The 288,358-nt window shown below is 46.0% G+C and overlaps 1 protein-coding gene, 2 long non-coding RNA genes and 1 other non-coding gene across 12 annotated transcripts; 1 reads left to right on the top strand and 3 right to left on the bottom strand.

Annotated features, from left to right (window-relative positions):
* The first annotated feature begins 79,984 nt into the window (after nt 1-79,984).
* KHDRBS3 (KH RNA binding domain containing, signal transduction associated 3) lies at nt 79,985-268,988 on the top strand. Of its 6 annotated transcripts, XR_008292829.1 has the most exons (12): nt 85,904-86,139; nt 143,267-143,385; nt 165,887-166,003; nt 171,279-171,425; nt 183,377-183,516; nt 200,335-200,530; nt 225,938-226,020; nt 257,870-257,928; nt 260,043-260,192; nt 261,620-261,678; nt 263,130-263,523; nt 268,717-268,988. XR_008292829.1 is itself a non-coding variant. In XM_027063848.2 (9 exons), the coding sequence occupies exons 1-9, from the start codon at nt 80,366-80,368 to the stop codon at nt 260,132-260,134; spliced, it is 1,041 nt and encodes a 346-aa protein (XP_026919649.2). In that variant the 5' UTR covers nt 79,985-80,365; the 3' UTR covers nt 260,135-260,681. The 6 variants fall into 6 exon arrangements, 4 of the variants coding, with proteins under 4 accessions (XP_026919649.2, XP_053064633.1, XP_026919650.2 ...); XR_008292828.1 differs by lacking the exon at nt 263,130-263,523 and having other exon boundaries at nt 85,905-86,139; XM_027063848.2 differs by lacking the exons at nt 85,904-86,139; nt 261,620-261,678; nt 263,130-263,523; nt 268,717-268,988 and adding an exon at nt 79,985-80,453 and having other exon boundaries at nt 260,043-260,681.
* On the bottom strand, nt 188,775-193,601 carry LOC128312903 (uncharacterized). The gene is made up of 3 exons (XR_008292832.1): nt 193,309-193,601; nt 191,866-191,973; nt 188,775-190,307 (listed from the first exon to the last, which is right to left on the bottom strand). It is a non-coding gene; the product is annotated as an uncharacterized LOC128312903 (long non-coding RNA).
* On the bottom strand, nt 197,651-197,753 carry LOC113600719 (U6 spliceosomal RNA). The gene has a single exon (XR_003421834.2). It is a non-coding gene; the product is annotated as a U6 spliceosomal RNA (small nuclear RNA).
* On the bottom strand, nt 246,572-260,148 carry LOC113600549 (uncharacterized). 4 transcript variants are annotated; one of them, XR_008292830.1, is made up of 5 exons: nt 256,765-260,148; nt 250,877-251,113; nt 249,736-249,817; nt 249,280-249,412; nt 246,572-248,180 (listed from the first exon to the last, which is right to left on the bottom strand). It is a non-coding gene; the product is annotated as an uncharacterized LOC113600549 (long non-coding RNA). The 4 variants fall into 4 exon arrangements; XR_003421536.2 differs by having other exon boundaries at nt 249,280-249,817; nt 256,547-260,148; XR_003421535.2 differs by having other exon boundaries at nt 249,280-249,817.
* Nucleotides 268,989-288,358: the final 19,370 nt, after the last annotated feature.

Raw genomic sequence — 288,358 nt, 5'->3', positions numbered from 1 at the left:
TTAAGTGCGAAGTGACCGCATCGTATGAAAGCTGCCATTGGCACAGGGAATGGGGGTCAGGAGCCCTGGGCTGGATCCTGTGTCCGCCACTGGGGAGCTGGGACATGTGGGGGAGGCCCTGCCCCCAGAGCAGCAGGGGCCTCTACCGTGAACCCAGAGGTGGGACTCGGGGTCTCTAAATGGTCGGCAGGACTGCGAGCTCACCCCACCCGCCATCTCCTCCCCACCGGAAATATGCGGACCTGCCCGCCCCCCCCCCTCCTCCCCACCGGAAGTACGCGGACCTGCTCGACCCTGACACCTCCGCACCGGAAGTGTGCTGACGTCCTTCCCAGGGAGGGTGACCAACTTGTCCTTCTTTGTCGGGGACGTTCCCCGTCTTAGCACTGGCAGGTCTCACTTACTGGGAAAGCACCAGTCCCCAAACTCCTCGGATGCAGGGGCTCAGGCTTCCAACAGTGGAGGGCGAAACCCAGACTACTATAAGGAGCTCACTGGGACCAACCTGGGACCAGAGTCGGCCCAGGTCATGCCACTTAGAAGGGACTTCCTGAGCTGTCCCGTGTGCACTGCAAAGAGTCGGAAGTTGTAGTCAGCCAGACCCCAGCCCAGGTGGGCACGTCGTTGTGTGACCCCTGGAGTCACCAAACCCCCGTGCAGCTTGGGAGTGGTGACTTGACCCTGCCTGCCTTTCCTGGAGGCTGATACATGAGGACCAGATGCAAACAGCAAATGGCAACAGAGATAATAGACTGACTTGTGGTTTTAAAAAGACAACTCAGGAAACACATTTTGGTGAGAGCTGGGTGTGAGGTCCCAGATTGGCTCTTTGCTTGTTTTTACAGCATGGACTTTACTTTGGAAAACATGGGCTAAACTGCATAAGATCGACCAGGAAGCAGTGGAAGCCTGGTGAGGAGAGAACCCAACCCCTGAGAGAGGACGGATAGATTTAAACCTAAATGAGAAACAAAGTCCAGTTAATGAAAAGGCTGCGGGTTGTTTGCTCGGGTGATCAATGTGGTTTATCTAAGAACTCCGGGCAGATACGCCCGGGAACTAGGATGCGGGCATTTCTGTGACACAGATGGAAGTACCCTCTTTGTTTATGTGGCCAATAAGCAGCATAGAGCTCAAATCTACTGTAACATCCAAAGACTCAGAGATGCGATCTTAGCATCACAGAGTTAAATGTGAACAGGCCTTGAGGCACCCCGGTGGCTCAGTCAGTTAAACATGTGGCTCTTGATCTGGGCTCAGGTCATGATCTGGCGGTTCCTGGGTTCAAGCCCGGAGTCAGTCTCTAGGCTGACAATGTGGAGCCTGCTTGAGATTCTTTCCTCTTTCTCTCTGCCCTTCCCCCAACTCATGCTCGTGCGCGCGCGCTCTCTCTCTCTCTCTCTCTCTCTCAAAATAAATAAATAAACCTTAAAAAATCTGCCTGAGGGGCACCTGGGTGGCTCAGTCGGATGAGCATCCGACTTCGGCTCAGGTCATGATCTGGTGGTTTGTGAGCTCGAGCCCCGCGTCGGGCTCTGTGCTGACAGCTCAGAGCCTGGAGCCTGCTTCAGATTCTGTGTCTCCCTCTCTCTCTGCCTCTCCCCTGCTCATGCTTTGTCTCACCCTGTTTCTCAATAATAAGAAAATGTAAAAAAGAAAAAAATTAAAAAAAAAAGTCTCCCCAGGCCTCTGGAGATCCCCCGGGGCAAGTGTGTGCTGTCCTTTACCCCTCCTGTGCCACTCACAGAAAATTGCCAGTCTATGAAATCTAGACGGAGCCTCGGAATCCTTCTCAACACACCAAAGTATTCACTTTTCACGTGAGCAAACAAACAGCTAGGTTGTATGACTTAATCAAACATATTTGTCTCCTACTTAAGCTATGTGAAATAGAGGGTCAAAGGAAAAAAACTTTAAAAGAGCGTAATATATATTTAATTGTAGCATACAGTTCGTCTAATTAAAACAATGTCATGGGAAAAGAGAACTAACTTCCCATCACTCCAAAATCTCCCCCGATCTTTGTAAACTTGCAAATTTACATTTATGTTACCTAGTTGTAATCCACACGTGCGTTCTCTTTTCCCTTCTGCCTTCTTTACTCACCATCAGTCGGTGTGTGCAATTGTGTGTTTACTCCAAAGAATTTTTACTTTAGTGGCGGCACAGTAGCTCACGATTTCCACGTACCAAATTTGCTCAGTTGCCTACCTTGTGAACAGCTTTGTATGGTGACTTGTGTGTGTGTTTGCTGGTGTTGCCGTAACAGAGTACCACACATTGGGCAGCTACACGACTAATTTATTTTCTTGCCGTTCGGGATGCTAAAAGTCTAAGATCAAAGTGCCGGCAGAGCTGGTTTCCTTTTCTCCTTCCTTTTTTTTTTTTTTTTTTTAAGTTTACTTATTTATTTTGAGAAAGAGAGAGAGGGAGGGGCAGAGAGAGAATCCCAAGCAGGCTCCCCACGGCCAGCACAGAGCCTGATGCGGGGCTCAAACCCACAAACCGCAAGATCACGGCCTGAGCCGAGATCAAGAGTCAGACGTTTAACAGACTGAGCCCCATAGGCGCCCCATGGGCTGGTGTTCTCCCTGCTTCCTCACGTGGCCTTCCCACTGTGTCCATCGGTATCCTAATCTCCACTGATAAGGCCCTCAGCCATCCTGGATTGGGACCCAGCCTGATGACCTCATTTGAATATAATTACTTCTTTAAAGACTCTGTCTCCCAATACAGTCATTCTGAGACACTGGAGGTTAGGATGCTAACGTACGAATTTGGAGAGAATCGTAACTCAGCCCACAGCAGCTTCTTTTTTCTTGCGGGCTCCTTTCTTGGTGGGGGTGGGGGGGTAGTTTTGAACTTGGAGCAGACGTGACTGCCTCCTGACTGCCAGCCTCTTGTCCTCTGCCCGTTGTTACCTTGTGATGGGACCTGGAGTTTATACCCGGGGGTGCCCTTGTTTAGGATGTGGTCGGAGCTGGGAAGTTGCTGGCGAAGAAATCCTTCTCCTCTTCCACCCTCGATGAGCCCTCCCCGTCCACAGTGGGCAGGGATGACCCACACCACCAAGAGTGCAGCTGCGTTTTCCTGTGAAAATATAATAGCTGCCCCAGCAGGGGCCATGCTGTACCTGGCCTTGTCTCAGTAGCCTGCTTCTGGCTGTATTAGCCCCATGTTTCTGATGCTGTGCCATCTGGAGCCTTGCTTAGCCTGGAGGGACTGACTGTCCCAGGGCTGGCCTGCCCTTAGAGACGCTAAATGACTCCTGGGTGAGCGCGTCTTTCGTGCCCACACCGACCAATGCAGAGCCCGCCCTGCCTCCCCTCTGTCTCTATCAGGCTCTCACACTCTGGCCGCTGCCCACCTGGCCCAATCGCCCCAGGCTCAGGGCCCAGACAGCGCCTGCTCGCTTAGGCCCTGGGGCCCTCGGACATTAGTCCAGCTAGCCAATCTTCAGCCTGCTTACCCCCCATGTCACCCATTCCCTCCCACAGACACCATGACGAGGGCTCCCGCTCCGTTTCCCCATCTCCCTCTGCTTCCTGATCATCCCTGTGTGACCCTGCTTCGCATGGCGTGTTCTCTCTCCTTGGGAACCATGAGCAACAAACTCCGGCAGCCCTCTCCAGCTCTGTTCGCCCCACCGTGCTTGAAGAACAAGAAAACTTACATTTTAAAACACTTTCCTCTTGGGGCGCCTGGGTGGCTCAGTCGCTCGGGCGTCCGACTCCGGCTCAGGTCATGTTCTCACCCTCCGTGGGTTCGAGCCCCACGTCAGGCTATCTATGCCGACAGCTCGGAGCCTGGAGCCCACTTTGGAGTCTGTGTCTCCCTCCCTCTCTCTCTCTGCCCCTCCCCCACTCAAGCTCTGTCTCTGTCTCCTTCAAAAATAAATAAACATTAAAAAAAAATTAAAACACCTTCCTCTTGCTGTCCTGGTATTTTATCCCTGAATGAACATCAGCACCCAGGCCGTGCCTCAGCTGTCTTTCCAGGAAGACGGAGCTCAGGCATTGCCCAGAGGAAAAGAAGACACAGTTTCCTCGCTGGTCTACTAAGTGCCAGGCTATGTACTCAGACCTTCATGTTTTAATTGTCATTTGAAGCAATATATATATATATATATATATATATATATATATATATATATATTTGATCTTTATTTATTTTTGAGAGAGAGACAGAGTGTGAGCAGGGGAGGAGCAGAGAGAGAGGGAGACACAGAATCCGAAGCAGGCTCCAGGCTCCGAGCCGTCAGCACAGAGCCCGACGCGGGGCTCGAACTCATGAACCGCAAGATCATGGCCTGAGCCAACGTCGGAGGCTTAACCGACTGAGCCACCCAGGCGCCCCTGAAGTGATTTATAAGCCAAAGAGAATAGTTTTATAAATCTGGTTGCATATTGGCTTCCTCCGGAAAGACCAAGCAATGTGAAACTCATGCTTCTTTCTATCCCTCATGGAGTTTGTTCCTGTTTACTCGACAGATGTTCGGTTGCTTTTACTTCGTGCCCCCTCAGTTGCTGGGGAAGCCATGCATTTCAAATAAGCGTTATTTTGGTTGGTTGTTTGACTTCCAAAGTAATGGATTCGGCATACGCTTCTGTCCCATTCTGAGGTGTTGGGACACAGCAGACTTACAGGGACCTAACTAGCTATTACACTACCGTCAGGTTCTAAGAACGGACCTCCCAGAAATAGGAGGGGCCCCAATTCCTGGCCTTTGTGGGGGCAGCATCTCATGCCCTCAGACCCCCAGACACCAGGCCCTTTGGCGAGGCCAAGCTGATGTAATCTAATGACTCTCTCCTCCTGAGGGCCGCACCGGGACCAGGGTCCCCTTAACCACCACGGGGCTTCGTGCTCAACCAGGAACGTGCGTCCCTCAGCCTGGGGGCCTTTGAGCGAACCCCTCGTGAAAAATAATGCTTATTGGTAAAGCGCTTTGAGATTCTTTCAAGAAACCTAGATTCTCGGGACAAGGTGTTATTATTGAGTTGATGGGAAACAAATAGCCACGTAATAACCATAATTATATTGTCAAAACTGCTTAAAATATCTACCCTGCCGGGACTGCAGTGGTATCAGGAGTTTCGTGACTAGTAAATTGGAACATTATCATGAAATTAAAAAAGAAAAGTTATATTACCAACTAATTCATCAGAATGATTTGATATTTCAAGGATAACCACCAGGCAATTTCAGGAACATGTAATTATTTTTTCACCTGCCATTTTACAATGCATTACTCAGTAGCTGTGTGGTTGACTGTGCCTTTTAAATGGAAGAGTAACGAATAACAAGTCATTAACAGATCAAAGTCTAGGTGGGAGCACAACTTGCATTTTCTTGATCATCTCCTGCTTTCGGAATCAAAACACTCAGGTGGCGACAGGCACTTTGCGATCGCTGAGACCTGAGCACACGGAGCATTCCCGGCACGGAACAGGGCTCGGTTAACGCTGATGTGCTCGCAGTTTCTCACTACCTAACGTTATTGCAAGTCTCTGTGGCTTTCCACAAGCTACTTCCTTTGCTGATATCCCACTCTTCCCTCTGGCCAACCTTTAGTTGTTCACGAAACGGTCCAAGGACCCACCTCCCCTGCAAAGCCCTTCCTGACTTCCCCGGAAAGAGCCAGATGTGTTTCCCCTGGTATTCTGCTGTACTCTGTCCACACCTCTGTTGCAAACTTACCACCCTTTATAGAATTGTCTGTTTCCCTACTGCTCCCTTACTGCATAGTAATCTCCTGGAGGGCAGACATTGCCTGCCTGCCTTCTTTTCTGCTTCCAATGATCCTTGTTAACTAAGCCTCTGTACAGGTTGGGCACAGTGCAAGGCCCGAGGGGTACCGTGGCCACCAAGCTAGATATGGCTCCTGTCCTCACGGAGTTTCTGGTTTAACGAAATGTTATTTCACACTGTAGTCTAAGTTTCTGGCACAAAAACTGCTTAATGAATGTGTGAAGAAGGACCAATAGAAGGATGGAAGAAAGGATAGCAGGGACAAGAGAGGAAGGGACAGGAGGCCTTAGAAGAAACTGCACAGTGATGTCAATAGAATATGAAATTTTACTTCACATCCTGAAAGGAACATGGGAGGAGGCCATTGTGACTCTGATTTCCTCAAGTTGTAGAACAAGAACCAGTGACTGGGAGTTAGAGGAAAGCAAATATCTCCACCATTCTATATCGAGGGATAGAGGGAGCAGAGGCTGAATAGTATTCTGTTGGAGATGCTGTAAGTGGCAGATGGTTGCTCAGCCCAATGCCTGCACGTAGTAGGTTCTGGAAGAAAGGAAAAGATGGAGGAAGAAAAGGAGTCCCAAAATACCACCGTAAAGCCTAGGGGAGATACAACTCAGAAGTAAGTGAAGAGAACAACTTTAGATTTTAGTTCACTTGACGTTCAGTCGATAAGGAAGACAACTCGGGTGGCAAAGGCATTCATGTGAGCTCAGGGTGCCTTGACAGAGCTTCTCTCCACCGTCGAGATGGATGGCCTGACTGACCACACTGAAGTCAAAGTCTCCTCACAGCTACAACAACTAAGAGTAAAAATGGCCTCCATGGGAGCCCGGATGCAGGACACCAGAGCATTAACCAAGCCCATAGCCTAGCAACTATCAATCAAGACCCCTGGAGTGGTGCCCCTTTCCAGCTATATTTATACCACCACTCCGGCTTGCCTTTCACAAATGTCCGGATACTGGACCAGTCAAAGCAGTGATCTTCTTCCACAACTTCGGGATGCTCACAATATGGACCTTCCGTAGGCTGCGTTGTGTCCCTTCAAAATTCACGTGTTGAATTCCTAACCCCAGGGCCTCAGAATGTGACTGTATTTGGAGATAGACTCTTCAAAGTGGTCATGAAAATTAAATTAGGTCATGGATCCAATGTGACCACTGTCTTTATGAGGAGAGGAGACCAGGGGACAGGCACAGAGGAAAGACCATGCGAGGACACGGGAATAAGGCAGCCATCCACCGGCCATGGAGAGAGGCTTGTAGAAGAAGCCAAACCTGGCAACATCAGGATCTTAGACTTGTAGCCTCCAGAACAACGAGAAAGTGCATTTCTGAGTTTAAACCATCCAGTTTGTGATATTTTTTTTGTGGCAAGCTAAGAGAGGCTCCCATACTATGGAGCATACTTAGTCATCAGGCATAAGTAGTTCCTGTATTATCTTCTTCACTGGAAATCCCTCGCTATTGGATTTCTGTTAATGACTTCACTTGAAAACACCACCATTTCCTGCCAAGGGCTGTACCAGGAATCAGATATGACCATTTCCCAACAGAAATACAGTTTCTAGAAAATGGAAGGAGGGATTGTACTCTTCTCTGGCCTGTCCGGGTCCTACTTGTATTACAACACTTCTTTCTTGTACTCAGTTCCTGCTGAGTACAAACCAACTAGACCCACGGGCAACTTTAGTGCAGGTTCTCTGCTTTCACTATCCTGGTGCATGCTACACAGACACAGACACACACACACACACACACACACACACACACACACACATTCCTGGCCAAACTTGGCATATCTGAAAATTTAAATTCAGAGTGTTTAAGTCACTTGCCCGAGTGATCCAAATTAAATGGATGAGTGTCCACAAAACAAATTCCTGAGAATAGTTCATTTTCCAATGGTCATCTTCCTCCTGGAGAGAGAAAAATCAAAGGCCAGAACCCACAAATCCACTTGTAACCTGGGTGCCTGGATAGGAAGCAAGTTTTCTCCTTATAACTTACTCTACTGATACCTAGTCGTCTATCCCTGTGATTTGTTTAGTGCCCGTTAGTCTTCCTAAGAATGGGTGTGCTCTGTGTCCAATCCATTTTACTAAACAATCTCTAGTGGGTTTAAGAAAGGAGTTAACCTGAGCCCAGAGCGGCGTATGCGGTGGCCTCTTCTCTCCCCATCAGGCCTCACCACGCCAGCCTCTCCCTTTTCTATCTCTGTTGTCGCAACGCCTCAGTTCCTTCAGACTGCTATAATGAAAATGCTATAAGCCAGTGGGTGGCTTATAAACAGGAAACATGTGTTCCTCACAGTTCTGGAGCCTGGCAAGTCCAAGATCATGGTGCCAGCAGATTCCCTGTCTGGTAACAGCCAGCTTCCTGGTTCGTGGACAGCTGTCTTCTCACTGTGTCCTCACGTGGTGGAAGAGGTAACGGGTCTCTCTCATAACGGCACTGATCCTATTCATGAGAGCTTTACCCTCATCATCGAATCACCTCCCAAAGACCCCCTCATCTCCAAATATCGTCACACTGGGTTTCACACATGAATTTTTCAGGGACACAAGCTTTCAGCCCAGGGTATATAACCGCCCTAGTCTTCTTGGGCTGACAAGCTGCAGGCAGGCACTCACTCTAGCGCAGCTGAGAGAGCCCCAGCACACATACCCATCTTTGCTCAAAACCCTCAGTGCCTCTCTATGGCCTTTCACAGTGGTTTTCAAAACAATGTCTGGGAAAACAAAACCATGCTTTGCAACATTGCTTCCATTTTATTTTAGTAACAGTGCATCATTCATCTTGCAATTTTCGACAGTGTTGAAGGAGAACGTGTCATTTTGATGTCTGTGTGTATAAAGAAGGTGGGGGAAAAAAAGTCCTGTCTGATAAAGTCCACATTCCTTAGAATACCTGGGAGCCCCACAGTCTGGGTCCTGCCTTCCTCCCTCTGCCTCATAAGTCCTGTTGCCTCCATGAGCCCTAAAGCCTGAGACCCTCCAAGGTACTCATGCCTCCTAGGCCATGAGTTGTTGTCTTTACCCAGAATGCCCTTCCTCTTCTCTCTCATTGGCTAATCTTGGCTACTCTTCAAGGCACAAATCTCCTCACCTAAAAGAAGCTGCCCTAATTTCCCTTTCATCATCTTGATTGTGTCCCTGTGATAGTATTTGGGATGGCCTTCATTTTTGTGTTTCCCGTCTTACTGGTAGGGATTGTGCCTTCTCCAAATGTGTACCCTCCAGGCCTAGCACAGAATCAAGCACAGGGTAGGTGCTCAATGGATGTTTGGTGTATGAAGAAACGAGAACCAGAGTCAGTATGAGACACATCGGAGCTGGATCATCTACCTCACATTCCTTCTTCAACCACAGAGTCCCCCTTGCCTTGTAAGTCTTCTGAGGCCTTGGGGAGTCCCTGTTCCATGTTTCATTTTCCAATTCCTATGGGCCTGTCAGAGAGAGTCCCCTTCTTGAGACATCTGCCTAATTCACTTACGTCAACTCAAATTACATCCCTGTGTTTGCTCCCCTCGCTGAGCCTTTGTGCTTGATATTTATTCACCAAGTATATCAACAGTGTCGGGGGTTTAATCGAGATGTATGGACTATAAAACGACTTACAGTATCTGCACATGTGCATGTTGGGGCCAGAGCCGGAGTCATCCATCATGCCCGCAAACTTGTCAACAAGGTGAAATGGCCAGATGTCTTATTTTCACAATTTTGTAATTCTCGTTGAACAACCAAAAAAAAAAAAATATTCCATCCAGACAATATGTTTCTCTTCTAATAGGTGTCACCTCCAACTACAACTGTCTACGTAACAAAATGCACTAGGTGCCCTCCATAACTCTCCCTGCTCAGATCTGATTCGGACCCAAACAATGGGACTCAGGAAAGTGGAAAGAGGGAGATAAAAGGATAAGAAGATATGGTTTAGAATCAGAGATAACCTTGGGCAAGTGACTTAAATACTCTGCACTTAAATCTTCTGATCTGCTAAGTTTGGCCAATAATGGCATTTATCTTCTAGAATCGCCGTGGGAATCAAGAAGAAAAATTCAGGGTAAACACTGAGCAAAACACTTGGCATGTAATAAGCACATCATTATGATAATACACAAGAATGAAATTTGGAATACACAATAAAACAATTGTTTATAGTAGGAGAAAGATCAGCAGTGTCATATTATGGTTCTTGGTAATGACCAAATTATAATTAGTGAATTAAAAAAAAAACTGAGTAGAAAATGCAAGATCCTGCAGACCACCAGACCTGAGTTTGAGTCTCAGACACTTGAGTTTTAGACTAAATGTTAGTTTAAAACTAAACCTTTTAGTTTTGCAAACACCTTCCCATCTTTACACTTAATCTTTAAAATGGGTTTAATCAACCTTCTTCATGGGTTCATGTGAGAAATAGAGCAATGATGCCCAGAGCGTACTAGATGTAGAGCCTGGAACATGTTCAGTACAGGGCCGTGTGACAATTAGCACCAATCCCCTTTGGTTTCTGCTAAAGGTATGGATGGACGAGTACTGTCCTAGAGAAAGAATCCTGAGTTTGAATCCTGGTACTTTTACTCGTAGGGGATAGATATTTATTTAATCTTTTGAAGGCCCTGATATCCTCATGTGAGGAAAAACCAACATAAGTGTTACTGAGCTCATGGCTGTGCGCACCTGTGGCTCCATCCTTCCTGGGCACTTCTGAAGAGCACCCATAATGCCTCTCAGGGCTTTTCACCCAAAGACCAACCGGAAGAAGTAGGACATCCCACTGTTGAGAGTTGCCCCTGGGGTGGTAACAACACTGAATTTTCAGGTTGTAGAAGAGGACTTGCTGAGTAGAACACACCAGAATTGGGGAATCAGAGTAGATGAGAAAGATTCATGACCTGAGCCTAAGTCAGGGAGAGACCAGTGTGCAGGGCACTTGAACCTGCATGGCACCACCCAAGCTGCTAAGGCCAGGGCTGGAGGTGACTTTGAGAGGCTGGGAGCCGGAGCCAGGGAACAAAGAGGATGGATACATTATATGTAGCAAATAATCTTGAATTGACTCAAAGGGTTAGGAACAAAATGTTCCCTTCCAGTTCTAAATATTTGGTTCACCTTACCCTGAGTTGATATGGCAACAAAAACCAGGTGTTGGCTGAAAATATCTTTCAATGAAGTATGTGATGACAGATTTCTAAAAACACCTGGATGCTTGATGAAATTTATGTTCAGTTTGCTCTTATTCACACACACAGTTACACACACACACACACACACACACACACACACACACAGAAGGGAATGGAGGGCAGGGAGATAGAGAGGAATCAGTAGTAACCTTGAGTTATATCAAGGAGGAGGTGCTATGGACTAAATGTTTGTGTCCCCCCAAATCCATGTATTGAAGCCTTAATTCAATACATGTGTGTATTCAATACTGGTATTAATTCAATACCAGGGTGATGGTATTTGGAGTGGGGTCTTCAGGAGGTGATTGGGTTTAGATGAAGTCATGGGGTGACGCCCCCACAATGGAACTGGCAGTCCTATAAGGAGATGGAGAGACCATCTGGCATGCTCTCTCTCTCCCCCGCCCCCCCCCCATGTGATGACACATCAAGCAGGTTTTCATCTCTAAACCTGGAAGAGGGCATTCACCAAGAACCTGACCAGCCTGGAACCCTGATCTCAGACTTCCAGGCTCCAGAAATAAATGTTTGTTACTTTAGCCACCCTGTCTATGGTTTTCTGTTATAGCAGCCTGCACTGACTAACACGGGGGAAAGCCCTGTCTGCATGGCCCCACCCCACTTCTCAGGGCTGAACTCCACTGTGAGGCTAGGGCTTGGGTGGAAATCTCTTGCAGAGGAGGAAATCTCTTGCGGAGATTATGGTATAAGAGTAAGAGACATCTATTATGTTGAACTTCCCTAAATCGTCACCCTTAGTCTTTGAAATCTCTCACTTCAAAGCTTTAAGAAATTCTCTATGTGATAATAGGTGGTTAATTGATTTCACCTCTGGAGCAGACCATTCTTTTGTTGTAGGAATACCACCTTTCAGGTGGGAAGAGAGGCGTTGCTGTCCTTCAAACTCACCCCCTCCTTCCTTGCTGCCCACAGTGGGTATATGTAGAGCAAAGACCCTCTTCTGAGACGGGGAGTTTTAAGATGCTGAGTTTTAAGCAGCTGACTACCTATGAAAAGGTGCTCATATCATGGGCAGAGGTGAATGTCTGCAACTCGTGTTTGCTAACAAAAGTTTTCTTCTCTATGGGCTTTAGAATGGAAATGTTTCATTTGTTCTTAGACGTGTATATATAAGGATGTCAGTGTGGTTCTTTTCTCACAGGACGCCAGGAATTGAGACCCTAAAGATGCAAAAATGATATGTGGGCCTGACCACCATGTCCGGCTAAAGGAGAATGTGTGATAAACCCATATGAGATTGCTAATGTCCCATACATGGTAAAATAGAGTCGGCAGTTCCAGAAGGAAGGTCACCAGCCAGACGTGTTGCCCTGCATTTAGACGACAGCCTTCTGGTGGGATTGTCCTGCTGAAAGAAACAGCATGAGGCCAACTCTCATAATAAGGAGGGCGGGCTTCCAGGAGGGAGGGGGCTTTCTCTGGAAAGAGCAAATCTGGAAACAGAGAGAGGCATCTGAAGGCAGACCTTAGACCAGGGAGGAGAGGGGCCTTGCGCCATGGGGGACAGGATGTTTTCAGTGTCCCACCAATGTGGTGTGGAAGGGAAGGCTGATTGATGCTTAGGGAGCCAGGACTGGTTACAAGGCACTTCCTACAGGACCAGCCTGGGGAGAGGCTCTTCTTGCAGAGTATGAGAGCGGTTTTACCCTGTATAAGTACTTTGAATGGTAATTCCCTTGTTACTCAAGACTGCGGGCAGCTTCCATTAAACATCACAGAACCACCTATCTTGAGGTTTTGGGTCAAAAGGAAGAGGTTCCTTCCTTTTCCCCCAAAAGACATTGGACCCAAGAAAGACTGTTGCTTCCAGAGTTGTAGTGCCCAGTAGAGACCCCTAAGTGAAAACTCCAGTGAGCGAGAGTTTCCACCCCAGTGGGGATGGGTAAGAGCCCCAGTGGGAAGACTTGTGGGGCACCCTCACATATACCCAGGACAGGGCCGAATTCCTGACACCACTCCAGCGGGGGGCACCGGAGCACCAAAGGGTTGGGGTTTCCTCCTTTCTTTCGAAATATTTAACTGTCTAACTCAGTTCCTTGCCAGACGAATCTCTTCTTAGGAAATTGCCTGGAATGCAAAAAGCCACAGCTATCTGATGTGTGGCGTTAGCATCTTTTACTTGAAAAGGGAATTGTTAATGAAAGCCAGATTTTCATAAACTTAAGTCATATTTTCTGCCCTTCACATCTGCCTTTACCCCTTTTAATAGAGAAATTGAATCTGAGATGAGCTTTTAATTAAAAATCTCATAATAATATACAAAATCCAGGAGATAAGGAAATTAAATATTCAATATGGATTTTTTTCCCTTCTCTTCTCCTCTCCACATTTCCTGTTACTTGGCAGGTACAAAGTTTATTAGAACTATAGGAGACAGAAGAACTTTTAGTGTCAGAAAGGGCAATGCTGGAAGAGGGTAAATTTTGGTGTTATGAAGTTCTGATGGCCTTTTAACTTGTTGGTCCAGAACCAGTCCAGGGGTGGGCACCCCCTTCTACACCTGGGGGCTTGGAGACCGCCACCCTACTCTCAGCTGGCTAAATAAATGACAGTCCAGGACAGCAGCTGAACACCTTGAGAGGTGGGGAGGGCGGGGCTGTAACAAGGGCGTTAAATAGACTAAGGGTCTGAATAAGAGGAAAAGAGAGATTCTGGGGAGAGAAGATCCCTTGAGAAGTAAGGAATCTCTTCTTAATTCTTTTTGTGTTCGACAAGCTGACACTCTTTGATCGTGGAATGTGCAAACCCGTTCTTCCATGATGGGGGTGTAACAGTGCGGTCCCAGAGAGAGAAACATTCTTAAATGTTTGATGTTTATAAATGATGTTTATGACTTTGGTTCGAATGAAATTCTAAAAAGAAAAACGATGGTATTTTGAAGTTCTATAGAAAATTCCAAATAGTTTTGAAGTTCTTGGTGAAGAGAAGACTCTTGGTCCCTTAGTTGAATCCATAGCTAAACAGTTCTGGGACTAGAAGCTTTCCAAAGCTGGAACACAGACCTCCTGGTGACATTTTCTAGTGTTTTCATAAGCTACCTCCTGGCTGGTGTCAAGTCAGGAGATTTTAAAACCTACCATGGCAATCACTGGTGTAAAGATTTATCTGGAATGACAAGAGTAGGTTAACTAATGTCTCCAAGGGGGGTGGAAAGGACACAATGATAAGAAAGCTGACAACACATCAATGCTTGTCATTGTGAATTCACAAGGACACATACTGTTTGTTGTGTGTTTGTTTAAGCCTAACCTCATTCTGAAAAGAATCCAAGGAAGTCCTTACATATAGCACAGCAAGATAAAAAATAAAAATAAATTAGAAAACTGGGGCAAAGAGAAAATAAGCTGAAATAATAAGACGAAAACAGAATTTAGAAAAGTCATCAGGCAAAAAAGCATGCTGTGAAGCTGTGCATGATTATTCCAGTTGAGCCACAGACTTGTTTCTTAGCAAGATGAACTGATCTTTCTACAGGTAGAGGCACACAGGCCAGCCCCCAAGTTAGCATTTGGACCCATTTCCATGTGGCAGCTAGATGGAAACAGCTAGATGGGAACTTCATGTGAGTAGAGCTCTGTCCCTATGGCTGGGGGGAAAGCCACATACATTCTTCCTTAAGAAATGTTTTTAATGCCTTAATTTTCACTTGATCTGGGAGTGTCCGTGAAAAAAAATCTTCAAAGCCCATTTCAAAGCCAGATGGCGCATTCATTTGTTCATCTAATAATGAATTGACAACCTATTACTGCCAAGCACCACGCTAGGTGCCGGGGCCAGAGAAACCGATAGTTCAGGGTTGCTGCCCACATGAAATTAAGGGAGACAGACGAGCAAAAGGCCAATGACTTGTCAGGGATAGGTGCTGGACATAGGTGTCTCTGTGGGTGTATAAAATGGGGGCACACTCTAATGTAGGGAAGCATGGAAAGGGAAGTCCCCAAGAGGTAGAAACTGATATTCTTTTGGCCGCTATGGATTCCATTCATTCATTCGTTCAGACCACGGACCTTGAGAGTCACATCTCCCCGAATCTTGGCATCAACTGGCACATCTTCAACCTCATGCCTTTCTAGCTTTCTTTCTGTTACTCCTGCTATGCTTTCTTTTCAATCACAAAGAGGGAATCTGATAGACCTATACTTTCTTTCTTTTTTTTTTCAATTTTTTTTTCACATTTATTTTTGAGAGGCAGAGAGAGACAAAGCATGAGCAGGGGAGGGGCAGAGAGAGAGGGAGACACGGAATCCGAAGCAGGCTCCAGGCTCCGAGCTATCGGCCCAGAGCCCAACGCGGGGCCCGAACCCACGGATTGCGAGATCATGACCCAGGCCAAAGTCGGACACTCAGCCCACCGAGCCACCCAGGCGCCCCAGGTAGACCTATATTTTCATTCTAAGGGTGATTTCTGTTAAATTATTTCTACATTTTAAAAAAGTCATTTTGCATCTATTCTACTATTTCAATTACCACAAGTAACATAAAGGAAGAAATGTCCAATTGGAAAAAGTGCTAGAACCTAAAAGCAGAGAATCGTTGTGATCTTAGCTGAGACGCCGTTAGCTGTGTTACCTGAAACAAACCAGTCAGCCTCTCTGAGCTTCAACATCTCACCTGTCAAATGGGGATTAAGCAGCACTGCCTTATAGAATGGGAATTAAATTAAGTACTGCATGTAAAGTGCTTAGCCCCCTGACAGTATTTGACAAATGCCAATTCCTCCTTGAAGCAGACATTATCTTGAAGAAATGTTTTTGTGATGAATTCAGCTTTTCATGAAACATTCTTTTTCAATGTACACTAAGCAGAGTAATGAGAACAAGGAGAAGAAGGACATCACCCTGTCTACTGGAGGCAAGTCCATGACTACTGGCACCGACCTTCATGGTCACCGGGTAGTAGAACCTCCTTCCTAACTCCGACTTGAAAGTGGTTCCAGTGTAAAGGACCATCATAACTTCCCTGAAACCAGTCTGTCAAATCCCGTCATTGCCCAGTGTAACAGCAAGTCTTCAGAGAGGGCCCCCAATGCTCGCTCCCTCCCAATATCTTCACCCTGTGTAAATCTCCTCCAGAACTGAATTAGGGCTGGTATTCTTGGATGTGCCAGCCCAGTTGAACTCCCTTCTGAATATAGTCCCAGCTGGCATTGCACGGAGAGGAACTGACCCACTGAGCTCATTGACTGAGCTTGATCCACATAATACTGAGAAATGACAAAATGGTTGCTGTTTTAAGCCTCTATGTTTTGGGCTAGTTTATTACACAGCAATAGATAATAGAAACAACTAGTGTTTGTCCCATTCTTTGTCTCTTGTTACTCTGTCTATGGCCAGTCTAATTATCCAGGCCCCAACTGAAGAGCCCAAGAGGGGGTAACAGGACAATGGCGAGGGCATAGAAGACAAGATCCAACTGCCAGTATTTGAGCTGATGGCTTTTTCTAGGACTTTGGAAGGCTGATCTGACCAGTGCCTGCTGGGATCTGGTGTATAAATGTCCCAGTTCACTTGACCCTTGGGTGGGATGATGGTGAGCCATATGTCCTTCACCATTTCCCAGAGGTTAGCCATGGAGTCAAGCTCCAGGTCCTTCTGCGGCACTTGGCTTAAAAATATACCCTCTAGGGGTGCCTGGGTGGCTCAGTCAGTTGAGCATCTGACTTCAGCTCAGGTCATGATCTCACGGTTCATGAGTTCAATCCCCGCATCGGGCGCTCTGCTGTTGGCTCGGAGCCTGGAGCCTGCTTTGGATTCTGTGTCTCCCTCTCTCTCTGCCCCTCCCCCACTTGTGTTTTGTCTATCTCCCTCTCACAAAAATGAACACTGAAAAATTAAAAAAATATATATACCCTTTAGTGGTATATATATATGGCTTCCTTCTCTGGAGGTACCCAAATTAAGACCCTCATAGGGGACAGATTATAAATGGTTGTGTACGGATGTGCAGGTTATTGTAATCTAAAATAGGTATCTGTAAGGCCCCTAACATTCTCCCTACCACATGGTAGGTGTTGAAGGAGAGTATACATATATGAGCTCATTTAATTCTTTTCTTATAAAGTTTATTCATTTCTTTTCTTTTTTTGAATTTTTTTTAATGTGTATTTATTTTTGAGAGAGAGACAGAGTGCTAGCAGAGGAGGGGCAGAGAGAGAGGAGACAGAGAATCCGAAGCAGGCTCCAGGCTCTGAGCTGACAGCACAGAGCCTGGTGTGGGGCTCGAACTCATGAACCGTGAGTTCATGACCTGAGCTGAAGTCAGACGCTTAACCAACTGAGCCACCATGGGGGCACCAGGTGCCCCCATTTATTATTTCTGAGAGAGAGAGAGACAGAGAGAGAGAGAGAGAGAACAAGTTGGGGAGGGGCAGAGAGAGAGAGAGAGGGAGACACAGAATCCAAAGCAGGCTCCAAGCTCTGAGCTGTCAGCACAGGGCCTAACGTGGGGCTTGAACCCATGAACTGTGAGATCAGGACCTGGCCCTAAGTCAGACACTTAACTGACTGAGCCCCCCAGGCGCCCCATGAGCTCATTTAATTCTTACAACAATCCTCCCAGATAGGTATTATTAGCATCATCTCCGTTTTGTAGGTGAAGAAGATGAGGGTAAGAGAGGCCAAGTGTCTTGTCCCATGGTTCCTCAGCCAGCAAGCAGCAGAGCTGGGATTGGAACCTGGATTGTGTGACGTCAGAGCCTACCCTGTAAAGCACTCCTTACCAATGTGCAGCCCTTAGCTAAGAATGGAAATGAAGTGACCTCAGACTCTGAGTGCATTCAAGATATTGAAATTCAAGAGAAAGAGGCCAAACCTGCTATTTGGTTCAAGCCATGCATCACCTAGCAGCTCACTACATAAATTCAGCCCAAACATGATTTTGACTTTCTCCGCATAAACCCAACAATCAAAAATGGAAGGTGCGGGACAGCAGACTTCGGCTCATTATGTGAGAAGGTTTTCTAATAGTCAAAAATATTCAACAACAAAATAGGCTGCTGGAGCAATTGCTTGAACCCTAAGAGCATTCATGGTGCTGGTGGTAGTGGAGGGGTCTTGTGCACCCATTGGTGGTGAGACAAGAAGATATTTAAGGCCCCTCCTGACTCCAAGACTCAACAACACAAATTAATTGGTGCTGATGACTCTGGGCTGTCACTCGTGTCTCTCAACGAGCTATTACAGGCTCTAATGTGGAAATTAACTTACTGCATACTTTCCTCCCATTCTTTCTTCCTTGCAGGGTTGTTATAAAGATAGGAAATAATGCATATAAAGTCCCAGGCGCACAGGAGGCAAGCATGATGGGGCTATTAGGAGGTGGCTATTATGAGCCTGGATGCTCGCCCATTGTGTTGACCATGCAGGAGGAGACAGATGTGTGCTAAGCCTTCAGATAAATGGTCCCCTTGTTTCTTACAAGAGCCCTCGAGGTAGTTTTCTTATCCTTAGGAGCCAGGGCACGGTGGGTGAGAGAGGTGCCCAAGGTCACATAGCCAGTCTATGGTGCCACCACATCTGCCTGATCCCAGGGCACTCTCTGCCCCCTCTGGGCAGCCTCTGAATGGAAAGCCAGTTGGTGGCACCAATCAATTCTTATCCATCACAACTCAGGATCTTTTCTAAAACAACCTCTCTTTACATTCGTTAAGAACAACAGGAGTGACTTAATTGAAGAAAGGGCATTTTGTGGTAAGAAAGGGCTGTCATTTTGTTCCTTTGACCGTTGGCCCCTAAAACATACACACGATTAATGAATGCACCATGAGCAATTTTTCTCAAATTATTTTCCCCTGAATCCCACAGAAATTGTGATTGTTTTATAGTAACTGCTGCTGTGACACGAAGTGCCTTTAGCAAACATCAAACATGGCTAATGCCTTCACTGGGTGAAACGGCTGCCTGTGGAATGACGGCCCAGCCAGGTGGGATTTCCAGCGAGGGCCTTGGCCTCGTGATTGAGACCTTTGAACATCAGAGATAACCCGGCCCAGGTGAGCTTCACTCAGAATCAAACGAATGCATTGAAATGCAACTTAAAAGTATTAGCCGGGCAGATGTTTTGATTTTTGACTTTTGCAAAAGGGGTTTTTTACTTTATGATTTTGCTTAACGTTCTTCAAATTGCAGCCACACGAAACAGGTTGAAGACTCCAGACCTGGTGTAGGAACACTAGTTCCCAACGCTCACCTTAGGCAAGTCAACTAACTTGTTTGGACCTCCGTTTTTAAGGAATTAAAAAAGAATAGGGGAGAAGGGAGGGAGAAAGAAGAGAAAGGGAAAGTGAGAGACTCAAGGGTAGGGGTTGGAGGGAAAAGGAAGAGGAACAGGAGGAGAGGAAGATACAAGGGAAACCCCAGGGAGTAGACATCTTCCTCAGGCCACCTTGCATCGGAAGTCTGGATTCTCTGGTGACATGTGAGGTTTAGTTTCCCGCGCCTCACACCGTGGCTGACCCAGTGCTTCAGGGCTACACCTGTGGTAGACACAGGCACGCCAATGAGCCCTGTGGCCATACGGTCGCCAAGCCCCAAATCCCCTCCTATCCCTCCAAAAGCAGAGCTATGATATCCGACCTCCAACTGTAGTAGCTGAAAACAGCTGCACGTCATGCAAAAGCAGAGCAAGAGAAGTCCCCTGTTGTATCGCATCAGCGCTGGCCATGGGACAGCTGTGGCCAGGGGAATGTGGGAGGGGGGAACCTGCTCCGCTTCTTCTTCTGGAACCCCCGAGAAGCACCGTCCCTTCATCCTGGTCCCAGAGCAAAGTCCAAGTGCAGGAGAGCCACAGCCAGAACAAGGTCACAGCTGCCCCAGCAGAGGTGGGGAGCGAGAAGTGAACCCTGTTGTGTGAGCCACTGAGAGCTGGGGGTTGTGTGTTTCTACAGAATTCCTGTGCTATCCCAATACCTGTCAATTATAGGGAAACTCGGGGATGGGAAAATCACACACTAGAGTAAGTGGCAGGGCTTAATGATGCCCCACCCGGTCCAGTCATTCCTGGCTCCGAGATTTTGCTCCCGGGGAGGTGGTCCCCACAAGCACATCCATGTTGTAGGTGCCTCTTCTCCTCCCTAACTCAGGCTCACTCCATCTCCTTTTAGTTTCTGATCCCAGGTAGAAGCCGGGGTGACATTTCCCCCCCCCCGGTGGCTTTGTTTCTTAGCTCTGGACCCACAGAGAATGTGGGAAGAACTCTGTTTGACTGTGACTCTCTCGAGGCACAAAGAATTTGCCAGAACACTGTGCTAAGAGACCTGACCAAGCTTTAGCCTGGCTCCCACCGGCCCGGAACTGGGCCCCTACAGGTGTCTCTAAGCTGAATCAATGCTGCTAAACCACTACACGTATGTTGTCATTGGCAAACCATGCTCAGTGATTCTCAGCTGCCTTCTATGATTTTCCACTTCCCCATAGCCCTGCTAGTCCCTCTGTCTGCTCTTGCGTTTCCCACATCCCCCACCGCTCCCTGCCTCTACTGTCCCTTGAGAAACCTATCTCCATTGTCTTAGTTGGAGTTGAGTTCAGTTCAGCCCGGAGTCTTGCTCCCCTCCTGCCGTGGTCTGAGCAAAGTCTGTCTTGTCACCTTCAACAAGGGTCCAGTGTGCTTCTCTTTGACACCAGGGACCCCACTGTCAGGTAGGAAGGTATCTTTCCTATCTGGGAATGCCACACTGAGATGTTTCTATCTCTTTCCCCAAAGTATCTTCTTTCCATCAAAGGACACCATTGTCCCCCTACCTGCCTTGGCATGCAGCCTGCTGTGCTCCGGGACGGTCCTTCCTCCCATGTTATGCCCAGGAAACTCTCCCAGCTTCAGAAGAGGAATCTCGTCACGGGGAGGGAATAGCCAAGTGGAACATTAGCCCTTGATAACCTGGTGAGTAGGGAAAGCGAAGCAGGTGTGAATGTTCCAGGTAAAAGCAACCGCTGGAGAAAAGGTCTGGAAGCAGGACAAAAAGCATGCAAGAAAATGTTAAGACCTTTTGACAGGCCAGGGAGGAGAGGAGACTGCGGATGTGAGCGTGGCCAGAGCCACAGGGAGGTTGTCGGCAGGAGCAGCCAGAGGCGCGTTTTAGAAAGATCACTGCCTTCATCACAGGATGGCTGAGAGAAGGGATGGTGGAGACAAAAAACCCATGTTAGTTACTTCTCACTACCCAGCACTTAGCACAGTGAGTGGCACCTGGCGCTCAATGTCTACAGCTCTTCCTGAATTCATTAGCAAACGTCTAAATGCTAACATTCGGGGGCGCCTGGGTGGCTCAGTCGGTTGAGCGTTCGACTTCGGCTCAGGTCATGATCTCGTGGTCCGTGAGTTCGAGCCCCGCGTCGGGCTCTGTGCTGACAGCTCAGAGCCTGGAGCCGGTTTCGGATTCTGTGTCTCCCTCTCTCTGACCCTCCCCTGTTCATGCTCTGTCTCTCCCTGTCTCAAAAATAAATAAAACATTAAAAAAATAAATAAATGCTAACATTTACCGAGGTGCTGCTATATGCCTCATACTCTGCTAGGCGTTGGATAAACACGGTTCATTTTATCTTCAAAACAAGCTGAAGGGAAAGACACTGTACTTAACCTCATTCTATGGTGGGGGGGGGAGTGGGGGGTGGGCTAATGCTTAGTTTGGTTCCCTAATTCATGCAGGGTTGCAGAGTAAGAAAGTGGTCACGCCCGGATCTGACCCTAGCTAGGGGTTGCTTTAAAGAACCCGCCTTCCTAACTACTGGGGCCCAGTGTTCCCCAAGCTCCCTGCACATAAAAGTCATCCAAGGCACTCCTTAAACCTACAGATCACCGGTGGGGAGGGGTGGGGTCTCGGCTGGGCTCCCAAAGTCTTCTAGTTTTGACTAGTCTGTTCATTATTACAGGCCCCCCAGGTGATGCTTATCCTCAGGGAAGTTTGGAAAACATGGGGGTAAGAATGAATCCTTGTTGAACTGGCCAGAAGGTGACAAAAATGCCTGGTGACAAGTGACATTGCCTCACTGGACTGATTAGCATGACGAGGGGGAGCAGAGCTGGGGCGCATATGTCAGCCCTGGCAGAGGGTGAGGAGAACGTTGGGGGCCCCGAGGTGTCGGGTTCTGTCTCAGAGGCCCCTGCCATAATAAGGGGCAGGCAAGAGCAAGAGAGACGGAGAGGGGCCCTCAGTCGCCCCCAAGGTCATCCCTGCAAACACTCTGTACTTCGGACAGGGGAATGCGAGACTGGGGCACCGCTTGGCAGCGAAGGACCCTCCTAGGACCCTCCTGGGACCCTCCCTGGGACCCTCCGCTGGGGTCCAGGCCTTATGAGCCGAGTCAGTCTGCTGATGATGGGCCCCCAAGTCCTTCCAGGCACCGTCAGGCTCACCGCCTGGGGCTGTTTCCCACTGGCCCACGTGACGGTCTCCCCACATCCCCGCGTGCCATCCCTGGACGTCGCACGGGCCCTCTGACGCTCCTGGGGTTTTGCTGGTGATGCTCATCCCGCCCCTCCTTGCCTTGCCCTGTCCGGGTCCTCGAGGCTCCCCACCCCTGATTTCGCCCGCCACGTCCGGCCACGTTCCTGACCTCTCACCTTGACGACGGCTGGGGTTTTCTCTGCCTGAACTCCCCCTCGACCTCCCGCCCCAGCTCACCTGCGCAGGCACCCTTCTGGCACCTCCATCCAGCAGCTTGTCCCGCCGACCATTTCCATGGGAACTACTACCTACCCAGCAAAAGCGAGAGCCCTCTGGAGGGAAGAATGGGATCCTCTGGCTCTCCCTTCCCAGGCCCCGGCATGCTTCGTATCGGCATTTGTTGCTGGAATGGATGAAGACAGTATGTCTAGTTGGATAAAATTAAGTGGACCAAAGGCCTAGAGCAAAAGGCTCAGCAAACTCATGCTGCAAAAGGCCACATAGTCGCCTGGGCTCCAGTCACACACTCTACAAAATAGTCTGTGGGTTGGATTTGGTCCAAAGGACACGGTTACCCACCCCCCACCCCCGGCCGAAGGAACTCTCTTTTTAATTTGGACAAACATTCAAGTTTGGTTATTTGTGTTTTATGTTTTTTTTTTACAGTGTCAACCATTTTTTTTTTTTTTTTTTTTTTTTTTTTTTTTTTTTTTTTTTTTTTTTTTTTTGCTGGATTATATCGGGTCCACAAAGATGACTGGGTAGAGGGTCGATTTATTGAATCGTCTGTAAAATGAGAACAAGACCTATCCACTTGACCCTTGGTTCAGCCTCTGACACGCCCACCTACAAGAAAGTGGTGTCCCTCTGTGCTTAACCAAAAACTGGAAACTTGGCTCTCCTCGCAGACCTGGCCTTCGTTCACTCTTTCAGCTCTTAGCTTTCCTCTTGACTCGGGAAGCCACCCCAGGCCTAGGCTCCCACAGGGAAGCAAATCAATCTCTTTACGGCTCCGTAGCCCAGCCCAGCCCAGCCCACTCTGCGAGGCCATCAGAAGGAGCTCGGGGAGTCGTGCTCGGGAGAGGTGCTGGTAGGGCACCTGACCCGGGAGGCGACCTGCCCACATCCCTTTCTCTCCCTCTTCCTCTTCCTCCCACTGTCTCTGGAGGAACACATGGCTGCCTGGAAGATTCCGGCTGGATAAAAAGGAAGGCTGTTATGCAAGGTCTCTTGGCTTCCCTGGGAGAGTGACAAGTAATGTAACAAGCTCACAGATCACACCTTCTTGTCCAACTGTTCCCACCAGATTGGCTTCTCACGTTGAACGTTTGCCCAAGCAGGCGGCACAGGACGGAGACACCTCCGCGCCGCCGTGCGAACAACTTCCGCCGGCACCCTACCTTCTCATCTAACACTTGTCGCCTCACACGTTTCTCAGGGAGCCCTGTCCCCGGCGCCCATGTTTCCCGGAACCCGATCGGTGCAGACCCGTGGGGCTTTCACCAGCCCAAGGTGAAATGAGGAAAAGCACCTGTGACACCATGAGTGTATCCTCCATTATTCCGCTTCCTGCCCTTCAGAGCATTCGTCCAAATATTTAATTTTAAATTTCTGTGCACGGCTCCCTACAAGCCTATATTTTCCACGAGGGCAGAAGTGTGTTTGTTTGGTTCTCCGCTGCAGGTGCAGCATGAGGGATGATTTTCAAACTATGGTACGGCAGGTCACTGCCCGTCAGAGTGGATGATGGTCAGTCCGCTGACCAGGTACCAGTGGGTTCCAGCGGGAGATCAGCCCTGCCCAAAGCCGAGCGTGGTGCCTGATGCAGGCTAAATTCTCCACCAGCGGTTTTGGAATGAATACATGAATGTAGCATGTTTTTCGTAAAGCCAAGTTGAGTCAATTTAAAGAACCGAGCTTTATTCTAAGACTATGTCCTTCTCACTCTCTGATGTGGGAAATCAGAATATTCTTCCCAAAACAAAATTAGAGTGGTAGTAGATAGCAGAGTTTGTTTGTTTTTCATTTAACATCTTATTTAGTAAAAATTCCTTTAAGTGGCAAACCTCATCGGACCCCAAATTCTTTTGAAACATTGAAAATTCAACAAATCCAGGCTTCAGGGAACCTCTGGCCTATTCTGTCTTTGTATTCTTACTGTTGTTGTTATTAAGATATAATTCACATACCATAAAACACATCCCTTTAAGTTGTACGATTCAGTGGGTTTTAGCACATTCATGGAATGGTGCACCCATCACCATTATCTAATTCGAGAATATTGTCACCACTCTGTAAAAAATCTGGCACCTATGAGCAGTCAGTCTACAATTCTCCCTCCCTCTTCCCCTGACAATCACTAATCTGCTTTCTGGTTCTATAGATTTGCCTATTCCGAACATTTTGTATAAATGGAAGCATAAAACATGAGGACCTTGGGGTCTGACTTCTTTCAATTCGTATAATGCTTTCCAGGCTCGTCTACATTGTGCCCTTACTACATTCCTTTCTATGGCTGAATATTATTCCTTTGTATGGACATACCACATTTGTTTATCCACTCACTAATTGGGTTGTTTCCACTTTTTGGCTATTACGAGCAACAGTGCTGTGAACGTTCATGTACAAATTTTTGTTTGGACACTTGTTTTAATTCTTTTGAGTATCTGCCTAAGAATAGAATTGCTGGGTCACATGGTAAGTCTGTGTTTGACTATATGAAGCATTGCCACATTGCTTTACAAAGTGGATGCACCATTTTATTTTCTCACTAGCAATTTCTCTACGTTCTCAACACTTGTTGTCTGTGTATTTCGGCCCATCTGCCTTAGTTCAGGAGGGCTGCTACATCAAAAACACCATAGGCTTGGGTCTGAAGCAACACGCATTTATTTCTCTTCGTTCTAGTTGCTGCAAAGTCTAAGATCAAGGTGCTAACAGATTCAGTGTCTGGAGAGGGTTCTCTTCCTGGTTTGCAGGCAGCTGCTTTCTTGTGCCCTCACACGGTAAAGAGAGAGATCATGTCTTCGTGTCTCTTCTTATAAGGACACTAATCCCGCTCATGAGAGCTCCACCCTCGTGATTAACTTAATTATCTCCAAAAGCCTCACCTCATAATACCATCCAACTGGGGATTGGGCTTCAACCTATCAATTTAGGGGGAACACAAGCATTCAGTTCACAACAGCACGCTACAGGGTGTGCAGTGAAATTGCATTGTGATTTGATTTGCATTTCCCTAATGGCTGATGATGGGAAGCATCTTTTCATACGTTTAATTTTTTTTTAACATGTACTTATCCTTGAGAGAGAAACAGAGCACAAACGGAGGAGGAGCAGAGAGGGAGGGAGACACAGATTCCGAAGCAGGCTCCAGGCTCTGAGCTGTCAGCATAGAGCCTGACAGAGCCTGATGCGAGGCTTGAAACCGTGAACCATGAGATCATGACGTGAGCCAAAGTCGGATGCTTAACCAACTGAGCCACCCAGGCACCTCTCATCTGTTTATTGGTCATTTGTATATCTTCTTTGCAGAACTGTCCATTTAAATCCTTTGTCCATTTTAAAGTTTATTTTTTATTTATTTTTTTATTTTAAGAGAGACCACAGCAAGTGTGAGTGGAGGAGGGGCAGAGAGAGAAGGAGGGAGAATCCCAATCAGGCTCCATGCTGTCAGCACAGAGCCTGATGGGGGCTTAATCTCATTAATTGTGAGATCATGACCTGATCCAAAATTAAAAGTAGGATGTTTTAAACAACTGAACCACCTGGGAGCCCCTGTCCATTAAAAAAACAAAACAAAAAAACAAAACAAAAAACCAGGTATCTGTCATGATGTAAGAGTTGTAAGAGTTGTTTATGTATTCTGAACACTAGATTCTTAGCAGTTTTATAATTTGCAATTTTTTTCCTTTCTGTGCGTGGAATTTTCTTTCTTGGCAGTGTCCTTTGCATGAGGTTTTAATTTTAATTAAGTCTAATATTTCTACTTTTTTCTTTTTTTTCCCACTGTGCCTTTGTCTAAGAAACCATTGCCTATTCCAAGATCGCAAAGATTTACCCCTATGTTTTCCTCTAAAAGCTTTTACTGTCTGATCTATGATTCGTTTTCAGTCTGTGATTCATTTTGAGTTGATTTTTATATACTGTGTGAGGAAGGGGGTCCAAATTCATTCTTTTGTATAGGGGTATCCAGTTGTCTCCGTGCCATTTGGGTTTTGAAAGACTATTCTTTCTCCCATTGAATTGTTTTGGCTTTCTTGTCACAAATCAGTGAACCGTAAATATAGAGGATTATTTTTCTACTTTCAGTTCTATCCCATTGATCTATATGGAATAGACCCTTTAATGGGGAGGGAGAGTGGACTGCGAGAGGTATGGGCGCACTCCCTCTATTGCCACAGATTTCCAGTGAGTAAGTGGAAAGTCCTTCATAGACGTTCATTTTCCGTCTTAGACTGTTCTGGCTATTCTGGGAACTTGGCCTTTCCTTGGGCATTTTAGGATCGGCTCATCAATTTCTGCTACTCATCAATTTTACTGAGGCTTTGCCACAGTTATTAATGTCTCTGGACAGAGATGACGATTCAGGTCAAGACCTGGAAGGAGTGCATGACAGAGCCTGACCAGAACCCTCCACTTGAGCCAAGACGAGCTCTTACTCTGGCAAAACTGCTCAGAGAAGCCCGAGTGGATGGGGCTCCACTCTGATAATGTGAGGTTCCTCACCTTGAATTCTCCTCGTAGGGTCACTGGTCCCCAAGTTCTCAGAAAACCTGCCCTTCCCGCTCCCTCTGTCCAAGGAGAAAATACCAGTGCTAAAGGATCTCACTACCACGGGTGCCCATAGCACACTATATGGCCCTCCTTGCACTATTAGCATTGTTCAGCCTTTTTCTCATTTACCTTAAGCCTCATGAGAGCAGAGACCATGTAAAGTGTCCTCTGAGCTGTTCCTGGCCCTCTAACCCAGCTTGATTCCCTCTTGTTGCAAGCAATCCTGGCCTGCAAAGTAGAGACAGTGTTCTGGACAAGTGTCCATACCTCTAGCCTGTTTTTAACCAGATTGCTCTTCAACTTGGTGTCCTGCTAGACTTAAACTCATGGCTCCTCAATCACAGCCAAGATCCTCAACTCTGACAACCTCTTCTCTCCACACCCCAGGGACAGGTGAGTCTGCGCTCTCCCAGACTGCAGACATCACCTCTCCACTGTCCCCTGCAGGCTCCCAGCTTGCCCTTGACTAATTCAAAGTTAGGGAAACCAAATCCCCTTCTAGCTTCTCAGGTAGTATGTGGGCCGGCCGCAGTCCACTCTCCCTCCCCATTAGAGGGTCATAGGTGACTGTTCTTAGAAGGTAGCCTGGAGCAAAGAGTCAATGGGAGCGGGGACAAGGGTGGTGTATACACCTGGGATGAGGCCTCAAGAGAGAGCTAAGGAGAACTTAGTGGGTGTGGGATCTGAAAAAGAGTGGACAGAAGGTAAGAGGTGCCCCGTAACTCGCAGAAGACATTCGTTAACCACATAATTTGGGGCACGGACTGAGCTAGGGTATATGGGAGTGCAGAGACAGTCTTACCCTCGTGGATTACCCAATATTAAAACATAGAGAAGCATCCGGCTTCTTAAAATGTAATACAATCATCTCTGAATTCCGTTGTAGTAATTGCTGCAGAGAAAAAGTTCAGATGCTATCACACCATATACGCCGGGCAGTGTGCTCCGGCCAGCCTAATAGCTGTTCCCATCTGTGCTCCACGCCCTCCCTTACTGCTTTTTCGTACCATCCTCCACTGTGGAGGCTGGAGAGCCAGATACTTTCCCAGCCTCTCTTGCAGCTAGGAGTGACAATGAGATGTGGTGCCGTCTGACAGAATACAGAGGGAAGACTGCTGGGCACGTCTAAAAAAAAAGCTTTTGCTTTCCTGATGAAGAGGACATCACCATTTGGAATTGCTTCTGCTCCCTTTTTGTTGCCTTAAACATAGTGTGATGCCTGGAGGTGCATCAGCCACTTTGCAACCATGAGGTGACAAGCATAAATGAACAGACTCATGATGGGATGGAAAAGTAAGGGAGCCTGGAGTTTCTGGGAGCCTTTCTGAACCACCAAGCCCACAATAGCAATCACCTACCTCTAGGGTTTGTCTAACTGCTCTTCAACTGCTAGAGAGAGGGATCAGGGATAGTGTCATCTGTGCGTCCCCATTGCTCTGTGGAGCTGCTGGCACGTGGCAGAGAGTCAGTGGCTATGTGGTCCACTGGCCAGCAATTCCTTGCATTTCATACGGCCCCCAGTACTTAATTCAAACCAGACTGCCCAACTTGCCCAGGCACTGAGAGGTGAGGACCTGCCCAAAGGAACGGGGCTAGAAACAAAACTTTTTTGTTAGCCTTGACCGTCCTTCTCCAGACTGTGGTAAACAGCCCGACTCTTAATGTACAGCTGCATCCTCCCCACGTCCCAAGGTACTTTGCCTCCTGCTAGGAGAATGCAGGACATTTACAGGGAAGGGAGGAGATGCTAAATTCACAGAACATCGGCGTTCAAAGACATACGAAAAACCTCCCAGCTTGGGAGTGCAAATCGGTGCCACCAACTTTGCGGAGACATTTGGCAATGGCTAATAAAGCATAGGCATAAGCCACTCCCAGCCATCCCCTTAAGGGTATGCTCTCCAGAGAAACACTTCAGTGTGGGCATAGAAGACGCACATAGTAGTCCGTTGTCACGGGTTTTGTAAAAGCAAGCTCACTGGAAACTCCCTAACTGTCCTTCCCCAAGGGACTGAATCAATGACTTATGTTCTTGCAGTCCATGCTGCTGAGAGAAGAAAAGCATGGTACAGAAAGACAAAAGAGACCGGGTTGCTGCTTTAGCCAGGTCAGGCTGCATAACAAAATACCAGAGACCGGGTAGCAGACATAACACAGAGTTTTTTCACCGTTCTGGAGGCTGGAAGGCTGAGATCAGAGGCCAGCGTGTCAGGCTCTGGTGAGAACTCTCTTCCTGGCTTGTAGACCCCTTCCTCCTCACTGTATCCTCACATACCCTTCCTGGGGCTCCGATCCCATCAGACCAGGGCCCCTGGTCATGACCCAATCACCTCCCAAAGGCCCCACCCACGCCCAAACACCATCGAATTGGGAGCTAGGGTTTCACTACACGCGTTTTGGAGAGACACAAATAATCCGTCTCTAACAACTGCTAACTCCTTAGGGTCATAAGCTCGCCTCCAGCCACCCAGTCCTCCCTCCCCCCAGACCCTGACCCCCTCCCCCCACACCATATTGGACTTCAGCAGCTATACCCATTCTTTCCTGCCACCATCATTTTACCTGTAAGAACGTGTATTATCGTTACTCTCTTCTGTAACGTCACCCACTACTCTTTCCCACCCCACCCCACTTGCCTGGCATTCCACAGGGACATGTGAACTCTGCACCCTTTCCTGCCTTTGGGGAGGAATTTTATCTCGGTCTGGTAGTTGTGCCCGTGAGTCCCTGTGCCTTCTCCCAAGAGCTGCTACGTTATTCAGTTAGTCCACAAATATTCATCGAGTGCCTAGATGCCAGATACTATGCCAACACTGGGGACTGAAAAAAAAGATGTGGTTTCAGCTCTAAAGAGTTTGGAGTTTAGTGGTGAATAGGTGTGAAACCCTTACGATGTTCCAGACACTGTTTCAAGTCCTTTACTGAAATGGGCTCATCTACGTCTCAGAACGTTATCAGCCCCATTTCACAGATAAAAACACTGAGGCAAAGGAGTTCAGGTCAGCTCCCCAGGGTCACACAGCCAGCAGGTGGTAGAGCCAGGATGTGATTCCAGGGAGCCTGGCTCCAAGTCTGAGAATGACAAACATCCCCTGGATATAGGAGCAGGCATGACAGGGCGCTGTGTTGAGCTGTAAGACCCACATCTCAGGAGGATGTGGGCACCCAGAGGAAGAAATGTTCTTGGAAGGCTGTTCTGGTTCTCTGGAGGAAAGGACCTTTGAGCTGAGTCATGAAAAGGGTCAGAATTCACCCAAGTGAAATTGGACTGATCTCCGGACGAAGGGAAAGGAATGTACAAAGACTAGGGGATGTGAGGGAGGAAATACGTTCAGGGTACTGTGAGATATTTGATGAGGCAGGATCGAGATTAAGAGAGGGGACGTGCAATCCATCCACTTCAAAATCCTTTCTCTCCCTCTCTCTCTCTCTCTCTCTCTCTCTTTTAATGAGGCAGCATCATAGTTGAAGGCTCCGAATGCTCACATTTGGGACCCAGAGAATGTTTGTGTTGAAATCTCAGCTCCAAAGCTTCTTAGCTTTGGATCTCATGGCATCTCATTTCCTCACCTGTAACATGGGGATAATGAAGTTCCTGCCTCATAGAGCTGGGGTAAGAAGTAAGTGAATTAGCAGAGAACTCCCAGCACAAAGCGGTCTTGATCATTACCACCACCATCATTCGTTTCATTCATTTGTCTGGCATACGTGTCCTGGGCCATCATGAGATGCAGGATGGGGCTGCAGGGACAGGTCCTGAAGCTCATGTTTTGAGCTCTTCCCACTCAAATCCAAGGCTAGGGAGGGGAGGGACGCGCTTTCCGCCTGTCACTCGGAGTAATGCAAAACGGCCCCGCATGTCCCTTTCTGATGACAGCGAGCAAGGCCACTGTTGAAAGACAAGGACTTCTATTAACAAGGAGCACAAAGGAGCTGGGCATATTAACATTTGACTTTGCAGAAGGAGGTACAAGGGCACAGAGTGGGTCTCGGAGACAGATATGGCTCAGTGGAGAGCGGCTCCCCAGGGGCCTCCCGCCTCAGGTGACACTGGAGCCCACAGCAAGGACCCAAATAGTAACGATCTCAACACTATCAGCATTGCTATTTTTAACAGTTGGGTCTTAACTCACATTTCTAGGATGTTTTAAGTTTCAATGGGCACTTACATTCATCAGTTTGACCCTCACCATACCTGTGTAGTAGAAGCTGGTCTTTTCCTGTTTTGATTTGTAAACTGAGGACCAGTTACATGACCTACTAAGTGGCAAGGCTAGAATCAGAATCAAGACTCCGCCCTTCAGGGTAAAGATCTTTTTACTCTAAATATATCCCCACCCCACGATTGTTCTGGAAGTACAGACAAGAGCCAGTCTGGTTCCTGTTCCACTTACAGCCACTTCACGGTCCAGGCGTCTGTAGCCTGAGCACCCTCCACTAGGGACACCGTGGAAAGGAAGGAGTCCCATTTCCCACCCATCGGTTCCCAGAATTTGGAATTCAATGTATCAGTAAACTTTTGGAGAATATTTTGAAGACAAACATAGGGTGGCCAATTCTGTGTTTTGTAAATTGAGAACATTAAAAAAAAAACAGTTAAAAAACTCTTCCATACAATATCACAGAGCCTATTTCGGCATTCTCTTAAAAGCCTCCCAAAGTAGAAAGACCTCAACATCAGATAAAGGATGTTCCCTGCAAAACAGGCAAGGGGAGGGCCTTAGACAAATGCGCAACCCATTGAGAACAGCCGTGAATGACTGTACAGGTTGTGCACTGCACAACTTCAGGGTTGGGAGTGCCATTCGCAAGAACTATCCTGATTTGGCCCTGATTTTCTCATTTCCCTGCAGGTCAGCAGAAATTTTTGTAGGAGGTAAACTGGCAGATAAGAGTCCGATCTAGCATGTCATTTCTGTAATTCTCAGTGTTCTGAGAGCATATAAACACCATCTGGTCCAGATACTTCCAGGCACGCTTTGAGGACCAGCTGGAATCCACCAAGTTTTCTCAAGGACCACTTAATCTGAGCAGAGCAATATTTTAATTCCTTTCATGCAAACGTTTGTCACAGAAAGTGTTTTGCAGCGAACAAAGTGTTTTGCAGTGAACAAAGTGTCACAGAAGTGTTTTGCAGTGAACTTGGGGAGCCTTCGGTCCTTTCCACACACCTCGTTTTACAGAGTAAAAGGACCTCCATGAGAGGTCCTGCGACTTGTCAAAGAACCCGCGGTCTGGTAAGGGGAAAACCTGTTTGGCAAGTGGCTGGAAAGATGGAGATCGCCTTTGGGCAGTAAGACTTGACACACCAGTCTAGACCCTTCCTACACCCATCTCCGCTGCAGAGACACTCAACACTGTGGGGGTGTGCATATATTCCTGGATGCTTCTTTTATGCATCTTTTTCAAATTAAAAAAAAAAAAAAACACTTGGCCCCCAAACAGACCCTATTTAGACTCAGCCTTAAGTTCAAGTCACAAACATTTATCTATGCCTTTCTCCGTAGCAGGCTCTGCGCTGAGTAGTAAAGCCTGTTTCACTTAGACTTTGCAGGTGATCAGAGACAGAGCTGTTCTCCAGGATTATCTCTCGAATCCTTGGGAGAAGTTCCTGCGAATCCTATGTTTCTGCAGCATCCAAGGCCTGTGTAACAACCTCCCTCTGTCTACGACCTTTGCCCGGTAACTTGCGGCTCCCTCCCATTCTCAAAGAAGGGCACATCCACGTGACTTTCTATGGCCCTTGGGATGTTGGAAAACTTTATTTGGGCAAAGGCTCCTGTTTCTGCCAGCTGGCTTTCTGGAGGGATGTAAGAAAAATGAGCAGAGTTGGATCATTCTACCTGAAAACCTTGTAGATTAGGATTGCATGGGCCAAGTAATTGCTTGGAACACAATTTATACCAAAAGATTATCGGTTGCTCCTGTAAGTGAGTTACCTGTACTTTCAGTTGCAAAAACTGGCTTCTCTATCCTAAATCCGCGGTCTCCGTGGGACAGGTCCGCTGACCGCAGACACAGGAGTGAGCCCAGCCAAGATGAGCCAAACCTGGCTGGGTTAGCAGAACGGCCCGGCTGATCCACAGGCTTGTGGGAAACATCAGTGCCTGTAGTTTTAAGCCACAGAGCTATGGGATGGGGTGGCGTTATTTTGTAGCATTAGCTGACTGATACATCCCACATGGCACCTTAGAAAAATCACTCTGTTAATACAATGAGCTGTAACAGAAGGAAGCCGTGTGGGCAGAAAGAAAACTTGTCCTGTAAACAGTCTCTTGATAATTGTGGATCTTCTGAAAGCTCTGACAGTCTGCTGTGGTTTGTGTTACCGTTGCTAGCACGCCGAGGCGTATCATCAGCAGGAGGTATGTTAATAATGCATATACTTTGTGGGTTCCTCTGAATGTGTGTATGGGCGTGTGAGCTCCCATATGTACAAATCTCTGGATCTTGAGCGACACTGGCTTTATACGGGGGTTATCGCTATTGGTCCCCAAGATACACTTTTGAGAGCTGAACGGTCAACCCTCCCAGTAAGCCATGATAACAAAGGTAGGCAGTGCTTCAGACCTTGGTGGCTTCTAAAACCTGGGGCAGGAAGGTCTGAGGGAATAGGAGAGGCTTCCAGGTAACTTCAGAGAGAATGAAATCACCATGGTCTGGCCTACGTGCTTTTCGTCTTTCTTCTCGTTTGTCTTTATTCTTAGTATCACGAGAAACATGAGTACATTTTCATTGGGGGAATGTCCAGCCATACGAAAATACATAGCAAAGGGCAAGAAAGTCCCTTGGACCCTGTTCCCTCCCCGGTGGGACAGATTTAACTTGTTGTTGTATGTTCTCACAGTCTTTCTCCTGGCCCTCAAACACCCACAATCTGTGTGTGCATACACAGGAGATAACAACATAGTTGTCACTCTATAAATTGCTGCTCTGTCTTAAAATAAGACTTAGCCATAGTTCCATGCAGTGCCTGACTCCTTTTTCTCAGATGCAGAGTTTTTCTCGAACATACCATGCTTTGTAGAACCACTTCCTTTGCGTGCGTGTGTGTGTGAGTGTGTATGTGTGTTTTATTTTTTATTTTATTTTTTTAATTTAATTTTTAAAAATTTACCCCCGAATTAGTTAGCATCTAGTGCAACAATGATTTCAGGAGTAGATTCCTTAATGCCCCTTCCCCATTTAGCCCATCCCCCCTCCCACAACCCATCCAGGAACCCTCTGTTTGTTCTCCGTATTTGAGTCTCTTCTGTTTTGTCCCCCTCACTGTTTTTATATTATTTATTATTTTATATTATTTTATTTATTTTATTATTTTTATTATTATTTTATCTATTATTATTATTTTATATTATTTTATTTATTTTATTATTTTATTATATTTATTTTATTATATTATTATTTTATTTATAATATTTTATATTATTTATTATTTATATTATTTTTGTTTCCCTTCCCTTATGTTCATCTGTTTCATCTCTTAAAGTCCTCATATGAGACAACCACTTCCCTTTGATCGGGCATTTAGGTTGTTTCCACTTTCCAACGTTAAAAATAAATTTCTAGTTAATATCTAGAATTCACATATTTGTGCCCAAGAATGAATCTCTATTTGGAATGTTTTCAGAGAAGCAGAATTCCTAAGCCAAGGGGACATTTTAAAGTTTGATGGCTATTGTCACATTTCCTTCTAAAAAGTCTTAACCAACTCATCCCCCATCAACAATGTATGAAAGCGCGTCTCTCCGTATATCTTCCCAGCCCAGGATTTATCAATCTTTCATCTTTCCCAAACTGAGAGGTGAAAAGTGTTAACTCATTTCCATTTGAACTTCTTCAGTAGTTAGAGAAGTTGAGTATTTTTCGATGTGTTTTCTGGCCATATGTGTTTCTCCTATTCTGCCCATTTTTCTTTTTTTTTTTAATTTTTTTAACGTTTTTTTTTTAATTTATTTTTGAGACAAAGAGAGACACAGCATGAACGGGGGAGGGGCAGAGAGAGAGGGAGACACAGAATCAGAAGCAGGCTCCAGGCTCTGAGCCATCAGCCCAGAGCCCGACGCGGGGTTCGAACTCGCGGACCGCGAGATCGTGCCCTGAGCTGAAGTCGGACGCTTAACCGACTGAGCCACCCAGGCACCCCTCTGCCCGTTTTTCTATTATACTTCTTGGTTTTCTAAATGATTAAACAAAAGGTCTTTCTGTTTTCCGAACGTTCATGAAAATATTTATAGTAATCTATTCCGGCAATTTGATTGTCTTCACCTTTATTTATTGTGTAACTTGTCAAATATAAGCTACTTTTCACTTTTTATTTTTTGAAAGTTTTTGTGAGAGACAGACAGAAAACAAGTGACAGAGTAGCAGAGAGAAAGATGGAGAGAGAGTCTTAAGTAGGCTCCGTGCCCAGTGCAGAATGTAACATGGGGGCTCTCTCCCATGACCCCGAAATCATGACCTGAGCCCAATCAGGAGTCTCAACCGACTGAGCAAGCCAGGAACCCGCATTTTTCCCATTTTAATTACACTTTTAAATTTAGAACACTTTTAGATTTACAGAAAAATTGTGAAGATAATATGGAAAGTTCCCACATACCCTACATTCAATTTCCCTACTACTAATGCATTACATTAGTAATATTACATTTGTTACAATTAAACCAATGTTTTTACATTATCATTGACTAAAGTCCACACCTTATTTAGATTTCTTAGGGTTTGGGTTTTTTGTTTTTTTTTTTGCCATTGTATCAATAATCATTTCGTGTGGTGTTTATTTAAGTTCTTATTTTAATTCCAGTTATTTAACACACAGTGTTATATTAGTTTCAGGTGTACAATACAGTGATTCAGCAATTTCATACATCACCCGGTGCTCATCACAAGTGCACTCCTTAATCCCTATCATCTATTTTACCCTATTCCTTCCCCACCTCAGTTTGCCTATAGTTAAGAGTCTGTTTCTTGATTTCTCAGTCTCTTCCTTTTTCCCTTTACATGTTTGTTTTGTTTCTTAAATTCCACATATGAGTGAAATCATATGATATTTGTCTTTCTCTGAGTGACTTATTTCACTTAGCATAATACTGTCTAACTCCATCCATGTCATGGCAAATGGCAAGATTGCATTCTTTTTTATGGCTGAATAATATTTCATTGTATATATACATATGTACAAATATACATACATACATACATCCATACACCACCTTTTCTTTATCCATTCATCTGTTGATGGACACTGGGTTACTTCCATAATTTGGCTATTGTAAATAATGCTGCTGTAAACAGAGGGGTGCAAATATCCCTTTGAATTAATGTTCCTGTATTCTTTGGATAGATACCCAGTAATACAATTGCTAGATCATTTTTTGATTTTTTTAAAATGTTTATTTATCTGTTTTGAGAGAGAGAGACAGAGAGACAGAGAGAGCGAGAATGTATGCACAAGTGGGAGAGGGGCAGAGAGAGAGGGAGAGAAAATCCCAAGCAGGCTCCATGCTGTCGGGGCAGAGGCATACACAGGGGCCGATCCCACAAACTGTGAGATCATGACCCGAGTCAAAAATCAAGAGTCAGACATTCAACCAACTGAGCCACCCAGGTGTCCCGTGGATCATTCTCATTTTAACTTTTTGAGTACTCTCCCTACTGTCTTCCATAGTGGCTGCATGAATTTCCATTCCTGCCAAACAGTGCGTGAGTGTTCCATTTTGTCCACTCCTCGCCAACACCTGTTGTTTCTTGTGTTGTTGATCTTAGCCATTCTGATGGGTGTGAGGTGATATTTCTTTGCAGCTTTGATTTGCATTTCCCTGACCACTAGTGATGTTGAGCATCTTTTCATGTGTCTGTTGGCCATCTGGATGTCTTCTTAGGAGAAATGTCTGTTCATGTTGTCTTCCCATTTTTTTTATTGGGTTATTTGTGTTTTTGAGTGTTGAGTTGTATAAGTTTTTTACATATTTTAGATGCTAACCTTTATCAAATATGTCATTTGCAAATATCTTCTCCCATTCCGTAGGTTGCCTTTTAATTTTGTTGATTATTTCCTTCACTGTGAAGATGCTTTTTATTTGATGAAGTCCCAACAGTTTATTTTTGCCTTTGTTTTCCTTGCCATTGGAGACATAATCTAGAAAGAAGTTGCTATGGCCAATGTCAAAAAAGTTACTGCCTGTGCTCTTTTCTAGGATGGTTTTGAGTCTCACATTTAGGTCCTTCATCCATTTTGAATTTACTTGTGTGTATGGTGTCACTGTCCAGTTTTCCCCATATCATCTGTTGAAGAGACTGTCTTTTTCTCCTTGGATATCCCTTCCTGTTTTGTTGAAGATTAATTGACCACATAACTGTGGGTCTGACCTAATGAACTTTTTCTCTTCCAGGATCCCATGCAGGATCCCACATTACTCTTGCTCATCATGTCTCCTGAGGCACCTCTTGGCTGTGACAGTTTCTTGGATGTTCCTTGTCTTTAATGACCATGACAGTTTTGATGAATACTGATCAGGTATTTTGTAGGATGTCCTTTAACTGGAATTTGTTTGATATTTTTCCTATGATTACATTTTGGTTACGGGTTTTTGGAAGAAATGCTAAAGGGGAAAAGTGCCAATTTTATATTATATCAAGGTTACACACTAGCAACATGACATCACTTTTAATGTTAACCTTGATCTTCTGGCTGAGCTAGTGTTTATCAGGCTTACAACTGCAAAGTTACTCTCTTTTCCCCCTTTCCATTTTGTGCTTTTAAGAAGAAAGCCATTTAAGGAGGGGGGCACTGCGCTCTACTCCTTGAGGGCAGAGTATCTACATAAATTATTTGGAATTCGTTTGCACTGAAGAATTGTCTATTGTCCCCCACTTATTTATTTATTCAACCATTTATTTATATCAGTATGACCCATGAATATTTAATTTGCAATTTGGGTTTTAATCCCAATGGCACTTTAATTTTTTGCTTGAATTGCCCCAGCTTTGGCCATTGGGAGTTCCTTCGGTTGGCTCCTATGTCCTTTTGATAGAATCCCCTCCATCGTTGTGACTTTTTAAGAAACACTTCATGGCACTACAAGGCTTGTCTTGTATATTTCACGCTCCAGTCTTAGAATCACCTCTTGCCCTGGGGAACCTTGGTTCCTTTAACTAGACAATGGTATTAGCAGCCAAGATCAGAGTGGTAGGTATACTGGTTAGTACTACCCTATTGTTTTAAGTTTTAATCGCTCTAATAGGTGTGTAATAGTATCTGATTATTGATTTGATTTGTTATTTGCTAATGACAGATGACGTTGACAATTTTCCCACGTGTTTATCTGCCTTCTGTGTATCTTCTTTGGTGAAGTATGTTCAGATCTTTTGCCCTTTTTAAAAACTGTGGTAAAATATGCATGACATAAAGTTTACTATTTTAACCATTTTTTTTCAGTGTACATTCACATTCTTGTGCAGCCATTACCAATATCCATCTCCAAAACATTTTTCACCACCCAAAACAAAGCTCTTCACCCATTTAACAGTATCTCTGCAGTCCCTCCTCCCCACAGCCTCCAGTAACCATCAATCTATTTTCTGTCTCTGTGAATTTGACTATATCAGGAACCACATATATGTGGAACCATAGAATATCCTTGTATGTATTTTTATGTCTAGCTTATCTCACTCAGCAGAAACTAAGGTTAATAAAGCATAAGTCTTTAAGGTTAATACATAGTGTAATGTATGTCAGAATTTCTTTCCTCTTTAAGGCTGAATAATATTTTATTTCGTGTCTGTACTATTTTTTTTTAACCCATTCATCTATTAATGGGCATTTGGATTGCTTCCACCTTTTGGCTATTGCAGATAATGCTTTAATAAACATGAGTGTATAACTATCTCTTCAAGTCTCTGCTTCCAATATTTTGGGGTATATACCCAGAAGTGGAATTGCTAGATCATATGGTAATTCTATATTTTATATAGTAAGGAGCTTCCATACTGTTTTTCATACTGACTGCACCACTTTACATGTCCGTCAACAGTGTACAAGGGTTCCAATATCTCCACATCCTGTCCAATACTTGTTATTTTCCATTTGTTGATAGTACCCATCCTAACAAGTGTGAGATGGTACGTCACTATGGTTTTGATTTATATTTCCCTAATGATTAATGATGTGGGTCATCTTTTTATGTGCTGGTTGGCCATTTGTATACCTTCTTTGGAGAAATGTCTACTCAAATCCTGTGTCCGTTTTTTTAACTGGGTTGTTTGTTCTTTAGATATTGAGTCGTTTGCCCATTTATTAAGTTGTTTGTTTTTGCATTGTTGAGTTATGAGTTATTTGTATGTTTTGGATATAAATCCTTTATTCGTTAGGTGCTTTACAAGTACATGGCTTGGCTTTTCAAAATCTTAACGGTGTCTTCCACAGAGCAAAGTAAATGTAGATTCCCATACGTCCTTCTAGAAGTTTTATAGTTTTGCATTTACATTTAGTTCTATGATCCATTTTGAGTTTATTTTTATGAAAGATGTAAGACCTATTTGTATGTTGTTATTATTCTTTTGCATGTAAACATCCAATTTTTCCAGCACCATTTCTCGAAACGATTATCCCGTCTCCATTGATTTCCCCTTGCTCCTTTGTCAAAGATCAGTTAACTACATTTGTGTTGGTGCATTTCTGGCTCTACTCTGTTCTGTTGACTAACGTGTCAACCTTTCACCAATACCATGCTCTTTGATCACTGCAGCTTTGTAGTTCGTCTTGAAATTAGGTATTCTTTGTCCACCATCTTTTCTCTTTGTCTTGAGTATTTTGTTGACTATTTTTGGTCTGTTGCCTTTCCACATCAACGTTGGAATCATTTCATTGACAATCTACAAAATATCTTACTGACATTTTTATTAGGTTGTGTTGATCTACAGAACAAGTTGTAAAGAATTGACATTTTAACATTGCGTTAACATGTTAATATTGAGTCTTCCCTACGAATATGGAATATCTCTCCATGTATTTAGATCTTCTTTGATTTCTTTCATCACCATTTCGTAGTTTTCCACACACAGGTTTTGTAACCCTAACCCTAACCCCGGTACCTCATTCTGCCGTTGCTACTATAAATCCTAATCTTTTCAATTATAAATTCCCATTGGTCAATGTTAGTACGTAGGAAAGCCATTCACTTTTTATATTAATCTGTATCCTGCAACCTTGCTGCAATCACTTATTATTTCCAGGATATTTTTTTTTTTTTTTTTGCTATTTTAAACAGTTTCTACATCAACGAACATGGTATCCGTGAACAAAGCCAGTTTTATTTCTTCCTTCTCAATCTGTGTACCTTCGATTTCCTTTTCTTCCCATCTGTTTTGTCTTATTGCACTAGCCTGCACTGCCAGCTCTAGCAAGTCTGGTGTGAGGCTGAATGGGAGAGGCAAGAGAGGCTGGCTTGCCTTGTTCCCAATCTAGAGAAGAAGCATCTAGTTTCACACCATTATGTAAAATGTTAGCTGTAGGTGTTTGCAGTCGTTCATGATCGAGTTGAGGAAGTTCCGTTTTGTTCCTAGATCGCTGAGAGTTTTCATCACGAATGGGTACCATCAAAAGCTTTTCCTGCATAAATTAATGTGGTCATATGAGTTTCCACCTTTAGCCTGGTGGTATGGTGGTTGACATTGATTGTTTTTGAGACGTAAAACCTGAAAGAAATCCCACTTGGTCGTGGTATATAATTCTGTTCATACATTATGGGATACTGTTTGCTAATATGTTGTTGAAGATTTTTATATCTATGTTCATGAGAGATATTGAGCTATAGCTCTCTTTTGTTGTAATTTCTTAAATTGATTTTGGCATTAGGGTAGTTTTGCCCTTGTAGAATGAGTTAGGAATGTTCTCTCTGCTTTCTTTAAAATTTTTTACCGTTTATTTATTTTTGAAAGACAGAGAGAGACAGAGCATGAGCAGGGGAGGGGCAGAGGGAGAGGGAGACACAGAATCCAAAGCAGGCTCCAGGCTCCGAGCTGTCAGCGTACAGCCTGATGCGGGACTTGAACCCACAAACTGTGAAATCATGACCTGGTACAAAGTCGGACACTTAACTGACTGAGCCACGTGGGAGCCCCTCTCTGCTTTATTTTCTAGAGGAGATTATGAAGAATTAGTATCATTTTTTTTCCCTTAAATGTTTGTAGAATTCACCAGCGAAGCCAGTGAAATAAATTGATCCCACAGCACTATTTTTACTACATCAAACAATTTTTTATAAGTTTGATGTCCAACTTGGCTTTGTTCAAAATATTTTTAAATATCTCTTCAGATTAGAGGGGAAATCCACAGGAGGACATTCTGAGTCAAGGACACAGCCTAGGAAGGAGGAGGGAGAACATGTGCCAAGTTCATAGAATGAAGATTAACTTTGTAGGACAGTTCCAGAATGTGGGCGTGGTACCCAACAACAGAAGAGACAGGAGGTAAGAAGTCAGATCATGAACACCCTCGTGTGTCATGCTAAAGAGTTCAGATTTTATCATGGAAGTAATGGAGGATAAAACATCCTATTGATTAGTTTGGAGCCCAGATACTGTACTTTAATCAAAATCTTTGTTGTTATCTGGAATTCTTGCTACCCAGAATCTATCTAATCAGTATGGCTTACAAGAGCCAATCTTCACAATACCCTTGTGTCGGGAAAATGTAGAATGCTAGTCTCTTCTCCCACTGAAGCCTGAGCAAAGGAAATAAGAGGAGTGTATTCCTCATGTTTCAGATTACAGTAGGTTACCCAGCAGTACACTGTCAGAGTGCTCCAGAGCTCCTTAGATGATGTGCATGGTAATTGTAAATAAATAAATACAATTGCAATTTACTGCCTGTCTCCCCCTCCTAGGGTTTGGGTGAGGGTGTAGTGGATTCCCCGACCTTTCCTCCCTAGCACTTCCAATGATTGAGCCAGATTCTAATTGCCTGTATTAAATCCCTTCCTGCTCAGAACACCTGGAAGGATTTATCTTTCTCTGAAGCATACCCTACCTCAGTATGTGCTGCGGGGATGGATCCAAGGAACAGGATGTCGGACATGGATTATATCTGAAGGTAGTAATGGCCTCATCTCCGGTGGAAAATCGAATGTTGGGAGTGCTTGGCAAATATTGGCTGCTTGACAAGGCATTACAAAAACAAGATGTACTCAGGGGACCATTAGCGGGTTTATAAGCAAAAATAAAAGAGAATAGAGAGAGTCCAAAATGCGGGACCTTGGAGGATCAGAAAAACTGACTGACTCTAGGTTCCAGATGGTAGAAAGAGAGATTTAGAAAGCCTTGTATCTAAATAAGCAAACAACCCTTGCAACAAAGATGAGATTAAGAATGGAGTCTTCCCGCTTAACCCCAACAGCCTCAGGTACCATGAAGCTGAGAGAGAAAGGCATGGGGATGAAGAAGCAAATAAATGAAGTAGATTTGAAAAATATGCTCAGGAGGGGCGCCTGGGTGGCTCAGTCGGTTAAGTATCCGACGTCGGCTCAGGTCATGATCTTGTGGTCCGTGAGTTCGAGCCCCGCGTCAGGCTCTGTGCTGACAGCTCAGAGCCTGGAGCCTGTTTCGGATTCTGTGTCTCCCTCTTTCTCTCCTCCCCCCGCTCATGCTCTGTCTTTCTCTTCTCAAAAATAAATAAACATTAAAAAATTTTTTTAAAAAAGTATGCTCAGGAAAGATTTTGGGATATTGTTATTGGCTCGCGGGACTGACTGGAAGCCAAAAGATCAGAAGTCTGCTATGGTTTGGGGAGGATTATATTGCCAAAGAAACCACAATTTCAGACTAAAAAGATCCCTGATGATTTGAAACTTAAAACAACCTTCAGTCCTCTCTCTTTCCATGAGCAAACAGCAGCCTCCAAAAACTGTGCGGCCCCAAGGACAGCTTCTCCTCAGCACCTACTTTAAAAGTGCTCACAGAAGAAGATGAAGAAGGAAAGATTCCCCCAGACGTTTAAAGCTAGGGCCACTGAGGAAAATGGACATATTGGTTCTGCCCAAAGAGCAGAATAAAAGTCTTGGGAATCTCTTCCTCTGCTAGGGCAAGGAAGGCTCACAATGTCTACTCTACAGGATTTCTACTTTCGTATGGATCAGCCACTATTATGTGCCTCCTTTCCCCTCCTTTTGCGAATGGGAAATTTTACTGTGGAGTTTCTGTCCCTATTCCACCATTATACATCAGTGGAAAGACATAGTGTGTAATTTTAGTTCATAAGTTCCGAGATCCCTCATATCTCACGTGGTCTTCTATGTCCTTTCTTTCCCAACTGTGGTTGGAGATTAATACCTAGGATGATCTTGAGAATCATGTACTAGGAATAGTACGCCCATTAGCCTGGGTCCCTGCATGACCATAGGGAGAAAGTCCTCTGCTGACCCATGTTACATGGTGATGTCAGAAAGACAAACATTGAATGCGTTAGGAAGCCAAGATTATGGAAACTGTTTGTTATAGCATCTAGAGTTAAGTACCCTGACTAATGCATTGAATATTATTTCAAGCTACACGGCAGTAACTCAAATGAAAACAAAAACAAAAGCAAAAGCAAAAATAAAAAACCCAGACCCAGAGAACCAGATCTCTTGACCCTAGTCCAGTAAGTTTTCCATTCGTGGAATTTGTCTTGGGATGACTCTAAATTGACAGGCCACTCCCCCAGGGCCTTCTTTTAATCACTAGAACAGAGACATAGTCCTGTTGTCCCTCAGCCTACTGATCTTGTCTAGGTTAGCAAGCATGATGGAGGCATCTTCTGCTGACCCTGTTTCCCTCCCTCTACTTGTTGAAGGGTTTTACGAAGGACTGTATCCAGATAATCACCCTTCTCCTTTATGAGCTCCAACAACCTCCTCCCCTTTTATGACATTTACTGTCCTTGCTTGCCAAGGCACTTTGATGACTATGGGAACAATTGCCTCTCTTGAGAAACTCAGGAATATCCCTCAGTGCTTCATAAAACTTGTCACAGTGTTTTTCACAGCAACATTTCTGATGTTTGCTGTGAGAGCCTCTCACCAAGCGTCCCCCTCCTGGCAATGCTATGAGGCTGGTGGGCTGTGTCTGACATGGGGGTCATCCCCTCATGGCAAAAATAGTTAATCCCCAGGCGCTGGCCCCCCAGCCGACCTCTCTGTTCCTTCAAACCCACCACCCATGGTCTCCTCCTGAATTCAAAGGCCTGGGGTTAGAGGTGGAAGGTTCAGGGCTTTCTTTGCACAGGGAAAGAAAAGAAAGGAGCACAGTGTTTCATAGGTAATCTATTTGCACCTGGTGGGGAGTGGGGCATTATCTTCTGGCACATAGTCTTCAAGATCCAGGGGTTTGGCCTCCCTGTGAAGATTGTGCCATGCCCCCACCACCCCAACTTATTTAGATGATTTTGTCTTTCCTTTGTTCTCCATGATATCCTATGCTTATTTCTCTCGCAATATTTATCTGTTTGGGGAATAAAACAGCCATTCATCTCTGAATTGCAGACAGCTTAAACAGTGCCTGCCACACAGTAAGGAATCTATATTCATTATGCCAACATTGATTGAGCACTTACTGTATACCAAGACCTGTACTGGGCTCTCTAACACAAAGGTGACCACAAGGCACCTGATCTCAGAGAGGTTGAATTCATGGGAGATAGACAAGAATGAAGGTAACAAGGAGGGGAGGGGAGGGCCCAACTACTGCCATGGAGAAAACAAGGTGGTGACGGTCCAAAGTTGAACAGGGACAGAGGGGAAGTGAGGTGGTCAGGGAGCCTCGCTGAGGGAGGATTTGAGAATTGAAACCGGAAGGAAGAGGGGCGTCTTGGTGGCTCTGTCGGTTAAACATCCAACTCTTGATTTCAGCTCAGGTCATGATCTCACAGTTTGTGGGATCAAGCCCCACGTTAGGCTCGGTGCTGATAATGGGGAGCCTGCTTGGGATTCTCTCTTTCCCTCTCTCTTTCCTCCCCTTGCTCACTGTCTCCCTCAAAATAAATAAATAAAAAAAACAAAGGAAGAAGCCTGAGTCCTGAATGAAGAGAGAGGGAAAGGTCTGGGTGAAGAAAAGTTCAGGGAGAGGAAACAGCCAGGTCCTTGATGAGGTAGTGGCACAGCAAGAACAGCAATGTTGCCAGATGAGAAGGAGTGGGACCAGGATGGTGTGGGGACCATAGCTTCATTCTGAGGATGGTGAGAAGCTACTGGAGAGTTCAAGCAGGGCAGCAACATGATTTACTCCATATTTTTAGAAAGATCCTTCTACACTGCTAGACAGGGAATGGCTGGTGGAGCTGAATGCCCGCAGGGACGCTGGAGAGGCATGGGCTGTTCCCAACAGGGGCTGAGGGTTTGGGCGAGAGGTACAGCAGTGAGGCTGGGTTGTGCTTTTGAGGTAGAGCTGAGGCGATCACCATCTCCCATTGAGATGGGAATAATCCAGCCCCCGAGCACAATATGACATTTTTAAAGCATCTGCTCCATTCCGTGTGCTTTCCATTTGTTATCTCATCCCTGCACTCGCAAAACATTTACAGATCATCCTATAGGCCAGGCACAAGGAAGCAGAAAGTATTATCTCTATTTCAATACTTGGGAAACTCGATGACAGAAAGATAAGGGGCTCTAGCCAAGGTCTCAGAACTGGGAACAGGATACAAGTCTAACTCCACTGTCCCCGTCATCTCTATTACTGCATGCCATAGTCTCTCCCACGGTTCTCAGGGAGGCAAGAACTCCCAGGGCTTTGTCTCCTTCTTAAAAGCACCGCAACTATGAACAATAAGCATGCCTGACATTTCTTGAGCACTTGCTACGTCCTGGGCACCTTGCCTGGAGAATGATGCACATCATCTCATTTAACCCTCGACAGCGCTGGGAGGTGGATGACGGAAGAGGCTGAGGAACTCATTAGCCCACATTAATGCGATGAATACAGGATGCTAGCAAGAATGACTATGTGATGGGGCCAGATTTTAAAACCTGGCTCTGAGGTTTAAAACCAACATGGTTTTCTGTCTCCAGGGATACGTAAAAAAGATTTGTGCTGTCCTCTACAGTTTATGAAGCTCCCTCAGAAGCCACAGCACCTCCTGCGGGGTTTGGTCTCTGGGCCAGCGCAGGCTTAGGCAACCAAATGACCCAGAGGCGCAAGCCGAGCGTACCAGCCTGTGTCCCAGAAGGAAAGCAGCCGTACAACCCAGCATTCAGCCGTGTGGGTCAGCTTCCGATAAGCACATCAAAGCACCTGCAAATACATCCCAGACGGACCTTTTGGACTGACCTAGGAGCACCACCCCAGAACGTCACTGAAAACATGGCCAAAAAAAGGGATGAACCACTTCCGCAAGTGACCCAAGACTAAAACTTTTTCTTCTTCTTTGCCTGGAACGGCATCCCCTTCATCTGTCTTATATTGTAATCAGATACAACCTTGATAGAATGAAAGCAGAGGTCACACTGAACAAACTGGCACTTTACGTGCTTGGAAAAAGGCTCCTTTGTAACAGGGAAATTACAGCATTTCTATAGAGGGATTTTTCTTAAAAGGACAGCCTGCTTTGTTCAAATGGTGCTGATTTCAGCGCTCTGAGGAGAGGGCCCTTTCAGAATGTCGACCTGCTGAAATCTGTGGCGTTCCTTTTGTTTGCAGAAAAGTGAATATATTACGGGAGGTGGGGTGTATTAAAATAGAAACTGTAAGCCCTTCGACTAGGCAATGTTTTGATTGCCCAAAAACATCAGACAAAATGTAAAACGGTCCCCACTTCACATTTGCCTTATGCAGGGTCAGATATCATAGGAACAACAGTGTAACACGTGGCTTAACAGATCTCTGTGGGTCCTGAGTCTTTCTGTCCGTAGCAGGTTGATTCTCTTGGGAAGAGAGCTGACATTTTTTCAGCAGTGGGATTCCACATCACAGTATTAGACGCGCATTTAAAAGGACAGACACCAACAAAGCAAAACTCTTGAGTTCAGGCGACGTACAGGAAGAAAGGAAAAGAACTTGGGCCTGCGGTCCTCTGCAATCAGCTGCAGCCCGGCCAAACTTCAGGAAATCACATTGCAAAGCAGAGTGTGAACACAGGAAATGTGTTTGAGCTAAAAAAAACCAAAAAAACAAAAAAACAAAAAAAACAAAAAAAACCCCAAAACACAAGGTTTTGTGTCGATCGAAATGCCAGGCATGTCATGTCTCAACATGTACTGTTATCAAAAATTAAGCAAAGTGTTTCATTTTCCCGGTGTCAATTTTAACACTTAACTGTATTTTTGGCATGGCAATTACTGTTTTCATTTCATTAGGCCTTCTGTGAGTGGAAATGTTTTGTCTGCGATCCTAATAATCACTTCTACTTTTTATGAGCAGATGTACTGTTTCATTAAACCTGATCGTTTATAACTAATAATAAAAGTTTCACCAATCCGACCAAACCCCGCATTCGTGTTGTAAGTGTTCGCATACCCGCTATCGTATGGCTCCCATATGAAATCGGTGTCACCATTTTTCATGAAGCAGCTATATTTGTGTGTGGGTGGGGGGAGGGGGCCTGACAGTTCTCATCTCCTCTCCCAGGTAAGAGCCAGAAGGAATTGCAGTGTGATATTCTTTAATTTCATCCACAATGTGCGATGAATTGTCATTTGAATCTGGGGAGGAAGGAGATGCCTTCCTCCTACCATCGCAAGGTAGGGTTATTTCCAAAGGAACAGGGTGCATGTTTCATTAATAGGAAAACTATGAATGTTTTGTGTAGTCTAGCTCATAAATAAGAAGGCGTGAACCAGCCCAGAGGTAGCAAGACAAGTTTGATTTTAGACTTGATGAGAGAGACCCAGCTACAGCCAAGAAAAGAGGACCCCCTCAGGCATCCATTTTCCAACAGGGGCCGGATTCGCAGGACCTCTGAGCCCTCCCTCTGTGAGGCCACCGATCTGTCAGGGTTCACGAATTACTGCCGCAGAACACAGCCTACTCTAACTAATAGAGACTGGCCTCTGGGGGCTGGGCTGAGGCTCCCTTGAGCCGTGTGGGGGGAGCACCCCGGGCAGGCAGTGTCTGATCCCCAGGGCTCCGTGAATGGCAGCCCCTCCCACACCCATCCTGCACCCACACCTTAACTGGGTCATCAGCACCGAGGAGGAGAGGGAGGCTCAAGCAGCAGGTGGTTCCCACCTCACCTCTGAATGTCATGACAACCCAGAAAATGTTGGAGAGCCCACGCGGGCATATGCAAATGAAGTGTGTGACTGCCAGATTTATACAAAGTTGGTAACAGAGCTCTGGGGCAAACAAAGGCAGCTCTGGAGGAAAAGGTTGGAGAGCATTCTGATGCAAATGTATGAAGGGGTATTTTTCTCTCCCTGCCAAACCTTCCTTGGCTGAGATAACAACCGAAGCATCCTGGTCCTGTCCCAGGGATGTTCATCAGAGGTGGCAGCCGACGGGCTGGGGTGGCAGGTCAGCCTGGTGCCGACCGCTGCCCGTGGGCAGAGGAGCCGGTGGGGCCCCTACCAGGCCGCTTGCGCCGACTCAGGAAACAGCTCGGCTGCCACAGGGGGAACAGACTGGAACGGGAATGGACTCAACCTGTGTGTTCCCTTCTGGACACCACAGGCGGCTGCCAGATCTCTTTCCCGCCTCCAACCCGCTGGGCGCTTGGGAGGGTCCTGCTCTCGCTAGGACTTCCCTCCCTCCCCCGCACCCAGGCCGAGGGAACGGGGCGGTGCTTGGCACATTTCCGGCAGCAACCGCAGAACCCACGTTTCAGGCAAAATGTTACGCAGAAATGCAACATCCGGGGGCCGCCCGGGGCGGGGGGGCGCTCAGGCAGTTAAAGCGGCGCACTCTGGGTTTCCGCTCAGGACACGATCTCAAGGTTCATGGGTTCGAGTCCCGCATCGGGCTCTGCGCTGCGCATGCAGAGCCTACTCGGGATTCTCTCCCTCTCCCTGTCTCTCTGCTCCTCCCCCATGCTTGCGTGCTCTCTCTCTCTCTCTCTAATTAATTAATTAATTAAAAAAGAAATGCAACATAAGGAATGTAAAAGTAGAAATGTTCTGCTTGAAAAAGGAGCAAGGGCTGAGAGCCACCTCGCCAGGCAGCCCCCGCAGCATCCGGCGCTCTGCGGGCTCGGGTGCGAAAACTCCAGGCGCAGATCGTCTTGCGGGTCCTCTTGAACTCACAATCCGCCACCGGACTTCCGTGGTGTCTTTCGGGCACGGTTTCCCCTCCCCCAGCGGGGCACCGGAGCGGCCTGCTCTCCCAGCTCCCGCTTTCCCGCTTTTTCGTCCCTGGCTTTTCTCAGACCTAAACATGGATTCTGTCTTTGGAGGGACTAGAAAGAAATTCTTCAACGACTTGGAACCAGCCTCCGTTCCGGAGGCTCCACCTCTCTTTTTTCCCACTTTGGAGAAACCGAGGAGATACTGATATAAGCCGTTTCCTGTGTGTGTGCTTTTTTTTTTTTAAGTTTATTTATTTCGAGAGAGAGAGAGAGCAGGGGAGGGGTAGACAGAGAAAGAGAGAATCCCAAGCAGGCTCTGCACTGTCAGCACAGAGCCTGGTGCAGGCCTCGAGCTCAAGAACCGTGAGATCATGAACTGAGTTGAAGTCGGATGCTTAAACTACGAGGCCACCCAGGTGACCCATCCTGTGTTTTTATAGTATTTGTAGTTTACATGAGTAATTTTAAAGCCCTTCCTCAATTTAAGCCTATGGAAAAGGATGAGAGAAGGTAACCACTCAAAGAATGACGGGGGGCTCAGCGAGGTGCCTTACAGAGGCAGCCCCCGAGTTGGGAGAGTGGCGCCACCCAGCTGCTTCCCCAGGAACTACACTCAGTATCTCAGCCTCCACCCGCCAAGCTTTGACCTGGGTCTGTGAGTATCTGTGCTTTATCCCCACTAACTCTGTGCATCTGTTGGCAAGATGTGTCCTTAGGTATAAGAAAAGGTCAAGGATATTATTGTTTGGCTGGGGAATGCTCAAAAAATTGTCCCTATAAATGAATGGTTATTGCTTCTTTGCTTTATGCCATTTTGGCTTACAGAAGTTTTCATAGGAAACTCCTCTTTTAGATAGCGGAGAAACCCTGTACTGGGAAAACAGAGCATCCCTGAGTATCTGGGAAGTATTTGGGAAGATGAATGAAAAAGGAACAGGGGCACCTGGGTGGCTCAGTTGGTTGGGCGTCCGACTTCAGCTCGCGGTCTGTGACATCAAGTCCGTGAGTTCGAGCCCGGCGTCGGGCTCTGTGCTGACAGCTCAGAGCCTGGGGCCTGCCTCGGATTCTGTGTCTCCCTCTCTCTCTGCCCCTCCCCTGCTCATGCTCTGTCTCTCTCTGTCTCAAAAATAAATAAAAACATTAAAAGAAAGAAAGAAAGAAAAAGGAACAATAAAAGAGGGGAGAACAGTTCTGAGAGAGTAGACTTAGAATGGATGGAGTATTTCCCCAAGAGACTGAATTTACCTGAAGGGGCTGTTTCAGACTTTTTTAGATGAGAAGAAACTGAGTTTACATTCTCCCCACCACCCACTACCCAGTACTGTCTCCAACAGCTGGAGGCTCTGGGGCGAGATGAGATCACCTACAGAGAAGAAATTAAGTTATCATTTTTTGCGCTCTGAGTTATAGTGCGTAAATTTCGATTCCACTACATAAACAACAGCAAGAACAAGATATAGAGAGGGAATTATAGGAAAGGGAGGCAGATGTTCTTAGCGGGTGTGGTCAGGGCAGGTCTTACTTACCGAGACGGTGACATTTAAGCAATGACCTAAAGGGCGAGACGGAGCCGGATACACAAAGAACCTGGCGAAAGAAGATTCCTGGCAAAGAGAACAACGCGCAAAATGGCCCTGGGGTGGGAAGGTGTTTGGCATGAGCAGGAGGAGACAGCAGGAGATGGACGTAGATGGGATTAGAGGTGTCATTACAGTCCCCATAACTACAGTGGAGAGTCGCTGAGGGCTTTCAGTAGGGCAGTGATAGGATCCAATTCATACTGTTGAAAAGATCCCTCTGGTAACGTGTGGGTAAGACTGTAGAGGAACAAGAGTGGAACAGACGGTCCGTAGGAAGCTATGGGCATCCCCACGCATGAGAGGGCGGTGGCTCTGACTAGGGCAGGGCTGAGAGGGAGAGGCGTGGATGGATATGCAAATACTTTGGAGGGAGACTCACTGAGAGTCACTGATTGCTGGTGGATTGGGTGTGGAGGGGAAGAAGACACAACACAATGACGAATGACCACCAGGGTTTTGGCTTGAATAGCCAGGGAGAAGCTGTTGTCATTTACTGAGATGATGAACACTGGTCGTAGAGATATGGCTGCGAATTGTTACCTTCCTGCCACCAAGAGGTGGGTCCTGTGTCCTGTCCTCTGGGATGTCATGACTTCATGGGCCAATAAAATACATAAGAGGTGACTGTGAAGTCCAAGGCCAGGCCATAAAAGATGAGGAAGTCTGCCTCTTCTTGTCTGGGACATTCACTCTTGGGTCCCCGCCTTGTCAACTGGTCAAGTTACTCTGGCTGCAAAACAGGTTATACAAAATTTTCCTGATGTCAGGGTGCCCGGGTGGCTCAGTCAGGTAAGCCTCTTACTCTTGATTTGGGCTCAGGTCGTGATCTCGTGGTCGTGAGAGGCAGCCCCTTGTGGGGCTCCGAGCTCCCCATGAAGCCTGCTTGGGCCTGTCTCTCTCCCTCACTCTCTGCCCCTCCCCCCTCTCTTTCTCTCTCAAAATAAATGAATAAACTTAAAAAAATTCTCCTGATGTCAAGCAACCATTTATTAGGCCCGTGGATTTCGCAGGCCAGAAATTCACACGGAACGCAATGAAGAACACTCAGAATGCTCACGTCCACTCAGCCATGCTGGTGACTCAAAGGCTGGGGACTGATCCGAAGGTTCTCTCACAGGGCTGGACCTGGGCTGGGAAGACTTGAACAGTTCGGGACTGGAGCAGCTGGAGGCCTTTGGGCATCTCTAACTCTCTGGAGTGTCTCTGCTATTCTCTCCAGCCTGGCAGCTTCGGGGGCAGAGGCTCGCATGTGCCAGCCCGGGACTCCAAGGCCCTTCCTGAGAGAGTGAGCCAGGCGGAAACACCACATCACTTCCTTGCAGTAGAGGCAAAGCACTAAGGCCAGTAGCCCATATTCAAGGGGAGGGAATGAGACTTGACCTTTTGTAGAGCTGGTGCAGGAAGTCCACAGCTATGGCCGTGTGAGGAGTTCAAGGGCCTTAAGACCACCAGGCTGGAGAGGCCACGTGTGGACACCCCAGTCGACAACCGTCCAGTAGAACCCAGCTTTCCAGCTACCCCCACAGAGCACCGGGCACGCGAGTGGATCCCCCAGAACGAACGGCCCGTTGGCCAACTAAACACCACCTAGTCACCACCATCAAGGCCACACAGAAGACGAGAATCACTCAGCTGAGTCCTGCCAGGATTGCTGAGCCACGAAAGTATAAGGTACGGTTGTCACTAGTAAGTTGTTTCCACTGTTAAGTTTTACATGGTTGGTGACCCAGCCATCGATAACTGTAGCACTGGGGAGGAGAATCTATCTCTGGACTCTGAGGATGGTTTCGGAGGCAGGATCCAGGGTTTACCAGAAAGCCCGTTAATGCTGTCAACAAGGCAGTTAGAGAAGGCAGCTGGAGCTCGAGGGAGAGGCAGCCAGGGCTTTGTCAGTGGACTGTGTCCGGGCAGCTGCCTTTGGAGGCACTGACTCACACACCCAGCGGAGCATGCTTGGATCCGGTTCCTCCATCCCCTCCTTCACCGTGCAGACCCCTCGAGGTTACTCAACCGCTCTGAGCCTCACTTTCCTCCTTGGGAAAATGGAGAGCCCCGTGCCCCTGTGAATGGATTCTGCCAGCACAGCCGCATTCGGCAGAGCCTCTCCGCCTCCCCCTTCCCCCCAGGGCTAAAGGAGGCCCACTATGAAGCTGCAAACCCCCATATCCCAGTATGATCTTAATGGAGTAGAGAAGGTGACTCTTTATATCATGAGTGTCTGGGATAATACCTAAAAAGAACAATGTTCTAAAATACAATGTAATTTCTAAACAATGTTTAAAATAGCCAGGACGCAGGTGACTTCCCCAGCCCCCCAACTCCCCGCTTACACAATCAGGAAGCCCAGGTTCGTTTGTTTATTTGTTTTTAACTCCAAGCATCTAGGAAAACAAACAAACAAAACCTTTCTTCTTTTTTTCACTCCTGAATGGTATCCATATCCCTCCCTTGGATTCCTGAGAACTTTTTTTTTTTTCAGCTGCAACCGACAAATCTGAAAAGATCCACCCCCTCCACCAGAGACTTTGTTTGGGAATGAGATGGAATGAGGACCCTTCTGTCCTCCTGTCTGGGTCTTCGTTTCTGTCATGCAGACAACACAGAAGGAAAGGAAGGAAAATTGCACGTCGGGAAAGGCCCTGAGTGCAAAACCGCAAAGAGGCACACTGAAATCCAAACCAGGGGCAGTGACCTTTCCAAGCTGGGTCCTCGATGGAGAGTGAAAACGCAGGGCGCTGCTTTCCTGAAATTTGCCGCGGCCTCTGGGGAGCAAGCTGCCACCACCTGCGTCTGCTCTCAGGGACCCTCCCTCCCACCCCACCAAAGAACCTGTCTTACACAAAAACAAGATAATATGGCCATAATTGTTATTTTCCAGAGCTAAGTAAAACATCTGAAACCTGTTATTTGTATTTGGGGGAAAAGGTTTGGCTCCAGCCTCGAAGAGTGGAGGTGTATGCTAATTGCATGTTTTCAATTCAGTTCTCCGGGTCCTGACCACAGTCGGCTCCCTGGCAGAAACATCAGAGACTCCTCAGGGGCTGCTTTGAGGCTTTCGGAGGCTCCGAGAGCGTTCTTTGGAGCCCAGGTACAACGATCGCTGACTTTTGTCCCGGCCCCATGGTAATGGAGCCACTGAGCCTTTCCTCTACAGAAGAGAGAGGTGGGGATGGCAGACAGCAGGACAAGGACAGCCCAGCAGGCCGAAGGGAGCCGCAGGAGGCCCTGGCCGGCGCTGGGCGAGCCGGATCGGAACCTCAGAGAGGGCTGCTGGCAAATGAGCCCAAGCCTAGCGTGGTGCCTTTCACCCAACAGCAGCTGACTGTTTGGGCTGTTTTGAAGTAAGACAAATATATCTCCCGGTGGTGGCTTGGAACAGAGGAGGAGACAGTACAAAGACTTTGTGACAAGGCACGAAGTTGAAAGCTGTTCCCGCTGATCTGGCAAAAGGGAGGGTGGGGAGGTCTAGGGGAAGAGGAGACCCTAAGCTTTCCAGACGCTGTCAGGGAGCCAGACCTTCCTACACCGCTGCTCACCTGCCGGAGCTCAGGGCTGGAAGCTGCCTTGAAGGCAGTCAGAAAGGGCAAGGTCGCCACCTGCCAGGGAGTGGGGAGTGCGAGGCTTCTAGGGACTGGGGGGCAGGTGGAATCCCACCCTACCTGTCTTGGCTGGGGTTGTTTCACCAAAGACAATGCTGTTGCCCCCCCACATGTACCCCGCCCTTACTTCCAAGGCACAGAAGGAATGTATCTTCCTCCTGCTGTCCTTCAGACAGATAAAGGCACTTTTGGCAACCTCCCCACACCCCCTCTCCACACCCCCTTTAGATAATTACTATCCTGTAAGCACCAGGATTGCCTTTGAAGGGTAACAGTGGTTTGCATTGCCTTTCTGTGGGAGATGCACCCCCCCCAGTAGGGTTAGGAGACTGGGAAGTGTCACCTCCCCTCCGGCTCTGCCCTTTAGGCAAGTTGCTCGCCTCTTTAAATTTTTTTAATTATTTTCAAAATTTATTTTTATTTATTTAATATTTATTTATTTTTGAAAGAGGGAGGGGCGTGTGTGCCTGAGCAGGGGAGGGGCAGCAAGAGACAGAGAGAGACAGAGGATCCAAAGCAGGCTCTGTGCTGACAGCAAAGAGCCCGATGTGGGGCTCAAACCCACAAACCGGGAGATCATGACCTGAGCTGAAGTCAGACGCTTCATGGACTGAGCCAGCCGGGTGCCCCTGCTCCCCCTCTTTAAGCCTTAGTCACATATCTGTCAAATCGAGAGGTGGACAGGGCAACACTTGGAGGGGTTCAGGACGCTCCTTCCCCCCCCCCACCCCCCCGGAATGTGCCACTTTGACATGAGAATTATTTTGAGCTGAAGGCAATTAAGAGCCTGTGGGCTCAAGAGAAACTTTTGCCCCTTCCCTTGACTACATAGAAGAATCTAAACTGGTGCAGGGGGTGGGGGGTGTCCTCCTTAGAATAAGGGTTATTAGCAGAGATAAATTTTAAATGAGGGGTCCATCTTTTTGGCAGGACAAACATCAAATTGCCAAACATCTGCCCTTCTTTTTATCACTCTTTGAAGTGCATTCCTTCCCTTCGAAGTCCCAGACCCCTGCCCCCTTCTCCTTAGTTCAGGATGACGTCCATACCTCATTTTCCCATCACTGGAATTTCCATGTCTGCATGGATTGCCCGTACCTATGCTACTAAATTTGATTTTCTCCTGCTAATCTGTCTCATGGCAATTTGATTCTTAGTCCAGATACAGGGAGGGGACAGGAATTCTTGCTCCCAACACCCTCTGGTGCCCAGGTATTTCCCACACCCCGTGACACCCCACCTGGGTGTCACCGTCTGAAACCGGCTATTGGGCTGATGGCCCAATGGACCCATGTGGCTCCTCTCATGCCAGGAGGGTTGGTGCTGAAGGCAAATAAAGGTGATTCCTCTAGAGGAGCTCAGAGAAAATGAACGCACATTGTAGAAGAGATGGGAAGTCATCCCTCAGGACCCAAAGGTTCCAGACACGGAGCCAGATCTGTAGGAGTTTCCTCTTGCTGGAACAAATGACCACAAACTTAATGGCTTAAAACAACACTGGTTATCTTACCGTTCTGGAGGGTCAGAAGTCTGAAATGGGTCTTGCTGGGCAGAGAACAAGGCAGTGGCAGGCCGCATTCCTTCTCGAGGCTCAGAGAAAAGACATGCCCTTGCCTCTCTGGCCATTGTTGCCTTCCTTGTCTCCCTTGGCTTGCGGCTGCTTCCTCACCTTTCAAGCCAGCTGTGTAGCCCCATCCAATCTCCTTCTGACTCTGATCATCACTCTGGGGTCTGCTCTCCCACACTCCAGGACCCTTGGGGTTGCTTCAGACCCACCCAGATAATCCAGAATACTGTCCTTATCTTGGGACATGCTGGTTAGCAATCTTAACTATCTGCAATCTTCATTCCCCTTGCCGCATAATATGGACATTCACAGATTCTGGCGGATTTAGACACGGGCATCTTTGAGAAGCCATTATTTTACTGACCATGAGATCCATATCGCAGCTCTTAGACAAGACTCAAAATGGCCCAGGCCCTCAGCCTCCTCTGCGGCCACTGACCCCATAAGTGGAATGGGATCTCCCTCTATGAGATCCGTAGCTCCTCCTTTGCCCATCATGGAGCCCTGAAGAGTTTATTTTAACTCCTTGTTTAATGGCTGCTTTCTTTCTTATATTTTCACTTCTGTGAGGCAGGATGCAGTGCCTGTCTTCTTCAACCCTCCGCCCCCAATACTGTATTTGTTCTCATTCTCTGTCAACAAACACCTCCCCACCACCAAACCTCAGTGAGTTACAGTGTTTTATTCAATGCTGCGGACTGCATTCAGGTCTGTTCCATGTGTTTTCACATTCCAAGACCCGGATGTGTATGTGATTCTCTCACAGGGGAAAAAAGAAATCATTGAAAATTAATAGTACATTCTACCCCACCTGGGATCTATCAGAAGTATTACTTACCAAATAGATGAGTAGATGAGCTACATCCGTAAAGGAGGGAAGACTTGAGAATGACTGGGATGTTCCTGTATATTACCACCTCTTTCAATCTTCATGACAAGTTGGCCAGAAGGTCTTATAATTTCCATCTTCTGATGAAGCATCTCTTTGGAGCTTTGCGAGTGTGATATGAAACCGGCCCCCGTGTGCAGGGGACAGGGAAAGACAGAAGAAAGAGGCAGGCCAGGCTAGCTGGGGAGGTGGTAGGGGGAATAAGTAAGAGGTCTTACTTATGAGGCTCGTCTTGGGCACTGCAGGATGGACAGATCTCTGCAGCCACTGGCCAAATCTTGTAAGTTTGTATAGAGGCCTTACATGGGTTGTCATGTGTACCATCAAGACGGTCTCAACACCACATCACTCTCTCAAGGCTGTGTCTTTGGGGCAGCTTCTGGGAATGGGGGAGGCAGGTGGAATGCACGTTCCAAGGACAGGGGAAGGGGTGAGGAGCCTCGGATTGTCAGGGTCCGACTTACGGGTCAACTGGTGGCTATGTCCTTTTAGTGACCTCCCCCAGCAGCCCCTCTGTGCTGGAGTAAGAATTAAATCTGGTTCTCTCTGACCCTAACGTCCATGTCCGTCATCTGACATATTTCCCCTGAAGAATTATTTGGAGAATGGGGCTTGCTAAAACGTTATCTTAAAAGATTGACATTTAGTATATGAGCATAAGTTATTATTAGTGGTGGGAAGTTTGATTAATATGAATATGTACTGTGAAAACAATGAGGATCTGGTATATGACAGCTTTCAAATCCTGCGTTACAAACAAAGCCAAGCTTGTCGTAAGAACTCGCCTCCAACTTTCTCATCCATTCAGATCCTTTTCCTCCCCGTCTGTGGCAACATGGAGTAGTTGACAGGTAACTGGTGAAAATTGCATTTGCTTTTCACCGTCTACCAGGAGATGAGAGTTAACGATTCCATAATCCACTTGTCTGGTGCCAATTTCATTTGAAATAATTGCTGATAAAATCGAAAAGAAAACTTCAGCAAATCTGAAAACAGATTACAGCAGAACTCGGTGGCGCAATGGGCTGATATTAAATATTGTTTCAGTACTTGCGATCAGACTTCATATTGAATCTCGATGAGCACTGGGTCACGAGACTTGGATTAAAGCCAGGCAGAGTCAAGCTTCCCATCATTCACGGTACTTGGATCCTGAGTGGGAGCTGATTCCTAAAGCAACTTACCTGCCTTCGCCTCGAGTCGACAGTGATGACAGGTTTGAATAGCATTGCCCGAAATTAGAATAATCCTACCAAACATTCCTTATAAACTCATGCTATCCCTCATAAGCCTCACATCCTAGGAACTGGGTATTGCTTCCCTTAATAACAGATGAGGAATTTGACTCCTGGCCATCTTCGCACAGATAGTGAGGGACAGAGCCAGGATTGAAACCTAGGTGGTTTGTCCAAGGGACGCGATCATCCCGCTGGACCACGCTGCCTCTTAATGTGTCCGGAACAGTGGCAGCCATATCATATAATGAAGGGTCAAAATCTACCTTGGATAATCCTATTTACTTTCTATGCTGATTAGTTTAATTGTGTCACTGCCACAGTCCTCTTCATAAATGCTGCATAGAAAAAGCTGAATGTAATTAAAATAACCAACTATTCAAACAGATGCGCGTCTGCGAAGCCGAGCGCAAATTGAATTTTTAAGCAACATATTGTGTTTTATATGCAAAAACATCTCCATTAATTTGTTCATTCAACAAACATTTATTAGTGCCTTGATGATGGCAGGCACTATAATAAACCCAGGGAACGCAGAGATGAATGTGACCCAGCATCTGTTTCAAGAAGCAGAGACCCTAGTGAGAAGTGACGGACCAAAGAAATCCGTTCCAATGAGGCTCCCCCCTCGGCCGAGACCATCCCTCTCCCCGGGTTCCCGTCTCTGAGCCACCTGCAGCTCTCTCCCGGTCTCGGTCATTATCCAATCAGTCTGCACTGTCCTGAGATGGTGCTGTGTTCCCTTCCCCACTGCAAGGGCCTGGAATCACCCTGTGCAGCAGCACTGGCTTCTCTCCTTGTGTAACTCACATGTCAGTTACACCCGCGTCTCCTACCCCTGCCAGACACAGACGCAACCGCATCCGCCACATTCTGATACTTCCCCGGCCTGCGGAGATCCAGCACTTGCCTGTGCGAGTTCTACTCGGTCCAAGAGCCTCCTTTCCAAAGAGTCTCTTTAGCCATTCAGGTCTCTTGCCTTCTCTGCGTTTCTGTTCTGTGCCATGCTGACCCCAGCATGACAGTGAGCCTGTTCCCCATTTCTGCAAGGGACGGACACCCACATGCACGCACACTCCGCTCACAACAGGCATTTATGAGTTTGATAAATGTTAATGAAGACTTGGCAGCTGCAGGAAGGGATTGCGACCCACGCCACATGGCTTCCTGCAGAGTAGGGTCAACACAAAAGGAGTGCCCTGTCCCCTTCTCTTCTAATCCGGTCACAGGTTCAAGCTCGGTTCAGAAAACTCTCCCAAACAGCAGTCTTTTGGCCACTGCCCAGGTCTGGGAGTGCCCACGGTGCCGTCTGTCCTAAGGAGAACACACCAGGGAAGAAGTCCTAGAGGGCCAGCAGGTGGATGGTGTAGAGGCCACTTGGGCAGGGAATTCTGGAGTCCCATGAGCTCTGAACAGTCTGGAAGTGAGTGTGGAGGATCCCAGTGGGAGGTGACACAGGCTGCCCTGGTCTAAGGCAGTACTGTTACACTCATTGTCTCCATCCTTATAGGTGAGGACACCGAGGCACAGGTTAAGTAATTCGCCCAAGGTCAAAGGGCTAAAAAGAGGCAAAGGCATGCTTGGAACTCAGGCAGTGTAGTTTCTAAGACTCTTAGCTGTTATGTTATACTGACTCTCAGAGACAGAGTCCCCTGCCTTCTAAAGCTCAGGGCTCAAGATAATGGTGTGTGTGTGTGTGTGTGTGTGTGTGTGTGTGTGTGTGTGTGTGTGTATGTGTGTGTTTTAAGTAATTACTGTTCTGAGTTCTGCAGGTGCTCTATGCTCGGATAGAAGAAAGCCCAGGGGCTAGGGTTGCCCAGAGGAAAGAATCCCTGACCTGACTGTCGTCGGGGGGAATAACATAGGCAGAGGGAGGTCAGAAAATGCTTCCCAGGGGACATGACAAGGAGACTGAGCTCTGAGGGCAGGTTCAAGGTGGAAGGCAGCATATGTAAAGGCTCAGAGGCCTGAGAGCATAATGCTATTTTCCTAGAATATAATCATACCCATCACTTACAGTTATAGAGCTAATTATTATTCAGCCTTCACTACACCCTGTGAAGCAGGTGCTGCTGTTAACCCCAGATTGAAGAAAGTTGAAACCAAAGCTGAGGTTCAGAGACATCAGGCCAGCTGGTAATAGGATCACCCTGGGTCACCCAGCTAGCAAGCAACGGGAACAGTGCTGCCCTCAACCACTCCACAGGGCAGCCTCCAGCTAGTCGTGATGTGTTTGTTGAACCGAGTTAGTTGACTGAGGGGGAAACAGCAGCCAGGGTACCACCCACTAAGGGAGGCACCTCCAGAACGTGCTCCCTAAAGTCCTTTTTTTTTTTAAATTTTTTTAATGTTTATTTATTTTTGAGAGAGAGACAGAGCACAAGCAGAAGAGGGGCAGAGAGAGAGAGGGAGACACAGAATCTGAAGCAGGTTCCAGGCTCTGAACTGTCAGCACAGAGCCCGACGTGGGGCTTGAACTCATGAACCGTGAGATCATGAAGCGAGCTAAAGTCAGACGCTCAACCGACTGAGCGACCCGGGCGCCCCTCCCTGAAGTCCTTCTTCAGGGGAATCTTCTGGCTCAGGCCCAGGCCACCCACCAAAGTGGGGGATGTCTTTGAAATGTCAACTTTTATCTGAACAATTCAAAGTCTGCACACCTGACCCAAGTATCTCACTGTTTTTGTTTTTTTAAGTTAATAATATAGTCGATTTATTACTATTAAACACAGCTCATAGCCCAGCAGGACATCTGTGATTTGCTGTGTGCTGTCCAGAACATTGATGAGTACCCCCACTTGGGATCACCGGCATGAGTGATGGAGGCCCACTAAGGACACAGCTTCTTGATCAGCTCTCCCTTCTAATAAACTCTTTTTTTCCTCCTGGAGTATCTACACTGGTCAAATTAGCTTACTTTCTTCATTTTGAGGGATACTTGCTAACTGGATGCCACTGGCAGAAACTCTTTTATTCTTTAGCCCTCTATGAACCACCTTAATGATCTATGGGATCAACATTTCAGAATCTAGCTTTCATCAGAGCTCCTTGTATTGGTCTGGATCTATCCCTTAGGATTTTACCGAGTGATGGGAGCAAAACCCAAGGCAGCTGGACCAGAGGCATAGGAGTAAGTGTACCCTCCTTTCTCCTGATGTGCCCAATACCTTTGACTCCAGCCCATGCCCTACTTTGACCCGTCTTCACCCGGAGGAGGAGACATTTCCACTTAAAGACTTGAATCCCCAATGCTGCTTTTCCTCCTGTGTCTTAAGACCTATTCTGTCCCCTTGGTTCCCATGCAAGGACACCTTGACTGCCTTCTTTGATCATTCCAGGAAGAGCATCTGGGGTAGATGGCTTCTAAGCTGGCCCCCGTCAATTCCTTCCCTCTCCGGATATGCATGCAGCTTCTCACATCAAGAAGTGCCATTACCACCCATCTTCCTGAATCTCACCTGTTCTGAGTGACTTGTTTGGGCAATAGGATGCAGCAGAAGTGACATTCTGGGACTTCTGAGTCTAGATTCCAGGAAGCCTTGAGCTCCACCTGGACCTCTTTAGGATGCTCGTTCTTGGCATGCTTGCTGTTGGAATAAGCCATCCTGATGGAGAAGCTAGAGCCAGGTGGAGAAGCCATGTGTAGATGCTCCACTTGTGAGCCCCAGAGAAGTTGCTGGCTAACGTCCACCATCCGTTGACAGTCGTGTGAGTGAGCCATCTCGGACTTCCAACAGAGGTGAGCCTTCGGGTGACTGCAGCCCCAGCTGACATCTGACTATGCCCACGCGAGAGACCCGAGAAACACCCAGGCAGCAGAACTCTGCCGATCCGCGGAGTCGTGACATAAAACCATAAGTTTTGGGCTTGCTTTCTATACAGCAATAGCGGTATAGGAATTTCACGTGTTATCCAAAGTTACTCACTCAGTCCTAGGCAGAGGTGCTGGGCGGGAACTAGATCTTGCGTGAGCACAATTATTTTGCATGTCGTCCTTCCACAGGGCTATGGGGGCATCTGGGGCATTTGGGTGGCCAGTCCTTGCACTGCAGTAGTTCAGTAACACAGGAAAATGCTTGTATATCCACAAAGCATAAAAAAGCAATACAAATTGTGTACATACAGTCTGATGTCCAAGACATGATGAAGGGCAGGGTTCTCTGATATGCCCTGCCCTCTTTCAAGGAGGAGGTCTGATTGGACTTGTCAGATTCCAGGTTGAAGATTTACCACCCCCTAAAGGTGAGGACATGGCTGTGACCCTCTCCCCGCTCTCTCTTCCTTACTGATTGGGATTCCGAAGCCCTGTCCTCTCTTACACCCACAACACAAGTATTATGAGGCCCTCTCTCTTTGACTTCCAGGTGATGGTCAAAGGGGGATAAGACTGGAAATCTAGATTGGGGATGAGGTGATAGAAGACCTCTTAGGTCCCCACTTAAGGCCACTGGCCTAGCTCAGCTTTCCAGAGGAGAGCGCTCCTTTGAGAGTTTGTGTCCAGGTCAGCTGGCAATAACGTATTACACTAATTTTTGCCTTACATTTGTTCTTATGTATGCATCTCCCTATGGACCCCACTGGGAAAGAAGTCTATCGTTGGCCTAGATTCAGATGTCCCTGCATTCTTTGGCCATTATGGCCTCTTAATGCCATTGAATAACACCCAAATCCAACCTTTATTCCTTATTCAACATGTGTTTATTGAGCACCTGCTATGTGGCTGGCACTGGGAATAATATATCAGAGAACCAAGAAGACAAAAATTGCTGACCTCTTTCTAGAGGGGGAGGAAAGGCACTCAAGGGCAACACAAAAAAAGTAAGCCATATAATATGTCACAGGGTGGAAATTGCTGGAAGGTGCAAATAACGTCCGCCGGTGCAGATGCCAAGACCGGAGAGTGCCGAGTGCAGAGACTGTGGCTGCACCACCGTGACCCACGGTGAAAGCAGGGACAGCAGTCTGGAGACCCACAGCCACCCACCTACAGTCCAGAGACGGGCCACGGGAGGTGGTCAATTCTGGATTTATTTTGAAGGTAAAAGCAACCTGATGTTTTGGTGTGGAGTGTGACAGGAAAAGGCTTGCAGCCTCTGCAACAGGCTGAAATGAAATGAAATGAAATGAAATGGGTGAAAACTGCAATTTTGGAAGGCGATTCTCTTAAGCCTCTGAATCCATACAATAATTGTTATTTGTAGGAGTACTGTTTGGAATCGGAACTGAGCTCTGCCTCCTACTAATGGAACAAGCAGTTAAATCATTGAGCCTCTTGACCCTCATTTTCCTCATCGGTCCAATGGGAATAATAGTAACCACCTTGCAGGTTTGGTATACGGATCCACAATCATTTGGTTAATGACCTTGTGCAGTGTTTGACGCATAGGAGGTGCTCACTTGATGTTAGCTGAATGTGTGCTTGAATGAGTGAATTACCTGTGGACTTAATTAGTAGTAAAGGCCAGAATTAGGCACAACCACATGTTGACTCATTAATGTTGCTTTAGGACGCATCCAAACACATAGGGGATTTGTAGGAAGCTTTGATCCCTAGTTCATCCAATATTCCACACAAAGGTGCATCACTTTGATGGTGAATTTTAAACCCGGAAGAAAATGGGAAACTGGTTGCTAAGTTTCTTTCCATATCTCATTTGGCAATGGGCCCTGAAGACAAGGGAGTGATTGTTCTTATTTCTTCTCCAGTGCTCCAGACAGACAAGGCAGGTTGTTGGAATAAACTGTTTAAACTCTTCTTTCCATTTGCATCCAGGGGAGTTTGCAGCTGGCCCAGTTTGTTACCAAGTAATGAGATGGGTTAAACGATCTATTCAGACATAATGGTTATTTCCTTGATGGCTAGAGCCCCATCTTTTTCGAATATCCTCCGTAGCAGCAAACCTGTGTTGGTAGAGCAGGTGCTCGACAAATAAACTGGTGGAATTTTGATTATTCAGCAAACACATGTTGGAGAACAAGGCCACGCCTCGCTATGACTCACAACTCCACCCTCCAGGTGGTGGAGGTCATGATGCTGTCACTGATTGTAAACGTGAGGGGGACACCTACCTGTGGCAGACCCCTCAGGAGACCTGATGCGCTTACCTCTGATCCGCCCAGCGTTCCAATGAAGTATGGTTATCCCTGTTTTTAGAAGAAGGCCCCGAGGCTATGAGAGTGAGGTGATATGTTCAAGGTCCCACCACTGCTGGGAAGAAAACTTCGGATGTGAACCCATATCTGCCCAAGACTTTTTATCACACCATGAGAAGAAAAGCCTTATTCCCACTTGACTAAATATTTCCCCATCAGCCACCGGGGCACAGTAGAACCAAATTCAAATTCCAGAATTCTGAGCCAGCAAGTCTAGATTTAATTCAGTTCAATTATCTTCACTGTTTGAGTAACTGGAGGGCATAGGGTGCTGTTCCGTGCACTGTGCAGAAGCGACGAAGACCTCCCCGCCATGGCCATGGCTGTCCTGTTGTGTAGACGAGTGGGGGCCCTGAGTCTATGGGAGCTTTGTAGGCATAGGTGGGCAGGGGGCCGTGTAAGGGTGCCAGTGGTGCCTCAGGCTGCCCTTCAGCCAGAATGTTGAGGTGTTTTGATATTTGGGGGATATGGAAATAGGGGTGGAAAGACGAGAGGATAGAAGGAGGAAAGGGTGGAAAATGCAAGTTACCTCTATCGGGAATTTCTGCTCAATTTAAAACAAAGCCTTAGAAAGAATGGAACCAGCGTGGTGCAATCTCAGAGAACAGTCCGTGGAGAAGTGGAGAAGACAGTACTTGGGGATTTGAGACATATTCCAGAGACAACTAAACTTCTATAATGAGGACTCTGTCTATTTTAAGAATTTCTTTGCAATCAGGTATTACAGAGGGAAAAATAGGGGTCAGATGCATTATGGGAAAAGCACTTTGTATTAGAAAAATAATGGTGTTGATATCCTTTCAAGGGATCTTTAAGTATAATTTGTCCCTTTGCTTAATTAATTGCAGATTGCAGAGAACTTGTTCTGTGACATGACTTTGTTCCATGGACGCTACCATCTGATGAAATATGGATTATTTTAGACTATTTCAGAAAATGTCCTTTGCATATAGATTCTGATTACCTAGATATTACAATAAGCATGGGTAATCTGCTATATCTTTTCTTCCCCCAAATTTCATCCACGTGGATCTTTAATCAATTGTTTTGTGTCTGCACCTGTCAGCACAAAGTTCCATTTCAGGGTAAAATTACGTTGTGTGAGAAGAAAGCAGTTTTTAGATATATGAGAAAACGAAAGAAAGAAAGAAGAAAGAAAGAAAGAAAGAAAGAAAGAAAGAAAGAAAGAAAGAAAGAAAGAAAGAACGAGTGAAAGAAAGTGAGCATGATCATGACAATAATTCATTCCCCCAATGGAATTACCATGACCACAATTCATAATGAGACCAGAAAAAAGGGAAATATCCAAAGGACGTCTGAGTGGATTTAATCAAATAAGAGTACACAGACTGCTCGAGGTAGAAAGATCTCTGACATAACCTATCCTTATTCCATGTTTGTGAAGATGAACCAACTAAGCAAGGCTGTGACTAGTGGGGGAAGCTTGGGCTCTGGGAGAAGACCTTTGCTACCTCATCTCTGCCCTTGGTCTTCCTTCCATGACAGTCAAAACGCTCAGGCCTCCATCTCCCCATCTCTAGAATGGGGACACAGGACCAAGTGATCCCCCCAGCTGCCACTTTCCTGACCACCTGATTTCCATGGGTCACCTGTTGTTCTTCATTCGGAACACTGATCACGTGTTGTAATGTCTACCTTGACGTGTGAGCTTACTGGTATAATATACACCTTCCTCAGACGAGGAGCAGAGACCGCAGCTTCCCGAGGCTGAGGCCATCCTTCTGGAGCCCTGCGGTGCCTGGCAGAGGGACTCGATGATTTGCTGAATGGATAAATGAATGAAGGACTAAAACATGTTCTGATCGCTGTGGAGGTATAGACACTATAACCTCAACTTCCTGGATACCAGTGATAGGAGAAAAACGCAACAAGATTTTGGCTCACACAGATTTCAGTCTTATTAAAATGGATGTAGGGGCACCTGGGTGGCTCAGTCGGTTAAGCGGCCAACTCTTGATTCCAACTCAGATCATGATCTCACGGTCTCGTGAGTTCGAGCCCCACATGGGCTCTGTGCTGACAGTGTGGAGCCTGCTTGGGATTCTCCCTCTGTCTCTGCCCCTCCCCCACTCACACTCTGTCTCTCTCAAAATATAAAGAAACTTAAAAAAAATGGATGTAGATTTTTTTTTTTTTACATAATTGGCTTTCTAGACCCGATATGTAACAAACTATTAAGTATTTTAACACACTTCTTCACGTTCTCGGCTGATAAAACCCAGAAACTTGATGCTTCCCATGAGTATAGGAAAAGCATACCCTATATCTGAAGCCCTCCCCACCTCTACTTGCTTAAAAATGTTCTAGATAACAGCTATAGGCCTATCCCCCCTAAATGCTAAAACCAGGTATCCATCCATAACCAGGTTTCCTTTGTTGTTGTTTTTTTTTTTGTATTTGAAACAATCACATCGCAGAACACGTCAGCCTAGTATAATATGTTGGATATGAAATGTATGCAGATGGCTTAGGTGGCACGTGTTAAGCCAAATTTTGTTCAACGCGTTACATGGAAAGACTTGCCACAAACTCATGGCTACAACAACGATGCGACATTTGTTCACCTCTCCTGCTAACATTTATTCAGCGCCTACGGTCTCTGGGCTCCGGGAAAACACAGCCTGGTGGGGAGACGGATGTGTGTGGGGAGGAGGCCGCCATACCATAAGGAAGCCCGAGCTCTGGGAGCCCAGAGCAGGGGCCCCGTCATCCAGAAGGGGCGCTCCTTGCTGTCAGGCTGACTTGTCCGGTATGAATACGGGGATCCAGGGAGGGAGGAGCAGGCTGTGGCGTGGGTTGGAGAGCAGGAAAAGTGATCCTTTAGAATGTAGAACCGGGGCAAGAGAACCAGGCTGTCCCAGATGAAACAGACAAGCTGGCCTGCATTTCACTCTCCAGGGTGCTAGGGACAAGTCGAGGGCTTATCTGTCGTATGATGGATGCTTTGACAGGGGAGGTCAGAGTCTGGAGTGGGATCTGAAATGTATTGAGAAGTCATGGTCTTATGCAAACCAAAGCTCAAATGACGAGTTATGTGTATTCGGAAGGTTTACGCCGGACCTAGCATGACCAGGTGGGAATTCACGCAGCGATAATTCTCAGAGGAAAAGAGTTTCACTGTTGAGTTCAATGCCTCCAATGCCTTAGAAGCTGAATGACCTGTGGATTCAATTTCTTTAGCTGTGAAATGGTGATGATAGTACCCTTCGGTAGATACAGCACAGAACACTAATTTCAACTACTCCCCTCAACCCAGTCCTAACAGTCCAACGTTGTGGCTTCTTCACACCCTCCTCAGCTCTCTTCTCAGAAATGTGCCCTAATTCTTATTTCAGAAAATGTGACTTCCTCAGGACAAGTACTGTTTCAATGTAGAGATTATTCAGCATTACTTCCAGCTATGAAGAAATAGTGTTATTCACTCCTCCAGGATCACGGGGATCCTTTTTCTCTCCTCGCTCTCCCTCCCCTCTTGTCCAGTGTTGTCAGGACTTGCCAGTCTAGCAAGTCCGCAGACCTGTGTGATGCACAACAGGAGATGAAGGCAAGGAAGAGTGGGAGGTGGGCAGGTACGATATCAGCCCATTGGAAAGATAAATGTGTCACAAGCAAACAAGAAGACGTCTAGGACCAAATGTGGGCAGGGCCCTGATTTGTCCAGCTCGGCTCAGGTCACCATGGCCCAGAGCAAACCAGAACCTTCCTGAAAGAGGGAAACACTAATCAAGAGTAGGATTCAGTCTGAGGAAGGGAGGGAGCATGAGAATGCAAGAAAACACCCCACTCCAGCCCAGCCCTGGAAGGAAGTCCACACGTGGGGTGGGAGCATGGAAAACAGGCCTAAGACGCCAGCTGGACAAAGCTGGGCAGGCTGCCACACCTGCCGGTCCCCCTCCCCTGTAGGCTGAGGAGAGAGAGTAGAATCTTCTTCACTGAGACATCGCGAGGAGTAAAGAGAGAATTCATAAGCAAGGAGTTGGGATCGGCATCCTAGCCGCGTGTTTGCTATTGTCACGGTTTGCGCTTTGACAGAGTAGTGAGGGGGAAGGACCCAGGGTCGGGAGTTAGAGCGGCATGGCTTCCCAAGCCCGGCCTACTGGTTATGTGAATGGTCCCAAGAAGGTGATCATTAATCTCAGAGGATGCTTAGCATGGGGGGAGGATGCAAGGCAGCATTTATTAAGTGCCTACTGTGTATGCGTACGGCTCTCTGCTTGGTGACTTACATGAGTTTGGTCATTGAAAATCTACTACGCTGGTGTTATTTTCTTCATTACTATTACCTTCATTCTCTTTATTACTGACGCTGTAACTGAAACGGAGCCTCGAGGCGGCGTGGTGGCTCGCCCGAGGATGCACTGCAAGCAGCTGAAGAGAAGGCATTTGAGCGAGAATTGTGTGCCTGGAAGACCCACATCGGTTCTGTTGTGTCCCAGACGCCACTTCTTCCGCGGATTCTCGCAGCTGCCTCCTTGTCTTTGCATTTGCATCTTCAAGGGGCCTTCCCTGATCACTCTACCTAATTCCCCTGAGTCATTCCTTCTCACCGCCCCAACAATTCTCCTTCAGAGAACTGGTACAATCTGCAGTTCTACGTGCCTTTGTTCGTATACTAATACTCCAAACAATTATTTCCTGAAGACAGGAAATAATGATACCGATAAAGATCTGCACTGATCTCTACTGACAATGATCAGTAAATCCCGATACTGTTCTAGGTACCTTTCTTGTATTATCTCATTATATGTCACATCAATCTTATGAAGTCAGCGGTTGGCATATGTTACTTTACTGCATTCCATAACAATGCTACGAGGGTGACATTCATATTTTCATTTCACAGGTAAAATGGGACTGGGACACAGGGAGGTTAAGTGACTTACTGAAGGTCATAAAGCTAGTCAGTAGCCTGTCTGTCTCCTCCACTAGACTCTACGCTTTATGAAGGGAGGGTCCTGTTCCAAAGCCTGAAAGAGTAACTGACACATGATTATATATACTCAGTAAACACTGACCAATAAAGAGAAGAACACCAAGGAAAAGGAACACAAAAGGGTTATGAACTGGTGAGGAGGTGTGTCCTTCTTTCTTAGAAACAACTGCTGTATCTCTGACCACACTGATCTCCCAAGTGCTTGAGTGTCCAGGCATTGGCTTGGCTGTGATGGTCTGGGGAACATTGTGTGTGTGTGTGTGTGTGTGTGTGTGTGTGTGTGCGCGCGCGCGCATTGTGATGCATTGATGGATTAATGTTATGGGAGGTTGGTTGAATCTGCCCTAATTCTCCACCAGGAAGTTCTGGTGAGGGGACCAGAAAGTGAACCATACCTCCCCTGGAAGGGACCAGCCATAGAAGAGCTCTTGGGCTTTGAGTGCAAAGAAGAGGAGAGGAAATGATGTCCGTAGGTCAACAGTCAGCATCAGAGGGGAGGATGGGCCAGGGGTCACCAGTCAGAGTCAGAGGGATACTTGGAACAAAAGGGAGCCACTGTAGGTTATAGAGCATCCATTCAATGAGTGCATGGTACATTCCCCCAAACCCAGAGATCATTGTGGAAGCAGTGAGAAGAGACTCATAAAGTAGGTGGGGCCAAATCACATAGGCCTTGTTGGCTGAATAAAGCATTTTGGACTTCATTGGAACCAATGGCAATGGAGACCACTGCCAGGTTTTCAGCAAGAAGGAAATGACCAGACTTGCATTGTTAAAGCTCAGCCTGGGTGCAGTGCAGATAACTGACAGGTGGGAGGAGAGGGCAGAAGGCCCGTGGGAGGCTGTGGAGAAGGCAGAGGGGGGACAGAGAAGTGGGGGAATCAGGGTACTTGGGAGAGGCAAGGAACAGAAACTGTTAACAGAGTCACTGCAGGGCTGAAGGAGGGCCTCCAGGTGTCTGGAATAACGGAGCACACAATCGATGAGAGAGAGCACTGAAAAAGAACAAGATTTTGGGGGCTGGGGAAGAAGAGTAAAAATAAAAGCTATTTTAAAAAATTTGTTTAATGTTTACTTATTTTTGAGAGAGACAGAGCGTGAGTGGGGGAGGGGCACAGAGGAGGGAGACACAGAATCCGAAGCAGGTTCCAGGCTCCGAGCTGTCAGCACAGAGCCCGATGCGGGGCTCAGACTCACGAACCGCGAGATCATGACTTGAGCCAAAGTCGCATGCTTCATCAACTGAGCCACCCAGGTGTCCCAAATAAAGCTATTTTTAAAGGCTATTTTTAAAGCTATTTTATGAAAGGCAAAGATGGAAATGCAAAATAAGACCACATTAATCTTTTAATCAGAGTCTCGTTTGTTGTAAGGGCTCTCAGGCTAATTTGAGGGGCCTGTTATAGGAGCTAACTTGACGACTTGGAGAAATTATTCAATGATTTAACAGTCTCTCTGAGCACAGCCTGAGATTCTCCGCCAATTTTAAAGACCTGCTTAAAAGTAACTTCTCCAGCATCAAGCATCTGCTTGGATTTTACTTGAAGTAAATTGTCCTCATGCCATTAAAACCTGACAGCTTCTTGAGGAGAGGCGGCATTATATCTTTGGAGTGTAATGTTCTACTCCTCTCTTTATTTCAGCCAACCTAGAAAAGAAAAACTCAGTGAAAGAACTCACTTCTGTAGATTTTTTTTTTCTTTATCCACATTACGGAGCCTGTTTGATTTGATGAGAAACCCAATTTCATTTCAAGGGGGACAGAGCCTTACTATAATAACAATTACCATCCACCAAGCCTGCACTGTGTGCCGGGCAATTTATGAACGTCATATTAATCAATCTCAATATTTCTGTAAGGTAGATATTTACAATTAAGGAAGCTGAGGCAGGGAAAAGTGACGTCAGTGGTCTTGCGTTTTCAGAAATGCAAAGATCCTTTGATGCTAAAGTGGAAAACACGAGAGGTAAAGAAAAGTGTCCCTTGCTGAAGGAGTTGATGGGTTGAGCTCCAAAGTCTGTGCTCTTCCCACTATGGCTCTGAGGTATGAGCCCTCGGTCACTTAAAACAATAGTGCCTTCTGAGCAGAACTGGCAAAAAGGATCACCATGCATTGCTTAGTTTAACAAACCCTGCTGCACAAGTGGCTCAAAATTTGATAACCCTTAAGTAACGGGGGCCATCTGAGAAATTCAGTCTCCCATACTAGCTTTCCCAGCTTCCTCATTCCTTATAGCCTTTCAAAGACAAGAGGTAGAAGGAAACCACTTGCATTCAGTGAGAAACCATTGTGTGCCTGAAGGCATGTTTGACCTAGGAATGAAGCAGCCCCATTTCACAGGGGAGAAAATGAAGGCTCAGAGAAAGGCGGCATAACTTGACCAAGTCACACATTCAAGCTAGTCAGGGAAGGGGTAGGATTTCATTTTCCCATCTGCTAAATCCGTCCTTGGTGGTCAACAAGTATTGGCGGGGCTTTGTATTGTCCATAAGATGAAAAAAAAAAAAAAACTCAAAGCATTTTCAGGCTATAGAATGCCAACCAGTGGATCTCAGTGACGTATGTCAGTGAATGGACTTCTTGATTTTGCTGACATGATCACTTTCTATCTTTTAGTCCTGGAGACACAGATGCAGTTTTGATTTGCTCTCAGCCCTCAAGGGAGAAGAGTCTCAGACCCGTGCTGAACACTGAGGAGATGGATCAGCCAGAAATTGTTCGCAGGACTGAGATTATTCCGCCTAAGAAACCTTAGCAAAGCACCTACTATGTGCCGGGCCCTGTTTTCAGCACACTCAAACAGTGACTAACTTTACCCTCCTAATGATCGGAGGAGGTAGGCGCCGCTCACTGTGATCCCCTTGGCACCGGTCAGGAAGCCAAACCCTAGGGGCGTCAAGCAGCTCCAGGCCACACGGCTAGAGAGAAGCCGACTCTGTGGATGATGAAATTCACCACCACCACAGCGGGCGGCCCTCTGCTTGAGCTAAGCCCAGGTATTTCTTGGCAGAAGCATGGGTGGGGCAGTGGCTTTCGGGCTTTCCTTTCCCTGAGGACAGGGAGCCACCTCTCACGAGCTCTGTCATATACTTGGTTCGGGCTCAGATGCTCAAAACATCCGCTCCTATCGTACCTACCTGACCATCCCCTACTTTTTCCTGCCTGGAATGAGGTCAGATGCCCAGGGAGGAATGGGGACATCCCACCGCGACACCCCAAGGTGGGTGGAGGAGAAAGACTGAAGGGGTCTGGCATACCACTGCACCAGTCCTGGGCAGCCTATTTTGGACTCCATGCAGGACGCACCTGTTTTGTTGAGCACTGACAACTGGGTTTTCTATTTCATGCCCCCAACCTCTCCTCCGGATGGGCGCCGCCCGGCTCCATAGTCACGAGCCACATGTGGCTCGTGGGCACTTGATTTGGGGGCTGCTATTAGTGTAGAACTGGTGCTGGTGTCATTTGAATTTAGAAGAATTTAAAGGTTAAAATGGAAGCCGTGCGAGATGTGTTTCCATTAAATGCATCTTTAGAGCATCGGTAGGACATTTTACTTTAGCCCTTTGCATCTGGATGGAGAAGCACCAAGTACACACCAGATTTCAACAAGTTAGTAGAAAAAAAAAGATTGCAAACTATCTCGCCATTCTACAAGTATTGATTACATGCTGAAATATTATCCCGGATATAGGGGGTTAAATAAACTATCTTATTTTTTTTTTTTGATGCTTATTTATTTATCTTGAGGGGGGAGCAGGGGAGGGGGAGAGAGAGAGGAAGAGGGAACCCCAAGCAGGCTCTGTGCTGTCAGCACAGAGTCCGACGTGGGACCTAATCTCACGAACCGTCAGATCATGACCTGAGCTGAAATCGAGAGTCAGATGAGCCACTCAGGCACCCCAATAAGCCATCGCATTAAAATGAACTTTACCTGTCTCTTTTTACCTTGTTAATGTGGCTGCTAGGAAATCTGAAATTACACGTGTGGCTCCCGTTATATTTCTGTGTGCTCTAATATATGCCACCCATCCTGTGCTCGTTAAGTGCCAGGCTCTGTGCTGAGCACTTTGCATACATTGATGTAAAGACGCTGCTTTACAGCAAGCACTCAGCTGCTTAGGGGGAGGCTCCTTGCTGTGTTTCGTTCCTCAGCCGGTGGCCTCGACAATTACATGCCCAAGGGCAACTTAGTTTGTTGCACTGTGCACGGATCCCTCTGATTTGTACGTCGAGGGTGCTGCAGATTTGCAGGGCTCCTCCCAGCGAGTGTGGCTAGGAAACCTGGAGAGAATGGATTCCCAGACTATGATTCACCAGCCGAAGCTGGAACTTCCCCCAAGTACCCCACGTACGAGCTGCCGTTCGAGGCTGGGTCACGTGGATCAAGACTGCCCGAGTGTATCCGGGAACCTAGCTTCCTCCCCCATCACCAGCAGGCGAGGGGTTCTGACGTGTGATCCATGCCGTCGGTAGGAATCCAGACAGGGTGGTGCTGGGGGCTGAGCGTTCTCCAGAACCCGAAGAATAAAATCCGCAGAGACACTTAGGAAGACCAGGGGTCACTGACGCAGTCCACTTCTGTTTCTCGTGCAATCCAGCGGACACGGGCACACGGTCCCAACCCCATGTCCGTCCTTCTCCCGTAGCCGCTTCGTTAAGACCAGCTCTTCCTTTTTTAACTCCAAAAACAGCACCGGCGCCCGCTGGCAGTTTTGTGTGCGACCTGCATGTGTTTCCTCCGCACTGCACCCTGCAGATGTCATCAGCCCCTTGGGGGGCTGTCTGGACACTAACTTGACACCTCCAAAATGTTTTGCTTGATCGTCGCGCCGAACCCGGACATGTGCAGGGTTACGGTGGAGTATTCTGCTAACGTGGGCGGAATTGTTCGCGGACGTCTCCACGCACACTGACAAGAAAGGGCGGCTTGGGAGACGGACGTCAATCTTTTTGCTACTGTGGCAATAATATTTCACGTGTCAACAGCGACTTTCACATCACGGCATCTTACAAAGCACCAGAGGTTGTGATCATTTGATGCACTGTTCAAATACCGCGAGCGCGCTGGCAGCCCAGCGTCACATGTCACCTTGCAGTCCAGGAAGCAGGGAGAGCGGGCCGCTGCTGGGCAGAAGGAAACGGTAAAACGCCCTTCGATGACGGTTAGATCTGGGAACTCAGAGCACTTTTTTAGGGTTTTCTCTGCAAATCCTTATCGTTCTCATCAGATCTCAATAAAATAGGAAGAGGACAACAGCTCGTGGCTTCTCCTTTACAAGCTCAGAAATGGAGGCAGTGAAATATTTGGATTCGGGGAAGAATACCAAGTCAGGCACTGATGGGGTCGGTCAAGGGCTGACCTGGCTCGTCTGTACTACACGCTGACCCAGGACGGGACAATTCTTGTCGTTCTCCATTACGGTTTCCTCGAGTGTTTATCTTTGAAGCGGAGACCGTATGAGCATAGAGAAACCTGCCTCCTTTAAGCTTTCCTAGTCCCTTGGGCTCTCCTCCGACCCTACGTCCTTCCTTTCTCTTCCTTTTCCTATCTTCTCCCTCCCTCACCTCTTCCCTTCCTTTTCCTCTTTTTCTTTACCTTTCCATATGTTTCACTCTTTCACCCAAAGACAATACTGTGCTCTCCTCTTTCCTGGGGAGTAGTTAAATCCTATTTGGGAACCCCCCCTTTCGGTGGCTAGCAGGTCCAACCCAAGCGTTTATCCACCCGGTTCCACAAGAACTTTCGGGGGCATGCACGTCCACGTTTGCCCACTAGGGGGCGAGTACGCGATACTGTGGTTTTATCAGCGGCTGCAAGACAGGCAGGAGGGCTCCCTTCCTGTTGAAAGAGAGTCGGCAGGAGCCACTGGAGTTTCCGTCTGCAAAAAGGCAGGAGGGAATAGACTTTTGGGGAACGTGGACACAGAGACAGATAGATGTCCTCGGTATGTGAGTGAGCTGAAAGGTCCCATTCCATCTACTCTATACAGGGGTGGGGCGTGCGCGTAGCAAGCCCGGTTGTGCACTTGCTACCTTTGGGTCACTTCAATGTTCCGGGCGACAGTGTCTTCACCTCTAAGAAGTAGTGACTTGTGAGCCGGCTGATCTCTGTGGCTCCTTCCAGCTGCATTTCTACACGCTGAATGCAGGAGTTTTGGGGAGGCTGGTTGAGGAAAAAAGGAGAGAGGCCACTAACAGACCCACGTGTCCTTGGCAAAGGCATTCCTGGTTTATGGCTGGGCTTTGAGCTTTGGGAGGCTCCCAACTTGAGGACTTTGTCCATGCCCTCATCCTCGTGTGTTAAGCCCTTTGAAGTCACGCTCAGGTTGGCAAATGCACTTCCTGTAACTGTCTGAAGTCAGGGATCAGAGCAAACGTTTCTCCCTGACACACAAATGACTGATTTCTAGGTAAGGCTGTGTCGTCCTTCGGTGCTTGTCTTATGTGACAAACTCATTTGTCTCGGGGAGCTGGGAAGCGGGGCTGTTGGAGGCTGTGTTTCAGGAGAACGGACTTGAACGGGCATCAAAGGTTGCTGAGTACTGGCCGCCCATCCAGGCGCTAGGGCTGTGGAGGCAGAGGGGCCTGGGGATGACCAGACCCTGGTGTGATGTGTGCAGTGTGTCCAGGAGCAGGGACAGCGCTTGGGCAGGGGGAGGGAGAGTCAAAAGCTTTGGGCAAGTCACTTGGGGCCCACGATGAGCCTTAGGCTTCAGTTTAAGCCTTGCCACCATCCTGGGGGGTATAGATTTCCTCTCCCGGTTCCCAGAGACACAGGGCACCTGGCTGAAGATCACACAGCTGGGGGCCAAAGTGAGGCCTTTTTGGCTCTTGGTCCAGATTTCACTTTCACCACCCAAGACACTGCAGGGTCTTGGGGATCTGGAATAGGGTTCACTTTTCTTTTAAAATTTTTTTTAATGTTTACTGATTTCTGAGAAAGAGAGAGAGACAGAGAGACAGAGCTTGAGCATGTGCATGAGCAGGGGAGGGGCAGGCACGGAATCCGAAGCGGGCTCCAGGTTCTGGGCTGCCAGCACAGAGCCCGACCTGGGACTCGAACCCACAAACCGTGAGATCATGACCTGAGCTGAAGTCAGAGGTTTCACCAACTGAGCTGCCCAGGCGCACCCCCCCTTCCCCCCCCCCCCCCAGGGCTCACCTTTCTTTAACCTAAGGAATAGGAAGCTTGTAGCCTCAGCAGCAATCTGATACAAACATGGCAACTATCTCAGAAACATACCTGCCCTGACACGTGCGGTTGCTGTGGCAATGTCTGACCTACTGGGGTTAAGGTCAGAAAGACTGGGAAGTACTTGTCCGCACCAACGCGTGGGTGCGGTAGGTGGGAGCTAGGTGGGGATCCCGACCGCCAGCCATGGTGGTAATTGGCTGAAATTAGAAGGGCTCCTTGTGGAACCGCGGGCAGAGCAGCTCCTGAGAGGGCATGGTGACGGTGACTCTGGTGGGGTTGGTTTTAGTGCCCCTCTGTCTCTGGGGCTGGGAGGTGGATCCCTGATGTACAAGTGCCAGGAGGGAGGGCAGCCAGAACTTCTTACTGCTGCTGAGGGCCTCCACTCCAGGCCAGAGGCAAAGTATGCGGATGGAATAAGGGTCCCGGTGCCCAGCCGGAAGTAGCTTTGCAGAAGTCCCGTTTTGTCCATAGCTAGTCCCTTGGACCCAGAGCAGTCCCCGCACATGGAGTGTGCTCCGTGAGTATTGGTGGTTGCCTGAAGGTCAGAAGACCCGAGTTGGAGCGCTATCTGCAGTGGCTTGCAAAATACTCAGAACCTTTCCCAGCATCTGATTTTCTCATCAGCAAAGGGATCCGAGGGTCAGCGCCCTCAGGAATGGCCGTCCCATGAAGACCAACAAGGTGGGGAAGTGCCCCACAGCCAGCAGCTTGGCCAGGCTGGTGGGTGGGGACCATTTCCTGAGCATCTCACAGAGACATTCATCTCCTTCCTCCCTGGAGGGCCCCACGTGGGCACTCACAGTGCTGGGCACCTGCCCTCTTGGAAGGTTCTGAGAGGAGGAGGGTCTGGAGCAGAAGATTCAGTGCCTTTGCTGTCAGCTTCCCGGCATACAGCCCTCCTCCCCAGCTGCTGGCGAGACTTCTCTGCCAACCCTGCGGATGCAGGAGGGTGGAGCCAGTCCCCAGTGTCACAGACTGAACAGGGAAGGGAGGGGGAGGAGGCATGAGGGTCCACGGGTCTGGGATCCCTTACTGACAGCCGTGGGCTGAAGCAAAGTATCAAACTGCTCTGAGCCTCGGTTTCCTCATTTGTAAGTGGTGATAAATGGTGTCTTCCCTACAGGTTGTCGAGAAAACTTAAAATGGTGAATGAAAGAGCCACTGACATAGTGCCTGGCACCTGGCAAATGCTTAATGAAAGCAGTGATTCCTCGAAGTTTGGACTGTGATTCGGGCAGAGGGTCTGAACGGAAGGGAGACTGTAAAAGAGGAAGTGGGGAGGGAGCGGCTGAGTGTCCAGCGTCTGGTCCCATTCTCCTCTCCTGGGGCTCATCCATGCCCCAGAACTCACCTCCCTTCCTCCCTTTAAAGGTGGCTGTCTGCCGGGGACTCACGCCCTTGGTCCTGTGATGCAGGAACCTAAGCGGGAGGTATGTGCATTCCATTCTAATGTTGAGGAGAAGACACTGCCCCATGGATCTTTCCAGCCGCCCTCCAGGGTTGCTGGCGTAACCCAGGTTTTGGAGAGGGGGTCTCTGAAGCTCACACAGGTTTAATTAGCCAAGGTCTTGCGGAGAGTCAGGGAGGAGCTGGGACTGCAACCATCTCCCTTTGCTGTTCTAGAAGCCCCACTCTGGGCCCCCAGGTCCTTCGCTTAGTCAGCTGGGGCAATCCATGGGGTGTCCTGCAGTGAGGACCACACACGGTGGTGTTTGCTGAGTGCTCCAGGGAGCCACGGCTGAGGGGAAGGAGATTTGGAAGACCAAGAGAAGAACCATGCAAAGAAAACCCCGACAAAGACCAGCTAAGCACTTAACTGTGTGCGGAAGACTGTTTGGGGGGATTTCATTAGGAGCTGCTTAGTTTACTCTTCATGGCTCTGTTATGAAATCGGGTCTATTCTCATCTCTACAAGATGAGGAGACTGAGGCACAGAGAGGTCACAGCTAGTGAGCAGCAGAGCCATAATTGCAAATCGGGGTTGTCCCGTCCCAGAGGCCACACATTTAACCTGTCATTTGAGGGCCTCTTGAGAGTTTAGCCGAAAGACAGACATGAAGAAGGTTCTTACTGGGAATTCTGAAATGGCCCTTTAGCTGGGAGCCAAGTCAGTCTAGGGAGGAAAAGGGGTTGGAGTGCTTGAGCTTGAGGGAGGTGGTACTGGGGGTGGGACCTACAGTAGCTTGGTGCTGCTCAATGTCCACTCTCAGCATCTTTGGCTGCGGAGGCCCTACAGGTGCATGGGAGGAAGATTCCACGCCTGCCCTCCACAGCTGGCCACAGGAGTGGCTTTCCACTGGTTTGTCACTTCAGCAAACATATCTGGTGCCCCCACACCTCTCCCAAAGGCGCCAGGTGCTGGGGACCCTCCCCCCAAAACAAAACTCTAGCTCTGCCCCTGAGATGCTCATGGTCTCAAGAAAACAGAATTACAGCTCTCTGTGAGCCAGGGCTGACCAGCGAGGGGGAGGGAAGGGGGGTGGGGTGGGGGGTGGAGGACACGGTGCCCTGACCAGCTTGGCAGAGGAAGTCTTGGAAAGCTGTCCAGGGAATGTGTGACATTGAGGCCAGGACTGGGGGTGGAGGTTTGGAGGGGGAAAGGCAGGACAGACTCTGAGCCCTAGGCCAGCTGGGAGACATTTACTCCACATGCTCACTAAACCTGAAAACGGGCCCCAGGGAGGGCTCCTTGGGGAAGAGGGCGGAAAGGGACAGAGGACATCAGCACCCACGCGTCCAGGGCACTCTCCCCCGGAGGGAACAGGTTCCAGCAAGGCTCCCTCTTCCTCATCCAGGCACAGCCGGTTTAGGGGAGAAGAGAAAGATGAGCCGGTGGCAACTCGGGCTGACAAAGACACCCTGAAGGGCACGCTCTTTTACGTAACCGACCTCGGGACCCAGGGTCCCGGGGTCGGCGCCCAGAGCCCGGGCGCCCGGGAAGGACGGCGCGCCCGCGTTATTTGCTTGCAAACAGGAGGGGACAGCAACGCGAGAGAAGTTAGGGAAGTCCTGGGAGCCGTAAAGAGCAGCGCGGCTCGCCCCGATGCCTCTCCCCAGGGCCCGCTGGGGCAAGCCCGGGCTCGCCTCCCTGTCCTCTCTCCCGGCCGGGCCCCTGACCCTCCTCCGGGGAGCGCTCGCCGGGTGACCTTGGGCGAGCCGCGCGACCTCTCCGGGCCTCAGTTTCCCGGCGTCCGCGTCGGGCCGCGCCGGCACCGCACAGCCGGGCTCCCCCGCGCCCCCCGGGGCCGGAGGAGAGCGCGCGGCGGGCGGGAGGCGCCGGGACGCCCTTCCCCGCGGACTGCCGCGCAGCAGGGGGCGGGCCCCCCCGGAGGCGGCGGGCGGGGCGGGGCGTGGCGGGGGGCGCGGGCGCGGTGCGCAGGCGCAGGCGCGGCGGGCGGGGCGGCGGGCCGGGCGCTCGGCGCGGCCGCTCGGAGAGCGCGGGGCGGCGCGCGGCGTGCGGGTCGCGGCTGAGCTGGGGCGCGGGCGCCGGCTGGCGGGGCTCGCCCGGGACTGCCTCAGGCTCGCCGAGCGCGCCGCCGGCCCGGCCCGAGGGCCCGCCTGACCGCGCCGGCCCGCTCCTGCTCGGCCCGCTGCGGGGCCGCGGGGGCCGCGTCCGGGAGGCAGCGGCCGCCAGCGCGGGGCACTCGGCGGCCACCCCCCGCCCCGTGCCGCCGCCGGGCCGACCTCCGGGCTTGGCTGCGCCGCGCCCCGGCCGCGGCTTCTGGCCCGGGTTGCGCGCCGCTGGGGCGCGGGCGGGGTCGGGGGGCGCGGGGCCGCCGCTGCTCGCCCGCCGCGCGTCGGCGTCCCGGGCCCGGCGGCCGGCGAGCATGGAGGAGAAGTACCTGCCGGAGCTGATGGCGGAGAAGGACTCCCTGGACCCCTCCTTCACGCACGCTCTGCGGCTGGTGAACCAAGGTGAGGGCGCACGCCGGCCGGTCGGCCGGCCGTTAACTGTAGCCCGCGGCCGTTGGGGCCGGGGGAGTGGCGGCCGGGGCGGCTCGGGGACGGGGGAGGCTCGGGATCGGGTGGAAATGCGGGGGCGCTGGGGAGGCGGACCTGTGGGGCTGGCTGGAAGCAGAGCTGGGGAGGCGGGAGGGGACCCAGGTAGCAATCCGGGGCGGCGTTTGGGTGGGGACCTGGGGGAATACGGGACACCCGGGGGAAAGCGAGATGTGTGTGCCTTTGGGAGACGCGGCCGGGGCGGGGGGGCAGAAGGCTGGGGCGTTCGGACGAGACTGGAAGATCTTTGGGGACTCGAGGATACCCGAGGTAAACTTGTGGGCGGGGGACGGCGAACATCTGGGGGCTTTGGTGGGGCGGGGGTTGAATTATCTCATCGGAGGGGAGTTTGTGAGGGACTCGGGCATCCTCGTGTGTTTGGTCTGTCCGGGGAGCTGGAGAAAGAGCTGGAGCAAAATGGAAGGATTGGAGGGGATGAAATGCACAAAAGGTGAAGGGAACAGGTGCCTGTATTGTTAGTGAAGTTTGAGGACCTTGGGGGAGGTTTGGGGTCAGACCCCAAGCGTTTCCGAGGAGAAGGACCCAGCGGTCTTAGTGGCAGAGCCCCGTTCCTCTCCTGTCTGTCTCGTTTTTTCTCCAGTGCCCAGGTTATCGGCACCCTGGCAGGGTGGTCTGCTCTCCCTGGAGGTGGGCAGCTCCTGCCCAGGCTTGCAGGCTGGCCCTTGGTGGGGAGGGGTTGGTAGGGGCCCACGCAAGAGCCCCCTTCTTGGCTCGCCTGTCTTCTCTTTGGGACGCTCTGGGTGGCTCACCCTCACTGGAGGCTGGTTAGGAGTTCAGAAGACCAGACGAGGAGTCTTTGCTGCCTATGCCGTTTTAGCGCTGCTTCCGCCAGTCCAGGGTGTGAACAGCCCTGGGAAGCAGAGGGCACCGGGATCCAGGGGCATATGGAGGCGCGCCTACCCAGGACAGGATTTCCTGGCTTGTTCTTCCTTGAGCTTCCTGAGTGATCTGGGATGGACGGTAAATGGAGCCTTCCTTCCCGGGAGCAGTCCTCGGGTCCTTCTGTATCTGTTACCCATGTTTCAGATGAAGATGGGCTTGGGGGCTACTGGTGTGCTGCTTCTCTGGGTGATGGCAGAAACATTACCTGGTCAGATCTGTTACCTTTTGCAGGAATCACTCCGTGCCGTGACAGTTTGTGGTTTCCGAGGTAAATCGGGTCTGCTGATCTTAATGCTGGCCCTGGCTCTTTTATTGTTGGAAGTGAAAGAAGAGGCAGACATATTCTATTTGTATATCGATATCTATATTTTTGAACAGCAGCCTCCAGCATTTGCCTGTTTCAGCCGGTTCTGCAGACAGAGTAGGGTGTGTTGTTAGTGGGGAGACTCCGTGTCTCCAAGAATGTAAGCATGCATGCTGTCTGAATTGTGGAAGAGAAATCGGTTTACGGAGCTCTCCCATTTTATTTTAATTGCAGGCTTATTTGTTATTTCTTTAGTAAAACGGGCTTGTGAAAAAGTAATGGGCTTACATTCTTAAATTAGGGAAAAGGAATTTTAAGCTTACTCCGAGGCTCTTCTGAACAGTTATGCAGTTAGGTTTGCACTCCTTCCCTTATGATTTACATGTATCTTTTGTTGCCTGCTGGGCTGTCATTTCTGTGAAAGAAATTTCTCTGTACCTTGTGTGAGATCAGTGGCATTAGAAATAGTCTGCATTGTGGAGTCAAGTGCATTTTTCTTAAGAAAGAAGCCGAATCAAAGTTATGTGGTGCTCAATTAAGGAAACAGCTGAAGTACAAGTGTAATGAGTTATCTTATTTTGAAAGTCAGAATTTTTTTTTTTTTACCTCCGTGCCATGTTGCCATAGTACTGTGTTGCTAAAACCGTACATTCAAAATTCTTTTGGTGTTTTGTGTTTTTACTAGTGTCAGTGGCTTCTGGTTACTTGAAATAGATACTGGACAGTGTTCCCGTTTAGTATTTTTGTAGATGTTAAACCCGATCACCTTACTTTTCCATACAAAAAGTAATTTGTGTAAGGAGTACATTTCTCACAGCGAACAGTTACGTGAAGGAAGGAAAAGGTGATACTCAAGATGCTGTTATTACTGTTAATTTAGATTACTTGAGACGAAAATGTTTTCCTCTTAAATCATAAGCTGATATCCAGAATGCAAAGCCTTATCATTTAAAGTATTAATTATGCTCAATTATGTAACTTCAGAATTACAAGTGCACCTCTAAAATAGTGTCTTACATCTGAATTTGAATGGTTATTAGAAAACTTTGATTTTGAATCTGATAACCATCTTGTTATTGGCTATAGAAAAGCATTTTTATTCATATTTAGCGATTTTATTGACTGTTTGCCTCTGAAAGAAACTATTTCTTTTCAGAGTTTCTTCTGAATCTCGATGCTGGAATTAGGCTTCCGGCACCAACTTGTACCGTGACGACGGTCAGCACTGAACCCGATACCTTATGTTTGCATAGCGTGTTGAAGTTTCCAAGGCTCTTTAAGGTACATGCTGATGCCGTTCAGTTCCTTTCTCACACTTGGACTCTTGTGAGGCTGACATTGACATCTCCGTTTTTCTTGGGAGGCGGCTGCGGAACCCAACTATGCAAGTTTGTGGGCAGCTGAGATGTAATTTGAACTCAGGTCTCCTGTCTCTTAAGGCCATTGTTCTTGCTATTTGTGCCTTCCTGCAAAGATAGAATACAACACACGCTAACTTAAAACCCTGTAGAGATCAATGTAATTAATATGCTCTTTTCTGGTGGACTTACCTTGATTTTTATAAAAAAAGTTTCTTTCAATACTTACCTAGTGGTCTGTTTGAAGAAACAAACATGTATAGTAGGTTTATCTATCCTACAGGATTTTAATGCTCCGGCCAAGAGGCACTTTGAATTAAAGCCCTCCTGTGACCAGTTTATTACTTTAGTAATCAACACATTATGATAATGAAACCGTTTATAAATGAGATGTTGCCATTTTTAAAAAATTCAGTAGTTGTAAACATTGATCAGCCTCCTCGCTGAATTATTTTTTTCTAATAATCTGTAAGTAAGAACTTGAGCTGGGATGGCCTCAAGATCTACGCTCCTGTGCTAATGGAAGTCAGCTTTTATACCTTTTCCAGGCTTGCGTGTCACGGTGAGCATTAGTTGCTGACTTTTATTTTCTTAGGCTAACTGGCTCTCCTTCCCCCTACCCTGTAAATACTGAGCACTGTTGTTTCTCTACCAAATGTAATGGGTGATGTTTACTTGATGTTAAAATCAAATCAAAGAAGATAGGCTTTGGTATGTCTCTCCCCACTTCCCGAGCCCCTGGAAGGAATTGACATTGTCTGTTTCTTGCCAGGGAGGTTAATTGGAGATGAAAGTAGTGTTCCATGTTTTGTATTATATTTGCTAGTAGGGGATGTGCTGACTCTTACTAAAAAACATCTTTAGAAATGTCTTATGCATTATAATTTCATCCAGCTCTCTGGTACTGCTTTCAATCCAAGCCAAGTAACCATTAAATAAGATTACATAACCCTGTATTTTTAATTATCTGATATAATATATGGATTGGTGGCTGGTTCGCTGCCAAGTTATATTTAGTGGTTGGTTACAAGAGGAAGCGGAGCAAAGGAGTCAAGATGAAGGTGGTCTGTTTGTGTCCGGATTGATAAAGTTCTCTGTTGGTATTTCAAGATGGTAATTTTTCATATTGCATCCATTTCTCTGATATTAGTGCTCTTAGCATCACTCAGGATGTACGTGAGGGGTAAAAACACATGAAGGGAGGATCGTTACTTAGCCCCACATGCTTCTCTTTGTTCAACAAAACCCTGATGGCTTGAGGTGTCATTTGTGGTGGCCCCCCCCCCCCTTTTAGAAACTGTTTGCAGTTCGCTTGAATGTTGTCAGACGTGTAGAGTAAGAGAGACAAATGAGAATGGAGATTGCAGACTTATATTTAGAAGTGGTGTGTGAGTTTCTGTTTCATCCAAAGGAGGGTGTGGTTTTTTAGTTTTTAATTGTTTTTGTTAGAGGCTTTTCAGAGTTCTCGTTTGTTTTTTTAGGCAAACCATTTCTGAATTTCCTGTAGTGTGTTATGATTCGGAGCGATCCAGCAATTGTGAGTTACAGTGTTTTGGTATCTGGTCGTTAGTGACATGTTTCCTGAGAACCTGCCAGGTCCTTGTGCCGGGTCCTGGAGGTAGCGAGGGGAGAAAACAGACTCTGCTGCTGAGAAACGAGCGCTCTCATATGTCTTAATTTGAGAGTGAGTTTCAAGTGCATAGATGCCCTCCTTTTTAACTGGGGAATGTCTTCAACTCTCCTTCAGAAGTACTGAGTGACTAGGTGGTTTAACTCAGTCAGCCTAGGGACATTTTCGAGGCTCTTCTCTGTGCCCCGTCTTGTCTGCCATCTGAATACTGGTAACAACCCAGAAGTGTAGACGTTAGCAGCCCAACGTTTCAGTTGTAGAAACTGAGACTCCCAGCGACTGAAATGACTTACTCCGGGTGACATGCTTGCCAAATGCCCGCGCGAAGGTGCAAGCAGTGTCGTTCTTTCCGGGACCTCACTGGCCCGCAGAGGTACAGGGGCAGGCTGGGACGGCCGTTAGTAATGGTGCCGGAACTGAAAGATTCTATAGCATCTGTTCTTGTACCTCACCCTGGGAATTTCTGCTCTAGGGTATCTCCTGTGACCACATCCCTTCCCCCCCCCCCCCCCCGTCCACCCCATGGATCCAGATTGCCCATTTTGTCCCAGAGCAGCCGGTGCTTACGGTGCTTACGTCTCCAATGGTGTCCTCGTCGGCACAGCACATCATTGCGACCTCCGTCTTTGTGGGACACTCTTCCATCTCTCCGTCCTGCGCACCTCCTGTAACTCTCGGCACCTGGCTCCTGCAGCCGCCTACCCCGCGTTGTTTCAGCGTTGTGTTTTAATATTCCTGGAGGTGGGAGAAAGTGTTGAGCAGTGGGTCCCTTAAAGGACAGCTGAAAGGGGCAGGGATGAAGTCTGGACCGGCCCCAGGGACACAAACCAAAGAGGCGCTAAGTGAGATGCAGCCGGGAGCCAGCACAAGGCCCCAGTGCCCTTTCGTGGGTGAGGTAGAACCGTAGGGGGTCCTTCTCTGGGAGATAATGAGATGTTAGCAGATCTGCTTTGAATCAGATGTTTATTTACTTTTCTTCTTCTTAAGCAATTGATTAAGCCAGTGTGCTCCAATACAGTTAGCTCTCCTTGCCTAAATTCCTGCGTGAAATTTCTTCTGACGGGTTAAAAAGCGGAAACTTGAAGCCCTGGGACCATGGCAGACTCCCGCCCTCTTACCTGAAGGAGGTGGTCCACATTAGCAGCGGGCGGGCAGACACCCACGTGCAGAGAGCGGCTGGGACTTCGGATGGATCGGGCGTCGGCAGCCGCTCTGGCATCACAGGACCCTTTAGCTGGTCGTCATCTTCCCACCGAATGAGGATAAAGTGGTTTACATTTTTTACCAAAAAATAGAAGTGTTCCTTAGCATTGGGGATGATGATTATGATGCAGGCTGCCAAACTGAGGGCCTCCGTGCCAGGTGCTTCCTGTGCATTATCTCCAGTCCCCACAAAGATCTCGCAAGGTAGGTGGTTTTATGCCCTGCCTGCCTCTTTTGTTTTTTTCAGATGGCGTGTCTGAGTCTCAGAAATGTGAAGTAGCTTGCCCAGTGAAGGTGCACAATTTTGAATAGTCGGGCTGCAATTTTAAATCTAGTCTGTGGGGTTTTGATAGGCTACTTTATGAAAAGAGATAAAAGGACAGAAGTCGACATTGTTTTTAAATAAAAGTTTTATTGTAGTAGAAGCCAGTTAGGGATTTTCCTTTGGCGATGGTAGATTTTAAGTAATGGTCCCCTAAAGTATGCTTTACCGCAAAGGCTGTTCACTTTCTTCCTGTGTTCTCCAGCAGCACTTTTCAGCCTTTAGTGGGCATTGAAGGCAAGGAGTTTTAGTTGTGTGCCCCAGTGATCAAAGAGAAAATAGGAAAACTTTCACTGTAGAAAGTGACTAAGTCAAATTTCGTTGTTATTTTTTTAAGTTTATTTATTTATTTTGAGAGCGAGAGAATCCCAAGCAGGCTCGCACTGTCAGTGCAGAGCCCAATGTGGGGCTCGAACTCACGAACCATGAGATCATGACCTGAACGGAAATCAAGAGTCAGATGCTTAACCAACCGGACCAGCCAGGTGCCCCTAAATCAGATTCTTGAGAAAGCTCTGTGGGTCTTTAAGGAACCTCTCAGAGGCACGGAGCTCTTTGTATTTTAATTCTGTATCGTAGGTACAATTGGTTGAAAGTATGATAGCAGAAATTTTTAGTCAGTTTGTGGTATGTGTAGAAATTCTCCATTTTCTAAAAACAGGCTCAAAAAGCGAGGGAAAAAGAGTGCCAAGAACGTAAAAGAACATATTCCACCAACAATTGTTTTGGCTCTGGGATGGAGGTGGGATGGAGGTGGGATGGAGGTGGGATGGAGGTGGGATGGAGGTGGGATGGGGGTGGGGAGGATGTTTGAATAACCTCGCCTTGCGATTGCTAATAGTAATAGTTACCATTTATCAAGAGGTTTTTTCTGGGTTAGAAGCTTTATGTCCATTATTTCATTTAATTTTTCTAACAGTGTTAAAAGAGTAAATCGGTTTACTTTATTTTACAGGTGAGAGAAGTGAGGGCATTGCAGGACAAATAATTTGCCTAAGGTCAGACAGCTAAGTGGTAAACCGAGATTTAAATCCTTACCTGCCTACCTCCAGGACACTAGACACTTTACCTGGGAGCACCAGGTAGAGGTGCATTTTCATCTTTGACTTCCATGGAAATTCTCTGTCATGCAGCTCTGAAAATTAAGTGCTCGGTATTGGGCCAGTGGTCTGTGAGGACGGCAGAGTGCATGCTGTCCAGAGGGACACACAGTGGCCTGACAAAACGGGGCAGACACTTTGTGACCCGTGGCGGCATGGCAGGTGTGGTGGATGGCATTTATAGGGGAAAGGGTGTTACTTAACAAGGGAGGAGCTGCTATAGAAGGAGCCTCAGTTTCCTGTCTGTAAAATGGGAGCACCTATACCTCCTTTGTAGGGCTGTTCTAGACATGAGATTAAGTACAGTGTCTAACACATAGCAGGTGCTTAATAAATGTTGCCTGCTAGTTTTATGCAATAGCCTGAGACCACGTGTGCATGCGGGGTCACTTTTCAGATGTAAAACGTGTAATAACCGTCTAGTTTAAATTCTCGGGGTGATTTTTTTGTTATTAGAATGAGTGTAGTTTTAAAATCTAGAAAAAATAGACTCATTCTTAGGAAGCTTATTTAGTGATAACCCTGTGCAAAGTTAGCACTCTGATTTTTATGGTGCTGTTCAAGGTTCTGTGGCACCAGAAGCGTCAATGAGCAAATGAAGCCTCCCTAAACGGCTTTGTGACTGCCCACATTAAAACGTAGCTGGACCCTCAGCAGCTCCTCTCCACCAGCACAAGATCTTTTACCCTGGATTGGGCAGCTGGACATTTCCATATTTTTTTTGCCCATCAGCCCCTGCGGCTATTTTAAGGACTTTAGAAGTAGTGTTCGTGGCGCATCACTGATGTTCTTCGTGGTATGATAAAGAGCATGCGGAAGTGAGAGCGCCCTTTCTGATGCACGTGTTACAGGGGCGGGGGTCGCTGTTGTTTCCAGCTCTCCTGGACATCCCAACGGAGGGGAGCAGGGGCAGTTTGCACGGGCGTCCCTGTCCCTCGGTCGGCACTTGTGCTCTGCTCCGGCTCCACTAGATGGCGCTGCGCACAGCTGGTTACCCCTGGTCCCGCCGGTAGCTACTTGGAACCCGGCTTGATGGTCCGCAGGCCGGCGTTGCTTTCGATACCCCTGCATCGGCATCAGCCTTTCACAGTTCTGATTTTAAGAAGCGCACTCTGTGGCTGTCCTCAGTATTCGCCGAGAACCATGACTGCCGTTCCGTGGGCACCTCCCGAGTGCTTCGGGTGTGCCAGGGGCTGCTGCCGGGTCCTTTTTCACACGTTACCTGGTTAACCCTGGCGACCTCTGGCAGGTTGCTCTGTGCTCGCTGTGCAGGTGAACAGACACAGGTTACAGGGATTCAGAGCTCGTGCAAGGTCACGGGAGAGGGCTCACTATGCCCTACAGAAAAATTATCTCCAAAGCGTTGAATTGAAAACTTTATTCAAGGTGTTAGGATAGTCTGATTTATGGCTGTTGGCCATAAATTTGTTTGTTCTGTGGGGGAAATTATAGTCCTGTTATTTGCATTGGAGCCGATGAGTCAAAATCTTCCATTTGTGTGAGGAAGCAAACCGTAGTAACCAAAGCTTTGTCAGCTGGTGTGGAAACATCTGCTTCTTCCTGGGTAAGGGGCTGACCAGGTCCAGGTACAAAACCTGGGAGGAATTTTGGACAAAGACACGATTACAAATTTAGTAATTTTAGCAGAGCGGAATACTGGAAAGAGGCCACAGGACTTCAGAAACGTATCCTGAGGTTTCTTTCATTTTGTTCGTTTATTCAACTAATATTTGTTAAGTACCTGACCTGTTAAATTGAACTGTGTGTTCTGGGCCAGTTACTTCTGTGTCTACACTGGCAGTAATGCCTGCCTCATAGGTCACTAAGGTGGAAAGACAATGATTTTATAGGTATTTACTTTCATTCTGAGTTTTTAACATACAGGGCATATTTGTCACATCTAATATGAGATCACTACACATTTATGTTTCTCATCCTCATGTCGTATCTTTTATATCTGACTTTCCTACATCAGTTCTCGGTTATCTACCAGTGCAGTAGAGTATCTGCTGGCCGTTTTTATAGGGCCGGCTTTCTCCTCCCACCTCGTGCCTCCTCTGCTCCTGGCCTTGAGTTTGGATGTGCTCGGCATACTGTAAACAGAGCCGAGTACTGAGAGAGGTCCCTTTCACCTCCCATTTGCCTAACCAGCGCGTGCCTGCTGCTGACTGAAAATGCTGGGACGAGGTTCAGACTGTTTGGTAACAAGGAGAGGCTGAGGACAGTTCTCAGTCACACAGGTTTGAGCCGCTTCTTTGTGTTGTGACCTTGGATTCATGAACCCTGCTCAGCCTCAGTTTCCATGACTATAAAATGGTTGTTGAAAAAAAGGAAGCCTGCTTGGAGTCTTTGTGTGATGAGATGTATAGTGTCATGCCTGGTAGGTACTAAGCATGGGGTAAACAGCTGCTCCCGCCATCATCATCATCATCATCATCACCACCACCACCGCCACCACCACCATCACCGTCTTCAGTCTTCGTCATTTGTCAAGCAGTCTGCAGTCCGGGGAGGGAGATAAACACGTAGAGGGAATGGTTCCAAGAGTGTGTTCGGTAGGAGAATGCAGAGAGGTTTTCGGGGCTCAGAATGACTTCAGCTCATCATGGGGCCAGGGCGAGTCCTCTTCGAAGAGGGCTTGGCTGGACACCGAACCCATCACAGGTGGGAAAGGGACTCGGTCAGCGACACAGACCCTTTCCAATCTCCGCACGTAATTCTTAGCTCCAGGCTCCCCTATGTTTCCGTCGCACCTAGTATTCCTTTTGGCGCTTTGTGGTTATTTGCTTATCTCTCTTCTCTCCCCCTCCCGTTGTTAAGACCTTTATTTCTTATTCTAGGCATTGAAAACTTTTATTTGGAAACAGTTTTAAAATAAAAGAGTTGAAAATATAGTGCTAAGGCGTCCCGTATGCCCGTTTGTCTGGATTCCCCAGTTGTTAACGCTTTCCCACATCTGCTTTCCCATCGTCCCCGTGTATTTACGTATGTTCCTGGCTCGTTGGGGAGTAAGGTGCCCACCTTATCTCCCCTTGCCCCTAAAAATCCACCTTAGCGTGGTTTTTCTCTTACATAACTGCAGTTCTGGAGGCGAGTGATCACATTTAGGAAGTCGATCGTTGTTTCATACGACTGTCTCGTCTGCAGTCCGTGCGCCACTCTTGCCGTGCTTCCCATTTGGTCTTGGAGAGGATCCAGTTCAAGACCCGAGAGTGCATTCAGCTGTTTAGTGTCTTTTAGTCTCTCACTTTGGAAGAGCACCTGCGTCTTCCTTTACCTTTTATGCCGTGCGTGTTTGATTACCACAGAGACCAGGTTTCTGTGGGTTGTCCGTCTGGGTTGTCCATTTCCTTAATATCCGGTTCACGTGCTTCCGCTTCCGCAGGAATCCCCCTGAGGCGATGGTGTGTCCTGCTTGGCGCCTCCTATTGGGAGGCACACGGTGTCGGGGTCACATTGTCCTGTGACCGACGATATAGGTTTGATTACTTGGTTAAGGTCCTGCCAGCTGTCTCCACTGCAAAGATAATTATTTTCCTTTGGTAAGGAAATTAGTATTTTTTGCGAGGAGACACTTGTAAATACTCCGTTCCTCATTGTAAACTCTTTCTCACAGATTTTAGCATCCATTAACATTTGTTAATCTGAATTATTACTATGCTAGTTGTAAGATGGAGATTTTCTTTTTTTTTTAAATTTTATTTATTTTGAGAGAGACAGCGCGCACGCACGCATGAACATTGGATGGGCACAGAGGGGGAGAGAATCCCAAGCAGGCTCCATGCTTTCACCACAGAGCCTGATGCGGGGCTTGAACCTGTGAACTGTGAGGTCGTGACCTGAGCTGAAATTAAGAGTCGGACACTTAGCTGACTGAGCCACCCAGGTGCCCCTAAAGTGGCGATTTTCTAATTCAGTCATTCCATCTACATTGATTGGTTGACATTCTACCTGAGGGAACATGTTCATTTTTTTCTTTCCTTCTTCCTCCTCTCCCTCCCTCAGTCATCTGTCTGTATAATTTCAGGGATTCTTCTTTGATTCAACTGGTCATAATCCTTTGCTAATCGTTATATAAATTGGCAATTAAATTGTCCCAGATTTGGCCATTGGGAAGCCCTTTACCCTGGCTCCTGGGTCTCATTGAAAGGAGCATCCCATATGTCTTTTGAATATTTTTTTAAATCCCTTAACAGCATTTTGTTCCAGGCACACCTTGTACTTGCCGTGCCGCAGCTCTAAAATTAGCCATTTCTTCCAAGGTGCCTAGTTTCTTATGGTGTGGAATGGTCTTTAAACATCAAAATCTGGAGTGGACTACTGGTGTATCATTGCTGCTGGGCCCTTTCACTGGACAGAGTGGTTGATGATGTGTCTGCAGGTGTATCGCCATTGTCTTCGCATGAGACTCGGAGTAGGCCTGTAGACTGACTGCAAGTGGACGGAAGCGAATGTTCCGTGGGCTGTACATTCCACTCAACTTGCTGTTGCAGCAGAAAAGCAGCCAGAGACAGCATGGACACGAATGATTACGATTGTGTCCTCGCAACGCTATTTTGTGATACGCGTAGTGTGCTGGCTTCGGCCGTGGGCGTTAGTCTGCCTGTCCTTCCTCGTTCCCAGCTACTGGAGAGCAGGAACCAGGCCGTATCTCTCTTTTGCGATACCGCCCACCATAAGGGCGCTGTCAAAACTCTTTGGATGAGTGAGTTAATGATAATTGTTAGACCACTCATTCCTCTTACGTGGATCTTTTAGATACAGATTTCTTATGGCTTACCGATTTGTTGAGGTCCTCATTTGCAAGATCTGAGTCTTTTAAACACCCGATGTGCACAATATGCAAAGTAATAATAAGAAAAAATAATTTCATAAAACTCCTGAGGGTGTTTATGTTGTCATGATAACATGGCTACCTTTTTTTCTTTTTTTAAACTTTTTTTTAATGCTTATTTTTGAGAGTGAGAGAGAGAGAGAGAGAGACAGGGCCAGAGACAGGGAGACACAGAATCAGAAGCAGACTCTAGGCTCCGAGCTGTCAGACAGAGCCCGACATGGGCTCGAACTTACGAACCGCGAGATCACGACCTGAACCAGAGTCGGACACTTAACCAACTGACCCACCGAGGTGCCCTCATGGCTACCTTTTTCTTAATAAAGTCCTATCTCAAGGCATAGCTGTAACGTGCAGGCATTACATAGGGCCCCTGCTCTGGTCTAGCATAACTCTGTTCTGTGTAGTCTTTAGCTGAAAGGCAGAACTTTAGCACTGATCAATTGGGTGAAAAATCTCAAAAAATACTCCTTTTATTGTCTGAGAATAGGTTTATTTCTTCACAATTTTCTCTATGTAATTATTTCTCTGATTTATTCAAAAAAAGATTTGGTTATAGCAGTGATGAATGGATTTTATCAGGGAGTGAACCCAGTCTCGGAGAAAAGTATGTCATTAGGAAGGACCACCTGTTGTCGATGCACAGTGACGATGATCCAGGTAGTGTGGGACACGGAGAAAACCCAGGCACCAGGGTATTGCAAACAGCAGCGGTGTAAGCATAAAGATGCAAATCAAGTCAATTTAAAGTGTCCCTGATGACTCTAAAAGAAATCAGACTTTTAGTTATTGCTTACATTTTTTTTTTTTAAATTCTCCAAATTTGAAAGTCAGTTGTCAGTGTGTTGGTGAGTGGTTGTTGTGTTTGTGAGTGGTGGTTGTGTTGGCTGGCTGTCTGATTGTTTTATCAGAAAAGCATGAAGTGGTGCTCAGTCCTTTCTCTAGAATCCAAAAAGGTGGTATTAAAGTTCTGTGTCCCAGAACAGCTCATGGTTCTGTGGAAAGTCCTGGTCCGGTGGTGAAGGGGGTACTGAGCAAGTCTCCTGCCCACACTTGGCTTTTCTCTGCCAGGTCCTGAGGTGCCTCACAAGATTTTGATTTGGTTAATGAGTTTTACTGCTTTTTGTTGTGTTGTTTTTTTGTTTTGAATGTTTATTTATTTTGAGAGAGAGAGAGAGAGAGAGAGAATCCCAAGCAAGCTTCATGCTGCCAGTGCAGAAGCGCAGAGCCTGACACGGGACTCGAACTCACAGCCCTGGGATCATGATCTGACCTGAAATCAATCAAGAGTCCAACACTTCAAGGACTAAGCCACCCAAGAGCCCCTGTTTTGTTGTTTTTAAGTATGGAAAGAACCTTCGTGAGGAAGCTACAGCGCCATGTCTGTGCGTCTCTCACATACGCAGAGACACGTGAAGCAAGGACTGTCTGCCCATCGTGTAGTTTACCATCAGTTCAGAACGGATAGGACACCAAACCCCCTGCCCTAGGTCCACAATGACTTGGAAGAACACGGCGACTGAAAAACTAAAAGTCATGTGTTTAATGGTGAATTGACTGTATTCTGTATTATTATACCTTGTTTTGTTTCCTTCTCGACCCTGCCAGGGTCTTGCTCATAAATGGCGAAGAGGTGTGTACCTTTTGGTGGTAGGAAGCTCAGTGAGCCTCAGTTTATCCACCTATAGAATGATCCCGAGGGAGTTGTGTGACGTGCCCGGCATCTTGTGGTCACGCGGAGTGGGTCACCTCCTCCAGAGTTCTTCCGGCCGGCGTGCACGTGTCCGTCGTTCGTGGAGCCCAGCTCAGGCCGTGTACTTGTGGAAGCGTCCACGTAGCAGGCTGTGTGTGAACTCTCCGTCAGAGCCCCGTGTTACTTCCAGGAAAGGGGTCCGAGCGGCACAGAGCGTCCGGGCCGGGCGAGACGGCCCGCGAGCAGCACCTTCTGCTGATGAGACCTCCGGGTTTACCCCTGGGGGAGGCCCCTGTCCGGCTCGCGGGGGCCCCGGGAGGGACCGGCGGGCCGTGGGTGTCTCCACGGCCTTTCCCGCGGGGCCGGAAGGGTGTTCGCTTCTTGCCCGGGGCGGACGCGGCCACGCGGGGAACACAGGGGGACGGCCGGCGGCGAGCGCTGCCGCGGCAAAGACCAGCGCGGGGGCCTGTGGCACCACCTAGGGGTGGGGAGCCCACCGGGGAGGGCGACGGACCGGCTGTGACTCCTGGTGCGGCGGGAGACACGTCCCGGGCGGCAGAGGGTGACGGGCCTGCGACGGGAGTCCGTCTCGTCGCCCGCCACCGTGGCGTCTGCGCAGACGTGGACTCGCTGCCGGCGGGAGCGCCATTGGGCCCGTGCCCGCCCCCCCAGCGCGTCCCCGCGCCCGCTCCACGCCCCTCCCCCCTCTTTGCAGCCCTGCTTGCGTGTATCATGCTCCAGAGGCCAACGACCCGTTGGAAGTTCTTTCTCCCACGAGAGTCCAGCTTCCTTCAGGCAGGAGACGTGACTCGCTATGTTCGATTCCTGCTCTGGTGCCCAGCGCGGTGCCTGGGAGATATAGCTTCTCGCTAGTGTTTGCAGAGTGAAGAGTCGGTTGGTCTCAGATTCTTCTCTGCGTTAGGGCAATGGATTCATGACCTCGGGGTGCCTTGTGGAAGGAACATGGAGAAAGAGTGTTCTCATCTTATTTGAGTTCCCAGCGACTGATTTTGAGAGACCTGCTACTTCTCGGGCCATCGTGGCAGGCGTGTGCACCCTGGCAGTGTGGGCACCGGCCTTGGGTCTGAGACTCAGACTCTGTCATTTAAGAATTAATGAAGTTGGGCGCAGACCTTTACCTCTCCAAACTCAGTTCCTTAGTTTGTCAGAGCAGGCACCATACTGCCCACCTGCCAGGCTAGGCTTCTTGTGAGGATTCAGTTGTGTTTTGTTTTGTTTTTGCAATTTTTTTTTATTTTTGAGAGAGAGACAAAGAGACTGCGAGCAGGGGAGGGGTAGAGAGCAAGGAGGACACAGAATCTGAAGCAGGCTCCAGGCTCTGTGCTGTCAGCACAGAGCCGGACGCGGGGCTCAAACTCACAGACTGAGAGATCATGACCTGAGCCGAGGTCGGACGTTTAACCAACTGAGCCACCCAGGCGCCCCGTGCGGATTTAGTGACACACCTCAAGACTGCAGAATGGAGACTCCAGGCTGCTGGATCTCTAGTGCTGAGAATAGTCAGAATAGTGCCTAACACACAGTAGGCGCTCAGTGTTGGTTGGATGAATAATACACGTGAAAGCAGCTTCTCTTGGTCTGGAGTATAAAGTAAAAGCAGGAATGTATTGACAAGCGGGGGAGCAGGATAGGCAGGGACTAGAATGTGCAGGGCCAGTAGACAGGTGAGGAGTAAGAATGTATTTTAAATTTGGAGCATGATTGGACGGATATAATGCTGGAGAAGGACACGGTCAGCTACGTGTTTTAGAAAGATCATTTAGGATGTTGAACGACACAGGTTTAAAAGCGTTTGAGTTCTGTGAGTTGAGAATTGTATGTAGTATTCCTAGACATCTGACTAAGAGTGCATGACCATGTATTTGAAGCGTTGGTGGAGGAGATCCCCTGGGGAGAGCGCAGAATCAAAAGAGAAAAGGACAAAGGGACCCTTGTGGCCCTTTCAGCACTGGAGTCTTGGGCAAAGGAGAAGAATCCCTTTGTTGTTTCCTTTTCTTACTTCATAAAGGGTGTGAGTCCATCAGTGTAAATTATACTTGAAACTGTGTGTTTTAAAAGCTTTTTGTGTGCGCATGTGTGATGCATTTCTTTTCAAATAGGAATCTTAAAGTTTGTCACCGCTCGTGATGCTTAAGCAAAACGGGATCTCTGTAAGCTTCTTCAACTCTGAGCTGATCACAGTTTGGTTCAGGGAGCTTAGGGAGTGTGGTGGCACAGCCAGGCTCTTGCGGGCTTGTCTGCGCACAAGGCCTACTGCTTCCTCCCGGCAAATCTTGCCCACCACAAGTCTTCCAGACGACTGTTGAGTTGGCTCACACTTTCCCAGTAGAGTTTAACGTAAGTGAAATGCGTTGTGCCTTTCAATTCTCACCAGCAAATGCCTGTCGTAATTGCTTCTTTCTTTGCAAAAGTATTGGTTAGTGTTGCTGCCTCGCAGTCCATCCGGAAGGTGAATCCTGAGCCCTGCCTCAGAGGGTTCCCTGGGGATGTATGCGGAGGGCGCAGACACCATCCTGGGCAAACGTAGACTTTTACTCTTGGCACGGAGACTGCAACAGACGGCCCCACCGCCTCTCCTCTAGGGCTTAGGGGCGGAGCGGACTCCTTGTCTGCCTCCTGCTGCCCTCCCCTTAGGTTGGACCCTAGTTCTTGTTTGGTCCCTCGAACGGGTGGCTGTGACCTCATCCAAAAAGGGTAGAACTGTTTGGGCTTTCTTCTTGCAATAGCCACGTGGTAAAAATGGGCCAAAAGTAAGTTCCAGGAGAAAAGCCTGGTAAGGTCCCCTCGTCGGAGGATACTTTTGGTCTCTTGTCTGCTTGCCCCGGAGGGGTCACTTCCTAGTGCTTGGACCCAGGGGGCTGGCCCAGACGAGTGCACTGGACCACAGTTCTTTCTCCCTGGTGGTGACGTTTCAGTGTTTGGGAAGACGGTGAGGGTCCTTGGTGTCCTCCAGAGATTTGCGTGTGTCACTGACACTTGGTTTTTCAGCTCCTTTGCCTGCAGACCATACTAGGAATTAAGGGAGCGTCAGGTGCCAGTTCACAGTCTCATAGTTCACTTAATTTCATTTTACAGTTGTCACTTCCTACTTGAGTAACCCTTTCCCAAAATAGTTTTGCCGTCTGTTTGAAAAATATCAATAATAAACTTTTCTAAGTACCTTGATTTGGGCTTCTTGTTTGGAGCAAATATTGGCCTCTACGGTTATCACCTAGAAGTCAAAGAAGCAGTATTTCTTCCGCTTGAACAAAAATCACAATATGCAGAATAGGTTTCAAACCATAAACTTTGCCTTGAAATTTAACATACGGCGTGCTGGAAGCCAGTATGCCCAAGGGGAATATGCACCGTGTCTTGCTTAGGTTGGAGTCATAAAGGCTTCTCTGGAGTTGGCTGCTGCTTTTAACACCAGGTACTTCTATGCAGTGGCTCATATCTTAATTGTGTTATTTAACACCATTGTTCCAAAACAGTAATGAGTCAGTTTATATTGTTTGGTATCTTAAGTTCTTTATGGCAAGGGCCAAGAATCAAGCACTGTTCCCATCTCTCATGGATACAGTTCAGAAAGAAGTGATTTTCTTAGGACGTTTAAGATGAGGCTCGTCTGTGTAGAGAAAACAAAAATAATTTTCTTTCCTTTTTTAGTTTTCAGATTCAGATGTTGTTTGTGACTTATTTACAATAAAACTGAAAAACCGGAAGAGAGAGTATATCCGTGTTCTACGGCTGCTGTAACACATAGCCGTGAATTTAGTGGCTTTATTATCTTGGGGTTCTAGAGGGCAGAAGTCTGTAACGGTTCTCACTGGGCCAGAGTCACGTGTCTGGGACACTAAGTCCCTTTCTGGAGATTCAGGGAGAGAAATTGTTCCCTAACTTTTCTGGCTGCAGGAGGCTGCGCACAGCCCTGGGCGCCTGGCCCCTTCCTCCGTCTCTGAAGCCAGCAACTTCCACGTTACCTCTCCCATAGGCCTCTCCTGCAGGCCTCTCTTGCTTTTCTCCTCCGTTTGTGAGACTCTTTGTAATTGCCTGGAGTTACCTGGATAATCCAGGAGAATCTTCCCATTTTAAGATTAGCCGATTAACAACCTTAGTTCTGTCTGCAACTTGTAGTTTTCCTTCTCCATGCAACTTAAACATTTACAGGTTCTGGAGATGAGGATGTGGGGGTCTTGGGGGAGCCATTGCTTTTTCTACCACAGAGCGATTAAGGAGGACTGCAGAAAACTGATATTTACCAGGTCCCGAGTATATCTTCGGTTCTGGTTTTAGGGATTTTCATGTGTTTAGGATGTTCTCTCGAATGATTCATCAGGGGCTCTGGAGATATGAAAGAACTTGTCAGTGTCACATAATTGTTAATAATGATGCGCTGTTACTTGTTGAGTTCTTGTTAAATGCCAGCCAATTTACAGACCATACTTTTCTCAGTACTTGGTACATGCCTCTGAGATAAGAGAAATATATTCCACTTCACAGGGGAGAAAACAGGCTTTCGTGGAAGTTGTGACTGGCCTGATGTCGCATGGCTGGCTTGTGACTGAGTGCTTTGGACTTTGTCCATCTGCTTCCCAGTTACCGCGGATTAGGGTGTAGGGGCCTCACAGAGCTGATGGTCATATTGAAGTTGTCATCCGGGTAATGTTCAGAGTACCTGTCAGGGTATTTGTCAGAGGTCATTTGGTTCACGTGTCACAACGACCAGGCAGTTAATCGACTGATTTGACAGCTGCTTTTTCCTTCCCTCTGCACTTCTACTTTTTACCTGTTTGTAGACCATGTTTATTGAGCTCCTCTTTAGTCACTGCTTCCCATCTATTTTCCTTATTTTTTCAGGCATCACTTTCCTTAATCTGTGCCACAGGCTTACACAGACAGATACTGGCACTCCCATTTGATAATGAAACTTGGCCTAAGAAAGGTAGAAGGGCAAGATTGGAACCAAGCTCCGTTTTGACTCAAAACCTGTGTTCTTTTTTGCTATGCTATATGAAAGGTGTATCTTATTTACAGAGTTTTACTTCAATCCTACATATTCAGCATGATCGCTTGAAATAATTCCATAAAATATTTAGAAAATACAGACAAAAGAAACTAAACATGACTGATGTAGTAATTAAACTGAATGCCTAAGGAACACATGTTGATATATTCAAAAGAAGAGCTAAAAAGTACTTGGTTTATGTCGACCCTGATGAGCTCAGCGACATGGAACAAACTAGGACTTGCTTCGACGATTTGTGTCTAATTTGAATCAGCGGTTTCAGTTAACGTTCGTCGTGGGCTGAACAGCGTTCCCCAGATAGGTCTGCATCCTGAGCCCCGGAAGTTGTGAATACTAGCGTATGTGGCAAAAGGAACTTGGCAAATATTATTAGGTTAAAGATCTTGAGATGTATTATCATGGATCATCTGGGTGGACCCAATATAATCAGCAAGCACTGGTCCTTATAAGAGGGATGTGGAGGAGGAGACGGAGTCAGACAGAAGGCAGTGTGACAGTGAAAGCAGTGATTGTAGTGATGTGGCCACAAGCCATTGGAATGTTGGCAGCCTCAAGAAGATGGGAAGGACATGGGAAGGAACTCTTAATTGGAGCCTCTAAAAGACATGCTTTCATCTTAGAATTCTAACTTTTAGAAATGTAAGAGAATGTTCACATTGTTGTTTCAAGGCACTAAATTTGTGGTAATTTATTACAGTGACGATGGGAAACTAATACAGTGTCCTTAAATAATTATGAACTGCTTAACAATGATAGTTGGAGACTTCAGTACCCTTTTTAAATAATGGATACAACAACCGGGTAGAAGATAAGTAAGGAAATAAAGGACTGAAACGGCATCATAAGCCGACTAGACTGAGTAGACATCTGTAGAACATGTTCTCTTGACAAGAGCAGAAACTACATATCTCTTAAGTCACATGGAACATCCTCCAGGACAGATCATAAGCTAGTCCATAAAACAAGCCTCAGTAAATTTTAAAGGATTGAAATTATGCAAAGGATGTTCTCTGGCTATAATGAAATGAGATTAGAAATTAATGATAGAAAAAAACTTGGGGAATTCACAAGTATGTGGAAGTTAGCAGACTTCTTAGTAACGGATGAGCCAAACAAATCACAGGGGGAATTAGAAAATGTTTTGAGATGAATGAAAATGAAGATATAACATACCCAAATTTATGGGATGCAGCTAAAGCGGCACTTAGAGGCAAACTTACAGCTATAAATACGTATATTAAAAATGAAGGTAATTCTCAAATCAGTTACTTAACCTTCCATGTGAAGACTGTGTGAAAACAAATTAAATCTAAATTAAGCAGAATGTTGAAAATAATATAGATTGATCTGTCCTGGAGAATGTTCCATGTGATTTAAGAAGAATGTAGTTTCTGCTCTTGTCAAGGGAACACGTTCTTAGATGTCTGCTGGTAATACATATTAGAATGGAAATTATCAAAAAGAGAATAGAAAAGCAATACAGAAAATCAACAAACTGAAAGTTGGTTTTTTGAAAAGACCAACAAAATTTAACTTTAGCTACACTGACTAAAATAAATGGGAGAAGATTCAAATGACTAAATTCAGGAATGAAAAGGGAGACCCTCTACTGACTTTATAGAAATCGAAAGGATTGTAAGGAAATACTATGAACCAATCGTATGTCCGTAAATTAGGTAACGTGGTTTAAATGGGAAGATTCTTAGAGGGACAGAGACTGCCAAAACCGACTCAAGAAGAAATAGAAAATGTGAACAGAGTGGTGAAGAGATGAATTGGTAAATAAAAAATACTCACTAAAAAAAGCCCAGGTCCAGATGGCTTTACTGGTGAATTCTACCAAACATTTAAAAAATAATTAATACCAATTCTTGACTAACTCTTCCAAAAAAACAAAAGCAGAAGGAATACTTCCCAACTCATTCTAGGAGACCAGAATTACCTTTATTCCAAAATCAGACAAAGTCCTCACACACACACACAAACAAAACTACAGACCAGCATCTCTTACGAATACAGACACAAAGATCCTTAAAACACTAGCAAACCAAATCCAGCAACATATAAAAAGGATTATGCACCGTGATCATATAGGATTTATCCTAGGAACACAAGGCTGGTTTGGCATTGAAAAATCACTTAATATACCATCATTGGAATATAGGACAAAAAACATATAATCATCTCAATAGGCACAGGAAAACATTTGACAAATTCTAACCCTTTCATGATAAGAATACTCAACAAACTAGGAATTGAAGGGAACTTCCAAAATCTGAAAAAGGGATATCTATGAAAACCCACAAGTAACATAATAGTCAAAGACTTTTCCCTTAAGACCAGGAAGGAGCAAAGATGTCTTCATCTTTGCCTTCACTCCTACTATTCAGCATTGTCCTGGAGGTTCTAGCCAGGGCAGCTGGGCAAGAAAATGAAATAAAAGGTATCCAGTTGGGAAAGGAAGAAGTATCATTAACTTTATTCTATAGATGACATGGTCTTATTTATAGAAAATCATAAGGAATCTACTAAAAATCTGTTAAAACTAATAAGTGAGTTTGGGATATTCCTTTTAGTTACTTTAAAATTGAATATTTCGGGGCACCTGGGTGGCTCAGTCAGTGAAGTGTCTGACCTCGGCTCAGGTCATGATCTCACAGTTTGTGAGTTCTGTGCTGACAGCTCAGAGCCTGGAGTCTGCTTTGGATTCTGTGTTTCCCTCTCTCTCTCTCTGCCCTTCCCATGCTCACTCACTGTTTCTCTCCCTCTCAAAATAAATAAATAAACTTAAAAAAAAATACAATTTAAAGCAGGGGCGCTTGGGTGGCTCAGTCGGTTAAGCATCCGACTTCGGCTCAGGTTATGATCTCGCGGTTCATGGGTTTGAGCCCTGTGTCAGGTGCTGTGCTGATGGCTCAGAGCCTGGGGTCTGCTTCGGATCTGTGTCTCTCTCTCTGCCCCTCTCCCTCCCCTGCTCATGCTCTGTCTCTCTGTTGTTCTCAAAAATAAACATTAACAAAATTTTTTAAAGTTGAATATTTCTTCTAATAATAACTATAGTATGTACCTCACTGGATTACAAGTTTCATGAAGCCAGGGCTCACATCTCTTTTGTAGACCACTGAATAACTAGCTCCTGCACACATGCTGGGTGCGTGGAAAGCGCTCTTTACGTGCTTGATAAATGATTGTTTTGGAAAAAAAAAATAGAAAATATAAACAATTTTTAAAAGTTGCGCTATCCATAACGCAATCATTTGGAGGTAGTTGTTCATATTTTAGATAGTTTCCTTTTCCATGTAAAATTTTAGATTGGGTTCTTAGTTCAATATTGTACCACAGTCATTTTCCTAGGTCATTGGAAAGTTGGAAATACTGTTTTTCATGGCTATGTAGTACTCCATGTTATATACTTAGCTGATTCTTCACTAATGATCCTTTCCAGTTTTTGGAATTAATAATTCGGGATTGTCTGTCCCATTTCCTCGATGTCTGTCCATTTCTGCCCCTGCCAATATTAATGTGATAGCCTGAATCTGCTTCCTTACTGCTAGTGCTGTTCTCTATCAAGATTTGTACTTAAAAGGAAGCAGTGGAACTGCAAATCTTTTTAGACATGCAAGTGCAGTCAAATCATTCCTTCATTTAACCGTTTTCACTCTAGCTCATATCTTCAAGGTAAAATCTTAAAATTTCTCAGGATGGCATTCACTGTTCTACTTTAGTCTCCAGTCTCATTTCTGTCACCTTCTCTTGGGTGTTACTAGCACACCGGATTTCTTGTCTGGTTCACGAAAGCCACATGCTCTTGTGTAAGGTCCTCTGTGTGTTGTGTTTTGTTTTTTAACGGAAATGCCCTTTTCCCTCTTATGTGCCTCGCTCACTTGTATCCTTAGGGATTCAGCTGGGGTATCCCCATCTAGAGGAAACCAGTTTGCCATCCACTCTCAGCTCTGGCTTGGTTGCCTCATCTGCCCATTTCTGTCTTCCTCCATCGTAGCCTTTATCACACTGGATTGTAATTTCTTTCCTATTACATCTTCCCTACTAGGGTCAGCTCCTTGAAGGCAAGGACTGTGTATCCACTGTGCCTGGAACACAGTAGGCCTTCAGTAAATGCTTGTTCAGTGAATGCTTCACTGAACCTCTTTGCACATAAGTCTGCAGTGGTCGTTCAGGTAGTTTCTTGAGGACAGTTTCCCAGAAGTTGAATAAGCAAACAACATTGTAAAGGTTCTTGACCTACATTGTCAAATTGATTTATAGAGGAGTTGTGCCGGTTAAACTTTCTGCCTGTCAGTAATGTATGTGAATATATGTAGATGAGGCCCTCTAGCTCCTATTTTTAAAAAACTTTTATTCTTAACACATTCCTTTTTTTAATTAGTCAATTTTTAAATTCTAGAATAGTTAACATACAGTATTATATTAGTGTCAGGTGTACAATACAGTGGTTCAACTGCCAGGATAATTTGTGTTGTTTCTGCCAAGGCCACGGTTATTTAGGGAGCTACTAAGTAGAAAGCATGTATTTGGAGGCTCTCAGCCTGTCACCTGTTATGATTAGTTGGTCATGGGAGCATACTTTAGTAAACTAGAAACCTGGATATTTGGTTTTCCATTTTCCACTCTGTATGGTTGCTTTTCAAATAGAATTTGTTGTTCCTTTATATTATAGATGGGCAGAGAGCCCTTTTTGACAGTATAATGATCAAAACAGTAATAGGCACACTGTCAGAATAAATGCTTCTGCAGAACTTGGTGAAGCTCTTCGAGAAGCACTTCCATCTGATTCCCCTATGGTTTTGCAAAGTTAAGAAGCAAAGGTGTTATACTGTCACTGAACATTACATTAGCGTGTAAGTTCTGAGTTACTTGTTGGGCTGATGAACTTAACGTTGTCCACAGGACAGAGGAAAAATAATTAGCAATGATGTATCCAGTGTTTGGATTTGCATCTGATAAACTCTGCAGTAGAATTATAAGCAATGTACAGGGCTGCCCTGGCAAACAGGAAGTTGTTAGGTTTATAAGGCTCAATACTGACGAAGAGGGAGAGCAGAGCGGGGCTCTTGCTTCCCAGAGCAGTTTCTGGGAGAAGCCTTGTGTTCCTGGCTGAGCTAGCTCTCTATCAGTTATATGCCCCGTGTCCTTATATCTCCATAGTGTGCCCCGTTTTTGTCTTTTTTTTTTTTTTCCGTCTTAGTTTATTGGGTATGAGTGTGTTTTGGGATGGGTGAGGAGTGGTACTGGAAGCTGGGAAAAGTTGAGATTCTGATTTCATTGTTCAGGCAAGTGATGGTCTGGGAGAGAAGATATCAAATGTGCTCTGGTCCCCATGTGGCCGTGAGGCCACAAGTTACCCCACCTCTGTGGCCCTGTCATCATCTGCAGAGCGGGATGGCACCACCTCGCTAAGCGGCACTGTTGGGACGTGAGAGGGCCAGGGCAGTACACCGAGTATTTGTCAAGAGTCGGACTAGTGCCTGGCAGGTAGCAGGCGCCCAGCCAGTGCTTGTACTTTATCATAAAGCTCTTTCCATCAGGTCGCTAGAAAAGAACAGCATTAAATAATAGTGGTTGCTTTGTCACTGTTCTTGTGCTTGTTCCTGGGACCAGATCCTTTCTTCTGTTCCCCAGCATTTGTAGACACCGTCTCCCTCCTCCTCGTCTGCCTCTCTCTCTCTCTGTACTCCCTTTCCATTGAAAAGAAAGGTCAGAACTGATGGTTTTCTCTATTAAAATGTTACATTTACTAAGTAAGTCCTCTTTGTACCTGGCTTATGTTTGAAAGTTGCTGATCACATTTTATGAACCCTTTTCTTTCAAACACGTGGCACAACGGTCGGAAGACACGCTCTCGAACCAGTGGTTATTATCATTGCGTTGTTGTGTGGCCCCAAGCCCAAAGCATGATGGATTGTGGCAAGTAGACGCACTCGGCGGCCGTGCTGTGGTTTGTAGCTGGCTGCCCGCGCCGCCTTGGAAGTGCTGTCAGACTGGGGTGCGCGGCCTTCGTGGCGGCTGTGCCGGAAGGTGGATGCCATTGCCTGTACTTGACAGTCTTTGAAGCGAATTGGTTTTTGGAACTAGAAACTGTACAGTATACGAACGAGGTTCATACTCCGAATCTGATTTTAGAAGTGTGAGACGAAGGGATCCTGTTCGGGTGCCTGATTCGGCCACTTGCTGGGTTTCCTCGTGCTCACCTGCTGTCTCTTGCGGGGCTGAGCCTGCTCTTGCGCATCCCCGAGACCGTGGCGTGTGGGAGGCCAGGCGGGACCTGCTCCTTCTCCCTCTCTGTGTTGGGGCCAGTATAGGCCGTTTCTAGACATCTAGGAGAGCACAAATACACAATTCCGATTTGCTTTGACCTAAGATGACCTCTCATGTCCACTTCTCGGGAAGACAGTACTGGATGATGACTCAGAATGAGCCCCTGGAGTCGGATGCTGAGATGTGTCTGTCTTGTCACTCCGACCCGACCCGCTGACAAAGCCCTGGTAGGTGACTTAACTCCGCCCCTCCTGCATTTTCTCGGCTGAGGTCGAACGCGGCGTTGGGTAAAAACGCCACCTCGGACGCAACATGTCAGCGCCACGGCCCACGTGCCAAGTGCTGCGTCCCGGTAGGCGGCTGTCCTTGCGGCCCGCAGAGGCAGAACTGCACAGGGCGGGGGGAGTGCTGTGCGCCAACCGCGTTCTCGCCCCAAGTCGGTTATCCGCCTGACTCAGTCCGGTGGTCTTCAGAGCACCCCTGCACCGGCCCCCGGGCGACCCGCGTGTCGCGCGTCCCTCCCGCCAGCGTGGAACTTGCGCGGCTCCGGCGCCCCGGCGGTGACCGACACGTAGCAGGTGTTCAGGCAGAGAACCTGGGCGGATGCGGATGGGAAAACAGAGTTGCCGGGGTCCAGACGAGGAAAACCACCCAGGTGACTGGTTTTACGCTGGACCTTGAAGGATGAGGAAGAGTTTGCCATGCGTGTACAGGGTTGGAGGAGAGCATGCCAGCCAGAAAGGTGGAGGGTTAGAGGTACGCAGGCGCCGTGTGAATGAGGGGGATGGGTCACACCCGGTGTCGCATCACCTGATGGCCAGTTCGTAAGGGGTTTGTAGGGGTTTGTTTTCTGTGTGGGTCATTTACCGAGCTGCCAGGACCATTTCCGTCCAGACTCCTGCTCTGCTTGTTGCAGAAGTGTTTTCATGGAGAGTTTGATGTGGTAGCTTTATCTTTTTGGTGGAAGTTCATTTCTAGAGGATCAGCTATTCCTCAGTGATATAATCAAGCACACATAGGACTAAATGGTGATGGTAGAGGAAATGGTGAGGAGGAGGATGACGATGGCATTCACAATCACTTTACAGGGCTTTTTCCAAAGATTTTCACCTGTTACGTAACGGGACTCTCTTGATAGGTATATAGGATTGGTGGGCATCCCTGGAGTCTGTATATATTTTTTGCGTTTGCCTAGGGCCTTGAAAGGAATAGCTTACAGAGATGCACCAGGCAGGGATCCTTGGATTATTACAAAAGGCCTGAGCTCCCGAGTTCTACCTGGTGTCTTTGTTACTGACCTGGGCCCTGGGCGGGGAGAGTGACGAGTAACATGCTTGAGAAATGTGGTTCGTGCACTCCATTTTGCTTCCCACTGGGCTTTCTGAAGGACGGTGACACTCACAGTCCACAGGCTGCCCTGGCTCATGGTCAGCCTGCCAACCTCATGGTTTGAGAAGCAAATGAAGAGGTCAGTGAGACTCAAGTCCCTGTCCTGTACCATTTATAATGCTTCATTTTTCTCTCTAAATTCATCACTCCTTTGCAGGTCCCAAGTTCCGCAAGGGCGGGGTTTTGTAGTATTTAGTGCTGATACCATGCAGTCAAAGCAGTGCTCGGCACGTAGAAAATGTGAAGCGAACATTTCGGATGAATGAGGAAGAAATAGACGGTAGCCTCACAGCAAGTCTGCGAGAAGTTCGCTTGCCCTAGGTTCTTAGGTTCTTATCTGAGCTCCTGTTTCTGGTAGAGGTGTGACTGGAGGTGTAGACTCCTCCCAGAAATTAGGTTTGCTAGTAGGCAGGGCACGTGTCGTCTCCACTGTCTAAGAGAGACGAGTTAGCTGGGTCTGCAGTGCAAATGAATGGCTTTCTCAGCTGCGTCAGAGAGGCATATCAATAGTCGTTTACAGGTAATCTGTGCATAGTTAGGTATGTATATCTTGTGCTTTGCCGCCCAGACGTTTTCAGTATTATGAACACACTTTGCATAATAACAGTGATGTTTCCCTGTGTAGCAGAACCCATTCTTATGTGGTATATATTTATTATAAATTGACATGATTAATTGTGACAGAAATTGATTTGCAGAAATACTGTTATCAGATCTGATCAAACATGAACCATACTGCACACAAATACTTTTTTTTCAAAAACATCTCTGAGGAAAGAAAAAAAAGCAAGTTGGTTTTTCTCTTTTGTTCTCTCTCTTTCTAGAAGAGGATGGTTGTAGCTAATCTGTATGAAATGATTTTTCTCTTCTATCTGGTATTTTGATCTTGAACCTTTAGACCTATGTAAAACACATTTTCTTCCTCTATTCTTTCCTTTATGATTCTCCTTAATTTTTTCCAGCATTTTAAATCATTTAAATATTTTACATGTAATGTTTAAGGATATTAACGATTTGACATCTTTTGTCAGTGGTTGTTAGTATATTTAATATTAACATTTAAGGTCCAAGAGGTCAAGTGTGTCTACTCATTGTTGATTTACTAGCACATAGTGGACTTCAGATGTTTGTGGAATAAATGAATTTATTAAATACTTGTTGTATTAGACACTCTGAAGGAGCTGGGTGCAGCTGGGAAGGGGGTGCCTGAAGGAAGTGTGACCCAGCTGCTCGAGGAGCACTTGGGGGGTGTAAGTCATGGGTTAGTCACAGGAGTGGCACGTTTGAGATTGAATTTAAAGCTTAAATGGGATTGAAGGAGGAGAGGGGGAGTGGATAACAGCACAAACTCATGGAACCCTGGGAGACCACGGTAGGTTCTGGGTTGGTGAGGAATTCTGGGTGGATGGTTGCTGTAAGGAAGGAAAAGAAGGATTGACTTGTCTTAATTCCATTTCAGAATCTGTGCTAATGGATAGAAACATGGACATTGCCCTCAAAGTAACAGAGGAATCGTTGTAACTCTTAGGCTTAAAGGGTTGTTTTAACATTGTTGAACCTTGTGCCATAGAAGTGCTTCAAAAATGAGATCTTTAAAAAAAATCAGTGCTAAAAATTTCAGTTTGAATGTTTTATTTTCAGAAATGGTTACTGTGTGTGCACATGAATAGCTGTGTATATGTGTTTGTGTATATACATGTGTATACACATAAGTGTATGTATGTCAGATACTAATCTTGAGAAAAATAAATACATAAAGTATATAAATACAGTTAGAGAAAATAGCATATATAATTCTACATAAAGTTGAGTAGTTTCACGTATTTAATTTTAACTTGTACACTTGCTCATACTGATCGTGCTTTGCTTAGGGCAGATTATTACCATATTGATCTCAGAAAAGAGCTAAGAGGGAAGTGCCAAATTATTGTTATTGCCAAATGATTGAATAATCAGCTTTATTAGGTAACATGATGGGTTGCAGGAGAGATCATGTTTCTTTCAATCATTAAGCTGTGAAACTATCCTTCTTATTGTGACTTGATCCTGCAGCCTGGCAGAGGTAAGAAGTCTGGAGACCTACTCCAAATTCAGCTTATTACAAAAAAAAACACTTAAAAAGATAAAATTATGCCCTTATTTGTACTGCTATTTATTTAGATTCAACATCCAGAGATTAGAGAAAGTTAAGGGCAGCAAGTGTCAGCCCTAGTACTAAGCATCTTTTCGAAAAATTATGTCATCCTCAACAATAGAGTTGAGAGAAAAAAGCAAGATGAGAAAGCAGTGCTCGTGATGTGAGTTTTGTATTTGATTAGGAGTCTGGCTGTTTTTAAAAGAACAGAAAGAGCCCATGTTCAGTTAGAGACTAAACAGCATCATGATTTGCATTGAACAGCAGTATAACTTATATGGAAATAGGACATGTCTTGATCATTACTATAGACTCAGTGTACTGTTGGTTCCTACTCCTACTTGAGGCTTAATGAATGTTTCCAAGTGGAGTTGTTGAGTGTGCTCAGCTAATCCTGGGTTCAGGTCCCGGCAATGTTGACTATTATCTGTGCATTAGAGAAGTTAACTTTTGGGAGTGTTCTCTGTTCTGAAAACGAGTGGAGATGTCATGTGTGGAGGCCCAATAAGGTACCTGCAGGCAGCGGATGACTGGCCAGAATATAGAAGCAGCTATTATGATGGTGATTAATATTTTAAATTATCACACTATAGTTGGTAATATTTTTAAGGGACTTCTTATTTTCTTTGGTAGTTATGTCCAACCCCTTGTCTCCTTCTCCTTTACAAAGTCGGCCTCCCTTACCAGGCTGTAGTCGCCCACAGGCCTGGGGACTGTTTCTGTTTCGTTCACCTCTGTGTCTCACGGTGCTGGGCAGACAGCAGGATTCCGGTCCACTCAGTGATCGATGGGCACACTGGATATCTGTCATGGCGCCCTGTTCTTTTGGCGTGTAGTATCAACATGTTTGCCTTCCCTTGCTCCGGACTTTCCGGTTTCATATCGCCTGTATTGAAGGCCTCAGCTCTAATCTGAAGTCCCCTGCATGTCACTGCCTCCATTAAAAGGTTGCGTGCTTCTTGTGGTTTTCCTAGCCACGTAGGCTTAGAGTGCCCCATGTAGTCTCTACGTGTTTATGGAAGCTCTTTTCTGACTGTGCCACTTACCTGTTGCATGACTTTGGGCAAAATGAAGCTGACAAAGGTTTGTTATAAGGGTTCATTTTTTAAATCATAGACGTGTGTGATATAGATGCAGAACTGTTGTAACATTTCATACTTGTAGAGCACTTAGCATGGTTCCAGCCCCCCCTAGTACATCGGGAGTGACCCCTCGTATCCCAGGAAGATTGGGATTCTTACTTGGGGGAAAGAAGCCAACGATTTCTATCTACACACGGAGGAATACCTTATAATCTAAGGCCAATCAATGACTGTTGGTTTTGATGAGCTCTCCAGCTCTGAAAAAGAACATGTCTACCCATGTTCTACCCAGTGTCCCTTATTTTTTGACTTGTTGTCTACAATTTAGATTTGTAGCTTTTTGCTGTAGGAAATTGACTACTCTTTGTTAATTAAGTGCAGTGTTCTGGTTCCAGAAATGTTACATGGAAGAAAGCACCCACCCTCCTAGCCTCCATGCCTTCATAAATGTCTGATAGTATAGAGCCCATCTTTGAACCTTGTGACCTCGGATAAATTGCTTCTCTGCTCTGCTCTGAGCTTCTACTTCCTCAAATTTAAAATGGAGATAACATAGATAAAATGGAAGAATGAGAAAGACTTCTTAGTTTGTGAACTGTAACACAAAGCCCAAGTGCTATCATCATCACCATTGTTATTTTCAGGGTTATTGAAACACAGGTGTGGGATTCAACATTTTTTTATAATTGGGTTTGAAAAGTTTAATAATATGAAAGTGAGTAACGAATACAGGGTAATGTGTAATCAGGTGTTAAGAGGAAAGCCAAGGAGCAGACTGAGGGCATATTATTTAGAAAAGGAAGTGTTACTGGGTGTAGAAATTCTAAACTTCAGTATCTGCCAGTGCTGATGGTGAGTAATGGGTAAAATGTGCTCTGTTTTTTGTTTGTTTTTGTATTGGAATTTGTAAAACTACTTCTTTGTGTAATATCTTTAGGTTTAAACACAAATCATTAAAATAGGTGGTGACAGTAATGGCATTGGAAACATGGCATTAAGCATTTGATTTTATTTGTGTATCTACGATTTATGTAATGTATGCTGTGTGCCACTTGGTAGGCATACTTATTTTGAATGATATTTTAGAACAAAATAAATAATTTTTAACATTTTATCTCTATCAGTTCCCAAAGAGAACTGAAGTATACACTAGCACCACTTTCAGAGTTCAGGAGTGTTGGCCGGGGGATGGGGTGGGGAGTCAGTCAAGCGGGTACATCCCAGTAGGGAGGCTGGTGGTCCAGCAGGGCAGTGGTGGGCGTCCATGGCTACAGAAGCCTCCACTCTGCTAGGTTGCGGACCCCCGTCTTACAGTGGGAATGTCAAAACTTCCCTCTTTGGGTTGTTGCAAAGATGAAATAAGATAATTACTGTCGGGTCTTAGGCACAGGAAGTACTCAATCCTTGTTGGCTGGTGAGACCATACTTCGTTCTGACGCCCACAAAAGAGTTTGGATGCAGTGAAGATGGTGTGGGGCCGCCAGCCCTTGAGCGGCAGATAAAGTCACGAGAGTAGATGGAATCCGAAAGCAAACTATGTAGGCCCACGTGAGAAAGCAGATTTCTGACAGAAAAATCGGAGTGGCACATACAGACTTTTCATAAAACAGTAATAAATATACTTGAAGTAACTGGCAAGAAAACTAAACACAATGTGATGATAATTTGCATGGGCCACCATGCCTCATGTTTCTTAAAGCTTTATTCAAATTAAGAAATAATTGTTCAAAATAAGATTGTTTTTACTGGGAGCCTAGTTGGTGGCTTGTACAGGAGGTAATCACGTTGACCAGTATGGAAGAGTCCTTAAATACCACATCTTAGAACCTTGTGCGCGCCCGTGAATTACTCGGGGTTCGAAAAGGTCGCTCTGTGGCAATGCTTTGTAATCAGGAAGGAAGACAGTTTGGGAATGCCCGTTTATTCGCTCAGTCTGTGTTTCTTGCCATCTGTATACTGGCCTCGTTCTTGGCACCAGGTGCACGGTCATGAGCGGCGTGGCCAGGACCCTCCTCTAGCCGAATTTGAGTGTTAGCAGGCGGATCAGCACATAAAAGGAAGCACAGAGAAGGGTTCGTTGTCGGAGGCCCAAACCAGGGCATTTCAGTGTGAGGGGGTCAAAGGGACTGCCCCGTCGATGGATCTACCGTCGGGGGCTTCATAGGAGCACAGAGACGCTCGTGCAGTCCAGACTGGGGTGTGAGAAACGGCTTTCCGGGAGACTGTGAAGCCTGAGCGGAGGCTTTCGGGTTGAGAATTAGCGAGGCCAGGAAACAAGAAGAAGGCCTCTCCTGCTCTTGCCTTCGCTGCCCTGGGATTGCCAGGGCGCAGGGGCAGAGAGAAAAGACAAAACAGACTTCTCTGGAGGGTTTTCCCAACCTCCTCTGACCCTTGAGAGCTCCCTTTCCTGTTCCTGAGACCAAAAGGAGGCTGTTGATCACTGGCGCAGAGTTCTGGGTTTGGGGCTGCCTTGAAGTCCAGGATGGGGAAAATAGGAGGAAGACGAGAGACCCCTCAGCCCATCACTTCCGTGGCTGGCTTCCTTCCTTCCTTCCTCAGTCCTCTGCTGCCGATGGCCCTGACCACACTGCGCTCTGCCCCAGGTTTCGGCCGCATTCCTGGGAGATTCCTGCATTCCTGGTAGCCTGTGCTTGCTTCTGCTTTAACTGAAGCCAGAATTGGAAGCTTCTTTTAAAATGTAAATTTTGAACTTTTCTCAAATTTTTTAAAGTAGTCGCATAAACTAATTTTGTAGATATGTAGTAGTCAATGATTTTCATTTTATAGAAATGATTTCCAGGTTTTCCTATTATAAATAACACTGCAGTAAACTTCTTTGTGCATTAAAAAAATTGAACCTAGTTCAGATTATTCCTTTTGAATATTCTCTTTGTTTTTGCTATTATTTAAGGATAATATCAGATAATATTATATATGCTGTGTACTAGGCACTGTGCTTAGTGCATTAGCTCATGTAATTTTTTTTTTTTTTAACATTCATTCTTGAGAGACAGAGACAGAGCATGAGTGGGGGAGGGGCAGATAGAGAGAGAGAGGGAGACACAGAATCTGAAGCAGGCTCCAGGCTCTGAGCTGTCAGCACAGAGCCTGACGCGGGGGCTGGAACCATGAACTGTGAGATCATGACCTGAGCCGAAGTTGGATACTTAACCAACTGAGCCACCCAGACGCCCCTAGCTCATGTAATTCTTAAAATACTTCAGTGGAATAAATACTCCTCTTTGTTGTTAAAGAGTTTTTAATTTTTTTAATGTTTATTTTTCAGAGGGAGAGAGAGAGAGACAGAGTGCAAGTAGGGGAGGGGCAGAGAGAGAGGCAGGCACAGAATCTGAAGCAGGTTCCAGGCTCTAATCTGTCCACACAGACCCAGACCCGAGGCTCAAACTCATGAACCACAAGATCATGACCTCAGCCGAAGTTGGATACTTAACCAAATGAGCCACCCAGGCACCCTTGAAGAGTTTTTGATTAGGAGCATCTTTAACCAAGTAGCTAAGAAGTTGTTATATCAAAACTGAAGAATGGATTGTAATTTTTCCAGATATTTCTGAAAATTTGTTCAATTTTGTTTCTTTTAAATATAAACATTTAATATAAATATTCTCCTGCGCAGAAACTGATCACAATAGTGAATGGGTTTAATACAAAAGCATCTTCTTATTGAATAAGTCATTATCACAACTAGAAATAAAGTTTCTTTATTCTGGCTTCTGAGTTTTATGTCTATCATTAGTTTAAAATATGAAGAAAGTTAAAAAAATGTTCTGAAGATATGAAGAATATATAAGCATATTCTTGAATTTTATAAAATACTTAACAGCAGTCTCCAGGCTGTGTGTAGGATATATTCTAAATTTGGCTTATCAGCCAAGTCTGCTTTTTTTTAAGGCTTGCAAGCTAAGAACGGTTGAAAAAATATACATCCTAACATGTAAAAGTTTTATGAAATTCAAATTTCAGTGTCCATAAATAAAGTTTTATTAGAATACAGCCACACTTCATTTGTTTACCTATAGCCTGTAATTTCCCCGTAGCTTTTGTGCTGCAACAGAATTGAAGAGCTGTAATGGACTTAACTGCTTGCAAAGCCTAAATATTTACGATCTGACCATTCACAGAAAATTTTCTGACCCTGTTGTAAATCAAACTGTTATTGGGAATTTGACACATCTTTCAATGTATAAATCATATTACTAGAGGTGTGAGTCACCAGGGACTTTGGATTTGACATATCCAGTTGTCTTTTGACAGCCTGTGACTCATCAGCTTTGTGAAATAGGGGTTGTGAGCTTTAAATATGATCATGAAACCAATATGTGTGAGTCCTGGTAAGTGTTCAGTATATGTTAATATATTAATATATTTTAATTGTCTTCCCCACTTTCCCTTAGCTTCCAAGCTGACCTGTGGTTTTCTAGTTAACCCAGTAATGTAAATGAACTAATGTTACTATCATGGACTTACCTTGCCTCCTCTCCCTCATTTGCATAGAATCCCTTCCTTTGCACATTGCCCTAGGAGTGAGAGTGCATTCTCCCCAGTTCTTGGTAAATCTAAGAACCCACCTATCTTCTCCCTGGCAGGGACAAGCTCCTTATGTTGTCTCCAACATAATTCTCTAGAATTATTCTCTAGAGAGAATTCTTTGGGTTTTAGAAAAAATTAAAAACATTCCCTCTAAAAAAAAAAAAAAAGAGAGAGAGAGAAAAAACCCAGGATGAACAAAATGTTTTGGAATTCATGCATTCTGTTAGACAAGTTTTTTGTTTTAATACTATAACCACTTCTTTTTAAAAATTATTTTAGTATTATTATTATTATTATTATTATTATTATTATCTTTTTTTTTAAGTAGGCTCTATGCCCAGTGTGGAGCCCAGTGCAGGGCTTAAACTTGCAACCAGGAGACCAAGGCCTGAGTTGAGATCAAGGGTTGGACACTTAAATGGACTGAGCCACCCAGGTGCCCCAACAGTTAGCTAAGTTTTATATTCATGCAGGTTAATATTTAGTCTGGGTAAAGATACACATTGTGTGTGTGTGTGTGTGTGTGTGTGTGTGTGTCTGTGTGTGTGTGTCTGTGTGTGTGTGTGTGTATGTGTATTTCATTTTTAACTTAGGATATAAGAATATGGGTTTGGTTAGAAAGCTAAGGACCGGAGAGCCCAAGAGATAAGGGGCAGTGGTCCTATTGGTTGGAGACTCAGGAGAGAGTTGACATAGTTTCATCAGTAGATCAATGCACTAGTTCTCAAAAGTGTGGTCTGTGAATCCTGGAGGGGGTCTGTGAGGTCACAACAATCTTTTTCAATAACATGATGTTTCTTGCCTTTTTCACTATGTTAACATTTTTTACTGGTAATGCAGAAGTAATGCGGGTAAAATTTCTGGTCCTTTAGCACAGATCAGGACAGTGGCACCAAACTGTATTTGATGGTAATTTTATTCTTCACTACCAGGTGCTGGCAGGAAAAAAAAAAAAGCCAGTTTCAATTGAGAATGCTCTTGTTGGAACAGTAGAAAATTGTTCATGCGATTGAATGTCACTCTTTGGATACATTTGTTTTTAATATTCTTTGTGTCAAAAAGGGAAGCCTGTGTATAGTACGTCTTCTGGATGCTGAGCCGTAAATCGTAGTTGTCTCAAGGAAAAACCATGTGATTGTTTGAGCCATTAGCTGAACTAGCCACTTTTTTCATAAAAATCCATTTTTACTCAAAAGAAAGGCTGACATTGACAGGTGAGTTAAGGTTATTCACATGTGGGTATTTTACAGAAGTGAGTGAAGTGAATCTTTACTTCAGATTAAGTAGCTCACAGTATTTGTTACCAGTGATAAAATTTGAGTTTTCAAATGAAAATTAGATTTTTGGAAATTCCGAGCACATGCTTGACCGATTCCTAATACTTAAAGATTCTGATGAGAGTAGTGACATAAACAAATGTGCTTTTTTAAATATTGTCAAGGAAACGTGTTTGCGTTTGGAAGATGTGCACGAAAAGCCGGCATTTTACATATGATCACGTGTGATGTTATAAAGGTGCACATGAGTAAAAATTCACTCCAAGTACAAGAGAGTCTAAAGGGTTATAATTTAACAGAGTATGAAAAGTTCACTGATAAGTTTCAGATGCCTCGTTGCCACTCACCTTTAAGAAACTAGTGCTTGTTGAGTTCTGGTGTACAAAGACCATCCGCAATCATCTGGAAAGACCCCTCCTTTTCCCAAATGCGCGCTTATGTGGACTTTTTCCACATACTTTCACAGCAACCTGTTGGAATATTTGAAACACAGAAGAAACAAGAGAATTCAATACTCTTTTTTAAGACAGACATTAAAGACGTGTACAGAAGTAACACTGCCATTCTTGTTTATTTTTTTCCCTTTTTTTGGAAATTGCAGTTATTTCCATGAAAATATGATTTTATATTAAAATGTAACCATTAACTGTTATTATTCTTAAATTAACAAACGTTTTCAAGTTTTTCAGTTTTAATTTAGAATGTAGTAAATATTAATAGGTTATAACACAGACAGAAAGCTCTCTGAGGTTCTTAAATATTTGTAGGAGTCTAAGTCTGAAGAGGTCCTGGGGCGCCTGGATGGCTCAGTTGGTTAAGCATCCAACTCTTGATTTCGGCTCAGGTCATGATCTCCCAGTTTGTGGGTTCCAGTCCTGAGGAGGGCTCCGCACTGACAGTGCAGATTCTGCTTGGGATTCTCTCTCTCTCTCTCTCTCTCTCTCTCTCTCTCTCTCTCTCCCCCTCCCCCTCTCTCTCTCCCCCACTCTCTCTGCCCCTCCCCTGCTTACATGCTCTCTCTCTTAAAATAAATAAACTTAAAAAAAAAATAAAGGGGTCCTAAGATTAAACAGATGGGAAACTCTTGGATTTGTGAGACCATGTTTCACATCTAGGATAATGCTTAGTGGGAACTATAGTAAAGCTTGTTCCATGAATGAGTTAAATTTCTTGGCCAGTGGCTATTAACACATTGCTAGGTGTTCTGGTTGTTGTTTTAGTAATTGCTTACTCTATAAACTACTATCATAATAAAGTAGGGTGTTTTAAAATTAACTCCTTTGTACATTTAAGAATATTTTGGTAACAGGAAGAGTCACATTAATTGTATAAAGATAGCTTTTATTTATTTATTTTTTTTAATTTTTTTTTCAACGTTTATTCATTTTTGGGACAGAGAGAGACAGAGCATGAATGGGGGAGGGGCAGAGAGAGAGGGAGACACAGAATCGGAAACAGGCTCCAGGCTCCGAGCCATCAGCCCAGAGCCTGATGCGGGGCTCGAACTCACGGACCGCGAGATCGTGACCTGGCTGAAGTCAGACGCTTAACCGACTGCGCCACCCAGGCGCCCCAAAGATAGCTTTTAATAATCAACTGTATACTCTCCTGAACCACAATCACCCTTCAATGGTTACTTGCAAACCTACAGGTTGGCAACCTGACAAATAAGTCTCAAGACTGCAAGTACCAAATGGAATGCTGACATTTGTTGAAAACCAGGGCTGCTGTGTTGCCTCAATATGACATAGTGGATACAGAAACATTTTGAGTAGCTGAGTCTTTGAACAAATACAGAGGATTATAGGCACAAGACATGTGGGTTGTACTACTTTGCCCTAACTTATATTTTTTAATCTGAATTTTGTGTCTGTTGAAATGAATTTTTCATCTACTTCCTGACAGTAATTAAAAATACTTGTGTATTTGTTGGGGCACCTGGGTGGCTCAGTCGGCCGAGTGTCCGACTCTTAATGATCTCATGGTTCGGGTCCGTGAGATCGAGCCCTGTGTTGGGCTCAGTGCTGAAAGCACAGAGCCTGCTTGGGATTCTCTCTCTCCCTCTCTGCTTTTCCCCTGCTTGCGCACAGGCTCACACTCTCTTCCTCTTTCAAAATAAATAAACTTAAAAAAATACTTGTATATTTGTTGGACTAACCCACTTAGAGAAAGCTCCGTGTATGGAGAAGCAGTTAAGACGTTTCAAAGAAAATGGGAAACAGAAATGGAATATATAGGCCTACGGTCTATTTCCGGTTAGTTTTTTGTATATGGCCAGGCTGGAGATTAATTGGTATGTTGTATACATAATATAATTATATCTGATTGTTCTAGTACACTTTGTTTAGGTGACTGTCCTTTCTCTACTGAATTGCCTTTGACTCTTTGTCAGAAGTCATGCACGTACATTTTTTAAAATTAGCTCATCGTTTATTTGGCCCTGTCGGTCTTTGCAGGGGCTTGCCACCCTTGAGGATTCAGTTCACCTGGTTCTGTGCCCCCGCCTCCTGTTGGGCTCAGACGTTACTGTGCGGATCCCTTATCCTTTGTCAGTGTTCAGGACCAAGCCCCGGTGTCCTGCTGCCGCGTGCCTCGGGGTGTAAGCTGTGCCTCGGCCTGCTGGGCTGTGAAATGTGAGCGGTGAACTACCTTTAGGACCCCAGCAAATAGCTGAACTCCAACTAGAGGAAGTACGGCGTGAGTTTAGCCTGGATTAGTGTGTTAACGGCAGTCAGAAAGGTGATCGCGCCTCCTTTCTGCATCTGTCCAACAGACAGTTATAGCCCCATCGCGTTTGTGGGTCCTTTGTGGTTTCACGCTTCCCTGATCAGGGGTTGTATGGTGATCTTGTCATTATAAGTCCACGTGTTCTACCGGGGCTGAGCGCCTTCAATCTGGTGGATCGGTGTTGTTCCCCAGCAGACGCACGGGCACAGGCCACGGCACCCGGGCAGGATGGATGGATGGATGGATCACTGGGTGGGTGACTGAATGTGGGGCCAAGAGTGGTGGATGAACAGCCTGTTTTTGCTTCAGGGAGCTGATCAGAGAATCTGGGAATTGAATCACTGAACTACATGGAAGTAGTTTCGCTTTAAGCTAGATATTTTACGAAGCACGGCTTAAGCATTCCTTTCGAAATGTAAATACGAGCGCTGGAGAAGGTATTCCTTTCCTGGGAAGTCCGTGAAGGCCCTGCAGATGAGCTAAGGGCCGGGTTGGGGATGGAGCCGAGGGCACGTGAGGTGTAGACCTGGATGGATGTGTGCGTGGATGCCGAAATGGGAGGAAAACTGCGGGGAACGGAAAGGTCGTGCAAACAGAGAGAAAGCTTATGCAGAAGACACAACAGCGAATTGGAGAAACTTCAGAAGCGATTTGTCTTCTTAAACCAGTACCAGGGTTCAAAGAAACCACACAATCTGCCAGGTTGAACCTGGGGCAGGCTACTTAACACTGAGGTGGGTCGCTACCCTGGTGACACTCCTTAACTTGAAATGTGCACGCCCTGGTGTACTCATGTTCTCTCCTGCTGTGCAATAAACCACCCAGACTTCAGTGGTGCAGAACACTGAAGGGTCGTGTTCGCGTGCATGGTTCCGTGGGTGACGGGGTGCAGCTCTCTCTGGGAGGCTCTCCTGTGGTGGCAGCGAGATGGCGGCCAGGGTTGCGGTTACCCAAAGGCCTGGCCGGGCCGACATCCAGCTTGCCCCTCCCGCAGGTGCTGCTCGGTGCCGGTCGCTGGGAGCTCGGGCTGCAGGTGACCGCCAGCCTTCCCGTGGCCTGGTCCAGGCCTGGGCTGCTTAGCGCACAGGGGCGGGGCTCCCAGAGGGAGTGTCCCGAGAGCGAGCGGTTCCAGAGGCTCAGGCAAGGACCCGGAATACTTCTTAGGACCTCGCCCCCGAGGTCCCACGGGGCCACCTCTGCCGCTTACTTTTGGTTAAGTCCCGAAAATGAGTCCAGGTAGAAGGGGAGATTAGGCCCCCTGCCTCCCTGGGGGACCAGCGCAGAATTTGCCACCGTCTGCATGATTTGACTAGCCATGGGCACGAGCGCGGTTTCATAATTTCACGGGGCGTAGTGGTCCTTGGAGCAGGGCGGCTGCCTCCAGCCGTGCGGTGCCTCCTGTCCCCCAGGCCGGGCTCTGGGAGTGCCCCGCGGGGGCGGCGGGAAATCACCGGTGTCGCCACCAGCGGACGTGCTGGAAATACTCCGTGTGTCCTGACGGTAGGCTTGTAGGGGTCTTTCTGAAAGGGAGGTGTTATCTCATGACCGGAGCCACCCTCCTGCGCGCCTTTTTCTCATCTTCACGCTTCATTTTGGCTCTTTTGAAGGCTTTCGAAGTTTGTAAACGTTTCCTTTCTGCACGAACTCAACCTTATTACCTTTAACATCAGCATCTCTTGTGGCCTGTTACTGATAGGAAGCAGAGTACCTGAAAGGCCTTTTCTTGGGCTGGGACAGTGCGTGGAAGGTGGCGATTTGTAAGGGCATCAGGCCGGGTCTGTACAAGTGAAGAAATCGACATTACGTTTTAAAGTAGATGTATCTAAAGCAGCAGTCATTTGTTAACATCTGCTGTGTGTCCCGTGCTGTGCTTAGTAGGTTTTCTTGATGCACTAAACCTACTTTTTTAGAGTAACCCATGAAAAGCGTGTAGTATTTCCCCCAGTTTTACAAGTGAGGAGAGTGTAACCAAGTGAATGAGGAACTTATCTGAGGTCATAAGGCTAGAAGTCAGCCATTCTTTTTGCATTATTCCATCTGACTTCTCAAAAATATATTATTATTCTGTGAATAATTGGATCACTATGAGATGATTTATATGTGAGGACAAAATAGGAAGCGGGCCTGTCCTTTTGTACTAAATCACAGCGGCACCTAACTTCCTTTTCTTTTCGCTGCCCTGCGGCTCGTGGCCCAATTCTTATGCCGATGCGTTCATTTAAGGACATTGCGTGGCTCCGTATGAAGGCAATGAGTGGGTTTCCAGATGTTCACAGACTCAAAGATGAAAACGACCTGGTTACGGTCCATCCATATTGCGTTGCTTGGAGGGATTGAAGCCTTAGTTTGTAAAACACTTTGTTTGGGGCTTTGGGGGTTGTGGGAGCAGAGCTTTTGGTCACAGTTAAGAAATGTCTCTGCAGCTGTGTCGTCCTAGGTGGATCACCTGCCTTGCTGGATTGCCCCTCACCTGGGAGACCACCTTCCTTCAGGTGGCCAGATTGCTCTTGTACCAGCCAGAGCTGAGCACGTCGTTCTTGGTTGACAATCTTTCAGCAAGCCGTAGGTTCCACGTGCCTTATTTGACCCTGAAGTAGACTGGATCGAGCTCTTCTGGTAACGTCTTTCTTAGCCTGTGCACCCGCCTGTCGGGACACCCGGCACCCTTTGCTGTAATTATCTCCCTAATGACTGTCTTCTTTGCTCTTAAAGTTTTTGGTCACAGAAATAAGTTTCTGTCTTATTTTTGAAAGAGCCCCACAGCCAGCGTGTCCCCTGGCGTGTGAAAGGCATTCGGTAAATAGGTGAATGGAATGATTTTGAAGTAATGAGCAAAGGGTTCGTTTTCTTCTTCTTTTCGAATATAATGAGTACATGTATGTTAATCATTTATTCATTGAGTCATCTGAAGTATGTTGAGCATTTACTAAGAGTTGTGGAGGATACAGTGGAAGGGAAGATGTTAACCTACCCTGAGGCTCACAGGCTGGAGTGGGGAGGAGACGTGAGGTGGTACTGGTGGTGACCGCTGTGTGCACAGCCTGCTCTTATGCACCTGTCTTCCTCTGTCCTGATCAGTACTGGGTATTTTCCTCTGAAAGAATCCCCGTTAGTGTAAATATGAGTGAGAGCTGGTTCAGACTGGTTCTGTTCATTGTGCTTACTCTTAGAACTGCCTTGCTTTTCATAATTCTCTTTCTGCAACCACAGTTCAGTTTGGTGCCTCATCTAGTGGGCAGGCACCTGACTGTGCAGGTAGGAGATGAGCAAGGTAGCAGAACACTGGAGATGTCAGTTGTGGAGGGAAACTGATATTTTCAGTGTGGGGTGTTTTTTTTTTGTTTTGTTTTGTTTTGTTTTGGCGGGGGGTATGTCGCCTGGAAGTACATAAATTAGGGGCGCCTGGGTGGCTCAGTTGCTTGAGTGGCTGACTTTTGGTTTCTGCTCAGGCGATGATCTCACAGTTTCGTGGGTTTGGGCCCCACGTCATGCTCTGTGTTGACAGTGTGGAGCCTGCTTGGGCATTGCTCTCTCCCTCTCTTGCTCTGCCCCTCCCCTGTTTGCACTTTCTCTGTCTCTCTCAAAAATAAATAAATAAACTAAAAAAACTAAATATAATATAGGTAATTATAATAGGTAATGTAAGGTAATTAATATGTAATGTCAGTACCTACTGACTTTCAGGAATTATTTATATTTGTTTTCTGGTTTCGTTGCTTATAGCAGTCAGTGCTGTATGGTAGGCATCATTGTATTTTGCCCATAAAGAAAGAGAATGTCAAAGAGTAAGCAATTTGACCAAAGTCATGCAGCTTCTAAGTGTTGGAGATGTCATTTAAATTCATTTCCGCCTATTTTTAAATGAGTCTTTCTATGAATCCACCTTGATTATTAAAACTCCTAAAGCACTTGGCTATGTGTGTGAGTGTCCCTTTATACAAAATGAAAATTTCAACTCTTATCTGTAACTTTGTCCTTCATTATAATTTCTTCTTTTGGAAGATATACAATCTTAGCTGCAGAATATAGCCAGCAGGTCATGTTTCTGTTATGGGCACAGTATCTATACATCTTAGTTTCTACTTTCATCATATGTTTTAAAACTATTAAGTTTTTATTCTAGAAGCACATTGGAGTGTCTTAAGCCCATTTATCTTACTTTTTCTTCCTAAGTTTTTAGCCTTGCCTGGAGGAGGAGATTTACTCTGGAGTTTTGTTTGATCAAAGACGCTTTCTGTATTAGGTGGCAATTAAACAAATTTTTAAGCAGTTTCCTTTTATCTGGTCTTCCTTGCTTGCTAGAGCTCTTATCCCACTTAACTTCCACAGAGTTAAAATGAAACAGCAAATATTTTTTACATTTAAAGTAGAGTTTGCCTTCGTTGTTTGATGGAGTTGGCTACAATTACCTTCAGGATTTTGTCCCAGAACATCACGTTGTCATATCGATGCAGATGATACTGTGTCTCTTCATTGACAAGTTTATCACTGATCTCAGAAAAATCACCCGCTACTGCTAAGGTAGGTCGGACTTAGGCCTAAAAACAAGAACAAGAGAATTTCAAGAAGAGGTCGAAGTTCAGTTTGGGAGTGGTATAGTGGCCAGTGAGGGAAATGCGATTCATTTTGAGGACCCGTGGGAATCTGTTTTTGTTTTTCGGGTTTTTTTTTTCTTTTAATAAAGTGATTAGCTAAAGAGGTGATATTATTGAAACTTTTCTGTGTGGAAGAGGCCATGCTTCACCTGGTGTCACTCACAGTTCTCTGTTTCCAAAGAAACTGACCCTGACCAACCCAACAAAAGTTGAATGCCAGAGCTCCTAGGGCCAACGGAAGGTGACAGGAGTGGCCTTTGAAGTAGGCAGGAACTAAGGCCACTCAGATGAGCAATTGTCTGGAAAGGAAGCAGATGTCACCCTACCCTTGTCTCAGAGACCGTCAGTCCCAGTTGTAGGTATTGCCTGTATTCAGGGAAGGATGAGGTACAAATCTCATCACATATTTCCTAGAAGAAACAGAAAATAAACCTCAAAAAATCTGTAGTTTGCTAACGGTCACTCAACTACTTCATGGCAAAAATCAACACAGAGCTCACATATTAACATCATTGAAAACTTTTATGTATTCGTTTGTTCATTCAGTACTTAACTATGTGCAAGGCACTGTCCTGAGTGGTGCAAGTTAGCCATGATTAAGACAGATCTAAACATTTAGAGTAAATGCTACAGAGTAGCATGGCGTGGGTGCTTTGGGACGATGAGTAGAGCGGAAGCTTGTATTAAGTATATTGCGCTTGGATTAAATATTCTCCGTGAAGAATGTAACGCCATCGCCGTTGCCCAAAACGTGGCCCTTTACTCAGATGTGGATTCGGTACCTATAACTTCCACTTAGCTCACTAGGCCAGGAAAGACCTTCCTGTGTTTGTGAACCTCCCTCAAAGATTAACTAAGACAAGGTATTTAAAAGTACCTACAATATTCTTGTCTGATATTCAGGAACCTCTCAAAAAACTCTGACCCTCATCTCTTTCTCTGCTTACACTGCATGCATCATAGTTTATGACAGAACAGACATTTAATGTGTAAGGTAGACACAAACAAAAACAGCACTGACTGAATTTTGAGCCTTGTTCCCTTTATTTTGTAACATTTTCTTTCTTAGGATTTAGAGCCTTTGAACATATTTGATTGGTGACTCATGAACATACGTAAAAGGTGTGATGCCCCCGGCATTAAGACTTATAAGTCCACGTAAAATGTTAGTCATGACACGTTTCTTGTGTCGGGCAATACTTTTCTCTGTTGACGTATTATTTCTAAGAGTTGTAAAAGTCACTCTGGGAAGAAGCACCTGTAGCTATTGAGTAAGAAACAAAGGACATCAAAGAATGTTTAAGCGATCTGAATGCATTTGAGGGGATAGGAATGAATTCAGCAGAGTTGAGCTGAGAAAGTGCCTTAGAGGAAAGGAGATTTGAAATCACACATTTCTATCCATCCTTCAGTCAGATTTTTATCTCTTTACCAGATGTCCAGAAATGTCGCTTCTCAATCCTTTTTATCGTGTCTTGTAGAAAAGTTGTCACGTAGGAATTTTTTTGTTTGTTTCTTCGTTCATAAGTACCGTGTGACAGAATTTTGTTTAATATTTAGTCTCAGAGTAACATGACCTTGTAGTCCCAAGAAGACATTTTGGGGTGCTGCCGTGTGGTGCTTCTCACTGGCCTGAAGTTTTATGTAGAATATGTGAGTTTGTTTTTTTTCCCATTAAAGATCATACTAGCACATCTTGTAATTTTTGCATGAATTGTTGAAGTTTTTAATTTGCTTCCCTCTTCTGATGTGGGTAGTTACCAGGCCTGTAGAGGGTCTCAAAAACCACTTTTCCTTTATCATAGATTTTCATTCCTGTGCAGCTTTTTTATGGCATCTTTGTTTATTAGGGTAGTGTAGCCTTAACACAGACAGCGGTAGACGTGGAGTCGTCAGAGCAGAACAACCATCAGGCACCGCTGCGGGATGGTGTCTCTCTTTTTCTGAACCGTGAATCTCTTGTGACTCCTGCCCTGGGCGAGTGCCAGGCTTCGCGGCCTGTCCTGAAGGGACTGCGACTCAGCAAGGCCGCGCCCCAAGCCCTTCATGACCTGTCTGCCTTCTGCCTACCTCCCGACTCTGTCACCAGCCACATCCCCTTTGTACCTTATGCTCTTGTGGCTCTGTTGTTTCACAGTCTTTGCAGACATTACCGTGGATACATCTACAGAGTTTTACTCCTGCTGCCCCCATGCACAGGATGGGTGCCCCACCACGTATCCAAGCCTATTCATTTAGGCTCCACTAACATATTACATATTCTGGAGGTGCTCTTGATCTTGGACCTGGAAGTGTCTACTGCGTCCTTTAAATTTTGTAATGTTTCGGGCGCCTGAGTGGCTCCGTCAGTTAAGCGTCCGACTTCAGCTCAGTCATGATCTCACGGTTTGTGACTTCGGGCCCCGAGTCGGGCTCTGTGCTGACAGCTCAGAGCCTGGAGCCCGCTTCGGATTCTGTGTCTCCCTCGCTCTCTGCTCCTCCCCCACTCACACTGTCTCTGTCTCTCTCTCAAAAATAAATAATAAAACATTCTACTTTAAAAGATTTTTTTGTAATGTTTCCCTTGGACTTTTCTTAAAACGCTTAAACTTTATACTTTGGGTGGTGAGTGTCCACATGAATATCCTTGTTGAGAACAGGGTCAGTATCATGATACTGTATGGTAACATAGCCGCTGTTTGTTGAGCCCAGGGTTGCCTGACTCGAGTCCACATGAACGTGTCTGTCCCACGCAGCTGCTGTCTAGTCATCGGGTATTTGTTAGGGAGCGCCCGTAGCGTGCTGTAGGCTCTCAGTAAATTGCTGAATAAAAAACGAAAGTTTGAACTTCATGACATCTGTTTCTGCTGATCACATGCCTTTTCACTTCCTTTCTAGTTTTTAGATGTATTGTGGGTCTGTGCTGTGGTAACTTCTAGCCACTTGAAGCTACTCACTCTTAATTAAAATGAAATAAAACTAAAAATTCAGTCAAACTAGCCACACTTCAGGTGCTCGGTAGCCACATGTGGCCTGTGACTAGTTTTACTGGACTCTGCATGGATAGATGTGTCCACCATCACAGAAAGCCCTCTTGGCGCTGGTCTGTGTGGTTTCGATCGCCTTCTAGATAGTCCCTCGCGCACATGTGCTATGAGCGTGTGACATGCTTCCAGGATAGGAATAAGGCAGTAGATGGCGTCATGTGGAAATACACCTGTCTGTACTGTTATGGAACACTTTGCAATTTGCTGTTTCCTTTTTCGATAATCCTAGAGGCACAGTTTCCTGTCGATACTGTGCATATGCTGTTCTCTGAACTGTTCTCGGGAACCGCTCCTTCAGCCAGCATGCCACCTTCCCTGCTCTTTGGAGGGACACATACCTGCTTTGCTCAGGTCTGAGCTCGGAGAGCTGGCCAGGTCATAAATAGGAAATGTAAAGCCTAACCTGGTTGCCCTCGTTTAACTGCAGCTGGAAAGGTTCCCCGTTACGACGTGTGGTCTGCGGCTTACTCTTGCAGCTTCGAGGTAGCCTCCTGGACGGGAATTGCCTTGACCTTGCTGCCCTCCTGGTGATGCTTGCATAGCTCTTGGAGGTTGTACATCGTCGTCTTCTGCACGGTCTCCTTTCGTTTCCACCTCAACCTAGTGAGAGGATAGGTGATCCCCATTTTAAGGTAAGGAGACAGAGTCTCCAGGGGGAGAGGTGACTCACCCAACTAGACCTTTAGCGGCAGGTGCGTTATGAGGTGCGTTATGAAGTGTTCAAGCTTCTCCAGCTTCGTGATCAAGCTGTCCTGGCTTTACCACGCCCGTGTCCTCCCCGGTGCTTGGTTTGCTGACTGCAAGAGATCAGGAGTTGCTAGAACTCTGGTCTCTCTTGGAAATCTTTATCTCGAATTCTGATTATATTAATACTTAAACTTCTCATTGAAGTTCTATTAGCCTTGTCTTACATACCTCTGCTCATATTACTATGCAGAAATACGGAATGTGCAGGAGGTTAGAATCTGTTACGCGTGGTGTTGAGGCGTGACTCTTGATGTCTGTCATCAGTCCTCACAGCTCCACTATCCCTAATTGGTAGTCGAGGGGCCCGAGAGCCCCCTGACTAGCTTTTTTCCCCCCCTTTCTTTTTCCCAGGGTCATACTGTATGCAAGTGCTGGTCTGTGATTTGAACCTGTGTTTTTATTAGTTTCCTATCACTTCAGATCTCACTAAATTAAGCTCTACTTTCCATATCATCATTAATTTATAGTCTCTTATTGCAGGTGTCAAGAAGCTAGACATGGCGGTTGTCTGGAGGCTCTAGGTTAATATGCTGCTCTGGGAGTGCCATAAGCAAAAGCAGGTGACACGTAACTCGATTAAGCATTCACTTAGGGCTCTTTTTGAATTTTCCTCTAAGCAACTTAATTTTATCGTCATTTTATGCTATGTTTTGGCTTCATTTGTTCCCAAACTTGAGATCATGGGATTCCAGGGGCTTGGCTGGTTGTAGCATTTGTATGTAATACCTGTGATACGGTTTCTTTGTCAGAGGCATAATTAACAGTATGATTTGTACATCTACTGCCTTCTGGTATTCACAACACAGTTTGTAAACTTAATTAGTTCTTGGAATAGCAAATGTTTTCAAGATGATAAACACTTTCCCTCTGAATAATGTGTTGAATGGTTATATATTCATAGAAATTTACTCGGTGTTAACTCGAATCAGAATGCTGATAGGTATGTTTCTCAAGGTAAACATCACCTGCGGTTGCATATTCCCAGATTATATTGTGCTCCTCTGCTTTGCACAGGGGAAATCAGACATTTAGCTCAGATAATTCAGCCTCCAGGATATTCATTATGGTTCCACTGTATAGAGAACATCTCTGCGAATGCCGCTACGTACATGCTGTTTCTCCAAACAGAGGTGATCATTGTCATGAGGACTGGGGGTGCAGGGGGGAGTGGACAGGCACACCACAGCCTGGCTCAGCACCTCTGCTCTCCGCTGGCCAGGACCTCTTAGGGGCCAAGGCAGTAAGCCAGACTGTGCTCTCAGTGGGTAAAGGAGATGCTGTTCAAGTGTGCTGTCTGCCCAGGAAGGCTGTGCGGCCTTTTCTTCAGGGCCTTATTACCTACCATTAATAAATCACTGGTCTAACATTTAATTATCTGAGTTTCCAAGCAACACGGAACTAGAAGAATCAAATCAGAAGAGGCTCAGTGCCATTAGATTAGTGACCCCCAACCCCAGGTGTTGGGGACGGCTCACACAGACCTGGGTTCTCCCCATTTTTATACATGAAGAAGTGAGGGCTCATTGATGCTAAGGGACTTGACTTGCTAGAGATCCTCTAGGATCCTTGCTAGAGATCCTTGCTAGGCCTCAGGCTCAGGCCACCCCTCTGACTCCTTTCCTCTGCCACTTCTCTGCCCTGTTCGGGCTCGATCGGGACCCTTAGGGGCCCGCCTCCAGGCCCAGCTTGGGATCTGGCACTTGGTACTTACACTCCCAGCCTGTTGATTCCCAGGTGCTTTCCACTGTACTTCCAGGAATTTACCAGGATGGTGAACCAGTCAGGGACACAGAGATCACACCAGGTATTTTCGTAGAGAGGATTTACTGTAAAGAATTGGTTGGGCAGGTGCCGGCTGGCTGGAAAAGCAAGTGTAGATACAGACAGGACACAGATGGGGTCACGCAGGCACTGCCACAGGCCCTCCCCCTCAGGGCCCGGGAAGCAAAGGACAAAACTTGGGGGAAGCTCCAAGGCCCAGTCAGTGTGGTTGCTCAGGAAGCTTGAGGAGGGAGCTCCAGGGCCGGGGCTCTGAGCAGAGGGCCCTGGCCTGCTGAGGAGGTGCGGTGAGGGTGGTTCTGGGAAGGTGGGGAGATCACTGTCACTGGTGGAATCTGGAAACCGCGTGCGGCATGCTGCCAGGAACTGGAAGCAGAATGGGAAGAGTCAGGCCCCATCAGTCTCCCTCCTCTGGCAGCCCCCAGTGCCCACGGAGAGACCGTAGCTTAGGAAGTGGCATAGACGGTTTGTTTATAGAAGTGAGAGATAGATGGGTCCTCTTCGTTTTGGTTAATTCACACCTTGGGGATTCTTAGAAGTTCATCAAGTCTAACTATGCTGTCCATGGAGAACACCGTCATTCTCTGTCATTCGCTCAATAAATATATTTTGGATGAATGGTATATTTATGGTGCATAACCAGGTACCAGGAGTATGATGATGAATAATAGAGTTCCGTGTGTGCAGGAGCTAGTCAGGGAGACAGATGATAAGGACGTGTGTAAATCCCAGGGTTGGAAAGAACGTCTGAGTTCATCTTGCCTTCGGATGGTTGGCTCCTGTCTGTGAACATTCCGGTCACGTGGGCCCAGCGTGTGCCAGACAGGGCTCTGTGAGGGAACTCAAAATCTCCTTAAGATCGCTAAGTTCCATCTTGGAAGCATGCTGTTACAAGAACCTTCATCTCTAGAATCGGACTGGTAGCTCCTTTCTCTCTAATTTCTACCTTTTAGTCATAATGGTGCTGCTGGCCTTTTTACTGACCAAATCTAATCCCTCTCATATGACACAGAGAAATATTTGTATATGTATTATTATTCTCTCCGGAATCGTTTCTCCTTTGGGATAAGTGTTTTTAGTTACTTCAGCTGGTTTTCCTAGACAGTGCTTTTCAACTTTTTCCCATGATTTCCTCCCGTACAGAGTCTTCTTAGACTTTTTCCCTAATGGTTCCTCCTCCCTATCCTAGGAAATAGTGGTACGTCAGTCACACTGCATTATCTGTTTATGTATTGTGGCCCATAGTTGCCATATAGACTGGTGGATTCTCAAAACTGGTCGAAGAGAACACTTCTCTGGATTCGTAGCTATGCTGTTGGCCTTTGTGTTCTCATCTTGGTTTCTTGCTCGTTCGTCGAATAGAGCAACAAATTGTCCCTCCTCCTGTGTTGAGGGAAAGAGGAAAGAAGACAGTCAGACGTCAACCTAAGATACTTATTGCCGGACTTTTCGTCCAAGTAAAGCCCTGTCCGTATCCTGGGGTTCTGCCTCATTTGCCCAGACGGGCCACGTGGGGCGGTTCTGTCAAGTAACAAGTAATCTGTATACTCAGCCTTAAAGTAAATCAGCCAGTTGTCAGGAGATTTGACAGGTAGAACCCACTAGCCTGCATAATTGCTTAACTATATTCTTTATGGTTGAAGGTCAGAGTGAAAACAGACAAATACTATTGACTGGCTGTAGTGTGGTTGGTTTTTGTAAGATCCCTAGATGATTTTAATGCACATTTTGGTTTAGAATGTGAGGGTCTGTTCCCAGCTTGACAAATACTTGTAAGAAAACTCCTAGTGAGAACGTCCACTGTGAAGAGAGGGCCCCCGACTCATAAGGAGAAGCCATGTACACAGTGTAAGAGGGTCACTCTCCCAGCTTTAAGTTGGCGTGGGAACGTTGTCCTCGTTTTCAGTAACTGTGTGTATCTGTGTTGGCTTTTCCTGTCCTCAGAAGCTGTGGCTGTTAAAGTGTTTACAAATTGATTTTTTATCAATGTCCCTCCTTCCTGGGATGATTAAATCTGAGTGACAAAATTTTCATCTCTGTTATAATTGTATTTTGTTTAAAAAAAATTGCACTCTTAAAAAGTGTTTTATGCCCTTTTCAGGGCACTTTTCAGGTAGCTTAGAAGAACATTGAGTTATGAGGGAAGTATGGCATTTTTAGGCATCTTGTATGTTTTGTATTATATTAAGCTGTGGGGTTTTGTTTTGGTTTTGTGTTTGTTTATTGTAGCCACGCTCATTATTGTAGCAGATCCCTTGTAGTTTTGTTGAAATGCCTTTTACATCAGAGCAGATGTAGCAGATCCCTTGTAGTTTTGTTGAAATGCCTTTTACATCAGAGCAGATGTGTTCTTGGGATCTAGTTGCCACCCTTGATCGTGCTGTTTATTTTTAGTGTTCTTTTTATAAAAGTGACCCTGTATCAGCATATGAAAAATATGATTTAAAGCCTTAAGGATTATTTTCCCCCACTACTCTGATCTTTTTGCTGCACCAATAGGGACTGAGAATGATTATGAGACTGACCTAAAAATGTTATCTACAGCCATTGCATGATTGTATCCTACTTTGAATTTATTTCAGGTAGTCTGTCATAGCCCTAGCGTCTGTATTTTGTGTATCTAACCAATAGAAAATATTCATTGGTAATCTTATTAGATACGAAGGTAATAGAGAGCAAAATGCTTGCGTTATACGGTTGTTATAGGATATCATTAGTGCAGTCATATTTCTGTCTCCAAGTGTGGTAATGCCAGCAGGATAAATGAGAAAGACACTGAATCTTCACACAAAGGAAATGGGTTTTATAATGAGTACAGTCGGAACAGAACTAATCTCTTTCTTGGATCATTACTTCACCTAATCATAAAACCTTTTTTAATTCAAATCCTTGCAGGGTTCTAATTGGTGACCTCTGGAGCCTGATAATTGTTTAAGATGGCTGGTCTTTTGCAGTATACTTAATGATGTTTGCAATTAAAAGTGAGAAATGTGGTGTAACCCCCAGGCAGGTATAACTAAAAAGTAGATATTCCTTTTTTCAACCTTTGGTAGTTATTCCCATCCCTCCTTTCAGTAGTTACCAACTTAAACCGTGAATTAACTTCATGCAGTGTTTTCTTCCTTTAGTCTGTGGGTTTATCGGATCTTGATTGGACGGGCGTGTTGGGTTGTAGGGAGGGTGGCACTGAAGCATTTGGAATGGCCACGCGGTCGGTGTGTCTGGGAAGGTGGGAGCTCCTCGCCGCTTTCTCTCGGCACCTTCCGGGTCCATCTACCCGCCTGCCTTATTTGGATGATTTAAGTGGAAGCTGAACCATTCCTTGCAGCCAGAGCCAATAAATACTTACTTCTGAACTCTCCTTACTACCAGATACGAAAACGGGTCAGTAGAAGAGACCTTTGCCAATATCACCATCAGAACCGGCGAGACTCTGGGCGAAGCTGAGCCCCGGCCTTGGTGGTCCCCACCCCGCCGCATGACAGCCCCCTGGGAATTAGTTTGCACTGTTATACGTTTGTTATGTCTTTAACTTCCTCTGTCGCTTCCGTTACATTTCTTAATAAATAGTGGATATTCAATAAATGCAGTCGACCGACTCTTCCTGTAGAATTCTGTTGAGTTGGTGAAGGTGGAAGTTATGTGTTCACCTGTGGGCTTGGGAGATTCTGTTCGGTTTGGAAGCCAAAGTCGTGTGGTCATTTGAGAAGAAACAAAACCTTCGAGAGCCCGTAATCCTGAAGTCTGGTGTCGGCTCTGCCACTTACTAGGTACAAGAGGAAAGGGGATACTGATTTCTGCCGCACCACTCTGAGGAGTCATGAGGACAAGACGTGTGTAAAGCCTCCAGCGTAGCGTTTAAGAGAAGTAGCTCTCCAACTTGGTAGACACCTCCCACCAGTTTTAGGGAATGTCTCGTCTCCAGTTTTCATTCTGTGGTCCTTATTGTTTTAAAATTGTGGGGCAAAAAAACCTTTGGCAGTTAGAAGTTTATTTTGAAAATTGTTAGAATTTAGTACCAGAATCCAGTTAACCTACTTATTTCTGGAGGGCTTTGAGCCTTTCCCCTTGAGGCATTGAATGATCATCTCTTTTCCTTAAAAAAACAAAAAAAAAAAATTGACAAAATTTTTGTAATAATTCTGAGTAGCGCTCAGAATTTTTTCGTTATGTGGGTTTGATTCTTTAGAATCCTATAGCCTTCATAAATTCTTTTCGAAATCCCTCTGTAATGAGATACGTGTTAATAAATCATTACAAATTAAACACTGTTACGAAGTGAGTGGGACTGGCCTCTGTTCTGTGTGTTACAGTTTTTAAAGCAGCGTGATAAACACTATTTCTCTTGACACTTCAGTAGCTTGGTGAGTTTCTGCAGAAACGAAATAATCCGAAACATGTTTTTTTGTCACTGCAAGTCAAGATCCCCGTGTTACAGAAGTACCGAGAAGCGGGAGGGAGCATGGCGTTAGGAATAGAGAACCGCTGTTGGGGTCCTGGATCTGGGCTGACTGTGGGCCTCAGTTGAGTCCCCGGATGTCTCCAGGCAGCTCCCTTTCTGTACAGTGAAGAGGAGAGCACTTTGCTGCAGTGCCACAAGGATTAATTAAATGTCTGGAGGACAGTAAGTACATTCCCCGCTGCCGATAATTATCGTTACATTTTTGTTAAATTATCCATGATGGGTGGAATTAATGCCTGCCTTCCCTCCTCCCTCTTTATCAACCTTTCCTCCTCCCTGGAGGAATTTGACTTTCCTTTCTTTGTGTGTGTGTTTCAATCCTATGTGTTGGGCGTATATTTAAGGAGTGTTGTGTGTAAGTATTTGCTCTGTCTTTATAAAAGTTTATGTACGTCCACGCATGCTTAATATGTAGGGTATCAACTGTGTCCCACCTCCTGGATGGTATATGTATGTGTATTTCTGATGGGTCTATTCATCCTTATTAGGTAGCGATATGCATCTCTGCCCTGTTACGCCATTTATTTCTGTTTGTGGAAGATTGTTTGCAAGATCGCGAGCTGTGTGAATCAGTCTAGCCTGGGCAGGTTTTAGTGTATTCAACTCTTGTTTGAATCTAATAGGTATTCAGTTAGGTTTGGATTGCTTAAATAAAAGAATTCCTTAGTGAAAACATTTGTCACGGTGGAGGTTAAAAAATTTCTTTTCAGACCAGCAGCCACAGTTAACGTTTTAGTAATCTGTCAGATAGAATTTACAGTGGCTTTGAACACCATGTATATATCTTTTAAGATCAATTTAAATCCTCCAGCTGGGAGGTTGTATTATTTTGAAATAGATTTCTGAATGTTGAGCATGCAGTTACTCTCCCATGTGGGGGCTTCTCATTACTACCGATCCAGGCAGAGCCCTGTCCTCGGATCAGTTCATTCAGGGTCAAGGTGCTTGGAAGGGGGCATCTACTGACTGAACTTCTGTCCCCACTAGTACTTTGTTGTGCAGGCTGATTGGTGCTATTGACCTATGACTTTCATGAACCTTTGAAATGAGTTTTTAGTAAGTAGCTTTTAAACAACTAGTAAGATGGGGTTTGACATTGGAGAGACTTTGATGTTGATCCTTAACTACTTATTAACTAACTTTTGTCAAGCTTCTTAAGCATTTGTTTATTTATTTATTTGCTTTAATGTTTACTTATTTTTGAGAGAGACAGAGACAGAATGAGAGTGGGTTGGGGCAGAGAGAGAGGGAGACACAGAATCCGAAGCAGGCTCCAGGCTCTGAGCTGTCAGCACAGAGCCTGACGCGGGGCTTGAACTCACGAGCTGTGAGATCATGACCTGAGCCGAAGCCAGATGCTCAACCAACTGAGCCACCTAGGCGCCCCAAGCTTGTTAAGCATTTGAATATTCAGGGTCTTCTTCTGTAAAATGGACGTGATAGACCATAGATATGGCAGATTAGAGAGAGACTGTAAGTCACACACAGTGCCCTGTACTTGCTGAATCATTGTCACCAAAGTAATGATAATTAATTAGTACTGGTATAAGTGACCTCTAAAACAGCTTTCATTACTTTTCCAGTATTTTCTTGCATAGTATCACGTGTGGTGAGCTCACGTGGAAAGCATTGCATGTAGAGGAGGTGCCAGAAACTCTTTAAAGACTCCTTTGGTTTACCAAAGATCTAGAGCTGGAGCACTGCCTTTCGCCTTACCAGGTCTCTTTCCACCCTCTCCGCCCTGCCCTGTGCCCAGGAGGCTGATACGACAGACGGACGGATGATGGGAGGGTTGTCTGAGCATCCCCATCCACCCCCAGGTCAGTGCCTGCCCAGAAGGTTTCCAGCAGCAGATTGTCAGGACGGAGAAGTGAGGTCAGAGTGCTTGTTGCCTTTGGCTTCCTCCCTCTTAGGTTACCACCTGCTTCCCTCTGTGACCCATCAGGCTGTCCTCACCCTCTAGTCTCTCTCTCTCTCTCTGCCTCTCTTTGCCCCTTTGTGCTTCATGTCTTAGGGCAATAACAGCTCCCTTCCTAACTAACCCCAGAATACTATGCCATTCTTTGTTGCTATTATTTTAGGTTCTCTGCACCTGTATGTATAGGCCTTTAGTTAAACCCTCTTCAGATTACTTAGTTTGAATGCCAGATGTTTCCCTTTGCAATCCTGTTTCTTGGATCGTTCACCCAGGAAAAGAACAGAGGCTCTAGGAATAGGCACAGTTGCAGAGTCTCAGGGTGGTTTCTAGCTGACAGTTTCTGACACTAGAAGAAATTCCGCACAGGCTCAGCATAGGGACGGATGGACTCATTAACACAGTCTTTCATTGACCTGTTTTGTAGAGAATGCGTTTTTTCCTTTGTAGAAGCACGGAGTACTACAGGCTTGATAGGGTTGTTAGCTAGACAAAACGTTTTAATGACCTGTTGGTGGAATATATTGGGAAAGGGTCCCACATTCAAAATCCTGGGTTTGAGTCTCAGTAATGTTGCTTGCAAACTCGGTGACTTTCAGGAACATATTTTCAAAGTTGTCTCATGTGAAATGTGAATAACGCTCACCAATTCTGGAATAGTGTCAGGATCACGTGAGATAAAGCAGTGAAAAGACTAAGTGAGAGTCAGGCTATAAGCACGTATGTTTGTAATGATGCGTCCTTTTCAGCTTCTATTCTTACAGCGTGTACCTGGGGGCCTCGCCACATGGCCGGCACTATGAAAGGGACCAAGGGGGGGGGGACTGACAGTCTACTGGAGAAGACAGACATTGAGCGGGAGGTTAGAGCCATGGTGAACATCATGCCAGAGCGCCGTGTTTTCTTGGTGAACTAGAGTCGGAATTCAAGGACAGCCTTTCTAGGAAGTAGAGTCCAAGTAGAGACACCAGAGAGAAGACACTGCAGGGCAAACAGCGTGTTTGCAGCGTGTTCCAGTCTTGGGAGAGCAAGTTCAGAAGCCTCCATATGGCAGGGTGGGCATGGTGCTTTAGGATCTGTGGCCAGAGGTGGGTGTCCTGGGATGAAGAATACAGAAGGGTCAGGAGCATGGATATGTCCCTGTGTGTTTTCTCTGATTGGGTATTCAGTAGGCTTAACGCTTTCTCTAAATAGGAAGGCTTCGCCTTGCCTCTGATGGCTTTCTCAGCCCTCTTAGGTCCACATCAACTAAAAATAAACTGTCTGGTGCAGTCCCACATTTGTTCATCCCGACAGACTGTTTTATTATCTAGCTATGTTTTAGACTTTCTCTCTCTCCCTCTTTCCCTCTCCCCCACTCTCCCTCTCCCTCCCCCTCCCCCTCCCCCTGTCTCCCTCTCCCTCCCTGTATCACATCCATTTCATTTGGTCCTGAGCTGCCAGATCACCTTTCCCTAAGGATGTCTCCCTTCACGCCACTCCCAGCTGACAACTTTGAGTAGCTGCCTGTTGTTGCCGAACTGTTAGGATCTCAGTTTTGACCTTAAGAGCCTGGCCTGCCTTTTCATGCTTTTGTCCTCACTTCTTCTCTGTGTTGGTCCAAGAGAATGACCCCTTTTCTCACCCTGCACCTGTTCAGTCTTTCTGCAGGAACCCAGGACGTGGGGTCAGGAAATTGAGTTCATGCCTAAGCTTGTTCCCTAATGGGCTCTGTGATTGCAGGATCTTGTCATCATTACTCGCCTGAGCTATTCCATTTTGTACCGTTAGAAGAGAAAGGGGAAAAATACGTTATTCTGTTGTGGTAAACTCCATCTATCAACTGTACAGTCTGACTAATTGAATGGGTGAGTGTGAACTGGTGTTACACAGGGTTACTTACCTTCACCGAGCAATTCATCATTTCTTTGTCTGACAAACTCCATTCCTTATCCTTTAGCACATATTTGTTCGCTTTTCGAGTGATCTTCCAAATTCCGCAGCTCTTAGTCCCTTCTCTGTAGCACTGTGTACGTGATATTAAATGTGTCCGTTCCCGTGCCACACATTCTCTATACTCTGTTCCTAGCACCTCCTACAATTTCCTCAGTGTGTCAGAACTCAGTCAGGAGTTTTTGGGTAGATACCAGTCTTCATTGCCCACCCAAGTGAACCTCATTGCTTCTAAAATATTGCTAGATTCTCAAACTAAAATGTTTTACATGTAATTCTCAGAAATATATCTGTTGCTTCAAGTGAGATAAGCAGCCCGGGTAAATTCCCCATTAGTTTCAGTAAAATAATTCTTGAATGAAGAACCTAAAGTGAATGGTCAGGAGAGAGTAAAACTCTGGATTACTAGCCAAGATGCAGAATACAAGCATGGCCATTTCTGTATACATTTTTGTTCTATTCTGTTAAAGTCTTTAAAATTTTTTAAACGTTTAAAAATTTAATTCTTTGTAAAATTGAATTGGTGAAAAATTCATTTTTCAAAAATTTTATTTTATTTATTTTATTTTTTTTTTAATGTTTATTTATTTTTGAGACAGAGAGAGACAGAGCATGAACGGGGGAGGGGCAAAGAGAGAGGGAGACACAGAATCGGAAGCAGGCTCCAGGCTCTGACCCATCAGCCCAGAGCCTGACGTGGGGCTCGAACTCACCGACCGCGAGATCGTGACCTGAGCTGAAGTCGGACGCTTAACCGACTGAGCCACCCAGGCACCCCTCATTTTTCAAGAATTTTAAATAACGTAAAAGATACAGTGAAAAGTATCCTGTTCCCTATTTACTGTCCAGTGCATTCTCTCATGTCCGCTAGGCTACCACTGTTGCTAGTTTCTTATGTATAAGTAGGGAGACATTTTCTGTGAATATGAACATATATTGTTAGACTGTTTGATCCCGTGTGTGTGTGTGTGTGTGTGTGTGTGTGTGTGTGTGCGCACGCACGTGTGCGCGCAACCACACTGAACAGTGTATCTGGTGGAGATCTTTTTCTGTTCTTGCTCTTGTAAAGTAGCTGTACGCTGTTTCACACTGTGGGTTTATCCTAGCTTCTGAAACCAGGCTTCTCCCATTGATACACAGTTAGGTGATCATCAGTGCTTTGCTGTTAGCGACGATGCCAAAATGGATAGCTTCGCACATAATATTTTACACTTATCTAAGTATATCTGTAGGGTGAATTCACAGAAATGGAGTTGCTCAGAAGAAGGAAAGTATCAATTTAGATGTGCTTGATTCTATGAGAGAATTTAAGCATTTTTTAATGAAAATTTACAGTGCTCAACATTTTTAATGTTTTAAATAAATATTGAAAATGTAACTTATGTAAATCCAAAGATTATTTGGCTGTTTTTTAGAGGATTAGTAGATTTTACTGTATTTGGTGGGTTAAAATAGAAAGGTAAGTGGCCATTGCTTAGGAAGCTCTGTATTAGCCCAAGGCAAAAACACACAAAAAAAGAAATGAACAAATAAAAAAGACATTCTAACTGACACTAGATTTCTGGGCTGACAGAAATTTGATGTCAAGCATTTGAAAAGATAACATTTTAATCCCCGACATCATCGAAAACCTAATCACACATTTGCTTATTGTTTCTGAGCTGGGAGATGGCATTGGTACATCGAACTGTGTGGTAACAAATGTAATCTGGGGATTAGTGAAAGTCAAGTCCCCCATGCATTCCACCTCAGAAACCTGATTAGATTTTCTCTATGGTTGGTCTTCACTGGCTACAATTAACTAAAAGGTTATGTCCACCTTGGTGGTGTCAGCTATGTTCTCTTCCCTTCCCTAGAGAAGATCAGTGAGGTGGTCACTTGGGTTTTGGAAAATAAAACTCCCAGTTAGGGACAGGCATAAATACCAGAAAGCTGTTCCATGATTTCATAGATCACGTACAATACCCCTGCCTTTTTTTTTTTTTTTGCATTGTTTATTAAATGTAATTTCATGATTTTTCATGAAAACATCAAACTACTTATTATAATCCTCAATCAGCTGGAAAACCGAGACTTGTTGATTGAATGAATAGTGCCTAGAAAACGCACACACACACACACACACACACGCACGCGCGCAATTTGAATTTGGTAGCTGGAGGGCTTTGGACAAGTATAGTGGCCATGATTTTAGTGAGGTGTGTTTGACCCCAGGCACGGGATTTGGCTGCTTCTATTGCTGTGTGGTGTTTTAGTTCCACTACCTGGAGACCAGCATGCATGTGGTGTGGCATCAGGCTTCAACAATTTTCAGATAAGTCTTAAACAGTGAAATATTATATATTAACATAATTCAAAGCTTACTTAAGGTAGCAAGATATTTTAGCAACATAAGATTTTCAGAGTTGACTGTCTAGAGAAGGAAATTACGTAGCATATATTTTTTAAATTTTTATTTGCCTTTTCAAAGTCATAGGTGTATCTCAAATAATTTTTTTCTAATTTTTTAACCTTTATGATTTTACGTGGTACTTAAATTGTTTCATATCATTGATGCAAGGAATGACATTTGAATGTTGATTATGGAATTATATATTATGCTTATAAGTTTTCACAAATCATAAAAATACAGTGTTATTTGAAAATAGGTAATTACGGGGCGCCTGGGTGGCTCAGCCGGTTAAACGTCTGACTTCAGCTCAGGTCATGATCTTAGCGTTCGTTGAGTTTGAGCCCTGTGTCCGGCGCTGTGCTGACAGTGCGGAGTCTGCTTAAGATTCTGTGTTTCCCCATCTCTCCCTGCCCCTCCCCCACTCATGCTCTGTCTCCCTCTCCCTCTTTATCTCCCTTTCAAAAATAGATATTAAAAAAAACAGGTAATTACACTTATATTAATGAACATTTATGTTCATTAAATGTTTTTTGTTTTCTTTCTACAATGTTTCAGTATATCTAATTTTGTTGAATCTTTTATGCTAAAGGCATTTCCAATTATACCATAAATGCATAAGTAAAAATATGGAATGAATTTTCTTCTAATTAAAGCTGAAGTCTTGAATTGTTATACTCGATGGAGCAGATAAAGTGTGACTTATTCTTTACTGAGGAAAACAAAACTAGGCTAGCTTATTTCCACCAGTAGTTCTAGTTTCCAAACCCCATGTGCGTGTGCGTGCACACGCACATGTGTGTGTGCATATGTGTGCGCGTGTGTGTGCATATGGGCATATGCATATGTGTTTATTTGTGGAAAACTTCTGGAAGAGTATATAAAATTGTTATAATCGTTACTTCTGGAGTATTGGTATAAGAGAAACCTTTTCTTTTAAGTTTATATCCTGTTGCACCGTTTTAAATTTTTACCAATGTATATATTGTACTTTTAGAGAAGAAAGTCAAAAGTACTCTCAAAAGGTTTTCTCAACAGCAGTTAACAAGGATTATCTAAGTGCGTCTTTGCATTTCACGCCCGTCTATTTTCATGCACATTGTTCCCATACAGATTCTGTTCAGTTTCCAGGATCAAAACATAGGATAACACAAGAAAGCAGACAAAATAATCCATTAGTTTATTTGGAGGCTTCGTATTAATCTTGATTCTTGGACGCCTTGGTCAGAAGCTGCAGAGCTGATGTCTTTTCCTTTCTCTCAGTCGTTCTTTTTGTCTTCAGGACTTTTCCTGCTTGCCCCCATCTTCCTCCCCACCACCTTATTAATCCCTGTCTTTTGGGGTTTCCTGACACCAGTCAATTCTCCAGCACCAGCTGCGTGTGCAGCAATTCGATCAATTCAGTGCTGACACCGACTCCTGGAGGTAGGGCAGACAGACCCCGCAGAGTGAGGCCCGCATCCCACAAGGCCACCCCACTTCAGAGGTCAGCTGCAGGTGGGGTGCCCGGGCCACCCACACTGCCGTCTGACGAGCCGCAAGGTTGGGGGTTCCGTGACCTGTCTTCAGGTCGGGTAATTCGCTAGAGTGAGTCACAGGATTCTCAAGAAAGCATTTTACTCACCGTTATGGTTTGCTCTAAAGGCTACAAGTCGGGAACAGCCAAACAGAAGGAGGGGATCCAGGGCAAGGTGTTGGGGGAAGCACTTGGAGCTCCCATGCCCCCTGTAGGCACACCACCCTCCCAGCACGTGGTTGTGTTCACCAGCCCGGAAGCTCCCCAGATTCTGTTGTTGAGGGGGTTTTACAGTTTTCGTGATGCGGACACAGTTGACTAAATCATTGGTCATTGGTGATCGAACTCCATTTCTAGCTCCTCTTCTGCCCCCACAGGTGGGAGTGCTGAACGTGCCCGCTTGGCCCTTGCTTGTTTTTCCACATGGTTGGCTTTTCTGGCAAGCAGCCCCCTCTTCCTCCAAGAGTCATCTCGTTAGCATAAAGGCAGGTATGGCTGAAAGGGGCTTGTTAGGAGTGATAAAATGCACTCCTATCACTCAGGAAGTTTGTAGGGTTTTAGGAGGTCTGTGCCAGGAACTTGGGGCAAAGGGCAGATATATATTTTTCATTGCGTCCCACATATATACTGACTTTCTACCGTGCATTGTTAAGGAACAATTTATTCTGACACTTGTTAAAATGGTGAGGAGGACCTTATTCAGAACTGTCGTGATAGGTGTCAAGACTGTCACCGTGGAGGCGGGAGATCAGGTCTAGCTCTGAATACAAGTAAGACAGCTGGGGGGTTAGTGCTAATGACCGGAATGGAGGGGTAGGTGGATGGACAATTGCCGCGAGGAGGCGTCCCTGCCACCCGGCTCCTCAGTGGTGACGGCAGCCTCCAGATGTAAGCAGATCCTCCTTTTCTCCTGAGGTGCCGTGAAAATCTTATTTTCTGTCTCAAATGACAGAAAACGTGGTGGGCGAGCCTGCAGTGGCACACCGTCTTTCTAGTTAGACAAACCTGGAGAGAAATCCTACCTTTATCGTTTGTTATTAGCAAAGTAACCTTTCTGAGCTTCCTGTTTGCCTGAGGATTGAATCATGTCTTGACCGTGGCCTGTTTTAAATACCGGTGTTCCTAGCCCCGCAAGCAAAACGAACGAAGGTGTGTGCCCTTTGTGCAACCAACGCCGTCTTTGGACCTTGTCCGTGCTGGATAGGTTGTGCCCGGCCTGTGGGGGGAACAGTGCGCGTACCCACTCAGCCAGCGCTCGTTCAAGCACCTGTTGGTGTTCTTCTTAAGCAGCCAAACGCTACAGGCAGCAATGAGCGGAAACCGCATACTGATATTTTCCAAGATCTGGAAGGTACGCAGAGTGTGTGCTTAGTGGTAGACATTCTTGAAGGAAGAAACAGACTTTTATGTAAAATTTATGTTCCAGTGGGAGAATGTCTTGGTCCACTTGGGATGTATAGCAGAATACCGTAGGCTGGGGAGCGTGGACACAGCACAAGTTTCTTTCTCACAGTTCTAGAAGCTGGAAGTCCAAGATCAACATGCCTGCATTTTCAGTGTCATGTGAGGGCTCACTTCCTGATTCATAGATGGCAGTTTTCTTGCCGTGTCCTCATGTGGCGGTGGGGGTGAAAGAGGTGTGGGGGCTCTTTTTTACAAGGCACTAATCCTTTTCATGAGGGCACCACCCTCCTGATTTGATCACTTCCCTAGAGCCCCATCTCCTAAGACCATCACATCCGGGGTGAGGATTGCAACATATGAATGGGGGGCACAAACATCGTCTGTAACAGAGATACAGTATGGAGGAACCACATTTTCTTGTCATCTAGGAGTTACAGTAGAGTTGTACGTAAAGTGTTGTGTGAGTATCGAGGTGGAAGTGACTGGTTCTTCCCCTCCTGCCCCATTGGTGAAAGGGATAGTCACACATAAAAAATAGTGTTTGATGTGGCTGAATCTTGAAGGAGATGTATGAAATTGAAATAATAACATTATAGGTAGAGAAAGGAACATTAGGGAAGACCTGAGTGTATAGTTGATCCGTGTCACTTATGAGGAGGGTAGATTTGGTTGGGGACGTCAACTGACAGAAGCTGTCTAGGGCTTTTAATGCCATCTGAAAGAATCAGTTCCTGCTGGTGTGAGCCTTGGAGAGCCAGAAGGAGCTGATAAATGGGGAGTCATATCCTTGTAACACTGAACGGAGAATACTCTCTGGCTTTTCTTAGCTATTTGAGCAGCCTCTGTCTAGGATTCCAGAAGGCCTCAAGAAATTTCGTTTTGTTTGTGTCTGTTTTATAACTGGTTCGTTTTGCTTCCTTCATTAGCATGGGCTGTTGAGATTGGACTTGTCAGAGCCATGGTTTATGCCTTTTTCCTGCTGTACTGGTGAGGAACGATTGGTAAAATGGGGAACGTGTCGTCACTTGAAAAATTCATATTGATCTGATGGCCCGTATTTCTGTCTTTGATTTCATGCCGCAGTAGAGCTAGTGAGAACTCCCAACTTCTGGGGTTTAAGTCACATACTTCATTGTTATCTTTTTTCCTCCACAGAAATAGAAAAGTTTCAGAAAGGAGAAGGCAAGGACGAAGAAAAGTACATCGATGTGGTGATTAATAAGAACATGAAGCTGGGACAGAAAGTGTTAATTCCTGTAAAGCAGTTCCCTAAGGTAAGACAGTGAGGTCTGCAGGTGTGGTATGCCTAATCCCAAGGGAGCAGGTGTTTAATTTGTATTGTTTGATATTTTCTTGAGGTGTCTTCCCTTAGCATAGCCCTCCTTCACCTCACACCAGCACAGAGGTACTTGTAAAGTTAATGAGAAACTTATTTAGTGATCTTATCTTTTCTGTTTGACTTTAGTGTGAGTTTTAAGGAGCCCTAAGGCGTGTTTCTGAGTCATACTAGTGATGCGACTTTGGATGACCTACAGAACTAATTTTTCGACTTTAGCTTCTTCGTTTGTAAGAGGCTGGATTGCTAAGAATTAAATAAGATTATCCATAGTAAATGCTTAGCATAGGGTTTAAACACATAAATGTCCAAAATATTATCTACTCTACTCTATTCTAGAAACATATTCTATTTTTCGTGTATTGCAAATGTTGTGTTATTCAGCATGATTATGATGATAGGTGCTTTAAAGTCTCTCTTTGATTCTGAAATCTTGATCATTTTAGATTGGGCATGACTTGATAACGTTGATACTCTTTTCATCCTGTTTTTCTTTCTTTTGAGAGTTCATGTACTACATGATTTATGCCTACTGTTTGTATACATCAGTAGTTCATTTCTTCTGATTGCCGAATAGTAGTCCCATTACTTGAATATGCCACAATTTACTTATTCGTTGCAAATGAATTATAGATTAAATTGCTGTGAACATTTTCATACAGGTTTTCATACATTTTGTGACGATATGTTTTTATTTCAAGGAAATACTTAAGATTTAAATTACTATGCACTTAATTTTACAAGAAATTGCCATACCTTTTCCCAAAGTGATTGTACCTTGTTACATTTCCAGGAACAGTGCCAGCCAGGTGTGGTGGCTCTGTGTCGTCATCAGTGTCTGATGTTCTCAATCTGTTGAATTTTAACCGTCCTCATTGTATACTGGTATTTTCTTGTGGTGTTAATATGCATTTCCCTGATGATTAATGATGATGTGTGCATTTCACGTACCTACTGGCCATTCACGTGTCTTTTTGTTTTCTTCATGTTTATTTATTTTGAGAGAGAGAACGTGTGAGCAGGGAAGGGGCAGAGAGAGAGGGAGAGAGAGAATCCCAAGCAGGCTCCCTCCCCGCTGTCAGTGCAGATCCCACGAACCGTAAGATCATGACCTGAGCTGAGATCAAGAGTGGGACACTTAATTGACTGAGCCACCCTGGCACCCCCACGCATCTTCTGTTTTGAAGTGTCTTTTTGAGTCCTTTGCCTGTTTGTAAATGGGATGCATGTGTTCTCATCATTGAGTTGTAGGAGCTTTCTTATATGTCCTGGATATAAGCCTTTTGTTAGACATGTTTTGTGAGTATTTGGCTCCGTCTGTGGCTTTCCTGTTATAGTCTTCCTAGTGTCTTGTGAGCAGCAGAAGTTATTAATTTGATGATGTCTAGTATATCAGGTTTTTTCTTTTCTTTCATGATTATTACCTTCTGTGAACTAACAAATTGGCGACCTCAAAGGAATGTTAGCGTTGTCTTGAAGCTATAAATCTCGTCTCCTGTGTTTCCTCTAAAAGCTTTACCATTATAGCTTTTAGTTTTAGGTCTGTGGTACATCGGAAATTATGTGTATGTTGTGATACTAAAAGGTCAGAAGTTCTCTCCATACGGATATCTGGTTTTCCAGTACTGTTCTTTGAGAGATGCTTTCCTCCCACTGACTGTGTTGGGACCTTTGATGAAAATCATAGGACTACGTAAGCGAGAGTCCTTTGTGTGCAGTGTCTTTTTCACGCCGATCATCTGTTCATGCATCCTTACACCACTTCCATACTGTCTCCGTCACTGTAGCTTTTTGTAATAAGACGCGGAGTTAAGTGATGTGGCCTGTTCAACTTCGTCCTTCAGATATAGGTCCTTTGCAATTCCACGTAAGGTTAAGAATTATTTCATTAATTTTCACAAAAGACTCTGCTGGGATAATGATTGCAGCTGCACGGTATCTGTGGATTAATTTATGGAGATATGACATGTTAGCAACATTGAATCTTCTCTTCCTTGAGATGGTATATCTTTCCATTTGTAGATTTTTAATTTCTATCAGCAGCATTTTGTACCTTTCAAGATAAAGGTCTTACTTGTTTTTTAATTTATTCTTAAATATGTTTTTTGATACTATTGTAAAATGAATATTTTAAAATTTTGTTTTCTAATTTTTAACCTTCTAGTATAAAACTTTGTAAGTTGACCTTGTATTCTGCTACCTTGCTGAATTCACTTGTCTTAGTGAGTTGTTTCACAGATTCCTTAGGATATGCTGTGTGTGTAATCTTATCACCTACATAAAGTTTCCTTCCTTCCTTCCTTCCTTCCTTCCTTCCTTCCTTCCTTCCTTCCTTCCTTCCTTCCTTCCTTCCAGTTTTTACGCTTGTATTTATTTAGCTTGCATTATTGTATTGGCTAGTATCTCTGTCTAATGCTTGAGTACAAGTAGTGTGATTAGACCTTCTTCCCTTTTTCCGAAAGTAGAAAGCATTAAGAGTGGTAACAGCCATGGGTTTTTGTAGATGCCTTTTGTTAGGTTGGGGGAGTCCCCTTCTAGCTAGTTTTGCTGAGAGATTTGATCCTGAGTAGGTGATAAATTCTGTTAAATGCCTTTTCTATGTCTATTGAAATGAACACAGAATGTTATTCCATTACACTGTTAATGTAGTGAATCTTACTGATTGATCGTCTAAATTAAACCACCTTTACATTCCTGAGTTAAACCCTACTTATTATTATCCCTTTTATATATTGTTGGATTCAAGTGTATCTGTGTTCATGAGCAACACTGGCCTATATATATTTTTTTCACATATAACATCTTTATCAGATTTTGATCTTAGTGTTATGCCAGATTGATAAAATGAGAAGTACTCCTTTCTTTTTCTTTTTCTGTTTCTTTTTGTTCTTTTCCTTTCTTTTCATTTTTCTCCCTTCCCTTCCTTCCCTTCCTTCCCTTCCTTCCCTTCCTTCCCTTCCTTCCCCACCCCTCCCCTCCCCTCCCCTCCCCTCCCCTCCCCTCCCCTCCTCTCCCCTCCTCTCCCCTCCTCTCCCCTCCTCTCCCCTCCTCTCCCCTCCTCTCCCCTCCTCTTCCTACTCCCAAAGAATATAAGTTTGGTGCTGTTTTGTCCTCAGTATTTGATAGAATTCAGCAGTGAAACCATATGGGCCTGAAGTTTGATGGTGAATTCAGGGTCTTTAATTTTTTTTTTTTTTAATGTTTATATATTTTTGAGAGAGAAACAGTGTGAGCAGGGGAGTGGCAGAGAGAGAGGGAGACACAGAATCTGAGGCAGGCTCCAGGCTCTGAGCTGTCAGCACAGAGCCCAATGCAGAGCTCAAACCCACAAACCGTTAGATCATGACCTGAGCTCAAGTCAGCCACCTAGGCACCCCATATATTCAGTTCATAGTTAATTATGGCATTAATGAGAATTTTTTAATCTTTTGTGATCTTTCTCTTCCCCCCCAAAGGGATTTGTCCATTTCATCATAATATTTTAACTATAATTTTTTTAAATGCTTTTTTTATGACCCTTTCTCTCCCCACCTTTGGAGAGCAGTTACATATGTATTTAACCTTTTGATATTCTCAAAAGGGTTCCTGTGGCGTTTTCCTCTTTTATTATAGTTTCCCCCATCCCATCCCCCACTCTTCAGATTGGATTTCTACTGCCTTACCTTAAACTCATGGATTATCTTCTATGTTATCTTTATTTTTCTGGTAAGCCCATCAGATAAATTTTTTATATCAAGTATTGTAATGATCTGTTTCAGAATTTATTATTTGATTCATATATAAATGTGTGTGTAAAAAAAATTTCTCTGCTGGGATTTTCTGCTTTTTATTTGTTAGAGGTGTTAATGTTATTTTGTGTTATTGAGCACAGTTAACATAGGTGCTTTAAAGTCTCCAGTTCTAAAATCTTAGTCATCTTGTATTTGACCTGAATTGATAAGCTTTTATCTTGATAATGAGTCATATTGTTACAACTTTTTGCATGTGAGTGACTTTGGATTGTATCCTGGGTGTTTTGAGTGTTATCTTGTCAAAACACTGGATTCTATTCTGTTTCTTGAGGAATGTTGGTAATTTTGGATCCAAGACCGCAGACTTGTTGGGTGGCATACAGATCTCAGTTCTGTTCTTTCCTTAGTTTGACTTTTGTGTTTGTTTTTGGCATACATGGTCCTGGGGTTACCAGAGATTTGGGTGCATTTTTGTACAAACTTGGAGGCTCCTCGTCTCTGGCTGTCTTTCCTCATATCCCTCCCTCACATTTCCTCACCCTCAGACTCTGCCATTCAGGCTAAAAACTCTAACATCAGTAAATGTGCCCAGGCTGTTCCCTTCTTCTGAACTTTGACTCCCTTTCAGAATCCCCTTGTTTTGGTCATTCTCCAGAGGCGTCAGATAATTGGTTTTTGTACTTTGTTTAGAGTTGAAGAATTTATAGTTAACTAATATATTATATTATATTATATTATATTATATTATATTATATGTACTATACAGTTATATATATCATATATATTATGTATATATATGACATATGTAACTGTATAGACGGTCAGCCTGTTAGGAACCTACACAGCCATACCTGCAGGACTGAGGATGTACATTTTTGGTAAAGAGAAATCTACGCTGCGGACATTTCATAGGCAGACTCATTACTAAACAAAACATGGCTCATGGAAGCCTTTATAAATTGATCATTGTGCTCAATACCCGAGGTGCTCAATACGCAGTAGATAGAACGATGAGCAGACTCTCCCTGTCTTTAAATAGTTCATAGCCCAGTAGATGATTAATCTGGAATTAATACTTTGCTATACACGAGCGAGTTGAATAAAAGTATATGAAATAAGATCTCGCTGTCAGCTTGGATGAGAGTGGGGGAAGACAAATGAGGATTTCTGCATGTGACGCAGAGCAGAGACTGTTTCGAGTACTTCCGCTATCGGACTTGGCTGCTTAGCAGCCCGCCGCTTTCAGAGTGCCGAGGGAGGAGATTTCTGCTTAGCATAGCTGAGCACAGGAGTTTCAAGCCAGGCCTCCGTTTATGGCTAGTGTGGCACTTGCACCAGCTCTAAGAAAAGGCTTTCTCGCTGGTGTCAGCGAGTAGACTGGGCTGGAGGAGGCCGGCCGTCTGGCCTTCTGGGGGCAGCCCAGCTTGACGCGCGGCCCCGGTGACCTGACCGAACACCTTCAGCCTCACCTTCAGCCTCTGGGTAGGACGGACGTGCTCCTTGTGAAACTCCATCTAATCAAAGGATTTCCGTCAGCTGAACATTTTCTCTTAATGAACCACTTCTGCTCCTGCTTCACTGGACAGCCCTGAACGCGAGTCTTTGGCACTCAGAGCCGAAGCACCTTCCCTCTTGCATCGTATGGCAGAGCTTGTGCAGTGTGAAACTCAGAGTAAACAGTGTTTTATGTTTTTTTGTTTTTGTTTTTGTTTTTTTTTGTTTTTTTTTAAGACTTAAAGCTGTAGAAACTGTTGTCCAGGGTCTTTCGGTGGATAAACCCTTACCCTTGGTGCTGAGCAGCGACCAGAGGCGGTGTGAGTGCCAAATCACCATCGGAACAGGGTGCCCTGCCTTTAAGAACCGACAGACGCTTTGCGTTTTAGATTTACGTTCCTTTGTTGTTGTTGTTACTCTGTTTCATTCATCGTTCGGTCCGTGCATCCATTCACATACCTGATATTTATCGAGGGTCTTCTGTGAGCCAGTTACTGTACCGGGAAAACAGAAGTGACTAAGACACGTTTCTTTGTCACGGGGCCTTCTGTTTGGCGGGGAGCGCAGTCGCACAGCTCAACGTTTGTAACGCAGCGTGCAAGGTTCAGTGTTGGGGTGCCCCGGGAGGGTCGTGTTGACACCCTCAGAGAAGCCTTCCCTAAGGTGGCCTCTCTTGGGGGGGGCTGGCCGAGCTGGCTAGAATCAGAAGCAAGACGGGCCGAGGTAGAGGGGTGGCCGTGACCGGGAAACACAGCGCGGAGGGCAGGTGCGAAACCGGAAGCCGCTTTATTTGGCTCAACAGGTTACTTTCAGGAAGAGGTGCGGATCTTCCGGAAGATTTAGCGATAAAGTGAGAGGGGAGGGGAGCGTGGGGTGAGGTGGGCCCGTGAGGGCTGCGGAGCTCGAACAGGAAGTGACGAGGATGAGGTGGGCTCCTTTGAGCAGAGGGCGTGGCGCGGGCAGAGTGGTGCTGGGGTGGAAGACCCACTTGGAGAATGAGCCTCGAGCTGAGATGAAATCCACCTCCGTGTGGCACGACACTCGCATACACGCCCTCCTGCTGTGGTAAGCGGTCTGTGACCGTGTTGAGTGAAAAAAAAAAAAAAAAGAGAGCGACCTAGAAAGCTGCCGGTAACCCGTTTGGACACTTATTTGGAAAAAAAAACAATGACTTGACTCAACATCAGTTGCTCTCCAGAGGCTAGGATATGTGTGTTTTCTGCTTTACGTGTTTCCGTATTTTAATGGTCAGCGATTTGGTGCAGCTTTTATAATTGGGATAAAAAATACTTCCATTTGAGGGAAGAAATGGTCCTGAGACTGTCAGTCTGGAGGATACCTTTGCCCTACGATTAAGATTTAGTGAACCGAGTTCGATTCTGTCCGTTTCAGTTACATGTTTAAGACAGGTTTATTAATTTGCTGAATTTGGTAGCTGTGGTTTCACCCGGAAGCATTCTAATGCATACGTTCTGTTTTCAGGCAACATTATATTAATCCACATGGTCGGTTACATTGAATGTTTTCCTAATTACGTGCCTATTTTAAATTTGATACATTTGCTCTTTCACAGAAGCTCTTAGGTTATGGATCTTTGAGAGAGAGAAGAGAGAAGTAAGTTCTAGAAACACGTTCCCTCCTGGAGTTTGAATTAAAGCGCAGGGAAACTCTCTTGTTTGAAACTGGTTTGCATTTTTCCCTCATAGCATGTTACATACAGACAAGGAAAAATCCATGAATTTTCTGTTCCGTAGAAGTCTCCATGGGTTTAAAAATTTCTCACAGTAGTGAATATTTTGACAGTCGTATTGGTATGTTAAAACTTGCCTTTTCTGTGACTCCTAATTGATTTTCAGAGGCATGTATGATATTTTTTTTCCAGAGGATTTATGTGAAAATAATGTCTGTTTTTGGTGTCCAGTTGCTAGCTAACCTGTAGAAATAAAGTGGTGATGTACTTACACGTTAGTTCTCGCTGTATAAGTGCCATTGCCAAAATTAACATGGCTGGCTAGTGGGGGATTTTGAAACTTGTTGACAGGAAGGAAGCCCGATACTGAAACAAATTGCTCAAAGACACGTATTTGTGATAAGTCGCTGCTATTGTCCCTCCCGGTAGGCGTTAACTTTCGGGACCCCATGAGAAAGTAGGAAGGCGACTCTGGACTCCAGAACCTCAGGGAACACACTGGCCCATCAGGCCATTGTTTGACCGCACACTGCCTTCTCCGCCAAACTTCTCCTGCCACCTTAACAGCCCACACCTCACAGGGAGCCGAGGGCTGTGTGGTCGTAAGTAGAGAGGGTGGGATGCACCTGTAGAGGCTACTTTCTTTCTTTCCCAGAGGTCCCGGCCAGGCCCTGGGGATCTTGTGACACGTGCTGGTGTCACGACAATTAGTTACTTAAATTGGTATTTGCAAATAAGATAGCATTCAGAAACCATTATGAGGGGATTTCAAATCTGATGTAGTAACTTTTCCCTTACTCTCTTTGAAGTTCTTGTTTATTGACCTGGAAAGCAGCCCTTGAACTTAGATTTAGATTTGCTGAGTGGACTCCAAAAACGGCCAGGCACAAATTGAAGGGTTCTTGAAAGAATCGACTCATGTTGTTTTGGGGGGTTATTATTATTACTACAACTGTTTTGTTGAGCCAAATAAATAATCCTAAAATGTGGTCATATGTAGGTCCCCAAAATTGCATTGCAGCGGAAGACTGGAAATGCTACCATGTGTGTACTTTGGTCACAACACAGCACATTTAGAAATCAGAGTCTGTGATAAGTATCATTACGTGCGAATCTTGGATCCTGCCACCACTTACTTTCTGAGGAGCGATAGATAGGTCTGTGTGTTGCTGAGCCAAAAGGTAAAATCCCCTTTAGCGCTTGGCAGGGTGTTACTACTGAGTTACAGGTCTTAAATAATAGTATTGTACTGACTCTTTTGGCTCTGGGCCCCACCAAGTCGGATCGACTGAAAATCCCTGGACTGTGGTGGTATTGGATACAGGCGATGTGAACAAGCATAGGCCCTCACTTGGAGGATTCCCTGCCCAGGGGGGTAAAATGGCAGAAATTCATACCACGGACCAAACAATGACATTTTATCTTACCACGGCAAGTAATTGACACATAATCACATGAAACAAGGGACACATTGATACTGAGAAGCCATTAGGGAGAGGTAAGAACTCGGGTTTAGGAGCCGGTCTCTCTTGTGTTATGCCATATAGTAAGTCATATTCTAGCTTGCTGACATCTGATGTGTCCCCTCTGTGTCTCTCTCTTTCCCTCCCTCTCTTCCCCCCTGCCCATCAGACCAGGCACCTCCTGGACACCTCCACTTGGATATCCCACATCCTGCTTAGATTTGGTGGGCCCTCAAATGACCTTCTTTCCTCCCCTTCTTGGCAAACGTAGACCTTTTCCTGTGTTCCTTATTTCGCTGAATGACAGACCACGTGTACCTCAGTGCCCGTGCCTGAAATGAGTGTGTGCTTTTTGTCTACCGGCTCCTCCTTCATTTACCTCCTTCCCCTCCATTCTTGAGATACCGTGACTTACACATTTATTATTTCTACTTCCTCAGTTAATCACCATCCGTCTCTATGTCTGCATTCCGTTACCACTCCTTAACTGGCTTCCCTAACCCATCTTCTGTAACAGGTTCTCGTCCAGATTGGTTTCTTGCCTGCAGTTTCACACCCTCCGTTTCATTCCCCACCCTGGCAGCCAGACCGGTGTGGTCTCGGAGTTTCTCGCTAACAACTTCAAACTCATTAATATACCAGATAGTTTGCTTCTTGTATTTGTTTTGTCATCTACTCACCCAAAGACTATAATTCAGCCCGAGCCGATAGAGTAGGAGGTACGTAGATTATTTCACATTGTCCATTATTTGTGTATGCCTGTGTGTATGGATTTTGCCTATATCATCTCCTGGAGACGTTCCTTGTACACTTCATTGATTTTTAGAGTTGCTGAGGTTTAAATTAGTTGGGCTCTTTGCCATGTGGAAGTAAACACGATGTTAAAATCATAGTCAATGTGGCAACACCAAATAATCTCAACTGCTACCAGTAATACTTACTGATTTGTGGTTGGCAAATTAATAAACTTAAGTAATAATATTTTCCTCTAGCTTTAATAGGTCACAGTAACTTCTGTAGCAAAGAAAATTGATAAAAACTGGGTTGATTAGTGCCCTTTTGTTTGGGATAAAAGAAACTGAATTCCGCAAGTATTTCTTAAGAAACTGTTATGTAGGAAAAATGATGAATCCAATATGGGTCCTAATTATTCTCAGAGGATTTATACTCTAACAGAAGAAACAGAGTACATTTCACTAAATAATATAGGGTAATACTGAATTAACATAAGAGAGGTAGTCAGACACTATAAGAATTTCAAGATGTAAAAAATTGCTATTTTTAGAGGAAGAATTACAGATGGAATTAAATTTAGTCCTTAAGTGTAAGCTCAGGATGTTAGCAAGCAGAGATCTGGGGAGGGCAGAGTAAACTGTTGGGCCAGAATGGTATAATTATGGGGAATAGTAGATCATAGCAGTCGTTGGAATGGTGAGGAGTAGGTAGTCTGGGAAGCCTTTAGCGCTGTACCGTGGGCATTAGGATTTAATATAGCCAGGAGGGAGCCTTGAAAGACTTACAACATAGAGGTAAAGAAACAACTAGAATATACAGTGGGAGGTGTTCTGCATTATAAAAGGTCTTCCGTTGTTAAATTCCTCTTAAAATTTAGGAGTGATTGATTCAAACACAAGTTTGGAATGACTTTCATTCTTAGGAAATTCATCTCTGTAAAAGCAATTGTTATTTTTAGAGGCGATTAGGAGAATCATGAAAGTTATTGTCAGTGATCCACAGCTTGACTCAGTTACTAGCTATGCCAAGGAATAAATGTGTTACCTCTGAAGAGACCACTCCGTTTCGTGTGGATGCCATGGTCTCAAGTCTGTTATTAGATTTTGACTATTGTTTGGAATTTGGCATTTGTGACATTGGTTTGATTCAAATAAGATCAGTATTCTGGATACCAACGAAAATGTGGATTTATTTAACCATTGGGTTAGTAGTTAAATCATTGGAATCCAAAGTGGCCCATAGAGCTAATACAAGCAGGGATCTGGTCTTTCTTTTCAAGTGCAGGCAGGTCAGACAGACCTCATTTACTCTTTCCTTTTTGTTCTTGCCTTTGGGCAGGAGTCAGAGGAATGCGAGATCATAAAACGTGTTTCTTGAGGGTTTCTCTTTCCCCTGTAAAGAAAGCAAATGCGTGGGTGATGTTTTCCAAAGAGGGATGTGTGCACAATATATTTGGTGCTGGAACTTCTGTTTTAGTGTGTAGGTAGCTTATGGTTTCCTATGTGTCAGACACTGTTCCAGCATCCTACATGCATTAACTTACTTAATCTTTACGACTTTCGGAGGAAATGATTATCTCCTGTTCACATTTGAAAAAGCTAAAGAATAGAGAAGTAATTTGCTACAGGTTCATAGTTACTAAGTAACAGGCATTTGAATCCCAGAAATCTGCCTCCAGAGCCCATGCTCCACTTGAGAAAGTAAACTTCATATTTAGTACATGGATTAATGCTAGATCCATTACGTGGTTCCTGTAAGTGCCATGCAGTTGTGTGTACCCTGAGACAGTACCCTCTGGTAAAGGGGGAATCCCACAGTGCAAAAGGTAGTCTTAATTTGCTCGCACTATGTTAGGGCGTATAGCTGTTGTATGTGCCTTGTTAGGGATTCATGGATGGCATTACCTAGTTTTAGTTCAACTTTTTCTTTCTTTCTTTCTTCCTTCCTTCCTTCCTTCCTTCCTTCCTTCCTTCCTTCCTTCCTTCCTTCCTTCCTTCCTTCCTTCCTTCCTTCCTTCCTTCCTTCCTAATAATTTATTTCTTAATTTACATCCAAGTTAATGACCATACAGTGCAACGATTTCAGGAGTAGATTCCTTAATGCCGCTTACCCATTTAGCCCATCCCCCCTCCCACAACCCCTCCAGCAACCCTCTGTTTGTTCTCCATATTTAAGAGTCTTTTATGTTTTGTCCTCCTCCCTGTTTTTATATTTTTTTTTCTTTGCTTCTCTTCCCTTGTGTTCATCTGTTTTGTATCTTAAAGTTCTCATGAGTGAAGTTATATGATATTTGTCTTTCTCTGACTAATTTTGCTTAGCATAATACCCTCTAGTTCCATCCACGTAGTTGCAAATGGCAAGGTTTCATTCTTTTTGATTGCCGAATAATAATCCATTGTGTGGATTACACACACAACATCATCTTTATGCATTCATCCATCGATGGACATTTGGGCTCTTTCCATACTTTGGCTATTGTTGATAGTGCTGCTAGAAACATTGGGATGCATGTGCCCCTTTGAAACAGCACACCTGTATCCCTTGGATAAATTGCTGGGTTGTAGGGTAGTTTTATTTTTAATTTTTTGAGGAACCTCCATACTGTTTTCCAGAGTGGCTGTACCAGCTTGCATTCCCACCAACAGTGCAAAAGAGATCCTCTTTTTCCACATCCTCGCCAACATCTCTTGTTGCCTGAGTTGTTAATTTTAGCCATTCTGACAGGTGTGAGGTGGTATCTCATTGTGGTTTTGATTTGTATTTCCTTGATGATGAGTGATGTTGAGCATTTTTTCATGTGTCGGTTTGCCATCTGGATGTCTTTGGAGAAGTGTCTATTCATGTCTTTTACCCATTTCTTACACTGGATTATTTGTTTTTGGGTGTTGAATTTGATAAGTTCTCTATAGATTTTGGATACTAACCCTTTATCTGGTAGGTCATTTGCAAATATCTTCTCCCATTCCATCGGTTCCCTTTTAGTTTTGCTGATAGTTAAACTTACTTTAAATGGGCAAAGATTATTGCAGAAGAAACTGAATTGAAGGTCTAAAAATACATTTGAAATGAGCAAGAAAAATGGCAGTGTTGATCCTTCCCCTGTGCTTAGTACAAGCTCAGCCTTACAACAAAGTAAAAGCAACTGTGATCCAGTTGGATATGACAAGAAGAGTCTTCTCATACTGGAACTATTTCATCTATTGTTAATGCTGAATCTGTTGCCCTAAGTATTGTAGTAGTAACGGAACAGATGCAGAATTTTTAAACGGGTTTATACATACATACACTAATACACATATGTACACACGTATGAGTGCGTGTGTGTGTACTTGTGTGTCTCCATGTGATGTGTGAGGACCAGTGGTGGGGATAATTCTTTGCTGCCTGATGTGAGAAATAGCCAAGGGTGCATCCACATTTGCTGTCACTGGTGACCTGCTTGCTCCCTTTTGGCCCTCCTTCCTTTGTTACATCTTCTTAGGTCTTTTTTTTTTTAATTTTTTAAAGTTTATTTATTTATTGAGAGAGACAGAGAGTGTGCTCATGCAGAGGAGGGGCATAGAGAGAGAGAGAGAGAGGGAGAGAGAGAGAGAGATTGAGAGCATCCCAAGCAGGCTCTGCACTGTCAGCACAGAGCCTGATGTGGGGCTCCATCCCACAAACCATGAGATCATGACCTGAGCCGAAACCTAGAATCAGATGCTTAACCAACTAAGCCAGCCAAGTGTACCACATCTTCTTAGTTCTTAAATTAATAAGCTGTATACTTCATGCTGTATCCAAGCATTTTTTAGAAATTCTTTATATTCTCCCTTTTGTGTCTCATATCCTACTTCAGACCCATCTCTGTAGAACTAAACTACCTTGTTTATCTCAGCACCCTATTACTTTTTAAGGTTCATTTATTTTTGAGAGAGAGAGAGTGGGGGGGGGGCAGAGAGAGGGAGAGACAGAGAGAATCTCAAGCAGGCTCTGAGCTGTCAGCAGCGAGCCCGATGTGCAGCTAGAACTCATGAACTATGAGATCATCACCTGAGCTGATGTCGGATGCTCAGTCGGACTGAGCCACCCAGGAGCCCTAGCACCCTTTTAATTTGTGGTTGTTTTCAGATGTCTTTTTAAGCATTTTAATGAACATTTAGATTTTTTTTTTTTTAATTTTTATTTTTCTTTTCAACGTTTTTTATTTATTTTTGGGACAGAGAGAGACAGAGCATGAACGGGGGAGGGGCAGAGAGAGAGGGAGACACAGAATCGGAAACAGGCTCCAGGCTCTGAGCCATCAGCCCAGAGCCCGACGCAGGGCTCGAACCCACGGACCGCGAGATCGTGACCTGGCTGAAGTCGGACGCTTCACCGACTGCGCCACCCAGGCGCCCCGAACATTTAGATTTTATAAGACACTTAATCACAAGATGCTGGTGGCCAGTTAGGACCCATATACCGGAGGTCTGCCACCCTGCGTCGTGCTGCTGTGACACACTCTAGGCTTTCTTTAGGTGACATCGTGGTTAGTGATTAGTGTTCTCTGGACATTTCTGATTGACAGTCACCATTTTCTACGAGTGCGTGGAGCACTGCTGGCCTGCAGGAAGCGAGGTGCTGTTGTGGGCAGTTGTTGGGTTATTGCATGCATGAATGAGGCAGGGTCTCAGCGCTCAGGGGGTCACAGCCTCTGCCCATGCCCTCCCCGACACTCAGAGCACTCAGAGAAAATAAGGTAGGTCTAGAAAAGACTGATGTGAGGCTTTGAAACCTTAACGTTTGGCTAAAGGACTGCTCTGTCACTGTTAGGTGTGGTGGTGCTCTGCCCCCGGGACTGCTCCCTGTACCCACGCCCTGCACGGTGACCTTCCTGAGTGTCTCCTGACCATACAGCTCGTTCCCCTCGGAGCTTGCAGCAGAGCTGATGTACACCAGCTAACGGGCGCCAGCTTCTGCCTTTCTGACCTTCGAAACTGTGTATCGGTGTAAAAGGTCTGCCCCCTGGAGGTCACGCTGATAAGCGGGAGCCCAGGATACCCAGGTGGGGGAGAATCACTGAAAGCAAGAACTGCGGACCCCAGTTGACCGCCTCCTCCTGCAGAACAGAGGCGGGGGTGAGCCGTCTTGGGACTCGGTCCTCCAGCCCCGGCTGGTCAGTCCCTGTTGGTCTGCCTGCCTGCCAGCGCTCCCCCACGGTGCTCAGGTTGCTGAATTATGAGCAAATAAATAAATGGTTATTGTTTAAAGCTGTTAAGTTTTGGGTTAGTCTGCTGTGTAGCTACAGATAACCAAGGTAGCATTAAAGCGTAACTGTTGAGTCTTGCTTTCTCGCTGCCGGGCCAGGCAGGGCTGGTGAAGTGACCCGCGCAGGCACATGCTGGCCACAGTCTAGGGCTGCAGGGTTCAGGTCAGGGGGTCGGGAGGGGAGAAAGCCATAATGGACAAAGGGCTTGCTTTTAGCAGGTGTCAGGTTCATCCCAGGATTTCATTTTGGCTGGTCAAGTGCATTTAAGAATAGCCGATGCGAAGGGAGTGTGGAAGAATTCGGTTACTATTGGGGAAGATCCCGTAACACTTATGCACGTGTTTGGCGTGGTGAGCAGGAGGGACTCTGCCACTGAAAGGACTTGACGTTATGAAATTCTTTTCCTGTTGTGCCAGAGAGTTTTATATTTTGTGATACTGCTGATACAGCTATGGCTTTCTCAGGCAGTAGTAGCCAGGAGACCAGATTCCCCGACCCAGGGCTCATTAGTGTATTCTGTTGATTTTGCTGATTCAGTGCCCTTTATATATAAATGCCTGACTACGCGTGTAGCAGACTGTTAAGAATGGAGACGGGAATTAAGGTGTTGCTTTCAGAGTTGAGTATAACACATTCCCTCTTCTCGGGAATCTAACACGAAAGGCGATATGCTAAGTGTCACGTGGGGAAACAGGAGGAGGAGAGTGTGGGCTCTGGGTGCTTGAGGCGCCTGCCGCACAAGCCCTGTGGCCCCAGGAGACAGCAGGCCAAGAGCAGAGACTGCCAGTACGCTCACTTCACACCCTTCTTCCCACCAGGTAAAGTTTGCCATTATTGAGAGAGGGGGTTCATATCAATAGGGAACAGTTAAGCAGTGACCAGAATACAGAGCGAAAATGAAACCACCCAGATTGCATTTACATTCTGAACTTAAAATTAAATCCAGACTCTTAGGGCCTCCAAGGCCTGCTGGATGCCCGTCTCTTTTACCCTGTGTCTGACTTCCCAGCCCAGACTAGCTCTGCTCCCCGCAGGCTCCCAGCTCCTTGTTCTTGGAAGCGCCTTCGAATTCAAGGGCCTTTGCACTTACTGTTCACGTTGCAGGAAGTCCTCTGTCCCCGTGTCCTTGCACAGGACACCACTTCCCTGTAACCATCACAGGCCAGCCCACCGTGAACACCAGGGGCCCCGTGGATGCTTCCTGGCAGTTAGTAGATGCGGTGGTCTGCATGTAAGTTGCACTTGTCTGTCACCCGGCTGCCGCTGCTGAAACCTGAAACTCAGTATGGACAGGCTCGTCATCTCCTGTGTTTTCCACTCTCCACCTAGAGCAAGTTGGCCACTTCACCAGTGTTGCAGCAGTAATGACAGTACAGAGGGCAGACGCCGACCTAACTGCATGTTTTGTTGATCTTTAAGTATTTAAAAAAAAAGGGGGGGGGGTGAGTGGTTTTGTTGTCTTTGCTCCTGCAGATGAGGGTGTGGATCTGAGCAGATCTCAGCGGTGGCTGCTGAGTCTTTCCCTGATCCCCCTGTGGGCCCATGGAGGCTGGGGGTGTGAGTGTTGAGTTCCTGCCCGGAAGACCTTTAACAAAGTGTCAGCTCCTCTAATTCTGTGGCCTTCAGGGCTTCCTGCTCTGGTGCGAGCCCACCCCAGATAAGCAGGCTCTCGAGTCTCGTTTCTCCCAGCAGGTGCCTGTACCCTGCCCTGGGTGCGGTTGGTGTTTGCCCTGGGACTTCAGCATTAACTTGCATTCTGTCCAGCTTTCTTCGGGTTTTGAGGGCAAGAGTGATGTTCGTTCTTTCCAGCTCTCCCATCTGAGCCGAGATGGGTAGTTCTTGGGATGTGGTAGTTTTGAGAAACCGCACAAAATCCAGACTGGCAGAAGTCAAGAGCAGGGAAGTGGAGAAGCCAGAGAGGTAGGCAAGAGCTGGGTCAGGAGGGGCTTTTCTCAGCAGCGTCAGGACATCAGGACTTCATTCAGAAGGTTGTTGGGAGTTGTGTTTTACTCAGAATGTCCCAAAGTGACCTTTGTGTGAAGAGTGCTGTGCTGATTTAGGATATCGAGGTTGACACGGAGAAAGGCTTCCGTAGCGGGCACAGTGGGCGATGACGGTGGCCTCGGCTGGGAGTTTGGGGCATCTGCAGAAAAATAGACAGGTGTAAGGGACCCAGTTAGATATAATGAATCCATTTATTAAATGCTCCCTCTGCACAGGTGGTAGACCAGTGAACACAAAAGGTCTCCTCATTGCCCTCGCGGAAGTTTCTGGCTTAAGTCAGGGCGCTGACGGCAGGGCCGTTTACTGGGCTGGGGAGCTCTGGAAGATAACGGTTGAGGCTATGTTGGCAGAGGTTACAAGTTCAGTTTTAGTGTGCAGTTGGAGGTCAATAAAACATCCCTTTGTTGGACTAACCTACTTTTTGATGAGCACCCAATTAAGGGAACCTTTTAATGGAGACCGTGACATGTTCTTGAGGCTTAGTTGTTTATGAAATGACAGCTTATGTGTAATTGTTCCCCAAGGAGCAGTGTCCTGTCACAAATATAGTTTAAGTCAATTAAAGCTAGTTCAGAAAAACATTTGGTCTTTTCCAACAAAGAACATAATTACGGGATCTTACATGTTATGCAGTGAAACTCAAATATACTTATTCTGTGTTGGTTTATCCTTTGTAATCGTTTGCACAAAGTTTCCTATTTGCAGTTATAAAATTTGTAGTATAATATAGTTCTGTACTAATTGGCATCTGGAAAAATATCATTGATTTTGGAAATAATACTTTCACCTCTTATTCAAATCTGTGGACAGATGAAATTATTAATAAAAAATGAAAGTTAAAATGTATTAAGTTCTTATTTACAAATCCAGTTATCAGAAAACAAATCCTGACTTAGGTTAAGGAAAGATTTTATTTGAAAGCATTATTGGGGGGTGCCTGGGTGGCTCAGTCAGTTGAGTGTCTGACTTCGGCTCAGGCCATGATCTCGCACTTCGTGGCTTCAAGCCCCATGTTGGGCTCTGTGCTGACAGCTCGGAGCCTGAAGCCTGCTTCGGATTCTGTGTCTCCCTCTCTCTCTGCCCCTTCTCCATTTGCTCTCTCTCAAAAATAAATAAACATTAAACAAAATGAAAGTATTATTATGGAGCACCTGGGTGACTCATTCGGGTGAGTGTCCAACTTTGGCTTTTAAGTCATGATCTTGCAGTTCATGAGTTTGAGCCCCCCATCGGGCTCAGTGCTCTCTGTGCAGAGCCTGCTTTGGATCCTCTATCTCCCCCTCTCTACCCCTCTCCCACTCATGATCTCTCTCTCTCTCAAAAATAAATGAACATTAAAAAATTATTATTAGAAGAACAGGAAGGGGGACTTGTAATAGCAGGGGCTCTGAGCCTCCTGAGATCTGTCATTGACCTAGCAGTCAGCGGGCACAAGGGGAGCCGGGCCCAAGGCCAGGAGGGTGTGGCGACAGCATGATGGGACACTAGGTCAGAGAACCGTCACCCTGAGGCTGGTGCCTGGAAGTGGGGGGATCTTCAGGGATTGTGTGCTGTCCCAGGTTGCCTGTGGGTCACATTTAGGGGCGTGAGGAAAACGAGAACTTCTTTGAAGTTTGATCAGGTGAGGTGAGAGGACGTTTTCTGACTGGTCAGTGGGGACAGACAGGTTGGCCAATCTTTTGTGAGGCAAAGAATGGGAAGGTCCAGGGTCTGGGTCGGTCTGCTCTTAGGTGAACAGGGAGTCATCTACAGGCCTTATCTAAATCCCCTGAGGAGGAGGAACTCTGCAGGGAACCATTCCCAGGAATGGGAAAGGGCCCCAGGCTGTCCTCATCATCACTGTTTTAGGAGCACAGGGGCTGGTTAAATTCGGCATTCTAGGGGCACACTTATCTGATGTGCTTTAATCTTCCTGACAACCCTTCAGTGCTGCAGCCTCCACGGGGCAAATATGGTGACACTGGGGACTGGGAAGGCTAAGGAACTGCCGTGGCCACACTGCCGGTAAGAGGGCGCCCCGCTGCTTCAGAAGGCTGTGGCCTAGGAGCACCAGCGTGTCCTAGAACTTGGGCACTTGAGACAGCCGTGCTCCCCAACTCCTGTACCATTCGTGTTGTCTGAAGGATGCAAGAGGCTTTCACAGCCCGTGCATCACTTAGGCCTCGTCTTGTTGTAGGTACCCACCTGGGCGGCTTATGGTTTGTTGAAGGACATGATGGCACCTTAGAGAATCCACGGAGGAACCGATCGTGTAATCGCCAGAGGAGCAGCAAGGGCTTTAAGCCCAAGATGTAGAGAGGGACCGGAGTCGGTGGCTCCTCTCCCCAGCGGTGTTTCTCGGTAGGGACACGGTTGACATTTTACACAGGACACTCCTTCATTGTGAAGGGCAGTCCCCTCCGTTTCTGATGTGTGATAGTCTTGGCTTTTGCCCACTAAGTGCCAGGAGTGACCTACAGTCAGCGTGACAAGCAAACATGCTAAGTATTTCCAGATTCTCCCGGGAAGGTGATGCAATCAGGGGTTGAGAACCCGACCAAGCAACCGAGCGTACTGCCGTCGTTGTGAGTCAGCATTAAGGACGCTGAGGGTCCACGCTCTCAGTTCTCAGCCACAGACCTGGGCACGGCCGTGCCGGTTCAGTATGCATTGCCGTCGGAGGGTAGTCGGTGTGTAGTAACCGGTGGGTGTTGTTCACGTAAAATTATGTACGTTCATAATAGCTGAATTCATCAATTTATTCCTTACCCATTTGGCATAGGATACGCACCATCTATTGGTTGCTTTGTTAGGTGATTTTTTATAAATTTCCGTATTTAATTCATATGACCGGCACTGCCGGTGGGTCCTAAGGTCCTTGTGTTGTGGATGAAGTCCGACACCCGTGAGGGGGACTTGACCTGGGACACATGACTCCTGCACAATACATGCTTGAACAGAGAAGTCGGTGAAAATCTTGTGCTTGCCAAAGTACTCATTTATGTACTTTTTGTGAAGGAAAGACTAATAGAAGTTAAATGGAGAAAGAAACTCCTGAAGGCATATAAAATCATAAAAATGTTTTTCCTCTGTATGTAGAGGCTTGTGTCTTTGTGTTTTACAAGTGACCTTGAATAAATCCTACCATTCTGTGGGCTTCAGTTTTCTCAGTATAAAATTAGATGTTTGGACTGGATGATTTCTAAGGCCTCTTAGTTTTTATTAATGGGGAAATATTTAACTACTAAAGACGTGATGCAAATATGGCTGTTTGACCACAAATTTATTCTCATGCCATCCTTGAAACCTGCCAAAATGAATGTAAATGAAGTAAAAAGGCACAGGTCCTCAAAGACAAGAATGGAAGGGCGAGGCAACAATAGGCCAATGACTGGAGTGAGATTTCAGTGGCTGCAAAATAAATGGACAAATGGTAATGACTTAGGAGAGCAGAGAAAGAAGAATCCAAGCTCACAGGGCCAGAGAAAGTGTCCCAGAAATTTGGTCAGTAGTGTGGGAACACCTTGAGAAAACTCCGGAATCCTAGATGCCAGTTACTGAGAAGGTGGATTTAGGGGCAGAACTGAAGTGGAGACTTGGTTCAGAGCTTATGTGAGAAGTGGTTAGGGGCACTTGGGGGGCTCAGTCTGGTTGGGCATCTGATTCTCGATTTCGGCTCATGTCACGATCCCAGGGTTATGGGATTGAGCCCCACATCAGGCCCCGTGCCGAGGTGGGGCTTGCTGGAGATTCTCTCTTTCTCTCTCTCTCTGCACCCTCCCCTGCTAGCACATGCTCTTTCTCTAGAAATAAAATTTAAAAAAAGAAGTAGTAGTTAGACCACTGGATGCTCCTCCCAGCTTATGAAGCCAGGCACCTACAGCAGACTAGAGATTTCCTGAAGGGGTTGAATAAAGAAACTCTGGGCTCTGAGACCCAGATGGATTCAACTGAGGGCTAGAGATGCCACACTGGAAAATGAGGGCATTATTTCCCTTAAATAAAAGTGTACGTAGCTCATAGTGGGAATCCCAACATTCCAGCAGCCAGGCTGATACCTCCTCCTGGGAGATCAGGGAGTTCCAGGGTGTCCAGGTAATGTTTTTGAGCTGCAACCTTAAATTTTTAAGAGCAGGCAGCAGGGGGGATTACTGGTCACTTGAGGAAAGCCGATAATGTAGGAAGAGACCAATTTGCACAACATGAATCTGTTGGAAGCAGCAGATGCTATAAGCTCCAAGTTGGGGGAAGGGGGCACTGCATTAAAATCCTCAGAAAGATAAGAATTTGTATCAATTACATAAAATATTTTTAAGATGCTGTAAAAAAGGAACAAATATAAGAAAATGCTATTAGTAGTTAAATGTTTGATAGCAAAAATGAAAAAATCAAAAGATATGTAGGAAATATACTTAAATCTCCCAGAAAGTAAAAGAGAGAGAGAGAGAAGGTGAAAGAGAAAGAGGAAGAATAAGAGAGAAATTTAGAGTTCCAAACCAGGAGATCCTGATAGACACATAAGAATTTCCAGAAAGATAAAGCAGAGCAAATGGGGAACCAAGAAATAAGGCAGGGATCCGTGGGTGGAGACACTGATTTTTTCCTACGTTGTATTATTTGATATTTTTAACTCTGTATCATTTCTATTTTTTAAAAAGTAATTGACTTTAAATTAAAAAAAAGTATTTAATTTGAAGGTTAAAAATACTGTAGTTATTTGAGTTTTCATTGAAGACTAATAAAATTAAAAGTGAGCAAGGAAAAAATACCATTTTGATTTTTTAAAAGCTCGTATTTTAAGAATATTACTTCACTTTCCATAGAGAAATTGAGGAACAATTGTCTTTTAAAAACAGCAACAGCACAGCAGTGGCATAGATTGTGGACGAGAGCTGATACCAAAGCAGCAGCTGCGTAAGTTTGTAATCCGCAGTCTTGCCAAAGATTGCCTAGTCAGTAGGGCTGACTTTTCCTTTTGGGAACAAGAAATATTCACAACTTAATTATAGTAACGCTTTTAACAGTTGTGTGAAATTCCTAATAATATCCTTTCATTCATGAAATACCCTTTCATTCAAGATATATTTATTATCTATTATGTGCTAAGCATTGTTCTGGTTTTTTTATATGGACCCATTTAATCCTCCTAACGGCGTTATGAGGGTGGGTTGTGTTGTCATTTGCCATTCTCATTTTGTAGATGAGGAATCCAAGGTACAGAGAGATTAGGTAACGCAGTTACTAGCCGGGTTAACTCAGCTGGTAAATGGAAAAACCATGTCTTAAAACCACGGCAGTGTAGCCTCAGAATCTATGCCATTAATGAATTCACTTCTATGCTGCCTGTTAAATAAAGAACCCCGTAGAATCTAGACTAAATATTTTGTCAACATTTCCAAAGCTTGTTGTTTTAGAAGAGTTAGATGTTGGGGCACTTGGGTGGCTCCGTTGGTTAAGCATCCAACTTTTGCTCAGGTCATGATCTCACAGTTCGTGGGTTTGAGCCCCGCATTGGGCTCTGTGCTGACAGCTTGGAGCCTGGAGCCCGCTTCTGATTCTGTGTCTCCGTCTCTCTGTCCCTCCCCTGGTCACGCTCTGTCTCTCTCTGTCTCTCAAAAATAAATAAATGTTAAAAAAATAGAAGAGGTAGATGAATTTTGTCATAAAGCTTTGTGAGCCACTGACTGCTTGAGAACTCATCTAGGCCAGTGCACTCCCTGGTTGACTGACCAGGTGGAAGGACCCAGATGCTCCACAATGACCAGCCCAGTGCACATTACCTCTTCCCCACCCACATCCTCATGCTAGCACTGTTTGTGCTTCATGTCAGATGCCTACTGAAAGTGTCAGGACAACAACTTAGGAATTCTGGGAATAGCTTCATTTATAATTTGTGAAATCTAGCCATCATTGAAATGGTTGGTTTTTTTACTTTACAATTTTTAACCCCATTTTATGGGGTTTGTGAAAAACATTACAGTGTGATGCATATAGTAGGAACTTAAATATCTGACGTTAATTAGTAATGTGCAGTGTACTGTCGTGTTTCCTGATGTTCAAGATTAATAAATTACTTTCAGATATGACTTACCAATTTGTTTGTTTTCTTCTAGTTCAACTTTGTGGGGAAACTTTTGGGTCCCCGTGGCAATTCTCTGAAGCGCTTACAAGAAGAAACCTTGACAAAAATGTCCATCCTTGGAAAAGGTTCCATGCGAGACAAGGCAAAGGTAACATTCGTTGTAGACAATGGCTGCTTTTGGAGACAGGTTGTATAATCCACCTTTAGAGTATCCATCGTATTAATACAAATTATATAAGAGCTAGCTAGGATCTTAAATGAAGTTATATGGAAACATTGTAGAAGGCGGTGAGTCTGGGATATGGCCAAAAATGGAGTCACTCGGGCCAGTTTCAGAACATGCAGTGTCTTACACGTACGTCCGTAACTATCACATTCATTTGTAAAATGAAGTAGCAATACCTGTGGTTTTGATTGTAGATACAACACCTGGTAGACAGATCAGTGAGACTGAAATTTCCATAAAGAGAAATCAAAGTTATCTGTGGTCTCGGGGCCACTGTTGGCATTTTAGAGGAGTCCCTTTGGGCCTTTTTGTAAGCTTGTATTTCACATGGTTAAGTTCATAAAGTATACACCTTTATTTGCCCTTTTTGCCCTTCATTTGATACCCTTTATGTTTTACCAGGTTCAAGTCGATTTTAGACGCCTTAATAATGGCTTAGCGTTCCAACACACAGTTGTTCTCCTTGGATGTATTCATGCTAACCTCCTCCTTTTTTAAGAAGTTAAAGTTAATGGAGTTGTTTTTATTGATCACTTTCTCAAATATACCACCTTTGAAAGAAGCATTCACGTTTCGTGCCGTGCCGTCCCTGACAGTGTTCTCTGTTACCATTTTGTTGTTCTGTCATGGTGAAAAGATTGACATTCCTGAAAACCGAGTCCGCATTTAGTGGCCACTTACCATAAAAGGTCAGACGATGATTGTGTCCGACAAGAAAATTATTTACACAAAATCCAGCCTCCCCACACAAAAGTCCATCGAAGCAAAGGCTTTTATAAGAAAAAATAGCTGCCATCTGCTTGTGAGTCAGGCACTCTGTGAAACATGTTACGGGCGTTACTCCGTGTTCTCCCTGCAAAAATGATGGAAGGTACATAATATTTTTCTTGTTTTATGTGTAGAAAACATGAGATTTAGGGAACCTGAGTGTATTATCTGAGTTAATCAAGGAAGCTTATGAAATTATTTGATTAAAACATGGCTGTGTATCAGACACACATGGGATGCTGTTAAATATAAAGATTCCCATACAGCCTCTTTTGAGGGTAGAATCTCAAAATGAATTTTCAGGGGGTGGGGTTTGAAATGATTCTGGTGTGGGCCAGGTTAGGTTAACTACTCACTAAGCATTGCTGTCTCAGATGATGTTCCTTCGATTCCCTGACTCATCTGTTCTGGATGGAAGAAAGGGAACCATATTTTGGTCAGTTGGTTAGAAATTCTGTGTATCTTGTACGAAAATACCCAATCCTTGCTGATACGTTAATGAGGTCTTCAGTAAGGCCATCCGGTCATGAGGTACGTGATATGCCCAGGGAAATTCATCTACATTGTACTGCTTATTTTGTTTGCTGTTAAGGGAGGGTTTTTTTGGTCAGAAGTAACATTTTATGGCTTACGGTGGCCGTGATCAGGGCGTCCACGGACAGTTTTATAGGTAGAAGGGAAGCAGGGAAGGCAAGTCTTTGGTTAGATCATATGTCCAAGTAATAGCAAGTGACTGGCTATCCGTTTAATGAAAGGGGTCCTAAATACTATCAGCTTGCTATCTGGGCTTGGTGGTCTGTCCAGATTATGGTGTCATTTTAAGGGCTCTCTCTGCCGTTGGCACAGCGGACACTCGGCAGTGCAGTAGCCAGGAATCTTTTCCAGAGGAGTCTGTGTTGTGAAATAATATCTAATCTCTCCCTCTCTCTCACCGCAGACCCCTTATTGGAGTCCCTTGAGTAGCACTGAGGTGGGCGGGGAATGAGGTGCTTTGACATCTACAGTTAGTCCCTTTGGCTCCCTGGTCACTGAGTGTCTGCTCTGCATTGCATGGGGCACTCGGTTCTCTTACCTGTTGAGGCTTCTTTCCTAGACCACTTACCAGCCCTTCACTAATCCTCTCCTTTCTCTGTCCTTGACCACATGGGTCTGAGAATCAATATAGAGATTCTGTAAGTGGCTGGTCATTTCCATTCCCTCAGGACACCCCGGAACTGGGGAAGTAGAGTACATTGTAAGGTTCACAGTCCATTAAGCCTGCTGTCAAGCGGCGGGCTCAGAAGTCCTTTATCTCTTGACCCCATGGACCCACTCTCCACCCTCATCAGCGGCCTTCAGTTGAGCAGCGTTGGCTCAGAGTCAGGTTCGTTAATCCTCGGGCCGCCGGGTACCTCTTCTCGGTGTGCAGTCACTCTAGTAAAAGGCCCCCGATCCTCGTTGGCAAGACGGGGAGGGAGCGTCGTGTGCACGCAAGGGGATGTTGCCATTTACCGCGAGCTCTCTTGTTCTCTGCATCCCCGGGCCGGGCAGGGATCATGGGCCAGGAGGTCATCCTGAGGAACAGTGACAAAGCCTGAGGATTGTCCTCTCCTTTCACGGAACGACCTTGGCTACTCGAAACAGGGTAGGAAGAGCTCCAGCAGACTCGCTCCCGCCAGTGCCGAAGGTTCAGCGGGGCTGTGACCCTCGAAAACCCGGGGTTGTCTGGATCCTCTCTGATGTTGCCGGTCCAATTCTCAGGTCTTCACTGCTCTCCAGACATTTTCCTAAATCCCACACAAGAGATGGCCGGGCCGTGTGCGTCGTCCTTCCGCGGCACACGGGCCTCGACTATGCTTCCGTCTGGGGCCTCCGCCGGCCTTCGGCCGTGAGCGGTGACACCCTCCAGGCTGCCGCTGGCTCTTTGAGCCTCGAACTCCTAATGTCAAGTCTGGAGTCTGTCACTCTCTTTTTAAAATTCTTCAGTACAGTGAACAATAGCCTGTTGCGCCCCACCCCACCGCCTTGCTCGTCCTGCCGTGCACACGCACGGCCATCGGTTACACCTTCAAGGCGTTTCACTGACGTGACCACGAGTGATGATTTCTACACAGATGGGGACTTACTGGGGTCCCGCCTGCCGTCCTGCAGTCGGTCCTCACGGCCTGAACTCGAGCGCTGGCTTCTGTTGAGCCTCTCAGCCTGCAGAAATTCTCAGTTAATAAATAATGTGGATTGCTGCAGAGATTTCCATTACTTAATGTTAAAATCTTGTAGCTTTTCAAAGTGTTCACTGTCTAAATTCTAATGAGACCGTAATTCATTTTATTCTTGTGTTTTCTACATGGATGAAATTATGGGAGTCGTTACCGCCCTGTATCAGCTGGGTTTGTAGCATAACAATCACTATAACATGTGGTCTGTGGAGCCTTCAGTTTGTGCCAGACATGCCGGCCGTTTTGCCCTTCCCATCCGCATTATAGAATGATAGAATAATTGATGCTATGTTCATTTTTTGAGTCTTTCTGATGTACTACGCCTCATTGTAAGGACTTTTTGTGTCCTTAAACATGAGACTCCTTTTTTTATTACCACTCCATCATACTGCTAGTAACTCCTCATCACTATGCTAATAACTCCTTTCTTACCACAACAACCCTACGATCTGTTGATACTATACTCTTATTCCCCGCTTAAAGTCACCGCTTCGCGATGATAAAGTAACCTGCCCAAAGTTACAGGGTAAATGTTGGATTTGGGATTCGAATGTAGGAGTGCAAACGAAGTCTGTGTTCTTCCCCGCACACCATGTTGCCAGTCCTTATGAACCCAGGGAAGAATGTGGTAAAGCTTCTCGCTCTGTGGAGATGTGCGGCGGCGGGTTAGGATAAGAAAGCTCTGCTGTTCCCGTTTACTTCCGCTGTAGCGATGACAGTGCTTCACCGTGAGTCACAGTGACGGCCTGTCATTATCATCATTAATTGGAGCCCATCGTAGAATGGGTAAGAAATGTTTACTTCTCTGGTTTATGCTTCCAAAAGTGAACTGTTGAACATATAATTCGATGTTTAAACCTTCAGCTGTGAAAGGCAGAGTATGAGATGAAGTGATGGCCAATGTTCTGATTAGAACAGATGGCCTACCGTTGGGCTGTGGCTGGCACGGCTAGGATTGCGGTGTATCTGACTCAAAACCCCGTGCCCTTTTCATATTACATATGTAGATCTCTCTTTTCTTTATAAGAGAGCAAATTAGTTAAGTAACAGAAGTTGAAGCCTTAAGTGGTGAGGTCAAGGGTGTTTGTGCCTCTTTGACCTCTTAGCTCGTGGTGGAATTAAAAGGTGTTGTTGCCAGGAGTTCTAGGGTTCCCTTTCATGTGGGGCTGGTGTTTTGGAGGTGCTAGCAAGGTTTCCCCCGTTTGGGAAATCACTCTAGATGTAGGTACGTACTCATCTCAATCTGTCTCATTTGAATGTTGGAAACAAAGACTTTTAAAAGTCCCAGATTCTGTCCTTTGCCACTCTAATGAATGCTAGTTAGGAGATCATGGGCGAAAATCACTTGTCCCATTCTGATCTGGGGTTTTTTTCCTCCTAATTTCCCCCCTGAGTTTCATTATGTAAACAAATAAAAACAAAGTTTTTTTTTTAACGCGTATCATAAAATCATGTAATAAGATCTTTCATTTATTTTATTCGTTTTTATCTTCAGATACAGTGCCTGGCATGTAGAAATGCTTTTTTGAATGAATATGTGAATGAACAAATGAACATAGAAATGAAATAAGGTTTACCTCTTCATTGAAAAGACTCGCTGAATGTCTACCGTGTGCCAGGCACTTTTCTAGACCAGGGGGTGAGCACCAGAGAAGACGGTCACAAGCGAACATAGAAATGAGATAGTGTTTACCTCGTCACTGAAAATACTCGCTGAGTGTCTACTATGTCCTGAGTACTTTTCTAGACCAGGGACGAGCACCAGAGAAGACGGTCACGGTGTTTGCTCCACTGTGACCACCTTCCGTGAGGGAAATTAGAAAAGAGTCAAGTAAAGAATAGGTTATGTCAGACACTTTGATGGCGGAAGTGCTTTGTGGCCGCACTACGGGCACTGGGCGTAACCAGCGTAGAGGGAACGGAGGAGATCAGCCAGTCCGGCCAGGGGTCTGAGGGCACCTGGAGGGCGTCGAGCTGGGGGGACACAGGTGTCCTTCCCGGCAGAGGCAGGAGCTGAGACTTCTCCAGCAGCAGCAGGAAGCCCGGGTGTTTTCGTAGCATTCCCTGCGGGAATGGCAGGGTCAGGTTTGTATCTCAAACCTCCATCCTTGGGCAGTGCCGCTTGCTGTTCAGTGACTCTTCTGTGACAGCCTCATGCCAGATAAGCTCTGCATAGTGTTTCTTTTCCTTTTCTTATACAGACACGCTTTTAAGCATGGTTTTCCTTTCTTCAGGAGGAAGAGTTGAGGAAGAGTGGGGAAGCAAAATACTTTCACCTCAACGACGACCTCCACGTTCTCATCGAAGTGTTCGCTCCACCAGCAGAAGCATATGCCCGGATGGGACACGCACTGGAAGAAATCAAAAAGTTCCTCATTCCTGTTAGTACGGTTCACCCTGATAGTTAATTTGTCCTTTGCAGTCCTTTCTTTCTTTTCACCCCTGGTAACTCTTCTAGTGATTGCTATTTGCACAGCACTTCACTTGTCGAAAGGGTCCCTGTGAATCGGTTGGCGGTCTTCTTTCTTTATATCGAGGCGAGGGGTTTTTAAAGAGATTAGGTCGCTCCGGGAAGGCTGCACGGCCAAGAAGGGTGAAGAGCACCCTTGCCAGTTCACGTTTGGGGGCTCCCACGTCCTAAGCTTCCTCGTGGTGTTAAAACCACCTCCAGATCCACTGTTCTCCCACACGGATGCGTTAGTGCCTTCCATGGCACCAAGCACTGTGTGTGGGTTCGGGCCAGAGGCATGAATAAAAGCAGTCCCTACCCTCCAGGAACACGTAGCGTAGAAGAGAGAAACGTAAGCCGAGGATTTCAGTACCGCGAGGTACACGCAACGACAGACCAAAGTGTCAGAAGCCCAGAGAAGAAGGACACCGTGGAGGTAGTTGGCTGGCTTCTGCCAGGTGTTTTGTGCTTTGTTGATGGAACAATTGCCTGTCTCTTTTTAACCCTTTCCGGACACTTTGACGTTGCTAAGAATGGGATTATTTAAAGAGAGTGTATCCCTACTTCCATTATGAAAGTTAATTTAGGTCTTCTGTATAACTTGCATGTTCTAGATTAAAAAACTAAAACATTGAACATTTTGCCTCTTTAGACAATTTATTTAGAGAAGCTGTCACATCTGCCAAACAGCTGCCTGGGGTAAGACTGTCTTCAGCAATCCCAGGTTGGTCTAGTAGATTGACTTTACATACTGTAGCATATGTATCATGACTATATTATCTGTGAAGAAAACTGTTGAATTTACAAGGAAAGGATATTGTCAATCACGATTGGCTTGGAAAAGCCAAGACATGGGATTGTATTAAGTCATTTTACTTGTTTAAGCTTCCCTTTGTTCGCTCAAGCCAATATGATGATACATTTATTCATTTAGTTTAAAAACAAAGATTTTGAGTACTTTCTATGTGGTAGATACATGGAAACTAATAAACGACATTCTTTTCTCTGCCCCTGTGGAGTCTGTCTAATGGGGGAGTTTGATAAGAATCAGATACCCATATAAACATTGGCACTCTGACAAGACTGACTAAGGAGAGGTAAATTTAATGTCTTAGTGATCAGTCTTAGGGAGTGTTGACCTAGCCACGTGGGCTGCCACAGGGCCTCCCACCCTGTCCCCTTTGCACTCCTCCACCAAGACATGGTTTCTCTGTCCTTGAATCTAGGCTGGCCAGGAGAACTCTTTGCCTAACCCCCAGTTACAAAGATTTTCTGCTGTTTTCTTCCTAATCTTTTATAGTATTAGCTTTTACAGTATTAGTATTAGCATAGTATAGTATTAGTATATAGCATGTGTCATTTCAGTCTATTATCGTTAAGTTTATTTGCACATGCAAGTGGGGGGAGGGGCAGAGAGGGGGAGAAGTGTTGGGAGAGAGAGAGAGAGAGAGAGAGAGAGAGAATGAATGAATCCCAAGCAGGCTCCATGCTGTCAGTGCAGAGCATGATGTGGGGCTCGAGCCCGTAAACCATGAGATCATGAACTGAGCGAAAACCTAGAGTCAGATGCTTAACCCGCTGAACCACACAGGTGCCCCAAGTCTGCGATCGATTTTAAGTTTTGTGTGGTGGGAAGGTAGAATGTAGGTTTATCATTTTTTATATAGATGGCCAGTTGTCCCAGCACCATACGATGAAAAGACAATTCTTTTCCCGTTGAACAGCAACACCATTGTTGAAAATCGATTGAACGTAAATGTGTGGATTTGTTTCTGGATTCTCAGTTCTGTTCCATTGGTGTATATGCCTGTCCTAATGCCGGTGTCATGCCCTTAATTACTTTAGCCTTCTAGTACTTTGATTTGAAATCCAGGTTGTTGATTCTTTTACAAAGAAAAAATTCTACTTCAAAATTGTTTTGATTATTTTGGCTCCTGTGCATTTCAACATCTATTTCAGAATCAGCTTATCAATTTCCACACAGAAGCCTCCCGGGGTTTTGATAGAGGATTGAATCTGTAGCTCAATTTGGGGATTATTTCCATCTTAGCAGTATTTAGTTTTCCAGTCCACAAATATGAAGTGTCTCTACTTAACAGATTATTTTTTTCATTTCTTTCAGCAGTGTTTCATAGTTTTCAAGGTACTAGTCATATATATATACTTCTTTTATTAAATTTACTCCTAAGTATTGTACACTTTTTGATGCTATTGTGAATGCAGTTTTTAAAATTTCATTTTCAGTGATCCTAGGTTATAGAAATGCAGTTGACTTATGTACACTGATCTTGGGTCTTGTAACTTTGCCGAACCATTAGTTCCAGTGTGTTGTTTCATTTTTATGGAATCATTAGGATTTTCTGTATGCAGGGTCCTGTTATCTGTAATAAATTTTACCTCTTCTTTTCGGATTTTAATGAAATTAAAATTCAGTTTTTTATTTTATTTTTCCCTTGTTACGCTGACTAGAACTTTGAGTGCTTTGTTGAGTAGGAGTCGTGAAGATAGACCTCTTTCTTGGTGCTTTGAGTTTTCACCATTAAGTCTGATGTTAGCTGTAGATTTCATTGCTGCCCTGTATCTTGTTGAAGACGTTCTCTTCTGTCCCTAGGTGTTGAGAGGCTTTATCCTGAATGAGTGTTTGTTGTTGTTGTTGTTGTTGTTGTTGTTGTTGTTGTTAATACTAGTGTATTGCATTAGTTGATATCCAGATGTTATGCCAACCTTGCATTACTAGGTGAGATCCCACTGAAATTACACGTTGCTAGAATTGATTTACAATCGCTTGTTAAGGATCTTGACATCTATAATCATGGCGGATATTGGCTTGTAGTACCGTATTCTTATAATCTTTGTATTAACCCACACATTTACCATTTCGGCTTCCTTTTTCTTTCTGTGGGTAGAGTTACCATATGGTGCTACCTCTTTTCAGCCCAAAGGACTGCCTTTAGCCTTTCTTGTAACTGAGACCTGCTAACCAAAAAACTGGTTTGGTTTTTCTCAGAATGTCCTTATTTCGCCCACCCTCTGAAAGATAGTGTGTATAATTCCTGGTTGACAGTTTTTTCTTTCCAGTCATAGAAGGCCAGTCTGCTGCTTTCTGGCCTTCATCATTTTTGGTGAGAAGGGCATTCATTCATGATTTTGTTGCTAATGTACGTGATCTGTTGTTTTTCTCTTGCTGCTGCCAAGGCTTTGTCTTTTCATTTCCATTAATTTGACAATGGTTGTGTGTGCTTATCTTCCTTGCTTGTTAAGCTTTGTGAAGCCATAGGTACGTGTTTTTCTTCAAATGTGGGACATTTTCAGCCATTGTTTCTTGAGGATTTTTTTCTCTTTTTTCTTTCTCCCCTGCTCCCCTCAGGCCCTGGGCTCCCATTGGTTGTATGTTGGTCCACTTGATGGTGCCCCGCATTTCTCTGAGTCTCCTTTCCCTTCATCCTTTCTTCTCTGTGTTCCTAACTGGATCATTTTAATTGGCTTATCTTCAAGTTGGCTGACCCATTCTTTTGTCATCTCAACTCTTATTGTTTGCGCTCCTTTGGTTAATTTTTCATTATCGTTGTTGTTGTACTTTCTTTTCTTTTTCTTTTTTTCTAAATCTTTTTTTTTTTTTTTTTTTTTTTTGGTCCAACATCTGGGCCCTCTCCAAGATAGTTTCTTACTATTACTTGACTGCCTGTTCTTCCTTCCTTCCTTCCTTCCTTCCTGTCATGTTTTCATGTTTCTTTGCATGTCTCCCAGCTTTTTTGTTGAAAACTCCACATTTCAGGTAGCATATTATAGCACATTTACATTCCGACTCATTTTATTCTTCAAGCTCTGTTGTCGCAAGTTGTTGTTTGTTTGTTTCTTTAGTAATTTAGTTGGACTAAATCTGCAGAGTCTGTCTACTTCATGGTTTACAGCTTTGTTAATTTTTTTACTTCTCACTTTTATTTTTAAGCCTGGCCTGCTGGGCGTGTCCTGTATGGCCACATCTCTCGGACATCAGCCAGTGATTACTTAGAGGCTGTGCTCACACACCTGTGTTAGTAAGGCTTCTGCCCCCTGCTGATAAAATTGTGGGGGTGCACCCACAGGTTGGTCCATTGTCGTATCTTCCCTGGTCTGTACTTCACTTGTGACCGAGGTGTTAATCCCTCTACTTCCTTTGCCAGGTGTACAGACTCACTGTCAGGGAAGGATGTGTGGAGAGTGTTAAGCTGTCTCCATTCTCTGCTGTACATGTGCTTAACCTTCCATTCAGCAGAGAAGTGTGGGGAGCATATCCAGGCTCTCCAAGGCTGCTACGTTTCTGGCTAGTCTGCCAGGCTGTCACTTGCCCCACCCAGAACCTGAGTATTAGGCTTGCTGATTCACTGGGCTTCTATTTATTTGCTACCAAAATGGCTACTGATACTGACAGTGCTCCTGGGCATGGGAGTTTTTCATACCTTCTTCCAAATTAAGGGAGCTTCCCCTGCAGCAAACTGTTGGTCTTCATGTCTTTCCCCACAGTGGTACCGACACGTCATCTGGGCTGGGGAGGGGGGCGGGTAGCATCCCCACACAAAATGCCACAGACTCCCACTCTTCGTGCCTGACACGAATACATTTCTTGTATTTTTAATTTATTATATAACTTCAGTCAGTTCCCACTGTTCTGAAATGGTTGCTTTTACATGTGTGGTCAGCTTTTGTTGTTGCTTTTTATGGAATGGCTTTGCCAAGCTCTTTGGCTGTACTAAAAGTCCCTCCTCTCTTATTTATTTTTTTAATCTTATATTATTTTGGACCTCTGACCATATGAGCATGTGCAACATTTCCCTCCATTCTTTTTAACGTCTGCATAATATTTCATCATACGCATGTTCTAAAATTTATTTAATCAGTCCTCAAATAATGAACATTTATGCTATTTCTTGTAGAGTATAATACAAACACTGATCCTAGGATTACTCTTTGGCATAATCATTGGCATATTTGGGGCAAATATATCTGAAGAGAACATTCCTGACCGAGAATCCACTAAATTGCAGTAAATTATTTTTAATAATTACATTTAAAACCTTTTTTCTCATTCTCTAGGCTAACACGTTTAAATATGTTCTAAACTTACTGGACAGAAAAATCCCATTTACACCTATGTAATTAGAATTCTAATCACTTTTCCACTCTTCACAATTGATGCCCATGTTTGAATTAATGCTACAGTAGTGTCACTTTCTTGATAAGGGAGTTAAAATGATAATTTACTAATGACTAGTTTAAAATGTAGAGTTACTTAGTCTGTAAGCTGGCACATGTGACTTGGTTTCCCTCCTGATTTAAAATCATCATTTTTGGGGGGCGCCCGGGTGGCTGAGTCGGTTGAGCGTCCGACTTCGGCTCAGGTCATCATCTTGCGGTTTGTGAGTTCGAGCCCTGCGTCGGGCTCTGTGCTGATAGCTCGGAGCCTGGAGCCTGCTTCTGCTTCTGTGTCTCCCTCTCTCTCTGCCCCTCCCCTGCTCACACTCTGTTTCTCTCTCAAAAATAAATAACAATTTAAAAAAATTTTTTTTAATCACATTTTTAAATCATTATTTTAAAGACCAAGAAAATTATAACTACAGTGACTTTATCAGTAGTTCTGTCTGAAAGAAGCAGTCCCCTAAAGTTTTTAAAAGTTGTCTAAAATCACAAAGCTGGTGAGTCCAGTTGGTGAAATTCAGACTTAACGCAGGTGTGTTGACTCAGACTCCATCATTTTTTTCCAACTATACTGTTTGTCTTCTTGAAAATGTAGTTTTACAAAGATTATGTTTTATTTTTTTTTTTTAATGTTTATCTTTGAGAGAGAGAGAGAGACAGAGAGAGAGAGAGAGACAGAGTGTGAGCGGAGGAGGTGCAGAGAGAGAGGGAGACACAGAACTCGAAGCAGGCTCTGGGATCTGAGTTGTCAGCACAGAGCCTGACGTGGGGCTCCAACCCACGAATTGCGAGATCATGACCTGAGCCAAAGTCAGACGCTTATTGGAGACGCTGACTGAGCCACCCAGGCGCCCCTACAAAGACCATGTTTAAAATGGGCTTTCATTCTAATTTTTGTGGCACCATTGTAATCACCTAACTTCGCTTAGAGTAATTTTGTTTCCTTTTTAAATTTTTAATGGTATTTTTGGATTTTATGTTCTTTCCCATGAATCTGTTTTTGAGCCACAGACAATTTTGTGTCACACCTCCTAGCACTTTTCAACAGGGCAGATATTTAGCATTTATGTGGCACATTTTATTTAGAATGTGCTTTACAAATAATTTATTAATCTTCACACATTTTTAGTAAAATGGTAAGGAACATATTAATAGGCTTGTTATAGAGAGGTTGCAATAATGATAGATTCGAATGACTCTTTTGAGATCCTAGTACCCTAAATAAGTTAGAGAAAGAATCCATAGGTACAGTAAAATCTAGACTCCTGATCTTAGTCATTCCCGCAGCTCGGCAAGTTGAATTTGTCATTTTTCTTCCCTTCCTCCTCCTGTGCAAGTGTTTGCTTATTATTGCTTCAGCTTCCTTTTGACTTCCTTTTTTGATTGTTGTTCATGCAATTTTTCTTATTGCACGATGCCTTCTACCTCAAGTTTCAAGTCATTTCTGCTTTTGAAAAGTAAGGAGAAGATAGCATATTTTTTACAAACGTACTAAGTATATTTCATGTTTTTAATTCTAAATAATTCAGGAAACTATTGCACCTGAATCTTTTATTCACGCTCAGAAATGCTGGTTTCTTCTATCATAAGATCCTCCCTTCCTCGTTCAGACTGCAGTCCTTTCTCTTCCTCTTTGTGGAGCCACACAGCTGGAAAACCCGCCTGCCTGCACTGTAGCTGTGACTTGCTTACTCCCACTCTTCATTCCCGCGAGATGGATTCCGGCTCTACCCTTCACCAGAAGTACTATTTCTGAAGTCTGTGTTGCCTTTATTGTTAGTGAATCCTATGGAATCAGTACTTGGCTGCTTGACAGAATGTGAATGCAGCACTGAATCCTGGGGCTTTCATGCTCCGATCACCTCCGTTTCCTTCTCAAATTCCTGCCACCCCTTTTCGGTCTCCCCTGTGCAGGTTTTCTTCTGTTAGTTTATGTTGATGCCCAGAGCCCTTCTCTCGCTCCAGGAATGTGCCCCAAGCAATCCTGCCTATGGCTGACATTTGTATACAGAGGAATTCTTGTGCTAGAGGTCCCCACTACCACCTTCAAACTCAGTAATTCTCTAGAAGGACTCAGAGGACTCAGACAATGTGTTATATACTGTGAGTATGGTTTATTTCAACCAAAAGATACAGATCAAAATCAGCAACGAAGAAGAGCAGCACGGGGCAAAGACCAAGAAGAGTATGGCCCCGGTTTCCAGGTGTCCCTGTGCAGTGCAAAGGGACACAAGGACACGTTTAACATTCCCAGCAGTGATGTGTGACAACACCTGTGAAGTGTTGCTCTCCAGTGAGGCTCTCCTGAGCCACAGCGTGCAGGGCTTTTACCGGAGATCAGTCACGTGCACGTACCGTACCTATGCACCTGACCTCGGCTGCTCACCACCCCACTTCCTGAGCCAAGACGAAGGTTCCCCACTAACCACACTGCCAGGGCAGGCATATCTGGCCAGACTGGTACAGCACGGCATCAAGCCTTAGGCATACAGAAGCCTTCTTCGCAGGCAGCCCCCTCTGTGGGCGTAGAGGTCACCTGCCAGGGGCCTGCCAAGAGCCCGCCTTGACGACAGGCCCTTCTCGGTGCTGTGTAGGGCCTGAGTAACCCTCTCTTGTTCACGTCTATATCCGTATCTTTAACTTTTAAATTTCTCGTTTTTATGTCTGATTGCTATGGGACATCTCAGTTTTAGTGTGTCGTGGGCCATTGCAGATTCAGCCTGTGCAAAACTGATTACAGCATGTTCCACTGTTACTTATCCTTATTTTCCAGATGCCCATTGACGGTCTTGACTTTGCTTATATCCCCCCTCATCTAGGATGTTACCATTTCTAATAAAATTAACCATTATAAATAACACCAGATCTACTTCTCCTCATTCTTTCTGCCGCTTCCCTACTCCAGGTTGTCTATACCACGTACTGGAATTATGAGCTTCCATCTGGAATTTCTGCCTCTAGTGTGTGGTGTTTTGTTTTGTTTTTTTCCATTTAATATCTTTATGGAGGTATAAATCACATAGCATAAAACTTACTCCTATAAACAATTCAGGAGCTTTTAGTATATTCACAGAGTTCTGCAACTGTCACTTTAACCTAAGACCATTTTTATTACCCCCCCCCAAGCAAACCTTGTAATGAGCAGCAGTGACGCCCCATCCTCCTCCCTCTCTGGGCAGCCACTAATTTACTTTTTGCTTTTTTACACAGCCTTTATGGAGATATAATTCGCATCCCATACAATTCACCCGTTTAAGGTATACAGTTGACTGGATTCTAGCGCATCCATAGTTACACAGCCATCACCACTATCTGTTTTAGATTTTCATCATCCCCCAGAGCAAGCGCGTCCCCATGAACAAGCACTCCCCCTTCCTGTCCCCTGCCATTCCTCATTCTGTCACGTGCCACCATTAATCCACCTCTGTGGGTTTGCCAGTTTTGGACATTTTGTGTACAATAGCACAAAATGTATGGTCTTTTGTCCTGCCTTCTTTCATTTAGCATACTGTTTTTAAGGTTCATTCAGTTGATTTGTCATTGCTGGATGATATTCCATTGTATGGATGTACTGTGTTTTATTTGTGTGTTATATGTCCGTTTATTAGTCAAGGACTTTGGGGTTATTTCTGTTTCTTGGCTATTATAAATAATGCTGATGTGAACATTCACGTACACATTTTTGGGTGGACGTATAGTCTCACTTTCTTGGGTATTACCTAGGAGTGGAGTTGTTGGGTCACTTGGTAACTGTGTTTAACAGTTTTGAGGCACTGATGACTGGTTTTCCCAAGTGGCTGGACCATTTTCACTGCCACCAACAAGGTGTAAGGCTTCCATTTTCTTCAGTGTTCTCTCAGTCACTACAATACCCTTTGTTTAAAGAAACTATTTGAACATCAATCTACAGTAATTTATGTCTGGGCTCTCAATTCTATTTTATTGATCTTTATGTCTACCTTTGAGCCAGTAAGTACTACACAGTCTTTTTTTTAAATGTTTTATTTATTATTGAGAGACAGAGCATGAACAAGAGGGGAGGGGTAGAGAGAGAGGGAAACACAGAATCCAAAGCAGGCTTCAGGCTCTGAGCCGTCCGCACAGAGCCTGACACGGGGCTCGAACTCAAAAACCATGAGATCATGACCTGAGCCGAAGTCAGACGCTTAACCGACTGAGCCACCCAGGCGCCCCTACACAGTCTTTATTTCTGTAGCTTTGTAGGAAGATTTGATGTGGGAACATAATCAGTCTTCCAACTTTGTTATTCTTTCTTATAATTGTTTTGGATATACTAGGTCCCTTGGATTTTCGTATATAAGTTTTAGCAAAGAAACCAGCTGGGATTTTTGAGAGGGTTTTCCTTGATTCTGTAGATCAATTTGGGAGGTGGAAAAGCAGAGTAGGAATATTGTCCATCTAGCCATGAATATTGGATATCTTTCCATTTACTTAGAATTTAAAAATTTTCTCCCAACAATATTTTGTAGTTTTCAGTATATAAATGTTGCTTTTATTTTGTTAATTTATTCCCGAGTATGCTATTCTTTATGATGCTACTCTAAATGGAATTTTCTTAATTTTATTTTTGTGTTGTTCATTGTTAGTGGAAAGAAATAAAATCAATTTTGTATATTGATCTTATATCCTGCAGCCTTGTGAAACACAATTATCGACTCTAATAATGCTTTTGTGGATTCTTTATGATTTTCTTTGCATAGGATTATGCCATACCATATATGAACAAAGGTGGTTTTAGTTCTTCCCTTTCAATCTGAGCACTATTACTTTTTTTTTTTTCTTACATAGTTGTCCTGTCTAGAATCTTGAGTACAATGTTGGATAGATGTGGTGACAGTAGACATCTTTGTCTTGGTCTTCATTTTTGGATGATTCTTTTAGTTTTTTATTATTAAGTATAATGTTAACTGTGGGTTTTTTTATAGTTTGTTGAGTGTTTCTGTCATTGAAATGTATTGGATTCTTCTCTCAAATGTTTTTTCTCTGTATTAAAATGATCGTTTGTTTTTTTGTTTTGTTTTGTTTCATTCTCTTCTTATGGTATTACATTAGCTAATTTTTAGGTATTAAACCAAAATAGCAATTCTAGTATGTTTTACTTGGTTCTTATGTATAGTCCTCCCTTTTATCTTGTTTATACTGCTGGATTTGGCTTTGTAATTTTTTGAGAGCCTCCGCATCTATATTCATCAGAATATTCATCTATAGGTTTCTTTTTTTGTAACGTCTTTGTCTGTGTTGGTACCCGGACAATACTGGCTTTGTAGGAAGAGTGAGGGAGTGCTCCCTCCTCTTTAATTTTTTTGGAAGTTTGTGAAGGATTACCATTAATTGTTTGTGGAATTCACCATTGAAGTCTTGTGGGCCTTCAAATTTGCAAGACATTTATTTATCCGGTACTAATCTAGTCTCTTTGCTTATCTGTTCCAGTTTTCTGTTTCTTCTTGAGTCAGTTTTGGTCATTTGTGACTTTTTAGGATCCATCCATGTCACGGTGTCATCTTCGTTACCTAATTTGTTGGCATACGTGATCATAATTATTTCTAAAACACAAATCTAGGTATGCAGCTCTCCTCCTTAAAACTGTTAAATGCTTTTTAGTACCCTTAGTTCTAAACCTTTAAAGTTATACTTAAAATGACTTGAGGTTTTGTTGAATTTGGTTTCTGCGTTCTACTCCATGTTGAGACCAGCCTCCCTGTACACAAACCCCCCCCCCCCCAAGTTGTTTCTTTATTTCAGCCATGTAGCACTTCTTCCAGTTCCCTACACACCATTTCTTAGGGTCTTAAAATACGATTTTTTTTCTCCCATCTAGAGTATTTTATAGCCCCTCCTCTGGTAATTAGTTCACACTCATACTTATAGGACACATCTTATAGAGAACCTACTCTTACTACCACAGCTTAAGTTAGATGCCTTTCCTTTTTGACCATTTAGACCGAACTTCCTTTCTATTGTGAAGCAGATGACTTTTGTTTATTTATTACATGTCTTTCCTGATGATTGTTGAATGGCCTTGGAGGTATTAAGGAAAGGAGGAATCAGGGATCGCTCCCAGGGTTCCTCAGATGAATATTTAGAGAATAATGTAAGACAAAGAAGAGCAAGCCTCCCAAGTATAAAATGTATTCAGTTTTGAAAATGGTGCCTTTTTCTAGTATAATATCCAAATGGAATTGTACAAAAAGAATGTGTACATGTGGCTCTTAATTTTAGTAAAGCTATCATGTTGTATGTATGCCTTCCTCCTTTGTTAGAGTGTAAGCTCATTGGCTGCAGAGACCCTGGCTTGCTTCTCTGGTTTTGTTAGTTTGCACCTCACAGATGCTCAGTAACTATGAGTTGAATTGAGTTGTAAATAACAGTGCCACGTGTCTGTCTGTATATGGTATCTTAATTTTATTATAAATATCTCACTTGGAAAGTATGCCCCACACAAGGAGTAATGGCTGACTGTAGAAAATTTTAGCTTGGGGAAATTGCTGGGGTTTTTTGTTTTCTGTTTTTTTTTTTCCTTTTTTACAATTGATTGATGCGTTTTCATTTCCACAAACTCAAATCTTACGAAGTCAGTTATTTTCCTTGCCTTTTTTTTTTCTGTTAAATATTGTTATTTTTCTGGTCCTAAGTACGTTTGTATTTTTCACATGAGGTGAATCATGTTGTCTTCTGTCTTCTGTGTAGGACTATAATGATGAAATCAGGCAAGCACAGCTCCAAGAGTTGACGTATTTGAATGGTGGTTCAGAAAACGCGGACGTCCCAGTTGTTCGAGGAAAACCCACCTTGCGTACAAGAGGTGTACCAGCCCCAGCAGTAACCAGGTCGGTGCAATTAATTGACTTTACTTTTCTCGTTGTTAGAATTGGGTACCATGGCAACCGTTTTAATCTTTTTTTTTTTTTTTAATTAATAGTCAAACAGCTCTATCAGTGTATCAGTACAGAGCCTTTAAGGATATATTCAGACATTATGATGTCATATTGAGGGGATTTCCTTTGTTTGAACTGAGATATTCCTGGGTTTAAACATAACCTCTACTACTTACCAGCTGATGACTATAGACAAGTTTATTTATCACTCTGACATTAAGTTTTTGATTGTTTAAAATGAATCTTATTTTATTTTATTTTATTTTTTTAATTTTCAACGTTTATTTATTTTTGGGACAGAGAGAGACAGAGCATGAACGGGGGAGGGGCAGAGAGAGAGGGAGACACAGAATCGGAAACAGGCTCCAGGCTCTGAGCCATCAGCCCAGAGCCCGACGCGGGGCTCGAACTCACGGACCACGAGATCGTGACCTGGCTGAAGTCGGACGCTTAACCGACTGCGCCACCCAGGCGCCCCAAAATGAATCTTATTTTAAAGTAATAGCACTGATAATGCAAATTGAGATAATGGAAGCAAGGGCTTTCCCCATGGAATACAAGATTAGGCTGGTTCATTGCCACATCTCCAGTGTGGAGCACGATGTCAGGCACGAAGTGGGGTGTCCATGAGCTTGTCATTTTATTCACCGGGAATGCCCTGTGGTATCTGAAAACTCCCGAGTTGGTCCACACACACAGAATTTTTTTTTTTTTTTTTTGTCTCTGGATTGATGACTTTTTAATATGAAAATGCCTAGTGAATTCATGAAACAATTTAAACATAACCATGTATTGAGAAATGGCTGTCTCAGATTTATTTGAGAATTATTTTTAATTTTTTACCCAAAAGAAGAAGTGACACAGATTTTTCACTGGTGACTATATATATATGTATATATATATATATATATATATATATATATATACACATATATATATATATATATACACATATATATATATATATATTATATATTTTTTTCAGATAGAATCATGCATGAAATAATTTAAAGTAGCATTCTTTTATGTCTCCAAGTTAATTTGAGACAATAAAAAATCAGTCTTTTTATTTGAGTGTTGTTGATCAGGCCCTGGTCAACGAGCGCAATTACAAATAGACGTTATTGCAGTGTGAAATAAACAGATCTGTTCACGGTGCCAAGTGGGTTTTCTCTATAAGAAAAGGCTAATAATAATGGGATTGCTGTTGATGGTTTAATGAGATAATTTATGTGAGTGTTCAGTAAGTGGTAAATCCCTTTCGTTTTCATTTCTTCTGTCATTAAATTTACTTCAAATCATAAGAAATTACAGTTGACCCTTGACCAATGTGGGGGATAAGGGCACTGATCCCTCGCATAGTCAAAACTCCATGTATAACTTTTGACTCCCTGAAAACTTAACTCCTAGTAGCTCACTGTTGGCTGCGAAGCCATAACGACAGCACAGTTGATTAACACGTATTTTGTATATGTATTAAATACTGTATTCTTACAATAAAATAAGCTAGATAAAAGCAAACGTTGTTAAGAAATTCATGAGGAAGAGACAACAGTAGTAGTGTAAATGTATTATTTCTTGAAAAAATCCACACGTCAGTGGATCCACACAGTTGGAACCCATGTTCAAGGGGCAACTGTCCGTCCTTGCTGTATTAGCTTCCTGTGGTAGCTGTGCTGAATTACTCCAGACATGGTGGCTTTAAACAGTAGACTTTGATCACAGTTGTGGGGGCCACATGTCCAAAATCAGTATTGTCGGACCACAGTCAAGGTGTTAGTGTCCCCCCTCTAGAAGAGAGTCCTTTCCTTGCCCCTTCCAGTGTCTCGTGCCTGCTGATCTTTCTTGACTCGTGGCCGCGTGCCTCTGGTGTCTCCCTCCAACTGCGTGTTGATTTCTGTCACATCTGTCTTTGATCCCCGTGTGCTTCCCTCTTCCCTGTGATGGTATTTAGGGCCTTTCTGGATGATCCAGGGTACTCTTCCCATCTCAAGATTGCCCGATAATCACATCTGCAAAGGCCCTTTTTCTAAAGAAGGCGACAGTCGCAGCATGGGTGTCCAGAACAGAGAGCGTAGAGAAGAGCGCACACCCAGTGCCACTGTTCATGACACTTCTTAGGGATGCTTTGTTCCTTAAACCACATCTACCGTTTTTACAGAAGATAATTTCTAATTTAGTTGTCAGGTGTTGAATTAAGTTGAACATGTTAGGAACAGATGAGGAGGGCAGAAGCTCTCTGTTTTGTGGCGTATGGTGTCTGGAGAAACACCAGAGGCCGCCCAGATGAAAAACTGTCCCTCTTGATGACAGCATGTAGGCTGGTTGCCATTTCAAGGCTCTCCATTGTCTTGACAGGTAATGTTCTCTGATGCAACCCTGCGGTAGTTTGTGGCGGGGTAATGGCTGGTCAGTGCGTGGCTCTGGGCAGAGCTTTCTCTCCTGCATTTGATTATGGGCTTCCTCGGTACCACATCTTTCAAATACCCTGCTTTTTTCAGTGTAAAACCCCTGTTCCTAGAAGAGGCACTCGAAACCCTTCTGTATTTTTTCTGAAGACCTCGCTCCACATGTCTGTATTGATTGCTCTGCCCTGTTTCCTGTGTGTTCAACCCGGGGCTGGAAACTGCTTGTTGCACGAAGTTGGAGCTCACGCCCTTTCCTGCCTTTGCCCACATTGTTCACTGTTCTCTGCCCAGAGTTCTGTGTCTTCTCTCAGCCCCTCACTTGTTCAGAGCCTACTTATCTTCGTGTCTCAAACCGAAACTCATTTTAACAAACGCCTTGCATCTACCACTGAGGACTGTTCTCAGCACTTTACAGGCAATAACTAGGTCAAGCCTCATAACAACCCTGTGAGGTGGGTGCTCTTATGTTAACTCACCATTTTACAAACAGGGAAGTGACTACTTGCCCAAAGCCAGCCAGCCGGCCTGGGGCGCCGGCAGCCCCTCCCCTCTCTTTGATCCTTCCTTTGCATTTTCATCTACAGTCTGTTTCTTCTTCCATCCGTTCTCCCACTGCATCTCTTCCACACAACTTTGATTCTGTCACTTACATTGTATTCTTACTGAGACACATGGCGGCATTTTTTTTAATAGAGTTACTTTTATTTTATTTTATTTTATTTATTTATTTATTTTAATGTTTATTGATTTTGAAGAAAGAGCCAGAGTGTGAGTGGGGAAGGGACAGAGACTACCCCGGCTCTCACCTCGTCCCTGGGGCACCCGGTGGTAGGCAGACACAGGCATGGTATCCGAGCAGCCTTGCTGATCACCTTGTTCAAAGTCACCATCCCCCAGTCCCAGAGCTGGTCTACAGCATCCTGTCTGGGTTCCTTAGTAGCATTTACTAAACTGAATTCCACCTTTCTTGTTTGTTCCCTTTTTCATTGGTTACTCCTCATTATAATGTAAACCTGCAAGGGCTCTTGTGTCCTAGGACCTGGCCTAAAGTAGTCACTCAGTAAAAAGCTGTTAGGTGAATACAGTACAATAGCAGGTCCTTTAGGCTCATTCTGGTCAAGTGTTGATCATTCAGAGTATTTTGTGTTAATATAATTCGCTGCCACCTGACTGAATGTACTAGGGGATTAGCTTTGCATGGGTGGTCATGTGGTTATCACCATTTTGGTATTTCAGAGTGGAACAAGTTATTACGAGAGTCTTCATGAATGTTCCCCACTGTTACCACTTCAGGATGCTTTTTTGCTGAAAGATGTAAATGATCTAAAATTAAATCCTGCAGTGGGAAGTGATATGTGTTTTAATAAAACCTTTCCTTTCAGTTTCAAATGAGAGAACTAAACTTATACCTTTTTTTAACTTAGGAGGTAAGGAAGCTTCTTTACTTCCAGTCCATCCTGTGCAGGGCCTCCAGAAACCCTGCCGTGAGATGCCTCCTCCCTAGCTCTTTGCACGGACCCCAGCACAGAAGGAGGCTGGAGAGTTGAGACCGCTCTGGGCAGCACGCTTTTGGGCCGGTCTTCTCCACCCTGGCCTGCCGCCGCCGGCAGTCTGAGCTGAGCCGCCCTGACCTCGGGGATGCTCCCTTTTATCCCTTCTTCACGACAGCTGGCTTACTCTGTGCTGCTTTCGCACTGACCTTTAGTCTGGCCATCTGGCCCTTGCTCCCAAGGAGCAGGCAGACTTATCTCCCCACCTTCGACGCCACAAACAGCAGGAAGAAGAGCAGAACAAGCAGATGAAGCTGCCTTTCTGAGTAGTGAATACACGTGCCTCCGTACTGGGCGCTGAACGTGGTGGCTTTGACTGCGCGTGCGCGCGCGCAAAGACAACGCAGTCCCTCGGGGCCTTTTGTAAGCTTTCGTCAAATTGGGAAAATTTTCAGCTCTGGTTTCTGTAAATGGTTTACCTGCCCCTTTCTCTCTTCCCTTTCGTGGACTGAAGTCCCATGTTAAATCTTACGATTGCGCTTTGCAGACTATATGCCAAGGTGCTGGGAGCTGCGGCAAGCTCCCAGGTTGGCCGTGGGACTTGACCGTTTCCAGGGACCCCCACGCAGCCTTCAGCATCTGTCAGACACTGTCTGAGCTCTCAGCTTTGGGGCATTATTTGTAGTTTCAGTGTTAGATTGTTCTCCACGGATGTCTTGTCTTCGTAAGGCCCGTATTTTAGCAGTTGCTGTGTTGAACAGTAAGTAGCCACAGGTGCATAGGTCTCTACATAACCTCCACACGCGGGATCGGGTGGGACACGGGCACTTGTGTTTCCTTGTCCACGTTGATTTTCACATGATTTCACTCTTCTTTAAAACCGATCATGAATGATGTCACGGATACTAAAGATTGTTTCAGTGATTGAAAATGATGTATTTTCCCTCATAGTATGTAGAGTTATGAGAATCGTTATTAGGAAAACTGAATAGTTAATATAAGGGTCTTAAACATTTCCCCAGTATATGATATGGTTAATTAATCTACTAATCTACTACTAATTTAATCTAATTAAAAAGTTCTCTTTTTAAACATTTATTTTTGAGAGAGTGTAAGTGGGGGAGGAGCAGAGAGCGGGGGACAGAGGATCCGAAATGGGCTCTGTGCTGACAGGCAGACAGCAAACGAGCCCTATGTGGGGCTCAAACTTACGGACCACAAGATCATGACTTGAGTTGAAGTTGGACGCTCAACCAACTAAGCCACCCAGGTGCCCCAAGAAGTCTTTTTTTCTTTCTTTTTTTTTTTTTTCGATTAAGGAAAGGGTGAGTATAGGAAATTGACAGCATATTTATTTTCCTACTGGCCCAAATTATAGACATTTTCAATTAAAAAAAAAAAAACAAAAAAAAACTTTCTTGGGATTAAATTTCAGTAGAAGGCCCTTGCCTTCTCAGGACATTCTACCACCAAACTGTCAGAACAGAAGTCACCTTCCCTTCCTTCCTTCTGGTGTAATAAAAACCCGGGCATTGGTACATGACACATGTACCCCACTTCCCGGGCAGAGGGTCCTAGGGGACTTTGCTGGGAAATGAGTCTCTCTGCTTTCGTTGCCATAAGCTCCACCACCTTTCTCCCGCTGAGCTGCTCCCTCCGTTGTCAGCATCCACTCACTGGCTTTTTCTTCCAGGGGTCCCTGTTGGTGTATTAGTGTGTGGCCATAATGGAGCTGATTCAGGGGAAACAAAAGGAGAAAATGGGTGGTTTCTTTTCAGATCCTTTTAATAGGCTTTGGGAAGACAACAAGCAAGGCAAATAACGTTGCAAGTGGTGTGAGAACTTCCCCACAAGAGCTTGTAACTCTGCAGCCAGCCAGGGACGGGCAGAGAAGAGCAGCCACGCACGGTTCTCCTGGTTACGGCGTGGCCGACCACGTACGTGTCAGGTGCAGCCTAAGGCCCGATAAACGTTCTGGGCCTTCCTGTAGGCTGCGGGGCCCGCTGGAGGAAGGGTTCTGACCCCCCAGTTTGCCAGCAGAGTTTTTCTGACCATACGTTGGACAAGATATCCTGAGAAGCAGAGGCCATTTCGGGCGGATGGCATCTGGCGAGTAGGTTCCTGAGCAGTGGAGCATACTCCCACACGCCCGGGGTTCCAGAGGTTTGAACATCTGCCTTCCTCTTTGAAAATCGGTCAGTCCCTTCCTGCTGTCAGGTCGTTCAACGTCACAGGTTTTCTTGGAGCACTTTCTGTGGCAGGGGTTGACGTCACAGGGCTGGCGAAGTCATCATTTTGACGTCCAGAAAGTTAACAAGTGTAAGTCAGAAAAATAGGTAATTAAGACAGAGTGGCATCAATAGGGGTAGGGGGTGTGAAAGCAAGTGCGATGGAAATAGAAATGAGGGTGCAAGGAATTTTAAATGGGGAATGTGGGTGTGAACAACTTAGGGTGGAGGTAAAGAAATAAGGCAGGAGAGTGTCGGAGGAAGTCATTCCAGGCAGAGAGACCAAGACTGGAAAGCAGAAAAGATGGGGACAGTTGGCTTCGAGTTAGAGTGTGGCTTCGTGGCTCTTTCAAGCCAGGGCGTTTCTCCCGGGCTAAGCCCTCGTTTCCTCGGCTGTAAAATGGAGCTAGAACACCGAGCACACGCTAATCCAAACCCTGCTTGATTTTTTTCATGTCCTGTTCAAGCCCGAACTGTGCCATAAGTTCTTTTCTGATTACTCACAATGATCCCACACTACAAGTTGAATTCTTCTGGAGGACCTTGGGCAAAGTACACATCTCCCTGAAGCTCCTTCATTATCAATTCATTGTCATCAGACAGGAAGAAGACTTGCCCTGGATAGTGCCAGAGGCCGAAAGAAATAGGGCTGTTAGTTAGAAATGATAGAGACTTTCACTTTTTATTTTTAAATAAGGACGAAAAGTAAAAACACGCCAACAGAACTGGAAGACAGTGACAGGCTTCAGAGTAAGGAGTGAGCTCTCTGTCTTCAGGGATGGAAGGGAAGATGGACACATTTCTTGCACTTTATGAGAGATTTTGCTTCTCACACACTGTCTTACATTGTCAGTAATAACCGGCTGGTAACTTCTTGGAGAAGACACAAATTGCCTTAGATTTATTTTATACTCTGTACAATGTAGGACAGTAAAACAGATTGGAGATTGGATGGATCGCAGAATAAAGTGGTAACCGTTGGGTTTAGTAACAGGTCTGTCACTTCTGGGTTCAAACCAGGAGCAACAGCACTTGAGAGCTTCTCGGAAATGCAGGATAATAGTCCCCAGCCTAGAACCACCGACTCCGACTCTGCCCTGACACAAGTCCTGGGTGACGAGGACGCTCAAGAAGTGTGTGAAGTGCCCTAGAAACACATTTCAGATCATCACTAAACGTGCAAAGAATAAGGGCTGCCAGAGGCTTCTGGAAGCGTCAGTCTTCATTGGCTCTGACGATTTCTCTTGCACGTTCTGAGGGATCCTAACTGCAGGCTCTGCTCCCTGTTTCCTTTTATCTAGCCTCTCACTCACTTGTCAACCCCCCGCAAGAAAGAAAAGTCTCGGAATGATTAAGCTTCACTCTCAGAAAACCCCAGGGATGAAGAAAAGTTGTCAATGTGTTTGTTAAGGAGTCTCTCGGAGAAATAAATTATCCCTGCGGTCGCTGGTGCATCAGGGCGTTGGCCTCAGATGACAGCTCTCTGGGCAGGTCTGCTTCCCACTGTGATACCTGTGGTACCAAAGTAGGACGCTGCCGTTGGCTCCCTCGGGCACCCAGCCTGTGGTCAGCCGGGGCCAGCCTCCCTCGGGCACCCGGCCTGTGGTCAGCCGGGGCCAGCCTCATCATCCAGGGCTCCTGCCACCAAATACACCATTTCACCCTCTACTTTTTGCTCCCCATAAGATTCCTAGACAGAAGCCAAACAGGACGATAGTATATGGTTATGCTCTTTCTCTCCCAGTCTGCATCATCTCTGCTAAATGCATGGAGGGTACATAAAGGTGCTCACTGGTGCTCACTGGGTGATGAGCTGTACCTTCGTCTGTTCTCGTCCTCTGGTGCGCAGCCGAAGGAAGGTGTCGGGACTCCCAATTCAGAATCCAAGTGGAAGTCTGCGTAATAATTACCGCTTACTACGTGCCTATGTTAAGCTAGGCACTTTATACACCGCGTGGGTAAACCTCACGACCATCTGCAAGAGCTAGATGCCGTTGACACCGCTTTATGGGTAGAAAGCTGGGCTCAGCAACTAACTGACAGTAGATTTGAGAGCATAGATAGTTGGAACTCAAAGCCTATGCTTTTTCATCACATCCTAAAACCTATCAACAATCTATAGGTTCATCTATAGATTATGAATCTATAAATAATTAGTTCCTGATTCATCCATACCTTTGTATTCAGTCCTTCAAAGCACTCTTCCCGCAAAGGTACCTGTTGACAAACCTTTCTAGGCTATTTCCATATCCGAGTTTCAAGCCAGAAACCAGGGCCACGCTGCTGAAGAAGGCAAACAGAAAGAACCGTTGGCAATCGCACCTGTTCCTCTGCTCATGAAACTTTTCTGTTCAGATGTGAGATCTTCCTGCTTTCTTGTTAGCCTCATTCTGATCAGTGTAGCAACCTGATTTTATCAATTTGAACCAAGCTTTCTAGTAGAAAATTAATAAGCCCCCACTGATTATCAGGATCTCATCCTTGTCCCCATGTCAGCAGTCCTGCTGTTAATCCGTCCCCGGAGCTTCATTTGTAGCATTTGTGCGTCCTCCGCAGCGTGGTCAGACTCTTAGGTTTGTACGCTTCTTTCCCTCACGCCTTCCTCTCGCTGGGGGGGTGGGGGGGTGAGGGCTTAAAACCACACAATTCTCATGGAATGTCATACTTAAAAACTAATCTTCAGGGGCACCTGGCTGGCCCAATCAGTGGAGTGCATATGCCACTCTTGATCTTGGGGTCATGAGTTCAAGCCCCACGTTGAGTATAGAGATTACTTAAATAGATAAATAAATAAATAAATATTTAAAAAAAGGAATCTTCAAAGGATCTTCCATAGATAAGTGTCAAGAGCTGCATACATCAAATGACTTGTCTGAAATTCTGCTACAGATATTTTAGTATGATTCCATATACTCCGAGGGCACATAAACAAACACTGTTGATGATGCTGGGAAAGAATTGTGAGCTTCCTGAATATATAAATTTGTGTCTTTCATTTGATGGGAAACATAAATTCATAGATTCAGAGAACATGCTGAATATTTTGTGGTCCATATGCTAACTTGGATGGCAGGGATGGGGTATTAGCTAAGGAAGCAGGAGGCTTAATTAGTTTGAATATACTCAGATTAAATGAAATATCACACAGGAATTATGTGCTATACGTAGAAATTATTCTTTTCTCTAATCACATTGAAGCGTTTTCTAGATATACACTGCATATAAAAAGATGAGTAAGACTATAGAAATTATAGTGTCATCATCATTGTTGTTCAGAGTGATTGAAATTTATATACATTGTTGATCTTGATTGAGTAGGGGAGGTGTTAGGTACTTTCTGTGTCTTGTGTCATTTTCCTGCACTGTACCACTAAGAAATGGGTTGTGTAACTCACTTGGCAGTGGAGGAAACTGGCTTGGAAAGTCTAGGCTGTTGATTAGTTTGAATATGAGCTGGAAGACAGAAGTTGAGCCAGTAGGTGCAGTCAGAAATTGAATTCAGATCTGACTTCAGTGTCCTTTCTCTTGACCACCACTTTTGGTGTACCAATTTTTATGGCCTAGGACGAACAAAAAGACCTAATTTATAATATGTGTAAAAGGAATAATACAAGTTACCTAAGAGTGAAAAAGTCTTTTAGATTTTGCATCTTTTCGATGACCTTAAAGTTTTGAGAAGTACTGGCCAGGTTTTTTGTAAGATGTCCCTCGTTCGGGATTGGTTTAATATTTTTTCTCCAGATCAGCTTGGCCTTACGGTTTCAGGGAACAAAAACCACAAAGGTGAAGTGTCATTTTCATCACATGTTGAGGGTTCATACTGTCCACATGACATAGTACTGCTGACGTTGCCTTGGTAACCTGGCTGAGGTCATACTTGAAGGGTTTCCCATTTACAGTTACTCGTCCCCCGTCCCCCTTTGAAGGGTGGGATATCTACATAAATTATCGGAAGATGTTTCTCTTCTCTCCCATTATTATTTCAGTCATTTGTTTATGTCAGTGTAGACTTTTGCATGTTTCTACATTTTATACATCTGGTTAAAATCCAGTACTGCTTTTTTTTTTTTTTTTTTTTTTTTTTACTCGGATTGTTTCAGCTTTGGCCATTGAGAGCTCTTTCAGTTGGCTCCTCCCTGCTCCTTTCACATACACTCATTCTTTTTGTTGGTTATTTATGCATTTGTTTATTTACTTATTTTCGAGTACTTGCTTACTAGTTTTTAACAGTTTCTTAAAATTTATTTATTTTGAGAGAGGGAGAGAGAGAGAGTGCGCATCACAAGCGGGGGTGGGGGGAGAGAGAGGGAGGGAGGGAGACAGTCCCAGGCAGGCTTCACACTGTCAGTCAGCGCAGAGCCCAGTGCGGGGCTTGAACTCAGGAACTGTGACATGATCACCTGAGCCACAATCAAGAATCAGACGCTTACCTGAGGGACCCACCCAGGTGCCCCGAGTACCCTTACTTTCTGCTCTGCAAGTTGCTGCCGCAGCATCTTGCATACCGGGATCGGCCATTTCTCCAAGGAGCCGTGGTTCCTTTTGTTGGAGATTGGTGTCAGAGACCAGAGCTGGGTGCTGGTTCTGCTTGCTGCTGCTGAGATGTCCTTGAGTCCAAGCCCTCTTAGCTGTCAGAGCGAGGAAACTGGTATGCTACGAGGCCACGTGTATATACACATCTGTGCATATTTCTGCGATTCACTGTCTGTATCTATAGTAGATGAATCAAGAGTTCATACTAATGTGTCCACTTCTAATCCATTGCCTTTATTGCCCACTCTAGCCTCTGTCCCTTGCTTATCTATAACCTTCACTCCAACACGGCGTGGCTTCCATCATCGTCCATCCAGTGCACATGCATAGTGTCTCAGAATCGTACGTGCACCTGCACCCCTTCTCGTGGGAAATAACTCTGTCACCTAGAGCAGTGCTTGCATACAGCTTTTTTTGCCTTTAACTTAGAAACTTCACTCGTTTCTAAATTCATTTTTCCTCTCAACTTCAGAACGGTGGTTTTTTTTATGTTTTTTTTTTGTTTGTTTATTTAGAGAGAGAGAGCAAGTGAACAGGGAAGAGGCAGAGAGAGAGAGCGAGAGAGAGAGAGAGAGAGAGAGAGAGAGAGAATTCCAAGCAGGCTCCATGAGTAGCCTGACACAGGGCTTGATCTCATAAACCGTGAGATCATGACCTGAGCCAAAATCAGGAATCTGATGCTCAACTGAGCAATCAGACACCCCCATGAGGGTGTTTTATATGTTTTTAATATAGTTCACATGTTTTGTCACATTTAGCATTCCATCCTAAACCCTCAATTTCCTAAATTATATATATATATATATATATATTTTTTTTTTAGTTTGCATACATTAAAGTTCACTCTTTGTGATACAAAGTTTTGTGGGTTTTGACAAATTCTTTGTCACCTATCCACCATTTCAGCATCCTACAAAATAGTTTCATCCCCGTAAAGTGTTCCTACTGCTTTACCTGTTCAACCTTCCCTCTTCCCGTGAACCTGTGTCTGCCACTGATTATTTGTTTTAACTCATCAGTGTAGTTTTTTTCTTTCCCAGTATGTCATATAATTGGAATCATATGATATGTAGCCTTTTGAGATTGGATTCTTTCATGTAGAAACATTTTAGATTCATCCATGTTGTTTCCTGGTTTGTGAGCTCATTTCTCTTTATTGCAAATAATACTCCCATTGTACGCATGCACCCTAGCATGCTTATCCATTCACCCTTTTTTTTTGGAGGGGGGGGTCAGGGAAAACCTTTAATTGATTCACTTAAGTTCATACAAGTTAAGCAAAATTCCTAGAGAGGAGCTTTCCTCCAGAAGATTCATATTTTTCTTTTTAGTACTTTTTCCATCAAAATAAATTATAAAATATCAAACTTTTTTTTAGTATATAATTTATTGTCAAGTTAGCTAACATACAGTGTATATACAGTGTGCTCTTGGCTTTTGGAGTCCCGTGATTCATCACTTACATGCGACACCCAGTGCTCATCCCAAGTGCCCTCAATGTCCATCACCCATTTTCCCTGCCCTCCCCACCTGCATCAACCCCTAGTTTGTTCTGTGTATTTACGAGTCTCTTATGGTTTGCCTCCCTCTCTGTTTATAATTTTTACCCTACGACCCAGCAATAGCACTGCTAGGAATTTACCCAAAGGATACAAGGAGTGCTGATTCATAATGGCACATGTACCCCAATGTTTATAGCAGCACTATCAACAATAGCCAAATTATGAAAAGAGCTCAAGTGTCCATTAACTGATGAATGTAGATTGTCCTCTTAAAGGGCATAAAGCTGCAATAAACATTCCTGTGCAGGTTTTTGTGTGGAAGTAAATTTTCAAATCAGGTGGGTAAGTACCTAGGAATACAGTTGCCAGATTGTGTGGTAAGATCTCATTTAGCTTTGTAAGAAAGTGCCAAACTGTCTTCCTCTTCTGTGTGCCCATGAGCAATGCATGAGAGCACCTTTCCTTCACATCCTCACCATCAGTTGGTGTATTCAGTTTTTTGATTTTATTATTCAAATAGATATGTTTTAATTTTCAGTTCCCTAATGACAAATGATACAGAACATTTGTCTGTTTGCCATCTGTATAACTTCTTCAGTGGGCTGTCTGTTCTTTTACCCATTTTTAAATTGGGTTTTCTTACTGAGCTTTAAAAGTTCTTTATATATTTTGGATACAGGTTTGTTGTTGTTGTTTTTTTTTTTTTATCAGATATATGTTTTGCAAATATTTTCTCCCTTTCTGTGATTTGTCTCTTCATCTCTTAACAGTGTCTTTCTCAGAACAGAAGTTTTTAATTTTAGGAAAGTCCAATTTACCATAGATTATATCATAGATTCTGCTTTTCATATGGTATCCAAAAACTCATCAAACCAAACCCACATTGATTTCTTCTGAATTTTCTTCTACCAGTTTTATATTTTACATTGAGGTGTAAAATCCATTTTGAACAGAGAGGAAGGCAAACCATAAGAGACTCTTAAATACAGAGAACAAACTGAGGGTTGATGGGGGGGGGTGGGGGGAGGAAAGGGGGAGTGGAAAGTGGGTGATGGGCGTTGAGGAGGGCACTTGTTGAGATGAGCACTGGGTGTCATATGTAAGCGATGAATCACGGGAATCTACCAAGAGCATGCTTGACACACTGTATGTCAGCTAACTTGACAATACACTATATTTAAAACAATAAGCAAAATCCATTTTGAGGTAATTTTTGTGAAGGATATGTCTGGGTTCTTTTCTCTTATTTTTTCTTTCTTTCTTTTTTTTTTTTTTTTTTTTTTTTTTGAGGCCTATGGATATCCATTTGTTTTAGCACCATTTGGTGAGAAGACTTGTTTCTCCATTGAATTGTCTCTGCTCCTTGGTCAGTAGTCACTTGACTACATTTCTTTGGATCAGTGTCAGGGCTGTCTTTGGTTCCATTGTTCTGTGTGTCTGTTTTTCCATCAATACTTAACTATCTTGATTACCGTAGCTTTATGATAAGTCTTAAAATCAGATACTGTGAGTCCTCCAGCATGTTCTTCTTTGGTATTTTGTTGTCTGTTCTGGGTCTTGCCTTTCTGCGTATTCTCTAGAATACGTTTGTCAGTCTACAGCGTGGCTCTCTGGGATTTTGATTGGGATTACACTGAGTCTATAGGTCGAGCTGGGAAGAATTGGCAAGAATTGACTCTAACAACGATTACTCATGGGATTATTCTCCTTTGATTTATTTCATCACAGTTTTATGGTTTTCTACATAGAACACTTGTACATATTTTGTTAGATATGTACTAAACCATTTCTTTTGTTGCTTTAATAAATGTTATTATGTATTTTTTTAAAGACTTTACTGGTTTAGAGCAATTTCGGGTCCACAGCAAAATTGATAGGAAGGTATAGATATTTCCCATAGGCCCCTTGCCCACACACATGCATAGGAAAATCTGAAACACTTCACAAATTGGTATGTCATTCTCGAGCAGGGACTGGGCTAATCTTCTCTGTATTGTTCCAATTTTAGGATATACCTTGCAAAAATGAGTACTGTAAAATATATATGAGTATATATTGTTGACTTACTAGCTTTGTATTCCAAGACCTTGTTTTTATGCTTATTAATAAGCTCTAGGAGGGGGCACCTGAGTGGCTCAGTCATTTAAGCATGACTCTTGATTTCAGCCCAGGTCATGATCTCGCAGTCATGGAATCAAGCCCCAGATTCATTCATTCATTCATTCATTCATTCATTCATTCATTCTCTGTCTCTGTCTCTTTCTCTCTCTCTGCCTCTCTCTGCCTCTCCCTTGCTCACATGTGTGTGCACGCACTCACTCTTTCCCAAAAATAAATAAATAAACATAAAAAAAATAAACTCTAGGAGTTTTTGGCTGCTCTGTTTTATTTTGTTATGGTTGATTCTTTGGGGATTTTCACATAGAAATTATGCCACCTGTAAATAAAATTTTATTTCTTCTTCCACAATCTTACAAGTTTTATTCCTTTTTATTGAATTAGGACTTCCAGTACACGTTGAATAGGAGTAGTAAGGGTGGCCACCCTTGCCTTGTTCCCAGTCCTAAGGGGAAAGTATTCAGTTTGTCACCGTTCAGGATGATAGTAGCTGTAGGTTTTTGTAGATTTTTTTTCAACTTGAGGAAATTTTCTTCTTCCTACTTTGCTGATTTTTTTCATGAATTGGTATTGCATTTTGTTAGATGCTTTTTCTGCTCTTTATGATTATATGATTTTTTTTTTTCTTTAAGCCTTGTTGATGTGGTCGATCACATTGGTTTCCTAGTGTTGAACTCGCCTTACATACCTGGAATAAATCCCATTTGGTCATGGTATATAATTTTTTGATATATTGTTGGATTTAATTTGCTACTATTTTTGAGGAATTGTACACCTTTGTTCTTAAAAAGATCATGATTTATGGGTTGTTGTTGTTTTTCTTCCCCCCATTTCTTAAAGTCTTTAATGGCTTTGGTTATCAGAGAGCCTTATCCTTGTTCCCCCTTGGATGACATATCTCTTCTTGGGGAGGTCAGATATCAGCTAGGCCAGTTCTGTGACATCCTCTCTAGACCCCCATGTTCCCCCCACCCAACCCTCTGGCCAGTTGTGGCTCCCAGAAGGGGACTTAGAAAAAAGATCTTGAGAGGTGCCTCCTCTGCTAGGTCCCCACCAGGGTTCAGGACTAAGCAGAGACCAGTTACTTCTGTCCTCCCCATTGGCCCAGTGTCTGAGTAGTAATGCAGGAGTAATTTCAGGAGGCACTTGCAATGACCAGCTTCATAGAAGGAGTTAAGGAAGTATTCCCTCTGATTTTTATTTTCTGGAAGAGATTGTAGAGAACCGATATTCTTTCTTTCTTTAATATATGAAAGAATTCATTCAGTGAATTCCATTGGAGTCTGGTGCTTTTTTTTCTTTAAGATTATTACTCTTTTATTAAAGTTCTTTAATAGATATTTCAGATTATTTAATTATCTACTTGTGGGATTTAGTTATTTGTATATTTCAAGGAACTGGTGCATTTCATCTAAGTTAACACATTTCTTGAGCCTAAAATTGTTTCTAATCTTCTTTTCGTATCCTTTAATGTCCTTGGGGTCAGTAGTGATGACCCTCTCTCATTTCTGATACTGTTTATTTTTCTTGTTTAGCACATCTAGAGGTTTATCAATTTTATTGAACCTTTCAAAGAACCAGCTTTTGGTTTTGTTAATTTTCTCTGTTAAGTCTTTAGCAGTGTATTTGCTATCCCAATGAAACTAAAGAAGGAGATTGGAGATGCGCAGGCAGCCATGTTATCTATGACAGTTCTCTTTATTTGGGGGATGTTGTCTGTGGGAGATGGATGAGGCCACATCTTTTATTCTCTGTCTTAGCCTCATTTTTCTCTCATTTCTTCATAGACCTTGCACATTTTCTCAGGTTTTTGTTTTTTTGGGCTATTCTTGGTACAGCCTCCTTCCTTGCTCTCTGACTTGAAATCTCATATTTTATGTTAGAAATACATAAATACACATGTTGAATTCTACTTCAGAAAGTATCTGTTTATTCAGCTTGAGAAGGGTGTTTAACAAAAAAAGAATGGTATTTTAAATTACTCTGTGGTAGATACATTATTTGGGAAGGTACATTTAATTTTCTCTTTCATGGCACTCTGATGTATATTTTGGTCCCTAGCTTTGCTAGTTATGTATTCTCAGTTTGAAGATCTCTCCAGCCTCAGTTTCCTTGTTGATAGATAAGCAGAATGCAGCCCAGCTCATAGTGTTGGCATGGAGGTTGGATGTGACCCCGGCCTGGGTCCTGAGTGGATGCAGCCTTCCCAGATGTCCATAGCTTCCTACTCTGTATTTTAGCCAGAAATTGAGTCTTGGGGATGCTTTGATGTTATTATATTTATCGCTGCTGGATAAGCTGCCTAAGTGACTTGGCTTCCTTTTGGTAGATAGCTGTTTCTCATTTGCTTTAGTTTTTACTTTGTGTGTGGTTTCCTTGTTTCTTTTTACAGAAATATGGGACATTGATTTTTCTGAGGTATAAATGCATGTGAACCATGGAATGGTAGAGACTATGATGAAGATTGCTAACTTGACCCTCTTGCTTACAGGGGAAGGGGAGGAGTCACAGCCCGGCCAGTTGGAGTTGGTGTACCACGAGGGACGCCGGCTTCCAGAGGAGTCCTTTCCACCCGAGGGCCAGTGAGTCGGGGAAGAGGGCTTCTCACTCCCAGAGCAAGAGGAGTGCCCCCAACTGGGTACAGACCTCCGCCGCCACCCCCAACACAAGAGACCTACGGAGATTATGTAAGTAAAGGTGTCATGTGATTGACGCAATCCTCACATAGCATTGCATGTTGTAACCAGCGGCCCCCCCTTACCTTGTTGTGGTTCTTGAACATTCCACCTCAGTTCAGCAAACATTTATCGAGTGCTAAATAAGATGTGGTACTTGAAGTATAAGAAATGAAAAAGAAATAATCTCTCAGATCAGGTAGCTTACAGCTAAGATAGGGAAGATGAATTGGGGCCAGTGGGAAGGTTCAAGACCAGGATCAAGGAGACACGTTATCGAGCTCTTACAGGACTTTGAAGTCACATTTATTCATAGTCCACTCCAGATTGCCTCTGAGTAACCCAATCATTTAAAAAATAATCACTTCCACATACCAAGTTGTTTTCACCCTCAAGTGTTTCCTCTGAAGGGCTGCTGCTGAATATGGATTCATAGTTGAAATGTTTTTCAGCAAAGAAAACAAAAGTTCCCAATTTTTTTATATTAATGCAAATTAGTTTTTCCACTTACCATTCAATAATTCTTTGATATGGTTCATAGACTTAACATGAAAGAAAGAAAATATATCCGTGAAAACTAGGTGGAGGGGAAGGGCAGAGGAGTTTTTTAATAAGAATACAACCCGCCTGGGATTCTTCCTCTGACCTCTGAGTTTAACATAAATAAGGAAAATAAGTAGTGGATAGATGTTTCTTATTACTGGCTGAAAGTATTAAAGAAAAAATGCACGAGCTGTTGTCAAGGAAGGAGAAGCGGTGACGAGGCTAAAAGCAAGAGCCGATGGGCTCTCATGTTTTAAGTCAGGGAAATTTCTTGCTGGGTGCTCGGCACCCCTTTGCACGGTGTCTAAAAGTCTGCATTAACTCTCTGGGCCACAGACAACATCTGCAGCTTGGTCCACAGCCACTGGAAAGAGCAGTCTTCGCCCTGGGCGAACTGAACTTTTTGTAATTCCCTGAATATGCTGTGTCCCCTCAAGCTTCCAGAGCTTTCCTCGTGCTGCTTTCTCTGCCTGGAATCTCATCTCGTACTTCCTGTCTGTCTTGCTAGACCTAGCTCAGCTCTCATGAGGGGAATTCAGAGGAGGTGGGAGCTGATGTATTGAGTGTTACTGCTGAGGTCATGTGTCTCAGTCACGTGTCTCTTTCCCACCTACACAACGACTTCTGGAGGGGCAGGGACTGTTAGCCTCTGTCTCTCCATACCTGGCAGAGAGTGGCTCCTGGGAACTCAGCGAATTATACTCAACAAATAAATCCCACGGTACTTTCGCCATTTTGCTGTTCAGTTGGAGAAGGACGTGGCCTCCACTTCTTCTCCTTGTTTTCCTTACAGTTTGACATGTTCCTGTTTCCCAGTATTCCCACCAAATGACAGTAATCATCATGCCTCAAGCTCTCCCACAAATGCAGAGTGCCTTGCAAATAGCAGAGACTACAAAGGGAAGAAAGTGCTATTCAGTTTCTCTTCGTAGGGCCTGTGTCTTTGGTTTTCCAGCTCAGCTTACGTTGAGTTCTCTCGGGTTTGGATTAATGGGGTTCTGGCTGGATGGTGCTGCCGTAATTGTCAGGCAGAGGGTGTGGACAACCCGGATCCTGGGCCCACTGCACCATCCATGTGGTATGAGTCAGGCAAGGTCCTTGTGTGGCTTCATAATCACATTTCAGAAAGAGCTGTTGCCTTCTTCCCACTCATTACTTCACCTTTCCGCTCAAGAAGATCTACTGAATTCCTGCTGTGTGAACGAGATGCATGTCCTCTCTCTCGGTGTGTACACCCCAGTCAGTCTGGAATGAAATTAGGAGCGACTGGGTGGCTCAGTCTGTTAAGTATCTGACTCTCCATTTGGGTTCAGGTCACGATCTCCCAGTTCGTGAGACTGAGTCCCGCATCAGGCTCTGTGTTGGCAGCGGGGAGCCTGTTGGAGAGTCTCTCTCCCCCTTGCTCTCTGCCCCTTCCCTGCTTGTGTTCACACAAGCTCTCTCTCTCACTCAAGATAAATAATTTTTTAAAAAAATGATTTCTAGGATGAAATTAGATGAATACAGGTAAATATTTCTTGAAAGGCTCAAGTCCAGGGGAGGAAAGGGAGGGAGAAATTTAAGGCACTTGTTTCTTTTTCTATTTGTAGCTCTGATTTTTATTGATAAATGAACAAATGGGAAAGGCATTGTAACGATTGTTCTGAAAAGTACCGTCTTGCGTTAATTCGCCCCCCTTTCCATTCACTGCAGTGGATGATGGGACAGGGGCCGTGCAGAAGGACACTTGTATGCTTTCAGGAGCAGACAGGGCTGGAGAGCTTGTAGGAGAAAGGTGGCCTTCACTGTTCGGCTGCCCCCCCTCGCCTGGCCCTCGTCCAGGCACTAACTGTCGCCGCGGCCGCGGTTCCAACATGGTTGCCTTTCTGCCACGCGACAGTGTTGCCTTCAAATAACCGATGACCACGTTAGCTGTCTTGGTTTGAATTTACCTGGAGTGTGGCCCTGGCGGTTTCATCAAGTTCATGCAGTAACTCTTGCACACGTGACTGCTTTGAGAGTGTGCTGTAGGTAGTGGAGTAGGACACACGCACAAAAGAAATACTGCTGATGCTCGACCAACACAGGTTTGGACTGCATGGGTCCAGCCATGTGTGGATTTTCCTGATAATTACAGTACATTACTATAAGTGTATTTTCTCTTCCTTATGATTTTCTTAATGATACCTTCTTTTCTCTGGGTTACTTTATCGTAAGAGTACAGTATATAATACACACAACATACAAAGTATGTGCTAATCAACTCTTTCTGTTATTGGTAAGACTTCTGGTCAGCAGTAGGCTATTTATTAGTAGTTAGAGTTTTGAATTTTTTGTAATGTTTATTTTTGAGAGAGAGAGAGAGAGAGAGTGCAAGCAGGGGAGGGAAAGAGGGAGAAGGAGACACAGAATCTGAAGCAGGGTCCAGGCTCTGAGCTGTCAGCACAGGACCCGACACGGGGCTTGAACCCATGAATTGCGAGATCATGACCTGAGCCGAAGTCAAACGCTTAACCGACCAAGCCACCCAGGCGCCCCCATTAGTTAGGTTTTTGGGTGGTCAGATGTTACACACACATATTTTCAACTGCATGGGGTCAACGCTGCTTACCTCACACTGCTCAGGGGTCAGCTGCACTATCCTGAGTGCACTTGCTTCCTCGAATTGAATTACTTCCATGGAGAGTTTAGATTATGTACTATACCTTTCTCTCTTAATTTGTATCTGTTGCTCTTGGGAATACTTATTGAAGTTCATAGCCAATAACAAGGATTTTCCATGTCTCCCCTAGCATTTTACAAGCCCTCCACGGTGGTATAGTGAAAGCTTCAGTAGCTGGACGCTGTGCACAGCCAACAGTATTGGGGTCTGGTGTGAGGAGGAGATAGCCTCCTTGCCTCACGGCGTGTGCTTTTGACCCCTCTTCGTTTCCTCACCTGACTTGAATTTAATTTCTTACTTCCACTCCCTCTAAATACAGCCTTGCAGCATCTGGCGTATTCCCAGACATTGGCCGTTGGTCCCGTTTGAAATCCTGAAGATTAATCACAACATGCTTAGCTTTGGAGCATGAGAAGGGGAAAGCAATCATAATTTTAAACGAGGAAATTTGTTTGCTTGTAGGATTTTAGATTAAGTGGGTGCACCGAAAGATACCCGACTTAGAAAGCGTAGGATCCTGTAACCGCCTCAAATAGTTAATTCATTCATGTGGCAAGTGAGAAAGTTGAAGTTAATCTTTAAGACAATTATCCCATTGAACTAGAATGATCATAAATTAGCTTCTAACCTCCGAGAGTATGGATCCCTCACTTGCATTCACCTTTATATTCCCAGCACCTGATGTGTATTTGGCACATAGGAGGTCTTTAACAAATGTTTGCTGAATGAATGAATGAATGAATGTTCTCAAGACTGAGTTTTTAAAAATTGCCACGGTGTGGAGAACCCACCCAAGATGCCTCCTGTGTGGTTTTCGTTTTTACTCACTTAGCAATTTATAGAGAACTTAATTATTAGCAGACAGCTCTATAATGCAGTCATTAGTTAGTATACATCTGTTTCTCAGAAGATTATAAACTTCTAGGGAAAACACCGTGTCTCTTAACTGATGTCTAGACACTAGCATAGTTTTTGGCACATTGTATACACTAAGTAAATCTTTACTGGATTAGAGACCTGGTAAATTTTCCTAATGAGGGTGACCATTGATCTTTTCCAAGTCATTACTGTAACCTTCCGGTGGGAAGAAGTATGATAGTTGGCATTTGAAAAAACATCTTGCCTCAGTTATCCTTGTCTTCTGGTGTTCAAAAGGCAGTTACAGGTAACAACGAGAGAAGACTGGTTCTGTGTGTAGCTCCTGAGTCACATGCTAAAGATCTCCTCTCAGTAGAAGAACGAACTTTCCAGAGTGATGGGATAGGATATTTAACGAGAAACCACTCTCCACAGGGCACTTTCCTATATGTCATGTCATGTTCTCGTGGCCACTCAGTGAGATATTAGGATCCTATTGTACAAATGAGAGTTTAGGGTTGGGGAAGTTAAATGTCTTGCCCAGAGTCACATGGGTGATAAAGGAGGCACAGAGGCGGGATTCCAAATTCAAGGCCTGTCTTCTCTCCCCAACAGTCAGTGTTTTATTAAAAACTCTACCAGCTGGGATTATAGGCTGTTCTCATCTTTGGAGAAGAATGTGGCATGTTACCCTCCTTAGGAGTGTGGGGGTGATGGGTGACCCCTGTGACCCCTTTCAGGGTAATCAGCCCCTGGTCTTAAGCTACTGTAGGTAGATGAATGGAAATTGAGAATAATTAGGAAGAACAGGATGGGCTTAGGATTTTTAAAAATAATCAACAGCAATATTATCCTATTTATTGGCAAAAAGAAAAGTAGTATTTTTTGTTAAGAGTTTCAGAGCATCTGTAACTCTTGAAAAAAGACTTGTCATTCCTTGGGAACTCAGAAGTGCAAGTTCTAAAGTCTTCCTTGCAATACATTCTTCGTGATAAATGCTTTATTTCCGTCAATTTGTTTGGTTATATCTAACCAATTCAATTTGCTTTTCATTTTAACTTCCATTTAACATTAGTATTGGAGGCCGTCGTGTCCAGAATAAAAGGCAAAAACGTTGCTTATTTAAACAAAAAAGGGGGTAGAATCCTGTTCGTTCAGATCCTGCCACAGCTGCTGCTGTTTTGAGAAAACACGCGTGTCAGTCCCGAAAACCCGCCATATTCTTCAGAGTACGTGCCCTGCAGTGAAAGATTCCAACTTTGTGTTAGGCTCAAAACTCCGTGAATGATGTATGTTACAATTTTTAGTGAGTGGTTGCAGTATGCTGGTTGTAAGAATATGCCTGATAAGGGGCGCCTGGGTGGCTGAGTCGGTTGAGCGTCTGACTTCGGCTCAGATCATGATCTCGCGGTCTGTGAGTTCGAGCCCCGCGTTGGGCTCTGTGCTGCCTGCTTGGAACCTGGAGCCTGCTTCGGATTTTGTGTCTCCCTCTCTCTCTGCCCCTCCCCCGCTCATGCTCTGTCTCTCTCTCTCTCTCACTCTCTCTCTGTCAAAAATAAATAAACATTAAAAAAAAAAAAAAGAATATGCCTGATTAGCCCCAGTGAGAAAGCCTGATAATTTGAAGGTATTTCCTTGTCAAAATGTGCCTATTGAAATTTGATTTTTCTCACGGTGTGTTTGTGAAGATACTTGATCATTTGTAATATCATCTGAGCCGACTCTTCTTCATCACAATCCCTATCACCAAATATTCCCTGAGTATGCGTCCTTGAGAAGAACATCCATCAGCAAGTAGGTTTGTTGGGCCGGGGAAGATTTTTGTGACAGGAGTGCAGGTGACACACGGTAGCCGCTTGTGTAGAACGGGCCAGCTCACCACCGGTGAGACCAGATCCTTCTGTCCCTGAGTGCTGGTCTCTTAAGAAAACAAGACAATTCAACATGATTAGCTTTTTTTTTTTTTTTTTCCCCCCAGAAAAGGAGAAAACAGATAATGGATGTGTTTTCAACCATTTGAGTATCAATTGGGACCTTCTCCACTTTTAACTTCATAAAATCAGACATCATTACTGTCTGTAACTTCTCAGCTCTTTTTTGAGAACAAGAAGCACCTCTTCCCCAAAATGACATTGATTCATTAGTTGTGTCCAAATAATTAAATAACTGGTAATTAGTATAACCCAGAATATATTCAAAGAGAGCACTGTAACGATTCAAAATGTTGGTATAATTATGCGCAAGGACGTGTGATGCGTCCTGGCAGAGCCCAAGTTACCTATGAATTTCTAGAATGAAACTGTTTTTGATAAATTACTTCAGGCTCCGCGTGCCAAGCAAACACACAATCCAAGTAGGTGCGTGTTCCGTAAACACTCAGCGCCTTTTACCGTCTCTGAACACTGTCGTCCGTTGCCGTGATCTCCCCCAACATTTGTATGTTAACAGCGACTGGATCTAAATCTCCAAGCCAGGCCTCTCCCTTGCACGCCCTGCCCCGCGGTGTCCGCTTCCTGTGTCCTCTCTCCCTGCGTGCGTGCCCACGGCGCTGTCACAGCTGTGGTTTGGGCCAGCCCGGAGGCTCACGGAGGCAGGTCGTGGTGGAGGCACCGCCACACCCCCAGGCTCCGGGCTGTCGTCCGCGCCTCTTCGTAGTTCCCTGTAATCAGACAGGGAGCCAGGTCTTCTCACGGCTGCGTAGCTGTTCGGTCTCCAGCTCCTCCCGTGACGGCGGCTTTAGTGAAGGTGCTGGCCCTCCTTAGGAGATCTCCGTCCCTCCCAGCCTCCGGGTCACCCCAGTGGGTGACCGCACCCACTTCCCCAACCTGCCGCCGTCCGTCTGCGGTGCCGCCCTTGGTCTTCATGTCGCCCTTGGCACTCCCTTTAAATCTCTGTCCACTCCTGTGTTTCCTTCCGCCCAACACATAGTCCTCTTTCAGTAAATGCTGGTTGTTCAGATGGACACACGAATGCACGTACAGACAGACCTGTTGACGATTGCCGTAGCCTGCTGAGTCGCACCTTTGCCCAAAGCCTTGTCCTAGTTTGGTTCTTTCCCTTAAATGACGTATTATTCATACTCCTTATAGAGTACGTTCTGGTATCTGTAGTCTGATAATGCTACTGCCTGCCAGCTCCAGACGTAAAAACTAGTTTAGAATTTTAAAAGGATAAGTGTGAGATTCTGCTCCGTGACCTCCGAAGGCCTTCTTGAGTGTCCTGCCTGACTGTTCAGCCTGCTAACCCTCTGCTGTCCCCACATGACCATTTTACGTTCTGTGGGTATCTGTTGTGGTTCCCTCAGCACAGTAGGGACTTGAACGCTTTGCATGTGCTGTTGATTCTCTTCGAATGCCTTTCTTGTTTTGTCCACGCACACTCTTTTGACTGTTTATTCTCCTGTTGTGAAGCCTTCCTGGTCCTGATCAGACACTGTTAGTGGCATCTTTGGTGCTCTTTAGACCTACCTCTGTGTCTGCTTGCTCGTTTTGTCTCCAGTAGACTGTGGATTTCTTGAGGGCAGGAACTGTCTTTTCTTTTACTTCCCTCCCCTTCCCCTTCCCCTTCCCCTTCCATCTTTGTTTGCGCAGAGCCTGTCACAGGGCCTGACATTTTAGAGATAATAAATAAACATGCAGAGGCTGGCCTTTATTACTGTCAACTAATTGTGTCATTTCATGTGTCCCATGCACTGTTACACATACTTAGTGAAGTAAAATTAAGTATCTCAAGCCAATTTTAGCAAACATAACATGGCTCATTTAGTGAACTAATGTGAAAGAATACAGTTTGATAAAGAGAATGTTATTCTGACAGATGCAATACATACTTGGTTTCTTATCCCCCTTCTTATCAGTATCACCATTGTTTCCCTCTTATGCAAAGTGTTTAATCCTTTTGGGCTTTAGTGTCTGTAACTGCTAAGTACAGGTGAGGGTACTTGACCCAACAAATGAGCAGGTTAGGTCAGACACTGGCCTGACTTCCTTTCCAACTTCAGAATTCTGTAATTGATTGTTTTCTGAAACTTACTTGGTTCCCAGTGTCACCCTAGAGAAGCTTTTTCTAAGGAGGAATTACATTTTCATAAAATAGAAATCTTGATACTAAAAAGAAATAAACAGAATAAACAAAGCAAACTAAATTTTAATGAGAGAAGCTAAAAGTGAAAGTGAGTGGCTCTGAGTCGTTTGAATTCTAGAACGGACGTTTTGGAAAATGTTTTAAAAAATGAGATTTCTTTTTCCAAAGGCATACTCACTATTCAAGATGTATAAACTCAAATTGTCTTAGAAATTTTAATCATATTATTTTCCAACTCAGTGAATTATGGCTGTGTCTGCCATCTATTTATTCATAGGAACTATGTGCCATTCGGTGATATCCCAGTGTCCTCATGTGTAATCATTCTAAGTCTTGGAGGCTTAGTTGATGGCTCGATCACCTTTAAAGGTAAACGTGGGAGGGCACTCTAGATGAAGTCCTACAACTTTACCAGAATATGGAAGCTCTCCGCAGGCACTTGATATGCTCGGATTATCCAGCTGAGCTGTGGACTGAACAGAATGTGGAATTGTCCAGCATTGCCCCTGTGATGCGGCAGTGCCTCTTTGAGAGAGGCAAGGGGAGGCCTGGCAGACCAAGGGCTCTCAGGGAGCCTGTGCTCTGCCCTGGAGACAGGCCTTGAAATGAGGAGATAGAGCTTCTCGATCCTGTCTTACTGCACCTGCTGTCGGGTGCTTCCTCATAGGCCATCTGCCAATAGTTAACTTAATCCAGGTTTAAAAAGTCAGAGACAGTTTTGAATGGGAGCAGGAATCTAAACCTCATGTTTTGCAAGCACACATGTCTTTTCTGCCCATTCTCTGGCACCACGACTCATTAGAGCTGTGGAAGATGAAACTTGCTTTAAGGGAAGCGCGTCTGGGGTGCCCGGGTGGGTCAGTCGGTCGGGCTTCCCACTTCGGCTCAGGTCACGATCTCGCGGTCTGGGGGTTCGAGCCCCGTGTCGGAATCTGTGCAGACAGCTCGGAGCCTGGAGCCTGCTTCGGATTCTGCGTCTCCCTCTCTCTCTGTCCCTCCCCTGCTCGTGCTCTGTCTCTCTGTTGCTCTCTCAAAAATAAATAAATATTAAAAAAGATTATTAAAAAAAAGAGAGAGAGACCCTGCTACTACCATAGTCGGTGTCTTCCTCCATAACATGGCGGCACAGGGCTGCTGGAAGAATCAACTCTTCTAAATTTTTGGTGACCGGAAACATCAGTAAAGGCCTTTGGGGAAAATCAAATACAGTATATTTTTTAAAGGTACATGTAATTCTTGAGGGTAGATTTTGTTTTAAAGACTCCGTGAAGTCATACCCCTCGTTCTTTGGAGAGCTCACCTGAAGTTTTGATTACATGACTAGTTTGGGGACTTCAGTTACAGAAGACGGTTGTATAATGGCAGATTTTCCCAATGCAGTGACGACTGGCATAATTTTGTGACAGTTAACTAATCTCTAAATTGTTTCAATTATCTTGTTTTCCATAGTGAGAAATTTAATTAAAACAGAGTACAGATTGCGAAAAGGTTATTTATGAAAATGCATTTTAAATGTGAATTGAAAAGCCTAGGGACACCTTTTTATTTTAGATGAAAAGATGAAGGTTCTATAATTTTTTACATCCATTTTACCAGAAGCAAGAATAAGAGCCACATGCAATTTACTTGAAATGTCTATCAGGAACTTCACATCCCGATCTCTTCCCTAAGTTGCTTGAAACGGTGACCTATTTTGGAAACGTAAAACTTTGGGAAGTGATTTCAGATTTTAAACTTATGTATTTAGAGGGTTTTTTTGTTTGTTTTTTTTTTCCTTTTTCTCTGTACTTTAAACAAAACAACCAGAAGTATTTTATATAAGAGCCTGGGCTCTGGAGTGACAGCGTCACAATGGCGTGGGAGCACATTTTGCCTCTGTAACTAGGCTCGCCCATCCGAGTGCGTGAGCGATGACGGTTGTATCTGTGCTACTGTGATAGAGGTGTCCTGTCCCTCAGGGGAATCAGGGCTGAGGCGGGGAGGGGACTTTAGAAGCATTGGAATGGACCTCTCTTATCAGGGATCACCTACAAGAACCTGCCGTCTTGGTTGTATCGTTCTCCTCACGCATAAACGTTCACTGAGCTGCATGCATTGACCTCATTCCTTGCCATCAAGCAGATCAAGGTCTAGGAAGGAACACCATTATCACCCCTGACTTTGAATCTTCCCATAATCCCCTACCTGTTTCAGGTGGTGGTTTTCTGTGTATGCACCCTGTGGATCCCTGTGTGTACACCCTATTTAAAATACTTTTCTTAGAGCAATGTGATCACTCTTTTATTCATATAATTACTCCCATTACATTTTAAGTTATGGATGATAGGTGCATGCCTTTTTATCCACAGGGCCCAGCATGTAGTAAGTAATCAATATTCACTTGCTTGATACGGGGGGGGGGGGGGAACATAGGCTATGACACCTATAATTGACTTACATACAGAATATTTCAAGAGGACCAGTGAAGGGATACGATGTGCTTGATGGAATGTGGAAAGACTTTCTAGGGGAGACGGCAAACCAAGCAGGGACAGGTGCTCACAGCATTCAGGCAGGGAGAGCGAGAAGGATTTCCACGAGGACTGGACGTGCTGTTCACATCCATACACGTACGGGAGGCGGTGTGTGCAGGGACAGCCAGCAGAGGGGCGGCAGTGCTGGGTTATTGATGAGGTTTATTATCATCTTTATACCTTTGTTTGTATTCAGTTTGTTGACAGAGTGTGAGGTACATAACAGGACATGGAATGTTGGAAGATACTTCAGGGCTAAAGCAGTTTAAAATAAAACACATTGTCAGGTTGGGTAACACGAGTGGACAGCCAGCTGGCCATCCAGATATGGCCTCATGGTGTGACACCATCCTGGCGAGTTGATTACATATACGGTCCAACCCTTGGTGTTTATAGGGACAAGCGATATGTGTATCATCATAGCTACAAACAGAGGCAGGACTCAAGCTGAATAGATTCAGATCTTTGCTGTGTCTTCAATTGCTGTGTAATTTTGGGTGAGTCGCTTCTCTGCTCTGTGCCTCAGTCCCTGATTCCTAAATGGGAACGTCAGTGCTTCTCACATGGGCTGTTATTGAAGATTAGACAAATTAACATATGGAAAGTATTTCAAGTGGTGCCTGGTACATAAAAAGTGGTATGTGAGTAATTTTGTTGTTCGCTCAGAAATGTAGTTCTTCAGCTGACCAAGTAGCTCTGCCTTGCAGGGCAGACCCTTGCTAAATGTGCCCCGGACATTAATACAGTAGTTGCTCTTTATCTCTGGGGGTTATGTTCCAAGACCCCCAGGGGATGCCTGAGACCTCAGATGGTATAAAACGATACGGTTCCTATGGTTTTTTCCATACATATGTATCCATGATTAAGTGTAATGTAGGAATTAGGCACAGTAAGAGATGAACACCAATAACTATAATAAGATAAACAGTTATTGCAGTACGCTGTAATAAAAGTATGTGAATGTGGTCTTTCTCTCAAAATATCTTACCGCGCTGTCCTCGGCCTCCTTCCTGTGAGGACAGGAGACGATGACAGGCCTGCGCCAGGAGGTGGAGTAGAGCAAGGGGCATGAGACAGGTGTTGGGACGCAGCGCGAGCTTGCTGTTGACGTGACGACGGGTCACGAGGTGCACGAGCTGCTTCCGGACTGTAGTGGACGTAGGAAACCATGGCCACGGAGAGGGAAACCTTGGATAGGTGGGGATTGCTGTGTATGATAAACACAAGATCCGGTACTCTTCACACCGTCCGGAATAACTAAAAAGATAATCACAAGTGCTAACGAGAATGGGGTGCGGTGGGAATTCTCATCTGCCACTGTAGGAAGGTAAATTGATGCAACGACTTCGGAAAAATATTCGGCACCCCCCGTTAGAACCGAACACACGCTTCCCTAAGACCCAGCGACACTGCTCCCAGGAGCTGCTCAACAGAGGTGTGTGCAGAGATGCGCCACAGGACGCGTGAAAGAGCCGCGCAGGCAAAAACTAGAAAGAAGCGAAATACCCACCCACACAAGGGTGGGTGAGCACAGGGTGGTGTGATGAAACAGACCAGAATTTTCAAGCAGCGAAACGGAACCAACTGTGGCCACGTCCGGCAGCGTGGACACGTCGCACACGTAACGGTGGGTGAGAGAAACGTGGCACAAGGTAGTAGTGAGTCTGGTTCTGTTTCTATAAAGCTCAACGGCAGGCAAACCCCAGGGTTGGTGTTGGAATCCAGGATGGTGGTTCCTGTGGGGGGGAGACGCTGTCGTGACTGAGGACGTGTGCAGGGGGTGTGTCTGGGGGGATGTTGATGTTCCGGTTCTTGATCCTGGTGCCGGTTACATGGCTGTGGTTACTTGGTGACAATTCACCGAGCTGCACGCTTAGGGTTTGTAGCTTTTGATGCCTTGTTTTTATGCTTGAATAAAAGGTTTTTAAAATATGACCAGTTTGTGTATGAGGAATGCTATGGTAGACAGAGCAGATACTCTTGTGTATAACAGAACAGTAGCTTCTCCTGGAAACATACCTGCTATTAGGCCAGGTGATAATTTGAGGATTTCCCAGAAATCTAAGCAAGGAGAAATCTTAGTGCTGACGTTATACAACTCTGATAGTATGGGGCTTATATTTTCATTGTGGGGAAGCTGTGCATTGTGTGTTAAGTGTGCCTTTCTGTGGACCGGGGGGTCCTTTCTTCTTCACGGTGACCCTAGAGTCACCTGATGCCTCTCTCCTGGCCAGTTGTCGCTCACACAGGGGCCATCTTCTCACTGAGAAGAGTACGTGAATAGATCCGTAACTGTCAATTATTCATTCACTTATCCATTCGTTCAGAAAGCATCTATTGACTGTTACCTCCTGCAGGCACTGCAGGACATGGTAGGAAAAGAGGGCAGGTGCCCTGTTCTCAGGGAGACTACATTTCGGGGGGGGGGGGATGGGGGGGTTGGGGGGTCATAATCAAATAAATCCTGAGGATTGGTGAGAATCCACCCCAGACCCTCTTGCTAAGAATGACCAGGAAAGGTGAAACAAAAGCAGGAAACAGAAAACATCTTTGAAGGTTTGTAAAAGCAGACACAGCACAAACAAAAAATACTGGCCAACCTCTTGACGAAAATGAAAGGCAAAGCAGCCAGCTCAGCATTTCTGACTGGTTTTGCCCGTGAGGCAGCCTTTCTCAACTGGGGTTCCTCATCTGAGTCTCGGAACAGAGAAATTGATGGCCCGGAAGTGCTGGCATTCCAGATACACAGGAGGGAAGTGGGGTCACTTACACACAGCAGACGCCTTAGGGCACCGGGCTCCATTCTCTGGGAGACCCTGGTTGAGAGGGCCTGTGATGGCTTCTGCCAGTTCCCTAAGAGGCGGCCGAGAAGCTGAACTGAACTGGAGTTTGGGAAGGCTAAAAAAAATTGGAGTTTAGGCCCCCCGGATTTGGATGCAGAGGGTTGGTAAGCCCTAGGCTTTGCCTTGGAGCTCAGAAGAACAGTCCCACGGGACGCTTTCTGATCGTCCCAGTCCCTTGTGGGTTAGGGTTAAGCCGGACTCGCTAATTATCCTGTCCTCCCACCCAAAGCAAATATAAATTGCCTCTGGAGAAATGCGTAGTATAGGCTTTGATAAATTATTTCTGTAACTTTTCATATATAATTACAAATTGACAAAATAAAAAGCTAAGGAAAAAAACGAGAGAGAGAAAGTAGATTCAGATAGCAGATACAAATTTTAAAGTAACTCTGTTCTTTAAAATCAAGGAGTTAAAAGGTAAGATTGGTTGCTGAAGCAGACAACTGGAAAATACAGACAACAGATACTCTAAAGCTGTAAAATTCAGAAAAGAACTAAGTAAATGGTTTTCAGCAAATTAGACGCAGATGAAGGAAGAAATACTGTCGTGGAAGTCAGGTCAGTGGAGCAGAAAGACAGACCTTGGTCGCCACGGAAACTGTCCCGCGGCCCAGAAGCCTCTGGCGGCACCTCCTTCGCTTCAAGCCACACGGGCCCCAGGTGACCTGGCGCCCGTCCTCCCTCCGACTCTCTCCACCTTGCTGTCTCTACCTCAGGACCTTTGTGCTTGTTTTTCATTCCGCCTGAAATATCCCTCTCCCCCTCAAACACATCTGCTTAAACAGCTTCTCACTTCCTTCCCGTGTCCTCCTCAGTCCCTGCTGAGTCCTTGCCCACAGCCCCTCCAGCTGCCCCCAGGTCTCAAGCCTCCCGCACCTCTCACTGTGCTAACCTACTGTCCTTGTGATGGCTGGTTTTGTTTGTCTGCTTCCCCCTGGGAATGGAGGCCCCAGGGGGACAGAGACTTTGTTTTGTTTGTTCAGTACCGTATCCCCAATGCTTACAGCAGTGCCTGGCACACAGTAGGCATTCAACAAACGCCCCCCGTCCCAGGAGAGCGGACAAATTGACATGAAAATCTTCAGCATGATGTGCGTGGTGTGGCGTTAATAAAATATAGTAATTCCCCTTTCTTCCAGCTTCATGGGATTTTTCGTTTTCTTTAATTTTCGATACACAGCCTTCCCTTGTTTGTGGAATTTCTGGGTTAACCTCTTTGTTATCGTATTTTCCTTTATTGTATTTTCAAGCACCTTGTCCACTGCAAACGAACATGATTCTGTCTCGGTTCGGTGGCCTGAGAGCTGGAGAGTCTTTCTGAGAGTCGCTGACCTGGCTCTGTTTTCACAGGCTGCGTTCAAGTATGGCTAGAAGCACCTCAGATCGCGGGGAGCCCCTTCTCCGTCCAGAACCACGCAGCTCCTACAAGCATTTGCTGAACGCATATGCACACGCTGCAGTTTTAGACAAAGTTTTAAGAATTTATCACATTCTACAAGAGACAAATACCTGGAGAGCTCTGATGTTTCTCTGGCCTGATAGCTTGAAACTGTTAAAAGGGATAGATCTTTAAATAAAACTGCCTTTATTGGGCAGGCCCTGTGCCAACCAGCTTCATATGTGCTTTTTGGTTAATCTATCCACAACCATCAGGAATAGCCAGAACATGGATTATGATGCCATTTGGCAAATTATAAAATTGAGGTTGAGGAGGGTAGGTGATTTTCCCAAAGCCACACAGCTGGTAAGAGGCAGAGCTGGAACTTGAACACAGGCATCAGACTCCAAAGACCGATAGGGAGAATTTGTAAGATTCCCTTAGAAGCGGCATAGTATTTTCCTCATAGCCATAAACGACCACCTAAGGACATGATTGGATTGTTGAGTTAATGGTGTTTTATTTAAATGATTATGGAAAAGATTCTTACATAGAATTGTTATTAATACTGTGATTTTTGTCCTTAATGATAACCTGTTTTGGTGATATGTTCGTGGTCGTTGGTGATACTTGACAAGAATATTAGTACTCAGAACGCAGGGAAAATGCAGTTCTCAAAAGACTGTTTTTAGCTTAATGTTTGTTTAATAAACTCAATCATTATAAGACTATAGATTTTAATAAGCTTTAGTACTGTATTATGAATGAAAACTTTCTGCATTTGGAAATGACCAGATATCACCCTAATTGGAGTGAGATGTTATATAGGGTAATTGTTTCCTTTTAAAAGGGCTCAAAACCAAAACATTACTTTTAAAATCACTCACTGTCTTTTGTGAATTCTTCTGTTTAAAATGGCTTTTCCCAGCTTAAATGTTATGCTTGATTTTGCTTGTGACAGAAATAGAATTAAAAATAGGCCATGCCGTTTCCTTCATCCTGGAAAATCTCTTCTTTTCAAAAGCAAGATTTCTTTGGTATTTGGCCATGTGTCAGTTGGAGTTTTATAGGTCGGGTATGCAAACGAAGAATTTCTACCTGTGGGAGAACATGTCTCTCCTCCCGTAGCTCTGGCGTCTACCAAATGTCCAGGTCACCCGGTCAGTTAAACTCCACGTAGACATCTTCATCATCAAAGATAAAAAACTCAGAGGCATAGCTTATTGAATAAATAGGTTTTCTTTATTGAGGCAAGAATTTATATTGATATACATTTACCTCTTGTCCAAGTTTGCTGTTTTGAATAATGTTGTTCTGACTTTAAGAAATAGAACACAGGGTTTTAAAAGGGAATTTTTTCTCTGAGGATAGGGAATGCAAGAGTGGTGGTAATATTTGACAGAAGAATTCGGGTGAGGTCTCGTCAAAATCCATCATATTTTAATCAGTATTGCATTTTATCCTACGCTGTCTCTTTTATTTGCGTTTATCCTAAAGAAGCTCTATTTCCTGCCACTTGGCCTGTAGTTAATTTTTGTTGTCATTCATTCGTTCATTCAATACGGTCACTGTAAGCCTCCTATGTGCCAGACGTTGACAATACAAGGGAACGAGCAAGGCCTTGGCCGTACCCTTAAGGACCTCGCAGACTCATAGGGAAGAAGGGAGGCAGAGGGGTAATTCGAGGTCCCTCGTGTAAGCAAGTTATCAGTGATCATGGAAGCACAGAGGGGTGAAATTTCAGCCTGATGTCTTCTGTTGGAAAGCCTAAAAAAGGGGATGTCAGAAAGAACCGCAGGTACATAGAATTTGCAGCATGAAACGGCAAGGCTTCTTCTGGGTCCTCAGGGAGGTGTGGAAGCTCGTCCCGTGCTGTCTCGGGTAAGTTGCTGAGGCAAGACGGTGAGAGGCTTAGGAATTTGTTCCTTATTTTGTAGGAACAGGAGGGGTGGAAATTGGAGATTTGTATGCAGGGAAGCAGCCAGCCCACTCAGATGAGCATTTTGGTGGATAATTCTGGAGGAAGGTTTAGGGTTTAGATAAGGAAGCTCTTCCAGGCAGATGAGTTAGAATATTGTACTAGTCCAGCTGAGAACTTCTGGATGATTCTAACGCAGTTAGTTACCTTAGGAATAGAGTCGGGGGCGGGGGGGGGGGGGGGTATGTACGAGGGAGGCTGAGGAGATAAAGGTTTCCTGCCAGGCAGGCAGAATGGTCGGTGGGATGGGAAGGCGAGAGGCACGGGCTCTGTCCAGGTGAAGGTGCCTTCAGAGCCTCGTGCAGACCAGCGGTTTGTTAGCATCTCATTAGGGCGGTGTCTCCTGTGCTGCCCATTTGCAGGTCCAGAGCCCTGTTTGAAAAGTGCAGCGAAGGAGATGAAACATCTGTGCTTGCATTTTAATGATGTCCGGGAGCTCTCTTAAGCTTCTCCCAGAGCAAATGCATTAGGTTCTTAGCATAAACAAGTTCATAAACGCCCGCTGTCTTCGCGTGGGGTCACGGAGGAGTGGCCCTGGGAGGGCATAGGTGAAGGCACGCTCGGGCAGGAGTCGGGACCGGGTGGGGGTGGGTCTGGCACGCTTTTTCCTCTGCAGGCACTCCGTCCAGCAATCGAATGAGCATCGATTTATCGAGCTATCCTTCCTGCGCTCCAGGCCCTGCCCCCACCCTGTGTGAAAGAATAAGCAAGACACGATCCGTGTTCACAACAGCGGGGGTGGCCGGGAGCCAGTCATTGCCACACGCTCAGCGGAGGTGTGTGTGTCCGATCCGACCTGGGCGTCACACGGGTGTGACAGATGCTGGTTTCACAGGACTGAGAAGATACAGTAGGAGAGGAGAGTCCTTTGAGCCTCACCGTGAGAAATTTCTTCAGAGATGGGTGGTCACAGACTTGCAGGGAGCAGCACACAAACCGGTTGTAATTATTGCCCTTGGGCTCAGGACACATGGCAGAAAATGAGGACAACGTGTTGCCTAGGGCCATGTCACAAGGGCCAGTGTTCTCTAGGAGAAAATATACACATGTGAGAAATTACACAGAGATTTCAGGTGTAAAGACAGTTGTTTGACATGTCTGAGCGCTGCCCCCAGGGACCTAGTGAGTTCCCCCTCCCAGGTCCTGGCAGGCTTTGTAGAGTCTGAGGTTAGCTGGATGATTGAACTAAATCCGTGTATCCCCTCTATACTAGATTTATGGTTCTACCCGATCGCATGTTAACTTGTAACAGACACCGCATTCACTGTTTCTTAAAATTCCTGCCTTGGCCTCAGAAAAATCTAAAGAGGAACTTCTTCCAGGTGTGTGGGATGGTTTAGTGTTGGTCTGGCTGTATTTCATGGACGCGAGACACACAAAAAGCTTCCATGCTGTTCTGCCATCTTGGCCCCCCCCCCCCAAGAGGAATTTCTTAATATTCAAACGATATGAGTAAGAAAACAAGCAACAAGTAGTTGGAAACAGTAAGAGCATTCAGAAAAAAGGGGGGCTGCTGACCCCCAGATCAGTCCTCAGACAAAGAAGCCTAATGTTAAGGGACTCTTACCCATCCCCCCGCCCTGCCTTTCCTCATTATGGCAACCAACACAGAGTCCTTTCCGATTAAGCCCCCCAGTTGTTGTCTGCCAGTGACTTCATCTGTTGCCTGCAGCAAGGTGGCAGATGATCCCCAAGAATCCCCTCTACCCCCTCCTGGAAACGTCCGAATGTATTTGTACCTACTCTCAGCTTTTCCTCCTTCTCTCCTGTCACATTCTCCTTCACACTTCCCACAGCTTTCAAGTGTTGTCCATTGAATAGAGAGCGGAAGTGGGTCCCTCTGGCCAAATCCACCTGTGAAATCATCATGAAAGAAATCATGTGAGGACTGCAAATTTAATCTTTTAAAATCTTCAGTGTAAAAACATGAAAGTCAATTAATTCAATGACCTAAACCATTTGAAAATTCAAATAAATTTCTAGCATTGTAATATCTGATGGAATAATTGAACAAGGAATGAGTCTGTAAGGCTAAAAGTGTAGTATAGCACTTCACATTTTCGTTTTTGAAGAAAGTTCCAGTCACTTACAATCTCGATTCTTTAAATAAGCTTAGAAGTAGAATTCCTAACTTGGCGAAGCCATATTCTTCCCGAGCTACGACCAAATTACTGACGAAACCGTGAGCTCCACATTGCCAAACTGCCCAGTGCAGTGACCTAGGCAACAAGCCCTCCAGATCCACCCTTGCCGTTCCATTCCCCCACCCCGGTACCCGAGAACGAGTTCTAAACCATAAGGTGGATCATGTCACTCAGAACCCCAACCCACGCACCGTGACTGGGCCATTCACTCACCGCTTCATGGGATTCTCTGTTTCCTTGCTCTCCATTCTTCCACCGGCATCCTGCAGTGTACCCACAACAAGCCGTTGGCTTTCCTGGACGAGGAAGGTTCTCAGGTGTCTGTACCTCCACTGTTCTGCACCTGCTGTCCATTCTGCCGAATTCTTATTTTTCGTGCATGTTTCCAGGACTTTTGCTTTCCCCTGCTTTTGAAACTAAATGCTGGCGTTGGCATTTCTGACAGTTTTCCCTGTCCCTTCCCGCTCCCCGCTGGGCAGTTCTGTGCCACCTCAGTGCACAGCGCCACCTCGCCTTTGCCACGGCATTTGACACGTTGCATTGTCAGTATCTCTTTAGTGGCCTGTCCCCTCTCTCGCGCCACCTCATGCCAGAGTACTCACTAGACAGTGGCGCTCCTTTTCAGTTCATGGTGCTGACAGAGTGCCAGGAACAGGGTAGGCGCCAAGTGGAGGTTTGGGTTGTTTTTTTTTGTTTTGTTTTGTTTTTTAATTTTTTTTTTCAACGTTTATTTATTTTTGGGACAGAGAGAGACAGAGCATGAACGGGGGAGGGGCAGAGAGAGAGGGAGACACAGAATCGGAAACAGGCTCCAGGCTCCAAGCCATCAGCCCAGAGCCTGACGCGGGGCTCGAACTCATGGACCGTGAGATCGTGACCTGGCTGAAGCCGGACGCTTAACCGACTGCGCCACCCAGGCGCCCGAAGGTTTGGGTTTTTAATTTAACAATAATACTCCTGGGGCGCGTGGGTGGCTCAGTTGGTTAATCGTCTGACTTGAGCTCAGGTCATGATCTCACCGCTAGTGAGGTCAAGCCCCGCAGCACGCTCTGTGCTGCCAGCTCAGAGCCTGGGGCCTGCTTTGGATTCTGTGTCTCCCTCTCACTCTGCCCCTGTCCCGCTCACACTGTGTCTCTTTCTCTCAAAAGTAAACAAACGTTAAAAAAATTAAAAATCTTACTCTTTCCATTAGGAACACCGGCTTCTTTTAATTGATTAACTCACCAGAATTATCAGTAATACCTGCCTCATACGACTTACCTCATTATTAAAATCATATCAATTTTGTTTTTGTTTTGTCTGTATCTTGTCTGATAGCTTTCTCCTTCTTGCATTGGTCTTTGGAAGATCACCAAATTACTAATCCGCCTTTAGGCATTATGGGGAACACGATGGTTTGTATATTGCGTGCTAACTGTCCTTCACTTTTATTCTTCCTCTGCCCCTGTAGAATATTCTGTTCTATCTTCTGTGAGAAGTACCGGACACATAGCTGTTCAACAAATATTAAGTTCCTCCTTTGTGAAAAAATATTAAAAAATTACGTGATCATGTAGAAAATGTATATGCCTTATTCCTGCAAAGACAGTACGATCTCTTAGTATTGATACTCATGTCACAAGATGGAACACATTATAATATAACTTCCTATTTAGATATTTATGTTTTCCTAAGCCAAGTAAATCGAGGTTTAGTATTTAATAGATGCTTATGAAGAGAGAATAACTAAGGTAATCACTTTAAAATCAATTGTTTGGCTCATACCCTCTCATACAGTGGCTTCTGGTGTTCTTCCTCTGTTGTGTAATTTTAGAAATACAGGACAGAGGTCTCCATGAGTAATGCTTTAGTAAAATAGTTAATTATATGCTATCCTTCATAAAGTTCTTAATATAGGTCAGGCATTTTGCTGGAATATGTACATATATGTGTATGTATAATTTCTCATCCTTTCAAAATACTTAAGGGATTCACAGGTGACAGGTAAAGAAACAGATTCCGAGATGTGAATGAGCCTGAGTAAAATCATCGATAGTAAATTATGGAAGCCCATCTAACTCCAGGTCCTTTCTCTTACCCCTTGGCCACATTTCTCTGCTTCCACAGATCCGGTGGTGGTGATCGTTAAATTGATTAGCATTGATAATACCGATGTTCCAAAATACTTAGATGTTATTTTCAGGCTCATTTAAATATTAAATAAATACCAATGGAGTCCAAAGTCATTATGTAATTGACTAACACCAGAAACTTAGTAATCAATTTTAGGGTAGGATTCACACGTTCATGGACATAGATGTCATTGTAATATATCCAATTTTATCTTACAAAATGACCATTTCTCTAGACCTTTTTGAATTCCACAGTGCTTTTAAAATAACCATTGTGTGCTTGTTATTTTATCTGCAGAATGTCCTCAGTTTGAAGTCTGTCTCCATAGAACTAGGAAGATGGCTTTTGCCCTTGCTGGGTTTTCTTTTTATTGTTGAGTTATAAGAGCTCTTTTTATATTCTGAATATTAGACCATAATCAGATATGTGATTTGGAAATATTTTTCTCCTGTCCCATGGATAGTCTTTTCATTTTCTTGATAGCATCCTTTGATGCATAAGTTTTTAATTTTGATGGTCTATGTTTTCTATTTAGATATATCTATATTATCTGTTAGGTATCTATTATCTATATTTTCTTCGGTTGTTTGTGCTTTTGCTGGCATATCTAAGAAACTAATGACTGGTCCAAAATCACAAAGATCTACATCTATGTTTTCTTCTAAGAGTTTTGTAGTTTTATCTTGTATACTTAGATGCATGTTGCATTTTGCATTAATTTTTGTATATGGTGTGAGGTAACAGTCCAGCTTCATTCATTTGCATGCGGATATTTGTTCTCACACCATATACTGAAAAGACTGTACTATTCACCATTCAGTTGTCTTGGCACCCTGTTGGAAATGAATTGACCATAGACGTGAGGATTTTATTTCTGTGCTCTCAGTCTCATTCTGTTGATCTTTGTCTCTACCAGTACCTCACTGCTGTGATTACTTAGCTTTGTAGTAAATTTTGAATTGGGGAAATGTAGGGTCTCTCCTCTGGAATGTTCCCTATGTAATGAAAAAGAATGTGCATTTTACCCTTACTGGGTAGAGTGTTCTATAGATGTATGTTAGTTCTATAATTGTCTGTTAGGTATAATTGATTTGTATTGTTCAAACCTTCTATTTCTTCTTTGATCCTTTTTTCAGGCATTATTTTTATTATGGAGAGTGTGATATTGAAGTTCCCAATTATTATGGTTAAATTGTCTATTTCTCCTGGTAATTCTGTCATGTTTTACTTCATGTACTTTGAGCTCTATTATTACTTATGTGTGTATATATTTGCATACATTTTTCGAATTATCACCTTGATAGAGACTTGACTCTTTTATCATTATAAGTAAATGTCCTTTTTCTCTGGTAACAGTTTTTGTCTTAAAGTCTGTTTTGTCTGATATTAGTGCAGCTACGGTAGTTCTCTTTTGATTCGTATTTCCACAGTATGGTATATCTTCTTTCCTCCTTTTCAATTTATTTTTATCTTTGAATCTAAAAGTGTGTCTCTCGTAGACAGCATATGGTTGGATCTTTCTTTTTAAGCAGAATGCCATTTTCTGCCTTTTAATTTATTCCACTTAGTTTAATCCATTTACATTTAGTGTAATTACTGATAAGGTAGGATTTACATCTCTCACTTTGCTTTTTTGATTTACCCTATGTCTTACGTCTTTTTGGTACCTTACTCTCCCCTTTTGTTGTTAGGTATTTGTTTATTGTATCACTTTACCCCATTACCATTTCTTTTTCTACTTTTTATGTTTTTTTTTAAATTATTTTCTTAGCCTGCCCTGCAGATTACAATTTATTTTCTAATTTATATCAGTCTTTCTCAGAATTATACCAACGTAATTTTAACAGGACACAAAAACTTTGCTTCTCTTTAGCTCCGTCCTCACCTGCCCACCTTTGTATTGTCACTGTCATGAAGATTGCAGCTTCCATACATCGTGTGTCCATCAACACAATTATAATTAGTTCTTCATTCACTTGGTTTTTAAATCAAATAGGAGAAAAAAAAAGTTACTACAAAAACACATCTATAGTTTTGTATTTCCCTAAGTAGCTCTCTGTATCAGTGTTACTTATTTTTTCATGTGAACTCAAGTTACTATCTAATGACTTCTCACTTTACATTAAAGACTTCTTTTACTCTTTTGTGTAGAACATGTCTGCTGTTGAATTCTGTTTTTGCTTACCCGAGAATATATTAATTTTTCCATTTAAAAAAAAATTTTTAACGTTTTATTTATTTTTGAGAGAGAGAGAGAGGGAGGGGCAGAGAGAGAGGGAGACACAGAATCCAAAGCAGGCTCCAGGCTCTGAGTTGTCAGCACAGAGTCCGATGCGGGGCTCCAACCCACGAACCGCGAGATCGTGACCTGAGCTGAAGTTGAACGCTTAACCAACTGAGCCACCCAGGAGCCCCAAATTTTTCCGTTTTTGAAGGATAGTTCTGCTGGTTATAGAATTCTTAGTTGACAGTCTCTTGCTTCTAGTACTTGAAAAGTGGAATCCCATTGTCTTCTGGCCTCCATGGTTTTTCTTGAGAAATCAGCTTTTGATATTATTGATACTCTCTTTCACATGATGAGCGGCTTCTGTCTTGCTGCTTTAAGATCTTCTCTTTGTCTTTGTCTTTCAACATTTTGATGATGGTTCTAGGTGTGGGTCTCTTTGAGCTTACCTTACTATCAGTGTTTTGAGCTTCTTGGTTGTGTAGATAAGGTTTTTTATCAAATTTGGCAAGTGTTTAGCCATTATTTCTCTTTCTAATCTTTTTGCTTCTTATTTTCCTCTCCTTCTGGGTATCTCATTATGCATATGTTCCTGTTTGATGGTGTTTCACGGGTCTCTGGGACCCTGTTCACTTTTCCTTATCCTTTTGTATCTTCTTCCTCAGAATGGATAATCTCAATGGATCTACCTTCAGGTTTACTTACTCTGTCTTCTGCATGGTTATATCTGCTGTTGAACCTCTCTGGTGAATTTTCCCTTCCAGTTATACTTTGCCACTCAAGAATTACTTTGGATTCTTTACTATTTTTATATCTATATTTAGTGAGGCATTGTTATTATCCTTTAGTTCTGTAGACACAGAGTATCCTTTAGTTTTTAAAATATATTTAAAATAACTGATTTAAAGTCTTTGTCTAGTAAGTCCAGTGTCTCGTCTTCCTCAGGGACCATTTCTGGTGATTACTTTTTTCTCGTTGTATGAACCATACTTTTGTGTTCCTTTTCATATCACCTAATCTTTTTTACTAAGACTGGACATTTAGTGTGTCAGCTATGGAAATCAAATTCTCCTTCCTCCCAGTATTTTCTGTTTGCCTTTTTTTATTTAGTGACTTTTCCAAACTCATTTTGTAAAGTTTATATTTATTATGTGTTATCACTGAAGTGTTTCCTATCTGTTACCTTAGTGGTCGGCTAATGATCGGACGGCGATTTTATTGAATGCCTGGAGACTGAGTACCAAGCAGGTTGGGATAACAGGTCTTTAAAACTCAGCCAGTTGGTTTACAACTAACTCTTTCCTTGACCTTGCCTTTCCTTCTTGTGAGAACCGCAGGGTCATCCTGAGGAGAGAGCCTAGGGTCCTCCCAGGTCTTTCCTGGGCCTGTACATGGCACTGTGCAGCTATGTAGCCTTCTAGATTCCCAGGAGTATGTCAGAGCTTTTCAAAGGGAGAATGGATATCTCATCCTGGCCCTTTTCTAGGTGGCTTTTGATTAGACTGTTGTTTGCTCCATCCACCTCAAGTAGCTGAAATCTTATGTAATTGCCTCTATTTATTTTCCTTAAATACCCTCAGGGAAAAGGCTTTTTGCACTGGATGAGTCCAAGCCAGGTCAAATGCAGTCCTCAGGGAATGAGGTTGAAAGAGCCCCTCCCTGTTCTCCTCCTGCAGTGGCCCTCAGCCTGCTGGAGTCCACTGTGGTCAAGGCTGTGGGTTTTCAAGGCTCCTGCAGAGCAGGGAGTGAAGGGTGGGAATAGGGCTCATTAAAACATCACAGAGCTCACTGCTCCTACCAAGGTTCAGCCAAATTTTTAAAAATAAATGCTCCTTAGATCTCTGCAAACCTTTTGTTAATTTCCAGAGTTTTGAAACTGTTGATTCTAACAATTTTTGCCAGTTTCTTTTTGCTTTTACAGAGAGAATTTTTGGAAGTTCTTGTCATTTTCACTGATGTCACTCTTAATATTTTTCTTTACACTATAATTAGATGTGGAGTTAAATGTTAGCTGAATTAATAAAGAGTCACTAAAAGCAGAGTGGTTCTTTTTGTCCAGAAACTTTTCTGAACTTTTTTATACTTCTCCTGTTTTATTGTAGGACTATGATGATGGTTATGGCACTGCTTATGACGAACAGAGTTATGATTCCTATGATAACAGCTATAGCACCCCTGCCCAAAGGTAAGAGACCATCTCTGACTGGACCCTGTTAACAGACACTTGTGCCCTTCCACGTTTATGCACTCTGGGAACCGGATGGTGATCAGACAATGAGGGTAATTTGACTTGGCTTGCTTTGTTTCTTGTTTGTTTTAATTGGAGAGGCCCTCTCCGTCTTAGCAACTAGCATGCATCACCCCTCCAGAACTTATTGTAGTGTTAAAGCAATGAAGCTTGAAAAATAAAAATTGAAGTTTTATTTACTCTAAAGTTTTAACTCAGTGTTCAGTGCATTCTAAGGAAAAACAATGTCTTCAAAGTCTGTGGCTCTTCAAGTGCCCCAAATCATATGAACAATGTGGAAATACCCTACGTTGTCAGTGCCTGAGGAGGAAAGCCCCAGAAGTTTAGCTTGGCATTCCGAGAAGGTTTCCGTTTCTCAGCAGCAGTGATCCTGTTTTCTAACAACTTCAAAGTCATATTTGTGAATAATGAGTTAGCTCCGCTTCATTTTCTAAAGAAGTATTTACCCAGAAATAAGTAAGTGTTATCAGAGGCAAAACAGAGCTTTATAGTTACCTCTTGTGATAATATACCTTGATGTTCATTGATATATGAAATCAGTGTTTATTCTGTTCAGAATGTTTTCCTAAATGCCTAGAAACCTCTTGCTTTATGTTTAAAATTCTAAGTGGGGGACAATGATGGACACATGTACAAAACAAAATAGCGGCTTTATGAAGCATAAAAAAATACAAATTGCGTGGTTGTTTTGATGAAGTATAAACCACTTCTGAGCTCACGTGGCACCAGGCAACTTTGAACAGGCAGCTGCTGTTACTCGTGAGTAACAGGTTGACAAGGATATAAAATTCTTTTTCCTTTCAGGCTCAGGTCACATTTTTTTTCTCCTATAACTTGTAACAGTTGAGACCCTTCAGTCTTGGACTCCCACCTTGGTCTTGGTCTCTGTGAGTGGAAACCTCACACTGGTATCCTTGAGGGTGTTGGCACAGCCTGGGGGGACCGGCACTGGTAGATGCTAGCCACGACGTCACATAGTATCTCATTTAAGTGTCCCGGCAACTGTATCAAGTATGGGGCACCGTTCTCACTATATAGATGAAGAAAAGGAGCACAGAGCACAAGATGAAGCCATTTGCCAGAAATCCCCTGTGGAGTGTAAACCTCTTACTTGTGTCTCGTTGAGTCTGAATGGTTACAGCAGGAGCTGACGTATCTGTCTTACAAATGGCGAACTGAGGGCTCAGAGAAGTAAAGGAGCAATCCGGAACGTGAGCCTCGACCTAGGGAGCTCGGAGTCTTAATGTTAGAGTGATAGCATTGTTAATATGATGGATCACGAGTGTTCATCCCTTTGGTCATTTATGTAGCCAAAATTTGTTGAATGTCCGTGTGCGTCGGGGATGCTCGATGCTTGGGGTACAAAGATTATGGAGGCAAAGACCCTTTGAAAAGCTCACAGGCCAGAAGGAAAAAAAAAAAAATACTTAAGAGTAATGTAACACGGTAATCGTTATGAGAGGTCTGAGGAACACTTCGGGATTTCCCGAAGAAGGCAGCGCTAAAGTCTGGTTGAGAACCCTGAGGACCTTTCACTGAGAAAGGGAAGGGTGAGTGGGAGTCACCAGGGTACAGACAGGGAAGGGCATTTCACCGAGCTGGAAGAGCGGGGCCCGGTGGGGGCAGCACGTGCCATCTGCAACTCCAGTTCATGGGCAGAGCTAGAAGGTGTGAGGCGCGGCAGGGAGGTGGGGGGAGGAGCGGCCGCACTCTCCCCCCTGCGCGTGCTGAGACTCGGTGCCACGGGCAGCAGGTGGCCCGGAGCCCCAGAGAGTTACACGCGAGGCGCGGTGAGTTTCGACTTGGATTCAGAGAGTCATTCCACGGCCATGGAGGGGCTGGACTGACAGGTGGGAAAGCCTCGAGGCAGGGACCAGTTAAGAGGCTGGTACATCGTGAGGCCTTTAAATGTCAGGGAAGACTCACTTAAAGAGGCATCTTGCCTGACAACCCCCCCGTCTGCCGTCTTTTTTTTTTTTTTTTTTTTTTTTAATTTTTTTTTTCAACGTTTATTTATTTTTGGGACAGAGAGAGACAGAGCATGAACGGGGGAGGGGCAGAGAGAGAGGGAGACACAGAATCGGAAACAGGCTCCAGGCTCTGAGCCATCAGCCCAGAGCCCGACACGGGGCTCGAACTCACGGACCGCGAGGTCGTGACCTGGCTGAAGTCGGATGCTTAACCGACTGCGCCACCCAGGCGCCCCCCGTCTGCCGTCTTTGAAGTGATCTTTGCAGTGTTGCAACTCATCATACCTGGAGGAGGATGGAGGATTGTGTGAGGGTGGCACACGTTGACAAATTGAGAAGCCACTCTTGGTTAGGTGTTCTGAGTGTTCGTCTAATCCTCATGACCTGTGACATAAACGTCAGTCCTTTCAAAGAAGAAGGAAACTGTGATTTATCAGAATTAGACAGCTTGCCTAAGATCACACAGCTTACCGGCAGAGGAGCAGACTTTGAACCTGGGTCCTGCCTACACGTGTCCCCTCACGCCATGTGCCCCCCCAACAGCTGTCCCCCCCACAGTCGTGTCCCCCCCCACCCCCCCCCCCCCCCCCCACAGCCTTACTGGGTGTGACTAAGCAGCTGCTCTACTGGAAACTCCTGGAAACTAAGCAGCTATACGACGGAGGTTGACAAGATGGTTTTATGCACTGTATTAGTTTGCTAGAGTTACCGTAACAAAATAACCACAGTGTCGGCGGCTGAGGCAATAGAATTTTATTTTCCCACAGTTACAGAGGCTAGAAGCCCAAGGTCAAGGTCTTGGGGGATTTGGTCTTTCCTGAGGCTTCTTCCCTTGACGTGCACATGGCTGCCTTCTTGCTGTGTCCTCACGGGGTCTTTCTCTGTGCATGTGCATCTCTGGTCTCTGTGCATGTCCATGTTTCCTCTCTTCCAGTGGCACCAGTCAGATTGGATGAGGACCCACGCACAGCCTCATTTTAATTTAATCACCTCTTTAAGGGCCCCATCTCCAAATACGCTCCCATTCTGAGGTACTGGGGGGTGGGGCTTCAACATACGATTTGGGGTGGGGGCACAGTCCAGCCCATCGTATGCACATACTGTAACACTTGGTTTAAGCACAACACTGAATGTCTCAGAATTAGAAATGTGGTATAAACCAGTTAGGATACCAAACGTTCAAATCATCCCCAGGACCAAAAAGTGAGTACTAACAAGGAAATCACCACCGATTCTTTTTCTCTCCCTCTCTCTGCCCCTGCCCCCTTTCTCAGAGTAAATAAATAAACTTGAAAAGAAAAGGAAATCGCTGCCACCGCCCTCTTCAGCGACTTGAGTGTTTACTCTGTGCTTGGTACTGTTTCGTGGGCTTCACATCAATTCTCTGTCCCCTCTCAGCGTGCCCCGAAATAGTGCAAAATTCAAGTCTAAACTTGCCATTCCCTTGCATACAGGTTCAGAGAGGTTAAATGGCTCATCATCCACACTCGAAAGGCTGAGCAGTGTGGTACAAACCCACCTTGGCCCCAGAGCGTTCTGTTTGTACTTTGTTGCATTGCCTTTCCAGTCTGCTTTGATCTCAGTGGCTGGAATTAATTCCAATCAGTATGTCCCATAAACGGTCTTCAAAAATCTAAGAATTGCGATGCTTTTGAATCCCCCAAGAATTAGGCCTCCCATCTGATCAGGAAGCATTGCCTTATCAGACGTGGACTACCTCTCTCAAACCTAGAATTTCATTTCTGCTGCGTATTATTGTGGGACCGGACTGATGGAATTAGGGGCCTTATTTTTCCGATTTTACGTTAGTTCCTTTCGGCAAATAGCATTCACCGCCACCCCTCTCAAGGAGCACACAGCCTTAGTGTTCACTAACAGAGAATGCCCCAGAACACTTGGTCCGTGGTCTGAAGGTCCTGGACTTTGCCACTTCAGGTCCTGTAAAATCAACTTCGGACTTCAGTAGTCCTCTCACGTGTGCGTATAGTTCAGTGTTACTGCCGAATTCTTTACTTGGTTGGTCTCCTCTTAGATCGCAGAGCTGTTCTGAAGACGTTCTTTGACGCATGGTGTGGAAGAAAGAGCACAAGCACAGGTTCGACTGCACTGTCCACCGTGGCAGCTCGCACACGTGCCCGCCGAGTGCTTGCAGTGTGGCTGGCGCGGTGGGTGTGCTGGGCGTGTAGGCCACGCGGCAGCGTCCGAAGACTTCGTAGGAGATAGACGATGAAATAAACACCTTGCTAAAATTAATTTTACCTGTTTCTTTTTAAGAAAGCTTTTTTTTAAGCTTTTTTAAAATGTTTATTAATTGGAAAGAAAGAGTGGTAGGTGGGGGAGGGACAGGGAGAGAGGGAGAGAGAGAGAATACCGAACAGGTTCCACGCTGTGAGCACAGAGCCCGACGCAGGGCTTGAACTCACGAGCTGTGAGATGGCCCTTGACCTCCCGAGCCAGCTGGGCGCCCCTTTTGTTCTTTTTAACGAGGCTACTAGCGAACTTTAAACTACAAATTTCTTGTAGATAATGCAGCCTTAAGTAAGACCGCGGCTTGCTCTGTCTCTGCCGAGACAGCACAGCGTGGTGTCTCTGGATGAGGGCGCGCACCCCTGGGGTAAGCAAACCAACACACCAGGTACAGAGAGGGCCAACACATGGTCATCCTCGTAAACTTCCGATGTTTTGTGTCGCGTGGAAACATAACTTCTTAATACTGTGGTACACGTGCTACACGTGCATGTAAACGGTCACAGTTACGAGATCAAAAATGGTTCTCCTGATACGGATGTGATACGGAAGACTTTTGGAGATCCGGGCCACGGTGGTTAAGAGACTGGTCTACCTGTATTTAGACCCCACGTTAATATTTGCTGGTTATGTGGCTTTGGGCAAGATGTTTGACCTCTCTCAGCCTCAGTTTGTAACGTGTGCAACTTTGCTGCTTCTTTAGACGGCCAGCCTGAAAGTGGCATGAGTCAGGAAAGCCCACAGTCTCTGGGAACCATGGAGAGGGAGGCATGTCAAACACAATAACTTATGGGAGGCACCCAGGGCAGTCGGCGTGCCAGGCAGTTGGGGCAGTGTGGGAGGCACCCGGGGAAGTGTGGGAGGCAGTTAGCACCGTTGAGCTGAGTAAACACCCGCTCTCCTTCCCCAGTTCGAAATCACTCGGCTTCTCATTTCACACAGGGAAGGCACCAGCAAATCCGGAAAGAGTGTGTGTGAGTAAATGATTTACAGGGAGAGTGAGAAGAGAGGGACCTTGCGGAGGGCATGGCCAGTGTCGGTATTTACCGTAAACGGATTAGCAAACTGAGCAGCCGTAACCCACTTGAAAACACAACAGAGCAAAACAGCAGGCCTCTATGGCTGGCCATTGGGTATTATTACCTGCTGTGGGAAGGGGTCCCTTTCAGTAATGACGTTTAAACTTCATGAGCTGGAATCATTTTAGGACGCTGTTTTGTTGCACAAATACCGGTTTCTCTCAGGAGGTTTTACAAGTTCGGATTTTTTTCTCCCAATTTTCAAATACCTTGTATTAAAATTAGAGTACAAATGAGACTCCCTGCAGAGTGAGAGAAAATTCGGTGTAGTTCAGCTACATTTCCCCATTGATTTTTGTAATGACCTTGGTAGTGCTGATGTTGTGGTGTAAAACAAAGCATTGTTTATCTAACTCCACACATTTAATGAGTACCAAGCTGTCAAGACAGTTACTGTGAAGAGAAATGGGAACCGTTCTTTATGGTATTGGAATTGTTCTACTACACGCTGGTTCAGAACTGGTTATTGATTGACTTTGGACACACCTCCCGAATAGCTCTGGTGAGTAAAAAAGAGCAGGTGTTAAATGGCCTCAGCCCTCAGGGACCTGCCTGCCCCTGCTCTGACAGGACTGGAGTCTTCACAGAAGTCCTAGTTTTGACTCTTGGAAACCCTTTGTAAATATATCCGTTTCGTTCTCAATTAGATGGGATTAGTTCTTCAGCGGATGTTTTATTTATAACCCTACTGACACTTGCCGTTGCACAGCACGGTGACCGTAGCTGATAACACTGCCTTAGACTCGGTGAGTTTGCCGGGCGAGTAGATGCCAGGTGCGGTCACACACAAAACGGTAACTTGGCGAGGCCAAAATAGGTCAAGAGCTTTAAAGACTATCACAGTGTTGTAGTTGGTGTGTCTCGTAATTGTAAATTCGCAAAGGAATATTTGATCCCTCCTGTGATCACAAAGTAGCACAAAGGCACACACTGCACAATATCGGTTTCACTAAGGCACATCCGTGTGAGTGTGAGGTCTTTCTCCTCTGTGTTCACTTTAACCTTAGAAGGTGGATGGGATAATCCCCATTTTAGTCTTGAGAAAACTGAGACCCAGAGAAAGACTTAATAAGTGACCTGAGTTACCCATTTGGGGACTATTGATTTCAGTCCTTTCTCTTCCCGTTACAGGAATGTTCTCCCAAGAGTAGTACACGTATCATTAATGTCTCGCAACACGCTTGCAGGTGGCACACAGCCAGACCTTTTTTTTTAGATAAAGGTCTGATGATTTTAAAGTTACTGGGAAAATAATCAGCATGTCATGTCAGGCACATGATTTTATGAATGTCGCTGTAATTCGATGACGATACATTAAAGCGGAAGCAAAGTCTGTATAGAAAGTAATGTTAGGTCACTAGGTGGGTGGGTGGTGCCCATGATGGCGGACGTCCTGCCACAGGTCCGGAGGTGCCGCAGGGTGGCCGACACCACAGTCAGTACTTGTTTCCCTGGGTAATGAATGGCCAGCGAGGGAGCGCCACTGCTGCCATGGGAAGGGTGGCCAGTGAGCCCGAGGGCCGTGTTTAGGTCTCCCTCTGAGTTACTGAACTCTCGATACTTTGCACTAAAAGCAAGCCAAGGAGTTTTATAGCTTCAACAGGAAATTCCTTAGAATTAACAAAAAAGAAAATGGGGAGAGCTTCCCGCTTCATTAATTCGGCACACATTGAAGAAATCAAGTATCAATTAAATACTTAGGAAGCATTTGTTACTGTACCAGGTGTTCTTGTGCCCGCCGTTTCGTTTTATCCCCAAGAGCCTCCAGAGGAGCGTCAGGCTTTACTTTTACAAAGAAGGAGACTGGCACTCAGGGAATGTGAACTTGACCACAGTCATCTAGTTGACAAGTCAGGCCTCCCACGCAGCTCTCTGAAAGCTCGAGCCCGTGTTCTTTTGCTTAACTTGAAGGCAACAAGTGGCAAAACCTGGCCCTGTAAGTGTGGAGAACACCCAAGTCCTGTACTCCCCTCCACTCCACGTGGCGTCTTCACGGCGATCTTTACAAGCACGTGGAAACATAGGCGAGGGGCGGACACAGGCTAGTGGTAGCAAATCAACTGCCACTGTCAGTGCACTCTTTCGTGTTCTTGAGAATACACGAGATTTATCGCTGAGGAATTGCGAAATAATGGCAGTATGTGGAAACAAAGTCCACCGGGGAGATGTACTACATCATTTGGATGTCGCGCTGCCATCTGCTTAATAGCGTTGAGAAGGCTGAAACGGTGCTTATGATCAGCCATTCAGAGCCGCGACAGATGCTGCGAGCCCGCGCACAGGCCAGGAGCGTCGCTGCTGAAATAAATGTAGGCTATGTGACAGGGTTTCCAAAAAGTTGGCGTGCTGGTGAGCAAACCCCAGCTTTACACCTTCGCTATAAAATTGCGATCTCCTCGGGGGCTCCCCCTGTGTTTCCTTCCGCCTTGTCCCACACATCCTTAAAGTGTATTTTTGTGGATTTGTAGGAGGCTTTCCCTAACAAATCCTCTATGATTTAGTTAAATTGTGGCATGATTTAGTCTCAAAGACGGGGGGGTGGGGGGGCTATAACACCCCCGTTCAAAGCAAACCAGGATTTGAATCCCGGCTCCGTCCATCGCTTCCCTTGCTGCGTGGTTTGGGCCTGGTCACTTGTTCGGTCTTCTTCTCTCATCCGTCAAACGAAGACAGTATTTGACTCGTAAGATGGTGATTGGCTGGGACGGCAGGCGTGATGTACAGAGCAGAGGTTCGGTAAACTCGCTCACGTGGCACGTACTGGCCGCCACACATTGTGCATTTCGCAGCCTGGTGGCGGTAGGTCCCTGTTACCATCCCATTGTACAGAAATGAGGAAATTGCGGCACGGAGGCCGTGGAACTTCCCTGAGGCTCCTGGAGAGTACGTGCTAGCTAGAGGTGGCCTGTGAGCGCAGACAGTCGGAGCGTTCTTCTGTACTGTCTGCCGTGCACCGGCTGCTGTTAGGAGTGCTCGGTTACCGCATCTAGAAACTTGCACAGACTTTTTCCGAGGAAGACTCCAGTCGGTAAAATCCCAACAAATAATCTGAATAAAATTATGCATGCCGTTTTGATTGCCCATTTGTGAGACGGAAAAGTATTGAAGGCATCATTTAATTTGGATGATTGGAGTCCTAAAATGTTTGGAGGCACAGACGTGAGGTGAGAGCTTGAAGTTACTTGTGAAGAATGATTTATAATAGAGAACGTCAGGGCACTTGAATTTCTCAGAATCTAGTCAAACCTCATTTACCGGACTCACAACTTGAGAGGCTGAAATAATTCAGACATAGTACAGATTGTATTTGCCCTTCTGTTTGTCACCACGGGGGGACATGTTCCTTTTGGAAAGTAATTTACAAGTGTTCATCAAGAACCTTAAGTGTCCATAACCTTTGACTCCATATTTGCACAGTAAGTGTCTGAACTTATTTTTCGGTGAGTGTCTGACAGTGGAAGTATGCTTACCAGCACTTTAACGCGAATAAGCAGCTCCTGGCAGAGTTCAGGGAAGGAGATACGACATTTTAGATGTGGGAAAAAACCTATACGTATCACCTTGGCCGAAGTGACACCAGTAAAACAGTGCCTTAAGGAAGGCTGAGTCAAGACTTGGTTCATGAGGATGGAGAGCTAGCTCCTGGATATGAGTCACAGCTCTGTGTCGGCCAACAGTGCAGCTGAGGCCACCTGACCTAACCTACGCTCAGGTTCCTTGTCCGTAAAACGCGGGTGATGCTAACAGTAACTACCTTAAAGGACTCTTCTAGAGTTGATGAGTTTAAGTATACGGAAAGCACTTTGAACAGTTCCTGGCACATTGTAAATGCTATCATCAGCTGTCATCACTGTAATTATCTAAAAATCCTTGGGGCTAAGAGTCTGAGATTCAGAATTTTTGAATTTTGGAAAGACAGTATGGTTACGGACCATCTGTTACTCAACTCTGGTGGAGGCTTGTGCTTCTCCAGGAGAGCGGTTACCCCTTGGATTATTTGAAGTTTAAGATCAAGGAAAATGTGATTACAGAGAGATGAAAAGCATGTATGGCAAATTGAAAAGCGAAGAGATTTCTGAAGAGGGACGTGGTGCTCAGCCTTGGCGGTTACCAATATAACAAGATTGTTCGTGCTAGCAACTGACTGTTAAATAGGATGGATTAAAGGATTAGTGAAGGACCATCCCATCCATTAGAAGTCATCACGGTGGCAAGGACTCTCTCGATTTGGCCCCGATTTTGTCTGTAGCCTCATTCAGGTCACCCACCGATACAGTCCAACCTTACGTTGAATTGTTCAGTCTCGGCTTGTGGGTAATTTGCTCGATCACACATTCAGTAGGTGTCAGAGCGTAAGTTATGAGAGTAAATTTAATTCCTTCATGGCTCCTTCAGTTATTTTCCCTACATAGACCTTTTAAGGACATTGTGGTTGTTTGGCATATTTGTATAAAAATTAGATGTGATTTCTTTTAGACTTTTCCAGAATGGCACAAACAGGATGATTTGCTTTTCTATACATTTTAGTCCTTGCCACATCGCTTGCATGAGCAGCGGGCTCCTTGAATCAGTGGTTTTCTCATCCGGCACGTGTCCCTGACCCTGTCTTCGTGGCACATCCCCTTCCTTCCATGTCCTGTTACGCACTAAGCCGACCTTCTGTGTGTTCAAAATGCTCTCCTTGCCCCTCCTCTCCAGTGTGCCTTCTAGACTGTTGAGACTCTGTCTGCTTTTTATACAGAGAGGCCCTCGAGAAACCCTTTGTATTCATCTTTCTGTTCTCAGTACCTAGTGCATTCTGGTCAGACAAGTGACCTACCTGTGTTTTCAGTTACACTAATAACATTCAAGAAGTCAGCATCTGTTTTAAAAGTTCCTTTACTGGAAACACAGTAAGAAGTCTGATAGCATTGAACATCTCCTGTGAAAATGCATGCAGTCCTCCCTCCTCCGGCTGTGTAGGAGCATCCCTGATAACAGCCGTAAATAAAGAAAAAGCAGGTGCCCCGACCAGTCTTCTGTTTATTTTTTTTTAATCTGGGTCTTGGTGTAGCACAGCTATCTGGAAGTTTTTAGACTCTACAGGTAACTTCGATGGGCCAACGATGCCAACGTTGAGGACTACCCTTCTTGACTAATAAGCATTATGTAATGAGGTATTATTTATACCTTCCTAGTGCCTGGCAGCTAGTTGCTAAGTAAATGTTTGTTTCCCAAAGAAATAAGTTATTGGCATTTCTGTAATGTCTTCCATTCTTTCGTTCAGCGAATGATTGTTGAGTACCTACTGTGTGCCAAGAACTCTCCTAGATGCCTGACAAGTGTCAGTGAACAAAAAGGATAAAGGTTGTGCCCTTATAGAGCTCAAATCTGGTGCTACTCATGTCTAAATATGACAGTCATGCTTAGCTTCATGGAGGAGGTGATCTAAGACTTGAACGAGGTGACAGTTTGCCCCGGGGACATCTGCAGGAGCAGAGGCCTGTGGAAAAGATCCCTGGGGGTCCATCTCATGTATTCTGGCATCTTTAAGGGCCGTGTTCTGCCCTTTGAACTTATAATTTTAAGTTCTTTGGGTAGAAAACTTCAAATTTCCCTTTGGAATAAGATATTTTTGAATGATTTGGGACAAAATGTTTTCACTGTCCAAGAACATGCTGTAATGGCTTCCTATCCTTCTGTCTCAGTGTGGTGGAAGGGGCTTGCAGACTTAAATCTCTGAAGTTACAGGAAGAGACTGTTGCCTACACTCACTGACTCCCTGGCCTGTGGCAGCTTTGGTTGGCAGGATAATGGCTCTCAAAAATGCCCACATCCCAATCCCCAGGATCCATGTTTCCTTACGGGGCAGCAGGGACTTTGACTTTGCAGATATGGTCAAGGATCTTGAGGAGGGGAGACTATCGATAGCCTCATGATCATAACTGAAAATTCTTTTACCAAAATATATTAGCACATCAAAACTCGGTTACTTTCCACAACCAAGTAGAGTTTATCTCAGCAACGCAAGATTTCTATCATACGTGAAAGTCAATCAGTGTGATTCGCCACATTAACTAAGTAATGGAGAAGAATCATGTGATCGTTTCCACAAATTTGGGAAAGATGTTTGACAGAATTTAACAAACAGAGATGTGGGCAAACTGGAAATGCAGGGCAGTTTTTCCCAAGTTGATAAAAGATATCTGCCAGAACACACACACACACACACACACACACACACAGATACACACCCTCAAGCTGACATCAGACTTAACTGAAACAGTCCCTGCTTTCCTGCCAAGGCTAGGGGCACAGCAGCTTTGAGAGCCCCCGCTTGCACTCGTGTTGTGCTGAGAGGCCCGATCTGTGCAGGAAGGTGAGTAAAAAGGAATGATAGGAATACAGACTGAAAAAGAAAAAGTTGACTGTCTTTATTCACTGATAACTTGATCAGGTGGTTGCAAGTCCTAAGGGACCCACGAAAAGGCTATTCAGACGAATCAGTTAGTTTATCAATTGTAACGCAGTCAGTATACAAGTCCTGTGTTTCCATGCACTAGCAATTAACAAGTGGAAGACAGTCCCCCAGAGAGACCATGTGCTGTAGCATTGGAAAACATAAAATACATAGGACCATTTTTAAACAGCTTTATTGACACATATTTTACATGCTGTACAATTCACCATTGAAATTAAAAAATGTAATTACTTTTAGTAAATTTGCAGAGTTGCGCACCCGTCCCCATAATCCCATGTGAGCACGTCTTTCTCATTGCCATCCACTCCCTCCTCCCTGTTACGGTGAATCCCTTTCCTAGCTCCAACCCCAGGCCCCCACCAGCATCATTTTTATCTTTACAGATTTCCCTTTTCTAGGCACGTTAGATAGATAGACTCAAACTGTCTGCTCTTCTACATCAGTATTTTTCACTTGGCATTGTGTTTTTGAGGTTCACCCCCATTATAACATTTATCTGTCGTCTTCTTTTCTTACCGAACGGTGGTCCATTTATGGGTAGACTCCACTTTGTGTATACATTGCCCAGGTGATTCATACGGGGTTGTTTTCACTTCTTAGCTCTTACGAATGGCACTGCTGTGCACACTGGTGTGCAAGTCTGTGTGAGCTTGTGTTTTCACTTCCCTCGAGTAGATATCTAGGAGCAGAGTTGCTGAGTCCCGTGGTAATTTTATGGTTGACTTTTTAAGAAACTGCCCAACTGCTTTTTGAAAGCAGCTCCACCATTTTAAATTTCCACCAGTGATGTGTGAGGATTCTTAGGGGTAATTTTAGCAAAAAATGTGCAAGACCTCTATACTGACCACGGTTAGTAAAACACTGCTTATAGGAAGTAATGAAGACGAAGCTAAATGGAGACACGTGCCCCATGCTTTCGTACTGGAGAACTCAATGTTGATGAAGATGTTGGTTCTCCCCGAAATTATCTATAAATTCGGTACAGTCCAGAACCTCTACAGGTAGGTTTGTATATTTGTTTATTTAAATTCAGAGGACCTAGAGTAGCCAAAGCAGTCTTGACGATGAAGAACACGTTTGGAACACTGACTTCCCGACTTACAAAACCAGAGTAAGGGAGACTCCGTGGTACTGTGCAAGCGTGGGTAACGGGCCAGTGACTGTCCAGAAATGGCCCCACACTTAACTGCTTTCGAGGGCACCAGAGCAATTCGGTGGGTAAAGAATTGTCTTTTCAGTAAGTGTAATGCTGTAACAATTAGGTATTTGAGTAGCAGGGATAGATTTGATTCCCCCCCCCCCCCGCTGCCCCCTCCCACCCCTCACTCACTCCGTTTACAAATGGTAATCTGAGATGGTTCATGACTTCAGGGTGGAGTTAAATTTATAAAACTTATAGGAAAAAATACTGAAAAAATAGAAATGAAGAAAAGATTTAGAAATTTGACTCTATCAAAATTTCAAACATCTCCTAATCAGAGGACGTCATTAAAAAAATAGACAAGCCACTGTCAGGGAAAACATCTTTGCAACACATCTATCTGACAAAGGACTTTTATCTGAACTCTATAAAGAAACTGTGAAACTCAATAAGAAAAACATAATCCAGTTTTTATGATAGGCAACAACCTAGACCAGAAGTGTCACAAAAGTGTATGTTCAGATGGCCACGAAGAATATGCAGAAGTGCTCAGTCATTGGTCGTCCAGGAGGTGCAAATGCAAGTTACAACCCCAGTGGGGCGCCACTGCACGTGCCCTCCCCCCTGCCCACCCCTTGAGCGGCTAACACGAAAATCACGGACAGCACCAAGTGTGGGCACAGTTACAGGGCAACTGGAACTCATACATGTGTAAAATAGCACAACTATGAGATGTTTGGCCGTTTCTTCAAAAATGTTGAACATAGGGACATCTGGGTGTCTCGGTTGAACATCAGACTTGGGCTCGGGTCATGATCTTATGGTTGGTGAGGTCAAGCCTCGCATCAGGCTCACCGCTGTCAGGGCAGAGTCTCCTTCTGATCCAGTCTCTCTCTCTCTCTCTCTCTCTGTGCCCCTTCACCGCTTGCACGCTCTCTCTCAAAAATAAATATTTTTTTAAAATAAATAAATGAACAATAAAGATGTTGAACATCTATCTACCCTATAAACCAGTAATTCTACTCCTGATAATTTTATCCCAGAGAAATAAGAATATGTATCTAGAAAAAGCTTTATGTAACAGTGTTCAAAGTAACATTATTTTTGAAGCCGAGCCTGGAAACGGCCCAGACGCCCTTCCAACAGAGGAATAAACTGTAACGTCCTCAGTGGAATGTTGTCCAGCAGCGGGAATGGACGAAATCATGGTAGCTGCCGTAGCGTGGGTGAAAACTCTAAGAAAACTTTTAAAAAGTACTTCCTACAAAGCTGTCAGTTTAGTAGCCATCTACTTAACGGCCACTGATGATGGCCGTCTTACCAGGCAAACCAGCAGCGGGAGAAGGGAGCAAACAGGTGCAGTGGTCCCGTGAAGGTCACGACTTGGAGCATGCTGGTAATAACTAGTCCAAGGTGAGGCTGATGCCTACGGCGCCCCCGGGGGGTGCGCGGAGTGTCCAGAGAAAGATCGGTGGAGGCCAGGTTGTGGTGGACCCGAATTCCAGGCTCCTGGAGTTTACACGATTTTTCGGTTCTTACAGACCAATATGCTCTCCACACCCACCACCACCATGCTGGTCCAGGGTCATGTCGTCTTGCTTGCTTCTAGAATACCAGACTTGCTGTTCGAATGCCCCACCTCCACTTGCAACAACCCCTTTCCTGTCGTTTCCCCATACTGCAGCAGAATGAGGTTTTTTTTTTTTTTTCAAATGTACTGTAATTATAGCTTCTCATACTGTTAGACAGTTTTCCTTCATAACTGCAATTTTATCTTGAAGTAATTCTCTGATCAGTGTCTGCCTTCTTTAAGTTTTTTTGCTGCCATACCCCCAGTGCCTAGCACAGTGCCTAAAACATAGAAAATGCTCAGTAAATACTTATTGACTAAATATGGGGAGGTAGAATTTAACTCCACATTAGCAATTTTAAAACAGAGTAGACATTCCTATTTTAATTTCCTAATGTTGGATTTGAATTTACATACAATTGCTGTGGGGAGCGTACTTGAAATTATCTCCGTTCTACATATTTGAAAGAGTGAGACTGAATAATCTGATATGCACACTGATGCCAGTTACTGTCTGCCAGATTCTTCAGGAATACTGAAAACCATTTGCTAGTCCAACGTTGTCTCACAGGGATGCTGACGAGCCCACAGAAAGTCAAATGAAGTTCCTTCCACTCTCCTATACATAATATTTCACATGCATAGATACTGCTGATCACAGTCAGCTTTCTTTAAAAGTAATAGATAATGGCTTTGATTATCCCACTGTCAGATGGATCTACCAGAAATCTTTTCCAAAAGACACCTCTGTGTAGCAGGTGGACGCCCTCGCTGAAAAAACAAACTCAAGATACCGTGAACAACTGCATTAACAAACGGTCCCATGAAATACTGTAAACTGCTCATAAAATGTGGATAGACCATTTTGAATGCAATGGAAAGAGCCAGAGGAACCAGTACTGAACGATTATGTGCCTTGGCACAAGCCGTACTCGGTCTTGGGGCTTCACAGAGATGCATGGAAATAGGCTGATAAACCCAGCCCTCGTTTTTGTTCCCTGTCCAAAATACCCTTTTTTTATTTTTTGGACGTGTATGTACATAAACCATTCTTTTGAAATTAATTCTCAGCAACTTTCCCAACCTCCTTGTCACTTGGGGACTCATCCTGACTCTGCCCTCGCAGGGCCCCCCCCCCCCCGCCGCCACACTCCAGTCTGTGGTGACAGTTACGTTCCATCACATTCCAACACGCAGTCTTGATGCTTCAGATAGAGAATTCTCGTCCAAACTTCTTGGGATGTCCAGGGGCAACCTGGGTGGCTCAGTTGGTTAAGTGGTCAACTCTTGATTTAGGCCCAATCCATGATTTCACAGTTCATGAGATCGGGCCCCACATGAGGCTGTGCAGAGCCTGCTTGGGATCTCCTCTCTCTCTCTCTCTCTCTCTCTCTCTCTCTCTCTCTCTCTCTGCCTCTCTTTCTCTCTGAAAATAAATAAATGTTAAAAAAAATTTCTTGGGATGTCTAGTGATGATATATGTAATTGATAACAATTTTTAAATCCTCTTTTGCCAGAAAAAATGTTATAAACAACTGATCTTGTATTTCATCATAAGAGATCTTAGTTCTAAACATTAATGTTTCTGACAAATTAATTCATCGTTGCAGTTAACAGCTATAGGACAAATACTGAAGCTTGAGTCAAGAGACCAAACTTTGGATCCCCAGCTGTCACGTGTTGTGTAGATGTGAGCAAGCCAACAGGAAGCTTATGAAACCTTATATTTAATGAATAAAGTGAATGGACAAAACAGTGCCCACCTTCTGGAAAGTTAAATGAGGCTACAAAATTGCAGAGTACTCTGCAAATAGAAGGAAACTATTGTTTTTTTGTTGTCGTTAGCTTTGTGTCACTGAGGGTGAGCTCCCGACTCTCTTGCTAAGGAGAAAAAGGTTATGTAACACCAAACTAAGAACTCTTGAGAAAAATACTTCTCGCTTAGAAAGAACCTCTGTTTCGATAACAGTAATGACAACTGTCCTTAAACAAGAGCTTGAGGTGTGTATGTACCACATTGTCTTATATAAACCTCACAACATCTCAGGAAAGACTGAGTTTCAAAACCCTTCTCCAGGGGAGAAAATCGGATCAACTTTGCCTGAGTTGACACAGTAAATGCTGGAGCCTGGCTCCGGATGCTAGGCTTTTTGCTTGTCCACCTCCAGAGCCTAGGTCTTAACTATTAATTACATGCTGCCTTCCAGAATGATTACAATAAGATGAGGAGCCTGCTTAAAGATGAAACGATGAGCGTCTAAGGAAAGTAACGTTAGCACAGCCTCAGCGTCAGTGGTGTTGCCGTGAAACACGCTGAGCGTCATTGTGACTTGTTTGCGTGCACGACTCAGGTGTGTTGGAGGAAGAAAAAAGGCCCCGTGTGAACTGAAGACACTCTGTAAACAAATTCTTTTCTTTTTCTTCTTTCCTTTTTCTTGGAATCTAATCAAAATTCATCTTTTTTTTTTTTTAATTATGGAGAACCATCTGCAACCTTTTAAGCAGCTTTTGATAGGAAGAAGAAAAGAAAACAGTTTTCTGTTCAAATAAGAAAGCACAGTTGCATATGTCTGCATCAGAAAACTAAAGAGACGCTCAACATCCCTCATTTCAGAACACAGTGCTCTGTCTTTTAGGACGGGGATGAGATCTGGATTACCCATAAATTCAAACAAATGAGAGGTTTATTTTCTTTCATGTAAGAATACCAGCAGCTGCAGACTTTGAGCACAAGTCTTCCGTAGTTACTAAGAAACCAGGCCTCTTCCTTCCTTTTTTCCCCGCCCTGTCTCCTGAGGCTCCTCCCCGTCTCCAGATGGCTGTTGTGGTTCCAGCCATCCAGGCAGGGTTCAGGCAGAAAGGAGGAGGCAGAGAGCGCTGCACCGCCTGGCTGGGTCAGCCTTCTGTTAGCATACTTCCCAGAAGCTTCACCGCAAGAGTTACTGCTTCTGCGTCACCTGCAGAAGTGGCTGAGAAAGGGAGTTGTGGGGATTGATCCCTTGTCACTGGCACCTCTCCCCTCGGGCTCACAAGGAGTCTTAAAGGAGGGGCGCCTGGGTGGCTCAGTTCATGATCTCCTGGTTCGTGGGATTGAGCCCTGCATCAGGGTCTGTGCTGACAGGGTAGAGCCTGCCTGGGTTTCTCCCTCTCTTCCTCTCTCTGTCCCCCCTGCTCTCTCTCTCAAAATAAATAGACATTTAAAGAAAGAAATAAAGATGAAGTGTGTGTGTGGAGGGCGTGGGGAGTACCTAGAACAGTATATGGCTCACAGTAGGCATTTGGTAAGTGTGGTCTGTTATTACTGTTACGTTAAAGCTTTGCACGTCTGGCTGCCCAAAACCAGCATCGGGCAGTAGCGGTTGAAATAGGTCCTCCTTCAGTCAGGCTTGCCAGGAACTTCCAGGCCACGGGCTCCCTCATTGCTCCCCCCCCCCGCCCCCCGCCTGCCTGAGTCGTCGTCTTGCCCAGAAGGTGGTACTCCCCAGCCCTGTGGAGAACAGAGTAAAAGAAAAAAGGATTCTGAGCGGCTCCCGAGAGATTAAGGTTAAATATAAAACAAGTATCTTCTGCCAGGCCTGTTCAAGCGCCTTACTGTGGCAAGTCATTCAGGCTTCGTTTCTGGAAGTCTTCGGAAGTGGAGAGAGAACCCTTTCTCTCGGATGATTAAGACAATTTGGCCTGAAGGCAGGGGATGGGCCACGTGACCTCTCAAGGTGGCTTTCTTCCCTCTGACTCAGCAGAGTACCTGCAAGTTCCTTTATGGTGAGGGCAAATTTAGAAGTACCCCACAGCAGAGAGTGTGGGGGGCGGGGGATCAGCCTTAAACGACAAGCTCTGTGTGCGTCTGATTCTGTGGCCAACCTACGTTACCGGTTAAAATCTTTGCGTCTGACAAAGTAATTGTTACATCTGAAACAAGACTTTGCAAACGTACTTACAACAGTAGGGTTAAGAATCAGGTCACGTTTACTGGTCACTGACGAAGGGGCAGGCTGGTGTTTGGTGCACATGAACTCGTGTCGGGATTACTCATCCATTCCCTCCCTCCCCTCGCAGACCCAGCCGCTGTCCCTTCCCCTTCCCGAGAAGCCGCAAGCCAGACGGCTCGGTGACTCCTTCGTTCAGTGTCTTTATTGAGCACCTCTTAGTTCTGAGACGCTCCTAGAAGCTGAAACACAAAAAGAGTAAGCCGCCTGCCTGAGGTTACACTGCTTCCGAAAGCAAGGACAGGATTCAAAATCCAGTGAACCTTTTTATCCAGAACGTGTGCTCCCTCCACGTGTGCCGAGTCCCTAAGTGATCTCGTGAGCTCAGGGTTTTCAGTACCTTTTATGTGGCCATGACCGGATTTATGTGCCCGGTGCGGCTCTGTCTCCTGACCTGTAGATATCCCTTCCCAGAGGCCTGTCAGACCCGGCGTGCCCGGGGCTCACCTCCGGATGGCACCTGCCCCAACTCCGTCAGTGGCAGTGCTGGTTTTCCCTAACCCCGGGGAAACTGCCGGTAACTTTCCCTCTCCCTCGAGATCTAAAACAGAAACCGAAGGCTTCCCGTGGCCTCTCTGGCTCTGTGCGATCTGCCAGAGGCTCCTCCCCGACCGTTGCTCCCCCCACACTGCCCTTCGGGCCCCCAGATGTGCCAAGAGTGAGCCCACATCCCTCACGTGACCGTCCCCCTGCCTGGGACGTGTTCCCGCGGGTGGTGCCTGCACCTGCTTCATGGCCTCACAGGACACTCTGGTAGCGGGGGTTCTCTGGGTAGGCTGTGAAATACCATCTTGATTCCAGGCCTTTCTGCCTTCCTGCTCTTCTGATTCTCGCCGTGTTGATACATGAACTGTGTACGGCCTGTCCCTCCCACTATAATACAAGCTTTACGAAGGTCGTGAATTCGTTTTGTTTCTTTAAACCTTGACTCCACGACTGAATGAACGAACGCAGGCCCGAAATGCTTGGCTCACAGCAGTTGGTTCGGCAAATAGCTTCGCGTGGCAGAACCGTGACCTCCCCCCGCCCCCCCCGAAGCCAGAAGCCGCCCGGCCCTCCCGCGGCGCCCTGCGCTTGTGCCCTCGCGGCGGCCAGGCCTCGCTTTGCACGAGGGAGGCTGGAACAGCGACAGGGTCTGCGCTAAGTGACTGGGTTAGGTGCATGTATCCTTCGTAGGGGACCCATCGAAATATAAGCTATTAGTGATGTCACAGCGCAGCTCAGACTGCGGTAGCCTCCCTTCGACAAAACCAGATGACTGACGCATACTTAAAGGTAACCAGTTCACTATCAATTTATTCGTAAAGAAGAAAAAGTTCTGTTTTCTCATCTGTCATTTTAAAATCCTCTTTTGTCTCTGAAAACAATAGGAGACAAACTTTTCAGTTACAGTTCCTAAAATGTTTATGGTTTTGACCCATTTTTAAAATAGGATTCTACTGTAAATTGAAATTTCTGTTAACTCGTAATCATTTGAATAGAGAACACGAATAATTCCCCACGGTTTTTTAAACCCCTTTTTCCACTTACTCTTTTTACCAAATCTTATTTCTGAGCTTAAGAAACATGGCAAACGTATTTTATTTATTTTTTTTTATCCTCAAGTTAGTTAGCATGCAGTGTAGTCTTGGCTTCAGGAGTAGAACCAAGTGATTCATCACTTACGTGGAACATCCAGTGCTCATCCCGAGTGTCCTCCTTAATGCCCGTCACCCGTTTAGCCCATCCCCCGGCCCCCCTCCCCTGCAGCAACCCTCACTTTGTTCTCTGTATCTAAGAGTCTCTTATGGTTTGCCTCCCTCTGTGTTTTTATTTTATTTTTCCGTCCCTTCCCCTATGTTCCCCTGTTAAGTTTCTCAAATTCCACATATGAGTGAAATCATAGGATATTTTTCTTCCTCTGACTAATTTCACTTAGCATAATAGCTTCGAGTTAATGGCAAGATTTCACTTTTCATCACCGGGTAGTATTCCATTGTACTCACATGTGTATACATTGTACTCACATGTGTATACATTGTACTCACATGTATACACCGCCTCTTAAATCTGCCTTTGTTTTCCCTCCCTTATCACCCTTGCGATGGGTCCTCTCCTGAGCGATGGAACGTCTAACATCAGGTTAACAATATCAACTCCGAAAGGTCTGGAATTCCAAAAATCAGACCTTAAATTTTCGTGCTAAAAGAATTACTAGAACTTGCTCTCAGAGAAATAGGTTCCCTGGTTAAACCGTAAATTATATCTGGCCATTTAAGCTGAGCATTTAAATAGTCGAGTTATTGGCAAATGGATATAATGTTTTTAATTCCTAAAGAGAACTCTTTATTTCAAACCTTTTTACTTCTGTTTTCTTGCATTCTGGGCACTAGAAAGTGACATGTACCGTGAGGAAATTGAAACTGTCCCCACGTTAGATCTGTGCCTGATGGATCTGGGGAGGTCTACGCATCTGTCCTGCTTACACGAAGCTTAAGTTTCCCCTGACTCTTTTCCCGATCTTGCCAGAAACGGCGGTTTTTGATCCTGGTACGTGTGAGACCTGGGGCCGGGCGGCTGTGACACGGAGCTCTGTCCGCAGGCTAGTTCTGTGAGTGAGCCTTTCTTCCTCCCCCGTCACCTGGTGGACGGAGAGACATTGTTCCAGATCAAAGAATCATTCTTCAGGCCAGTGTGTAGGAGTCACTGTGCTCTCACCCACTTCCTGCAGGCAGGTGACCTGTGCCCGGGCTTAAAGCCTTCGGTCTCAGAACTCCTCTGTCCTTTATTGTAAGGGCCACGAAGCCGTCTGGTGTGTGTGGCTTGTATCTGTCAACATTTACCGCATGTGGAATTAAAAACAGAAACTTTAAAAATAGGTATTAATCATGAAATACATGACAGTAGCCAACTCACTGCATGTTAACATAAAAAAAAAAAAATCTGTTTTTATGGAAAATCACTACTTTCCAAAACAAAAACAGTATTGTTTTATATTTTTGCAAATCTCTTTAATGTCCAGCTTCATGGGAGCTAGCTAGATTCTTCTCTCTGCCTCTGTGTTCAGTCTGATGGGACATGTTGTTTGGGTTGAAGTAGTTGGAACCACAAATACGCAGTTGGAGAAGAAAAGAATTTTGACAGCTTTGCACCTAACTGTGGGTATTCTTTGATGACTCCACCGAAACTTGGCAAGTGGTAGTTTCTGAAAGGTTAGCTGCAGCGTGGATTCTGAAACCACATCAGTAAACTTGTCATACTCTGTCTCACTGAAACGCCTTGGTCCGTCTTCCATTTGGTGGGTTTGGAAACATCGGACCTGGGTCATACGAAAAACACTGGTTCGCTGGGACGTGCGTGTTCTCACGGTCCTGTGACGCATTTCCCTGGGCAGTATGGAAGAGCCGTATCTTGTTGCCACCACCACCGGTCTCAACAGAGAGGTCTGTAGAAGTACTGCCTTATTATCCGTTTACAGTGGTCAGTACTAACTTTCCAAAATTGCAGCGCATACCTGAAAGCTTGAATTGAGTCATCGGTAACAAATACTGTCAATTTTTCCTGAAGAGACAGGCTCACTTCGTTCATCTCTGAGAACGTGTCTGCCACATACGTGCGTCGGAGTAACCATAGTCTGTCTGCACTTGATTCTTTCAAGTGGAAAGCTGTGCTGCGAGAAAGCCCGAGGTCACCCCCACGCCCCAGCCAGCCACCGACCTCCCGTAAGCACCCTTCTGTTTCATCATGCAGAATAATAGGCGAGATCTATTAAAATTAGTAATCTGTACTGCTTCATCAAGGACATGTTTAAACGAACATACTTTTAAAAAAAAATGTTTTTTAAGTTTATGTATTTATCTTGAGAGAGAGCCCCAGCAGGGGAGAGGCAGAGAGAAGGAGAGACAGAATCCCAAGCAGACTCCGCGCCACCAGCGCAGAGCCCGATGTGGGGCTCAGACCCGTGATTGATGGCAGGGGCTCTTAGGAGTGCCCAGGCCACACTTGGAACACCACCGCTCTAGGCCGGTTTGCACACACAGGATGCATATACTAGGGCTCTGGGAGAGCGAGGGGCGAGAGCCGCCCCCAGTGGCAAGCGTAGGAAGCTAGTTATCCAGGGCCCTTTAACCCTCATGCAGCCCTTTGGTCCACTGAATTGTCCTCACGCCGTCAGCTCCCTGAGGGCAGAAGTGTGTTCCCTGCGTGCCCATCACACGTGGGGTGCTGTGAAGCCAGGGGTGGCCTACGAAGAGGGGCTGGCCCTGGCCTCCCTCCCACATCAAAGCTGCCTCATCCAGATTTGCGATGCTCAGGGGAAGAGGGACAAAGGATTAACAGCCTTGCGTTTAGATCTGAACACGCTTTGCAAAACCCGGAAGACAGGAATGAAGTGCCCTTACCCCCATCTCTCCCGTCTTGGAGGAAGCTAGCTCCGTTTGGGGAGCAGCCCCCAGGAGGGGCGGTCGTGACCAAGGGGGAGGCCCGGATGTAGCAAACCGATGGGCCGACGACCAGACCTTGGCTGCCGTTCTGCCATCCGACCGGTGCAGCCCAGTGCGGAGACTTATTTATTCGGCACCTTCCTGAGGAAATGTTCTGAAATCTTATTAAAGAACTATTAGAGAAGTAAGGCTCTTACTGAAAGCAGATTGGAAATTTTTTAGCCAATTACCCTGAAGGAATTTCAAGTCTTTCAGTTATCCGTGATATTGGGAAAACAAGAGTAGTCCCACGATTTCATTTTAAATGTTACTTTTCACTTACTCTGCTTTATCTGTAAAAATTCTTAATGGTTGTGGAAGGATTACAAGCTCCCAAGTAGAGCGAAAACACTAGCCCAGGCCAGCCGGTCCGGAGCTACTGTCTGGACCACGTGTGCTCAGTCCGGTAGTTCTTCCTGCCAGATGGTAAGCATTTCGTAAACGTTTGCTAGAATTTTAATTTTTGTCAAAAGGATTATAGATAAAATTTTATCTTAAAAGAACAGGCCAACATAATCCAGAAAAACATCAGCCCTTTCATGTTAAATTCAAACAACACAGAACTTACTAATTAAACTTTGGAAGAGATTCACTGAAGATGATTCTGGGATGAATTCCACATTCACCTCCCACCCCAGAAGATTGCCACAACTGCTGCAACACAACGTCCGTATTATAGACTCTTGCGTGAGTCGTGGACGGTCTTCAGCCCTCGTGTTCATATCAGTCTTCCTCTTACCTGTCTGATCTGGGAGGGATCAGCACTGTCGGGAGCAGTTGAGTTAGGCGTGGCTCCCATCCTTTGACCTCATTTTTCTCACCTGTAAAATTAAATAATATGTCTGCTTCAGACAGGGCCTTGAGGATTAAGGGATAATCAATAATGCATTATAAACCAAAAAGGATTTAAAACGAGACAGGAAGATTGAATCAAGAGGATGGACTAAGAACACATACCTGCTCCACCGTCGTCGCCCCCCCCCCCCGCCCCGCCCCCGTTCAGAATCCCCTGAAGTGACAGAAGCAAGTTTCGAAAGATTGTGGAAGGGAAAGTAGATGAAACGAGAGCCTTGAGGAAACCAAATCAAACACCCCCTCCCACCTCCCCCTCCCCCCCCCCGCCATGGAAGAGAAGGGTGCTGTAATGGTGGGGAGGTTTAGGAAGACGTAAAACCATGTCAGTGGCTGTAAACAGGGGCACCAAGGGAATTGATCAAAGACTGCATTTGGAACAGCCAGGCTGGTCTGGCCCTGCTTTCTAACCAGGGATGCTCAGCAGTGCGGTCGTGGTGTTCATTCCCAGGTTACAGCGGGAGCCATGCAAAGCCAGACCTCAGACGGGACCACCCTTTAGGACAACCAGGAGGCCCAGGGACGGGAAACAAATCACTTGCGTATCCCACCCAGTAGCGTACTCTGTCCCTTTTCCACAACCACCAGAAGAAAGCTATTTTGAACGAGAGGTAGTGTCCGCTGACAGGCAAACTGAGAATCTCAAATCAGAAAATGAACACCTATCTATCCAGCATATACTAAGCATTTAAAAAACAGACTCAACAAACTGACAAACCCACACTTTGACAGAACAGAGCCCAAAGAATAGAAGATGGTTGTAAAGCAAGTAATTAAATCTTCATATGGAGACGAATACTGGGAATCCACAAAGGCCAAACCAGTTAGGGAGGCAGGAATTTAAAAATTAAGTATCAACAAAGGATAAAGAGCAAGCAAGTATGGGAGAAAAAGGGAGACGGGAGGTGGGACCCAGAGCTTCAAAACTGGGGTCACCGGAGTGGGAAAGCTAGAAGGATGAAGGGCCAAAGAGAATTTTGTAAAAGAGAAAATTCAGAAGTTGAAGAAAGACACAAGTTATCACTTACGTGGAAGGGCATGTTAGGTGCCAGGAGAGATGTGAGTGTGACATGAGATGAGGGAGAGAAGCAGAGTCATGATTTAAGAGACTGCCACCACTTTCCTGTTGGAAGGATCTCCTCCGCACTCCGAGCAACAGCTCGAGTAGGATAAACATCCGCTGTGGCATCAGACAGACCTGACTTAGGGCTTTGGTCCTCGCTTGTTCTTGTTCATCCCTGGATAGTTGAGTTAACTTCTCAGACCTCCAATTTTATTGTATATAAAGGAGATACAATAATATCCACTTCGTCGGTTTGTCATGAGGTTAAATGCAAAAGAATATACATATGCGCACACGCATACATGCACACACACACGTGCACATTGTCGGTGCCCTGTGTATACCGGGTGAACTAGTAGAGTTAACTCCCCTTTTTTGAGAGTTCGTGAACCGCTTTGTAGTCTGACCCCCACTCACCTGTCGCTGCTTTCCTCCTCATTCAGTCCCTCAGCCAGTCGTGTGTTACCTTCGTACCTTCCTCTCACCCCCCAACAAACTGAGACTCTGACCCCAAGGTATCTTGGACACGCTTCTGTGTTCATGCACACTTACACCCTACTCTGTGGAAACACATGCTCATCTTTGTTAGTTTCTTGAGAGCAGAGATCACACCTTACTTATTTCTGGATCTCCATTTTTCAGAATGGTGTCTTTCACATAGGAAGTGCTCAAAAGTATACAGCCACACTTGGGCTTAGTGTTTCCTTTTAATTTTATTTGTCAAGTTTATTCAACAGCCAGAAAATATTAAGTGCCTTTGAATCGTTCCGTCTTGCACCTTGAGAAGAGGGGTAAGAGGAGTGACCTCTTGTTCATCTTTATCCACTAATAACACTTGGTCTTTCTTGTATTGTCTTGGCCATAATTTTTCAACGATTTGCTTACAATTCAGTCAGCACAATTAACAAACTTTACTGAGTTCCTACCTTGTACTAGGTGTTGTTCTCAGTGAGCTTGAGGTATGTATGTCATTGAATAAACCAGCCCCAAGACCCTCTCTTGTAGAGCTCACAGTCCCATTCTACCAAAAGGACATAGACAGTAAAAATAATAAGTAAGTATATAGTATGTTAGAAAGTGGCAAATGCTGTAGAAAAAAGTAGAGCAGAGTGATACGGATGAGGGTTGCCAGACAGGGAGATTGCAGTCGTGATCTGAACGGACCGTGTTGAGATAGTGTCATTTGAGCAGAGACTTGAGGAAGGTGAAGTTAGCCATGCAGATGTCCAGAGGTAAGAGCATTCTAGGCAAAGGGAATAGCCACGAAAAGAATGACTCCACAAACTTTTTTTGACCTGAGCAAACAAGAAACTCTGCTGTCAGCTGAAATCTAGGAAGCTTGGCTGGAGCAGATTTAGGGATAAGATGAGAGGTCCAGTGGAGTCTGGGCCTTGTTAAAGTTGAGATGTCTGTTAGACATTGAAGTTGAGGTGTCGAGTAGGCAGTTAACACTTGAATGTGAACTTTAAGAGAGGTTCTTAGATCGGGGCTGGTTTTTGCTATACAAAAACAAAAGCAGGAGACTGGACAAAATCACAAGGGAGTTTAGGTCAATAAAGAAGACGAGGACCAAGGTCTGAAGTCTGGAACTCTCTAGCTTTAAGAGGTCTGAGGAAAAGGAGGAACCGGTTGACAGGTCATCTGGTGAGGTCTAGCCGGTGACACAGGAAGGAGACCAGGAAATGCAGCAGCCTGAAAACCAAGGAAAGAAAGGATGTCAAGGAAGAGGTCCCTTGTAACAGATGGTGAGCAGTCATTTAAGCACAAGGACTGAGAATTGAGTATTGACTTCAGCCACTTGCGGTTGGGTGGTTCCCTTGATGAAAGGTTTAAGGGGTGTCGGGGGGGGGGGGAGGATGGTTTCAATGGATGTGAAAGGATGATGTACTGGAGGGACGGGGTGAAGCGGGAAAGAGGACGTCATAGAGTGGGAGCAGGACACTGAGCGAGGTGGGGAAGGTTTCTGTTATTGGTAATGGCAAGTCTAGGGCGTGACTCCTTTAATGGCTAAAAGAGCCTAGAGCAAGATGGATGGACAAGAGTCGTCCAGGGAATTGAGAGACCAGCTTGTTGGAAGGCTCTTCTGTCCATCTGCTGAAATCCCCACGACTTAGGACAGTGATGCTATTGGGAGATTCCGAGTTGGGTGTGGGTATGGAGGAATGGAGCGCGATGGTACTGGGAGAGGGAAGATGCACCCCCCTTCCTCTGGGCCCCACGGTACATGAGCTGTGGGAGATAAAAACTGGAGAAGGCTGCCCGGAAACAACCCAGGAAATAACTGTCAGCGGAGGAGAATCAAGTTTCCAGTGAGGAAGGAGTGTTCCAAGAGGAGGCTGAGACTATATAGGCAGCTTTGCCAGTGGTGGGCTGTGAATTCCAGGGGGCCCTGGGGGAAGAATTTCAGAGTGGAGTCGGTGCTGAGGGTGGACAGCAGCAGGCGGGCAGGACTTTAGGAGTCCTGGGGATAAGAGCATCCTAGTGGTCAAGAGCTTCCCGAGCTGACATAAAAACCAGCAAGAGGCCTGATGAAGTTGGTTTCAGAGACTTTAAAGTAGAAATTGGTGGAGAGTCTTGAAGAGGTTAAAAGGACAGGGGACAGATCAATGTCAGGATTGCCTTCTTGATCCCACAGAGACAGGGTGATCTGGGGACAGAGGTTCTGTCCTCCTCTTGGACCCCTGTCTGTGGAGAATAGAAGGTCTCAGGAGTGGTAGACTTGGTCCCAGTACTACAGTTTGCTCCTTGACCCCCATGTTCTCTCCCAGTGTGTGTGTTGGCAGGGGGTTGGGGGGGGGGGGCGTTCTAGACGCTGGTTGGTAAAACCAAGAACCTCTGGGAAAGCGAAGAATTCTGCTGCATACCTACACTTCCCTCTACCACTGAGACGGGGTAGAACAGCGGGGAATAAAGGGCCTGGGCAGACGTGGCCATAGGACGAGCAAGGGAAGCCCACTCTTGACCTGTTCAGGGAGCAGCTTCCCTGGATCCCTTTTGATGGGAGTTGATGCGTATTTGGCCTACACTATTTTCTTACCTACTATTAATGTTATTGTATGCGTCAATGAAGAGATTTTTAGTGTCTTTTCCCTTTTGCCTTATGTTGGGTTTTTAGTTCATCCTTGGGAATTAGGACACATCTCTGGCTAATAGACATTTGAGGTGCACGAGATAAAGCGCTGGCAGAGCAATTCGGTGGAGCTGACAGGTGTTAAGAGTGGGGCTCAGCTGCTCCCAGCTTCCTGGCTTGAGGACAGTCTTGTAATAAATAATCAGAAACTGGGCAAAATGATAGCAGATGTCAGTTTCAAGTTTTCACCTGTCAAAACTGAGATTGTCTTATCACCAAACCATTGCTGGACCAAATTATGCTACCTCTTATCCTCCTGTTCATGGGAAACATTCTTCACCCCCATTTTTTTTTTTTTTTTTTTTTTTTTTTTTTTTTTTTATGCTGAATGGTGTTAGGGCACTTCACAGACAAATTTCCAGTCTGCACTGATGTTCATTACTGCTCAGTCCATTTGATAAAGACTTGGTTTGGTCAAAAAGCTCTTGCTCGACTCCTATGTTGATTAGCTTCAGTGCCTGTCACCGACAGCATCGCATTAAGCAGTGGAGGCCTGTCTCAGGAAAGGAAATTCTTGCAGTTCTATGAAGACATAATTCACTTTGTGCGACTGATAAAATTCTCAAGAACATCAGGGTTTTATTTATCTAAGGAGCCATTCTGCTGTAACTTCTGACCTTTGGAAAGGGGACCGAGGTTCATTTAATTTAGTGCTGTTTTCCACGAAACATTAGCCAATTTTTTTTTTTTTTTTCCCCAACAAAATGAGAAGTTATTTTTTTCCCCAACAAAATGAGAAGTTATTTTGACTACTTTGTGGCCGACTGCAGTGCATGAGCCATCAAGAATGTCACAGCTGCCCGGGGTCCACACAGGACCTACACCAGGCCCGTGGCTTGATGGACGGGGGTGCTGAGACAGTGAGCAGGATGCCCCCCCACCCCGGGAGCCCGGCAGGTGGACGCCCAGGTTCACACGCAGATGTTTGAGCCATCGTTGACACTGGCATTTCAACAGGGCGTTCCTTTCTGAATTTCTGTCCTCAAGGTGAAAAAAGAGCATTCTGCTTAAGCAATTCTCGTATTTAAAGCTGTAAAACCTTAAGAGGGAGGAAAGCAATATTGTTTCTTTCATTCTTGTTTCTGCTGGATTTTTTTTTTTTTTAATGTGAATGTTTCTTTGATGTTTTTTTAGCCAGTCCCTCTTGTTTCCCTCTCGCCATAGATCCGTGTGCTGCCCTGAAGGAAGATTGCAACTGTTGAAAGGGAGGGAGGGAATTTGAGACCAGACAGACAAGTAAAGCAGTTGTAATTCATCACGATCACACGGCAGTGAGTTTCACGTGGACCCTGACTTACATTTCCGGGTGCGAGGAGGGGTCGTGGAAACCCCAGACGGGCAAGTGAGACGTTCGGGGAGGGAGCGGGGCAGGTCTGGGTAAACCGCACAGCCCGCCCCCCACCCCTGGCCTAGGTCTTCAGCACGTGGTGACGTTGGCACCTGAGCTTCGAGTGTAGGTGCTGTCCCTTCTGAGCTGTGTGACCTGGTGGCTCAGCGTCACTGTGCCTCAGCTGCTTCATGTTCAAGGATGGCGACTCTGTGGAGGTTCAGTGAGATCATGTCTGCAGAGAGGCGGTCAGTGCAGCCCGGGTCTCACTCATCAGAGGCCCTTCCTCCCACGCTCCCTTCCTTTCTCCCACGCCCTCGCGGAGTGCCAGTTCTCCATCTGAAGACGTTTTTTAAAAACTCTGTAGCCGCACGCAATTCCTCAGAAACATTACACATTGCCACTTGGTATATAATAGGTCAGCTGTAAGAGCGACTGCCCTGTTCCTGGGCAATGCTTGAAAAAACCATGGGGCTTAACACAGAACATTCCAGAGAGCGTACGTTCCATCTCCATGCCAGCAGGCTCCCGGCATCCCCAGTATGGGACACTGTTTAATTGGCTAGTGAGGATGTGAGTAAGCCAGGAGAACAAGATCTGACCTATATTTTGCACAGGGAGGAGGCATTTGAGACGGAGGAATATTCTAGGCTCGGCATTTGCTCAGTGCTTCTTGACCCTGATGGAAGTACTTGTAGACTCCAATTCTGAAGCCTGTTTCTTGCATCCGTGCCTCGTGTGTGCCGTTCCCCCGCCTGCAAGGCCCTTGCCGCCATCTCCTCTCTGTTCCCTCTCCCTACCCCTTGGCTTCCGCCCTCGGGTGCTCAGAGCTGCTTGAGCATTAACGTTGTCCAGGTAGCCACCACAACGCAGCCAATGGTGGGGGCGCACCTCCTCCGTGGACTCCGTCCGTGTAGAGTGGGGCTGTGCTGGGGGGCGGGGGTGGGGGAAAAGCAAGGACAGGGCTGCTCTGGGGAGCCACGCTGACTCTGGGAGATTGGGAAAGTTCCCCAAGGAAGTAACATTGTGGCTAAAGACTGAGTAGCAGGTAGCTTGGAAGGAGAGGAAAGAAGAACATTTCCAGCAGAAGGCGGAGCAGAGGTGAAGGCCCTTGCCCACGCACTTGAGGCAAAAAGGGACACCCCCCCGACCCCCCCACCCCCCCCCCCCGTGCTTACCCCTTCCTCCTAGGATCGCCGTGCTGTGCTGCGGCCGTCGGAGCCGATGAGTCTCTGGTAGTGCTCACCTGACAGTGAAGCGTGGGGAGGAGAGCCAGGTGTGGGTTTGACCAACGAGCGTGTCACCTGTCTGTTCTCTGTGAGACTTGAGGCCGGCGCCCTGGCTTTCAGATCTGCAGCATCCTTAGCTATAAAATGGGCATGACACTCCTACTCACCTCGGGGGCTGCCGTGAGGACTCCACGGGATCTCGGCAGCTGGCATTCGGCAACACTCACAGCGTGGAGTTTATTATTCATCTTGCAACTTCTTAAGGTGTTAAGCAGCTGAGCTGATCATTTTCCATTTTGATTAGAACTTCTTACTTGATTGCATGGGGTTGGAATAATGAGAATGTTTATTTCCATGACAATCCAGGATAACAAATTCAGGACGATTGTTTCCCTACAAAATTAAGTAGAGTGGGAAAGCGGACAGCCTGAGAGGGTGAGTGGGAGCTCCCCCTTGGATCCTCAAAATAGCGTCATAAACTGCTTATATCTGCCGTGGGTTAGTAATCTAGATTTTTCCATAGGTCTATTCCTATAAAAAATTACGCCTGATTGAAATATGTTGTGTACGTGTAGCCTCCTTTGCATCGTCTGCAGCAGAATGGCCCTGGTGACGGGCTCCCTCCGACCCCCCGCTTTCTCAAGGACACTGTACGTGAGAACGCAGATGCGCCTGTGCTTTGAAAAGATGCTCGGCCTCATCCTCACACGCGTGGTGAGGCTGCCGTCACCGGACGGCAGGGAACCCTCCTGCTCTCCTGTCACGACACGGTCATCGTGCCGGCCTCCTGACCGGTAGCCACTTCCTGACCGTGACGGCATAGTCCTGGGGAAACGAAACGCGGAGTCTCAGGCCTTGCTGTAGAGCCCACAGGTCACACAGCATCGGGCTTTCTGGGAGGTTGGAGCTAGAGAGGAAGGAAGGTCCTTGCCTTCTGGTGGACAGAACCCGTGGTTTTCCTCCCTCTGCACCCGCGAGGCGCCTGGCACGGGGCAGCTGCACTTGTCCGCGACCCGCCCGCGGTCTCTGCAGACTCTTCCTCCAGGACGGTCTTGGTATCCGTCACGCGCAAGAGGCGCTCACCCCGTGCTCACTGGCCACTTGCTGTGGCTCAAGTGTCAAACACAGTTATGAGGCATTAAAGTTGGAACCCTTTGGTAACTGTTTTAGAATACTTCGCTGAATGTGATTCAGACTCACAGCCAAGTCATTTTCTCCTGCGTTTTCGTCTTTATTTACGTTTTTATTTCTTGCGTGTTTTGTTCATTGCAGTGGTGCTGATTACTATGATTACGGACATGGACTCAGTGAAGAGACGTACGATTCCTACGGTGAGTACCTGGCCAGAGTGAACCGGAAGCAGAGCGGGGGGATGGTCCCAGAAACACCTTCAAGATCTTAACGGAGGAGAACGTACCTCATAAAGACGTTTTGACCGAAACAGCAGCTTCCTCTCCGTTCGTCCGTACATATCTAGCTATTTTCAGAAGCTCCTTTAAGATTTAAATTTAATATTTAAAGAGGACCAAATACTCATAGAAAATTGCATCGATTCACATCCTCAACTTAGATTTTCTGTTTGGGTTGATTGCCACGTGCTGATTTTCTCAATTATGGAATCGTTTGCCAAACTGCAGACACTTGAAAGCGTGGCGCTTTTTGCAGTGTCTTCGCTTCTTGACAGTAAAGGAAAATGAAGTCATTGAGTCTGCAGCTCTAAAACGATTCTCCCACCCCCATCTTCATATTTTAATTCCTCTCCGATCGCAAATGCTCCGAAAACATCACTGTGGGAGTCCTTCCATAAAGGTTACCACAGCACTGAGCCAGGGACAGGACGTCAGGCCCTCTCTCCAGCTTGCGGGGAGACAGCTAAACCCGTCTGAGTTCAGTGGGAGCTGGTAGAGATGCAGGAGTATCCGCGTCCGAAGTCTCAGTGTGCAGGAGGAGGACAGGTTTAATTAAAAGAATTGGCGGCAGCAACATAATGATAGTAAGAAGCTCCTTTGCCGGAGGGCAAAGAGATCAGAGAACAGGAAGCTTCAATCAGTTGCAAAGCTCTGATAAAATGCCTGGTACCCAGCGCAAGTGAATCAGGATTCTGGTTAATGGATGTTCTGACATTTCTCTGAACATAACTGAAAAACCATTTTCCGGTGTTCCTTTTGAAGTGCGTTTTGTTAGATCACCTGCCCCCAAGCTGTGATGACCTCACCTTGGATTTTTTTTGTTGTTGTTGTTATTTGTAACAAACACTTAAGAGAAATACCTTGGTTTGCTGGATGCGGTCCGCTTAAATTGATGCAAGTTAGCTTGAGGGAGTGACGTTGATTGCATGTTTGTATCAAAAGAAGAGGTCATTTTAAGTGTTTTCCCTTCACAGCCTTTTTAAATTGGTCTCAGTGGACACGTGGCTTTTCACTTGCTGTACGTTGCCGCAGAGACGTTAACCATTTGCTGGCAGAGACTTGTGACGACTGGGTGACAGTGCTGGGGTTGAACAGGTGTTTAGTTTCAGGAGGTCTAGATCACGGATGCCTCTTGTTACTCCAGACCCGTGTCTGGGATGGAGGTACTGGTATGATGCCTGACAACGAACATTCCGTCACTAGGTGTATTTCGTATCCAGGAAGAATTGTCGGGGCGTTCGCATTCCACCCAACACAGCTGTCCTTCACTGAACTCTCCGTGGAAGGGCCCGGGAGACATGGTGTCGGCCATTCTCTCTCCCTCCCCATCCCCGCGTTGCCCTTTGTGTTTGTCTCCTTTTGCCCGCACACATTTTTAGCTGCGTTTTCTATGTTTTTGCTGTCAAAAGAAATCTGAGTGGGGGCCCCTGGGTGGCTCGGTACGTTGAGCATCCGACTCGGCTCAGGTCACGATCTCACGGTTCGTGGGTCGGAGCCCCGCGTCGGGCCCTGTGCTGACGGCTCGGAGCCCCCGGAGCCCGCTTCGGGTTCTGTGTCTCCCTCTCTCTCTGCCCCTCCCCCGCTCGCACTCTGCCTCTCAGTCTCAAAAATAAACATTAAAAAGAAAGAAAGAAAGAAATGTAAGTGATCCTCTTCCCATTCTCTTTCCCATTCAGAAGTATCTTGACGTTTAGCAAAAGGCAGTTAGTTCCCTTTGCTGTTTGAGCTTCTGAGCTTTGGTTAAATGAGTGGCCCAAAGGCAAGTTCTTGCGAAGTCGGTTGCCATTGAAGACACAAAACTCATTTTTCTTCCCATGCTGTTAGGTTTTGTTAAGGGGACAACCATTTTCCGTTGTGTCTGTGATTTTTTTTTTTTTTTTTTAAGTAAATACCGTTGGTTTTTTCCTAGTGCATCAGGGATATATGTCTTCAATATGACAGCTACCGTTGGTTCAAGGGTTAAGTTAGATTCTGAAAAATGAAGCCAGCGGGATCCATGGCAGTGATCTAATTGTGATTCGTCTTACTGATTTTAGGGCAAGAGGACTGGACTAACTCAAGACACAAGGCACCTTCAGCGAGGACAGCAAAGGGCGTCTACAGAGACCAGCCATATGGCAGATACTGATTGTACTGTCTGATGTTGTGAAATAGCCAATCTCCACCAGTCCTGTATACTGTTCAAAGTAATTTTTTTCTATGAACAATCCCTTTTTAAATAAATCAAAATGCTTAAAATCTGAATGGATGGAACTTTAAAACTACTTTGTTGAAACATCAACCTGGGCAGAAAAAAGGAAAAAAAAAAAAAAAAAGACATGTAAAATTTTGTTATTTCCAGTCTGTATATGAAAAAAATAGGTCATCAAAAGGAAAAAAAATAACTTTGATTAACTAGTGTTAAACAAAAAAATAGGTTTACTAAATATGTTAATCCATCCTTTTAACATAAGCCTCACCTTTCATTTTAAAGGTTTCCATAGAAATTTAGTTATTTTATCTTTCAGCCATATGCTAGTTTTTTTTTTTTTCTCTTGCCAACATGCGTAAAAAGGGAAGCCAATTACAAGTGCAAATAATGTGGTATTCTTTTGTAACTCAAGTCTTGAAATGTTCTGTAGTGTTAAGCAAAGTCTCCTCTTGCTTGATACTAAATAAACTTTTGAAAGAAATTTCGTGTGTGTGAGCTAACAATTTCATGTTTTGCTTATTTAAAAAGGCCTTCATAAATAGTTGTAAACAGGGAAAGAGTTCATTTAACAACGCTTGTCATAAAAGGGTTCACACTAAACATTGTACAACTTACTTAAAAAATGGTATAAAATTAAATGTACCATTCTCTACTCACCGTAGATTTAAATGCTGTTTAAAGAGTCCAAATGGTTATCAAGCTGCGTGAGTGACACGTTAAACCTACGCACAACCAAATCTTGTTTAAAAACTGGTTTTAAAAGAACTATACTGATTTTCTGAAAAACATGTGATCAGTTTTCATCTTGTTGAGCGTTTTTTCACTAGTGCAACTTTGGATTTTTTATGAGAATTTTGGTACCTTAATGAACACCTCGCTCCATGCTGGAAGCAATAAGCACAAAGCTTTTAAAGACACTCTGACTTGACTAATTGAGTCGCACTCGCCAAGGCTGAGGATGTGTAACCCTTAAACGGTCTTCATTGTCAAAGGTAAATAAATCAAATAAGATTTTAATCTCACTTAATTTATCTTAATATAACTAATAAAACCAGGGAGATTACAACTTAGCAAGTTTCATTATCCATTTTAGAGAGGTTTTAAGATCACCTAAATTCTCATTTTAAAAAGTTTAATTTGTTTTAGTAATCTAAAAAGCCTTAGTTCAGTCAGTTTAATTGGGGCCAATTATTCCCTATTAAACAAATGTAAAACCTCATAACTAGTGGTTTGTAATACGTTATTTGGTTAGTAATTGAGGGCACTTCTTAAAACTGACAAATATTTAATAAAGTTATTCTTTTAATCGTTTGGGTTAAGTTTTTTTTTAATTGTAGATGATATAAAATGTTTAATTTTTATTTCTTAAGAGATTTCCTTCTCTTTGAGTAAAAAGGCCTTTTTTGTTTGTTTGTTTGTTAGGAAATGTCAGCCATCTTGGGAAGTCAAAGGAACTGGTTGTGCCCGGGGAGCAAACAAAGGTACGTGCCTTTTGTTCCAATTATTTTGATGTGTTGCGGAAGATGAAGACCATTTCATGCTTATCTAAAGGCACATGGAAAATATCCCATGCTGGTTCCTATTACCAGCACTAGTGATTACCGCGAATTAACTCCTCCCGTCAGCAAAGAAGCTTCCTGAACGTGAACAAGTCAGACCCAGTCAGCTTTGGTTGTGATGCACAAGGCAGAGACACCGGTCGTCCCACTATTTATTAATATTTGGATTACTTTCTTCGGTAAAAAAATACGTTTAGTCAACCATATGAAAAAATTTCCAAACTGTTAAGGAAAAGAAAGCAGTTTATCAAGCCTAACGTATAATATGATCCCAGTGTTATTTTCTAAAAACGGACCGTGTGGCAGGACACCTGGGTGGGTCAGTCGGTTAAGCGTCCGACTCTTGTTGTCAGCTCAGGTCTTGATCTCAAGGTTGTGAGTTCAAGCCCTGCATTGGGCTCCATGCTGGGTGTCGAGCCTGATTTGAAGGAAAAAAAACAAAAAACAAAAAAACAACTGTGTTCTCTCTATATATTTACAGGCAAAAAATTACACTGATAGGCTGCAGATTTTTGACAATATGTATCCTAGGGCTTCTGAAAGTATGATTCTGTGTGTGTGATTTTCCTTTCTGATGTTGCAAAACAAACTATTTTATAAATAAGTACTATAAAGTGTGTTTTATGAAATTGCATAATTCTTTTAAAAATGTAGGGATCTGTGAGGGAAATGTATCATTAGTTTTGGTCTCACCATATTCTCGTGTTTTTCTGAACCATCAGAAACACTGCTACTTAAGCTCTTCTATTCCCAGAGAGTCTTAGGTTTTAAAAGTATTTGTATCTGAGCTCTGCCCCTTCCTGTGTACCTTGGGACAGCAGCTCAATGAGAGTGACGCTTATCTCATATAGTTGTTACTAAGAATTAAGAGAGCGAATGTTAAAGGGTGTTTTGTAACCTGGAAAGTCATACAGTAACGTGAAGTGTAATTGTGAATTGTGTAATTGTGAATTGTGTAATATTTAATCAGTATTGGAAATAGCTGAGCGTTTTTCCCCTCCACTGGCCAAAATTAGCCTGAAATCAAATTACTGTTAGGAAGAGGATAGTTCTTTTTAGTCTCAAGGACCAAAATAAAGTTTTGGGGTTTGGGTTTCTGAGGGGTGGGGAGAGTCTTTTCTTGCACAAAAATGTGACACAGAACACATTTTTTTTCAATGTATAGTGTTACACTGAAGGTTGTCACTACTTTCCTTCCATATTAAGTAATTTTGGAGGGGGGATTAGCACACTGAATAATAAATGTAGGTTTATTAAGTGAGGGATTAAAGATCGGTCCCCAGAAGGTAAACCCCCAGGCATACCTAACCCTCTTCACAGCTAAGTCTTAGGAATTATTGTTCAATTTTATGTTTATTTTCATTCTTTTAAAGAACCCATAGCCCCCCTGGCCTGTAAAAAGGGATTGTGAGCCAGAAAGATCTGGAACCACCAGGAATGCTATCGGACAAGAAGCCTCCTGCTTGGCCTCAAGGGCTTCCTGTACTTGGCACGTACCTGCCAAGCCTTCTCTCTCCCTGTTCCTCTGAAGTAATTTGGAGGGCGATGGAAGGGGTGGACTATAACCATACGTGCTGGCCCCCGCTCCTTCGCCCACGGAAACCAGGCCCGTTCTCCAGGACGTGGCCTGGTGCCCTCCCTTCTGTGGCCACCATCCCTCGGCCCTCTCTGGATTCGGTTGGTACTTCTTCGTTTCAGCGTTGATGTCACAGGACTTAGATTGGCTACAAGTTGCTGTTGCGACCACACACGAGCTTATCACTCTCAGTAAGTGATTTCACTGAATCCTTAAAGCTTTAAGAAGGTGAGTGTCATCCCCTTTTTACAAAGGAAGACACTTAAGCTTCTAGAGGTGAAATCACTCACATCAACTCACACACCCTGCAACGCGTAGAGCCAACGTTGAACCGTCGCGTCCTGTCCAGAGTCTGTGTTGTTGGTGGCCGTCATCACACTGTCGCTCCTCTGGACGAGCACTGACTCCCCCGTTGGACTAAAGGCTGTTTCAGAGCAAGGGCTACTCTTTATGTTACCTTGTATCCCTGGAAGTGACTCCCACAACACTGAGCATTAGTTCGATGTGATTGAGAAGTACTCCCCGCTCTGGCTCTCTTCCACCTCTGCCCCAGATTCCCTCCTGGAAAATGTCCTTGACTGCGTTTAGGCTCTGAATCTTCTTATATTCAGGAGATGCCTTGTTGATCCGCTATCAGTATTCATTCAGGTCCACTGACCCAACCTCTGCTGTGCTGCGGACACTGTGCTGTGGGACGTCGTCCCGTCCCCGAAGACGCAACAGCCTGCGGGGGAGGTGGTCGAGGAGGGTGTCGGTCGGACAGAGGCAGGCGCGTGGAAGAGAGACGCTCCTGTTAGGTGGGTGGGTGGAGGTGGGGCGGGTGCCAGCAGGGGAATTAGCACCAGGAGCAGAGAACCTGACCACATGGGGGAAGGTGTTCTTGGAAGCACTCCGGCCCCAGCTCCGTCATCTACCGGCTTTATGACCTTGGTTAGGTTACTAAACCTCTCTCGACTGCAGCTGCAATGGCAGTTTCCCCACCCATAAAATGGCACAGTAATGAGACACCCACCTCGGTGTCGCTGTATAAGGACAAGAAACGTGCGCGGCACTAACATAAGTGTTTGCTCTTGCTTGTTGCCTTATGTAAGTACTTGGAGCTATGAAAAAGCACGATTATCTAGGAAATCAGTTATGTTGGGCAATCAGAGAAAGCAGCAGGCGATGCCGTCTGGGTAGGCACGAGACGCGCGGTGAAGGGCCTTGCGGTTCCTGCTAAGAAGCTTAGACGCGCTGACCCCATTTTCAGTGGTAATATCCTCCTCATCTCCAAACTTGCCCTACTCCAGCCCCCGAGGCGGAGAAAGTGCCTTGGGCATCTCCGCTCCAGCAAGAACTTTGTAGGAACCTGTTTGCACGGGCTGTCGATCCGGTATCCGGACACACTGTCTTAAACACAGGGCCCTACCTTTCATCCTCGACCTCCTGTCCGCAGAGTAAGGGCTTATCAGGAAGACCATGGATCGGAAAGAGTGGCCGGGGGATGAGTAGGATTCCTAACACACAGTGTCAGGGGTGCTAGGGGGAGTTAGCAGAGAGCAAACAAAACACCCGCTCGTGTCAATAGTATTACAGTTCAGACAGTCTAGCTCATTGGTTTCACTCACAAGTAGACAGGGACTCTGCTCTGGCCAGTGTGTACAGAGAAACGAATCCCAGAGTCTAAACCGAATGATTTGGGGAAAAAAATAAAAATGTAATCAGAAGTCTAAGTAACCAAAACGTAAGCCACTTGATACGATTTAGGTCACGAATATAAATAACAAAGTTTGTTACTTTCTATGCAGATAATGTCTACTGCTTGTACCCGTCAATGTCTTACACAGATAGAAAGGGAAAAACAAAACCATCGCTGTGTTTGAAATAACAAAATCTACCTTGTCTTGATTCTGTTTCCATCTCTGAGATGGGTTGTAGGACACTTCCCAGTCTGACTTGCGTCCTCCTCTTGTCTAATCCAACTGATTAGATTCTCAGTGGGATTCCGTTTCAGTGATGAGCACCTAGTCCTGAAGTTGTTTTTCAGATCTTTGTGTGATGAGCCCCTCAGTGGCTCCCGTGGCTTTCAGGGTAAAGCTCAGATCCCTGGCTCTGAACACAAAGCCCGGCCCCATCTTGGTCCTGCCTCCCGGCTGCTCCAGCAGGCTCTCTACCCTCCTGCCTGCTCCAGCACTGCTCTCCCCCCACCCCGCCCTCCTCCGGTCTTGCTACTGAACATCCCTCACAGTGCTTTCCTGTCCTCCTCTGCCTCAGTCACATTTCCTCGCCCCTCCCTCTCACCCAGCTCTTGGCACAGCTAGTCGTTAGGGTCTGTCCAACTTTGAAGTGAACCGTGAAGCTTGGCCTTGCCGGGGAAGCCTCCTTGGCACACGGTCTCCACATCAGGCCTGGGTGTGGGATCCCCGGGGGTGGAGAACCCTTGTAGCTGCCCGAATTCTGCAAAACAGTGTCCCTCGAGGGGCCGTTCACTTTCCTTTACACCCACCCTCCGACCGGCACAGAAACATCTTTCATGTATGGACCATGTCTTGTGCCCACGAAGCGGCAGGTGAACAAGCAGTCAGATACACGAGCGAACCTGATGAATTGAGGCGGCACGGTGTCTCCGCAGCACGGGAGACGGGACGGGACGTCCTTGGTCTCACCGGGCGGAGTCAGTCACCCTTCCATTTGCAGAGAATTTAACAGGTTTAAAAAATATATTTTGTTTAATGTTTACTTTTGAGAGAGACAGAGAGACCGAGTGAAGCAGAGGAAGGGCAGAGAGAGAGGGAGACACAGAAGCCGAAGCAGGCTGCAGGCTCCGAGCTGTCAGCCCAGAGCCCGACGCGGGGCTCGAACTCATGAACTGCGAGATCATGACCTGAGCCAAAGTGGGACGCTTAACCGACGGAGCCACCCAGGTGCCCCTAAACAGGTTTTAATCATCTACATCATTCAGATGTAGATCTAGATGCATAAAAGTATCTTTTGACCACCACTACTGGCAAGATCCAGGCCTTACGTCCCCTGTCTGCTACCTCAGAAGGTCCCTCGTACCTGACAGGCCACTAAAAGGGGAGACGGACTAAGTGAGCAGGCGCAGAAGCCCTTGTGACGTGAGCAGGGCTCCCAGAGCTAGGTCTCTGTCCTGTTTGTTGATGCGTCTGTCTTCCCGCAAACACGGAACCGTGTCTTGTTTGGCTGGTTCATCCAGGTGCCAGCGTGGTCCCTGGCACACGGCAGGGGCTGCTGACATGCTCCACAAGGAGCGAGCGAGTGAGTGGGGGGAGCAGACGACCCTGTGCCTTTTCAAACACCAGCACTGAGCACTTGGCACCCTTACGAGTTTGCTTTCTCGGTGAAAATGAGATTAAGTAACTTCTGTGACCACTGGCTTTTTCAGTGGGAAATACGAAGTCGGGAAACCAAAATATGGCCTGTATTTAATAGGTACTCCATGTGCTTGGTACAAAATCTAAAATTCCGAAGGACAGAATGCAAAGTTGATCTTGTTTCCCACCCGTACCCCAAACACCCACCTGTTTGCATGGTTTTTTGTGTATTTGCCCATTTTTCCAGAGATAGTCTGTGCATAAGCAAAGCATAGGTTTCTTTTCTAATTCTTGGTTTTTTACATACAGAACAGTGCACTGTTTTCTACGTCCCTCATCTCACTTTAGAGTATAGCTCTATTAGAACTCATTTTCTGTCATTTATACTGTAAAGCTGCCTTTTTCTTTCCATTGGCTGAATGGTATATATATGAACTAACTATTCTAATTTAAACAAGGATTGACAGACATGCAGTTCACCTCCCGTATTTTACGCCCACTAAAGACAGTGCTAGAAAGCAGAGCCCTGCATCTCTGTCATCGTGCACGTTTGTATACGTCTTTGAGAATGAATTTCTGAGCCAGGTTCGTTAAGTCTTTGCATATTTTAGGAATATTACTGCGTGGTTCTCTACGGACGTAACGGTGTCCCTGATTATGCTTTTCTGGGGGAAACTTGAACTCCCGACTGCCACGTGCGTTCTTACCGTATACAACCATTAGCACGGAAAACTCCTCTACTCAAAACGGGTTTGAAAGGGTCTCTGACGCCCAGCATGGCGACTGGCATGCCGTGGGCTGGATCCCTGTGCAGACAAGTGAGCCTGTGGGCCTCCTCCCACTGCCCAGCCTGAGCAGATTGGCTCCGAGGGCCGCCCGCGGTCTGGGGGGCCCACGAGGGTACCTTGAAGTGTCCTCGCCCACCTTTCCTTGTTCATCCTGACAGTACGTCGGGATCTTCCCCTCTCCCTTTTTGCCAAAAGAACCCTTTTTCCCATTCGCTCTGAGAGTGCTGGCTGCTGGCACTCGATTCAGGAAATACTGATTAACCAGACCACACCCCAGCCGATAGATCTACTGCATTCGATGTTTACCTTGTGCAGCATTAGCCTTTAAATCCAGTTTGCCCTGGTCAGTCGTAGCACGTGCGGGTGGCCCGTGTGGCTCACCGTCCCTGGCCCCACGCAGTAATAACAGGCTCTGCAAAGGCAGAGGCCGTGCAGAGGAAACGGTGGTGAACTCTGTGAGGGAGGGCAAGGAGGCAGAGGTTTCACAGAGAAGGGGACACCTGCATGGAGCTTTCTAGAGCTCAGTTGAGATCTCAAAGCAGGGAGAAGAATGTAGGGTGTTAACGGGCTGGTGCAGGCGGGAAGGCAGATGTTGGTGACCCCACGTGGGCACGTGAGCAGGTGCCCGAGCCGGCAGAGCAATGGGGGATGCTGGAGCGCTGGGAAGGACCAGGTCATAGGGCACCAAGAGCAAACAGTGTGGTGGTGACGGGTCCCTGGGGCCAGACGTGTGTGACCAGAGCTGTGGAGTAGAGTGACGGCCACTTCTCCGTTGTGATTGGGTGACTTTCGTTCCCTCTCGATTGCCACTGGGTTTGTTTGAAATCATGGTTGTATAATATATAGCACATCAAAATATATTCTTTGGCGTTAATGAAAAACTTGTAAATATTTCTGAAAGTTGGGTCTCATCTCAGACGACAAGAAGTCAAGGACTATCCCGTCAGTGTGTTCCTGTGGGGACCCATGTCACATTTTGGTATTAGAGTTCCATGTAAAACAAGGCATTGCCATTCTGAAATCAGACCCATAAATGTCGCGTTGGAGAGTATTTTGATTCTCACCATACTAGTTAACCATTCATCTGCCTTACTAAACACAAATATTTTATGTTCTTAAATTTCTGTTATTTTGTTTTGCCTCGTCTTCCATTAACATCCTTATTTCTCCTAAGTTTCAGCTTGCCTGCTTCCTCTGCCTAAATCCCACCACCCCCAGCAGAGCGTAGATAATTATTAGTTTCTTGATGCCCACAAATATATTTCATTTTCCTCTCTTTCAGGGACTTTCCTTCAAGTTGTGGACTGCTGACGAATTGTCAACTCACCAACGTGCCTAGTCAGTAAATGAATTCGCTTGGGAGCTTGAAAATCGTCTTAATTTTTTGTTTCACAATTTTATGTCCTGTGAAATGTTTTTATAAAATGGTACGCCTTTTTTAATTTGGAAAGCCTGTTTTAAAAAAGGGAAGGGAAATCCCGTCTTATTTTGTGGTCTCCCAACAACGAACGAACAAATGATCTGTGTATCACTTAATAAAGGCTGTCCGTTTCAGTCTCGTCCACTTGAAAATAAACTAGAAAAACAAAGTGGTGTTATTTCAGGAAGGTCTAGATTGTGCACACTAGAGAACCCTGTATGGCTGCCCCTCGCTGCCGAGGTCAGGATTCTACACATATTCCAGATTCGAAAACGACGTCTCTGTCTCCGTGATGGAGCACGAAACGTGGGCGTGTCCTGCCAGAAAGGAAAGCTGATTTTCATGCCTCTCTTGTAGTTTGTTACGGAGCGTGAAGGTCCTAGTCCCTGTGGACAGGATTATTCTGCTCGTCCTCTTTCCTTCATTTACTGGTGCATCGTGATTTTAATTCAATATGCCCCGGGAGGATGTTTTATTCCTTCTGCCGGAAGCTCACGCAACATGCTTCCCAGTCTTGGAATTTCAAGAAGAGTCTCGTGCGCTGTGAAAAGTGTCCGTCTCCTCCCTCGAAGACACGTTTCCTCAAGGCATTAGCTTTGACGTTGCGTTCCACGTGGGGAGCATCGTGTTAACCACAGAATAACTTCTGATAAGCTCGCATTTCCTGATCCTCTCATGATGCACCCTAAAAACACGATTCTCCTCTACTCTTGCAGCCAGTCGTGCCGTTGCATTTGCCGGATCGACATTTGTGCAGCTCGGGAGTGCCAGGCTTGGGAAAGTTCTGTTCTGGAGAGGGTGCGGTGGGTGCGGTGGGTGGGCGCCACGGCCCGGAGGCTGAGTACCCAGCAGCGCGCTCGGGAAGGCGGGGCGCGGTGACGGTGGGATCCGGGGACCCTGTTGTTTGAAATTAAACAAACAGACAGGAACCGTAGAACATAAGCCAGATTGTTGTAAATGGAAAAGAAGTTGAGCTTCCTTGTTCGTTGCAGCCTCTCCCCTGCGGAGTCGGTGATGTCAGCCACAGGCCTGCAAATAAGAATCCCAGGGATTCAAACTTTCCAATGCCCCTTCCGCCTGTCCCCTTGTCCCGGCTCCCGCTCTTGCTACCGTAATCTTGGCCTCTTATTTCCCCGCCTCCGTTGCTTAATTCATTAAACGCATACTCGTCAAAAATCTCGCCTATGCTGGGCACCGCCCTACACGCGAGAGCGGGCGGAGAACAAATCAGGGAGCCCGTCCTCCAGAAGCTTCCTTTTTCAGTGGGAGGCGACAGGCCATCAGCCACAAACCCAGAGAGAGAATGCCAGGTGGTGACAGTGCTGTTGAGGAACTTGAGAGCACAGTCACGGGGGCGGGGGTTAGACTTTAATTTGTGTGGCAGAGGAATCACAGGGTGACCTTTTAGCAGAGTCCTAGCAAAATAAACAAGTGAGCCACATCAAGACCTCACCCAGCATGTGCAAAGATCCTGAGGTGGGAACATGCTTGGGAGCTTGAGCAGCAAGGATGCCAGCGTAGAAGTGACAGAATGACCAAGGGGCAAAGAGGACTGCAGTGAAATCAGGGTGGCGGCTGGGGACCAGAGCACGTGGGGCCACCTTTGGGCTTTATTTCAGTGGGAGGAGGAGTTTGAACACAAGAGCAGCGTGACACAATGTGTGCTTTCACAGGATCACTTTGGCAACCGCCTTGAGAATGGGCTGTGGTGGGGCAAGGCGGGGGCACCCCAGAGAGGCCAGGGCAGTGAAGGTGAGCGGGCCGGCCGGCCAGCCTGCCCCGGGGAACAGCAGCCACACAAACACTGAGGACGGGCCCAGCTGCAGACGTGCCTGGAAGGCACTGCCCGCGGGTCGATGTGGAGTGCGGGAGAGGGGCACTGAACGGTGCAAAGAGTTTGGTCCAGGGCCACTGAGAAAATAAACTGCCTCTCTGAGGCTGGATGACCATAGAAGGAACCAGGGGATACGTTAAGGACCGAGGCCTTCGTGACCGGGGTTGACTTCACCGAGTGAGAGCTGGGAGCAGAGTCAAGCACAGATTGGAGAAGAATTAGTGTCAGCGGCTCCTTCAAGAAGCTTCTTCAAGGAGTGGCCGGGGGGGGGGGGGGGGGGTGGTGCGGTCGAGATGGGGGATGGGGGTGGGGAGAGGCCCGGCTGGTGCAGAGATGCCCCTGACCCGTCAGCGCGGGAGGCCGGGCGCCCACAGCGCTGGGGGACGCGGGCGGGGAGGGGGGACAGCTCGGCCAGCAGTGGCCCCGAGGGTCCAGGTCTCCCGGCCCCCGCAGGACAGACTTCCTCTTGGAAGCCCCGCTCTGAAAGGGCTCTTTGAGTGTCCCCGAGGCTGGGGGAGAGCCTAAGAGGGATCGTGCCGCCCAGAACAGAAGCACAGCCGAACAAAGGAAGCCTTTAGACACGAAACTCCTGGACCTTTCTCTGGCTGAGTTCGACTCGGTCCCCCTCAGACAGCTGGGGTTCCTCCTCGGCGACTCTGGTGCCACCGGCAGCTGTCCAGGCAGGGCGGGCCGAAATAACCATTCTGCATTCTAGCGTTTGACTGGAGGATCTGAGCGACTTCCTGTGGTTTTCAAAATCACAGCCGATGGCCTTTTCTCCACGTTTATATTAGACCCTGCAGCCCAGCTCTTTCAAGGGATACCTTCCTGGAGTTGTCACCACTGTGCTCGCTGCCATGCCCAAATACCTTCCTCTTTCTGGTGACCGCAGGGTCCTCTGCAGAGTGGCTGGGCCCAGTGCTGTGGCACTGAGACACTGGGAGCTCGGAGAAAAGGATTCTTTTGTGTGGAAGCTCACGGCCCCTCCCCTGGGCCCGCCCGGGGTGACCCATGGGGTCGGCACCCACTGCAGACTACAGACCCTTCCCCGGACGCCTGGCTCCGGCCCCTTTCCCGATGCCCAGCTCAGCGTCCCGCCGGGCTGCCTGCCCCAGATGGCATCTAAACGTACGTGCCCGCGCTTCCCGGGCCGCCCGCCCCAGATGGCTCAGTTTCGTGGCTCTCTGCCCTTGACCCAAGATGCCCCTTCTTCCACACCGTTCCCTGATTGGGCTTCGGTGAGCAGATCCGCACTGAGCAGAGTGGATGCCTTGGTGTATTAGTTATCAGTTCCTGCATAACTGCCCCAGAATTCGGAAATTCAAAAGAACACCACTGACGATGTCAGTCTGTTTTCTGAGGGCCCGGAGTCTGGGACGCGTTCCGGCTGAGAGCGTCTCACGAGGGTACAAACTGCAGGTGTCCCCGGGCCCTCACGTCTCACGAGGGTACAAACTGCAGGTGTCCCCGGGCCCTCACAGAGCCACTCACGGGCTGTGGGCCAGAGGTCCCCATGTGCCTGGCCACGTAGGATGCCTTAGTGTCCTCACAGCGTGACATCCGGCTTCCGCCAGAGCAGCTGGTCCGAGAGGGAGAGCCCACGGTGACGGAGTGCACAGGATGAAGCCGCGGACTTTTGTCCCCCAATCCCATGTGCTACTGGGCAAACCCACCAGCCCCGGTACCGGTGGGGGCGCGACCACACACACAAGGGGGCAAACACCAGGAGGCGGGGATCTCGGGGCCATCCTGGAAGCCAGTCAGCACCCGCACAAGTCACGTTACGTCTCTGGGCCTTTGTGTCCTTACCCACAAGGTAGCGCCTGCCTCAGAAGGGTGGTCGGAGTGAGGCCTGGTGCCTTGTAAGCACTGGATCTATATTAGCCGTTTACTGTCATGGAGACACCCCAACACACGCACACGCACCGTGCACTTGCAGTGTAGACGCCACCGGTCCCCATTCTGCTGCTGTGAAAGCCCGCAGCCATCCCAACCAGGTCCCCTCCTCGGGGACCCCCTGAGGGTTTCCTCTCCCCTCATCCCCATGCTCCACGCCCAAGCAGGTGCCCAGTGAGAAATGCCTTCCAGGTGAAGGACAGTCCTCTGCTTCAGGGAACCTCGGCAGCCCCCTCCCGCCTCCCAGCAAATAGGGACTCGAAGCTTCCAGCCACCCGGTGCTTTGTACTTGGCGTGCAGGGTTCAGCCTTTGCCAGCCTACCGTCATCGATTCACAGCCTTCCTCCCACCCTCGTGGCCCCTGACGGGGCGCGGGGAGGGGGTGGCCTCAGTTTCCCTACTCAGCCTCCATCTCCCGCCTGCTGGTTCCAGAGCCATCACCGCCCCCGCCCCCGCCCCCACCCCACCAGAAGCCTTAACCCTCTTCCAAGGGCCCCCCCCTCCAGGCTCCTGCCCTGGAGCTCCTTGCTGGGCCCTGCCTCCAGCCATCTAGCCCGCTGGAAGCAAGAGGCTGAGTAGCTCCTCTGCCCATTTCTTCCAGATCGGGCCACTTGGGTCTCATGCAAGGTGCCATGTTCCCCGGCCGTCGGGAGGTAGCCCCTGATGTCCCATCACCAGATCGGCCCTCCAGAGCCAGGCCTGTGTTTTCAGCCTTCTCTCCCTCCCCATCAGCTGAGTCTTAGCTCTTTCCTCTATAAAATGGAGATCCTTCGTAACGGCCCTGGAATGTTGTTGAGAGAAGCATGGGTTTGGGGGACGATATAGCGGGGCCACGGGCGGGAGAAAAGGGACAGTGTGACTGGCCAAGCGCCGACTGAGCACCTGCTATAATGGCGGCCGTGCTGGATCCGGGAGCTCTGGGGAGGAAGGATGTCCTTGCCCCCAGGTGGCTCTTGGGCTAAGGGAGGACAGGAGATGGCAGGAGGCTCACACACACATTTTCTAAAAACCAGAACCCAGAGGACGTTTAGATTTCTCCTCTGGCCTAATGCAGGGAGTTCTGCTGAACAAAACGCCAGGCTGCTGTCCCCAAAGGGCTCCGAGGTGCTAACTCATTCTCCCCAGGCCACGCCCCTGGGACAGCCGCCTGCAGCTGTTGAGGGGAAATCAGTGTCAACACCCAAAGAGAATCTGTCCCTGTCACCAAATAGTGCACACAAAGGGAATCGAACCTGCTTTTCAGGTAGAAAATTCATGATTTCCCAAATGCCAGAAAATGAGCACAGAGAGGCAGGATCCAAAATCTTCAAAAGCGGGAAGCCAAAGGCCAGCAAAGCGGGGGCAGCTGATTCTAAACCTTCTTCTGGCCTCTGTCTGTGAAGCAGCGGTGGGGGCCGTTTGAATCCAGAAAATTCCAGGAGTGAGGGGAGGTGTAGGCCTCTGGGCCTGAACTCTCTAGATTGAGAGGGATGCGTTGTTCATAACGGGCCACCACGAGCTATGTTCATAGTGAAAAACACATGTTGGGTGAATCATTGCTAAGACTACCCAGGCTTGACTGGAGTGTGCCGTTCTTTCCATGACTCACATCTCCAGCTGAAAAACAAAGGGTGCAGTCGTATTACAGAATATTTATTTCCCTCAGACCTTTCGTCCTACAAATCCGCAATCCTGAATAACCGAGGTCAAATTGTCGATGCTCGAGAGAAATTTCTCTTCCCATTAAACGATATTAAACGACGGGCCTGGTCCTCTGCTTCTGCGCGGCCCGCGAGCTTTTCCTTGGCTCAAGCTTATCCTTGGCTCAGTAAGCTTTAGCTTATTTCGTCTGATGCCAACCAACTCTACACAAGTATGTAAAGTGCCGACTTTTCATAATAAGGCAGACGACCTACAGCGTCAGCCTGCTTCTGCATGGCCCGGTCAGCCGGGGCACAGAGCCGCCGCGGTCCGGCCATTCTCTACGACCTGCCCGCCCCCCTCCCCAGCCTGCTTCAAGCTTCGCTGGTAACTATTTGGACTCGTTTGTCATTTGCATCTGACATCCACGGCCCCAGCAGCCAGGGCTTGTCCCTACTCACTATTGTGAGGCAAGAGAAAAAGTCACAATTCGGTCCTCCGCCTGAACCACAAGAGGAAGGTTACTTGAACCAGTCGGCCGAACTTACCCCTCGGGCCTGTCTCCTGGTTCCCCGTCGGCTCAGGACTCAGAAGGGAGCTTGCTATGCTACATCGCTTTGTTCTCAGAAGGCACCAGAGACGATCCGGGATCCGAGCGAGCTGGCCTCTTGATCCACTCCTCTTCGGGCACCTGGCAGGTGCTCACAGCTGGCTTGGTGGGGGCGGGGGTTGGGGCAGGGGCGGATTCCAGAACAAAGAGGCTTATCATGGAGACATAGGACCGCAGACACCCCCCTCACACACACACACACACAGCCTGGACCCCCAGAAGGGGCGGCAGCCAGAATGTAGTGTCAGAGACCCATGTGTGGCCTTCCGACCAGCACGCTGCCCGGTGTCCTTGTCTGTAAGGCCTAGGCACGTCGTGGGGTGTTTCCAGGACTCCATCGGTCCTCAGGACCTGGGAAGGAGGGGAAGAGGCTGGGAGGAGGGAGATCTGTGGAGGGAGCACTCAGGATCAGATCATACCTCGGAGCCCACGCAGGCAGTGCTGGGCCCATGACAATCACGTGTTGGGCCTGGCTGTCTCACCAAGAGCTGTCCTCCTTGGGAGCTTCCGGCCACGACTGCAGAGGGGAGGCGGCTCAATGCCTATGAAACCAGGGTGGGGGGGCAAGCAGGCTGTGTGTAGGTGGGATGGTCAGAGCTCTGAGCTCAGCTTGGGAGCAACCTGGGGCCCAGCCGCCCTGAGGCTGGCTCCCCAGGAGAGGGACCCGCACTTCCCAGTGGCTCTTCAAGATGCCAGGATACAGGGCACTTGTCTCCGCAGATGATGCTTCTGTGGACATGCCGTGGTGTGTCCAATGTGAGGGACACACCCCCAAGACAGACCCACCATCGCTCTTACCTCTAGGGTCCCCTGGCTTCCTGGGGAGAGCCCCCTACCCCCTGAGCTTCCCTTTCCTCAGCTGACAAACTGGAGTGATGGCCCAGCCTCACGGGGTTGGTTGAAAGGATCAAAGGCAAGCCTGGGTGCAGCTGGCCCAGGTCCCCGCAGGGAGCAGGCTCGGGGGCCGAGGTGCAGGTGGGATCCATGGGCAGGTGGGAGAGGAAGGAGGGCGGCAGGGCAGAGAAGCAGAAAGGGGACCAGGGAAGGTAAACAGAAGCTGCCTAGCTCTCGCAGGACAAGCGCAGACACTTGTCTGCTCATAATGACTTTCTATTTTTAGACAGCGGCGCTCTCTGTGACCTGCTTTGTAAATAGATGCTTTACAGAACAGATCAGGCCATGGGGGTGGGGACAGGAGGGGGGTCCTGGCAAGGGCGCCAGGGCCCGGCCTCCCTCTCTCTCCAAGATGGACGCTCACCTCTGGGGAAGGGCCACCAGAACATCAGCGGGGGAGAGTCACAAGCCATGTCCCAGGCTCTGGCCCCTTCTCCGGGGCCATTTCAAGGGCATTCGCTGGACAGAAGTTGTTTGCTGAGTTTCATTAAAATGGCAGGAAGTGCAGCCAAAAAGGCAGGGAAGAGGGGTCAGCTGGTCTCGGCTAGCCCGGCAGGATAGAAAGAGGCTCAGACCAAATCTGTGAGGAAGGGGAGGGGCCGAATCTCCGTGGCCACTCCCCCCGGGCCAGGTGCCATGCCGGGTGCCTGGGACAGCCGTGTGCGCTCTAATACGCCATTCCCACGGTGACCCTGAGAGCCACCACCATGTCCCCACTTGATCCCCGAGAAGTGTGACCCTCTGAGATGCCCACCTGCCTGGGATCCGTCTGTCTGGCTCCACGCCCCGGGCCCCTGAACTCCCGATGGGCCATGCGTCCCTGCCCCTGGCATCTGGCTCTTGCCCAGGGCAAGTGAGGGGCACTGACAGGTGCCACCTTGGGGTCAAGGGCCTTAAGGACAGATGTGCCTTCTTCCCCAGCTCCCCTCGTCAGAGGGCCGGGGCCAGAGAGGGCAAACCCACAGGCCAAGAAGGGCCCGACCCGCTGACGGCAGCCTCCACCGAGCCCCCCTGGACCCCAGACGTCGCAGGGGACGACTTGAGAGGTCAGGGCCTCCTGCCTTCGGTCTGGCTGTGCTGACGGTGCTTCCTCCTCCGTGCCGGCTCCGGGGTCTGTGCTTTTCTGCTTTCCTCCACCACCCCATGCAGTGACGGGTTCTAAGAAAGTTCTAGCCCACTTCTCTCTGCATGTCCCCATCCTCGCCTTCGGCGGCAAAGTCACATCGCCTCTCTGGGCTGTGCTCCCACACCGCACACTGCAGGGACACAGACACTCTGGGTGTCCCTTCTGCCATTGTCTCGACCGCAGGGAGACCCGGGGGTTTCGGTGGACAAGCCCTCACCTGAGGACGGCGCTCTCTGCCTCTGGGGCGGCCCACAGCATTGATGCCCCAGGAGAAACCCTCAACCAACGAGCTGTTTTTTCATTGCTCGTTGGCTGAGGGTTTCTCCTGGGGATCAAAAACAAATGGCCTTTGGTGGGTAATCTCACCACGTCCCTCGCCTCTGGGTATGACAGTTCAGAGGCCTGTTTCATCCAGTTTCGCCGAGGGGCCTGGGGGGGACTGTGCCCCAGATGTCTCCAGCGGCGACAACTCACCGGCACACCGTCTCTTGACCCTTCCCCCCTACTTCCTCTTCTCTCCCGGTGCTTCCCGGGTCACGTCCCCATACATGGTTTGCGCCCAAGTCCTTCTCTTAGGGCTGGCTTTGGGGGGAGCCACACTGTACTAGACAGAATACCCCCCCAAATATGCCCATGGCCCGGTCCCCAGGACTGTGAATATGTAACCCTACATGGCAAAAGAGGCCTGGTGTGTGTGATTCAGGTAAGGGCCTGACATGGGAGATGATCCTGGATCATCCAGCTGGGCCCACGGTCACCCTAAGCTTGGGTCCTTAGAAGAGGGAGGCGAGAGGGTCCTGGTGCCAATGAGGAGCCATGAGGACCGATCAGAGGCGGGAGGGATGAGCTTTGAAGGCGGAGAGGAAGGGACCAGGAGCGAGGCAGCCTCCAGAAGTGAGAAAGGGCAAGGAAGAGGCTTCTCCCCTGGAGAACTTTATCAAGAACTCTACCAAGACCCTGATCTTAGCCCAGTGAGACCAGTGAGACTGAACCTCGAACCACAGCGCTTTCAGATAAGAAGCCTGTGTCGTGTTAAGACGCTGGGTTTGTGGTGATTTGTTACGGCAGCAGCAGGAAGCGAACAGGCACATCTAAGGACATTTCGGTGACCCCTGAGTTCTATCACAAACTCTCCAGTTTGGGAATGAGGCCGCCATGCCTGGGATGTCCCGGCCCTGCTAACAACCAGGGAGGTTTAATGTGACTTAGGCAACCTCTCAATTCTGATTTCCTAACAGATTTCGAAGGTTGCTTAAGAGGAAACTCGGAGGGAGGTGGGTGGTAGGAAGGAGCCAGAACAATTTATTTTTCGTTTCCCTTAAATACCACCAACATCTTACATTCTGCGAGAAGACGCGCCTCTCAGAGAGATGTACTGCTCCCATTTTGGTGCCTGTGTCATTCTCCATAGAGGGACCTGGGGACGGTTTTCTGCTACACAAAAGGATACAAGGAAAAGATGAAACGATGGGAGGGAAAGCAAGTGGACCTGAGAAAATGACACAGCCAGAGGAAGGTATGATGGGGCAGCAACGTGTATCCCATAAAACCTAACACGGGCCTCCGAGCATCCCAGCAGCCAAAGCAAAAAGAGACTGAGGCTAACTGCACGGCTCCAGTGACCACAAGATAGGACTGCCAGGGATAACACACAGGAGCATCCCCTCAGCCTGGGGACCGGGGTGGTGGAGAGTGTCGGGGGCAGAAGGCAGGAAGGTGGGGCCAGGAAGCCTTCCTGGAAGAGGCGATGCCTGAGCGCCATCTTGCAGGCTGGGAAGCGTTGGCCGGGGGAAGATGAAGGACAGTCCAGGGAGCTAGAACTTGACGCTGAGGGCAGTGAAGTACCGCTGGGGGGTTGGTCCGGGGGAGTGGCATCTGAGATCCACATGTTAGAAGGAGCTAACTGCCGTGTGGAAGGGGACGAAGGGCCTTCGAGAAGCAGCCCGGGGCTCTGGCAAGAATCCCGTGAGCGAGAACCCCTGTTTGAATCCAAAGCTTGATCCTCCCCTCGCCCTGCAGGCTGTGTGGTAGATCATCTAAAGGGCGTGCAGGAAGGAGGTGGACGCGAGGACTCCCACGTGCCCCTGAGGCCAAGGTTCTCCCCTCCCCCACCCCATCCCCATTCTTCAGCCCTCCCGGCTCAACCCGCTTCCTGGAGCCCCAGGCAGCAGATGGAACCCAGGGCGTCCCCCGCAGTGTGGACAGACGCTCTGCCCAGCAGCGGCCAGTTCAGAAAGCCTGGGCTGCCCGGAGCCCCCAGCCCCAGCCCCTGCTACTACCTGGTGTCTGGGGAGCCCTGACCACAGGAACAGGGTCTCCCTGCGGACAAAGCAGTATCTTTCCCACCTCCTTGGTCTCCGCAGGGTGGCCAGAGGTGCTTCTCTAAGTTAGGCCCACCCACACGCGTGCTGCCACACTGGCTCCACTCACGGGGCTCCTTCCCCTGCCCCTGAGCACAGGGCAGTGGGGAGCAGCCACCATCCCTACCCCCTACCTGCCCCTCCGCGTCCTCCCCATGCACTGAATCTTGCCAATCCAGGGAAGATGGGTGTTCAGGTCCCTAAAGGGGAGATGAGCCCAGGGAGGCGAGGAGAGGTGGGCGGGCTGGTCTTTCCTGAGCTGAGAGGGCGGGGCCAGGATCTGACCCCTCCCTAGGATGGCCTGAGCAGCGGTTTTCCCGGGTCTTAGCTGGTGGCTTCTGTTACTGTTCGACCTGCCCATCACCAGGACGCCCCTCGGGACAAAGAGCAAGAGCTAGTTCGTCTCTTGGGGCCGGTTCTGCACCGGCGGCCCCTCGAGTCTCAGGATGCACAGGGTCCTTGTAGGGGGGAGAGGCGGGCCTTCCTTGCCCAATGGAAACTCCGCGATCCACTCTGATTGGACAGGCCCGAGTCACGTGTTGCCAGCCTCCAGCCAATCACTGTCTCCGGGAGAATGAAGACTCCGATTGGCTCAGCCCTGAGTCTGGGGGGTCTCAGGGAGGCGACCCTGGGGTACAGTTGCCACAGATCGGGGTGGGTGGCTGGGGGCCACGGTCCACTGTGGGCTTGGTGCGGGCTACGGTCGACAGAGAAGGCTCAGATTTCTGAGCAAGGCAGGGTTTGAGTCAGCCCAGAGGACCGTGGGCAGGGAGAGAGGAGAGCGAGGCAGGTGGGAGCCACAGATGAGCTGCCTCTGCATTTTTTCTCCACTTTACATCCTTTCTCAAACGCTGGAGTGCGCCCATCTGAGTGTCTGGAAATTTGGTGCCTCTAGGCGGGGGTTGCCAGATTTAGCAAATAAAAATACAGGACGCCCTGTACAATTTGAATTTCAGCTAGGCAACAAATAAGTCTTTGAGTTGCATGTTCTTTGCAATATTTGGGACATAATTGACCAAAAAAAAAAAAAATCATCATTATTTATCTGAAACTCAGATTTAACTGGATGTCCTATATTTCATCTGGCAATGCTACAATTTAGGCTCTCCACTTGTTTTGAAGTATCCACAGACCCTTCAAAGAGAGATCAGGCTCATCTGTGTGGATGCGGGCAGAACTTACACCCAGCGGGCGTTACCCCCCAGAATGGAGATTTTCCAGCTCAGTGTGATAAGGAGGGCTCCAGCGGCCAGCCCAGCCGTCCAATGGCAGAATGACTTGGATTTCGCTGGAGAAAGAGAGGGCTGTCTTCTGGTGGAACAGGTGTCCCGCTCCTTAAACCCCCCATGAGGAGTCCGTCTGGATTTTCTCAGCTGGGATCTCATCTGTCAGAAGACCGTGCACTCTGAGACCTTCTCTCTCATCTTCCATCTGTAGGCGGGACCAGAGGGAGGCAGTGATCCGAGAAAACACGCCATCCATGTAAAACGAGACTTTCCCTTGGGAGGGGGGGGGACTGTCTCAAGTTGTAGACTTGGATCACCGAGGAAGCAAAAGTGTTGACAAGTCCATTTAGCCACATGGTGCTTTAATCACACTAATGGGGAACCAATGTTTAATTGTATATAAAAGAAAACCCCAAATAACTGATTTCAGCAGGATAGATAAGAAGTTTGTTTCTCTGTCATAAGAGGTGTCCTCAAATAAAGCAGGTAACATAGGGCTGGTATGTTAACTCCAGGGCCATCAGGCTCCAAACCTTTCTCTCCTCCACCCTCAGTACAGACATTCATCTCAAGAGTCACCTCACAGGTTGGGGCGCCTGGGTGGCTCCGTCGGTTTAAGCACCGGACTTCAGCTCAGGTCATGATCTCACGGTTCGTTGGTTCAAACCCCGCATCGGGCTCTGTACTGACAGCTTGGAGCCCGGAGCCTGCTTCGGATTCCGTGTCTCCCTCTCTCTCTGCCCCTTCCCTGTTCATGCTGTGTCTCTCTCTGTCTCTCAAGAATAAATAAACATTAAAAAAAAAAAAAAAAAGAGTCACCTCACAGGTCAATAGTGGCTGCTGGAGTTCTTGCCATTGCCTCCACATTCCATGCTGGCAGCGGGAGGCGGAGAAAGGACTACGGGGTATCTGTCCCAGCCAAGTCAGCTCCTCTCACACAATCATCTTAGGAATCTGACACAGCATTTTGCTTCCTGTCTTCTTGTCCGGTGCTTAGCAGTTTGGTCACTCCTGGCTATAAGGGAGCCTGGAAAACATAGCCTTTTAACAGGGTGCATAGCCTGCGTGAAAGAATGTTATAAAGGAAGGAAGAAAGAAAAACGGTGCGTGATGACCTCCACCCTCTGTGACAAGTAATAGACAAGTAATAATAGAAAGGGCCATTTTAGGGGCGCCTGGGTGGCGCAGTCGGTTGAGCGTCCGACTTCAGCCAGGTCACGATCTCGCGGTCCGTGAGTTCGAGCCCCGCGTCAGGCTCTGGGCTGATGGCTCGGAGCCTGGAGCCTGTTTCCGATTCTGTGTCTCCCTCTCTCTCTGCCCCTCCCCCGTTCATGCTCTGTCTCTCTCTGTCCCAAAAATGAATAAAAACGTTGAAAAAAAAATTTAAAAAAAAGAAAGGGCCATTTTACTCCCCGGTCGCCTGACTTCTGAGTTCTTAGGTTGCTCTGACCCTGGATAGGCAAGATGGGCGTTTTACATCAGCCTCGACCACCCAGGAGTTCAGGCAGGTGCCGGGTGCTTCCTCTGGCCAGGGAAGGGATTCCTACGTTTTGTGGCGGGTCGCCCGCGGCCAGCGGTCTCACGACCCCTTCTCCAAGCAGAATCTTACCCGTGTGAACAACCACTGGAACAGGAGCTACGCTGGGTGAGGCCCTGCCCTGGAGCCCGTCGGGATGCTGGCCTGGGCTAGCCGTCGGCAAGCCCAGGCCACAGGAACAGGTCTGGAAAACCACTGGACCGGACACCTTTGGGGGCCCCTTCCTGTACGAGGCCCAGCGACTCTAAGGGTTGGTCACCACAGTTTTCATTCTCGGGCACGACCTCGGAGAGAGGCCTCCTGGCTTCCTGGAAGGTTCTATGCTTACAGCCACTCACAGCTAGAGGACCTCTCAGGGCTCAGGTTTGGATTTGGGAATTCGCCACTGCTAAAACGAATGTCCTTAAGGGGTAAGACCCCAGGGGGAGCTGAGGACCGTCACCCTCGCCGAGAGTCTGGGTCAAGGCCAAGGACACGGTGAGCACTACAATAGGGTTGGGTGGCATCTGAGGTGATATGTCTCCTTCCCACAAGAAATTAAGGGCTTTAAGCCATAGCCTCCCCCATCCCCCCGCCTGCTCCCGTTGGCACTGGGGTTCCCAGCCCTGTCTTTATAGCCCTTCCAGTGAGAGAGGGACAGCCTCCTCCTCCTGCCTCATTCACTTGAAAACCGATTAGGAAAAAGGGCAAAGCCTGAATATGGCCCTTTGTGTCTGCCTCTCAGGCTCTACCGAATTGAGTCCGGCTCACGGGCTTGGTGTCCAACCTGGGGGTGAGAGGCCAGAGCCCTCGTTGTGTCTGTCTTCATCTGGTTTCCCTTGGCCTTGGGCATCTTGATGGGCTGGTGGAGGAGGTTCACGGAACACAGACCTGGGTATCTTGGGTGCCCAGACCTACCTCTAATCTTTCCACTAGAGCGTGAGGAACACCCCTGCGCACACCCACGGGTGCACACGCTCCAGGGGGTAGTTCACGACGGACGGAGGCTGCTTCCTCCCGGGAGCCCAGAGAGCGAGCTCTGCAGGAACCCTCTCGCCTCACCTGTACCCCCAGGGCCCAGCACACGCCAGCACACAGTAGGTGCTTCATACGTGCTGGGTGAGCAAAGGCCAGCAAGGGGTAAACGGTCGGGGCACATCATGAGCAGTGCACTTGCCTTGAATGGCAAACACCCACAAAGGAAAGAAAGACTGGCTCGGAAAAGACATTTGTGTCCTTTTTTACTTATTTATGTGTTTATTCATTTATCATTTATATTCTGTCTACCCCTTGGAAAGGATTTGAGGAGTCTTACAATATTAAAACACAGAAAAGAAGCCAACATGAAAAAAAGAACCGACACAAAATAAAGATAATTTAAAAGCAGCAGGAAAAAAAACCATATATATATATATATATATATATATATATATATATATATACATATAGCAGGTACTTGAGTTGAAGTCGCTCCCGTCTCTGAGCTGTTCATTTAGCATCCAGGTGCCTGGAGGTAAAGAAGGAGGGGACATGGCCATTCCCGACAGCACGGATGGATTTAGAGACTGTTATCCTGAGGGAGATGAGTCAGACAGAGAAAGACAACCAAATACCATACGATCTCACTCCTATGTGGAGTCTAAAACCCAGGACCAGTGAACAAACAACAACAAAATAGAAACACTCATAAATACAGAGAACAAACTGGTCGTTGCCATAGGCTAAGGGGGTGGGGGGGGGTGGGTACAATTTCTGGAGGGGATAAAGAGGTACAAGCTTCCAGTTATAAAATAAATATGTCGCAGGGATGGAAAACACAACATAGAGAACAGAGTCAATAACGCCGTAATAACTGTGTGTGGTGACAGAGGGTGACCTCGCTCATCATAGGGAACATGGCGGTAACAGACAGAACTGTCCAATTGCTACTTTGTACACCTGAAACTAATATACTGTACGTAAACGATGTCTCCGTATTAAAATTTTTTTAATCTTTATTTATTTTTGAGACAGAGACAGAGTACGAGCAGGGGAGGAAGAGAGAGAGAGGGAGACGCAGAATCTGAAGCAGGCTCCAGGCTCCGAGCCGTCAGCACAGAGCCCGACGTGGGGCTAGAACTTACAAACCACGAGATCATGACCTGAGCCGAAGTCGCCGCTCAACCGACTGGGCCACCCAGGCGCCCCACGGTGTCTCCATTTTTAAAAGTCATCACAGATTACCACCTAAAAGAGAAAGAGGGAGGGGACCCACATTTAGTCCCCCAGCTGCTTAGCTCACGGAGCCCGAGGACAGGCAGGTGTGATCCTCCTCCGGCCCTCGTGCTGGTTGTGACGCTTCACGCCTTTGTCGAGATCACTGAGAGTGGCTTCGGGAGCGCCACCGTAGCCGGGTATCAGAGGCAGGCGGAGGGACTTTGGCTGGGGCAGGAGCCAGCGTCTGTCTGAGCGGGAAGGGTCTTTTGAGGCCTGGCCAAAGCTGTTCCCCTGTGTCCCTGGGGAGGGGGGGGCATCAGGATGGCCTGTTCCCCAACGCGTAGCTCTTGTGACTCCCGCGCCTCTGGGACAAGAGGGGATGGGGAGAAAAGGACTGTGGGTGATGCCTGTGCACGTGCCCCAGTGGGCTGGGGCCACACGAATGGTGGGAAAGTGTGGGGACCGTTAGCGATCGGTGAAGATGAGCGGGGTCCTACAGTGGGGACCGTGCTGGGCTCTGTGGACCTGGGGAGGCCGGGACTCCTTGCCCATCAGCAGTCCTGGCCTCATGGGGACATGTGAGGACACTGGGAATATCACCCACCTTCGACCAGAGCCCTTCACCCTGAGGAGTGAGCGTCCTGTCCCGCCTTCACCATAAGACTGCCACCTCTCCCTCCCCCCTCCCCCCAAACGGCACTGACAACCTCTTCTGCTTTTGCTTGCACACCCCCATCGACAGGGAACTCACTCTCTACCCAGGCAGCTTGTTCCATGTTGCACCGTCGCCGGCACACTAGTTGCACACTTGTCTCTGGCAGGACAGGGTGCAGAGTCGGGACAGAAGCTGCTGTGAGAAAGCCAGAGGAGGGGCTCGTTCAGTTCTGTCTTCCTCGGCTGGACTGTGGGCTCCTTGAGTGCAGGGGATGGGTCCCGGCCATAGTGACATCTCCAGCCATCAGCACAGCGTGCGCCCGTCCCACACACGGGGATGGAAGTCAGGAGACGGGGGAGCAGAGAGGAGAGGCAGGGGAGAGGGAACATTAGTTCTTCCTCATATTGACCGAGAACTTGCTCCTACTCATCGACCTTTAGGTCATAAACGAACGGATCAACCTCTTCTCTGCCTGACAACGCTTGTAGAATGTGAAGGTGACAATCGTGTCCTGGGCCCTAAGGCATGTTCCGGGGAAACTAGCCTTGGCCTTCCATCACCCCTTCTTGCGGGACTCCACATGGCCCACCCTGCACACGGGGGAGGGGCAGGGCAGAAGCCAACTCCCGGGCACTTGGTACCAAATTCGCTTTTTGTTTCTTAGATAGACTTGTTCAGCCCTGGCTGTACGCCAAGCACTGGGCTGAGAGCTTTCCCTGAGTTATCTCTGTTAATCCTGACGATTCTATGAGTTTCTGTGATCATTTTCGTCTTCATTTGACCTGTGAGAGGCTGAGGGCCCAGAGCTGGTAAGTGGGGGACGGCTGCCCCACGCTCAGGTCCCCGTCCCCCACCTGATGCCCCATGGTCCTGCCCTCCCTGGCCTGTCACGCACTGTTGGAGGAGGGAGAGACACCCCGTCCAGGGTGCCCCTTGCTCAGGCCCCAGCAGCATGGTCAGGGCGGGACCCGTGGACCGGGCCCCTGCTCTCTCTGGGGCCGCTGCCCCATCCCAGGTTACAAAGATGCGTGGGCTGGAGTAGTCTGAGCCTGGGCCCCGATTTGTCATATCCGCACACCCCTCAGAGAGCTCCTTGAGGGGCGCCTGGGTGGCTCAGTCTGTTAAGCCTCCGACTTCGGCTCAGGTCACGATCTCGCGGTTTGTGGGTTCGAGCTCCACGTCGGGCTCTGGGCTGACGGCTCGGAGCCTGGAGCCTGCTTCGGATTCTGTGTCTCCCTGTCTCTCTGCCCCTCCCCCACTTGCCTTCTGTCTCTCTGCCTCTCTCTCTGTCTCTCTCTCTCTCTCAAAAATAACTAAATATTTTAAAAACTTAAGGAAGCTCCTTGCATTTTAAGAAGAGTGAGCTTGGTGTCATGCAACATTTTTCTGATGAGAAGGAACAGCCAGGGCCCAGGATCAATCCAGGAGTCCAGAGTCTGGCTCCTTTCAGAAGCTGCCAGGGCAGGGCTTTCTTGGGCAGGGCAAGCAGGCTATAACGATGAAGGGTGACCCAGGCGGTGGCTCTGAGCCACAGGTGGTTTCCAGGGGCCGGCGGCAGAGCTCGGCACAGGGCGTCTGGCACGAGGGAGGCCTCCCCAGAGTGGAAGGAGCGGGTACTGGACTCTAGGTGACTGGGGAGGAAGCCCGGACACCCCCAGATGGCTGCAGGCATGGCCCCCGAGGTGGCCCGTCGGGAGAGCAGAAGGCTCAGACTCCGAGACGTGGCCGCAAGATGCATCTCGTGAATGGGTGTCTCTGCTCCGCAGACCTGTCTTAGCCCTTTGCGCAGGTCTATGTAAAAATCAGTTATATAAACTATGAAGTAAAGCAGGGAGTAGATACACGCGCTCGGGAGCACGCACACACACACACACACACACACACACACGCTTCTTGCTGGTGGCCCTGCCCCCGCTCGCACGGCCAACCCTACCTGTTCTCCAGGCATGGGGAGCCTGCGTGCACTCTTTGAAAGTCCTAGCTCACCTTCCCTCGCGGTGGATCCCGGAGGAAAGTGATGTTTCTAGTACACTGCACAGTCAAGGTGCCTGAAACAGAGAGCATGGCCTCCATCCCCCAGCTGGGGAGTGGTTCACAGGGTTTGAACCCATGTAGCCAGTTCCAGCAGCCAGGCTCTTAGCCCCTGGCTCCCTGGGGTTCGCCTGGGTGCCACCTGTCCCCGGAGGCCCCCCCCCGCCTCCATGCCTGGGTGCCACCTGTCCCTGGAGGGCCCCCCACGCCTCCACGCCTGGGTGCCACCTGTCCCCGGAGGGCCCCCCTGCCTCCACGCCTGGGTGCCACCTGTCCCCAGAGGGCCCCCCCCGCCTCCATGCCTGGGTGCCACCTGTCCCCGGAGGGCCCCCCCCCCCGCTCCATGGAGTGGGCCCATCCTCCGTGTTTCCCGGTCCCTCCATTATGATGATGTGAGCCCCCCCACCCTGGTTTCTGTTTTTCCCACTAGACTGGAGCCCCTCCGGGGAAAGAACCCTGTTTCTGACGCCTCCCTGTTTTCTAAGCACCGAGAAGGGACTCGGTTACGGTTTATCGTAGCTGTGGGTGAGCTGCCCAACTTCAGACCTGGCCCTTGGGGGATGGGCTAGGCACCGGAGAGAACTCGAGGCCAGTGTGTGTGTGTTGGGGGGGTAACCGTTAGGGTGTGTGTGTGTGTGTGTGTGTGTGTGAGTGCGTTACTACTCCTTGCTTTACTTCAGTTTATATGGCTGATTTTTATATCCCCAGTAACAGTACTTAATTTCATAGTTTGAAAAACTTGATGCGCTATCATACCCGAAATATTCTTTTGTAACTTCTTCAGAAATTTTCACTGATTCGCCTGTGTCGATGTGTTGAGCTACCACACGAGAGTTTTCTATTGTGTGCAACTGCACGAATAAATTTTAATGTGGTAATGTCTTTATCTAGGGACGCCTGGGTGGCTCAGTCGCCTAATGTCCACCTTCGGCTCAGGTCATGATCTCGCAGTTTGTGGGTTCGAGCCCCGTGTCGGGCGTACAGCTCGGAGCCTGGAGCCTGCCTCGAATTCTGTCTCCCTCTCTCTCTGCCCCTTCCCCACTTGTGTGTGCGTGCACTTCTCTCTCTCTCTCTCTCTCTCTCAAAAATAAATAAACATTAAACCATTTTTCAAAAAAAGTTGTGCACCTGGGTAGTTCAGTCGGTCAAGCGTCCAACTCTTGATTCCAGCTCAGGTCACGGTCTCGCAATTCACGGGTTCAAGCCCCCTGTCGGGCTCTGTGACAGTGCAGAGCCTACTTCGGATTCTCTCTCTCTCCCCCTCCTTCTGCTCCTGACCCCCGCTCTCAAAATAGTTAAATAAACTTACAAACAAAGTTAAAGTAGCCTTGGCTTCCGGAACATCTGTGCAGAGCTTTCTTAGGGATCCAGGGTGAGTGACCCCGGGTGTGGTCAGTGATTGGTCAAGTTTGAGAATCAGTTCCCTTGCCCACTCTTGTTCAGTGGCATTGGTCCCATCACAGGCACACTGAACACTTTACCTGCCCAAGGAGAAAGGAAGTGGGCATTGAAGAAGAAGAAGAAGAAGAAGAAGAAGAAG

Source organism: Acinonyx jubatus, chromosome F2 (genome assembly GCF_027475565.1).
Source record: "Acinonyx jubatus isolate Ajub_Pintada_27869175 chromosome F2, VMU_Ajub_asm_v1.0, whole genome shotgun sequence".
In the NCBI taxonomy this organism is placed as follows: Eukaryota; Metazoa; Chordata; class Mammalia; order Carnivora; family Felidae; genus Acinonyx; species Acinonyx jubatus.
The sequence above is the reverse complement of the archived record's forward strand: the minus strand, read 5'-3'. Positions and strand labels throughout refer to the sequence as shown.

Bases quoted from the DNA above. Each gene is read 5' to 3' on its own strand.
- KHDRBS3 (XM_027063846.2), top strand. From the start codon at position 86,049: ATGATGATTATGATGCAGGCTGCCAAACTGAGGGCCTCCGTGCCAGGT. The intron at 166,004-171,278 runs GTAACATTCGTT...TCCTTTCTTCAG, and splicing joins CCATGCGAGACAAGGCAAAG to GAGGAAGAGTTGAGGAAGAG. The intron at 183,517-200,334 runs GTCGGTGCAATT...TCTTGCTTACAG, and splicing joins CCAGCCCCAGCAGTAACCAG to GGGAAGGGGAGGAGTCACAG.